This window comes from Amphibalanus amphitrite, unplaced genomic scaffold (assembly GCF_019059575.1).
Source record: "Amphibalanus amphitrite isolate SeventyFive unplaced genomic scaffold, NRLGWU_Aamphi_draft 000552F_arrow, whole genome shotgun sequence".
Lineage (NCBI taxonomy): Eukaryota > Metazoa > Arthropoda > Thecostraca > Balanomorpha > Balanidae > Amphibalanus > Amphibalanus amphitrite.
Genome location: NW_024882046.1, coordinates 1 through 240,000, shown reverse-complemented (window position 1 = coordinate 240,000; position 240,000 = coordinate 1). Strand labels below are relative to the sequence as shown.

The 240,000-nt window shown below is 50.3% G+C and overlaps 6 protein-coding genes across 32 annotated transcripts; 4 read left to right on the top strand and 2 right to left on the bottom strand.

The window, feature by feature from the left end:
* Positions 1-13,274: 13,274 nt before the first annotated feature.
* Positions 13,275-64,112, top strand: LOC122393756 (peroxisomal targeting signal 1 receptor-like). Its single transcript, XM_043390088.1, has 14 exons — positions 13,275-13,608; positions 14,405-14,483; positions 17,730-17,933; positions 24,893-25,032; positions 34,677-34,806; positions 35,328-35,436; positions 36,137-36,309; positions 49,376-49,561; positions 50,713-50,841; positions 51,664-51,761; positions 53,771-53,936; positions 56,191-56,348; positions 57,680-57,844; positions 62,787-64,112. Exons 1-14 carry the CDS (start codon positions 13,526-13,528, stop codon positions 62,848-62,850), a joined length of 1,884 nt encoding a protein of 627 aa, XP_043246023.1. The 5' UTR covers positions 13,275-13,525; the 3' UTR covers positions 62,851-64,112.
* A 3,170-nt stretch (positions 64,113-67,282) lies between these two features.
* LOC122393757 (splicing factor 3B subunit 4-like) lies at positions 67,283-73,494 on the bottom strand (the record flags this gene model as incomplete). The annotated part of the gene is made up of 7 exons (XM_043390090.1): positions 73,376-73,494; positions 70,665-70,735; positions 70,079-70,162; positions 69,342-69,487; positions 68,870-68,998; positions 68,517-68,672; positions 67,283-67,555 (listed from the first exon to the last, which is right to left on the bottom strand). Coding segments are annotated over exons 2-7 (822 nt in total), but the record flags the coding sequence as incomplete, so codon positions are not given.
* Positions 73,495-76,968: 3,474 nt separating this feature from the next.
* LOC122393753 (ras-related protein Rab-23-like) lies at positions 76,969-124,953 on the top strand. Its single transcript, XM_043390085.1, has 7 exons — positions 76,969-77,108; positions 110,203-110,518; positions 117,058-117,179; positions 120,164-120,326; positions 123,057-123,136; positions 123,784-123,956; positions 124,316-124,953. Exons 2-7 carry the CDS (start codon positions 110,486-110,488, stop codon positions 124,450-124,452), a joined length of 708 nt encoding a protein of 235 aa, XP_043246020.1. The 5' UTR covers positions 76,969-77,108; positions 110,203-110,485; the 3' UTR covers positions 124,453-124,953.
* Positions 124,954-132,692: 7,739 nt separating this feature from the next.
* LOC122393752 (60S ribosomal protein L22-like) lies at positions 132,693-138,604 on the top strand. Of its 2 annotated transcripts, none has more exons than XM_043390083.1 (4): positions 132,693-132,791; positions 134,361-134,460; positions 136,753-136,886; positions 137,068-138,604. In XM_043390083.1, the coding sequence occupies exons 3-4, from the start codon at positions 136,777-136,779 to the stop codon at positions 137,657-137,659; spliced, it is 702 nt and encodes a 233-aa protein (XP_043246018.1). In that variant the 5' UTR covers positions 132,693-132,791; positions 134,361-134,460; positions 136,753-136,776; the 3' UTR covers positions 137,660-138,604. The 2 variants fall into 2 exon arrangements, with proteins under 2 accessions (XP_043246018.1, XP_043246019.1); XM_043390084.1 differs by having other exon boundaries at positions 132,711-132,734.
* A 2,848-nt stretch (positions 138,605-141,452) lies between these two features.
* LOC122393751 (extensin-2-like) lies at positions 141,453-158,108 on the bottom strand. 2 transcript variants are annotated; one of them, XM_043390080.1, is made up of 3 exons: positions 158,012-158,108; positions 157,537-157,626; positions 141,453-143,290 (listed from the first exon to the last, which is right to left on the bottom strand). In XM_043390080.1, exons 2-3 carry the CDS (start codon positions 157,546-157,548, stop codon positions 141,782-141,784), a joined length of 1,521 nt encoding a protein of 506 aa, XP_043246015.1. In that variant the 5' UTR covers positions 157,549-157,626; positions 158,012-158,108; the 3' UTR covers positions 141,453-141,781. The 2 variants fall into 2 exon arrangements, with proteins under 2 accessions (XP_043246015.1, XP_043246014.1); XM_043390079.1 differs by lacking the exon at positions 158,012-158,108 and having other exon boundaries at positions 157,537-157,985.
* A 37,280-nt stretch (positions 158,109-195,388) lies between these two features.
* LOC122393749 (programmed cell death protein 6-like) lies at positions 195,389-233,813 on the top strand. Of its 25 annotated transcripts, none has more exons than XM_043390064.1 (6): positions 195,389-195,769; positions 195,828-195,928; positions 229,839-229,897; positions 230,934-231,040; positions 231,659-231,927; positions 232,659-233,813. In XM_043390064.1, the coding sequence occupies exons 3-6, from the start codon at positions 229,842-229,844 to the stop codon at positions 232,758-232,760; spliced, it is 534 nt and encodes a 177-aa protein (XP_043245999.1). In that variant the 5' UTR covers positions 195,389-195,769; positions 195,828-195,928; positions 229,839-229,841; the 3' UTR covers positions 232,761-233,813. The 25 variants fall into 25 exon arrangements, with proteins under 25 accessions (XP_043245999.1, XP_043246009.1, XP_043245997.1 ...); XM_043390074.1 differs by lacking the exon at positions 230,934-231,040 and adding an exon at positions 230,702-230,808 and having other exon boundaries at positions 195,396-195,769; XM_043390078.1 differs by adding an exon at positions 230,702-230,808 and having other exon boundaries at positions 195,502-195,928.
* Positions 233,814-240,000: the final 6,187 nt, after the last annotated feature.

Sequence of the window (240,000 nt, the reverse complement as noted above, 5' to 3'; positions counted from 1 at the left end):
CTTGCCACAGTTGTGCCCATCTTCAAAAAAGGAGACAGAAGACGACCAGAGAACTATCGTCCAATCAGCCTTGTTACCGCCGAGAGGGGGAATTGAAGGAATAGGAGGTGCCAGTTCAGTTTATTGCTTAGGGCATGCGAATGTGCAACACTTACCTGTGCATGTCTGCCTGCGGAATTTGCACTGCATGGGATGTTGGGACGTTTGCTTTGTGTTGCAATCGTGGCTGCCGGGTTTGCTCACACATGTTTTGCCTTCTCTTACAGTGCAAACGTGCTAAAGTAATTGTTCATTGATGACAGGCGTATTGTGGACCATTGAACTCCTTCATCTTGCAAACGAAGTACGTATCCATACGTTTATGTGTTAAATGTCTGCGGTCAACTGTGGCTACGCTATGGAGTCATTTGTTTTCTAATGAGCTGGCCACTACTTTGAATTGACACTGATCACAACAGAATGTTCAGCAGACGCCAGACAGTACAAAATGTGAATGATTGCTTGTGAATAATGCACTGTCAAACAAATCGCTAGAATGCTTGCTCGATTGTCTTGTCCGCATAGCTTCTTGCGCAGGGCTGTCGTGCATGAATCGTGCATGAGCACTGCATGAGCTTCATGTGACTGACGGTGCGTGATCTGTGCGTGTTTGTTGCAGCTTTTACGTGACAAATGAATGGACTACTGCTGCAATACATCACTGGGGCAATCCTAACTGTCCTTCTCTATTGATGGTAGTTGACGAAACGCGGTTACAGTAAAAGTTCGTTTGCTGCTTCCTTTTCAAATCACTCAATGAACACAAGCTGAACAAGCTTACCTTCTGTCCAATGTAATGTCCCATCCTTGTCATTGGTATCACTGAAGAGGAGAATTGAAGACAAGATGGATCAACAGAGGGTTCAAGTGCAAGAGAAGAAGACAACTGTATGTGAAGGGTCACGACCAACAAGAGGAAAGAAGATGACTGAAGCTGGCAGAGAATACCAATGTGGTATCAAGACACAGGCATATAACAGATACTGCAAGGAGCTTAACAAGCTGTCAGTGCGCATACTGACTGAAGATGGTATGGAAATAGCAGACGATATCAGTCAGGAACTTCTGGACAAATGGATGCTTTGCCATCAGGAGTTCCTACAGATTGAACAGGAACTCCAAGAACTGCTGGATCCTGAAGACAGACTCCAACATGACAAGAAACATGGCCAGCAACTGGAAGAAATGAAAGTGATTCTTGGTCTTCTAAGACAACAAGATCCAAGAGGGCTTCTCTGCCGCCCGTATTCAAGTGCTGCACCTGGTGCAGTTGGAGGACAGGGTGTGACGCAAGAGACGCCTCAAACCGACCTCAGGATTGAACGCGATGATGACAACAAAAGCGCTGCATCTCGAAAGAGCACTGCAAGCTCGTTTCGTGCTAAGCTGCTCGAAACCCGCCTTCAGGATGAGCGTCAGCGAGCTGAAGCGGAAGCGAAGATGGCTGCTCTCCAGAGTAGGAGGAAACTGGACCAAATGAGACAGGAACTCGAATGGAAAGAAGAAGAGCTTCGGCTGAAGACACAAATTGAAGTCAGTGCAGCACAGAGGGAAGCTGCAAACCGGATTGCAGAGGAAGAAGAAGAGATGTTTGTTATGGAAACAGGAGCAAGACCTCGCATGTGTGTCGAACATCAGCAAGCTCCTGCTGCTATGCATGAAGCCGCAACACTGAGAAACTATCAAGAAACTGAAGGTCCAACCATCGACACAGCTGGCCTCGGTATCAGTCGCTCAACAAGAGTTCCGTTGGACGCAGTCGGTGATCCGCAAGGAAACGCTGAGATGACATCTCAAGAACAACTGCTGACGGGTCTGTCAACGCTGTTGTCAGCTCAGAACAAAAGAAGTGATCTCCCTAAGCTGGAGCCAGACGTTTTCAAGGGCAACGTTGAAGACTTTCCGCTTTGGTTAAAGTCGTTTGAGTCCTTCATTGAAAGCAAGACCGAGTCTCCAGTTGAACGGCTGAACTACATGTCTCGTTACACGGCCGGAGAAGCGAGGAGTGCGATACACGGACTGCTGTGCCTCAGGACCAACGACGCGTATGACCGAGCGAAGGCACGCCTCATCGAGCGATATGGGAACAGCTTCATTACCGTCACAAGCTACAAGAAAAGACTGAGGGACTGGCCTGTGATCAAACCGGGCGACACCAAGGCCCTGCAACAGCTGGCTGACTTTCTAGATGGGTGTTCTGCTACTGCTGATGTCGTGCCAGGCATGAGAACGCTAGGCGAAGCAGAAGAGAATGCAATGATCTTGAAGAAGCTGCCGAGGTACATCGTCGATAAGTGGAAAAGGATCGTGGACAAGAAAATCTACGAGCCAGAGCCTGGCCAAGAACCGTGTTACCCATCGTTCGATGAATTTGTCACATTTCTTGCAAGAGAAGCAAGAATCGCCTCGGGCCCCGTGGCGATGCTGGCGACCCAGGAAGAGACGCGGAGCCAGCGTCGCCCGCAAACACAACCCGCTAATGGTAGAGTCAGGACCTTCCTGTCATCAGCAGGCGCCCCCAGGCCGGCAACTGAACTACGTAGCGGACACACTGGAGGCTCACTGGATCCGACGCCTATCAAGTGCTTGTTGTGTCCAGGACGACACATCACTGGACTTTGTGATGTCTTCAGATCTAGCTCGTTAGATGAACGTCACGAGCTGGTAAAGAGATATCGTCTCTGTCGCGGTTGTCTTCGAGCTGGCCATCGCTGGCGTGAATGTAGGCGCAAGGAGACCTGTGACAGATGCGGCAAACGACACCCGACCCTGCTGCACGACGAACGACTGGCCTCCGTGCACAGGGAGACACAAGAGAAGAGATCGGTCCACGATGGATCTACTCAGACTGCAACGTCACTGCAGGTGACAGCCGAACGAGGGACGACACCCTGCTCACATTCGATGATCGTACCCGTCAGGATCTGGCACAGACTTCATCCGGAGTTGAACCTGGTGACGTATGCAGTTTTGGATTCACAGTCGGACGCGTGCTTCCTGAAGAGCAGCGTTCGGGACTCTCTGCAAGCTGACGGTGAACCGATACAGTTGGAGCTAAGCACGATGGCCGGCAAGTCAAGGCTGGAGTCACTGGCTGTAAAGGACCTGGTCATCGAATCCCTGAGCACAGGCACCGAGATTGAACTACCAACCACGTACACACGGGATGACATTCTTCTTGATCGACAGCTGATCCCAAGGAAGTCAACAGTTCAGGCTTGGGAGCATCTCACAGAAGTGGCATCGAGCCTACCGAGGTACTATGAAGAGGCTGACATCGGTCTGCTGTTGGGGTTGAACTGTGGTACAGCCATCAAGCCTCTGCAAACAGTCACAGGTGGAGACAACGAACCCTGGGCAGTTCGCACTGAACTGGGGTGGTCTGTTGTGGGCACGGTCGAGACACCGACGACGCCCTCTTCAGGCTGCTACCTCGTCAACGTGGGTAGTGACGTCACTATCAGGCGACACTTTGCCTTCAGGATGCAAGTGAGAGAAGTTACTCCAGAACAAGTATCACATCTCTTCGATAGTGACTTCAAGGAGGTCTCAAAGGGTGCCAAGATGTCACAAGAGGACATGAGGTTCGAGACGTTGATGAAAGAGCAGATGGTGCAGGGAGAAGATGGACACTTCGTAGCACCGCTGCCGCTGAAAGACCCGGACTCTCAGTTCCCGAACAACCGGATCATGGCAGAGCAGCGTCTTGCTTCCCTCAGGAGACGCTTGCTATCGCAGCCGCGCTTGAAAGAAGAGTATCAAGCATACATGCAGGATATGCTCGATAAAGGCTACGCTGAAGCTGTTCCGGATGACGAGCGATGCCGTGACGACGGGAAGGTATGGTATGTCGCTCACCACGGAGTGTACAGTCAAACCAAACAGAAGCTGCGCGTAGTGTTTGATTGCAGTGGAGAATTCCAGGGATGTTCCCTGAACAACCAGCTCATGCAAGGGCCCGATGTGTCCAACAACCTGTGCGGCATCCTGACTCGGTTTCGAAAGGAGCGCATCGGTATCACATGTGACGTGAAGGGCATGTTCAACCAAGTCAGGGTAGCCCCCGAAGACAGAGACCTGATAAGGTTTCTATGGTGGGAGAACGGCGACATGCGGCGAGAGCCATCCGAGTACCGGATGACGACACATCTGTTCGGCGCTTCATCTTCGCCGGCGTGCGCCATGAGTGCCCTGAACAAGACAGCCGACCAGTACGAAGAAGTGTTTGGATCTGACGCGGCAGACTTCATCAGAAGAGATTTCTATGTGGATGATGGTCTGACGTCGACTACCGAAGAGAAGTCAAGTGTGCAGCTGGTCAAGGACACGATCAGCATGTGCTCGAGTGGAGGTTTTGAGCTGCATAAGTTCACATCCAACTGTCCCGAGGTGGTGGCAAGTGTTCCCGAGAGCCGGCGTGCAAAGTCCTTGGAGCACGTGGACATCTCTGAAAGGACTGTCATTGAACACGCACTCGGCATGAAATGGAATCTTCAAGAAGACTCGTTCCACATAAATACGGACATCTCAGTGAAGCCGACAACCAGGAGAGGAATCCTCTCCATGGTCAGCTCCCTGTATGACCCACTCGGCTGGGTGGCCCCATTCACACTTCTAGGAAAGAACATTGTGAAGCAACTGTGCTGTGACGGGCGTGACTGGGATGAGCCTGTTCCGGACCACGTCGAGCCCCCGTGGGAGGAATGGAAGACGGACCTGAAGCAGATCGCAGACATCTCTATTCCAAGAAGGTACGCCTTCTCTGAGCACAGCCTGGCGGACTGCAGATGTGAACTGCACCACTTCTCGGACGCAAGCCTAGATGGATATGGAGCATGCAGTTACTTGCGTATCATAGATCAAGATGGATCAGTTACAACGTCACTGGTCATGAGCAAGAGTCGTGTCACACCGAAGAAGTCAGTGACAATCCCAAGACTGGAGCTGGCTGCAGCTGTGGTAGCAGTGAGGACAAGTGTCTTCCTGCGAAGTGAGCTCTGTCTGCCAAACCTCACCGAACACTTCTGGACAGATAGTTTGGCCGTGTTGGGTTACGTTCAAAACGAAAGCAAACGGTTCCACGTCTACGTGGCTAACAGAGTGCAAGAGATCAGACAGTTCTCGTCGGCCCGACAGTGGAGGTATGTCCAGTCAGCGGACAACCCTGCCGACCTAGTCTCACGCGGGATGCGGGCCGACAGTCTCAAGACGAGCACCCTATGGTGGGAGGGCCCCTCCTTCCTGAAACAGCCCGGAAGTCTTCCGGGTGGTGAAATCATTGTCGAGGTGCCCGCAGATGATCGGGAAGTCAAGGCGGCGGCATTCCAAAGCGGAACTAGTACAGGACAGCTGCCGAAGTCGTATGGTACGATGTCTTCAAGACTGTCGTACTTCTCGAGCTGGTATCGGGCGAAGAGATCAGTGGCCCTTTGTCTTCGCTACAGGACGCTCCTCTTGGAGAGGATCAGGTCCAAGAGTGGCGGCAAGTCGGAGAAATGTTCACCGAGTGGACCGAGAAGAAAATCAGATCCAGTCAGTGTGAAGGAGATGCAAGAGGCCGAGAAAGTCATCCTGAGAGCAGTACAGGAAGAGTGTTTTGTGAAGGAAATGAAAACTGACGCAACGAAGATGACTTCTGGAGTGACAGCAGACGGTACCAGCTCCCTGAAGCGGTTGAATCCGTTCGTTGCGGACGATGGACTGCTGCGCGCTGGGGGACGTCTCAGGAGGAGTAGTCTGCCCTTTGAAGTCATCCATCCAGTGATCTTGCCGAAGGAAGGTCAAGTCACGAAGCTGATTGTCTACAATGCTCACGAAGAACTGCACCACGCAGGACGTGAATCGACTCTCAGTGAGATCCGGCACCGTGGATATTGGATACTCCATGGAAGGTCAGTGGTCTCGAAGTGCATTTTGGGGTGCATCCAGTGCCGAAGGATCAGAGGAAGTCCTTGTGGCCAGAAGATGGCGGATTTGCCAACTGAGCGAACGGAAATGTCGGAGCCTTTCGAGTTCTGTGGCGTGGACGCGTTTGGCCCGTTCTTCGTACGAGAGAAGCGCAGTGAAGTAAAGAGATGGGGTCTGATGTTTACCTGTTTCGCTTCCCGAGCTGCTCACCTGGAAGTGATCAGTTCTCTGACCGCTGACTCATTCATCAACGCATATCGTCGTTTTATCTGCAGGAGAGGTCCCATCAGGCGTATATACTGCGACAATGGAACTAACTTCATTGGTGGGAAGAACCTGTTGGAGAGCGCTCTGAAAGAAGAGGATCACAAGCGAATCGCTCAGACACTCAGTAAAGACAACTGCGACTGGGTGGAGTTCGCATTCAATGTGCCATATGCGAGCCATATGGGAGGCGTTTGGGAACGCCAAATCCGAACGGCGAGAACGGCGCTGACCAGTCTGCTGAGCGCTAATGGTCAACAGCTCGACGACGAACTTCTGCAAACTCTTTTCGCCGAGGCTGAAGCCATCATCAACAGCAGGCCCTTGACCTACTGTAGCATGTCCAGTAGTGATACTGTGGAGCCATTGACACCTCTCCAACTCCTCACCCTAAAATCAAAGGTCGTCCTTCCTGCCCCTGGGATGTTCTGCTCCGCGGACCTGTATGGGCGACGACGGTGGAGGAGAGTACAGCACCTCGCCACCGAATTCTGGACGCGGTGGCGACGCGAGTTCCTGCCGTCTCTGCAGGAGAGGCGGAAATGGCAGCGGCCAGAACACAACCTGCAGGAGGACGACGTTGTCATCATGGTTGATGACAGCCAACCGCGAGGCGCCTGGCCACTAGGCCTGGTTGTGGCGACGTACCCGGCTACGGACGGACTTGTGCGAAGGGTGCGAGTGCGTGTAAACGGTCAGGAGTATGACCGCCCCGTGCACCGTCTCATTTCTCTCATGAGACGTGGGCAGTGTGATTCCCAGTCGGGGAGTCAGTGAGTCGAGCAGCGGGGCTGGAGATTTCAGCTCGCGATCTTCGACGGAGCTGGAACAGAGTGGTTCGTCGAATCGGCCGTTGCGGTTTTTGCGCGGACTTTGGACGAGTGCTGAGACAACGCGGCCAGTGATTGCGGCACCCGGCGGAGCGGCTGCAAAGAACTCAGCTGTGATGGGGTGTTTGCGGAAGTTATCTTTAAGTTTGTTAAGTGCGCCTCTGTGCATCCGGGATTTGTTCTCAGGATCATAAAATCCTCACCGGATTTTGGGGAGCCATGTTACCGCCGAGAGGGGGAATTGAAGGAATAGGAGGTGCCAGTTCAGTTTATTGCTTAGGGCATGCGAATGTGCAACACTTACCTGTGCATGTCTGCCTGCGGAATTTGCACTGCATGGGATGTTGGGACGTTTGCTTTGTGTTGCAATCGTGGCTGCCGGGTTTGCTCACACATGTTTTGCCTTCTCTTACAGTGCAAACGTGCTAAAGTAATTGTTCATTGATGACAGGCGTATTGTGGACCATTGAACTCCTTCATCTTGCAAACGAAGTACGTATCCATACGTTTATGTGTTAAATGTCTGCGGTCAACTGTGGCTACGCTATGGAGTCATTTGTTTTCTAATGAGCTGGCCACTACTTTGAATTGACACTGATCACAACAGAATGTTCAGCAGACGCCAGACAGTACAAAATGTGAATGATTGCTTGTGAATAATGCACTGTCAAACAAATCGCTAGAATGCTTGCTCGATTGTCTTGTCCGCATAGCTTCTTGCGCAGGGCTGTCGTGCATGAATCGTGCATGAGCACTGCATGAGCTTCATGTGACTGACGGTGCGTGATCTGTGCGTGTTTGTTGCAGCTTTTACGTGACAAATGAATGGACTACTGCTGCAATACATCACTGGGGCAATCCTAACTGTCCTTCTCTATTGATGGTAGTTGACGAAACGCGGTTACAAGCCTGACTGCGGTGACGTGCAAGGTCATGGAGTCGTTAGTAAGGGACCAATTGATGGAGTACCTCACCTCGAATGGACTGTTGTCGCGTCACCAGCATGGTTTTCGCCCACACCGATCCTGCACGACTCAGCTACTGGAAGTCTTGGATGACTGGAGCCGTGCGATTGAAGACGGGAGCCCGGTCGATGTCATATATCTGGACTTCAGAAAAGCTTTCGATTCCGTCCCTCACGAACGCCTACTGGTCAAACTGAGAGCATACGGTGTGTCTGGACACCTCCTTGAGTGGATAAGGTCATTTCTATCCAATCGGCAACAACGAGTCGTCGTGCAAGGTTGTCAATCCACCTGGTCTCCTGTCACCAGCGGGGTGCCACAGGGTTCCGTACTAGGGCCCCTTCTGTTCCTTGTATATATTAACGACATCCCCGACGCGGTGAGGTCCTGCATCAAGATTTTTGCTGATGACACGAAGTTGTACCGCAGCATTGATACTCCCATTGATGCATCCCTGCTCCAGCTCGACATTGATGCTCTCACCACCTGGTCCAAGAAGTGGCAGCTTGCGTTCAATCAGAGCAAGTGTGCGTCCTTGAACGTCGGGGCCAAGAACTCTGGTCACTCCTACTCTATGAACGGTGTCTGCCTCGCCTCCACCTCAGCCGAAAGAGATCTGGGTGTCATCATCGATCCCGAGCTGAAGTTCAGGAGGCAGGCTTCCTCAGCTGTATCAAAGGCTTCACAGATTCTGTCTCTGATCCGGAGGTCATTCTCGAATCTGGACGAGATCACCCTGCCGATTTTGTTCAAGGCATTTGTCAGGCCCCACCTTGAATACGGCAACCTCATATGGGGCCCGTTCAATCGTGCAGACATCAAGCTTGTGGAGCGAGTCCAGCGGCGCGCTACTCGATTAGTGTCCGGCATCAGGAGCAAACCATATACTGAGAGACTGAAATGCCTGAAGCTCCCTTCACTGCTCCACCGAAGACGCCGTGGTGACATGATTGGAATGTACCAGCTGCTGCATAACGAGATCGATATCGACTCGGACAAGTTTGTCAAGCCTGCGTCCACGAGGTCCAACCGTGGCCATCCCTGGAAGCTGTACAAACCACATGCCAAGTCACGAGCCAGAAGACAACTATTCACTATTCGAGCGCTCAACGACTGGAACTCCCTCCCTGCAACAGTTGTCCAGGCCCCATCCCTCAATGCCTTCAAATCCAGACTTGACAAGCATTGGGCCAATCTGATGTACCTGACTCCTACTCACGACTAGAGATGACCACCAGTCACGAGCTCGACGAGAGCGGGACCTACAGGCGAGTTGCCTTTCAAAATTCCCGATAGTGTAAGGTAAGGTAAGGTAAGGTTAATCCCGTCCAGCGTTGCCGTTTAGCCTTTCGGGACCCACTCAGGGTTGCTGTGGTTTTCGCCACTGGTCAAGGTGCAAAGTCAATAGTCAGTGACTTCGTGTGACTATAATAGTCACACGAAGCTTATTTAGGGCCAGCCAAACTAGCATAGTCTGTAGTTACTCTTAACTGTATGCATATAGATGAAAGAAAAGGTTTTTGTAGAATCAATCAATATATAAGTCGTATATTCAGGGGCCCTAAATAAACTTCATGTGACTATTAACTTTGCATCTCGACTGGGGCAAGGGGCAAAAACAACCGCGACCCTTTGTGGGTCCAGACTCCCGAAAGGCTAAACGCTGGAATGGATTAACCCACTGGGAGAATAAAATGCAGGGACCAGAAAGCGGCCTCATTTCCAGCACTGTTTCAAACTGTCAAAATTTGATGTACTTAGGTACCTCGAAAACAAAATTCTACAAGTTCTCCTGTATCAGTTTTAGTTATACCAGAGCTCTGTTCGCCCCCGTTTATTTATCAGCAGGCTGCGAGCATGCTGCTACTTCTTGACTCCTCATTGGTCGAATTCAAGTGGTCTATTCGTTAGACCAATGAGAGACCAAGAAGTGCCAGCAAGAACTTCCTTATATGGGGAAAACGGACAGCACGCTGATATAAAAACAGCGACCGAACAGGGCTCTGGAGCTATACACACAGCAGCATGGCTTCATAGTTCATGCACCATAGATAGTCTTGCCTGCGTCAATCATGTATAATAGAATTAGATAAGTGCACTAAAATATTGCATGGTCCGTAAGGCAACGTGTTGCCCCGTACTCGGTGTGTAGCAGTGCAGTGCCGAAGGAGCTAGATACACAACTATTTAACCTAAAAATGGCCTGAAGCTTGATGCTTAACCACTTAACCTAAAAACATTTTACTTAGGTACCATTGCCTGTAATCTCTCCTAAGGCAGTGCTGAAGGCTTATGCCTTAGGAGAGGCAATGGTAAGTCAAATGTTTTTAGGTTAAGTGGTTGTGCATCAAGCTTCAGACCATTTTTAGGTTAAATGGTTGTGTATCTGGCTTCAGGCTGAAGGCCTGAAGCTTGATGCACAATCAAGCTTCAGTCAACAATCAAGCTCAATCAATCAAGCTTCAGGCCATTTTTAGGTTAAATGGTTGTGTATCTGGCTTCAGGCTGAAGGCCTGAAGCTTGATGCACAACCACTTAACCTAAAAATATTTGACTTACTAGTTACTTTTGCTTGCAATCTATTAATGCAAGCAACTGTTTTCTTATCCCCGGGTAGGCAAAAATCAGTAGGTGAGGTAGGGTTAGGTTGTTTTAGGTTTTATTAGGCCATATTTTATTTTCGAACTATTTATTATTTCAATTTTATGGAATTCTAGACAATCTAGAGTGTTTGGTAATCGCCGCATAGGCGGCGGAACGGGGAGGGCACCGGGGCACCGTGCGGCGTGCCCCCTTTGATTTGGGCATTTTAACATTAGCCCTAGGGGCGTTGCATGGAAAGAATGGGACCAAAAGTCGGTAGTGCCCCCCCCCCCCCTTAACCCGCGAGTTGCTGGGAAGGGGGCGTTAAATGCCTTCACTTTTTTCGCCGCGCTATAGCAAAAACAGCGCGCCGCAGGCACGCCAAAATTTGGGTACCTGTGGAGAATTGATTGAAGTTTATTGTGACAACGTTTCAAAAAAATCGGTCGATTTTTTTTTAGATATTGAGGTTTTAGTGACGTCATGATTTGAGTGTTAGACCAAAAACGGCATATGTTCAAAAAATCATATTTAATCACAGAATAAAGATACAGACATGCCGTAAACGCCATTAGACTCCCAATACCATGGACAATCAAATGGCTATCTTCGATTTTTTATTATCATTCCGCAGTTTCCAAAATCTTGAACTGAATCTTGGCGATTTCTCGTGACTACTTAGGGGACCCTCCCACCTTCAAAAAAGTTAATGAATTGGCATGAAAGTGATGTCGCTCGGTTCAGAAAGAGCAAAAACGAATATCTACCAAATTTCATCGAAAAATATTCACCGGTTTTCAAGATATTAGACTTTAACTTTTGTTTACTTTTTGGGATCTCCGCTGTTCCTAGCAACTTTATTTGAAAGTGCGGCATTTGTTGCGCGCAAAGCAACATATACCACCGCGTGCTACAAAACGTTTAAGTCAAACATTTAACGGACGTTCGAAAGCCTGATGACGTCATCAGATTCCCGTAATGGTTAAGCGATAGGGACCACGCTGGTCCCACCCTGCAAGTAAAGGGAAGAAATTTCTTGAACACCATAAAGCTGCGGGGGTTGCGACCAGGATAAATGGTGGTTTCTGAGCCTGGCCGCAAACTTGGCTATCTCAACTCAAAACTCAACTCAAAACTAATGTTAAGGTGGGAGGGTCCCTTTAACGACCATGATACATACATTTTTTAAATTCAAATTTTTGAACCAAACACGTAGACATATGATAAAATGAATGTCACCATCGTGTTCTACGCCCAAAATTACCGATAAAACATGTGTCACAGGCTGCGAATATCAGTTTTGATTTACGGGGATATGTGCCTACCTGGTTCACCTGACCTTGACCCTGACCTATGCTTGACTGACCCTTACATGGATCTGACACTCTTGTAGGCCTTATATGAAGGCTTGTGCACAGTTTTGACAGAGCTTATGACGAGAGACGCCCATTCCGAGGTTCTGAAGTCCATGCTACTGAAAGCACGATTTCAGGTGTTTTACCTGACCTTGACCCGACCTGTGACCTCAAAATTCGACTTTAAAGTACTCATCTGAAGCGTCTGGTCGCGTTCTTTCGTTTGCCACCTCGTGCGTTTCGCTGCGCCTATTGGTTCTCGAGTTATCGGCTGGGGGCGTTTAACGCCCCCCCCCCCAGCAAACGGCGGGTGGCGAAGTACCCCATCAATTGAAGGTGTTCCGCCGCTACTGTTAAAGGGACCCTCTCATTTTCAAAAAGTTAATGAATTGGCATAAAAGTGATGTCCTTTGATTCAGAAAGATAAAAAATGAATATCTACCAAATTTCACCGAAAAATATTCACTGGTTTTCAAGATATTAGGCTTTTACTTTTGTTTATTTTTTTGGGATATCTTCTGTTCCTAGCGACTTTATTTGGAAGCAATAAATTGGCAGCCTTGAAGTGCGGCAGACGTTGCGCGCAAAGCAGTGCATAACGCCACGTGTTAACGATGGTTTTAGTCTAAAATTTAAAAATCGTTAGATCTCCGCTGACGTCACAAATTCTAAGGGGGAATTCCAATGCATTAGCCCCTTAGAATCCGAAAGCTGCAAGTTTGAAATTCCATATCTCCGAATTAAAGCATTTTTCGTCTTTCGATGTTGTGAGCGCCCAAACCGCTATTTGCAGGCCATAGCCCCCAATTTGGCTATCTCAACTCAAAACTAATGTCAATGTGGGATGGTCACTTTAATCGGTGTCTATTCATACCTAGGTCAGGTCACAAGAGGCCATCGAATGTCAGATGTGCCATTTTAATCATTTTTGTCGGGGAAAGTTTTTTTTTTAAAGCATTGGAGCTAGTCCCCAAAGGGATTTTCGCGATGTGTTTTGCTGAATTGTAAGAAATTGGAGCTAGTGTATGTACTGCTCAAAGTACACTATGAAGGTAGTGATAAAGTAAGTGAAGTTCACTGTCCGCTCTGACTGACACCAGCTGGCTGACCAGTGTCAGTCTGTCACGCGGCGCGCGCTGGCCTGCTACGTCTGCCCCGGTTTTTGTGTCAGCCACCAGGGGCGCCGCGGCGGCCCTCCTAGACGCGGCAGCGAGCTGATGTGATTTGACGTCCCTGGAATTGGGTGCGATGCGCGATCTCCCCGCCGTACTGAGCACTACTGATGGATGATTGTTTGATGATGTAATACGGCTGACTGTATCGTCAGAAAGTGACAGTCGCCGTTTTGCTGTAATTGTGTTTTTCCTTCTCCTTGTCTTGGTATGTGTCCGTAATGTAATCAGACGTGGCGCTGATCAAATATTGTCTCTGTTGCTCTAGCGATCGGTCAAAGAAGAGAGTGCCGCCGCTCCGTCAGCTGCGGTGCCAGTGACTTGCAGCAGTGACCTGCAGATCGGTGACCTGCAGTGGTGACCCGGTGACCTGCAGTGGTGACCTGGTGACCTGCGGCTGACGCGCCACGATGGCGATGCGTGACCTGCTGGACGGAGAGTGCGGCGGCCCGAACGCCGTCGTCAAACTCACCTCCCACCTCACCCGCGACAGGTGAGAACACCCTCCCCCACTCGCCTCTCACAGAACCGGTGAGAACCGGCGCGGCTTCCGCAGGGCGCGCGCATAGTCAAGATTTTGAGGCGCTTTTGCTCTGCTTGGAAAAATGGTGGCATTTTCAGGTGAACTATTCTTTTGATATTTTTCCATAGATAGCGAGCTATCTTTGCCCTTTGGCGTATGTAGGCACGACATAGGTAATTCAGTTATTATTTCTCGGTTGTCTGAGCTGCTATAATTCCGTAGTCTGTTAGCATTATTAGCCGGTTGTCTCCATGTCGGCAACAAATCCGCAGCCAGCAGATATAGCTCTACAGAGCATCCTGGTGCCCCAGGCCGGCTATTTCTGTCGCACTCCATGTTACCATTTTACCATTACCATTTTACCGGTCCGCTGAACGGCGCCTTGAACAGTACAGCAGCCCTGAGCTGAGATTGGCACTAACTGCCGCTACCTACCTTAGATTGAGCCGTGGGGTTTGTTTGTGTAAAGTGTGGCGGCGTGGGGCCCATTCGTCACCCCATCTGAGCGTATTCCGTTGCAGATCTGTGCGGACCTGTGCTGATCTGTACCCGGTCTTCCACTTACCCCACTGACCTCACTGACCTCACTGACCCCACTGACCCCACTGACCCCCACTGACCCCACTGACCCCACTGACCCTGCACTGACCCTCGCTGACCCCACTAACACTCACTGACCCCCACTGACCCCACTGACCCCACTGACCCCACTGACCCCACTGACCCCCCACTGACCCCCCACTGACCGCGGCTGGTCGGCGGGCAGGTCTCACCGTGAGGACGCATTGCGACACCTGGCTCCGGCGCCCGGCGCCGCCGGCCTGACCGCCGCCTCTGATGACCAGGTGAGGTCCGAGACCAGGGCCTATTTTAACATGTTAACTGGGGGGGCAAATGCCCCCGCACTCAATAGCATTGCCCCCCCAGTCGTCGAGATTTGCCCACTATAAAAATGGGCATAAAGGAACAGGGTGACAAACATACTACTGTGACTTGTTTTGCAATGGATGTCAAATGAGTCAGTCTGCAAGTAATGACCAGTGGTGGATCCAAGGGTGGGTCATATGGGTCATGACCCCCCGCCCCCTTGGGGCCCGGGGACACCACAGGCCTGCCAGGGGCACCACAGGCCTGTTGGGAGCACCATCGACCTAGCAAGAGCACCTAGGTCTGCCAGGGGCACGACAGACCTGCCAGGGGCCCCACCGACCTCGCAGGGGCACCTTGGGCCTGTCAGGGGCACCACGGGCCTGTCGGGGGCGCCACAAGTTTGTCAGGGGCACCACAGGCCTGTCAGGAGCACCATCGGCCTAGCAAGAGCACCATAGATCTGCCAGTGGCACCACAGACCTGCCAGGGGCCCCACCGGCCTCGCAGGGGCACCACCTTGGGCCTGTCAGGGGTACCACCACAGGCCCGCCAGGGGCACCACAGGCCTGCCAGAGGCACCACAGGCCTAGCAAGGGCACCACGGATCTGTCAGCGACACCACGGGCCTGTCGGGGGCACCTCAGGCTTGTCAGGGCCAAGGGTCACCACAGTCCTTTCAGGGGCACCACAGGCCTGTCAGGGGCACCAGAGGCCTAGCAGGGACACCACATGCCTGGCAGGGGCACCACCGGCCTCGCAGGGACACCATCGGCCTCGCAAGGGTATCATGGGCCTGTCAGGGGCACCACGGGCCTGTCGTTGGAACTTTAGGCTTGTCAGGGGCACCACAGTTCTTTCAAATGCACCGGCGGCCTAGCACCATGGTACCATGTTTGGCCGGGATCGCGATTCGGCGTATGTCGCCTCGCATTAGCCGCGCGTTTGCAGTCTTTTCGTGGTTTCAAACGTTCAAACATGGGATATGATGTTGCTCCCATGCATTAGGGTGGGTGTTAAGGTCACCGGAAGGTCAGGTCAGGTCATTTACCTTTGATGACCTGGGCTCACATTTTCGAGTTTTATATGTTTCTAGGCTAGTTTTTGGAGCTGAATTCGAATTTAGCAACCATTTGACCGTTTACGAAGTAGTTTTGGTGCCTTCGTAACATGTTACGAAGCTGTCAGAGGCGGTTGCCACCTACTACGAATACCCGGCAAAACCCCTGGTTGACCTGACCTGACCTGACCTGACCTGGCCTAAATGCATGAAGACATCATCTATGATCATAACTAACATGATATTCGTGATCAGCACCCCGGAAAAACCATAGCAGCCACCCTTTACGACGCTCTAACAGGTCCCGATTTTCCCGACTTTTGAGTCATTGACCTGACCTGGAAGGTCAACCGATGACATAGGACCTTAAAATTGGGTATCATCGGTTTCCTTTCATCACGGGAAACACGGTCGTTTTTTCCGCGAAGCTCTAGCTCGATCAGGGGCGAAACGGCAAGGGGGAGGGGTCCAACGGACCCCCCCCCCTAATATTCGTTCGCAGCTGGAAACACCAATACGGGCGAGGGTTAATGGATTATTAAAGACAATTTTTCAGGTTGCCCCCCCCCCCAGTCAAATTCCCTTAAAATAGGCTCTGTCCGAGACACCCCCCCCTCCCTCCGCCGGCCTGACCGCCGCCTCTGATGGTCAGGTGAGGTCCGAGACCCCCCCCCCCACACACACCCCCCCCGCCGGCCTGACCGCCGCCTCTGATGGTCAGGTGAGGTCCGAGACCCCCCCACACACACACCCCCCCCCCCGCCGGCCTGACCGCCGCCTCTGATGACCAGGTGAGGTCCGAAACACCACCCCCACCCCGCCGGCCTGACCGCCGCCTCTGATGGTCAGGTGAGGCCTCTGATGATCCTCCCCTCTCCTCCCCTCTCCTCCCTCAGAGGGCAGACGGGACGGGCTACGAGCCAAGCCCTGCCGGTGCTGAGCTGCAGGAGACAGCGTCATTCCCCCTTCCCCCCGCTCCTGTCGAAATGACGGCGGGGTGTTGGTTTTGTGGTGTCTGCCGGCGAAAAACGCCAGACATTTCAATATTATTCATTTTCTTCCTCTATATCTCCTGTCGCTCTCTCCCTCCCTCGCTCCCTCTCTCTCTCTCTCTCTCTCTCTCTCTCTCTCTCTCTCTCTCTCTCTCTCTCTCTCTCTCTCTTCCCCTCTGTTTCCTCCCTCTCCCTCCCAGCTCTCTCCCCGCTGGCCGTCGTCTCGGTGTCTCCACTCCCGGTCCGTCTCCGCGCTGGTCCCTGCCTCCCGCGCCGCTCGCCGACCGGCCCCGAACGTTGCGTGACCAGGAGCCGCTCGTAAACGGTCGGTGGTGAGCTCTGACTACGGCAGCGGCCCGCCGGCGGCGGCGGCGGATTGGCGGCGGTAGCCCGCACCGCCGATTGGATGGGTGTTTGACGAGCCGCTGCGCTGCTGTAAGACCGGAGTCAGTCCCAGACATGGGTGGATGGGAGGGCTAACATTAGGTCAAGTTGTGGGATGCAAGGCGGGGTGCTATTGAAGAAGTTTGTGACCATAGCCAGTAGCCACGTAGTTTGCAATATCGTCATTTTTTAGGAGAGATAGGATGGCTTTCATGAATATGATAGGTGATGTGCTCATAGTTGTTGGCAGCACCAGCATAAAACATTGCTATGTTCCTTTATCTCGATGGCATATGATTCGAGATGAACCCAGTCAACATTAAATCATACTTTCTCACTCACTCACTCACTCACTCACTCACTCACTCACTCACTCACTCACTCACTCACTCACTCACTCACTCACTCACTCACTCACTCTTTCACTCACTCACTCACTTAACGCTTTCATTATTTTGATTATTATTTTTCTCCTCGAATCGTGATTGGTTGATTAACGCCGTTTGTGCGTCCAACTGCCTTGCTAGTCAGTAAACTTCTGTGGAATGTGGTATCACGCCGTGGCAATCCGTTTGACACCGTGTCACACCTTGACACCGACACTCTGACACTGTGACTGTGACACTGACGTTGAAACACTGACATTATACCACTGACACCGTGACACTGACACTGTGACACTGACACTGTGACACTGACACTGTGACACTGACACTGTGACACTGACACTGTGACACTGACACTGTGACACCGACACCGTGACACTGACACCGCTGTCTCTCTGTCAGGTGGTGCAGGAGTTTCTGCGCGAGGCGGCGCGGCCCGAGACGCGCGGCCCCACCTCGTTTCGGATGGGCTCGCTGCTGCAGGAGCTGCGTGAGATCGAGCGCGGCGGCGCCGGCCGGCCGGTCACCGCGCCCAACGTGGCCCTGCTGGCCGCCGCCGAGCCGGCCGTGTGGGCCGAGCAGTTCGCTGCCGCTCAGAGACAACAGGTACGGACGGGGACGGTCGTATATAGACAACAGGTACGGACGGGGACGGCCGCTCAGAGACAACAGGTACGGACGGGGACGGTCGCTCAGAGACAACAGGTACGGGCGGGGACGGCCGCTCAGAGACAACAGGTACGGACGGGTATGACCGCTCAGAGACAACAGGTACGGACGGGTATGACCGCTCAGAGACAGAAGGTACGGACGGGTATGACCGCTCAGAGACAGAAGGTACGGACGGGGACGGCCGCTCAGAGACAGAAGGTACGGACAGGGATGACCGCTCAGAGACAGAAGGTACGGACGGGGATGGCCCGGCGGCTGGGCCGTCTGGGCCGAGCAGTTCGTTCGCTGCCGCTCAGAAACAGCAGGTGGGTACATAGGGGGATGGCCGCGGCGCTCAGGTAGATGGGGTGACGGCCGCTCCCAGCACCAGCTACGGGGAACGGGCCACTTGGCCGTGTGTGTGTCGGGGGGGGGGGGAGGGGCTGAAGGGGGAGGCTTAGAGAAGAGAGTATTCAATAGGTGATGAACAAATGCTACGTGAAATGTGAGTAATGTCTTTTGGAGACATCATGTCGTTTCCCATTCAAACAGGCGATATTTGGGAGAGTGGCTTGCGGTGATCAATCAAAGTGTGCTGTTTGACATGAGAATGTAATATCTAGCAGGCACGCCACAGTCAGAACGTAATAATTCCCTAGCACCGTAAAACCTTCGAGTCTAGATTGCGATTTCTTCGGCTGGCATTGGAATGTCGCGCCTCTCAAACACCGCTAAAACATAATGTCTCTCGAGTCGTCTAAATGTAAGTTGTGAATTGTGATGCAAATGAAAGTCGTCTAAATATAAGCTGTCTAGTACGGCTAAAATGTAAATCTGACTGTGAGGCTTTCCTAGCTTGCTGGATGTTTGGGTATGCTAAACATGGTTGAAACATAAGGTCTTACTGGGACAGTTGCAATGGAAATCGTTACTCACATGGTTAAAACGTAATATCTTTCTGGCGCTGTTTAAAGGAAGGGTGTCCCTGTAAAGATGAGGTGTAAGGTTAAAGGGTAAGAATTATGTATGTGGACTGTAGACCGTGAGGTCTGCCTGACGAGTGACGCGGGCAAAACATAAGGTATTGGATGTAAGCCTATATTGGATTGGATGTAATAAGACTCTTGGACTTTCGCTTTCACTAGGACGCTATATATTCCTGACACGACTACATAGAACGTTTTTTCACTTTCGGTGCGCAGATATGCATCATCTGCAAAGTTGTGGCTTCCGTATTCATGGTTTGCTGAAATTACCGTGGTTAAGTTAATTTAGGGGAAGTTGGGGCAATGCCGGAGTTGGGGCAAAGCCGAAATTCGAGATATTTCGAAAACCGTAAGACATGGATGCCACCTGTCAGTGATGCTCTGAAGCTTAAGTGACTACAATTATTGCATGTTTGTTACGAGTCGTCATTCGGAATACTTCGGCTGTGAGGGCGCCAAGAGCGTTTTCAAGGTACGCGTTCCTTGTACTACATGCGCCTTTGAAGCTGCATTTCTTACTCATTATGCTACCGTTTGTCTGGCCAATTCGGTCAAGTAATCTTCAGCATGTCTTTGCATAAGTGTGCTGCCTATTTGAAATTTATACGGCACGTTGAAAAGTTATGGGCCTGCAAATGAAAGTATGGCTGGCTGGGGTAATGCCGAAAACGTGCAATTACGCACGTTAAAGCACGCTACGTGGACTTTACTGCTGTAGAATAGCAACGCGAATTTTTAGTCACACAAATTACACTTTCAACCGACACAACGGCCTGTTACCTATAAGGAATTATTTACCTGGCATTTTCTTATTATATCACACAATTATAACTTCCAGTGTGCACCAAGCGTCCTCAAGCTCTTAAAACGCGTGTCAGCTTTGATAAATTCTGGATAAAGTTTGAGATAAAGTGGCAAAACATCAATGTCGGCATTCCCGTAGATCATTTCTCCCATTTTCGGCTTTCCCCGCAGTCCGGGGCAACGCCGAAAAAGTCACTTCTTTGATATTTTTAGTTTGTGCGCTTAACGGTATGCGAATTCATCAAATGCGCCTGGTATGTTTGAAAGGCAAAAGACTGGCCTCTCGAATGACGCCAACAAGAATAGCTTATGTTGTCTACCTTGCGTGCTACGGGCGTCAGAAAAAAAAGTATTCGGCGTTCCCCCAACTTCCCCTATTGTTTTATGATTCGCGGCATACGGGTAGATTGGACGAGTTTCTGTGATACAATAATATCGGAGCTGTGGGACTAGTTATCCGCAGCGCCCGATGATCACCGATGCTGACCAGGACGTCCGTGTGAGTAAGATGCCGGTGGTCTGTTACTGCGTAAGGGCTGAAAAGGGCCGTGAAGGCCCTCGAGATGGCCGAGAGAGCGGGACCGCAGCAACTGAGCCGCTGCGGCTCTACAGGACGGCGCGGCGGGTCGCTGACGGTGGGACGATGGACTGTCGGGTCGCTGACGCTGGGACGGTTAATTGTCGGACCGCTGACGGTGGGACGGTAGACCGTCGGACCGCTGACGGTGGGAAGGTAAACTGTCGGATCGCTGACTGTTGGACGGTTAACTGTCGGGTCGCTGACGGTGAGGAGATGGACGGCGGGTCGCTGACGGTGGGACGATGGACGGCGGTTTGCTGACGGGACGGTAGACTGTCGGGTCGCTGACGGTGGGACGGTTAGCTGTCGGGTTGCTGGTGGGACGGTAAACTGTCGGGTCGCTGAGCCCCAAAGTCCGACGTGTCGGAACGATTGGAGACGGCCGATCGCACCGGCTTACTGGCGTCACATGCTCTGGCGGCGGCCCTGTGAGAAGGGCCAATCGGTCGTCCGTGCGGGGTCGGACTGGTCGTGGGGAGACGTGGGGGTGGGTCGGCCGTGGGAATAGGTGAGGGACAGGTCTGAGTTTTGTGGCGGAAGTTGGGTAGGTCTGTGTTTTGCGGCGGTAGTAAAACGCTAGTAAAAGGCACATTTGCTGCAGTCAGTGCAGCATTCCGTCTGTAGACTGAGCTCTCACGGTCTCTCTGAGTCTGATTTTCGGCGCACGCGGCTAATGAGTCACCCGCCAGTGGCAAAGTTGGACGGTAGAGCGCCGCGGCGGGTGTGTCCCGGCGGGTTTGGACGCTTGGAATCAACGCGCCGCGCTGACAGACCTGTGCCGGTACGGTGACGGCCTGAGCCCACAGCCGTAAACTGTTAGCCCACGGGGTTAGGGGCGTACTTCAGGTGTCAAGCTGGCCTCCCTGTGGATAGTCCTGTGCTCGGCTCTGGGTCCGGTGAGCTTATAGTGGGCCGTCAGCAGTGGCTTTGCTACACTACCTTTGTTGCCACTAAAGCAGCTATATAATTAGCGCACTGAAAATGAAGGGCTTTGCTGGGTAAAAGGCGACATGTAGCGGCTCTTTTCTATAACATCCGGTGATAGAGTTATAAGTTTGCGAGTACACACGTTTGGAAGACGTTGTACGAATGCAACCCGTACGGGGTCCTCTTTGATTCAGACACCCATCTTTTTGTCTGGTTTTTGCAAGCGAAAGCGGCCATGACATTCCCTACAATGCTGAACTGTGGTCAGTGCAACGGCTTACAGATATTGTATATTGTTCATTTTGACAAATGAATCGTGTGTGTTCATAATCATTTTATCTGTATTGTATCAATGTATTGATAAAGAAATAATCGAAACGCGTTTACATTAAATACAGATAAGAATTTGATATCGTTTTTCATTTAAGTCTTAGATATTGTTGCGTGGTTTTGCGTTATGTGAATGCGATGGTCTTTGGGTGTAAAATATAACATAGACACATAAGCGAAGTAATGCCCTGGGACGTTTGCTACCCTGGGTGAACCTGGTTGTAGAACTGTTTTTTATAACATTTTTTACCCGCTGTTTTTGCGGAGAAGGCAGTTATCTGGGAGGTAACGATAAACGAGCCCAAACGTGATTCAGTTGGTTTGGGGACTGGGGAGTGGGGACCATACTAAATATATCTCGCCGGGCTGAAAGGCAATAAGCTGCACAGTGCACACTGCAAGACGCCTGCCGCAAATACAGTCACTACCAGTACCTCGTGCTGGGAGAATCGGTTCTGACGACGGGTGCAATGACGAGCCACCAGACATAATGTGCATGGATCTGAGTGATATATACATGATCCCGGTGGGTCTGAAAGCATAGGACAAACAAGGATCTAAGATCCCATTGGATCCCACATAGAAAACATCCTGGATCTATGATCTCATAGAATCTTACACCCAACCAAGAACCAAGGAATCTATGCTCCGAGTGGATCCCGGCTCCCGCCACATAAATCTGGGCGACTCCAGGTCAGAAGTGCCACAAGGCTATGGGTTGTGATGTGTGATCACATAATATCCCTAAAACAAAACCTTTGCGAATTGCGACGAAAGTTACTTGATAATTCCATTGTCGACACAAAAATTGAGCTTAGATTTTATATCTCACCGGATCTCCACGCAAAAATTCAGCTCAGATCCATGATCCCAATGGATCTCTCGGCAGATGACGGGGCTTGACCTATGATCCCATCGGATATGAGCTCAGGATCCATGGGATCGGATCCCAGGACCATTTGTTCGGATCCGTACACGTCCTCGACCAATATGCTAGCCCGTCTGCTGAGTACTGGCTGTGAGTATGTGACGAAATACCTCTCAGTTACATATATAATCTAATTGTCGTTCAGTTTGAAAAAAGTCATACAGCTGGGCAAACTTTTTTGGCATGTGGAACCCACCCATTTTGTGGAGCGGAGGTGTGCTCAAAATGATCTCAACTCATTAAAAGGCTATGGGGTTCCTTTGCAGTGTCAGAAGTGACTGTTGGCGTTTGGTATTTATAGTGCGGCAGCGTGGTTTCTGTGCCTGTGAGCTGAACTCTGTGCCGGGGCGCGACTTGTGGACGACTTTTGTGGCCTTTGCTGCGGGTCACCGGCCCCAACTCTGGATCAAAGTTCTGCAGATGGATGGGTTAGCCGGAATGCCTTACGATGCTGATGACCCGTGAAGAAAATATGGCTTCTCCAAAGGCGTCGCCTCGCATACCGAGTGATGGATACGATATGAATGAGCTGTAGATTAAAGCGGCCACCCGGACCGCTCTCAGCCGCCGGGATGAAACTTTTATCGGGCATTTACCACCCAGCTCTCGGCACAAGGGTCCGGACTTCAGACGGTGGTCTTAAAGTCAACAGTCAAGGAAGACGAGCATCACTGGCGTGCGCGATAATATAGCGGAGACGGCGGACGAGATATCGAAAATTTACCAACCCTTCCTTGTCATCACGCTAGGAACATAGTGCAGCCAGCTGTTCGCTGCCATTCCTTGTCCACTGGCACAGCGCTGTTAAAGGGACCCTCCCACCTTAACATTAGATTTGAGTTGAGATAGCCAAAATGGGGTCCCTGGCTCACAATTACCGGTTTCGGCACTCACAACATCGAGAAATGCCTTAAATCGGAAATATTGAATTTCAAAATTGCAGCATTTTGATTCAGAGGGGCTAATGCTTAGGAATACCCCTCTGAATGTGTGACGTCAGCGCAAATATCTGACGATTTTTAAATGTTTGACTAAAACGTTTTGTAGCACGCGGTGGTATATGCTATTTGCGCGCAACATCTGCCGCAAACGCCGCACTTCTGAAATAAAGTCGCTAGAAACAGCGGAGATCCCAAAAAAGTAAACAAAAGTAAAAGTCCAATATCTTGAAAACCGGTGAATATTTTTCGATAAAATTTGGTAGATATTCGTTTTTGCTCTTTCTGAACCTAGCGACATCACTTTCATGCCAATTCATTAACTTTTTTGAAGGTGGGAGGGTCCCTTTAAAAGAAAATTTCGGGCTACCGGGCACGTAGATTCAGTGATCGGGGTTTGGCAAATGAGTGACTGGGTCTCGATGCCGTTCTGATCAACGAAGCGTAGTTGAAAATTGCCCGTTCACTATCTCAGGATTAAGTGCCAAAAGTGGGGTTGAAGCTATTCTACCTTGCTTATAATTCCATCCTTATCGCGAGGAGTTCGCAGTTGCTCTGTATTTGAGGGTTCCGCTGCCGATGTGCGTTCCTGAATGCCTGCTTGTCCTAACTTGCGCCGCTGACCACTGCAGTCCGGGCCTCCTAAACCCCCAAATAATCACCATCATCATAAGGTGCCTACTCTCTACTGCTGTTCAACAATGTTGGCTGCTATCACTGTGAGTGAAACATCAATGCTCCAGATTGCTTTCCAATGCTCGCGAATTTTTTTGTTTTGCCATTTTGCCAAAACTCTAAAAGTACGCATTGCACTACGACGACCCAGCAACATTCCAACTGCTGCACTTTTATGAATAGGTATATTTAGTTTGATGTTTATTTCCTCGAATACCTCTGAGGCGGTACTTTCATTTGCCATTTGTTGATATCAAATATGAATTGAATCCCACGTATGCTATAACTGAAAAAAAAATTATAGTAAAAACGAAAACACGTATGTTAGATAACGCTTACGCCGAAGTTATACTGCCTGCATAACACATTGCATAACACAGTCGTCCAATGTTCTTTTCCTTACTTTAACTGTTAATATTTTGACATGTATATGATGCTGACTACAGTATACACTTTCCCCATTTTGATGGCTTCAACATCGATAAACCATTTGGCGGTCAGCCGTCCAGACCTGGCTTCGTGATTAGCCCATGCTGGTCAGTCTGACTCTAACTCCACTGTCGGCGCCGGCTGACTGACACCGGACGTCTGTTTCATTAGCAGAGTGTCCAGTGGACGCCGGTCGCCGGTGTGTCCGCCGTGTCCGCAGGTGTGTCCGCTGTGTCCGCTGTGTCCGGTGTCCGCTGTGTCCGCCGTGTCCGCCGGTGTGTCCCTCCCGCTGACTCCACCCCCTGCCCTGCCCTCAGGAGGGAGACGCTCAGACCTGGCCGGACGAGGTGGGAGCCGTCGGCGGCCCGCTGCCCACACCCGACCAGCTGGCCGGGCCCGGCATCGCGCCCCCCGTGCCGTGGACGGCCGACCTGGCGCCCGTCCGGCCGCTGCCGCGGTGAGTGATACGAACCCATTACTGCGGGCTGTGACATAAGCATACACTGACCAGGGCGCTGGGAGGAAGTGAAACGCACGAACCATACTGCTCTCGGTCTATTCCTTTCTCCCCTTCTCCTCCTCCTCCCTCTCTCTCTCTCTCTCCCTCTCTCTCTCCCTCTCTCCCCTGACCCCTCTCCCCTTCCCCAGCCGTTACTCGCGAGGGGACACTCTGTCTCAAACTCTCTTGTCACCCACGCATTCCGTCTGCCTCATATTCCGGTGCCAGTGGCGCGGCTTCCATAACTCGCTGGCAATAAGACGCCGCTGTGTGGGCCGCCGGGCAGTCCCGGTGGGTTCCTCTCTGGATGGGTACTGGGTGTGGGCCGCCGGGCAGTCCCGGTGGGTTCCTCTCTGGGTGGGTACCGGGTGTGGGCCGCCGGGCAGTCCCGGTGGGTTCCTCTCGGGGTGGGTACCGGGTGTGGGCCGCCGGGCAGTCCCGGTGGGTTCCTCTCTGGGCGGGTACCGGGTGTGGGCCGCCGGGCAGTCCCGGTGGGCAGGGCTGCGGAGTCGATGGATTTTCGGCGACTCCGACTCCGACTCCGACTCCAGCTTTCAAAAACCAGCTTCGACTCCGACTCCGACTCCGGGCAGAATTGTCGACTCCGACCGACTCCAACTCCCGACTCCGACTCCGCAGACCTAGCAGGGCTGCGGAGTCGACAGATTTTCGGTGACTCCGACTCCGACTCCGGCTCGGGTTTCTAAAATCGACTCCGACTCCGACTCCGACTCCGGTCACAACTGTCGACTCCGACCGACTCCGACTCCGACTCCGACTCCGACTCCGCAGCCCTGCCGGTGGGCACCTCTCTGGGTGGGTACCGGGTGTGGGCCGCCGGGCAGTCCCGGTGGGTTCCTCTCTGGGCGGGTACCGGGTGTGGGCCGCCGGGAGATCCGTCCAGTGCAGTGAACAGTTCGCCCGTCTCCTGGCAGCGGAGGCGTTCGGTCGCCGGCGCGCGCTATTGACTGCCGCCGATGTAATTAACGCGCGCCGGCGCGCCGGGATGTGGCCGGGACGGTCCCGCCGGCTGCTGGTGCGCGGCAGGGAATCACACGGGTGCGCCGCGCTCCGCGTGCCGCCGATCATAGTGCCCCAACTTTGGAGCAGTCACCGGCGGGGCCACCGACCGCTGACCTGCCGAGAACCTGACGACACGTTATAGAAGGGGCTGTACAGGAAAGGAACTATCGAATTCTTTTTTTCGACATAGTGCGTCCTTTTTATTGCACGGGCAATAATCCAATTTGTCAAATATCAGAGTGGGGGATGTTGGAGCTTTTATGTTCTCTGTTGACCTAGCTCAACAAACGGCTGAATGGCTTTAATTATGATTTTAACGAGCTCTGGATTGCCGTTTCCGTTTGTTACTACGTGGTCCGGGAGCCGAGATCAAGCGAGGGAAAGTCAATTTGTTGCTTTTTGTTGTGTTCAAAGCACTGCCACGGTTCTGACTTCTGAACCAGTTGGTAACACTGCTGCCAGTGTGCCGGCTCGTTGCCGTGTGGCTTCCGAGTTCAGCAGGCCGGGGGGTTGGGGGGGGGGGGGGGGGCAGCCACGTGTCCTGGCGACCGGCCGACACCGGCTCTGGAGGGCCGTTGAGCGGGCTGAACTGGGCCGACCGCCGCCGGACTGGGCTGACCGCCGCCGCCGGCCGCCGGAAATGCAGCACCGGTGCGGCGCGCCGACCCCCATCCCGTTCCCCGGGCGGTGCGGTCCGGCACGCGGCCCGCCCTGATTAATCGTTCCGCTCGGAGACCTGACAGCCACCTGGGCCGCCGACCCGGCGCTCTGCCGCACTCTGCGCGCTACAGCTCCCAATGTCTGGCGTTTGTGGATGCACCGTTATTTTATCAGTCTATTTTGCATGCTCGAGTTAACTTCACATGCACTTGCTAACTCAGTCTTCGAAGTTTTTGCTGGTCTCTGGTATTATTTAGCTCAAAGCTCTTGCGTTTGTGACATCCCTTTAGGATGAGACATTTTCTAAGAAGTTGAAGTGCATGCTGCATTCTGCCAATGTAATTGAAAGTGGTAAGAGGCAGGCATCAAAGTTGAACTGGTTGGACGCCAAACAACATGCTTGCCCCTTGTGATCCGCCCTACGAACTTTGGCGTGTGGCATAGTACTCAGCTGTGATTCAATAACATAGCCGAAAATTGATGTGACAGACCGGACTCGAACCGCCGTTTTTACCTTCTCAATCTTGTTTCTCGACGCCCCAGAATAACAGCGGAAACCGACCAGTCTGCATTCCCAAAATATTGTATTCCATTCTCTGTCGTTATTACGTATTGGGGTGCTGGGTTCATGCGCTCCCCCCTCTTTTGTATGTAGTCGTAGAGTCAGGTTTGTAATGTTGGCTTTGATTCTGGGAGAGAGGGACTGCAGGTGCACCAACAGGAAAGCTCACTTTCGTCTCGCCCCCGATTGACCGAGAGATGGCTCCATATTCTAAAACCATGGCTGTGCATATTGTGGGCCGTCAGTACCAATGTTTTTCCCCGCATATCAAATATATTTTCTTATATGTGGCTTCATGGGCTTCAACTTTGCAGCCAGAGGAAAGGAACCTTCGAAATTTATCAGCCAACCAACTTCTAATCGTCCGGACAGGTGCGCTCTCACATTACATAACGCCGGTAACGAAGCAGTCATCTCAACAGAAGCACAGACGGTGGCTCAATAATGGATCCCCATCGAGGGGCCAAGCCAGAGTCGGGCGCGGCAGGTAGCAGGTGTAGCCGTGTGGTGTTATTGCCTAATGCCCTTTGAATCGCCCACCACCCGGCTTATGTCAGGTGCAGGCTATATATGGACCCATTCAGATCTCCGGCAGGTCTAGTTTACTATTTGTGGACGGTATAGCCGTGGGTCTCCCCCCAGGGACATTTCTGCAGACATATTGAATTCGTCATTCATGACCGCTGTAGAAACATATTGTTTGATATATATTAAGGTGTAAGAACCTTGAATGAATAACAGTGTAAGAGTCCTTCATGGCACATGAAACATATTTGTTGATAGTTATAAAGGTGTAAGAATATACTAGTAAAATTAATAACAGTCCCTCATGGCACTATCGTTGGGCCAGTGATACATATAGGTCTATCACCTGACGATGACAAGGATATTTAATGGATACAAAAACGGATCCCACGGTCTACTCACTAGACGGCTGGTGGTGCGCATTTATTCGGTCGTGTTAACCCGGCACCGCCTGGGCTATTTCCGTACCCACATCAGCCTGGGGGGGGGGGGGGGTCGGATCCGACCCCCCCCCTGTTATCTCGAGAACCAATGGTCGTATCGAGCCCCGCGAGGCGGCGTTCGAAAGGTCTCTACGAGACCTTCCCAAAGCACTCTTAAGATTTTAAGATTGAGGTCAACTTTCGGGTCAAGGTCAGGTCAAAGGTCAAATTCAGGGGTTTTGCATGATTAGGCTTACGGACAGCGGAATCGATAGCTGCTGCTCGAAACTCACCACAAATGACCTCAAAGACCTAGTGAAGGTACCATGTGCGTATAGGGGTCATACTAAGTACGGGGCAAGGTCAGGTCAGGTCACGAAAGGTCACGGTTTTCACTTTCTGCTACATGGGCGTGCGACACATGTTTTATGGCTTATTTTTCACGCCAAATCCGATGGTAATGGTTATATGTGACCCCAAGTCACTGTGCTGGTGACAAGTGTGCATTGAAAGCATAAAAAATCGTTTATACCATACATAACTAAACGAGGGCTGAGAAAAAAAGTCAATTTTTCAACTTAATATTTTTGACATAAAAATGCACTGTTTTAGACGAACTTTGTCCCAGGAATCTATTGGTGCCATTTGTTTTCACATGCGATGTTCAGAAGTGCCTCTAATTCGCGAAAATGCTTATGACGTCACCATGCCCTATGCATGTTGGAGCTATTTTTTACAATTTGGGGGTCAAAAATCAAGATAGAAAGTTGTAATTTGGGACATCTAATGTTCTAATAGAGCTCTATAACATATATTCCGGTTTTTTGGAAATTCTCAAAATTTTGGATTTTATTAGCTGTTTTCCAAAAAATATAGTTTTTTGGATTTTTAGGGGTAAAAAACGCATTTTATGGAAAATCTGAGATAGCCATTTTAAAGAACTCGTTGAGCTGCGTCTTTTCATGTCCTTAATTTGCAATTTGCTTAAAACCTCGATTTTTTGCGATTTTTTAAACATTTACCATTTTTTGACTGAAAACGCCATGTAGTTACATCACTAAAATCGATATATCTCAGAAATTTTTGAAATTTTTTTCTTCAAAATTGCACAGGAGACGTCAAATTGATGGGGGAGAAGGTATGCGAAGTTTCAAGTTGATAGCGCAAGCGGTTCATGAGTTATTCAACAAAAACGGAGGGGGGGGGGGTCGGATCCGACCCCCCCCCCCCAGGCGGTCGCGGGTTAATATGCGATCGTATTTATCTGATTTCTTTGCGTTACCGCAGTTACGCCGAATATGATTTTACTATCCACATGATGAGTTTCAAAGGCCGAGCGTAGGGAAACTGCACCATTGGGACGTGAAGCGGGCATACACCGCTGGCATCAGCAATCAGTACGAGGATATCACCCGGTAATGAACCGTCAGCACCAGTTCACTCGGCGCCGGTGTCAGATTCCATGGCGTCACTGGCGCTGCTCGTGCGTCCGGTGAAAGACTGGGAGGCACTAAAGGCACTCACATGGTAAATGCGCTCTGTCAGAGTCGTTCCGGCCACCGTGCGCAGCCGGCGAGGTTATATCACCTACTTAGTGAGGTATGTGAGCCGCTGTGCAGCGTCCCCTGTTTTACCGGACATTGCTACTCTATTGCATAGTTCATGGACCCACGGTATCGTCGCGTTACTCAGTAGTGCAGAGTTAGGCTCGGGTGTGTTTTTATTGTCGCTGTCGTCATATTTATCGCTGGTTGGACATTCTTCAAGCATTCCGTCAGTTGTCCCGTTATGTTATGTACATTGAACCAACACTTGATACGAGGTGTTCACAAACCAATAATTTAGTAATCAACCATAAACCTCTGAACACCCCGTGTATAGAGGTCTGAATCACCAATTCACGAACTTTACTGTTACAACCAGAACTGCAGAGTTGGATGAACAGCCGGAAGTCACTCGGCAGTGGCGCGGGAACTTCTTCCAGACTGGGGGGGCTGAACCATAATAGAGATCAACCTAGGGTACCCCCAAATCTAGTTTTCTCACCGGTTTTAGGCCACTTATTTTTTAGACCTTGGCCTTTTCAACAAAAAAAAACGAAAATATTTGCAAAAAAGTCAGGCATTCCGTCTCAGCTGAGTGAAGAAACTACCGTTTTGGCAACCTGGAATAAAGGTTTTAATCTGCCAAATGAGTTGCCGAGCCAGTGAAAGAGCCAAGAGGTGGATTTTTCACTTACATGCTTTCTTCCTTTGTGACCTACAACCCCTAATTTGGGGAGGACAAGCTGCCTCAACGGTTTCTGTCTCCTGACCTCATGAAAAGTTGTGGGGCACCGCCCCACGGCCCCAGAGCTGTGGGGGCAAGCTTCCCCCACTGCCCCCTCCCCCGGTTTCCGCGCCTATGTATGAATCTATGAAATTATTTTGGTAGATTTCCTATTTCGATTCCTCCAGCTGGGGGGGCTCAAATACATTACGAGCCCCCCAGCCGAAAAGTTGGAGGGGCTCAGCCCCCGCTAGCCCCCCCGGTTCCCGCGCCACTGTCACTCGGAGTCAACAGTTCTGACCGGAGTCGGAGTCGGAGCTGATTTTTGGAAGCCGGAGTATGGGTCGGAGTCGAAGTCACCGATAACCCATCAACTCCGCAGTCCGCAACCCTGGTTATTATAGCTCATTCTCACAAGCTGTCCGATGCCGACGCGCGTCATAAAATGACACTGGTGAATGGCATTTGTTCATCACTGCAAATGCTTGTGAAGAGTAAGATTGCGCGAATCGAGTGGGCCATTGGCCACGAAGCTCCCTAATTCGTATGTGTGTATGTGTTTTTTAATCTGTGCGTGCGTCCGAAGTAACTTCGAGCCTCAAAAGATCATACGGACCAGGGTTGTATACCAATCAAGTCGATTGAATTGATTGATTTGTTTCAACGCGTATTTTGAGTTGATTGGATTGAGTCGATTGACTTTCGAGATGACTGGTTGACTGACTCGTTTGACTTTAGCGACTAATTGACTGATTTGATTCCCGAAAATTAGAGTGACTCGTATGATTGAGTCGATTGAATGGAAAGTTCAAATAAGTTTTAGTTGACGAAAAATAATGACACCAATTGATGACATCAAAGATCACAAAACTACACTAAAAACTGTTTGTCATCACAACTGCAATATGGGGTAGATGGCCAAATAAAGAACAGGGCCTAAACATGAACAGCCAACTTTGACTTTCAACTGCAATAACTGCTCCAATCCTGGTGATAGAACCTGGCGATGCACCTACCTACCTTTCTGCACTCAGCAGGAAACGATTTTATTTAATCCAGATGATAAAGTGCAAGGCCCTATATACTAATAAAGTGTGATTAATTAATAATTCACATCTTCACATCTCCTCAGAAACAACCCACTGTGACTGAACTCTATAAATATCTGAAACCCCTACAAAAATAACTGAAACAAAAGCGCCGTTTTCGTCTCGCTAATTACGTTTCCTTACCTAACTAATAGCTAATTTGCTGCATTGTTTAATTTGCAGCAGAACGTTTGTTGATCCTTTTCTCCTTAGAGCCTAAGCATAACATATTTAATATATTTCATTTTCCTTAAAATATTTTACCGAATATTATTGAGTGGTTTTATTTCAAATGAAATAATAATTAAAACGAAATTGGTGTTTTCCAACCGATTTATTATATGATGATCTACCATACTACATGATAATCAATGACGTCATCTTACCAAAAAATCAAAAGACGAAGAATAAGGATTTATAAAAGCTTAGCATACTTAGGTATTGGCAAAACGTTTTCTTTGCTTCGCAGTCGCACCGTGCCTAATTTTCCTTGTTCCTACTTCCTTTGTCCTTAACTTATCCTGTGGTTCCAGAGTCCCTGTCCTCTCCATTTCCTTTTAAATATATTTTTAATTCTCACCTCTATCCCCTAGTCCTAACAGTTTCAAATTGTATTGCAATAAAATGTTTTGAATTCTCATTACATGCCACGTCCAGAGTCGTGGACCGCTAAATACCTCAAATCTCTTCCTTCCCAATCTGACAACATCCCACGTCTCAAATGCACATTGTGTGGAAAGATTTTTAAGGCTGCCCGTCAGTCTCTGTCTAACCGAAACCGTCACATGCAGGTAAGATAGTTATTTCTATTTCTCTATGGTTAATATGTTATTGATGCATATTATCCATTAAAATAGACATGGTGTAGGGTAAATGACCAAATCACGAACACTGCCAAAATCCGAGCAGTCATCTTTCAACTGCAATATCTGATATTTAGTGTAAATTGAGTTGGAATATGGCCAAAATTAAATTGACAACTTTTAGGTGAAAGGTGGTGATTTGGGTTAAGGGGCGACTCAACTACTGGGTTATTTTGCACCCATTAAATGAAACTTCTGCTCCAATTCTACCCATTGAACCTCAATATCATGATCCACCTGTCCATCACTAGGTATCCTTCCTTATTACATAGAAACTTTGAATGGCATGGCAATTTATAATTTCAAATTACAATATTTTTTATGTTTCTTCTGTAGGTAGGTAGGTAGGTAGGTACACCAGACTGCTATGGACACTTTTCCAAGTTGGTGGGGCAAAAAAACTAATGTATGTCTTGGTTTGAGTCGTTTGATTGAGTTGATTGATTCCTTTCATTGTCGCGTTTGAGTCGATTGAATCAATTCCCGAAAACTGCTGTGACTTGATTGATTTGATTGGTTTCCCAAATTTCTCGTGATTGAATTGATTGCTATTGATTGAGTCGTATACAACCCTGATACGGACTGTTGTTTTTTCCGGATACAGTGTGGGTACTGGTTTAAGTTGGGTACTGCTCCTCTCATTGCACAGCGCGCACTCTACCTAACTCGAAATCCACTCCGCCTTACTTACCATCGAGCATTGACATTATTTCCACGGCTGCTGAATTCAGCGTAGTCTGTTAATCATTGGACTTCGAGAGCTGCAGCGTAATTCCCACTGGAGTCTGAGGTTTTCCAAGGGATCCGGATATGATCGAACACGGTCTAATCGTACTTTTGACACGCCAAACAGCACTTCACTCAGCCAACAGTCAAAGTACCTACACCAGAGTTTAATCCGCTGGCTTAGATACACACCAGTGTCCTCTTATAATAGGTAGGCGGAGCACGCGCCATCCGAAATAGACGCACTTTCACTAAATTCCTCAGGGTGCGCCGACTTTTTAGAACTCCGCCGTGCAAGCGAAATTGTTCGCTCTATAATTGAATTGAGTGTGGTTTGCCACACATTATCCGGTAAACACTCCACATCTGGTGCGCAGAAGTGGGCAAAACCAGCCAGCTGCTGGAAAGTGAGTTATTTGCTGTAAACACATCTGTATATAATTCGTCATTGAAACAGTCTGGTAATGCGGGATGCCGTGCTGAGGATACGGCAGACGGCCTCCAATTAACACCAGTCAACTGAACGCTGGGGCAATACTCACTGGTGCGCTCCGATGCGCCGCGGTAGCTGGTAGAGTGATAGTGTTGTGACGGGTGCAGTGTCACTCGCGCTCACCGGGTTAGCAGCGCTGTCACACACGTATCGCGAGAGGGTCGCGCTGCCAGTCGCTCCACCAGGAGGACAAGGCTGTACTGATCAGTTGTCCAATCGGAGGGACCATATTGTCATCCACATCATCGCGATCGGGAGGACTCATTCACCTCATCGGACGGACTCATTCGCCCCATTGGGATCATGACTATCACTTACCCCCACCGCGGTACGTTTCCCTGCCAGTCCTAATCCTACAGCACTGATGAGCCCAGTGTGGCCGACCCTGATCGCCTGCCTATGTCGGTGTCGCAGGCGCCGCTTACAGAGCTCTGCCGTGAAACGGACTGCCCAACCGCCTCAGTCGGACGAGCGGCCTGTGGCGTCGGTGGGTGGGCTTCAGGATCTCTTTACATGCTGTCGTGTCCGATTTACGCAGCAGCGCACACTGTACGCGTTTTGGCGATTATTGCCGGCAGTTTTAACCGTTTGGAATATTTAGTGTGTTCGTATGTCGAGCTGGGTTTTTCAAAGTCCTTTGAAACTTTTGAGACAGGAGAGGAAGTCGGTTCTTTTCTCAGAATGCCAAAAGAACCTTTGTATATCCAGGGAAGAAGACATGTCAGACTTTTCCTTTGTAATGTGTCATAGTGCACTGCAAACACTGTGGCTTCTACTCGATTTCATCATTCGACGGGCATCAAAGGCACTATGTTCATCCAAACTTGACGCATATCTGACCTGACCTGACCTGACCTGACCTGACCTGACCTGCAGGCCGCCGGAGAACCCGCTGGACGAGGTACGGTGGGTCGGGTCGATCAGTACCGGCCTGACCTGACCTGACCTGACCTGACCTGACCTGACCTGCAGGCCGCCGGAGAACCCTCTGGACGAGGTGCAGTGGGTCGACCAGTACCGGCCCTCGGAGGACGCCGAGCTGCAGCGCACCGCCGACCAGATCCTGGGCTCCGTGGACGACCCCACCTTCTCCGGATCCGAGGTACGCCACCGCCACCGGTCACAGGGACCTCACATTGGTCGCAGGGACCCCACCTTCTCCGGATCCGAGGTAGCCACCGCTCACAGGGAGCACACATCCATCATTATATGTATAAAGTAGCTGAATCGTCTGTGGGGAAACATCTCGTAAACGTGTCTGAAAATAGCCTCACCGTTGAGTTTTCGAGCCCAACCCCGGTTAGGCACCAATTAGGTGTCACAGACTGCCGCTGTCGGCAGCGCCGTCAGCTGCCGGCTTCCATTGTGCTTCAGCATCACAGGACGTACCAGCGCGCGAAACGTCCCATTGTCTGGTGTGGGGATGTAATCGTGGATATCCAACCAGGGATAGCTGTCAAGTGTCACCTGATATGGCCCTCGTCCGTTGTCGGCCAGTAGAACGTTTTCCACTCCCCACCCCTTACCCCTGTATGTCTCGTTTGACGATAGCGCGTAATTTGGTCAGCTCATTCTTCAGGTGCCTTTGTATCTCTCACTGTTTATTTTATTTTGACGTTTCAGTTTATGAACTTTTTGGCCAAGATCCGGGACGGAGAGGTGGAGGTGCCGGAGCCGGCCACAGCGGCGGCAGCGACGGCAGAGGCTGGCGGCGACCCGGCCGCGGCCGTCGGTAGGACAGGATGGGACGGGACGGGACGGGGTGGGACGGGACGGGACGGGACGGGACGGGACGGGACGGGACGGGACGGGACGGGGCGGGGCGGGACGGGATGGGATGGGATGGGATGGGATGGGACGGATGGGACGCAACTGAACCTGACGGCACAAGACGGGCCGGGACGGAAAGAGACGAGACCAGCTGGAACGTAGCATATCTTGGGTAGGACGAGGCTTGGTTGGGAGAACTGAACAAAAGTTGGAAATCACGGTGGCCATGCGTATTTGTTTGGTCAGATATGTGCGATTATTCTCGTGCTCTTTGGATTCGATACGTGTCTTCTCTGTGGTTGTGCTTATCCTTGACACAATGTCTCTCTCATTTCGTCACCTGTCTCCCTGCTACCCATTCCCAGCCGAACGGGTAGCAGAACCCAACGGTTCCGAGCTACCCGTTCCTCAGCCGAGGCGGAGACGGTGGTTTCTCTCGCTCATGTCGTGCGCTGCCTCCCGGTTACCCTTACCCTGCGCTGTACTCCCCAGCCGAGGCGGCGGCGGCGGCCATTTCTCTCATATGACGCTCTGCCTCCCGGTTGCCTTTACAGCCGAGGCGGCGGCGGCGGCGGCGGCTGAGCCGTAGGCGGTGGTTTCTCGCTCGCCATGTCCCGCGGCTCTGCCTCCCTGTCACTCGTTCCGTGCGCTGTGTTCCCCAGCCGAGGCGGCGGCGGCGGCGGCGGCCGAGGCCGAGCCGGAGGTGGACTCTGCCGGTATGACGCCGCGCGCCAGAGAGGAGTTCTGGGCGCGCCTCGAGAGGGAGTGGGCTGACCTCTACAAGTCGGACGAACACCCGTGGCTCTCCGACTACACTGACCACTTCAGCCTCCAGGTGAGAGGAGCGGGCCGCTGTGAGCGATTGCGAGCAGTCATGGACCTCGCTGTGAGTGTAGCGGGCCTTACTGTGAGGTGAGGAGTGTAGTGGGCCTCACTGTAGTCTGGTGGGAGTAGCGGGCTCCCCCTGCGGTGGTCTGGTGAGAGGGAACAGACCTCTCCGTGGTGGGTTCGGGCGCGACTCTGTGTGTGTGCTGGTGGGGGGGGGGGGGGGGGAGGATTCTGGCAATCTGATTTTTTTTTCGGACACATCGCTAGTGTGCTGTTTCCGAGTTATCTGTTCTTGTTTGCTCCCAACGTATATCCATCCATCCACAAAGCCATAAATAGAATTGTGTTGAAGTACCAGATCGAATCGACGCACATTTTGTGAACAAAGGTGAGGCGTTAACAGTCATTGCTCTCATCGTTTTTGGAATGTGCAGTGCGCACTTACATCAGCTAGACATGTATGTATAGCATATTCCAGTGTGCGTTGTGTTCTATTGTTTACATATGGTCCGTGTACGTACACTGAAGAGTGAATAGCTGTTATTCATACAGCGAGATTTTTCTTGTTTTGGATGTGCGAACTTCACTTCAAAGCTTTGAATTTAATTGTTATCATTAGCTGCAAATAGTACTAAAAGCTACTCGTAGTTTTTTTTTTTTTTTTACTGAAAGCAGCTCAAGACGGTGGGGTAAATTCGTCTCATTTGTTCACGCCGAAAGTTGAACAGGCGCCTTTTATGTTTCGCTGGTAGTGAAGTTAGATGTAAGGCCACGCTCCAATGTGCTCTTTATGTAGGTGTTATGCAGGTACATACTCGACCGCTAGGAAAGGCACGAAGTTCTCTATTGAACAGCTCGCCCTGACCAAAGTTAAAGGTAGTGTGCCACCTTTGAAAGATTTCCCATTTTATTTTTCCTAGGATAAGAAGCTTCTGTTTTTACCAAATATCGCAAAAAAAATCAAAAATGGGCCTGGAATAGTGCCTTTTTCGCCTAAAAGTTTATCGGTTTTTAGATATGTATAACAACTGTAGTGGGCTCACCTGCAAACAGGCGTCGGGCAACAATCCCGAATGCGGCGCACTTGTGACAATAAGCAAAGGTCATTATAGTGTTACGACCATACGACGTACGGGAATGAGTTATCAGCTGTCTAATCGTAGACAACACAATGTCGAGCCTTAAACTGTAAGCCCGTATTGGTATTGTTTCTTTTATTTGGCTGTCGAACATTATTTATGGTTTGAAATATGATTTTATGTAAAATAATTGATATGAAAAAGCCGTCTTATAAGTTATGACCCCATTTCACCACACGCAAGTGGCAGAAATGACAATGATCAGCTGACGCATTTTTCTTGGCCGAAGTCAGAGCGCGCGGCCCGACGCACCACGCGTATTTGGAAATTCCGACCTCGACGAGCATCAGAAGCCACATAACAGGCGTGTTCGAAACCGCAGGAGATGATGATGAACGGGTTTATCGAAACTTGATTGGATGAGCATATCGGTAGTAGCGATTTCAGTGTGTGCATTTATTGTTCATAGTGGTGTGAAATGTGGTTGGGGTACGACCGACAACCCGTCGGGGCGAATTTCGCACTGGGGTACTCAAAATTTGAAGAATTTAAGACGTTTCCATGAGTTTTGAAGGTATGGATAAGTTCTAAAAATCCGGTTCTCCTTATCTGGGCCATTAACTCCATACGGTCCAAGAAAGCTGGCACACTACCTTTAAGCGTTGTTTAATTTATTTTACTTTATTTATTTTATACCCAAAGTTCAAAGTTCAAAGCCCACACTAAAGGATGCATGTTTGCAACTCCCATACAGCCACCGCTTAGTCGGAGGTCACCAGTTTGGTATAGTAACAGCCTTTAGTGAGTATTTAAAACATCACCCTTCCCTCGGACACAGGCCGCCTCGCCCAGCGACCTCACCCGACCTGTACTGACCTGTACCCAGCGACCTCACCCGACCTGTACTGACCTGTACCCAGCGACCTCACCCGACCTGTACTGACCTGTACCCAGCGACCTCACCCGACCTGTACTGACCTGTACCCAGCGACCTCACCGGACCTGTACTGACCTGTACCCAGCGACCTCACCCGACCTGTACTGACCTGTACCCAGCGACCTCACCGGACCTGTACTGACCTGTACCCAGCGACCTCACCCGACCTGTACTGACCTGTACCCAGCGACCTCACCCGACCTGTACTGACCTGTACCCAGCGACCTCACCGGACCTGTACTGACCTGTACCGGTAGGCCTCACCAGACCTGTACCGTACCGGCCTCACCCAACCTGACCCGACCTGTGCCGACCTCACCAGACCTGACCCGACCTCACCGGACCTGTACTGACCTGACCCGGTCTGTGCCGACCTCACCCGGCCTGACCCGACCTGACCCGACCTCACCGGACCTGTACTGACCTGACCCGACCTTGCCGACCTCACCCAACCTGACCCGACCTGTGCCGACCTCACCCAACCTGACCCGACCTGCCCCGACCTTACCCAACCTGACCCGACCTGTGCCGACCTCACCCAACCTGACCCGACCTGCCCCGACCTTACCCAACCTGACCCGACCTGTGCCGACCTCACCCGACCTGCCCCGACCTGTGCCGACCTCACTCGACCTTTACCGACCTGTGCCGATCTCACCCGATGTTATCCGGTCAGGAGCGGATCGGGCCGTCTCTGATTGCCGATTCCGTTGCCGCAGTCCGTCGTTCTCCCAGTGGGGCTCTGGGAGAACGACAGGCGGCCAGTCTGAAGGTGCGCTGAGTGGACGGGCTACCTGCAGTGGAGCCAGGCCCAGAGGTTAACATACGCGCATGGTTTGAAGAGAGACGTCCGTTTCGCGGACCATCGATATTCCAAGACTTCCGCTTTTCGTTTTCAAATTGATCTATTCGATAGCAATTGCGTGTTTCGTTTTCAGAGAGTGACACTTTGCCGGGGCTCTGCGCCATCATTTCCATTCCAGAAGACCATTAATACCGAGGACCTGTTACAGAAGCCGGCCGTCCGTTTGCGGTGCGATCACACTGCGATGTCTTCTGATCTCATCTGCGGAGGCGAGGCAGTTTCGATAGTTCGCTTATTGGTTCGTGTGCCACCTACTGAGAATCCAGGAAGGCTCTTGATATAAACAAATGTTACTGAAGACTTCTCATATTGCTTAAGTTCTTCAGTTTACGGAACTGTGTGCTATGCTGTTGTGCTGTACAGGTTTTTATTACATACGCTTGTTTTTATACCCTCATGTTTTGTTATTTCTTTAGCAAAGATGATTTTCTCATTTATAGTCGCCTTCGACCTGCCGTCGAATCTGTCGACTATGTAACCTATATCTGAGATGGAGACTGGAGTCGTTGGCGACAAACCCTTGTGACCTTGCGTCAATGAAATAACACAGATGTGTTTCTTCTTTATTTGTCACTTCTTTAAACATTGTGTTTCTTTCATAAATATTGTGTCAGAAAATTCCGGATAAACCACATAAGCGTCAGTCATTGAGCAGCTACCATAACCAAACGGTGTTGGGATGTCGTCACCGCTCGGCGCCTTTCTGACCTGTGACGCCACTACCGCCACTGACTGCCGGTCAGGCACTGTCAGGGCCGGGCTGGGCTCTGTCCACCGGCCAGAGACGGGCTCTGTCCACCGGTCAGAGACGGGCTCTGTCCACCGGTCAGGGACGGGCCAGGTCCACGGGTCGGCTGGGCTCAGCACGCAATCATTATTCCTTTTTCATAAATTTAGTACAAACCTTTTGATTGGAAGGATTCACAAGAATAGAGCCCGCGCTAAGCGAAGCTTGTTGCGCTGACCCTGCCCTCTACCCTCCGATCATGCAATTCCGGTTCTATGGCAGAATTTAGAGTCCAAAGTTTAACGTGCACACATAGCCGCACACGGCCGGTCTCCTCACTGACTTCGCCTGGCTACGGCCTGCCACCAACCGCAACCCTACCTGTCAGGAGGCCCATAAACGTCAAGCGCCCGCCGCGCTTCGAGCTCGGACTGTTGTAACCGGGACGCGTGCTCTCACCACGCGGATTCCAATGCTCTACCGAATGAGCTACGGGACCGGTTCCTCTTTCCATACCTCAAATATATCCTAACATCTGTAAGATCATGCTATCAAGGAAAATATATGGAATTTTCTTTCAGCGGTAAGTGATGCACTAATGAAATAAGTGGCTCAGATTTGTTATAAGCTGCTTCAATGAACTCCTTTTGTCACTTTATACCGTGCCAAGAGATAGTATTCTGCCAGAGTGTTCTGACATTTTTAATTTATATGTACCTATCTCTTTTAGACTGAATCGCCGATGTTCTCGTCTTGGTGTAAAAGCAGGTAAAGATAACCGCCCAAGTAGCCATTTACTGCAATATTTTCCGTTGCGCGCCTAGCAAAATATCATTCTGAACCACTCCGTGTAGCCTTTGAAGCACACAACGTCAACTGGTACTTTGTGCCTTGTCTGATGCCATACATGTGAAAACTGAAGCCCAGCGGTTAACATCAGCGCCAAACTTTAGAGACGAGTCAGCGTCTGTGCCAGTCTCCTGGTTCGCCGGCGCTTTGAGACAGTCGTGCGGCGCCACTCTCGTCCATATGATGCTGATTTTAGACCGTGTCCATATGATATGACTCCTGGGTCGTTCCACGACAAATCGACAAGTGCCCTGCACCCTCATATTTCATTTTTTGCTTAAAATTGGTCTAATGGGTTGTGATGGGCGGGGAAGCCAGCTGTGGCAAGGATTTTTTTCTTCGAACAACGGTTTCCGAGATATAGCCTCGGGCAATTCTTGGAGTTCGCGCTGCAGCCCTATGTTTGGCGGCCTATAACTCAGAAACTATTAGTTTTTTCTTACGTCTTCGTCATCAGACAAAATTGCAACTTTCAGTGGGGAAAATATCAAGGTCACTCTTCGAAAAACAGGAGAAAAGGTCACGTGATCAAAATTTTCAAAAATTGAAAATCCGAGATAGCCAAAATGTTTGATGGTTGATTGTGAGTTGAACCATATGAAGTTTTATCGTAAGAAAAAACTAATAGTTTCTGAGTTATAGGCCGCCAAACATAGGGCTGCAGCGCGAACTCCAAGAATTGCCCGAGGCTATATCTCGGAAACCGTTGTTCGAAGAAAAAAATCCTTGCCACAGCTGGCTTCCCCGCCCATCACAACCCATTAGACCAATTTTAAGCAAAAAATGAAATATGAGGGTGCAGGGCACTTGTCGATTTGTCGTGGAACGACCCAGGAGTCATATCATATGGACACGGTCTAAAATCAGCATCATATGGACGAGAGTGGCGCCGCACGACTGTCTCAAAGCGCCGGCGAACCAGGAGACTGGCACAGACGCTGACTCGTCTCTAAAGTTTGGCGCTGATGTTAACCGTTGGGCTTCAGTCTTCACATATATGGCATCAGACAAGGCACAAAGTGCCAGTTCACGTTGTGCGCTTAAAAGGCTTCCTACGTGAAGTGTTTCAGAATGATATAAGTATTTTGCTAGGCGCGCAACAGAAAATACTGCAGTAAATGGCTACTTGGGCGGTTATCTTTACCTGCTTTTACACCAAGACGAGAACATCGGCGATTCAGTCTAAAAGAGATAGGTACATATAAATTAAAAATGTCAGAACACTCTGGCAGAATACTATCTCTTGGCACGGTATAAAGTGACAAAAGGAGTTCATTGAAGCAGCTTATAACAAATCTGAGCCACTTATTTCATTAGTGCATCACTTACCGCTGAAAGAAAATTCCATATAGTTTCCTTGATAGCATGATCTTACAGATGTTAGGATATATTTGAGGTATGGAAAGAGGAACCGGTCCCGTAGCTCATTCGGTAGAGCATTGGAATCCGCGTGGTGAGAGCACGCGTCCCGGTTACAACAGTCCGAGCTCGAAGCGCGGCGGGCGCTTGACGTTTATGGGCCTCCTGACAGGTAGGGTTGCGGTTGGTGGCAGGCCGTAGCCAGGCGAAGTCAGTGAGGAGACCGGCCGTGTGCGGCTATGTGTGCACGTTAAACTTTGGACTCTAAATTCTGCCATAGAACCGGAATTGCATGATCGGAGGGTAGAGGGCAGGGTCAACGCAACAAGCTTCGCTTAGCGCGGGCTCTGTTCTTGTGAATCCTTCCAATCAAAAGGTTTGTACTAAATTTATGAAAAAGGAATAATGATTGCGTGCTGAGCCCAGCCGACCCGTGGACCTGGCCCGTCCCTGACCGGTGGACAGAGCCCGTCTCTGACCGGTGGACAGAGCCCGTCTCTGGCCGGTGGACAGAGCCCAGCCCGGCCCTGACAGTGCCTGACCGACAGTCAGTGGCGGTAGTGGCGTCACAGGTCAGAAAGGCGCCGAGCGGTGACGACATCCCAACATCGTTTGGTTATGGTAGCTGTTCAATGACACTTATGTAGTTTACCCGGAATTTCCGACACATTTTTTGTGAAACAAGCAAAACTTATAAGGAAGCATTTGTGTTATTTCATCGACGCCTCGCCTCGCCTCAAATTGCCTCGCCTCCACAGATGATATCAGAAGACATCGCAGTATGATCGCACCGCAAACGGACGGACGGCTTCAGTAACAGTCCTCGGTATTGATGGTCTTCTGGAATGGAAATGATGGCGCAGAGCCCCAGCAAAGTATCACTCTCTGAAAACGAAGCACGCAATTGCTACCGAATAGAGCAATTTGAAAACGGAAAACGGAAGTCTTGGAATATCGATGGTCCGCGAAGCGGACGTCTCTCTTCAAACCATGCGCGTGTGTTCACCGTTGGGCCTGGCTCCACTGCAGGTAGCCCGTCCACTCAGCACACCTTCAGGCTGGCCGCCTGTCGTTCTCCCAGAGCACTACTGGGAGAGCGACCGACTGCGGCAACGGAATCGACAATCAGACACGGCCCGGTCCGCTCCTGACAGGATAACATCGGGTGAAGTCGGCACAGGTCGGGTGAGGCCAGTTCAGTTCGGCACAGGTCAGGTGAGGTCGGTACAGGTTGGGTGAGGTCGGCACAGGTCGGGTCAGGCTGGGTGAGGTCGGGTCAGGTCGGGTCAGGTTGGGTCAGGTTGGGTGAGGTCGGCACAGGTCGGGTCAGGCCGGGTGAGGTCGGTAGGCGGTACAGGTCGGGTCAGGTCGGCTGAGATCGGTACAGACCGGTACAGGTCAGTACAGGTCTGGTGAGGCCTGCCGGTACAGGTCAGTATAGGTCCGGTGAGGTCGCTCGGCGAGGCGGCCTGTGTCCGAGGGAAGGGTGATGTGTTAAATACTTCACTAAAGGCTGTTACTATACCAAACTGGTGAGTTCCGACCAAGCGGTGGCTGTATGGGAGTTGCAAACATGCATCCCTTAGTGTGGGCTTTGAACTTTGAACTTTGGGTATAAAATAAATAAAGTAAAATAAATTAAACAACGCTTAACTTTGGTCAGGGCGAGGTGTTCAATAGAGAGCTTCGTGCCTTTCCTAGCGGTCGAGTGCCTGCAGAATACCTACATAAAGAGCACATTGGAGCGTGGCCTTACATCTAACTTCACTGCCAGCGAAACATAAAAGGCGACTGTTCAACTTTCGGCGTGAGCAAATGAGACGAATTTACGCCACCGTCTTGAGCTGCTTTCAGAAAAAACTACCGAGTAGCTTTTAGTACTATTTGCAGCTAATAATAACAATTAAACTCAAAGTTTTGAAGCGGAATTCGCACAGCCAAAACAAGAACAATTTCGCTGCATGAAAAACAGCTATTCACTATTCATGTACAGAGACTATACTCGTGTAAACAATAGACCACAACACACACTGGTTATATGCCTAACATACATCTTTATCTGATGTAAGTGCGCACTGCACAATCCAAAAACGATGAGAGTAATGGCTGTTAACGCCTTACCTTTGTTCACAAAATGTGCGTCGATTCGATCTGGTACTTCAACACAATTCTATTTATGGCATTGTGGATGGATATACGTTGGGAGCAAACAAGAACAGATAATTCGGAAACAATACTAGCGATGTGTCCGAAAAAAATCAGATTGCCAGAATCCATCCCCTTTCCCAGGACACACAGAGTCGCCCCCCGAACCCACCACGGAGAGGTCTGTTCCGGTAACCGGACAAAAAGTCAAAAGGAATAAAGTCAAAAGACAAATAGTCAAAAGACAAAAAGTCAAGTGCAAAAAGCCAAACGGGATAAAAGTCAAAAAGATAAAAGTCAAAACGGATAAAAGTCAAAAGACAAAAAGTCAAAAGCAAAAAGTCAAAATGTGCAAAAGTCAAAAACGCAAAAAGTCAAATGACAAAAAGTCAAAAATGCAAAAAGTCAAAAATGAAAAAGTCAAAAATGAAAAAGTCAAAAGGATAAAAGTCAAAACGGAAAAAAGTCAAAAGACAAAAAGTCAAAAGCAAAAAGTCAAAACGTGTAAAAGTCAAAAGACAAAAAGTCAAAAATGCAAAAAGTCAAAAGGATAAAAGTCAAAACGGAAAAAAGTCAAAAGACAAAAAGTCAAAACGAGTAAAAGTCAAAAGACAAAAAAGTCAAAACGGAATAAAGTCAAAAGTCAAAAGCAAAAAGTCAAAACGGGTAAAAGTCAAAGGACAAAAAGTCAAAAAATGAAAAAAGTATAAAATAGAAAAGTCGAAGTCAAAGTCTGAAATAAAAAGTCAAAAGGGTAAAAGTCGAAGCATCGATCTTTTCATCTTTTGAAAAATATTATACAGCGCAACGTACCCTACCCACTGAAGTTGTAAGGAACATGTGAGTACGCGAGGGATTCTGACAGGTACCGGGGTCCGCAGCAGCGGGGCAGGGACGCTGGCTGCGGTGGTGGGGCCCACGCTCACATAATACGCGTTGAGCGCTTCCGGCGTGCACGCTGGCGCAGCAGCAGTGGCACTCTTCCCCGCCCCGATCACCGGCCGCAGCACTGTCCACATCCTCGCCGGTCTTGCCTCACGCAGCTGGTCAGCATAGTATGCCGCGTGGTCACGTCTGATGGCCGCTCGACACTGCCGGTTCACCACCGTATACTCGGCGCGCGGGCCGAGCAGTGCGCGCCGCCGCGCCAGCAGCGCTCGCGTGGCGTCCGTGGTGCGCGGAGCACCGGGCGGCGGCAGCCCCTCCCCCATGGGAGAGGGTGAAAAGCAGTGCCTCCTCTAAGCAGTTTTGACTGGGGGGCCCGATCACGGGCAATGACTAAGGTAACCCCTACCAAAAACGTCTAAGACTAAAAAATGACTAAGGTACCCCTCAGTGACCAGTTTGGAGGATGACTGCGGGGGCTGCAGCTCCCGCAGTTAACATGTTAGAGGAGGCATGGGTGTCGTTTTGTATAGGCATGGTAGGGCCCGAGCCCTACCAATAATTTTGGAAATTTAACATTATGCCTATGGCGTTGCGTGGAAAGAATCGCTTTGAATTGGCAAAAATTTACATTAGAGCCCTACCAATAATTTTCGGAAAGTGTCGCCCCTGAGAGGAGGCCCTGGTGAAAAGCCAAAACCTCAAAATAAAAAATACTATGTGATTAACGCTTAAATGACGTCAATGGACTTAAAGTAAAAAATACAAAAGACGAGATAATTTCAAAATTTTGAGTTGCAATTTTTGTCCCCTCAACTTTCAACCTGCCCCATCAACTTTTCAAACGTTCCCGGGTCACCACTGCCCCATCGTGCAATTCCAGTGCTATGGCAAAGTTTTATCTGAAAGTTTAAACGTGCCCGATAGACTGGACGCGGTCCCCTCCGTCCACTCACGCTCTCTGGTCTCTGTACGGTCATCGCTGACTGGTCCAGCATCCAACGCGCTGGGTTTATAGAAATTTGGTTAAAAGAAATGAACATATTTTAATGAGCGAATCCATTAAGTAATAAAATGAAAATGATTCACAGGTTATTATTACATGTGGGAGCACTGGCGCTGGAACTTTCTCAATGTTAGAGGGGCTCGAGGCAGTTTGAACTCATTTCTTTCCATGCAACGCCATAGGGTTAAAGGTAGACTGCCACCTTTTTTCCACAAAACGGTTTTCACTAGAGCTGAGCCACCTATGTCCCAGACTGAAGTCGGTTTTCCGAAATTCGAACCCGTTTGCGAGAAATCGGAGACCAAAGTTCAGTTTGATGCCATTTTTTTAGTCCAAGAAAACCGACATCTCTACTGTTTATCGATAACTTTGAAACATGAATTTTCTTATCTTTTGGTAAATATTTGTCAAAACTTTGATTGTTTCGAGATCAGAGAAGAATTTTGGAGTGTCAAAATAAAAGTTAAACTTATATATTCAGTAGTTCATTTTTTCCAAAAAAGTGTGGGAAATGGGGTTTAACATGGGCCAGACCCATTCCAAATGAGCCATGATTTTTAAATGTTTTACGAACTTAAATGCAAAATAAATTAAACATGGCCAATTTCTTATGAAATCATATATTAGTAAATCATAAAATACCTTACTTTTTCAAATAAAATGTAATAATCTTATGACCTTGAAGCAGGGATGCGGAGCCGTGGAAATTTCAGACGGCTCCGGCTCCGGCTCCGGCTCCGGAGAAAAAAATCGGCTCCGGCTCCGGCTCCGGCTCCGGGTGAAATGTTGTGGCGGCTCCGGCTCCGGCTCCGGCTCCGAGTAAAATGGTCCGGCTCCGGCGGCTCCGGCTCCGGCGGCTCCGGCTCCGACTCAGTACATCCCCTATGCAATCAATCAAATACGGGTGGAAGAAAAATTGGATTGGTTATACGCGTTACTCTTTGCCATGACCGGCTCACCGCGTCCCCGCGCAAACGCAACTCGGAGAGAACTGGCAAAACAAAGGACTAGGAAGCGATGGCATTGGAAACGCAGTCGCCGCGAATTGGAGTTCACTGAACCATCGTAAGCTGACACCAGTCTCGGGTGCATTGGGGGTGGGAGTGGGGGTGGGGTGGGGTGGGGTGGGGTGGGGGGAGGGGAAGAGACGGTGCTGGGAGTCGCAGTCCACTGCACTGGCTTGAAAACAATGGCCGTCACCTGATGACCGGTCCTCATGTTCTGGGGATGCGGTAGACGTGGGGGGGGGGAGGAGCAGACAAGAAGTTGATTGCGTACTGTGGGATACTGGGGATATTCGGCTTTTTTCATTCACTTGATGGCCCATGACGTAAGTAAAGTACCATATGTTTTACTGCCTTGTGCTGTCAATCCGAAATAGGTCAATTATTTTTTTCCTCTTCAAAAAATAAAAAGGAGCCGGAGTCGCCCCCTTTTTTGGCGGCTCCGGCTCCGGCTCCGGCTCCGGGCTATATTGTTTCACGGCTCCGGCTCCGGCTCCGGCTCCGGGCAAAATATGCCGGCTCCGGCGGCTCCGGCTCCGACTCCGGCTCCGGCTCCGCATCCCTGCCTTGAAGTCTAGTGATGTGTAAACATTGTCGCTAGACATTAACCGATTGATAATTGTATGATAATCGACAATTTTTTTCGCGATTCACGTGATGATACTTTGTCAGGTGAATTCTAAAATTTTGTTTTGTCCAGGGAATAAATGATAGGCCGATCTGAGAAAACTTTTTGAAGGTGGCAGTCTTCCTTTAATTACGAGCGAGCGAGCGCAGCGAGCGAGCGAGTTCTTTCGTGTTTAAGGCAAAAATCTGAGTATGCGCGACCCGGCCCGACACGACCCGACCCGACACGACCCCATCACGCTCAAAGTCAAAAAGTCAAATGGCAAAAAGTCAAAGCGTCCAAAAGTCTAAAATGCAAAAAGTCAAAAAGACAAAAAGTGAAAAAAAAAACGGCAAAAAAGTCAAAATGATGAAAATCAAATGGGAAAAAGTCAAATAATCGGTCCAGCCGTTGTGCGGTTATTACACCACGGAACCACAGCACGATATTGCTGTGTGACACCACGAACCCACAGCACGACATTGCTGTGTGACACCACGGACCCACCTCATGACATGGCTGTGTGACACCACGGACCCACAGCTCGACATTGCTGTGTGACACCACGATACCACCTTAGGACATTGCTGTGTGACACCACGAAACCACCTCACTACATCGCTGTGTGACACCACGGAACCACCTCACGACATTGCTGTGTGACACCACGGACCCACCTCACCCCTCGCTGTGTGACACCACGGAACCACCTCACGACATTGCTGTGTGACACCACGGACCCACAGTACGATATCGCTGTGTGACACCACGGACCCACCTCACCCCTCGCTGTGTGACACCACGGACCCACAGCTCGACATTGCTGTGTGACACCACGATACCACCTTAGGACATTGCTGTGTGACACCACGAAACCACCTCACTACATCGCTGTGTGACACCACGGAACCACCTCACGACATTGCTGTGTGACACCACGGACCCACAGTACGATATCGCTGTGTGACACCACGGACCCACCTCACCCCTCGCTGTGTGACACCACGGACCCACAGCACGACATTGCTGCGCTGAATACGTCAGCTTTAATGAAAAGTTACACCCACTGCGTTTTAGACAACGGGACGGTCATTTCTAGTCGAGCGCAGGCCTCTCCCCAGCTGGCAGCTGGCTTGGAACTCCATTGGTCAATCGACGTGCCTCCTCTCAGTCTCGAACTCTCGTCCACCGATAAATGATCGGAGGTCACTTTATCCACTGAGCCACTAAACCGCGTGGTTGTTACCGGCTATTGACGCTGGACACACAGGTAATAAATGGGCGCCGTTGTCGCCTCGGACACCCGATTTACCGATCGGCCGTCGAGTTCTGTCCGTGTCTCGGCGGCCCGGCCCCGGCTCAGCGAGTGGCGGGACTCAACCGCTGCAGTTTATTATCCTCTGACCCGCCCCGATCTCCAGACAGTACCCTCACCGACTGACCGTCCCTCGCCCCGCCCCGGTACCCTCCCCTCAGCGTGTGCCCCGCCCCGGTACCCTCAGCGTTTGACCCGCACCGCCGCGATATCTTCCCCAGCGTGTAACCCGCCTCGTGCCCTGCCTTCAGTCCCTCTCCCCTGCCCGTCTGACCCGCCCTGTCCCTGTGCACAGGAGTACCAGTTTGACACGGACAACCGTTTCCGTGACGACCCGGACCCGCTGGCGGAGGGACAGCGGCGGCTGGCGGCCGGCGACCTGCCCGGCGCCGTGCTCTGCTTCGAGGCGGCCGCTCAGCGCGAGCCGGAGTCGCCGCTGGCCTGGCAGCTGCTCGGCACCAGCCTGGCCGAAAACGAACAGGTGGGCAGGGGAGAGAGGGAGAGAGAGAGAGAGAGAGAGAGAGAGAGAGAGAGAGAGAGAGAGAGAGAGAGAGAGAGAGGGAGGCGAATGGTTTACTCTCTGCCCGTTCGGGATAGGAGGGACGGAGACGGGTGAGCGGTAAAACCAGTCGAAGGACCCTTAGCAGTGACTGCCTCTCCAATCGCCACCAGGTTTAGTTCTGCACAGCTTTGGAAAGTTCAAGTATTGCCACCGCATGTTGAATGCGCTTTGCGAAACTTCTCTCTGTAGAGCCCAATGTATATCGCTAGCATGTGCTTAGAAAACTGACTGTTTCAAATGAAGTAAAATGAACCAGATGAACTCATTAGCCAAAGTCAAACGATGTCACTCAGTGTCATTGACAGTACGTACGTGCGATGTGCGATGAAATGTCCGTATTTCGTTGCCTTGCCTTGGTGTCGCCATTCTCCGGAGGTCTGTCAGTGGAGCCGGAAGCCGGCGGCGGTCCCCGAGTAGGCGTCCCTCCCCGGGCCCTGAGTAGGCGTCCCTCCCCGGTCCCTGTCAGTGGCGACTGGTCGGACCCGGTCGGACATGTCTTCCGCCAGATAAGGGTGCCCTGGCCCGGCGAGCTTTATGGCCAATGAATCGTCTCCTCAATGGCCGTTCTCGAGCGAACGTGGTCTCATAAAGCCAACGGCTTCTAAAATATGAACAAGCACAGGGAATGAGTTCACTTGTATGCTGTTGCCGCTGACTTTTCCACAAGGTCGCTAGTGAGGCTTACATTATTCATGTCTTATCATCATCGTTCTGTTGGCCCTATCAGCGGACAAAATACGCTTTCACATCCGTTTCTCTCATGTGGCAAACATTGGTAATCTTGCTGCTTTGATTTGGTGTATGCTGTCAGGTTTAATTTCCCGTGTTTTATGATGGATAAGTCGCATTGTCATCGGCCCCTGATGGGTCACGTCTGACTGGTTACTTCACCGTCCCCCGTTCTCCAATATTCCGACCCCTGTGACCCCTGCTGACCCATCAGACCCTCCCGCTCCTCTGACCCCTCCGGCCCCTCTGACCCCGCTGACCCCTCCCCGCCCATGCTGACCCCACTGACCCCTCCCTCCCTCCGACCCTGCTGACCCCTGTGCTGGTCTGTTCTCCGTCAGGACCCGGCGGCCATCACGGCACTGCGGAGGTGTATCGAGCTGGACCCGGGCTGTCTGCGCGCCTACATGGCTCTGGCCGCCTCCTACACCAACGAGTCGTACCCGCTGCAGGCTTGCGCCGCGCTCCGGGTCAGTGTTACACCAGTAGTACACCAGTATTACACCAGTATTACACCAGTCGTACCCGCTGCAGGCGTGCGCCGCGCTCCGGGTCAGTAGTACACCAGTATTACACCAGTATTACACCAGTCGTACTCGCTGCAGGCGTGCGCCGCGTCAGTAGTACACCAGTATTACACCATTATGACACCAGTCCTATCCGCTGCAGGCGTGCGCCGCGCTCCGGGTCAGTATTACACCAGTATTACACCAGACGTACCCGCTACAGGCGTGCGCCGCGCTCCGGGTCAGTTTTACACCAGTATTACACCAGTATTACACTAGTCGTACCCGCTGCAGGCGTGCGCCGCGCTTCGGGTCAGTACCGGCGTCTGCAGCGGGCCCTGTAACAGTCACTGGCACAAGGTGTCCCAGCGGCGGCCGCAGCGAGCCCTGCAGACAGTGATATACGAACACAGGGTGCTCCTTTGTAGCCCCTGAGATATCTACGTTACATTAGATCTATCTATGGCATCCGAGGCTATTCATCAGTTGCGATGGTATGGTAGCTAGCTTCTTGTCTGTGTCCTAGGCGCTTCCATAATTGCTATCCCAGTATGCCTATTGGCTACTTTTACAAAATTGTCCGGGAACTCAGTTTTTATTAAACACAATTTTAACGAATAGTGTTTTTTACTATTGAACACAAACCCTCGGTTACTTCCTTATACGTCTGGGGTAGGGTATAACCGTACACTTGTAGCTGTCTGTGTGAAGTCGTAGTGTGTCCCCGCGAGCTCCGGGTGTCGCTGACCCTCCCATCTCTGACGGCGCCGCTCGGCCGGCCTGCAGGAGTGGCTGCGCCACCACTCCGAGTACAAGCACCTGGTGAAGGTGGACACGTCGGCCACCCACCCGTCGGCCGTGTTCCAGCCGTCGCTGCTCGGCGGGTGAGTGCGATCGGCCCAGGACCGCCGTCCCGGCACCTTCCTTGTCGCTGTGGTATGGGAGATAGAGGCAGTCGTGTTCCGTGGGCCGGTCTCGCCGACACGGCGGTGGCGGCGTGTGCTTAGTGCGGGGACCGTCGCCAGCGTGTACCGAACGATGAGGGTCGTTTGCACTTGCACCGTGTTCACTGTGCAGTCTCGTATGTACCGACTGCTGAAGGCACTCGTTTGCAAATCATCATATAACGTGTGTATATTCATCGCGTGTCCTTTATGCGTAGTAAGTACTATGATCTTGGAGCAGTTTCGTCTAAGGGTCTGTTCCAGTCGCACTTCCTAACACCTCTAAACTCCTCCAAGATTGCTTCCCTGTTCCAGTGGCAATTCTAGCCCCTTTAAAGCCAAGGAGGCCCTGCTCCGCCTCCAACCTCCTCTATTTTGCTCTTGGAGGAGTTTAGAGGCGTTAGGAAGTGCGACTGGAACAGACCCTAAGTCTTTGGCATCCTGATGTGTTAGCAAGTAGACCGCACGATGATAACTGATTAGCTTGTGGATAGTTTATTTTGCCGTGTTCTCCCTGTTTGCGGCATGTGCCAGCGTTACACGGTCTCTATGCTGATTCAGTCTGCTGTGTACAGCTGTGCACCCGATTTGTATGTACCGTGTTCACTCCTACATATTCTCTCCTGGCCGGCCCAGCAATAGCTCAGCGGAGCGCTCGTATCCTCTCAGCGTTCCCGGAGCCGGCGCCGGCGATTCCCGGGGACCGGCCGCCACGTGCTGTTGTCAGGGATAGGTACCTACTGGAGCTATCACCGACGCGCCGGTTCGGGGGCGCCTCTCCCGGAACACAATCGGCCCGGCCCGAGCACACGCCTGGCCGCCATACGACCCGAGCCAGCTCCGCTTTCAGAGGCAGAAATATCGGTCAACGATGCCTCCGTCGTATTAGCTGTGTATGGTCTATTGAGAGCTCTCATATGTCGCTGCCGTGGTTTGAATGCCGGAAATAGCTCACAACAATCGAACCCCGGCTTTAATACTGCTGCCCCGTCTGAACAATATTTGGAAATAGTTTCCACGTTTTTAGTGCTATTCAATGCTGGGAAGGTATCATTTCGAATTAATGTCAGCTGCTGCCATCCTATAGCTGCAGCCTTTATGGTCTGATCCTTGGGAGCCCGGTGCAGTACCGTTACGTGAGGTGGCCCAGCTATTTGGCCGCTCACTGGCGGGGCTAGGGACAGAGCCCACCCGCCGGCTGTGTTTCTCGCCAATGTCCCGGAAACAGTTCAGCGTAGCGCTGTTGTCTCCTAACTTTAGAACATGACCGGCTTCATTTAGAAAACAAAAATCATGTTACACGGGCAGCCCCTGACCCCCATCCCCCTCCCAATGACACACATGGCGCAGTACTGACTCCCTCCCCCCGTCCCTCCCAATGACACACATGGCGCAGTACTGACTCCCTCCCCCCGTCCCTCCCAATGACACACATGGCGCAGTACTGACTCCCTCCCCCCGTCCCTCCCAATGACACACACGGTGCGGTACTGACTCCCTCCCCCCGTCCCTCCCAATGACACACATGGCGCAGTACTGACTCCCTCCCCCGTCCCTCCCAATGACACACATGGCGCAGTACTGACTCCCTCCCCCCGCCCCTCCCAGTGACACACACGGTGCGGTACTGACTCCCTCCCCCCGTCCCGCCAATGACACACATGGCGCAGTACTGACTCCCTCCCCCCGTCCCTCCCAATGACACACACGGTGCGGTACTGACTCCCTCCCCCCGTCCCTCCCAATGACACACATGGCGCAGTACTGACTCCCTCCCCCCCGTCCCGCCAATGACACGCGCGGTGCGGTACTGACTCCCTCCTTCCTCCCCCCGTCCCGCCAATGACACACGCGGTGCGGTACTGTCCCCCCCCCCTGTTCCCTTCCCCCTCCCCATTGACACCTACGGGCCGCCGGTACTGACTCCCCTGCCCCTTGGCTCCCCCCAGTGACACGCACGGCGCGGTGCAGGCCGAGTTTCTGGAGGCGGCACGGCTGCGGCCCTCCGACCCCGACGCGGACGTCCAGTGCGGCCTGGGCGTGCTGCTACATATGGCCGGCGACTACGAGCGAGCCGTCGACTGCTTCAGCGCCGCCCTCAGTGTCCAACCGGAGGTGAGCCGCAGTTCAGCCGGAGGTGAGTCGAAGTTCAGCCGGAGGTGAGCCGCAGTTCAGCCGGAGGTGAGTCGAAGTTCAGCGGGGGGTGAGCCGCAGTTCAGCCGGAGGTGAGTCGCACTTCAGCCGGAGGTGAGTCGCAGTTCAGCCGGAGGTGAGCCGCAGTTCAGCCGGAGGTGAGTCGTCGGTCAGCCGGAGGTGAGCCGCAGTTCAGCCGGAGGTGAGTCGAAGTTCAGCGGGGGGTGAGTCGTTAAGCCGGAGGTGAGTCGTCGTTCAGCCGCCGTCGGCTGTTTCAGTGCCGCCCTCAGTGTCCAGCCGGAGGTGCTCGGTTTCTGCACACACAGAGGCAAAGGGAGGGGGAGAGATGGTTCTTGGTACTGGTATAAACATCTGAGGCAGTTCCCTGCATTCAATTATCATCAAATGCAAACTTTTGCAAAAGAAGTGGATTATCATGGTTTCGCTGAAGCATTGGCCATAATGATAGCGTGATGCGGTGTGGAAAAAAATCTTTCAGGGATATGTTTGTGCATGCTCTATGCTTGGTTTCCTAGTAGGGATGAGCCGCATCTCTAATTACTTTCAGCTTGCTTTCAAGCTACTAAGCTCTGACAGAATCTGGCGCAATCCCTTTCGAATGTAGTTATTGTTAAATTGTTTGTTTTCTGGGCGGTCATCTTGGTTATATGCGACAGATAGGTAGGCATTGGAATACGTGAGACATTCAGCGTCTTGCATTAGCACATCATTCTTAGGTGACATGGCGCCTTCACTAGCGTATCTTACGGCAGTTGGCGGCTGAGGCATGAGGCTGAGTCGGCTGCTAAACATCCACCGCAGAGCTGGTGAACAATCCCCTCCCAGGGCGCAGCACAGCCGGCAGGCCGCAGCGTCACAAATAAGACTAGGGCCGCTGACATTTAACCAAGAAAGCTCCACCGAAAGGGTTGGCCGGTGACGGTATCGGTAATTAAGAACTGATCATTGGTCATAATTCTGGACGCCTGAGGGCTGGATTGGTCATCGACAATGGCCAGGAAATGTGTCGAGTTTCTTAGTCTTCAACAATTCCGGAGGCCGTGTGATGTCTCACCGCTCACTAGTCTCCTCCCGCCGCGCCGTGTGATGTTTCACCGCTCACTCGTCTCCTCCCGCCGGCCGTGTGATGTCTCACCGCTCACTCGTCTCCTCCCGCCGCGCCGTGTGATGTTTCACCGCTCACTCGTCTCCTCCCGCCGCGCCGTGTGATGTTTCACCGCTCACTCGTCTCCTCCCGCCGGCCGTGTGATGTCTCGCCGCTCACTCGTCTCCTCCCGCCGCGCCGTGTGATGTCTCACCGCTCACTCGTCTCCTCCCGCCGCGCCGTGTGATGTCTCGCCGCTCACTCGTCTCCTCCCGCCGCGCCGTGTGATGTTTCACCGCTCACTCGTCTCCTCCCGCCGGCCGTGTGATGTTTCACCGCTCACTCGTCTCCTCCCGCCGGCCGTGTGATGTCTCACTGCTCACTAGTCTCCTCCCGCCGCGCCGTGTGATGTTTCACCGCTCACTCGTCTCCTCCCGCCGGCCGTGTGATGTTTCACCGCTCACTCGTCTCCTCCCGCCGCGCCGTGTGATGTCTCACCGCTCACTCGTCTCCTCCCGCCGGCCGTGTGATGTTTCACCGCTCACTCGTCTCCTCCCGCCGGCCGTGTGATGTCTCACCGCTCACTCGTCTCCTCCCGCCGGCCGTGTGATGTTTCACCGCTCACTCGTCTCCTCCCGCCGGCCGTGTGATGTCTCACTGCTCACTAGTCTCCTCCCGCCGCGCCGTGTGATGTTTCACCGCTCACTCGTCTCCTCCCGCCGGCCGTGTGATGTTTCACCGCTCACTCGTCTCCTCCCGCCGCGCCGTGTGATGTCTCACTGCTCACTAGTCTCCTCCCGCCGGCCGTGTGATGTTTCACCGCTCACTCGTCTCCTCCCGCCGCGCCGTGTGATGTCTCACTGCTCACTAGTCTCCTCCCGCCGCGCCGTGTGATGTTTCACCGCTCACTCGTCTCCTCCCGCCGGCCGTGTGATGTTTCACCGCTCACTCGTCTCCTCCCGCCGGCCGTGTGATGTCTCACTGCTCACTCGTCTCCTCCCGCCGGCCGTGTGATGTCTCACCGCTCACTCGTCTCCTCCCGCCGCGCCGTGTGATGTCTCACTGCTCACTAGTCTCCTCCCGCCGCGCCGTGTGATGTCTCACCACTCACTCGTCTCCTCCCGCCTGCAGAACGCTCAGCTATGGAACAAGCTGGGCGCCACGCTGGCCAACGGTAACAAGCCCGAGGAGGCGGTGTCGGCGTACAGTCGCGCGCTGCAGCTCTCACCGGGCTTCATCCGGGCGCGCTTCAACCTGGGCATCAGCTGCCGCAGCCTGAACGCCAACCGGTGAGCGACCCCCGGCGTCCGGCGGCGCGGGCCGGGCCGGGCCGGGCCGGTGGGGGGGGGGGGGGGGGGACTGGAGACACTGACGGCACCGGCTGTCACAGGGTTGGGGCGAGTGATAGTATTGTATGACGCGCGGGTGTTCACGGTATAGGAGCAGGGAACTGACAGATTCGTCTGGTAGGGTCTGTACTCATAGTGGGTGTTCGTTCTCGGTTTGAGTTTGTGCGGGGCGTGAGGAGTCAGGTGTGACGAAGTGTGACGGCGTTTGACATTGTGACGTCTGCTGACGCTGTGCCGTGACGCCGGCGTGTGACGCTGCTGACGCGATGTGCCATTGTGTGACGTGACCTGCCGTTATGTGACGCCCTGCTGCCCCGCCGATATCCTGCCGTTGTGTACCGTCCGCTGACGCCCCGCCGACATCCTGCCGTTGTGTACCGTCCGCTGCCGCCCGCCGACATCCTGCCGTTGTGTACCGTCCGCTGACGCCCCGCCGACATCCTGCCGTTGTGTACCGTCCGCTGACGCTCCGCCGACATCCTGCCGTTGTGTGCCGTCCGCTGACGCCCCGCCGCCATCCTGCCATTGTGTACCGTCCGCTGACGCCCCGCCGACATCCTGCCGTTGTGTACCGTCCGCTGACGCCCCGCCGACATCCTGCCGTTGTGTACCGTCCGCTGACGCCCCGCCGACATCCTGCCGTTGTGTACCGTCCGCTGACGCCCGCCGACATCCTGCCGTTGTGTACCGTCCGCTGACGCCCCGCCGCCATCCTGTCGTTGTGTACCGTCCGCTGACGTCCCGCCGACATCCTGCCGTTGTGTACCGTCCGCTGACGCCCCGCCGACATCCCGCCGTTGTGTACCGTCCGCTGACGCCCCGCCGACATCCTGCCGTTGTGTACCGTCCGCTGACGCCCCGCCGCCATCCTGCCGTTGTGTACCGTCCGCTGACGCCCCGCCGACATCCCGCCGTTGTGTACCGTCCACTGACGCCCCGCCGACATCCTGCCGTTGTGTACCGTCCACTGACGCCCCGCCGACATCCCGCCGTTGTGTACCGTCCACTGACGCCCCGCCGCCATCCTGCCGTTGTGTACCGTCCGCTGACGCCCCGCCGCCATCCTGCCATTGTGTACCGTCCGCTGACGCCCCGCCGACATCCTGCCGTTGTGTACCGTCCGCTGACGCCCCGCCGACATCCTGCCGTTGTGTACCGTCCACTGACGCCCCGCCGACATCCTGCCGTTGTGTACCGTCCGCTGACGCCCCGCCGACATCCTGCCGTTGTGTACCGTCCACTGACGCCCCGCCGCCCGCCGGCGCCGCCAGTGAGGCGGTGGAGCACTTTCTGTCGGCGCTGGAGCACCAGGCGAGCAGCCGCGGCGTCAGTGGCCGCCGCTCCGACCAGGTCATGTCGCAGAGTATCTGGTCCATGCTGCGCATGACGCTAGCCGCCATCGGCCGCGCCGACCTCTACGCGGCCGTCGACTCCAGGTGAGGCCACCCAGACACGCGTGTAACTGTTCTTAAACCAGTATAACGCCCTTTACTAACGGAGCGAGCGAGAGGGTGGGCCTTGCACGTGCGAAATTGCGAGGATATACCTCCAACTGACTTGTGCACGGCACCCTACTTACCGGTCTCTAGCGATGTGCCAAATTTGAGCACAATTAGCCCAGCCGTTCTCGAGATCTGGAAGCGGCACTCTGCACGCATGCGCACGTGCAAAATGGGTCCCAACTGACTTGTGCACGGCACCCTACTAGCTGCTCCGTAACCGTGTACCAAATTTGAGCGCAATCGGTCCAGCCGTTCTCGAGATCTGGAATCGACCCCTGCACGTGCGCACGTGCAGCAGCACCCCAACTCTGGCACATGGATATGCAGTGCCTAGTGGGTGCCTACCTACATGCCAACTTTGAGCGCAATCGGCCAAGTAGTTACCGAGATATTGCAACAATTACAAAACTGACACCTCTTCGTTTTGCACGTGGCACGTGCATAAGGGGTCACCCACATGCATCGGGAATAGTCCAATACTTGGTAGAAGGAATGAAGCTACCCTAAAAAAATTACCGCATGTAAATCGGTCAAGTGGTTGCTGAGATATAACCCTCGCATGTGTGCGGCGTTTGCCAGCTTCTAATGTGTAGGGGGGGGGGGTCGGTTGGACCCCCCCCCCCTTGCCGTTTCGCCCCTGATCGAGCTAGAGCTTCGCGGAAAAAACGAGCGTGTTGCCCGTGACGAGAGGAAGCCGATGATACCCAATTTTAAGGTCCTAGGTCATTGGTTGACCTTCCAGGTCAGGTCAATGACCCAAAGTCGGGAAAATCGGGACCTATTAGAAAGTCGTAAAGTGTGGCGGCTAAGGGGTTTTTCGGGGTGCTGATCACGAATATCGTGTTAGTTTTGATCACAGATGATGTCTTTAAGCATTTAGACCAGGTCGGGTCAGGTCAGGTCAGGTCAACCAGTAGGGGCTGTGACGGGTATTCGTAGTACGTGTCAACCGCCTCTGACAGCTTCGTAACATGTTACGAAGGCACCAAAACTACTTCGTAAATGTTCAAATGGTTGCTAAATTCGAATTCAGCTCCAAAAACTAGCCTAGAAACATGTAAAACTCGAAAAAGTGAACCGAGGTCACCCGAGGTCACCAAAGGTCAATGACCTGACCTGACCTTCAGGTGACCTTGACACCCATTCTAATGCATGGGAGCAACATCAAATCACATGTTTGAACGTTTGAAACCACGAAAAGCTTGCAAACGCGCGGCTAATGCGAGCCGACATACGCGGAATCGCGATTCCGGCCAAACATGGTCTCGGAAAAGAGGTCACAGGTCAAAGGTCATTTGGGTCAGGGTCATGAAATTTTCAGGGTAGGTGTAAAATTGATCAATGAGAGGGTAGGTACTGAAAGTTTCGTCGCGATCGGCCGCTTTTTACGCGAGTTATTCGCGAAAAACCATGGGGGGGGGGGTCCATCCGACCCCCCCCCCCCCTACACATGCGAGGGATAAGCCTCGCAAAAGCGTCCGCACGGCCGGCCGCTCATACTCAGAAATTTCCGTTAATCTAAGGAAAGACTCCGCTCGCTTCGCTCGCTCCGTAATCAAAGGAAGCGATCTGTGTAGGAGCACGGCACTGTTCTAAGGGTCGTGATTATTTGGCTAAGAAGGGTGAAAAACCGTTTGGGTCATTTAACTAGCACTTACTGCAATTTATGCGCTTCATATTCGTGGTTTTGCAGTATTGCTTTAAGTTTATTTGTTTATCGCTGAAGTGAGCATACCTATATAATTGTTCTGTTCCGGTGCCCGTATCATAATATATGTTACCGGTGGTCAGTTTGAATTCGCTTTCACCTCATGTTCCGGTATTTATACGTAGGTGGATGGAAGTACGCTTGTCACCGTCGAAGACGTTCATAGGAATGTTTCTCGCATTGCGCGTAGACGTATCTAAGAACACAACATATCGTCTGTTCGTCAGTGATTTTTAACTCATTTTCATTCACCAAGTAATAGTGATACGATATAAGTTGGATGGCACGCATCCAAACTGCTTCAGACTCGAACCGAGCGTTTACCGGGTGCGCTGAGGTGTGGCTACAGCCAGCCGCCGTAACTGCGCGCCTGCTGAACTCTAAACTGCAGTGTACAGCACCCATCAGGTGTACCGGAGGGCGCCGGTCGCGGCGGCGCGGCACGTCCGTTTGGGAACCGGCAGTCGGACCAACCTTATATTAGCACGCCAGGAGCGGGCGATAGCCCGTTCAATGCTGCCGGCGTCGTGCTCCGGTATTTGATAGGAAGATTAACTAGAAGACAGTGTCCCGGACACCGTATCCCGTTCCAGTCAGTGTCTCAGAGTATGCTCTGACAAAACCGTCCCGTCTGGCCGGGTGCTGAATGGAGTCGGGAGGTTTCACACTGCCGCGGTGGCGGCCCTGTCCAGACTGCTGACCCCTCCGACCCGGCCGGGGCGGAGTGTGCCGGCCCTGCGGCGATGACTGACAATGAGGCAGGGCGCCGTTAGATGTCGGCAATGGGCCCGTCTGTAGCCCACGGCCGGCGTCCCATAGACGCTCTCCAGCAGTCGGAAGCGGCTGGCCGCCGGCGCCCAGTCAAAAGGCGGCCATCATCATGCATGGCGGGCTCAGAGTTTAGAGTGCTCCATTGGATTCGAGAGCCGTTTGGTGACTAAAGCGGCAGCAGTCTGCGTGCGGCGGTGGACCGCGCGGGTACCCATTTGTTCAGCTGAGCAGGCGACGAGAAACAATTTGCTAAAACTCAACAGCGCTTACCGCCAATACTGTCACCGTGGTCGGTTAGATATTCTGCCTCCAGCAGTCTCGCAGCAATTTATCAGTTTACCGCAGGCAGCAACTGCCAGTTCTGCTGACATTGAGGTGGAGGTTTTACGGCTCCCTTTAGTAAATACCAGTCAGGTGTCAATTTCAGAAAACGTATATATGTCCAAAGTCCGTCCAATGTCCAATGCTTGCGTCGATTGTCCGTCCAAAAATGTCCAAGCCAGCCATTTGTCCAAAGATGTCCGACACCTACGCAATAGTTTACACTCAACACTGTTATTTAATTTGCTTTTCATGTACCGTTACAAGCTCAAAAGTGTTAATCATATCGAAAGCTGAGCTTTCTAATAGCCAATCAATGTTAAACACGACTACTTTTAAAAAATGTTGAGGTGTAGCAAGCGATTGTCCAAAGTTGTCCAAAGCCTGCTGCCATTGTCCAACCGAATTCCGAATTGGACATTGGACAAAATCGGAATTCCGAAGATTCAAGTTCCGATTGACACCACTATACTCGTATACCCAGTTTGTTTGTTTTGATATTTAGTCTAGAAGCTATTGACAGGATAATGCGGCCGTGCTTAATATGCTTATGTAAGATGTTAAATATGTATCATAATGTGAAATGCATTCGATGTTCCATTGCTCATGTCAACATGTCAGTCATAGCGACGTTGACTCGTGCGCAATGTTCCTGGCGTTGGCACGTTGTGTACGAGCGTCAGACGCCAATTATCGGTCTTTGATTTGTGAAGCATCCCTTCGGTGACGACTGCCGAGTGCTGACTTTCATAATTGAGCCTGCAAACGCTCACTGATGGCTCAGTTAATTGCTCAGTTGGAATTTGGGGCCGGGTTTAGCGCTACTGACGGTCCAAACAATTACGATAGTGAGCGCCGGCCTTAACCGGGGTCTCGTTATCAGATTAATTATAGCCCGTCTTTCCTGCTGCAATCAAACGTCAATATGCTGATGACTGTGATGACGCTTTAAACCAGCTGAATACTTTTGTTTTTTGTTTGTTTGTTTTGTTGGGTTAGGCCCTTTCGGTCGACAAGACCATTGCAGAGCCGGAAGGATGATAGGAATTAGGGGGAGACATTGGTCTGGGCAGGCACCCTAGTGAGTCGCCGGGGCTGAGCCCGCCCAGAGGACAGGCCACCCAGCCCCAAGGCACTCACTGCACCCGGCTACGGGGTGCGCTCCCTCGGGAGCAGCGGTGCCGCTCCAAGGGAGCAGCCCGCATGAGATAAAGTTGCCTGTCCAGCCCGGAGGGGGGTTGTGGCGTGGAGGAGAAGGATTTCAGTATCCTGAGGATAGAAGCACGGATAGGTGTGTAGCTGAATACTGTCGGTGGACTGCTTTTACTCGCTGGAGATGTCGGGCTTTGCCATTAGTTTTCAACCTCTATTTCATTCTTGCCCTGCCAGTAGTGTTGATGCAACCTATTTTTTTTATTATTATTATTTGTTTCCTCCGTTGAGAAAAGAAAGCGCATGCATATCCTTGCCAATTTTGGCACATTATGTGTGTTTTGTTTCAGCAAAAGTGTGAAATTTGTGACTCCAGCAGACCATGGACTGTATTATCAGATAAAAGTACCATGACTGTGGCTGGATATTAGCAATGTAGTTATGTGCTGTCGCCTTGCATACAGTAGAAGCCCGTTCCTGCTGCTGGCGTTTTCAATACGAGCGCAGGGGGGGGGGGGGCGACACACTAATCAAAACATCCATCCAACCGCAGCGTTGCACTTGGAGCGCTGACGCGGCGACTTTTTTGTTGGCCACCGGCCGCAGATGAACTTCTGAGGCAAACGAGAGGTATTGATCATCCTGGGACTGCACGGCGCGCCGGTCGGCGGCAGTGGCGCGGCGCGCGGATGGTAGGGGGGGGGGGGAGGGGGAGCGACACAGCCGACCTACAGACTGTCCCCGGTCTGAGGTCGGTCAGCTGCTGCCTCCCTCCCGTCCCCAACAGACCAACTGACCTCCATCACAGACCAGCTGACCATCCCCAGCACAGCCACAGACCAGCTGACCCCGTCCCCCTGCACTGACCGGCCCTCCCCTAATACAGACCCGCTGACCCCCGCCGTGACCTCCTGTGTCCGGCAGGGACCTGGCCACCCTGAGCCGTGAGTTCGGTACGGGCACGGCGGCCGGCAGCGGCTCCGACTGACGGACCCTGGCCCGCGACCGACCGCCGCGTGGGACCCCGGCCCGCGACCGGCCCTCGTCTCTGACCTCGTCCCGTGACCGGCCTTCGTGCCTGACCCCGGCGGGGCGGCGGGCCATCGTGTGCGAGTGTCAGACGCGGCCTCCGACCAGCCACTGAGCGCCAGTCAGCGGGACCTGACCGGCCACTGAGCGCGGACCCCGGCGCCGCCTCCCAACACTCTGCTCCGGGACACAGTCGGCGGCCGTCGGAATCGTGCAATCGACGGTGGCGTCTGGTTCGCGCGGCCTGGACCGTGGCGAAGTGATTATGAACTGTGGCGACTGGAGAAGGCTGTGTCGCAGCTCTTTACGGCAATCTGGTTACTGTGAACTGTCTGTCTGGCGGTCCATTCGAAGATTTCTCTCGGAAGAAGTTCGGCCACGTAGTTCAATAACACGAAACTCAGTTCATACTGTACCTAACTGGGATGTTTACGTGTCGGACGGTCACGTTTCTGGGTTTCCAGTGAATGTAATTAGCGTGTGTTCTCCCGGTCTGGTCGGCGCAGTTCAGCCACCGGCCCACGGACGGCTTCAGCCCGGGAAGCCTCGGTGCCTGCGTCCGGCCGGACCGGCTGTGCCAAGTTTACTCAGAAGCGCCGCTGGTGGGGCTAGATCAAGTGTCGCTGTGTCCTGTGCGCGGGGTTGTCGGGTCTGATACCCATGTGATTGGCCGGGAGGGCCGCCGGTCCTCTCGGCTCGAGGGGTTGTGATATATTGGGCCGGTACACTGCGAGATTCGGATATGAATTATTGTTTGTCGTGTGCGTTTGGGGACCTGGTAGAACAATAATAGCACTTTTATTTCATCTGAGTAGACGTAGATAATCATGGGTTGTATCTATTGTTTTTAAGCTTGCGTTGGACGTCACCCGGCCCGAAAAAAGTGCGTTTGACAGCTGCGTAACTGTTTTCTGATGCCTTTACGCATTATCTACGACAGTGCCTTCTCTGTGTTTTTGAGGTAATGCTCGTTTACTCTGTGCCATTGCGCGTGTGGTAGCTCTGCCGAGCCGACCCGGGGCGGCTCTGTCCGTCAGACTGTCCGGTTGTCCGCCGACCTCGCCGGTTGTCCACTGAGGCAGGCGTGTCCCGTTACCGACCAATCCACACCCCGGCGCGGGTCTCCCGCGTCCTCTCCTGTAGACGCAGTTCTCGGTGTCCACAGCAGTACTGTATTAATCACCACAGCGAACCCAGAGACAATACAGCCCCGGAACCGACGCATGGCGTTTGAGGATGATGAGGGGGCGCAGACAGTCTCTGAGAGATGGGGACGTCGGTCACACACGGGCTGCGGTGACCCACCGGGTCGGAGCCGATCAGACAGGGGCACACGCGCCCACTGATGTGCTTCGGTAGCACAGTTTGTCCGCGATCAGCACAAGGTGATGGCCGCAGGGGCGGGACCCCGCCGCGGCAGCCACCTCACGACGAGGGCGGTGGCGGGGGCGGCGGCGGCGGCTGGTCCATCGAAGGCGGCGGCGGGGGCGGCCGCATCGGCCGGGGCGGGGGCGGCGGCGGCGGGTTCCAGCCGCGCGGCGGCGGCGGCGGCGGCCCCATACCGGGCGGGCCGCGCGGGGGGAACGGAGGCCGCGGCGGCATCGGCGGCCGGCCCATGCCGGGCGGCGGTGGTCTCCAGCCGGGCGGCGGCGGCCGCGACCCTGCGACAGAGCACACACCCGTCATACTCGGCCACACGGCCCAGAACACCATCGGCGCCGTGGGGACTAGCGTATGGTGACATTGTCAGGCTGGTGATCGGCGACAAGCATTGCAGCTCCGGAGGGACAAAACAAGTTTGATCACATAATATAAGCCTGCAGAACATAATGCTCACAATCGTTTGTTGCCTGCTACACGATACGAGACACGCGATATTTCAAACAGAGAATATACCTAAGCTGACTTGATTTACGCTATGCCAATGAAGCACTGAACGCCCACCATCCATTTGGACCGACCCCACCCGCACTCACCGGGCGGAGGAGGCGGCATTCCGGGCGGCGGCGGCGCCCAGCGCGGCGGGGGACCCCCGAACGGCGGCGGCCCGCTCGGCATGCGCGCTGAGAACACAAACACACGGTCAGATAGGTGGTCAGGGGGCTAGGGCACGCTTATACCGGAGCACTGTCGAGAGGGGTAGATGTCTGCCTCCCCTCCCTCTCCACTCTGTGAGAGCTGAGAACACAGTCGCCATATTATGAACAAAACCAGCCACAGCTACGGCTCAAGTCCGACACTACCAAAGCTTCTGATGATGCATCATGTGTATAGTGACGGTAAATGATAAAAACACGCTTCACAAACATAAGAGCGTTATTGTTAGGCACATACAGGCATATAATGATAATTGGGGCAATGGTACGCCATCGCTTGGAGCTGGAAAAGGCGACACGGAATAATAGAATACATATGTGAGTGTTAGCACTGGAGATCGGATGGTGACACCGGGGAGCGGGCTGACCGCTGGTGACCCGGGGTCGGCCCGGCGGCGGCTCTGGAGATCGGGTGGTGACACTGGGGAGCGGGCTGACCGCTGCACAGAGGGCGATCCGGCCGGTGTAGCCTCGCGAAACCTATCGGCATTCATAACATCCATGTTTTTGAAGCTAGAACCACAATATTTAGGAGCAACCTTCTTAAATATCCAATGAGCATATGTTTTAAATAAGGGCTAGGTATCTCTTTAAGGATTTGTGCTCTGTGGCGAGCTTGCAATTTGCCTAATTGCCGCTCGAATAACGCATGAATACTTTTGAGGGTAGGTCGAAATTTATGACGATATGAGCTGGGTAGGACATTGAAATGGTGTGTACCTCCGTAGAAAATTGCTTCCAAACCAACTTTTTATTCAAAAGATTATGCCCTACCAATTTATACATATCATGAAACAGCGTAAATATCGCCCGGCAAGGCCCCATTTCATAACGTGACCCAAGCAGCGGGTTTGGTTTTTGGTAAATAACTTCGCAAAAAGTGGCCGCAGAACCACGATTTTGACATCGTCGTGTTCGCCTTGCTCAGGCGCGTCGAATGGTATACTTTTTGTTCAGGTGAGGCCACCGTAAGGTGTTGACCTCGAGTCAAGGTCAGGTCAGAGGTCTTCAAATCACGAAGTTGGTCGAAGGAGGTCATATCGCACATCATTCGATTCGGCAGGTCTTCCAGAGTCCATTGGCGACCTTGTCGACTCTCTAGCTCAATTTGATCGGGAGTTATTGACGAGAAACTCGTATGACCCTAGTGACGTCATAAATGACGTCATGCAAGGTCAACAATGCAAAAATGCAGCATCAGATCTTGCAAGGAGTGCATGAAGTAACGATTCCATGTACTTGAGACAATCGAATATCATTCCTGGCGTCAAAATAACAGTTTTCATACATATTTCCCCATTGACTTAAAGGTGAGGTCACGTGACCAACCTGACTTAATGTGACATTTAGGAAAAATCTGAGGTATAAAAGTTGTAAGACCTCTAAAGGACAATAAGTCCTGCAAGTCTCACCTCCCTGTGAAAGTTACTCTGTCACTGAGAGCGTTGCAAGGTTGCGACATCTGAGGATCGTGCAGAGGTTCATTTATGACGTCATAGGTCAGTGACCTGACCTGACTTGAAAGTGCGGTTGGTGTCACAAGATCCAGCGTGCATCAAAGGTCAGGTATGCCAAGTTGCAGCTCTCTATTGCCTGGGTGTTTTGAGCTATCGCGAAAACACCCTTTGGGGAATTTACCACTTGTGCTCAAGTGCACCAAGCCACGGCCAACCCTGAGAAGAAAGAAGTGTCTGGATGCCAGGGCTGCAAGTGGCTGCAAATTTTCACTGGCTCCCCTAATAGATAGTGTCTTAGTGCATGCGATACAGCATTATTTTCAGTTCATCCTCGCAAAACTTTTTTGCTGGGCTTGGTTAATTCAGTGAACGTAATGTTCAGTGGTAGAAAAAAAAAAGTATAAAAAGTTAACCTAATTGTAAGACATTTTGAACTGATTTTGTCTACTTGCTTTCTATGGCGGAATCGTCTAAACATCTAAATTTCACTTTCCATGCAAAATGGATGCTCAACACCTAACAATTTCATCGTTTCGCAAAATATTCAAAGAGCGTAAACATCGGCTGTGATTATCCCCCTTATGAAGTGTTACGGAACGCTGTCTTTAACGATACTTTTGTCTACGAAAAAATGTCTCCTGAGCCATGCAAATGCACTAATCGTAATCTCTGATGAATTTTCTGTCGACTAGTATGCGTTGTTTTCCAATTTTCGGAAAAAGTGTCTTTGAGGTTTCGCGAGGCTAGACCGGCCCGATCGCCTACCGTGCGCTGGTGACCCGGGGTCGGCCCGGCGGCGGCTCTCACCGGGCGGCCCGCCGGTCGGCGGCACCGGCAGCGGCGGCGGCTGGCTGGGCAGCGGCGGCTGTCCGGGCAGCGGGCCCGGCGGCGGCAGCGGCGGCGGGCCGCTGAACGCCGGCAGCGGCGGCGGCTGGCCCACCGGCGGCGGCGGCGCGCTCGGCAGCGGCGGAGGCGGCGCCGGCGGCGGCGGCAGCGCCGTGCCCGACGGCGGCGGCGGCGCGTCGGCGAACAGCTGGTGCGGCCGGTCAGCCTGTGAGAGCGGGTTCTGGGCGGCCAGCAGCCGCTCGGCGGCCGAGCCGTGCCGCTCTCCCTGCCGGACACGGGAGGAGCGTCAGGGGCAGGGCGGCAGACGGCCCCGGGAGCCGCGACCCCGTCCAGACCGACGCGCCGGCGGCGACACAGAACCTACACAGCGTCAGACACACACCGGTGGCACAGGGTAATGCCCAGACAACGGAGATGACACGAACGAAATAAGGCAGTGTTTCATTTCACACGATTCAGGTCTATGTGATCCAGCTATGAGATCTGTGTGATTTTTATGACATAATTATATATAAAAAATGAACAGCATCTGAGGAACAGAAAAATGTACGCTGCCGGGATTCGGTTTGTTCATTTCCTCGCCCACGGCCGCCGCGTGACGAGCGTGCTGTATGAATGTGATGATCAAACACGTAACCGATACGTCTGGCCCCACCTCAGGAATACCCCAGCTGCCGCTCCGTCGATACTGCGCATAACTAGATCTGGCCTGCCACTAGATCCAACTGGATTTATACACACTGGATACATTGGACGGAATCGATTTGCCCACGCACCGAATTCATCGGAAATGTAGGAAAAAAACCATCAAACACGATTTATCATAAGAATACATCTAGAAGGATGAAACAATTTCTATTTAAAAATGATTTTAATTTTTAGGTATTGCTCCAGTCTCCCGGCTTTTGAAAATTGCAACAGGTTTTATCTAAGCCAAATAAGTTGGTTTTTATTCATCCCACTAGGTATCGCATGCTGGATAAAAATAACGCGAACAGGGGTTGGGCTGGATGGTGGAATAAGATACGCAGTCCATTGCACACTGCTAGTGAAACGGCAGGTCTAGCTCACTTGTCAGTCGTCACGGGCCAATTAGTGAGAGAACTGAGCAGGTCTCCCAGCCCGCACCCCCCCCCCCCCCCTCGGGCAGGTTAGCCCAGAAAGCAGAGCGCCCCCCCCCCCTCCCGGCCACCGTGCAGCGGCCGGCGCGGCGGCGCGTCACCCACCTTGGCGTCCTTTTTGAAGGCGTACGAGATGGAGATGGCCCGGTTGCACAGGTACTGGCCGTTCATCGCGTCGATGGCGGCGTCCGACGCGTCGAAACTGGCGTAGTTGATGAAGGCGAAACCCTTGCTGTTTCCCGTCTCCGGGTCGCGCATGATCTGTGGGTCGTAGACAAGGCGTACGTACGCTCAGGGCACTGAGGGCTGCTGATATGGTGAGAGCACAGGGGACCGAGCAGGCTACATTGGACCGCAGAAGCGTCGTTGACAGGCCAGAACCACACACATAATAAACAGTGGATATTGTAACCGGCAATACATTGGATGGTTTCAGCTGAGTCGGTCGTGTGTTTCACCTTGGGCGTCTGCAGGATGACTCCGAAGGCGGAGAATGTGTCGTAGAGCAGTTTTTCGTCCACCTCCGGGTCCAGGTTGCCGATGAAGATGTTGGCCCCCACGTCCAGGTTCTTCTGGTGCGCTGACGCCTGCGCACGCCGGGGATAGGGGTTCGGGTCAGACAGAGGTCTACAGTCACCGTCACCGGTCACTGGTGAGTGTAGGCAAACAGTGGTACTCAACAGGAACTGCCTGGGCCCTGTACATACAAAGTCAGCGCCCTGAAGTCAGTGTCAGTAGACAGTCAAAGCATCCATGGCTAGCGCATGGAACATATGATGGGCGCAAAATGACCTCGCAGTCGGCGCGCCCATAACCCCCAATAAACAAATAGAACATATGATAGCTAAGCCAAGCGCCCCAAACGACGACACCAGGTGGACCACGAGTCGCACTGAACGCCTGTGGCAGCAGCGCCCTGCCGGCCCTCACCTTGTTCACTCGTATCGGCTTCCCGTAGAGTTTGATCATGTTCATCACTTTGATGGCGTAGTCGGCGTCGTCCTCACCCATGAACTCGACAAAGCCGTAGCCCTGGTGGTTCATGGTGACCCGGTCCTTGGGCATGTGCACGTTCACTGGCGGCGCACAGGCGGGTGAGAAAGAACACAGCGGACGGACAGCGGCGGATGGCAGGGCCGGGTAGAGCGGGCAGAGCGGGGAGGGGTCAGTGATTCCCGCTGGGTCAGCCCTTGGCGGGGAAGTAGAGTTGACTACAGAATGATGTTCCACTCCTCAGAAGCTATGAGTTGACACTTGACTGGAACCCTAACTTGTGCCGTTTATCACGCAATTAAGCGTGAGCCTTTGGTCAAAGCTATAATTTGCAAACTCAGCCCGTGTAATGCGGCACAGCCTACCCTTCCAGGCAACTAACTGCCTGAGAAAAGTGGAACATTTTTCTGTAGTCAACTGTACAATATCGTGGACGGGACAGCGAGAACTGAGCGGGTGTCCCCCTCAGAAGTCAGACATTTATATCCCCCCGACGGGAGACGGTGGCGGTCACTCCGCGCAGAGGTAGCACCTGCTCCAGAGCACATTCTCAGCAGAGCTGATGTGTCGGCTGACCAGACAGGTCCTCCCTCAGTGGGACTGACGGCGGCGCCTGTGAACCGCCGCCGGCGTCTGACGGTGCCCCTGCCTGTCATCTGTCCGTGTCTACTCACCGACCGGGCCGGCCTGGACGAACAGCTCCCACAGGATCGACTCGTTCACCTTCTCGTCCAGGCCGCCGCAGTAGATGGTGGCATCTGGCGGCGGCGCAGCGAAACAGTGGTTACAGATACGGCCACCAGCCGACGTAGGGGAACTGACTACTAAGAGAACAGAAGTCGAATACACTACTGTTTTCTATCAGAGGATAGCAAAACAGGCAACACAGATGTCTTAGAATGCGGCTATGAAATTCTCTAGCTCACATAGAATAAAAGCCTGTGGTTCTTTTTAGGAATTTAGCCCGAATGAATGAATGGGTGGCTTTGGGCCCGGGCGCCCCGCTAAGCGATGCTTATAGCGAATGACACCTCGGACTTCGGACCCACCCGCCAGCCGACCTTGCCCGCCCCCGGTTCATCGGTGAAAATTTTAATCAAACGTTTAACGTATCACAGGTAAATGGCGACACGGTCCGGACCCAAAAAGACAGTAAGTGCTGATAAAATTGGAATTTTTATCTAATGACTTCACATGCCATTGGGACAAAGCCTGTTGGGGTGTGAGAATAATTTGAACGACGTGTCTATCGTAACTCACCCTGGTTCCTCTCTGATATAGGTCCAGCTGCCATCTTTGCTCAGAGGTGCTCAGCTGCACCACAGCCGGCCCTGAAAAGGAGATGGTGAGAAGAGATGAGGAAGTGCTAAGCACCGCAGAGTTGTGAATTCATTCACTACCGACTGGAAAAAAAAATACACGTTCTCATCGAGAACTTCAGCGTAATTCGGTGCATGCGCCGAAAATTTTCGGCGCACTTCAGCGTAAATAGACAGACTGCGCCGAAAATTTCGGCGCACTCCAGCGTAAACCAGCGTGCGCCGAATTTTTTTTTCGGCGCAACCGCCTTGGGCAGTGGGCACAGCACAACAAGGCGATAAGAGACAGCTGCGTACGGCCCCAAAGCTGTTAAGATCGTCATCATTTGACGGCACATTCGATGTGTAGCTGAATCGGGCCATCTTCGAGGCGCTCCCTGTGATGCCCCTGCCCCAGGAGTTCGCTGCTCTGCACGATTACGTCGGCGGCCTGTCGCACGTGTCGTCCGAGCAGTACGGTCAGGCAAGAGCAGGAACCGATTCGATGTGTCTTTACAGAGGAAGGCCTCTTCTCTCGTCTGGGAAGGCCCATGTGCAATCTGGACAGTTTTGCCACATAGTGTTTTTTAAGCGCAAAAGGTAGTTTTGACGCGGCATAACACCGCAATAAGTTTCGGCGCACAGACCGTTGCGCCAAAATTTCGGCGCAGCGCAACTGCTGAAGACTCCAGCGTAGTGAATGCAATTTTTTTTCCAGTCGGGCATTCACTCACATCACAGTTCAAGGTATCTCAAATTGTAATTTTTCATATCTTCTGTTTTCATCTGACATTTATTCAACAGTGAAAATATTTGTTACCTATATCTTTTTTCATATCTTTTCATATCTTTTGTAAATCTGTAAAATAATTACTTAAGATTTTCAGCAGCAAATAGCTTGCAGATACCATGAGGGGATAAAATATTTTAGAGTTGCAGAGATGAAATGAAGAAATGTGATTGAATAATGCATGTTATCTATTGATCATTGGATAATGCCATGGAAAAATGCAAATGCAGTGAGGATTTTGTTCAAAAGTACAACAAACTCAAAGTGTGTTTATAGTAATTTTACCATCATTGTATAAGGCAGCCCCAGGGGCACCTGAGAAGTCAAGGTGATAACCCACTCCATGAGCACACAGGAAGTTTAGCTGCGACATGAGATGCAATTTAGAACCTGATTATGTGGCTTCAATACTTCAATATTGAGAATTTTAATTAATTGCTTGCCAGAGAAGGGGCACAAATGGTGTTCACATTATCAAATAATAATATTTATGCTTTAGAGCAGCTACTTTTACAGATGATCATGAAAATGGGCTAGCAGTCAGAGTGTTCAGTCCCTCTTGAAAGCATCGTGCAGCGAGCAATGTGCATTGATGATGGATCCACCAAGCAGTAGCACCAAACCTATTGACATCGATAATCAACGTCCATCACATAGGTCAATTAATTTGGTGACTAAAATTTAGCAGGCCTACCTTGGTTAAGCTCGATGGATCCACTGAACCAATACGCAGTACTTTCAAAAGAGAATGTCCATCATCCATGCCATTAGTGAAGAGGGGTGAAACTTCAGTTTTTCATTTTTGAAGAGGGACTAGGGAGGACATAAAATGCTGGCCAAACCAACAAATCACAGGTAGCTAATAATAAACCTTGAATCAATTTCATTTTCATGACCAGTGGAACCATAGGTACATTAAAGTGACCATCCCACCTTAACATTTAGTTAGTTTTGAGTTGAGATAGCCAAATTGGTAGCCATGGCCTGCAAATACCGGGTTGGGGCTCACAACATCGAAAAATGCTTTAATTTGGAGAAATGGAATTTCAAACTTGCAGTTTTCCGATTCTAAGGGGCTAATGCATTGGAATGCCCCCTTAGAATTTTTGAAGTCAGTGGAGATCTAACGATTTTTAAATCTTACACTAAAACCATGGTTAACACCTGGTGGTATACACTGTTAGGCGCGCAACGTCTGCCACACTTTGAGGCTGCTTCCAAATAAGTCGCTAGGAACAGCAGAGATCCCAAAAAGTAAACAAAAGTTAAAGCCTAATATCTTGAAAACCAATGAATACTTTTCAGTGAAATTTGGTAGATATTCATTTTTGATCTTTCCGAACCAAGGGACATCTTCTTTATGCCAATTCATTAACTTTTTGAAGGTGGGATTCAGTAGCGGCAGAACACCTTCATTTAAAGAAGGGCACTGCCAACTTTTGGTCCCATTCTTTCCATGCAACGCCCATAGAGCTAATGTTAAAATGCCAAAATCAAAGGGGGGCACGATGCCCTCGTGCCCTCCCCGTTCCGCCGCCTATGGTGGGATGGTCCCTTTAAATGTTCATTGCCGTTCAGTCTCAAAACATGGCAACATGCAATTCATGCATCTGTGACAGACATCCTCATTCCTCACTGTCACTTCTCAGTGTCATATTGATAGAGAAGATAGAGATAGAGCAGCCCAGCAATGTTACTGAAGAAGTTGTTAATTTGAGTAATAAATGGAGAAATTTGTTGATATTCCGTGAACAAATGGCTAGTTTCTACCGGCAAACCCACGCTGTTCCTCGTGAGACAAAATTTAAATCAACCCTAGAGTCCCTAGGTATCTACTTCATCAGACCAAGACGGCTTACACAACCAAAATAGAGGAAACTTACCCTCAGAAGTCAGAAGAGACAGATCCTAATATTTCAATTGGGCACGCTGTGGTTAATTTATTCTATTTTAAGTTATAAGCCGCATGGTTATCATGAGCACCCATCCTGCGGCGACAGACATTACGCACCTGCGCCAAACGTTTTCGTTGTTGTTCGTTTCAAGGTTGTCCATATAAAGTACCTAAATTGATGCTACTGATACCTACTAAACTGATGCCTTATTGAAGATTCACATATTAGTTCTATCAAAGCCATCAAAGCTATGTATGTACCATGTGCGTGCATTGTGCCCACTAAACATAGAAGTTTGTCGACGTTATTAAACCGGCAGGCGGAATCTGTCGAAAATTAGCGTTTCATGCACGAAGTAGCTGGTCAAAATGATGTCAGTTTATAACGCCTTATCGTGTTTCATTTTTTTCGCGGCTGAGTAGGTAATCGATTTCACGTAGGTATGTGCAAAACACTCGGCGGACCAACCTCGCGGTACCCACCACCTACACAGTTACACACCGAACCCAGTGGCGGTCGCAGGGGGAAGGGGCATCTGGGTCATTTCACCAACCGAGTCAAATCAGGAGGGGCGGGCCATTGTATAATTTGCCCCCCCCCCCCCCCCAACACCGATGGGCCCTGGCCCCTGGCCCTTATTCGACCGGCACGAGGCTCAAGAAGCCCACACCAGCTGTTAAGCTCCCATACCGGTCTTTAAGGGTCCTACACTGATATCTGAGGAGTGAGGGCCCTTCAGTGGCGGTCAAGCGCCCACTTTGACCGCTGCACTGATGGGCCACATCGACCTCTGAGGGCCCTCCACTGACCTTTGGGGGCCCCTAAACCAGCCTCAGGCGGCCCCAACCGGCGTCTCAGGGCCTCACACCGGCCTCTGGTGCCATCATCATCATCATCATTTATTTCTTAAAGACTTCCACTCACCGTGGCTCTTACGTCTTTGCGTCAGTACACAGGAACACAGACGATTGAACTATGTATAGTTAAAACATGGTCGAGTTAAAACAAAGCGACATTAAAAACTCTAAAAAAATATATACACCTTTAAAAGAGCGCTATCACATATCATGCTCACCATCTAATCGGTTCTAGTAAAATGATCTCTAGCCATTCTGCGACACTTTGCGGCGGTGCTAGCTTCCCTGATCTCTGCGGGCGCGCTGTTCCACTGTGCCGCGGCTCGGGAGTTGAAAAACTTCCGAGCGTGCTCGGTGCGGACTCGCGGCAACTGCAGCTGACCGGCATCGGTCGCTCTCGTGTCTCGCACTGACACAGTGTCGCGATACACAACGCGCTCACGCAGACTGGCCGGCGCTTGGTCGTTATACAGTATGCTGTGCATCATGGCCATGTCACGCTCAGCCACCAAAACATCCACGTTCGGCCAGCTCAATTCACTCAGTATCGCCGATACATGGGCAGATCGCGGAACACCCTTCACTATCTGCGCACAGTGGTTGATAACCTTTTGAATACGCTGCCTCTGAGTTGTCCCACATCCGGCCCAGACTGACATGCAATAAACTAAATGGGGAAAAACTAAAGATTCGATTATCATTTTCTTCACCTCCTCCGGGAGAGACCGCGCCAATTTTGCGAGACCTCCCATGGTAGCATAACAGCGACGAATAACGGTTGACACCTGAGCGTCAAATGACAGATTACTGTCCAGTGTCATACCGAGAACTTTGACAGCGGGTGACAGAGGAATTTCAGCATTGCCGAAATTGATCGTGAAGTTATGGTTCAGTTGACGCCTTTTGGACTTAACCCTCGCCGGCCGAGGGGGGGGGGCGGGTGCCGCCCCCCCCATAGGGTTTTTTCGCGATAACTCCAAACACGCCGGAGGTAGAGAGCTGAAACTTGGCATACCTGACCTTTGATCCAAGCCGCATCTTTTGACACCAACCGCATTTTTGGGTCAGGTCAGGTCACTGACCTATGACGTCATAAGTGAACCTCTGCACGGTCTTCAGATGTCGCAACTTCGCAACGCCCTCACTGCCAGAGGAGATGTCACAGGGAAATGAAACTTGCAGGATCTAGTATCCATTATGAGTCTCACAACTTGTATATCTCGGATTTTTCCTAAAGGTCATATGAGGTCAGGTCATTTTCGTGACCTCACCATTATAAGTCAATGGGGAAAAATCCAAACTGCTATTCTGGCGCCGGGAACGATCTCCAACTATCTCAAGCACACAGAATCGCGATTTGATGCACTCCTTGCAAGGTTAGATGCGTCACTTTTGCAATGTTGACCTTTCGTGACGTCATTTATGACGTCATCAAGGTCATATTAGTTTTTCGTCAATAACTCTTGATCAAATTGAGCTAGCGAGCCGGGAAAGCCACCAATGGACTCAGGAAGACCTGCCGAATCGAATGATATGCGACATGACCCCTTTCGACCAACTTCGTGACCTTAGGGTGCTGACCTGACCTTGACCTGAGGTCAACACCCCAAGTTGACCTGACCCGAACAAAAAGTATATCATTCGACGCGCCTGAGCGAGGCGAACACGATGCTGCCAAAATCGCGGCTCTGCGGCCATTTTCCGCGAAGTTATTCACCAAAAACTGAACCGTACCTTTGGGCACTTGACCTGACCTCAGAGGTCACCGGTTGACCTAGGACCTTAAAATCGGGTACCAATCTCTGCGTCTCGTAACGGCGCACACGCTCGTTTTTTTCCGCGACGCGCTAGCTCCACCAGGGGCGAAACGGCGAGGGGGGGTCGTACCCGCCCCCCCCCCCCCTCGGCCGGGGCGTATGTAGAAAACCAATAGGTCCGGCGAGGGTTAATTAACACCAGATCTGTTTTTGTAGGATTAATTTTTAGGCTGTTTGCAGTAAACCATCGGTGAGCTGTGTTGACCGTGTGTTCCACTCTCTGCTGGAGATCCAAAATGTGACGCGGTTGACCCTGATGGAGAAACTGCACGTCGTCGGCGTACATTACAATTTTGGGCTATCCTCAAGGTATGACGGTAAATCGTTTGTAAAAATTAAAAACAAGATTGGCCCGATTAATGATCCCTGGATTACCCCATGTGGCCAGGTGGTCTCATATCTGTCTCTGGTATCCCAAGACTAACCTTCACGTGTCTCTGAGGGCCCCGCACTGGCTTCTGAAGACCCGATGCCGGCCTCTAAGGGCCCGCATCTCGGTCTCTGAGTGCCCATCTTGGCCTTTGAGGGGCCTCTGCTGGCCTCTGGGGTCCAGCATTGTTGGGCCCCATTTCAGCCTCTAGGCGATAGGCATCGAAGTACTATCAATACCTATTTACATAGCACCGGGCCCCTCCGAGGGTAAGGCAAGGGTCTCTTTGCCAAGCTGCCCTCCCCGCCAAACGCCAAGTCTGTGACCGCCCCTGACCGTACTCTCCGAGTATCCACCACCGGACCCTTCTTATTACCCACCACCGGACCCCTCCCATTACCCACCACCTACCCACCGGACCCCTCCCATTACCCCCTCCGGACCCCTCCCATTACCCGCCACCTACCCACCGGACCCCTGATCCTCCTGTCGGCGGAGCGGCGCCTCAGTCGCGGCGTCCCGCGGGCCGAGCACCTCAGTCGCGCGCCGGCCGCCGGGCTGAGAGGTCGTGCGGGGTGCCGTCGGTTACTGCAGAGGCGAGGCACGCTGCGTGGTCTGCCGGCTGATCGAGTGCCGCCGACATCACCTGGCCACGACGGACGGGACCAGTAAAACAGGTGCGTTTCCCTGGCCGAAATAGAGAGAGAATCAATGTTTACATACAAAATCCCTTTCTGTTTCTACCGTGTACCTGATTGAGGTTCAGGCATGCCTCAATTACACACTCAATGCCCTGCAGCCTCCACTTTTCAGAATTTTAGGTGTAGGTAAAATCTCACCTAATGGGAAAAATATTTTCATCCCAAATAGATATCTGAGAAGTGCTATTTTTATATTTGTAAAAATGTGTCATGCATCCCAACAGCCAGGCTACATATGCGGATTAGCAATTGATACTTGATGTATCCACATTCCACTTCCCTTTCTTTCAGATCCCGTCAAGATCCTTACATGCAATTCTGCTTTATCAATTGGCGTTAAAATGGTGACACGCCGTTTTGCGAAATTACTGCGTTGTGCGTATTGTTCGTAGGTAGGTAGGTACTTGGTTCCTATATGGTAGTGGTATTGATGCATTCATACAATACGCAAAGTTCTAAGCTATTAGAAAACACATTGTGATGATTTTTTATGATAATATTAGCCATCGTCTCTAACCATGAGATAAATCACCCGTAGAAGCTAATGCAACTTCAATCGCAAACCATTCTAAAAAGCATTCGGAGCGCTCAAGTGCAGTGACATGATTGATTACTGCTTCCTTGGGTACTATGCTTATATTACTGAGAGCACGGGCAACACATTTAACATTAATTAGCCTCATCAACATTGACCAATCAGTTAACGTCATAACTCAAATGTCGTCACCAGCGTTTGACCGCAAAACAGCCAACAAATAATCCGCCGGAATAACGACGTTGGCTAACTAAGCGATGAAACATTCATATGCCGTCTGTGAGCTGTCTTCACCATTTCATGCTATCGGCGGAGCAGTCTCTGAGGCGGCGTTAGTGATTGTTTGGGGCTGCGGGATCGTGCGGTCGCCGCTCCGACCCCAACGTCCTCCCTGACACATCGTTTCGGATAGCTGGCCGGAAAATGACAGACACGAGAGAGAGAGAGAGAGAGAGAGAGAGAGAGAGAGAGAGAGAGAGAGAGAGAGAGAGAGAGAGAGAGAGAGAGAGAGAGAGAGAGAGAGAGAGAGAGAGAGAGAGAGAGAGAGAGAGAGAGAGAGGATGGAGGGAGGAGCCGAGGAGAGAGAGGGGGAAGAGAGAGAGAGAGAGAGAGAGAGAGAGAGAGAGAGAGAGAGAGAGAGAGAGAGAGAGAGAGAGAGAGAGAGAGAGAGAGAGAGAGAGAGAGAGAGAGAGAGAGAGAGAGAGAGAGAGAGAGAGAGAGAGAGAGAGAGAGAGAGAGAGAGGATGGAGGGAGGAGGAGCCGAGACGAGACGAGCCACACAGCCGTCAACGCGCGCTTCAAACATGCAAATGAGGCGAAGCACCACAATCGCCTCAGCCGCACCACAAACGTCTCAGACGCGCCACAGTCGCCCCAGATGCGCCGCGTTTGTTTGGGGTTCACACACACGCTACATTACAACTGTATAACTAAGGCATGGGCCACGGAGCCGACTGCTATACAGCTCAGTGCATCAATGCTGAGTGCTCAGTGCTTTAACTCGGGGAAAGTCAGACCCATTTGCCTCGTCTGTAAGTGTAGATGATTGTAAATGTATCGTTCGTGCGGCATCTAATTGTTATGCTCGACTACCCGACTGCCGCGGGATCGTCTCTTCTCTCCCGCCCTGGTATCGTCTCTTCTCTCCCGCCCCGCCGCTGGGATCGTCTCTTCCCTCCCGTCTCGCCGCTGGGATCGTCTCTTCCCTCCCGTCTCGCCGCTGGGATCGTCTCTTCTCTCCCGTCCCGCCGCTTGGATCGTCCCTTCTCTCCCGTCCCGCCGCTGGGATCGTCTCTTCTCTCCCGCCCTGGGATCGTCTCTTCTCTCCCGCCCTGGGATCGTCTCTTCTCCCTCGTCCCGCCCTGGGATCGTCTCTTCTCTCCCGTCCCGCCGCTGGAATCGTCTCTTCTCTCCCGCCGCTGGGATCGTCTCTTCTCTCCCGCCGCTGGGATCGTCTCTGCTCTCCCGTCCCGTCCTGGGACGGCGGCAGCGGCGGACGGCGGAGCCGCGGGCGGGTGGCTATCAAAGCATACAAAAGCGCAGCGTACAATCCTCAAAACATACAAAATCGCAACATACAACGCGCAAAACCTACAAAACAGGCCAGGTAGGGGACAGCCCAAACGTACAAAAGCGCAGCGTACAAAATCCCAACGTACAAAAGTTTACCGTCCAATGGGTAAAGCGTACAATGGCAAATCAAACAATGATCAGAACGTACAAAATTGGAACGTACAATGGCAGATCAAACAAACGCGTATCATACAAAATTGCAACGTACAAAACTAGATGATCGTATCATACAAAATCGCATCGTCTAAAATCGGAAGGTACAAAATGCCTCTGGTTGACGCCGGGTGAATTGATATTTAACAAGTCAGCCACCAGATGGGGTAATGGTGCTGTGGCAGTGGTTTTTGGGAAGCCACCAGGAAATAGAGTGGAATGCCACTAAGTCCCTTAGAAACACGATACCTCTGGACGCTGCACCGGCCGGCTATCGACGCTGCGGGCGGTTGGAGGGTGCCGAGGGGAATGGCTCCGAGCAGGCGGGAACACGATACCTCTGAACGCTGCACCGGCCGACTATCGACGCTGCGGGTGCCGCGTGGACCGGTGCCGAGCAGGCGACGAGGAGAAGCGGGAATCAAGACCGTGAGAAATCTATTATATTGGCGGGTGTGCATATGTAGGTAAATGAGGCAAACGTGCATAGGTATGTAACACCTTCATCCTTGATCACATACCCCTACCCACGCACTGCGGGGGGGACTGTTTAACCCGCGCCCTGCTGGAGGGTGTTTGAACACCCCCCTTGTGGTTTTTCGCGAATATCTCAAAAACGGCGGCGCGGAGCGCCGCCGTTTTTGGTACACCTTATCATACATCAATTCTACACATGTTGTGAAAATTTCAGACCAAGGTCATTCAAGGTCAGGTCACCAGGTCACTTGAAGTGACCTCACCTCATAATAACTTTCAATGTCTGTCATAGCTACACCGAGTGACCGCTCGCTTTGAAACTTTCAGCGATTGCTAAGAGCAATAGCATGTACAAAATGTATATCTCAGAATTTTGATATCGATGACCTAAGGTCAGGTCAATTTTGCGACCACCCCATTATAAGTCAATGGGAGAAAATTGAAATGCGCCTCTTTTGGATGAAAGACATTATAAACACTCACAAACACCGAATTACAAGTGGTTTAGACACACTGAACATGAAAATGGTGTCTGTGACCCTTGTTTATGCCCTGAGGTCATCTTAGGTCACGAATGGTATCTAACAGTTTTTCACCAATAACTTTTGATAGAGGCATGCTAGAGCGATGAAAACGCCTTAGATGTGTTCAGCTCGACGATACGGATCGACTGATATGCAACATGACCCTTTCCGGTCAGGTCATGACCTTGACCTGAGGTCAAATTTTTAAGTTGACCTTTCAAGGTCAAGTTATGGTTCATTCGATGCGTCTTGACGAGAGGAACACGATTCCGGTAAAAGTAAGCTCGTACAAGGCTTGGGTCAAAAGTTATTGCAGAAAAACTGTTTTCGAAAAATCGGCTATTTTGCAGTTTTTGCCCCCTGCAGGCAAAACCGTTGACGTTAGGTCAAATCTGAGAGAATTACTCAGAAAGGGCGTTAAAGGGACTATCCCACCTTCTAAAATGTTGTTAAAACCAGTTAAATTGTGCCCAACTTGATAGATTGGATGACCAGGAACACGGTTCTGGCATTTATTTTTCATTAAACATCTTAGGCTTTCCATATTCCAAACACAAACTTTCAAATATGTGACGTCACAGCCCAAAATTACCTCCTTCCCCAGGCCACATTACTGTCATAAAGCTGATTCTTTTTACTCTGTAGGCACCACAACAAAGTTCAAACCAAGTTTTAAGCGATTTTTCAACGAACAAACCCATTTAAATCAGAATGACTAAACGAGGTGACGTCACACTAACGGTCGCTCCATGTTGAAGATAGGGCCTTGTACAAGGCCCATTTTTAAATGAAGGGAACGAATTTCTTCAACACCAAGAGGCCGCGGGGGTTGCAACCTAGATAGATAGTGGTTTCTGAACCTCGCCGCAAACTTGGCTATCTCAACTCAAACCCCATGTTAAAGGTGGGATAGTCCCTTTAACCCGCGACCGCCAGGGGGGGGGGAGTCGGATCCGACCCCCTCCCCTCCGTTTTTCTTGAATAACTCATGAACCACTTTCGCTACCTACTTGAAACTTGGCATACCTTCTCCCCCATCAATTTGACGTCTCCTGTGCAATTTTTAAGAAAAAATTTCCAAAATTTTTTGAGATATATCGATTTTAGTGATGTAACTACATGGCTTTTTAGTCAAAAAGTGGTAAATGTTTAAAAAATCGCCAAAAATCAGGGTTTAAAGCAAATTGCAAATTAAGGACATCAAAAGACGCAGCTCAACGAGTTCTTTAAAATGGCTATCTCGGATTTTGCATAAAATGCGTTTTTCACCCCTAAAAAATTCAAAAAACAATATTTTTTGGAAAACAGCTAATAAAATCCAAAATTTTGGGAATTACCAAAAAACCGGAATATGTGTTGTAGAGCTCTATTAGAACATTAGATGCCCCAAATTTCAACTTTCTATCTTGATTTTTGACCCCCAAATTGTAAAAAATAGCTCCAACATGCATAGGGCATGGTGACGTCATAAGCATTTTCGTGAATTAGAGGGACTTCTGAAAATCGCATGTGAAAACAAATGGCACCACTAGATTCCTGGGACAAAGCTCGTCTAGAAAAGTGCATTTTTATGTCAAAAATAAAAAGTTGAAAAATTGACCTTTTTTCTTTGCCCTCGTTTAGTTATGTATAGTATAAACGATTTTTTATGCTTTCAATGCACACTTATCACCAGCACAGTGACTTGGGGTCACATATAACCATTACCATCGGATTCGGCGTGAAAGATAAGCCATAAAACATGTGTCGCACGCCCATGTAGCAGAAAGTGAAAACCGTGACCTTTCGTGACCTGACCTGACCTTGACCTGTACCTAGTATGACCCCTATACGCACACGGTACCTTCACTAGGCCTTTGAGGTCATTTTTGGTGAGTTTCGAGCAGCAGCTATCGATTCCGCTGTCCGTAAGCCGATTCATGCAAAACCCCTGAATTTGACCTTTGACCTGACCTTGACCCGAAAGTTGACCTCAATCTTAAAATCTCAAGAGTGCTTTGGGAAGGTCTCGTAGAGACCTTTCGAACGCCGCCTCGTGGGGCTCGATACGACCATTGGTTCTCGAGATAACAGGGGGGGTCGGATCCGACCCCGCCAGGCTGTCGTGGGTACGGAAATAGCCCAGGCGGTGCCGGGTTAATAGGGCTATCGAATGCGCTTTTCCGCGGCGCTGTAGCTCTATTGGTTCCCGAGTTATGCGTTGGCTTCTTGGAAATTTTCGACATTCGACCTGGAAATCGGCGAAATTTTGCCTTCAATGACCTCTGGTGACCTGACCTTTGACCTGACCAAAAAATTGACCGAAGTGATTTCCTCATTATTTTTGACGCTCTTTCGAACGCCGCCTTCCGCGTATCGCTACGTGGCCCAGGAGCCGAGTTACAAGGGGGGGGGGTGTTCAAACACCCCCCCCCCCAGCAGGGCGTGGAAATCCAGGACCCCCAGCCGGGCGCGGGTTAAACAACCCCTCCGGTTTCTCGCGAATATCTAAAAAACGGCGGCTCAGCGTGCCGCCGTGTTTTGCACATCTTATCATACATCTTTTCTACACCTTCTGTGAAAACTTCAGACCAAAGTCATCCAAGGTCAGGTCACCATATCACGTCAAGTGACCTTACTACATGAAAATTTCAATGCCTATCACAGCTACACCGAGTGACTGATCACTTTGAAACTTTGAGCAACTGATAAAATAACAGCATACACAATACACATAATGTATACAATAATTATAAAAATGATACACAAAATGTATCTCTCGGAACTTCGATATCGGTGACCTAAGGTCAGTTCAATTTTGCGACCTCTCCATTATAAGTCAATGGGAGAAAATTGAAAGGCGCCTCTTTTGGCCGAACGTCATTCTAATCACTTTCGAACATCGAATTACAAGTAGACATGACAAACTGAACCGGAAAATGGTACCCGTGACCCCTCTTTATGTCCCTGAGGTCATCTCAGGTCACAAATGGTATCCTACAGTTTTTCGCAAATAACTTTTGACAGAGACATGCTAGAGCGATGAAAAAACCTTATATGTATGTGTTTGGCACTACAATACGGATCGACTGATGCAGCATGACCTTTTCTGGTCAGGTCATGACCTTGACCTCAAGTAAATTTTTCAAGTTGAACTTTTGAGGTCAACTTATAGTTCTTTCGATGCGTCGCCTTGACGAGAGGAACACGATGCTGCTGAAAGTAAGCTCGTGCATGTTTTGAGTCAAAAGGTATTGCAGAAAAACAGTTCCCGCAAAAACCATCTACCTATTCTGGCAGTTTTTGGCCCCTGCACGCTAAACCGTTCCTAATCTATGCGCCGGTTTGTCGAAATTATCGAAGTTTGACCTGGAAAGTGGCGAAATTTTACCTTTGGTGACCTCTGTTGACCTGATTTTTGAGCTGACCTAAAATGTGGCCGATATAATTTCTTCATTACTTCTGCCGCTCTTTCGAACGCCGTCTACGGCGTGTCGCTACGTGGCCCAGGAGCCGAGTGAGAAGGGGGTGTTCAAACACCCCCTTCTCATGACGCAGGTGGCGCCGAGCACCGGCCCGGCGCCGGTTAGTCAATCGCATGGCGTTTAACTTAACGGTACATCATCGGTGTTTAAACCGCACCCTGCTGGGGGGGGGGGTGTTTGAACACACGCACCCCCCCCCCCTGTGTTTTTCACAAATATCTCAAAAACGGCAGCGCGGAGCGCCGCCGTTTTTGGCACACATTATAATACATTTTGTACATACTATTGCTCTTAGCAATCGTTGAAACTTTCGAAGCGATCGGTCACTTGGTGTAGCTATGGCGGACATTGAAACTTTGCATGAGGTGAGGTCACTTCAAGTGACCTGGTGACCGGACCTTAAATGACCTTGGTCTAAAATTTTTAATACATGTGTAGAATTGATGTATTATAAGGTGTGCCAAAAACGGCGGCGCTCCGCGCTGTAACTATACTGAGATAAACTCTGCATGTCTCAGAGTTTTGATATCGATGACCAAAGGTCAGATCAATTTTGCGACCTCCCCATTATAAGTCAATGCACAATGGGACCGGAGCGAAAATTAGCGCGACATCGGTACTTTTTCGTATTTCGTGCCCGCTTTTCACATGAAAAGGATGGTAGAATCATAAAAATGGTAATCGGTGTACTTTCTAAGCAGTTTCTGATTAATTTAGTTAATTAATCATTAATTAATTCATTAATTAATTGATTAATTAATCGGTTGACCTGCCCTGACCTCGACTCCGCTCGGTCACGTGATAAGACGGCAGCACCTGTCAGGCCAGGTCATGACGGCACCGGAAATTCCGATAAGCAAATAATGTAGCCACCAAAACCGTGAAGATGGGAATCTGATGGCCTACATGACTATATAACAAATTTATTACGGGTCAGAAAAGTGTATCAGAAACTCCGATAGAAGGTACGGATATGTCCGGACAAAACTTTAATATAGTTGGTACTTGGCAACCTTGTTCGATTCCTGAGGTTCTGTTACTCGCGGCTCCCGGCCGCGGCGACCTGGAGTAAAAAAATGCCCCTAATTTTCGCTGCCGCAGGCTGACGCAGCTAAATTATACATTTTCTGAAAGGCAATTGATTGGTAAACACCATATTGATAAAAGAACAGCGGGACCTAGCGGGACTTTTGATATCGGCATTCCAGAATATCTATAACAGTAAAATTAACTCACAATTTTTAAAGCACCAAAAGAACTTAACATTTGAAGCGTATTTATATATTCCGCTATGAGTTTTTTTTTTTTCTTCCATCGTGTAGCCCATGGTCTAAACTATCAGGTTAGACGTCGAAAATATTGATAAAGCCGTCTAATAGATATAATTTTTACCTACATTAGCTGCTATTTTTCTCCGTACGAAAACGGGTCTACGATGCTTGGCACAAAACTTTGTGTTTGGGCTGATGTGGCGCGGACGCTGTACACTATGGACGAAAAATATTTGCAGATTCGTGGTCCATGGACATTTCTGAACTACGTGACACAGTTTAACTCAATTTGGGAAAGGTCGCCAAATCCACCAATGTCGCGCTAATTCCGGCCGCGGTCCTATCGTGCAATGGGAGAAAATTGAAAGGCGCCTCTTTTGGACCAAAGCCATTATAAACACTCCCAAACACTGAATTACAAGAAACTAAGACACATTGAACATGAAAATAGTATCCGAGACCCCTGTTTATGCCCCTGAGGTCATCTCAGGTCACGAATAGTATCTAACAGTTTTTCGCGAATACCTTTTGATAGAGGCATGCTAGAGCGATGAAAACGCCTTGGATGTGTTCAGCTCGACGATACGGATCGACTGATATGCAACATGACCCTTTCCGGTCAGGTCATGTTGGTAAAAGTAAGCTCGTGCAAGGCTTGAGTCAAAAGTTATTGCAGAAACACTTTCCAAAAAATCTGTTATTTTGGCAGTTTTTGCCCCCTGCAGGCAAAACCGTTGGCGCTAGGTCAAATCTGAAATAATTATTCAGAAAGGGCGTTAATAGGGCTATCGAAGTCGCTTTTCCGCGGCGCTGTAGCTATATCGGTTCCCGAGTTATGCGTTGGCTTCTTGGAAACTGTCGACATTTGACCTGAAAATCGGCGAAATTTTGCCTTTGACCACTGGTGACGTGACCTTTAGCCTAACCAAAAAAGTGACCGAAGTGATTTCGTTATTATTTTTGGCGCTCTTTCGAACGCCGCCTTCCGCGAATCGCTACGTGGCCCAGGAGTCGAGTTAGAAGTAGGTGTTCAAACACCCCCCCCCCCCCCCAGCACGGCGTGGAAATCCAGGACCTCCAGCGGGGCGCGGGTTAAAACACATTTGGAAAATATAAATATCTTCAATACAATGTGTGCTAACCAGTTTTCTCAGTAGTTCAGCTAGCAAATATCGTGCTGTGTTGTTTACATCGAGGGTCGAACTTAACCCGCGCCGTGCTGGTGGCCTAAGTTTTCCGTGTCGTGCTGGGGAGGCGTTTTCACGTCCCCGTCTAACTCGGCTCCTGGGTCAAAGGTCACGTCACCAGAGGTCATCAAAGGTAAAATGTTGCCTATTTCAACATTTTCCCAAACACTCAACGCATAACTCGGGAACCAATAGAGCTACAACGCCACAGAAAAGCGCATTCAACAGCTCTTTCAAAGGCCTTTCCGAGTGTTGTTGTTAGATTTGACCTCAGGTCAAATATAAATCGTGACGTTAGTAACAACGCACGATACGTTAGACGCTGGCAAAACACCAATACGGGCGAGGGTTAAATCATATGTGTACCAACCAGTTTTTGAGTGGTTAACCTAGCAAACATTGTAAATGTGTTCAACAGGATGTTTACAGTGAGGGTTGAACTTGAAAAAGACGGGCCATTGCACGATGGGACCGCTGCCGGAATTAGCGCGACATTCCGCCTCTCGACAATAACGCCTCTCGTAGCGTTATTTTGTTTGCTGCCTCGCCCGTTTCGCTGCGCCTCGAGCTATGGGCTATGGGCTATGGGTTCTCGAGCTATGGGCTGGGAAAGTTTAACCCCCCCTCCCTCCCACCCTACCCAGCAAGTGGTGTGTGGCGAAATACTCCAGCAACTGCCGGGTTAACCCTCGCCCGTATTGGTGTTTTGCCAGCCTCAAACGTATGTATAGGGGAGGGGGGCGGGTCCGTTGGACCACCCCCCCTTGCCGTTTGGCCCCTGATCGAGCTAGAGCTTCGAGAAAAAATTTAAGGTCCTAGGTCATTGGTTGACTTTCCAGGCCAGGTCAATGACCCACAAGTCTGGAAAATCGGGACCTGTTAGAACATCGTAAAGTGAGGTTGATGAGGGTTTTTCGGGGTGCTGATCACGAATATCGTGTTAGTTTTGATCACAGATGATGTCTTAATGCATTTAGGCCAGGTCAGGTCAGGTCAGGCCAATCAGTAGACGTCCTGCCAGGTATTCATAGTACGTGTCAGCCGTTACTGACAGCTTCGTAACATGTTACGAAGACACCTTAAACTTCGTAAATGCTCAAATGGTTGCTTAATTCGAAATCAGCTCCAAAAAGTAGCCTAGAAACATGTAAAACTAGAAGAAGTGAACCTAGGTCATCAAAGGTCAATGATCTGACCTGACCTTCAGGTGACCTTGACACCCACCATAATGCCTGGGACCAACATCATATCACATGTCTGAACGCTTGAAACCGCAAAAATACTGCAAACGCGCGGCTAATACGAGCCGACATACGCCGAATCGCGATTCCGGCCAAACATGGTCTCGAAAAATAGGCCACAGGTCAAGGTTCATTTGGGACAGGGTCATGAACTTTTAAGGGTAAGTGTACAATTGATTGACTCGACAGTACTGAAAGTTTCATCGCGATCAACCGCTTTTTACGCGAGTTATTCGCGAAAAACCATGGGGGTGGGGGTCCGTTCGACCCCCCCCCCTATACGGGCGAGGGTTAAGTCAGTTACATTTCTTTTGCAGTACTCAATTTAATTTACGAATTATGTTCCGGCAGCTATGGTCAAAATGAGCAGAATGCTGCTCAATGTACGGTTCTCCAGGGTATTAGTCGTTGGTCGCTCGGCGGGCGGGAGGGCAACCAGTTCCGCCCCTGTATCGCGTGACCCCTTGCCCCGCCCAGTTACGCACGAGCGTACTCCACGCCGCGTAGTAGCGTGGGGAGGGGAGGGTTAGAATGGTGGCATGTGTAGAGGCTAGAACCGGTTTCCACCGCCATGCCACCGCCCAGCGACATGGAGCGGGGTCAGTGACCAGGGCGCAGGGAAAGGTCAGAGGTCGGCTATAACGTAGAGCTTTGTGTCTCCCTCCCCTCCGCGTGTAACGACCGCACGACAGCGGCCGGCCGCCGATCAGGCTTGACATGTCAAGGTCACCCGCAGTCAACGGGCTCAGAGGGTTGGTCGAGTGCGCGTCCGTGGCTGACGACAGTCTCGACCATGTGCTATGGTGCCGATAGACTAGCGTGCGTAATAAGTTTTTGTTCAGTGCATATGGCTGCTGGGGTGTGTCATCTTGATATGATGCTTTGTAACGTCTATGATACGCTTAAAACCTCGCTGGCAGTGGCCGAGAGCGGGGGGGGGGGGGGAGGCGGGTGCCGCCTCCACATATTTATTGTTGTTGATAGCTGCGAGAGCTGAAATTTGGCAAGCCTTTGATTCAAGCTGAAACCTTTGATTCAAGCTGAATTTTTATGACAGCAGCTGTATTTTCACCCTCACCCATATTGGTGTTTTGCCAGCGTCTATCGTTAAGGGGGGGAGGAGGGTCCGTTGGACCCCTTTGCCGTTCAACCCCTGATCGAGCTAGAGCTTCGCGGAAAAAGTGCGTGTTGCCCGTGACGAGAGGAGGCCGATGATACCCAATTTTAATATCCTAGGTCATTGATTGACAGGTCAAAAGTCTAAGTTGACAAAGTTGTCAAAGTTGACAGTTCAACAACTCAAAAGTCGGGGAATCGGGACCTGTTAGAGCTTCGTAAAGTGAAGCTGTTATAGGGTTTTGCGGGGTGCTGATCACGAATTTCAAGTTAGTTTTGATCACAGATGATGTTTTCGTGCATTTAGGCCAGGTCAGGTCAGGTCAGGTCACATGTTACGAGGGAACCAAAACTACTTCTTAAATGTTCAAACGGTTTCTAAATGTGAAATATACTCCAAAATCTACCCCAGAAACATGTAGAACTCGAAAGAGTGAGCAAAGGTCATCATAGGTCAGTGACCTGACTGACCTTCACGTGACCTTGATACCCACTAGAATCCATGGGATCAACATCCTTTCACATGTTTGATCGCTTAAAGCCACAAAAAGACAATAAAACGCGCTCTACTCGAAATACGCCAAAACGCGATTCCGGCCAAACATGGTCTCGGAAAACAGGTCACAAGTCAAAGGTCTTTCGAGCCAGGGTCATACAAATTATAGCGTAGGCGTAATATTGGGCGCGGGTTAACTCGAGGGTACTGAAAGTTTCGTCGCAATCAGCCGCTTTTTGCGCGAGTTATTTGCGAAAAACTGGGGGTAGGAGGTCTGTTCGACACCCTCCTACAAGTGCGAAGGTTAAGGTCAGGCCGTTGACCAATGACGTCAAAAGTGAACCTCTGTAAGGTCCCAAAATGTCGCGACGTCGCAGCACCCTTCGTGCCAGGGGACTTTTCAACGGGGAATGAAGCTTATTTGATCTAGTACTATCTTCCAGAGGCCTCACAACTTGTATGTAGCTATCTCGTATTTTTTCTTAAGAGTCACCTGAAGTCAGGTCGGTCACGCAACCTCACGATTATTAGTCAGTTGGGAAATATGAAAGCTGTTATTTTGGCGCCGGGAGCCATCTAAAGCTGTCGCAAGCGCATTAATTCGCGATTTTATACAATCTTAGCAAGCCCCAGCATTCACTTTTTCATTCTTAACCCTCGCATGTGTGCGGCGTTTGCCAGCTTCTAATGTGTAGAGGGGGGGTCGGTTGGACCCCCCCCCCTTGCCGTTTGGCCCCTGATCGAGCTAGAGCTTCGCGGAAAAAACGAGCGTGTTACCCGTGACGAGAGGAAGCCGATGATACCCAATTTTAAGGTCCTAGGTCATTGGTTGACCTTCCAGGTCAGGTCAATGACCCAAAGTCGGGAAAATCGGGACCTTTAAATTTTCAGGGTAGGTGTAAAATTGATCAATGCGAGGGTACTGAAAGTTTCGTCGCGATCGGCCGCTTTTTACGCGAGTTATTCGCGAAAAACCATGGGGGGTCCATCCGACCCCCCCCCCCTACACATGCGAGGGTTAAAGCTAGGCGACTTCATTTATGACGTCACTAAGGTCACAGGAGTTTTCACCAAAAAGTCTCGATCAAATTGAGCCAGCGAGTCGTGAAGCCACCAGTGGACTTGTGAGGACCTACCGAATCGAAGAAGCGATATGGCCTCCTTGAACCAGCCTCGTGGCCTGAGTGGCTCTGCCCTGACATGACCTGAGGTGAACACCTTAAATTGACCTTAACAAAAACAAAGCGTATACTATTCGACGCGCTTGAGCATGCAAAACTCGATGGTGCCATTGTCTTGGCTCTGTAACCAGTTATGGTAAAGTTGTTTACCAAAAACCGATCCTGCGACTTGGCCAGCACTTATACTGACCTCAGAGTTAATCGGTTGACCTGAGACATTCACCTCGGATACTGGTTGCTGCATCTCATACGACGCACCCGCTCAGTTTCATCCGCAAGGCGCTAGCTCAATTAGGGGCAAAAAGACGGAGAGGGGTCGTAATCGCCCCCCCCCCCTCGGCCGGCGTATATGCATAAACCCAAAATTTCCGTTGAGGATTAAGCAATGAAGTGATGTATTATGATGCGAGAAGGTATAGTTCAAAACAAGTAGGTATGCACACGAGGGGATGTGAATAAAACTGTGTTTGAGGTATGCCTTTTTTTCTTATACATTCGATTTGATTTAGTTATTGGTAAGAACAGATACAACCAAGAAGAGCGCCCCTGAAGAAAAGGTGGCGCACCGGCCGGGTGCGATTTTAAGGTCTAAGGTCAGTCGGAGACCTCTAAGTTCGGATCAAGCGCTGCATGTTAGGGGTAAAAAAAAAAAATGGGGGCAAAAAAGCATCCCGATTTTGGCAGCATCGTCATGCTTTGTCACGGCACTCATCCACCCCCTCGGCCGAAATGTTATTTCCTTTTTGTATGAGTTCTGGCATAATCCCGCACATTATGCTGCATGTTGTTTGCGATGAAAAAATGCATGTTCAGCTACGTTCTACGCAGTACGCACTAACCTAACCACCATCCCATCATCCACCACTAGCCACCATCCCGTTCTGTGCTCCCTTCACCCCACACGAATCAGCCGAGATACTAGTCAGTCGGGCTAGCGCTATCCTATGCTCCCTTCCTGACTGCACAGCGCTAAAACCCAGAGCCGAGACTTCCCGAGCGCGACCTCTGACCCCACGCGGTCCGAAGGGTCGGCCGATGCCTAAGGGCGCGCGCGCGCGCCGGCCACCCGGATAGCCTCTGCCGAGTCTCCCTTTCATACACCGTTTACTACGCACTCGATTCATTCATGATTCTGTGTTTCCGCGTTCCTCTCGTTAGATGGCTCTACTGATGTCATAGGCGACCCCAGGAAGATTGCGGCCAGAATACCCCAAACGGCAGAAAATGAGGTTTTTGGTGAATATCTCGGAAAGTATTTGGCATACAACGATGCAATTTCACAGTCTCGTGGTAAATGTGCATACACATAATTCGGGTTGATACTTATGCATTTGAACATTATATAGGACCAGATATGTTCGAAAAAGTAAAACCAACAAGACTTTTACTGGAGAACCGTACCAAGCGCAACTTCGTTCTCCGGCCCGCAGAGAGCGGGGATGTAAGTCAGACATGGCCTTGGCCGTTTCCTCTGGGGCCGCGCCGTCTGCCGAGGGAGGGGAGACCTTGCCCTGTGTGAGGGAGGGGGACGACGGCGCCACCGGGACGCCCCGTCGCTCCGAGAACAGCGCTCACTGTATAAACAAGCAAAAAACGCTGGCCGTGCAAAGCTTGGCTGTGCTTTGACAGAGGAGGCATCTAGTGGAATATTTCGTAACTACACAAACTTCTAACAAAGATGTCGCTTGAAGCGCAGTTGAGATTGTAGGTTTTGATCCAACTGAAAATTGACATCTCAAGGACGACGAAATGATGTAAATTTATATGAAATGGTTTTGTATGATGCGTTCCTTGATTAATGCCATTTATTTTCCACTGCCTTTTTGTGTGAAACGATTTTGTACCTTGCGATTTTGTATGACACGATTTTGTATGCTGCGATTTTGTACGTTTTGACTGTCCCCTACCCGGCCTGTTTTGTAGATTTTGCGCGTTGTATGTTACGATTTTGTATGTTTTGATGATTGTATGATAAGATTTTGTATGCTTTGATATGGAGCCGCCGCGGGCGGCGCGTGGGCGGCCGCCAAGGCTCGGCCGGCCGGCCGGCCGCTCCACTGCCGGCGGCGGGCCGCGCCAGCCCTCCCCTCCCCTCCCCTCCCCTCCCCTCCCCGGCGCCGCCGCAAAAAACTCCGTCCTTGGCAGCGGCACGGCGGTGCGTGTGCCTCCCGGGGTGCTGAGGTGTTACCGTGTTATGGAGCAGAATTTACAGACAGGCCAATGGCCGATGGGCTGGACATACCCACAGCCTCCATTCTGTCATGTGCCGAAGAGACAAGCCATCTTCACATACACGTTTGTAGCCTTTCAGCGAAATAGTGATATACATTATACATATGTAGAATCGCATGTCAGTCTGGCAGCTTGAAAAAAATATTTTCGTACAGCTTTTATACCTACTATGAAAGATTTCGTTGATTTATCGGCACGTTTGTTCTCTAGCGATATCTAAATTACCGCTGGCCGAAGTTCAGTTCCGTAAAGAGGGAGGGGCCTAATTACACGGACCTCATCTCCGGCCCCCACCCACCCACTGACGGGACGGGGGCCGCCGGCGCCGGCGCGCGCTGGGTGTCGGCGAAGGTGCCGCTCCGACGGAGGAGAGCGCCGAGCCGGTAATTGGCGGTGACCGAGCGGCAGAGCGGCACGCCCCGGTCCACCCAGACGGCTAGTGTCAGCCACTGCACTAGTGGGTCGGTTCCACGAACTTATCGATTCTTAACCCTCGCATGTGTGCGGCGTTTTCCAGCTTCTAATGTGTAGGGGGGGGGGTCGGTTGGACCCCCCCCTTGCCGTTTGGCCCCTGATCGAGCTAGAGCTTCGCGGAAAAAACGAGCGTGTTGCCCGTGACGAGAGGAAGCCGATGATACCCAATTTTAAGGTCCTAGGTCATTGGTTGACCTTCCAGGTCAGGTCAATGACCCAAAGCCGGGAAAATCGGGACCTATTAGAAAGTCGTAAAGTGTGGTTGCTAAGGGGTTTTTCGGGGTGCTGATCACGAATATCGTGTTAGTTTTGATCACAGATGATGTCTTTAAGCATTTAGACCAGGTCGGGTCAGGTCAGGTCAGGTCAATCAGTAGGCGTCGTGACGGGTATTCGTAGTACGTGTCAACCGCTTCTGACAGCTTCGTAACATGTTACGAAGGCACCAAAACTACTTCGTAAATGTTCAAATGGTTGCTAAATTCGAATTCAGCTCCAAAAACTAGCCTAGAAACATGTAAAACTCGAAAAAGTGAACCGAGGTCACCCCAGGTCACCAAAGGTCAATGACCTGACCTGACCTTCAGGTGACCTTGACACCCACCCTAATGCATGGGAGCAACATCAAATCACATGTTTGAACGTTTGAAACCACGAAAAGCTTGCAAATGCGCGGCTAATGCGAGCCGACGTACGCCGAATCGCGATTCCGGCCAAACATGGTCTCGGAAAAGAGGTCACAGGTCAAAGGTCATTTGGGTCAGGGTCATGAAATTTTCAGGGTAGGTGTCAAATTGATCAATGCGAGGGTACTGAAAGTTTCGTCGCGATCGGCCGCTTTTTACGCGAGTTATTCGCGAAAAACCATGGGGGGGGGGTCCATCCGACCCCCCCCCCCCCTACACATGCGAGGGTTAATTACATGTCCGTAATTGGACCAGAGGCCAGCTTTATCAACAGAAAAAAATGCCGGTGGGGGTTACTTTAGGTTTAAAAGTGATCTACAACTCATATGCTTCACTAACCGAGCGAAGCAATTAATGCTGATGTGTAAAATAGCCGTTAGGTTGGCTGCTGTTTTTTTTTTTCGCATCTGTGGTTTTTGGCGCGACCGATGACATTAGGCTAAACATTATTGCTGGCAGCAAATTTTATGCTGGTTAAACTGGTCTCATGCTTTAACATGCTTATTGTCTGATCATTCAAATACAAATAATATAATTCTCGGTCAACCGGCTCTTTGTTTCCACATAATCAATGACAGGCTATGGCTAACCATGAGCAATGAACATTTATATGTTAATGATGCCTTTGATTCCGCTGTCATTTCGACGTCTTTTATTTCACGCCTATGATTTCTAGCCATGAAGCTGTTTTTGAAACAAATGGTAGGGGAAGTTGGGACAATGCCGGAGTTGGGGCAAAGCCGAAATTCGAGATATTTCGAAAACCGTAAGACATGGATGCCACCTGTCAGTGATGCTCTGAAGCTTAAGTGACTACAATTATCGCATGTTTGTTACGAGTCGTCATTCGGAATACTTCGGCTGTGAGGGCGCCAAGAGCGTTTTCAAGGTACGCGTTCCTTGTACTACATGCGCCTTTGAAGCTGCATTTCTTACTCATTATGCTACCGTTTGTCTGGCCAATTCGGTCAAGTAATCTTCAGCATGTCTTTGCATAAGTGTGCTGCCTATTTGAAATTTATACGGCACGTTGAAAAGTTATGGGCCTGCAAATGAAAGTATGGGTGGCTGGGGTAATGCCGAAAACGTGCAATTACGCACGTTAAAGCACGCTACGTGGACTTTACTGCTGTAGAATAGCAACGCGAATTTTTAGTCACACAAATTACACTTTCAACCGACACAACGGCCTGTTACCTATAAGGATTTATTTACCTGGCATTTTCTTATTATATCACACAATTATAACTTCCAGTATGCACCAAGCGTCCTCAAGCTCTTAAAACGCGTGTCAGCTTTGATAAATTCTGGATAAAGTTTGAGATAAAGTGGCAAAACATCAATGTCGGCATTCCCCGTAGATCATTTCTCCCATTTTCGGCTTTCCCCGCAATCCGGGGCAACGCCGAAAAAGTCACTTCTTTGATATTTTTAGTTTTTGCGCTTAGCGGTATGCGAATTCATCAAATGCGCCTGGTATGTTTGAAAGACAAAAGACTGGCCTCTCGAATGACGCCAACAAGAATAGCTTATGTTGTCTACCTTGCATGCTACGGGCGTCAGAAAAAAGTATTCGGCGTTCCCCCAACTTCCCCTACCCCAGTTTCACTTAGCGTGGCTTTCATTCCCCATGACGTCTTTTTTAGAAATGGGCTGGATAACTTTACATTGCTGACATAATTTCGCATTCGTACTATTCTGTATTTAGTGCTTGATCTTGTCACAAGCTGCAACGAAGAAGTGAAGCTTGAAGACTGCAACTACACCCTGACACCGAATTCCGCATCGATCTTGCGGGTTTGAACACAATCCTATGTGGGCCTCATTAGGCGCTGTCCTGCCAATCCCTCAGACCATCCGGTTGTCTGACCGTCATCACAGCGGCCTTCGGCCTGTCAACGTGTCAGTCAGTCACTCCACCCACCCGACTGAACGATGACGGCCCTGACTGACAATACCCGGGCCGACCAGCGGCGTTCATGGAGATCCAGTGTAAACAGAGCATGGTTCAGTAAGAAATGACAAAAATGGTCATGTTGGACTTCGATAATTAAGGTAAAATTTGGTCAGGCTATGTTATGTTTTTTTTCAGGATCATGCTCTTTTCATACTGGATTCCAGTATGAGCGTCTGGTGGACCTCAGTCCTCAGCTACGATCAGGACCTCCGGGGGACCCCATGCTGTTTGTTCCATGTAGTGTTTCGCTGCTGTCCTGGGAGTTCAGGGACTGTCATAGTGTATCACATAAACACTACGCCTTACAACCGTATGGTGAATATTGTGCAGCGTCGTAGTTATACATGCACATTTGTACAATGTTTGTAGGACGTACCTATGGGTGCAGTATGATGCTATACAGAAAAGGCACATTAAAAGCCAATTGTTACTTTACGACACTGCCCGTAAATCCCCGTAGTCCGTATTGAATGTCATGAGACCAGAGCGAGGGACTGGGACCCATCATCCAATCAAGGAATGATGGGATCGCAGTGATCTGGACGGGTCTGCAGCGACTGAAAGGTTGCCAAACGCTGGCAGTGCAGACATTGCCAAAGTGCAGACACTGACACGCGTTGTGACACAGAGAGAATGCCTGAGAGCCGAGCTGATATTGAGTTGTTAGCAGCGTCGACAGATAGCTCTGTTATTGCAACACCTGTAGGAACTGAAGGCTGGTCTAATCTGACGGCGCCCCTCTAGTCTCTGACTATGCTAAATCCCTGTGACAATATATTTCTATTGACCTCGACGTTTGGTTCACTGGGCTGTGACAAGTCAATTGGCCGGGCTGTGACAGGTCAGTTGTCCGGGCTGTGACAGTGTGACAGGTCACCTGACTGACCGTGGGCCCGGTTGTGCCAGGTCAGCTGTGTCCCCTGTCTTCACAATGCGTCTCGGCTGACTGACCAGCGCCGCTCACACGGGTGACTGGCCACCGTCACATCTGGAGGGGGCGGAACGGTGCTCATCAGACAGTTTCTCCGGGCGGGCGGGGGGTGGAGTTGTCCAATCCCAGGAGGTCACCAGAGGAGGGGACGGGTGGACAGTGGGGATCTGGACAGTCAGGAATCAGGACGGGGAATAGTCTGATAGGAGAGACTAGAGGCCTTATAAAAAGGAACAACATTTAGGATGTTTAAGAACATTAAAGACGCACAAACAGGCCCTTTTGCCTCGCTGATGCGTTTACACCTGCGGCCACAGTGGGCTGTCAGAGGCCGGGGGTGTTTCGGAGGGGCTCTGGCCCTCAGGGGGACTCGGAGAGACGATGACAGGCGCTGATTCGGGTCGGGAGGGAGGGGACGGTGACGCGTCACGACAGCCGCTGGTCCAGGACGGTCCGTGGGGCGGGGTTTCGCGCTGAAACAGGTACCGTGACGCTGCTATGTCTGCGTGGAGATGGGTAGTGGGACGCTGCCATCTGCACGGGGGCGTATGGTGCCGAGCGAAACCCATGAGTTACGTCACCTTTGTATCGACTAATATTGTCACAAAGCGTGAAAATGAGCAGTGAACTCTTGGTCGTATTATATTTACAGGCACTTCTATAAAATAATTTAATATTTATTTGAGCAATACTGCTACGAATATGTATTGTTAAACTAGATTATATTGTATTGTTAAACTATGCAGTTATGCTTCTCATAAAAACTAGTAGCATGTCCACAAACTTTGCTGAAAACTTACAAACTAATGCAACTTGTTATAACATCTAACCAGGGGCGTCGTTTTGTATAGGCCTGGGAGTGCCCGAGCACTACCAATGTTCAGCTGAGCACTACCAATGTGTTGTTGAGCACTACCAACATTTTTCTTCACTTATTGAGAAAATTGCATTCAAACATGTCATACAAATAAAATGAATGAGGTTCTTATGTATAAAATCAACATGATAGCAAGAAACTTCAATGGTAAGTGGTAACTATTGATGAAAATCTATAGACTTACTCCACAAGTAGATTGAATTTGAATTGGTTGACCAATTCAATCTTCTTGTAGCGTACCTAAGTCCATAAATTTCCATCAATACCTAGGTATCATTTTCACTTTCCACATCATGTCATTACGTCAAGTAATTTCAAGTTATGTGGTACCTACCTACCTACCTACCTACCAAGTTTCACAATAGTCAGGGGCGTCGTTTTGTAGGGCCCGAGCCTTACCAATGTTTATTTGGGCCCTACCAATGTTCGCTGAGCCCTACCAATCTTTTGTCACTTAGCAGTTGATAAAAAATCAAAATAAACAGATAAGCAAATATTAAATAAGCACATATGCAAGTACATAAATAAGGTTCTAGCCACAGTAGGTGCATGTAGCTGACAATGAGGTTTCACGTGTCTAGGACTCCGGTCCTTAATGGATTTTAAGAGGCTCGAAAACGCAATTGGTTATAGAGGTCCATAACTGCCTCTGAGTCCCGCATACCACGCGACCGCCCCTAATAGACCCCGATCCGTCTCCACACCAGCCGCTGGAGGCCCTACACCGACTTCGGAAGGTGCCGCGGTGCTCCAGAATAGGCCATAGGTATATTGATTTGAGTGGGTGATGCAGCCTGATTCCCCAGGGTTCAACGCCAGGTCATTACCGCATCAGACCCCGAAAACTGAAGCTCGTAACTACGAGGGGCGTTCAAAAAGTTTCGGGCCGAACAATGAAGGAGTTGGAATTTTGGCCTGCAAGGCGGTGTGTTAAATGATGTGTTATTGGGATGTCCACTTACGCAAATTAAGTAAGTGGCCATTAATTAAGTCTCTTCTGTGATTGATTCGGGCTTCTATTCGTAGCATAGTTCGCCATTTCGGATAGGATGGGCGACGCCCAGAAGAGAGCAGTGATTCGTTTCATAGTAGTTAGTGCAGAAAAGGCACCAAGCGTTAACCCTCGCCCTGGGCATTTTTCATAACACGGCCTGGCAGGGGGAGGGGTCAATGCGACCCCCCTCCGCTCGTCACCTTTCCAAAACAGGGGCACACAATTGATGATGTGCGTCCATTCGATAAACATCGAGGAGAGGCTATAGGGAAGCTGACGTAAAGTGTGCACCTGATCCGCGACCACGCACCTGCGTACATGGGCGGGATGACGAACAGTGAAGCGATGAGCTTCGAGTTGTTGTCGCATCCACTTTTTTCTCTCTCCGAACCTTGCACACTCTGGTTAGTGGTTGCCATCTCTTCCCCAACATAAGAAAATTAGCAGCGGCAACCTCGCTAACAGCAGGGAGACGAAATCAGCCGTCTTGGACGCAGACTTGTAAACGATTCAAAAAAATTCAATCAATTCAATCACGACTCACTTGATGAAATGACCAATTCAATCATAACTCAATCAAACAGTCTGATTTTCCAAGCGATTCAATCACGACTCATGGACCTTGTGATTCAACTCAATCACGACTCATCCCATTATCAGTGATTCAGGGAATGACTCAACTCATGATTGAAGTCAACGCGATTCAATCAAGATGTTATTAAAATATATACGTATGTGATATCAATTTAAGACATTTTTGGAAACTGATACCAAACAGATACCAACCAAATACACTAGGAGAATACCAAAAAACATAGAAAAGTACTAAATCTATACTGAACTCAACAAAGTTGTAGCTATTTATATAAATACGGTGTAAAGATGGTAATTTAAGTACAGAAAACACAAGTTCTGTTACAAATGAAGCTACCAGAGGACTTATAAAAATTAATTTATTGGCTTGGCGCTTGCAAAAGGAAACATGCAAAATTGCACAGAACACTACCACATATTATCAGCATCATCGAAAAGGACCAAAATTTGCAAATCAATTGTGATACCCAAACTAAAATAGCTGGTGATCAGCCATTAAAAAAATATTGAGTGATACTTAAGGAAGCAGTGGTAAAGCCGGTAAAGCATTACACAGGACTTGACATTTTCGGCGTGCTACAAGTTTTCTTTACTATCAAGAATACGGAATATCGACACATACGAAGCTATTCAATAGTTACATAATATAAATTGAATGCTCTCATGATAAAACTACCTCAACCATCCATATCTTCAATGACAAAATAACAATTCCAAGCCCGCCCCACGACACCAAACTTCATACGCGGCGGAGCTGAGCTGCAAGTTGTAAAGGCCTGGCCAGTTCGCGTTTTCTGCGTGCGTTTTTTTTTTTTTTTTTGCTTTTGCGAGTTTGCGTGATTTGCATAATATGGTTCAAGAAAGAAACGATATTATGTTTTGTTTTTGTTATATTTTTATACAAAAAAAAAAAATTAATTATTAAATTATTATAAAAGGTTTTATTAACTTTTATATAATATACGCAAAACACGCAAGCTCGCAAAAAACGCACGCAGAACACGCATAGTGTAGCCAGGACTTTAGTACTGAAGTACGCATGCGCTAAGTGGGCAGCCATCTTTAGTTTAGCAGCAGAACCATGGATTACTTAAAGGGACTATCCCACCTTCTAAAATGTTGTTAAAACCAGTCAAATTGTGCCCGACTTTATAGATTGGATGACCAGGAACACGGTTCTGGCATTTATTTTTCATTAAACATCTTAGGCTTCCCATATTCCAAACACAAACTTTCAAATATGTGACGTCACAGCCCAAAATTACCTCCTTCCCCAGGCCACATTACTGTCATAAAGCTGATTCTTTTTACTCTGTAGGCACCACAACAAAGTTCAGACCAAGTTTTAAGCGATTTTTCAACGAACAAACCCATTTAAATCAGAATGACTAAACGAGGTGACGTCACACTAACGGTCGCTCCATGTTGAAGATGGGGCCTTGTACAAGGCCCATTTTCAAATGAAGGGAACGAATTTCTTCAACACCAAGAGGCCGCGGGGGTTGCAACCTAGATAGATAGTGGTTTCTGAACCTCGCCGCAAACTTGGCTATCTCAACTCAAACCCCATGTTAAAGGTGGGATAGTCCCTTTAACTATATATAAAATACATAGTTTTTATTTTTAGATTCAATTAAGCATATTTATGCATGCGTGTGAAACAGTTTTTATTCTGTCCAGTCCATTAAAGAAAAAAAAATATCAAACAGTAAAAATCTAAATTGGTTTGGCAATATGTATTTAGCCCAGCACTAGGAAGTTGCAGCGTATATTGACGCGGCTGCGACATTAAAGCGTATTTTGCGTGGTTTCCATGTGGCAAATATTGCGAGCAGTCTGACAAATCTCTAATCCGAATTTTTCATCGAATGCAAAACTGTTAGCGGTCCTCAAAACTGGAAGGTGAAGAACACCAAACGGATAAAGATTGTTTGTTGAGCTATGAAAACAATAGTTTTTGGGTGATGGTGGAGGTGATGGGAAGGTGGTTGTTTTTTTCAAATACCTAGTAGGGTATGTACCTATCTACTTTTTGCCATTGTATCTTTACTTTTGTGTAATTGGGAGCCACCACGGCAATATGTGACAGATCCATCAATGCTCATAAGCCAAGGTATTCAAATATTTACGTTGATAGGTTAACGCTGATTCTGCTGGGAAATGTAAAGTGAGTGAGAAGACCATGGATTAGATCAAGCAATTTATGACCCTTAGCCCAAAATCAAATCAGTAACTAAGGTTACCAAATTATACCTAATGTGAACATGCATTGTGTATTCATCAATATGTTTTGCTTGCTCACAAATGTCCTGTTGAAACAGGGTATTGAAAATATAAAGATTAACATGATACCATAAACATGTGTGTTGAGCAATGTGCGCCTGCTTACTGCTACTGTTAACTTGATAACTATACTGATTTTAGGGCACAGGAATGAAACTTTACATTCATTTTTTCATCTTCATGTATTGACATTTATGTATAATTTTGTGTTTACAGTTTGATTAAAAACTTAAAACAAAATTTCTATGTTTTTTCAATAATGATAGCTGTGCGCATTTATAATACTGACAAAATACATAAAAAATTTGCAGTGCATTGTGTGTGACTATGATGCAAATAGCACATATATTTCTACATAATATAGCATTAAATATGGTCATAACTTCAATTTCCAGCACACGGTGATTGAATCATTTTGTTAATTCAATCAACTTGAATCGATGAGTTGCCGATTCAATCACTTGCAGTTGCCATGTGTGACCGATTCAATCAGGATTCATATGGTGACAAGAGGTGATTCAACCGACTCAATCACAGTGAGTCGGCATTTTCAAGCGATTCATGAGAATCGATTCAATCAGAGTTGAATCGCTTACAAGTCTGCTTGGACGTGCAGGATGGGTCCAAAACCCACTTGGTTATGGAGGCCTTGAGGGCTCCATAACCAAGGCGCTGCGCGAAATGTGTTTGTCTTAACGGTGTTTATTTGAATAAATAAACTTTTTGGTCTAATGAGTCGATGCTGTATCTCTCTGCTCCTTCATGGTCGGGCCCGTAGCTTTCTGAACGCCCCTCGTACTGTCATCCTTTTATTTTGGCAAGCAGGTCTTTTTAACTATCGTTGTGTTTCCAGTCCTCGTTAGTTGTCGAACCCTTCAATTGGCGTGGGTCTTCTAAACCGTTCCTGGCCCCGCAGCCGTCTTTTTTAGTCGGCTTGGGCCCTCAAAGCTGTTCCTGTCCCCTTTCAGCACAGCCGTCCTTTTAAGTCGATGTGGGCCTCTTTCAGAATGGCGTGCATTCCTCCGACACTATTGCCTATATAACTGCACGTTTTGTGCATGGCGTCCGGTGTGGACCCAGATTTCCAAAGTTTTTTTTTGTTTTTGTTTTTTTTAGATTTCGGTTAGTCTTGTCAATGACCAGGGCGAAAAATAAGTGGCCGAAATCCGATGAGAAAGGCAGATTTGGGGGTACCCTACCTTGTAGCCGCCGCCTTTGGGCACTACCAATCATTTTCGGAAAACGACACCCCTGCATCTAACCTAACTTTTGGTTAGATGTTTATAGCTCCTAATAACAGCTGACCAAAAAAGCATTTTGTATGCATTTGTCCAGCATTGCGGTTGGATAGTTGTTCATCGAATAGCTGAAGCCTCATCATCCACTGGGAACCGGCTTGGGCTAATGCCGCAATAATCGCCGCACCACATGGTTGCGACATGAACTGGACTGTCATTGAGCATCGCGGGACACATCAGTTTGCGTCGCGAAACCACTACGATCCGAGTTATTCAGGATCATGATTGTCACGGCCGACTTAACTACGCTTGACAAACACAAAGGAAGGGGAAGGGGTCACAATTTTTATAAGAGTTGCAAAGCATAATTGCTTAGTCTAACTTGTTTAGGGCCGAGACCCGAAGGAAGTCAATCAGGGAGATCCCGATTTGGCTGTCAGACTCAGTCCGATGCACTATCATGATGTGAATGAGCGTCAAATCTGCCCAGAAGAATGTGAGAGTGACCGTTATCGGAGGCACAATGTGAAAGGCAGCGTTCCTAACTGTTGCTGACTACATCTGATGTCGCGGACAATGGTAGTAGCTATGTCGACGTTGGTTATCGCAATGCTACGGCTAATGAATGTAGCTTTTTGAAAGGTTTCTTTTTATTTTCCGTTTTCCTCTTTCCATTCCCCCTGGCCCGGCGGCCGCTGGGACGGGACGCTCGCCGTCGTTGGGACGGGAGGCTCGCCGTCGTTTGGACGGGACGCTCGTCGTCGTGCGCCGGCGACTGTGAATCACTGACCGATATAATCTGGGAGCCCGGCGACTGTGACTACTGTCAGCGCTCCACCAGTCTCTCTGCCGTAACTCGGCAGCGCTTTCAGATCCCAATCAGGCCTCTTCAGACGGGCCGGGACTGCGCACGATGTCGGCGCCCGGCGCACGACACGGGACACGGACGGACCTCTCCACTCGGCGCCCCGGTCGCGGTCCGCCGCCGCCGTCGGTCGGCCGCCACCGTGGGGACTTTTGCCATCCTAGCACGCATTAAGTGGCAAGTTAAAGTATTTCGATTTCCACTTTTTTTGTTATTCATTCCACGTAGAATTGTCCAGCGCATCCGAATCACACCTTAAATTGTCTGTAAAATGATTGTTTATGCCTCAAAAAACCTCTCAAAGTGTAGCTTCGTCCTGACCAGCGTCGTGCTACCTGCATACAGCGAAAAAGCACACTACAATAAAATGCCCTCTCACTCGTTTCCCTGAACAGCAGGTTATAGTTGCTACATGTTTTCATTATCTTTGACTTATAAGGAAGATGATGGTATGCACGAAAATTTCCAAAATTCATCCAAATGTATAATTTTTGACCGAAATGCTAAAAATGTTAAAATGCTTCGTGATTCAGAGAGTTGACAAGCAAACTATTGCCTTACAAAGTTTGATACGCGGTGGTACGCGTGGAAATGTATATCAAAATGTTCTCCAATAATTTCTGCATCGGGGGCAGCTCTCATTTTTTGCCGAAATTTGCCTGAACCAGTCACTATGAGACGTCAAAGCAGACGGTGCCGCGTGGTTTCTTACGCCCCGCCGGGCCGCGCCGCGGCGGGTTACCCGACCGCAGCACACCGCCTGGGGGTTTCCGGTCAGTATAGGAGTTGGGAGGAGGGAGGAAGGGGGTGATACCATGTTGACATTATTTTTATATCGCCAAATGTTCTTTTTGAACAAAACAACAACACCCTTGCAACGCTGCGTCCATTTTATTGGCTATCGCCGCCAATGTTCACCTTATTGAACTTCAGTACAGAGCTTTGATATAGGTAAATCGAAAAATGCTGTAACTTTGTAAAGTGAGGTTGGAGGTTTTTGGGGTGCTAATCACGAATTTCAAGCTAGTTTTAATCAAGGATGATGTTTTCATGCTAGGCCGGGTCAGGTCAGGCCCGACCAGTAGGTGTCTTGCCGGCTATCCATAGAAGGTAGGCGTCGATTACCTTTGACGGCTTCGTAGCATGTTCCGTTAGGCACCAAAACTACTTAAATCTTCAAATGGGTGTTAAGTTCGAAATAAGCTCCAAGCACTTATCTAGAAAAATCGTATAACTTGAAAAAGTCAAGTAAGGTTATCTAAGGTAAATGACCTTGATTTGACCTTAACGTGACCTTAAAATGCAAAGAACAAACAGCATTTCATACCTTGGAGAGTTAACAACCACAACAAGACTGAAAACGCGCCGATAATGTGCGCTGATAAGCGCCAAATCGATACCAGCCTGACATGGTCTGGTGAAACAGGTCACAGGTCAAATTTTTATTAAGGTCATGGTCATGAAATTTTAAGTGTGTGAGTAACATTGATCGAATCGAAGGATATAAAGTTTCGTCGTGATCCGCCACGTTTTGCTTGAGTTAGTATGCGAAAAGTCGAGGACAGAAGTCTGTGCGACCCCCTCCCCCTTTAAGTGCAAGGACTAACAAAGTGCAAAGGTTAAGCCCGAAATGCCTTTTGGTGATTGGGCTAGACATGAACAAATATCTACTTCTAAAACGATTGTAGTTTCGTTCTACTTTTTTAACGCTTCCACGCCCACGATGCATTGCTAGCCGAAAACGCTTCAGTGCTAAGTCCGTGGGGAGGGGGCGGGGGAGGGATGGGGTCAAGCAGGAGAGCCAACCATGTTGGCAGGGATCATACACCATAAGCCTAACCATTTGAAAGTGAAATAAAATTAGTTAAGGTAGCGGAGGATGCGATATAAATAAATTCGTGCTAGGATCGACAAAAACCCCACAGTGGTTCGCCGCCGTGTTGCGCTGTCGGCTGTCAACCAGTAGGGGAGAGTGGGGTAAGATGCCCAGGGTGGGAAAGACGCCCCACCCCCTCTAGCGGCGAAACAAAAAATCGGACCTGGAAATTAATGTTCTTAGCGTAAAGCGGAAGCCTGCCTTGTTAACTGCACAAAAAATTGCGAAGCTCAGTTGAGCAACGGCTGGCTGATGATAGCATGTTTTTTATTTGCTGCTTTCAAAAAATATTTTGGTGTCAGAACATTGTAAATATCAAAGAAGGTAAATAATTTTTGCGTCCCTTACTATAGTCGTGATACATTAGCATGCGTGTACTGTGTCCCAAAAAGTTTGTTTCAGGGTGTAGTTTTATGGCTAACAAATTGTACTGATTTAATGTTACTTCGGTACCTTGGGGTAAGATGCCCCCTGTCCTGATGGGGAAAGACGCCCCCCTAAATCCGTAGGCTGTCCTTCAAACAGCCCGTCAAATCATTTATTACATACTTGTGATGTAGACAAAAGCCGATCTTGGACTATTGAGAGTCCAGTACGGTCGGGTGCTCCCCATGCCGGTCTCTCGGCCCACATAGCGACTTTTTGGGCGGCATCTGACTCTGAGAGCCCTCACGACGGCCTCTGTGGGCCCCATTATTGGCTCCAGGGCCCCTCACGACATCCTTTGAGGGCTCCCACGTTGGGCCCACGGGCCGCGCTGGCATCGGAGGTCCCCACGATGGGCTCGAGGGCCCTCAAGCATCATGAAGACCTATAAGAGCCCCACAGTGGTCTCTGAACGCCACCATAGAGGCTTGTTTGGCCGCGCTGGACTATGATGGCCCTAACGATGACCTCTGAAGCCCCTTACGACTACTTTTGAGGGCCCTTATGATGACGTTTGGTGTCTACTGCAGGCTCGAAGGGACTACTGATTCGTTCAGGCGATTCACGTGCCCATTTATGTCACTTATAGTGCAGGGGGCATCTTTCCCAACGTCAGGGGGCGTCTTTCCCACCCTGTGGGGTAAGATGCCCCCTTTCACTTCTTCAGGAAAATGCTTAATAGCAAAAAAGGTTATAATATTTCAGGCACGAAAGTGTGATATTTTTGGAGAAAAATGATGTCGGCTTCTGTTGAAACTCCAAGTTTTTACTTTCCCATCGTCATTTTCGAATAATATATGACATAGCAAAACCCTGGGCATCTTTCCCCACTCTCCCCTATCGTTCGGGGTTCAGGTGCCTGTACGAGTATGGTCCCGCAGTGGATCCGGGGGTGGTCTCAGAGGCTCGGGCCTGGGCTCGTCGCCGGCCGTCTCTCTGCAGCGATGAGGCACGACCGGCGGGTGCTAACGAGACGACTCATCAGTGGCCGGTCACGCCTCTGACCCGAGCCGTGGCCGGGCCGCCGTGGCCGGGCCGCTCTTGTTACCGCTGATGGGGCCGGCGCGGAGATAGCGGCAGGGCGGCCCACGCGGGGCAGTCACGGGGCAGTCCGCGGGGCCGGGGTGGCGGCCGTAGGTCCCAGCTGGCGGGCGGCGCATCCACACATTAGGACGGAGTGTCACAGGTCGCTTATTTCTTGGAGTCGGAGGAGGGAAAAAACATGATGGTGTCCAATTTTATCAATGCATAGACGTTTGATAATTCGGCATGACATGACAGAGGTTCAGCATGACATTCGGACAATTGAAACGGTACCATTTTATTTGTTTAACCCGGCAGGCGGTGGGCCTCCCAGCCACCTTCCGCGCGGTGGGGGGGAGGGGGGGCATTTTTGGCCCCCCCCCCGTATCTCCGAAACTACTGGACGGATCCGGAAAATTCAAACGGCGGTCGATAGCCCTGTCAAATTTGTCGAAGGAAACCAAATTTCATTGACCTCGGGGTCACCGATGACGTCACAGGTCAGGTCAAAGATGAAATGTTGGGGCTTCTAGGGAAAGCGCTATAACACCGAGTAAAACGCATTTTGTCGAAAATCAGCGATAAGGCGTCAGTTGACTAGTACATATGTTGCTATTAGGGGTCACTGGTCATACCAGGTCAGGTCACAGGTCAGGTCACCAAAGGTCACCAAGGGTCACCACATGAACCCAACTTTACTAAGGTTGTGCGATGCATGTTTTATGGCCAGTTTTTTATTTCTAACTCAATGGTATTGGCTATAAGACCATCAGGTACGGTTTAGGCCACTTTCTGGTGGAGGTCAGGTCAAGGTCAGGTCAAGAAAGGTCAAATTTCAAAGTTGATATTTTTGCATAAAATGGGTATCGATTCGATGCAGCTCGTCACGGGGAGTCTAATGGTGGTCTTTGTTTTGCGCTACGAGGTCTAGAATTGCTAACAATCGAGTTTGAAAATATGACGTCATCAATTTTGAACAGTTTTTTTTCGCTATAACTTGGCCAAAAAAGAGGCATTGGTCTCAAATTTGGTATGTAGATAGAAAGTGGTAGGGACTATCACATATATCCCGTTTTTTCGAAATTCAATTTTTTTTTGATTTTTCGGCTATTAAATTTAAAAAATCTATTTTTTATTTTGGGGGTCAAAATCCAAAAAAATCGAAAAACCGAAATAACAGTTTTGTAGCCCTTTTGATTCCACACCTCTTATGTCTGAAACATTTTTCTGTATCTCTAAAGCTGTAGGCCTGACAGCTCTTCCCGCGAAACCTTTTTTTGGGTCGAAAATGGCAAAAATGACGTCACTCTGACGTCATTAGCGGCCAACCTATCATAGCCTTTGGAAAAAAATTTTGGTCACCATGTGCGCTAGCTACTCCCGGGAAGGTACTGAAAGTTTGGTGACGATCGGCGCAGCGGTTCTCGAGATATATCGAAAAAACTAAAGGGGGGGGGCAAAAAAATGCCCCCCCTCACCGCCAGTGGAAGGTTAATGCGTGCTCAGTAGAATGATACCTATTTGCTGATTCGTTTAATTAAAAAAGTTACCAATCACCAAGCATATCGTCCACGTTTTTTAGCGATTTGTTCTTAGCTGATAGTCGTTATCTGCACTCTGCAGCTAGCTGGTTGACTTTTAATAATTCGGTTCATTCGCCAGCCCTGATAGCTGGTGAACTGATCTGGTAGGTATAACGAGGGACTAACTAGGCTGGATAAACAGCGCCAGCTCGACTCGCTGCAGTAATTCTAGCAGCCAGCGGTTCGATCACAAAAACACAGTCACGACACCCGGCGGAATCATGCTCTGCATTACGCAAGCCGCGCCAATTAAAATCACCAATTACTGGGCTATTATGCTTCATTACACTAAGTGCAGGCTGCCCCCGATACCAGGCCAGGTTCCCAGTGGAAAATCCACAGACGGCTTTCGCTCCGGGTCCTAAAGGAAAGCTCTCACCTCCAAGACAAGGGTGTCTCGGCAGCGTCGCAGTGGGCTAATGACAATGTTTCATGTTTGCAAGAAATTAGGCCGACCTCCTGCACATTGTGACAGCGAACACGGTACATGGAATGACCACTTTGACCTCAGAGTGCTTCTGTCAAGTGATCATCAAGCTTCTGACTCTGTTACCATCAATCACACCGTAATCATTATGCACCGTGCTTGTTTGTCACAAGCGCCCTTGCTCCGGGAATATTCTGCACTCGCCTGCTTTCTATCCATCTCCCTAATTCGGTGCATCAGTAGTCGCCCTGTGCTCTCCTTTACTAACGACCATGGCAGGTGAATTAGCAGAGCGCCTCCCTCAACGGTGTCACTTCAGTCATGGTCTTCCCCTCCCCTCCCCCACAGAGGTGAGTTTGACCCCCTCCGCCTCCCACTGCACACAGCTCGCCCGTCAGTGACCGTGATTAATTTATCACCAACGCCCTACGTCCCTACCTTTAACTATCATCCATACTGGCCAGTTCCTGGGAGTGCCGGACCCAGGGCCGCTCGGGGCGGGCCCGGCACCCCACGCCGAGCGTGATGCGGCGGCAGCCGTGGGGGTGGGAGGGGGGGGGGGGTAGCGGCGGGTGACCTCTGGTCTCTGTCACGACCTCGTTAGTAGGGGTCGGGTGAGGAATGCCAATTGTTAAACGGTTTGAAATCAGAGCCAGCTATTTGAGGTAAAGCAGGAATAACTAAACATGAAAGCTTCGTCACTTAGAGTCTTATACAGAGAATTTGCGACCAGCGGTGAAGTTCGTCTTTTCCCTGACGTGCATCTCTTTTTCCTTGGCGTCAAATGTCATACGCAAAGCTCGTAGCTCTGTTATTCACTTTTACGATCCCGTCCATGTCATTATGCATTACGCATCGAACCGGCATAATTCATTCCATATCATTTAAATTCAACGACCACGAAATCATAGATGCCAAGAGAGACTTTCACTCTGTAGGCTAAAAGTTTTTTTTTTGCGGCAGTTTCATAGTTCCATTCCAGCGCCTTAACTGCCCGATTTGAATTCAATGACACATTCTCAGCCGTTTGAATAATGCGCCATGCGTATGCCATGTGCGTTATAGCAATGTCGAATAGCCGCTGCACTGGTATTGTTTATGAAAATGAGGGTGGTTTCTATCGGAAGTAATGATGGAAATAGAACGATGTCATAGTGAGGTGACTTGGGGAAAAGTGTAAACAAATCTCATAAGCCAGCACTTCTGTTCTGTACACGAATGTTGTCGAATTGTTATTATGTCCATTTTTGTAATGCTGTCCAGTTGTTGTCATGTTGTCCAGTTGTTGCCATGTTGTCCATTTGTTGCCACGGTGTCCGTTAGCATGCGTGTTGGACGTTGGTGACCTTTTACACCTTCCTTGATAATATATTTTTTTCTGTTTCAGGAAACTATCGTACAAAAGCTGAAGAAGATCCTGACAAGCAGAGACAGCATCAGAAATAATCGAATATCTTCGGGAATATCCATTGCACCTGCTGAATGAAAGAGGCGGAATTGCTGCGGTCGAGGCAGCTACAAATCAACTGACGTTGACAATGCGATACAGGAGTGATGCAGTGATGAAAATGTGCGCGAATGTCTTCTAACTGTGATACTGAAACGTAGAACTGACGAAGACGACTACCCGGGACTTCACATATATGAACGCGGCCTAGTATAGCCCGAAGATGAGGGACGACGAAATGGAGGTCGCTGTGAAGGTAAGTTATGTATTTGCGATTGGCATACGTCATATAAACTATGTATTATCTCGTTTGAGAGTGGTAGGTTTGTGAGGTAATATAAGGTGCTTAAGTTTTAAATGATTACATTGCTGATATCGAGAGCTGCATTGCTCCCACCACCGTAAACATTTTAATGATAAATTTATTCAGAAAGTGGCAAGACTCTGGTGCTCTAAATCATTGATCCTTGGGGGATTTCTAAAACTCAGTCGATCGTCCTAGAACACTGACGTGTCATCTTTACAGTCAGGCACTTCCAAAGATTTACTTTAGCACTGCTATTGTCGTTCCTCTACTCGAACCCACTTCACGCCTCATAAGGTGGCCAAGTGAGATCGATTCGTGTGATTGAGCAGCGAACGGTCAATATTTGATTCTATCCGGCGCTCAGACATAATGAGAAACATGGAACACGAATGGGAAAGTGTCCAGCATTTCCATTAATGTGACCGATGTGCTAAACATGCATGGCTTAGTTTGTTTTAGATTCCTGAGCGCATTTGCTTTGATCGTGTTTGATTTTTGAGTCTCGCTGCGCCAGAGCCGCTGACAGAGAGCTGTGCTGAGCTGAAAATACCTGGTGTTAGAGGAGCGCTGTGCTGCAGTCGCTGGGTGCTAGTCGGCAGTGCTGAGCTGTGGTCCGCCGGTGCTAGTCTGCAGTGCTCCGTTGTAGTCGCTCGATGCTAGTCTGGAATACTAAGCTGTAGTCGCTCGGTGCTATTCTGCAGTGCTGCGTTGCAGTCATCCAGTGCTAGCGTGTAGTGCTACGTTGTAGTCACCCGGTGCTGGCGCGTGGCCTCCAGCCGCAGCCGACTGGTGTTAGCGCCCAGTGATGAGTCGTGGTTCCCGGAACTGTGTCACGGCTAACACTGATATGCAACGGTATTGACAAAAACCGGTGAAACACGGCAGAAAACTATGACTGACACATTCACTGCTTAACGTTTAGTAGCTAGCGAGCAGATGTATTTGTTTTGATAGAGCTTTCACATAGCAAGCTATCCTAATAAGTAATATTGTTCTTTGCTGTTTTAATAAGGCTGTCTGTCGCAAATCGCACTTCTGCTCTCTGGCATGCACGATCCGTTAGCACCCCTGTGATAAAAACCAATGTGTAAAAACACACAAACGCCAAGACCTTTCTATTTACGAACGTGACTTGTTCCTGGTGCCGCGTGCACACAACAGTCATCCTCCACTCCCCACATGCAGCTTTTACTGAACTTCTGTCCCAAGCCTCGACAGAGATACTAAGCACATTATCCGTCTTCAATTTACAATCCATTACCTTTAAAAGTCGAACGCTATAATTTAGCTGTAATCACTTCGTACCTGAATGCCGCCACTTGCCGTCTTTCTGGGCCTCCTGGCCAGGAGCGGCGCCCCATTCATGTCTCCTGACGCCGACACAGTGAGGTCGGTGGACGACCGGCTACCGCGGGAGACAATGGAGGTGGGACGGAGACACGGCTGGTGGCCTCCGCCGCCGCTGCAGGGACAGTACCCGCGCCAGGGCGAGACCTCGTCTGGTCCTTCATCGCTGCTGTGTGGTGGCGTGTGTAAAACTAGTGAACTCATAGGGCAATGGCTGCAGCAATGAGGGGACCCGCTGGCCTGTTTGCTTTACTGTGTGAGACTCACAGACAGGCCTCTGCCATTCCGACTCGGTGGGGGGCCGGTCGGTGTTTGGAGTCGCCGCGTTTTCCATTATCGAACACCGCTGGAGTCGCGTCTGATCGATACCTGTCGATCCACCGGGCGAGAGAGGGTGAGGAGGGAGGAGAGAAAGAGAGAGAGAGAGAGAGAGAGAGAGAGAGAGAGAGCGAGAGAGAGAGAGAGAGAGAGCGGGGGGCATATGTGTAATAAGCATAATGGTGTCATTGATGCAATGATCGAGAGGTGCTGCCACAGAATGCTGACATATGTACTGCTAATGGAGAAACCAAGGCTTCTTACATGAATGGTGGCGTATTGAGGAAGAGGGCTGGCCACATTCAACGTTCCACCGAAATAAGGAAACGATTAGATTCATTTATCGATCACGCAGCGTGCCGCACGACACATTTGCAATGCAAAAACGGGCATCAAACGAAGCGAACTTTACGATCGGCACTGCCGCCCGCGCACTTCAGCGCGGCGGGCGCCGACGCCAACCGCCGCGGTCAAGGTTCCTTCCGGCCTCGGTGCCATTCTGAGGGTGACGCCCTGTGGCCTGGGGACGGGCCTTCGTGACCATCCCGGCGCGTTAGTGCGGCACGACGGCGCCGCCACGACACTGGCGCGCGCTGCCAGTAGCCTTGGAGCCGCGCGGCGGCGCCGGCAGCGGTGCCAGGGAGTCGCAATGGACCAGTTTCACCTCCCACCTCCACCCCGGGCGGTCCTGTCATACTCCCGATCTCCCTCCCCGTGTCTCCTGCGAGTTCGCCATGCCGTCATCTCGAGCCGCCGGCGTCCGCGGCTACCCCTGCTCTGGGACCGAGCACTGAACACCTTACACCAGCCGCTCGAGATCGGCCAGTCACGAGCGTCCCGATGGCGCCGATATTGTCGCCGCTGCAGCAGAGGCCGCAGCGTTTATCACCACAGAGCCGTGTTTGTGGGTGCATTGCGCCACCGGGTACCGGTCCGTGATGCCGAGCTTGCAGCCAGATTTCGCCGGCCGTCCTTACTCGAGTTGCGGAGTTGCCCGTCACGACATGGTTGCGATGCAGCTGGAAGCCGGTGGAGGCATCCACGGCGCAGCTGAGAATCTTTTCTCGCACCTACAGCGGCACTCAGACTGCGGCAGGGGCATACAGCACTTGTCGACGGCACAGGTGAATGGTGCGCGGAGCGGCGCTGCTCCTCAATCGCCGACCCCGCCACAGGACCGCCGACCCCACGCCGCCCATCTGGCGGTCACGTACCGTCGATCAGCGCTGCCGATCGGCCCCTCAGCCGCGAGGGCATCGCCTCCTGAGCGCGCGTGCCGACTGATCGTTACCGTTCCCGGTAAACAAGGCCCATAAACCGCTGCTCCGGCCCGGCATCATTGGGAGTGGAGCGGCGGCCGAGGACCGGTCCGATCGGAGTCGGTATAGTCGGTGAACAAAGCCCGTCGCACGAATGCTACTCCTGTGCTAAAATTGAGCTGCAGTTATTTGCAGTTATTCAGAATTTCATAGTCATGGTATTTAACGACATTTCCTAGATTTTAGCTTCTTCATAGCCCATAGGTATAACCAAAATATTCGAAAATCTTCTCTGTTGAAGCTTCATTTATCTTGCTTTCCTGTGTGTTCCACGGAGTGGGAAATATGCTCACGTAATTTTGATCCATCTCCTCATAGCACGTCTATCAAACCGAGATGTCTGGATATCCAATATCCATATTATTCCGTTAGTAATACGCGCCAGAGAGATAACATTCACGCACCATCCTAGGCCATTCAACCTCACATTCTTTTACCTTGGTGAGCATGGCGTTCGCTAATGAGCCTAATTGGCCGCGTAATTGGCCCATCGGCGCCTATTGTGTCCATCCCGTCAGACTGGGCCGATGACACCGCGATAAGGTACAGCTGCAACATATGGCGTCCGGGGCCGCTGGCGGCCGCTCGGGAGGTTAGGGAATTACGTCCATTATTCCTGTAAGAGTTCTCATGACTTGTCGCCCCTCCAGTCTCGAGGAGTCGCTGCTGTGATTTATGGGGTGTTCCGAGACTTTAACTAAAAGGGGCATAGTGTGACCATTTGAGAAGCAGGAGACATAACATGACCAGCTAAAAAGGCAAGTACGTTATGGCATCCTGGATATCCTGACGTTTTGAAGTACGTTATAGCATCCTGTACCTAACATGATCCTTTCACATATAGCTAAATGCACATATAGGGCCCCTCTTATTGGATGGTTTTCTGTGTTTGGTTCTATGTTCAGTAAACCGTGTGCTCTGTATGTATAAGCAGTACCCATGCAGTCTGCGGCAGGAAATGCAGTCCGCCTTTCCTGCCGTGGAGCCCCTCCGAATTCTGCACGGCCGGCGTTCTCTGACGACATCCGGCACGGACCCGCATCACCCGTCTGCAGCAACTGGCGTCCGGCTGACGCCCCCGGAGCGTCGGCTGCCCTACCCCTCCCCCCCGGAGCGCCGGCTGCTCTACCCCCCCCCCTCCCCCGGAGCGCCGGCTACCCTACCCCTCCCCCTCCTCCGCCGTGCAGAGCTGCATCTAACAGGCGGCCGGAAGCGCGCAGCGGGTCTGCCATGGGGTTCTTGAACTCCGCACCCGCCGCTGAGCGCCGCGGCCCTGTCGGGATCAGACGGCCGTTCTAAGATCGGACGGGCTGGGAGCAGCCGCTCCACGGCGGCTCTGGCTGACCGGCCACGGCCAGTCAGTGGCTAATTGTAGACAGTTACGGAGCCGGGCCGTGGCCAGGCCGGAGCAGTGGCTCTGAGCGCTCTCAGCTCTGGTTACTTCTCCATGTCTATAACCGTGGACGCATGGCTGGCTTATGATGCTCCTCAGGTACTCAGAGCACTTGCATTACGCGCGCCATCAAAAGCATTCGTTGGACTGGTTTTTGTAACTGTAACGGCGGCGCTGACTTTACGCTAATCGTATTACCAAGCTTGGTAAACAAGGGTGGCAACCGGCACGGGAGATTACAAACGCCAGTCTCGCTACCCCAACGCTCCTCTAAGTAGCAACTCCACCCATATGATCCGTAAGCAGAGGCTGGGCGGTCTCGTGGAGGGCCTATGGTTAGCAACCACAATTAGAGACGCTCGACCTGCATCTGAACCTGGTGGGAAAAAGCCAACGATGACTGATTTATTTTCACGCTGAGGTCCTTAGTTCCGTTGGCATTCCTGATGACTAGCTAAGTGGCTTGTGAGCGTGGTCAATTGATTGTTTGGCGGGCTTCCCACGACGCGTAACCGATCCTTTAGTCGTGTGAGTCGAGAAGCTGATCTGAGTCGGTATGAGAAGCTGATCTGAGTCGGTATGAGAGGCTGAGCTGAGTCGGTATGAGAAGCTGAGCTGTGTTGGTATGAGAAGCTCAGAAGTAAATCGGTCCGGGGAGTTGAGCTGGGCTTTTCTGGGTTGGTAAGCTGGGGGAAGCACTACGCGTGTCGCGTATGTAGTCGTTGAACTCTTGATACCGTGAAGATATATAGCAAGCACCACAAGATGTGCTTAAGATGATAGAGACATGTAAACTGAAGGTCTTTAATCTATATTGTTAAGTGTGGTCACTCGCAACTCGACCTCGGCCGAACTCGAGGTCACTCGCAGAAGGTCCAGAAGCCCAGAGCCGACACCAGATCAAGGAGGAAATCGTTCAGTGTTAGGGTCGTCAATGATTGGAAAGGCTTGCCTCAAACGGTCGTGGACGCTGCTTCTATTGAGCAGTTCAAATCAAGACTGGATGCCCAATGGGCAAACATCAGGTACAAGATACCTGATAGGAGTTAGAAAGGTCAAATATGTCAAGAGCTCGATGAGAACGGTTTCCTACAGGCCAAGTGGCCTCTAAATTCCGATCAAATTAAGGTAAGGTAAGGTAAGGTAAGGTAAGGTGATTTAGGCCCTGTCGCTTGTTTTCCATCAAATGCATGTCCCGAGGCTTGCATTAGCGTAACATTTTCTGTCAAGGCTATATACCCGTCAATTAGAAGCTATTATTATTCACTTTATAACTGTTAACTGCTAAACAGTATAACAGAGTACTTTGCGACATTTGACATGGCGCCTCAATTTCTTCTATGCATAAATCCTTCGTCAACTATCAGAACCCTCTAATTAGTCACGAATTCGTACACGAAAATGACGAGCTCTCAAAGCCCCTGTCAGTAATGAAGGTTACATCTCCACTGCCACTGTCGGTTAACGCAGCGGTCTTCGTTTGTGACTCGACCCAACTTCGTGACTCGGCGGCTGGGGTTTGTCAACTACAGTGCACCCGATGCGCCTCGGTCACGACAGCCAACAGCAGCGCAGAGGTCAACCCTATTCGCATAGCGGGCAGTCTTTCCGCACTGCCCACCGTTGTGTCTGCCGGGTCCGGGGGTGGACGGGCATGGTGACCTGACCTCTGACCCCGGCCGACCGTCGCGTCGGCGGGAGCTCCGTTACCGCGTGTTGCCGGACAGCGGGCGGGCGACCCGTCGAACCCCGCTAATTCGCGGCTGGGAACGACCGGCCTGACCGTGCACTGAGCAGTGATCACCGAGCTCCGACAGTGTGGGAGACCGGACCCGGCGGCGGCGACATAAACGGTGGAGAGACGGGGACATCGGACATGGCATTTGTAGCATCTTGCATATATATGGTCTGTAAGTTGCTTATAATTTTCATTACCACCAATCGAGAACAGCACATTAATCCTGCCAGCTGGCTGCTATTCAGCTGACCTCTGCCGTACCCCGGCTGGGTAGACAGCTGACCTCTGCCGTACCCCGGCTGGGTAGACAGCTGACCTCTGCCGTACCCCGGCTGGGTAGACAGCTGACCTCTGCCGTCCCCCTGTCCGACAGGTGGTGATTGTCGGTAACGGCGCCGTCGGCAAGTCGAGCATGATCCAGCGCTACTGCCGCGGCACCTTCACCAGGGAGTACAAAAAGACCATCGGCGTCGACTTTTTGGAGCGCATGCTTGAGTGAGTACGGCCATCGTCTTACGTCTATATAGGTACTATTAATTCATAACACAATTATGTATTACTTCGCTACGTTGAATTCTACGTAATATCCGTACATTTTACAGTAAACACAAGCAATTATTTCGTTTTTTATTAGCTTCATCATTAGACATAATTTCATCCTAGTACCTACATTTTTTTTTCAAAACAGGATTTACTGATCCTTGATGCCAAGGTACCTACTTATGCTGCTGAATGTTCTATAGGACATCTTTTTTTGTATTCACATGACATTATAAAAGTTTCTTAACTAATTTAGACAAGCTAACTAAAGCGACGTCCAGCATGATCGTCGTCCCCGGCAATACCTATATGTTCAGAGTAAATTGACTAATGACCATTGGTGACGTTCTTCTACCTCGAGATTAATTAACGCTTGAAACTGTTGAATACAATGTTCGCTGACAGACAATAGTCAGAAAATTCCAGATTCGTTAGAACATCGCACTTTAATCAAGAAGATGTTAGCATGTATGTGGCTTGGGAATGGGATGGTCGGCTCTTAAAAGCCAGAGGTGCTTAAATGTCCGCCTTGTTTTGACCTCCTCAATTCTCTTGCATTATGCATGGCTCCCGGGCTGTCGTGACGCGCGTCCCCTAATCCCACCCACACCAAACCCGTCATACACCAATGTCGGCTCGCTCACTCCCGGTGACCCGTGACCTAATCTCATCTCATCCATGGGGTGTATGTTTCTCCCGTGACGTGTTCACATCGCGGTGGGCTGATCCGAGAGAGGTGGCGGGTAGTACCTGCTCTGCAAGTGGGAACATAGACACTAGACAGGCGGTGCTACCATATCTATGTATAGGACAGAGCTTATCCAATATCCTCTATCGCATATTTGCAAAGGCCGGAGCTGCCTTTCATGCATCGCTTTAAAATACTAAATAGAGCTGCTTTTCAACGACGCTAGAAAGCGAAATCTGCATCCCCGTCAGGGCTCGGAGTTATTCAGAGGGTTAAGCTCTTCCTCGTTTAACCTTATTGGCGTCCACGACAGCGTGCGGTGGAGACTTGTTGAACAGACCGCGTTCTCCCCCTCCCCCCCCCCTCCCCCGGCTGGAACTGCGCGTTAGCGACGAACACAGCTGAAAGGACTGCCGGACGGCCCATCGCGCCTGGATGGGCACCGCTCAGGTGGCCAAATCTGCCACAATTCCGCTGCATTATATCATACACACTCCCGGCTTTGTGTTTAGACACTGGGGTGTAAAGAAATGACCCGCTATAAAATGCGTTAAATGTCTAAGTGCTGTAAGCTGTCCGCGTTTGGTGATTTTTAGTAATCGGTAAAAGTAGTAATTTACGTATTCTACTGGCATTGGCGATTTGGGAGAAAACTAATACATTGATACATTGGCCTCTTTTTCATCCGAAATCTGATAAGTAGTCTAGAAAGGGATATTTGATGATATCGACTGGGTTTAAATAAATAGCATAAACCTGTCGCATGTTTTCCTGTTGCAGCGTATATAAGTATTCGTAGACAATAATTGAAAAACGTAATTTTACTGAAAGAATTAGGCGAACACGTAGGAACAGCGTAGCTAATGACGGAACGATAGCTTGCTGTAACATTAGATTACAGAGGACTTATGCAAATGCGGCGTGGTATGATGAATCAATTCTGTCTGACGACCCGCCGGCCCGGGGCGGGGAGCGGTACCTCCATCACACCCGCTGGCCCGAGATCTATGTCAGGTGGGCGCAGAATCAACAAACCCATCCGTTCGGACGGGGCCCGGGGTGACGGGCAGCGGCCCGCCGACCTGCCCGCGGTCCCTCCACCCCAGCTGGTGACGGGCAGCGGCCCGCCGACCTGCCCGCGATCCCTCCACCCCAGCTGTGACGGGCAGCGTCCCGCCGACCTGCCCGCGATCCCTCCACCCCAGCTGATGACGGACAGCGTCCCGCCGACCTGCCCGCGGTCCCTCCACCCCAGCTGTGACGGGCAGCGTCCCGCCGACCTGCCCGCGGTCCCTCCACCCCAGCTGGTGACGGGCAGCGTCCCGCCGACCTGCCCGCGGTCCCTCCACCCTATAGCTGGTGACGGACAGCGGCCCGCCGACCTGCCCGCGGTCCCTCCACCCAGCTGGTGACGTACAGCGTGTCACTTCCACCAGCGGCTGGTATCGTAGGTCGATACACAGTACATCTACATACTATGTAATGTTGTATCTCAACGGTAGCAGTTTGTACTTCCCTGTTGTCACTTGGAATACGCATTATATTCTGATGTAGGTCTGTATACCTACCAATGTAGGTACGTGAGTTACGCTTGTTGTTTTGTTGTTTCAAATGTAGGTAGCTCTCCTATGTCAGTCAAAAATGACAATGTGCGCCGCTCCACGTGTCTCCATCAATGTCCCGCTCCTTTTAGGCATTGCCTAACTGGCTTCTGGTTTCACTTATTCACTTCACTCTCAGTTTTCATAGCCAGTTTGAAATCGTGAATGCCGATTCCCTAAGCAGCTGAAGCGGGCTAGTTTCCATTCTGTCTCTCGGCGCGCGCGCTCTCTGTGTGCCGTCCCCCGCTGTGACGGCCGGCGAGTGCGCCATAAATGCCGAATCGAGTGCCGGTCGGCAGGGCGACAGCGGCGTCATTTCGACACTGCGCAGGGCCTGAATGGCGGCGTCGGGCGTTGGGCTCTCTGGGTCTGCCGTCGGCCGCTCACTGCTGTCCCACAAACATCGGCGCCCAGACAGCGACATGGGACTGAAGTGCAGGGACTCGGGACTGAAGTATGACGCAAGACTGACGTGGGCATGATGGTGGAGATGAACTCAGGAATAAAGAGACGCGGGACTTGAGACGGGCCCGGAAATGGAGACGGACACGGCTTCCTCATTTCACAGGCTGCACGACGACCTGATGCCGTTGATGTATCCTTGGGGCGTACGATGACCCGGCACGGCTGATGCTGTGTTTTTCCCTTAGGGTGTACGACGACCCGGTGCGGCTGATGCTCTGGGACACCGCCGGCCAGGAGGAGTTTGACGCCATCACTAAGGCCTACTACCGCGGCGCGCAGGCCTGCGTGCTCACCTTCTCAACGGTGGACCGCGCCTCCTTCCAGGCGGTCCGGCACTGGAAGAAAAAGGTCAGTTCCCCCGCCCCTCTGGACTCCTTCCGGGCCGTCCGGCACTGGAAGAAAAAGGTCAGTTCTGCCACCCCTCTGGGCCCTGCCGTATAAACAAGGTCAGTTCCCCCGCCCCTCTGTACCTCGTCTCCTTCCAGGCAGTCCGACATTGGAAGAAAAAGGTTAGTTTTTCTATTCTGTAGACTATAGTGAACCACGCTTTCGGTCGGAATGTTGCATTTTTACGAGAGCTTGATTTTTTCAAGGTTATTCAATGGCTGGGTGTGCACTGAGAAGTAGTACTACGATTGGTCACATAAGTGTCCCTTACCCTGCTACGAAGCGATCCGGTGCCCACGCTCACATTCACTCGGTAAAGTAGTACAAAGCACGTTCGTTGTGTTTGTTAATTAGCAGGGCTTAGTTTCAAAGCTCGTCAATGCTCCTCTTATATGTGCTACGAAGACACGGATTCCTCTTGTTGTGCACGCCGCACAGCATACTGACGATATCTAGAACTTCGAAGGTCCCTCATGGTCACGTCGTATGAAATTGAATATGCAATCAGCAATCGGTGTCGGGTGGTTAAAACTTGTCACGACACTAAATAAGAGTCGCCTCATCCACTATTCTAATGACGTGAATTCGATTGGACACCAACGCTGATAGAGCCGCCGTCGGTCTCTCCGTACCGAGACGAGCTGGACTGGGATTTTTCGGCCCGTGGCGAACGCTGCTCGCCAGTGCCGGGACGAGCTCGGCAGCGGCGCGAGTCATCTGCAGAGAGCACGCGCGCCGCGCCGGCGTCACCGCCGACCGATGAGCGATCACCAGCGGTCTGTCGGCGCCCGCGGAGCGTCATTGATCAGCCGTGTAATGCCCTCAAAAGGACCACAGCCGCCGTCTCCAGAAACCATTAGTTTCGCTGGTGATGCGGCTGTTAAATCAGCCACAGCATAGACCAATATTCAAGCGAAGTGTGTTCTCGTTTGGGAAAGCTTGCTCTCATGCGGTGTAGTTCGTAAGATTTGCCCGGATCGCCTTTGTGCTTTGCCTTTATGTCTGATTTTACTAGTGAAGTTTCATAGGGCGGATCATAAAAACGGACATATGATACCAGTTGATGGTCATCCCAGCAGCAAGGTCCCAGACGAGTCGTCCTTTGGAAACACAAATGAGCGGGCTCAATGGGTTGAAGTTGCTCAAAATGGCTCACATATTCCAAAGAAAATCAATATCGTTCGCAAAATCGATATGAAAACCAGATGTTAGATGGGCCAATGTTAAACTAGATTATAGAAAATTAGAGCAATTTGGAGAAAATGTTAGAAAATTAAAGAAACATAAAGACAATGAGGAAGAACTAGAGAGAAACCGCTTGGGTGTCTAAATTCCTCGTAGTAATTTCATGGTGACGTGAGCCCCGCCCAGCACGCCAACCCCCTGGTTTGGGCCCGTCTCGGCCGCCGGCCCTGACCTGCCGCGGCTCTGCCCGTCATCCTCCGGCGGGGCTCCGTCCGCGCCGCCAGCCGTGATCCGTCACCCGAGGGACGGGAGCTGACGCTCGACCAGACGTCGACAGAAGACCCTGACTCTGACCTCTGACCAACCCACCTCTCTGTGTATTGAAATATACCGTCCACAGGTGCACCCCATTTACAGACGGACCTCCAAGTGACCTCTCACGGGGTGACCTCTGCAGTGATGGTTTGGAGTGACCGCGAGTGGCCGACCTCCGCAACTGTATCATTTTGGTATACCAAACCTCTAAGCTCTGTGCTACATCTGACTGTCCTCTGCATGACATTTGACCGATCTTTGTTTGACCTCTCTGTATGCATGACCATAAATTTACGACTGACACACGTTCTATAGCCTTCGAGTTCGCATCCTGATTCCAGACCATCGCATAGTCGCACGGGAATTCTCATGTCCGGTTGTGTCATTGCACACTGTTTCCCCGTTATTGGTTTTTATTTCATATGTATATATGATGTAACCTTTCCCTTTGCGTCTGCTGTGATCACGGGCTTTCCACAGATATCAGTTCAGCCGTTTCTGTAACACACCTAAAACTAAGCGTCTCTCCGAGCCCCGTCTCTCGACGAATGCATTCTTCTCATCGGACGGTCGAAACGACTCGCGAAAGTAGGTCTGAGGCGCCGCGGGCGCGCGGAAATCGCGACCTTCTCCCTCCACGGGCTGTGCGCGCGCATAATCAGACGCGCCCGGCGAGGGTGGGAGCCGCTTCCTCCCGCCGGTATACAGTCGAGGAAGGAGACGCTCGCATATCGCAACACAGGCAACAGGGTGGCGGTGAAAACGCTGCAATGCAATGGCCTTAAGGTTTTGAGGCAAATTTATAAACGATACGGGAGGTTTAACAGATCCTCCCTTTCGGTTTTTGCGAATAACTCGCATTAATCAGACGGGTCGCAACGGAACCGGTACACTCATGACTCAAGTTGATCGATTTTACAACTATCCATGAACTTTCATGACCTTAACCCAAATAGCCTTTGACCTGTCATTTCTTCTTGAGACCATACCAGGCCGGAATAGCCATTCGACGTACTAAACATCATCTGTGTGTTTCCAGGTTTGTGATAAGAAACGCACTGACTTATGGAACGATGTTTGTAGCATTAACCATGATGGGTGTCAAGGTCAAGTAAAGGTCAGGTCAATGGCATTGACATTGGATGATCCCGATTTAATGTTGGAATGTCTCACCCATTCTCTGTTTTTCAGGTGGAGGATGAGTGCGGTACGATTCCGATGGTGCTCGTGCAGAACAAGATTGACCTGATCGACAGGGCCGCCATCGACGCGTGAGTGACCCACCGCTGTACGCTGGACACTGCCGTCGAGTGTCCAGTGTTTTGTCCAGTGCTCCGGCAGATCTGGGAAGGAGTGGCTCTGGTGCGGGGACTCGGCCGTGGACACTGGACCGATAAAAACCACTTTGGCCCCGGTTAAAAACGCAGCGTCAGCAGCTTGGCGTGCAGTTCTTTCTATGACAATAGGTCGTGCAGATAGCGCTGCTCCAGTATGACCTGTATGCGCCTGTATACCACCGGATGAGGAATGCGGACCGACCGATCCGGCTTGGCACCAGGCCGTGGTTGGAAGCGACCTACACGAAATCGGTCGTGCAGGCTGGAGGCGACCTCTACCTTCCCCGGCGGCAACATCGGCCAGGGGGCGCCGATCCGAGACCAGAGGCAGTCTGGCCACAGGACTGAAATGGCACTCACCACGTCAGTGCGTGGAAGTCGATAGCTCTAGCGTTGTTTTAATTCTGTGATGTGTAGCTGTTAATCTGCTTATACCCTAAGGGGTCGCAATTTTGCCTGTTTCTGAGCAGCCGTAAGCTACATGAGTTCCCTGTTGCCTCAGCAGTCTCTCTGCAGGCCTACCTCTGGATCCCCCCCCCCCCCTTCATGCGGCTCCCCTGACTCTGCTCGCCCACCCTCAGGGAGGAGGCGGAGGCGCTGGCGCGCGAGCTGAAGGTGCGCCTCTACCGCTGCTCCGTCAAAGAGGACCTCAACGTTAGCCAGGTGTTCACGTACCTGGCCGAGCGCTACCTGGCAGAGCTGCGGAGCTGGGAGGAGGAGGAGTTCGAGCCGCCGCGGCCCGTCATCACCACCAGTGAGTGACGCCATCGTGACGTCACAACGGTCCGAGCGGCGTCAGCGAGCTGTGAGGCTGAGCGATGGCTGCGGGGTATATACAGGGTTTTCGAACATTTACTGCATCAGTTGCATTTTTTCTTTTATTGGTGATAAACAGTCTACATCCTATTTGCATATTTGGTGTGTCATTTTTGATCTAGTGTAGGTATAAAATATATGCAAGAGCACACAGTTATCTAATCAACGTCTAATGTCTATGACAAAAGGCTTCTGAATTGTTATTAGTTGTCGAAATTTGACATTTAAGCAGATTTTATGACGGCTCGCTTTCCATAAAGATGGATAGGTAATCACTGACTGTGAAACGTCCGGCAGGCCTCTTCTCCGCGTCCGGCTACAAGTTTCCCGGGAAGCGGAGTCCCTACGACTCTGGCATCATCTCGCTGCACCCGAGCGGCCGTCGGCGCCACCGCCGGAGACGAGTCATCTGGAAAAACATCTGCATCACCTGAGTCGGCATCACCTGAGTCTGCAATCTGCATCAACAGAGCCTGCATCACCGGAGAGCCTGGTCTCCGCGGAAGAGGAGCCTCTGACCCCGTCTGCGATCAACTGAACGCCCTGAACCAGTTCCGAATGTACTGGTCCCTAGGCCCAGTGATGTGTCCAGCATCCACCATCCCAGCATCCACCATCCCAGCATCCACCATATCTGAGAACATTGGTCTGCGATGTGATTGCTGTCGTGTGCAAGAACTTCGGTGCAGCTACGTGGCTCAGTGTAGCGCCGAGAGTCGGCAAAGGCAACGGTGGAGAACGGGAGCCTTTTGTGATATAGGCCTGAATGGCGGCAAAGAAAGACTTTGTGCCATTGTCGTTCGCTGAGTTTTGTTACGGATGCCGAACTGAACTATTCCGCGAGCTACTCTGCACTAGTTTGCAGTTCTGCTGAGCTGCACATTTCCCCCGCATCCAAAGTTCAGGTACCATGGTTTGTAACTCGTTCACCTACAATCTACGCCAGTGTTCCATTTTTCAGACTATTTGGTGGCAAATCACACCTAATGGGGAAAATATTTTCATCCCTAAAATATGAATGACTGACTTTACTTCATCTCTGAAAAAGGTTTCATGTATTCGAACAGCCAGTTTACATGTCACTTGACAGTTGATACACCCACATCCTTCTGTTTCACACCCTGTCAAGATCCTGACACTGAAATCCTGGTTTACCAGTTGGCATAAAAATTAGCATTATACCATTTTGCAAAAATACGTCAGTTATTTACTTTCTTTTTTCTCATCTTAGGATTTTTTTTCTTCATCAGCACACCCAACCAAAATCCAATTTTAGAACACTGATCTACGCATATGCACTTTACCTTACCTTACGCACTTTTCGGGCCTCGAATTAATTCAATGAGCAGAGCAATCATGTCTGGGATTATAAAATGCGTTGGGAAATATGCATTCGATGAAGATACAGCCGTGAATCACGATACTCTTTTATAAATATAAGCTAATTGGATATATTAAAAAAAATGCATTTTAAGCACATATCTCTTTTCTGCTTCCTTGCGGGCACCTAGATCGTTTATCGTCTTGCCGATATTCGTAGCTTCGCCTGAATGCCAACGTGTCATGTTTGTGCTACAGTATTATTTAGTTAATACAAAATATTGATTACATCGCATTTTGCACATTTACCCATGCACGCAGTGTGTCCCATTGCAGTCAGATACACTGGCGGTTATTGGTAGGTATAGCAGGCACAGTTAGCTGGCGTCGCGGCGGTGACCCGCGAGGAGGTCACGGTAGTGGCGAGGGGTGCCGTGCCACTGCTGTACCTACGTCCTACATACTCCGAGTTACCGCATCCAGGCCGTAACTCGGCTCTGGTGAACCGCGTAACCAGAGGCGGATCCAGCTCAGAGTTTTTTTTTTTTTTGGGGGGGGGGGGCAAACCATAACAATTTATCGATTCTTTTCATGTCTCGTCCATAGGCGTAATGTTAAAATTATGCCGTTTGGGGGGCAAATGCCCATTTTGCCCCCCCCCCCTTGATCCGCCACTGCGCGTAACCGCCAACAAACGACCCATGACAGGCTGTAACAACTAACAAACTCATCACGAAAATACTGGTACATATTCCCTTGGGTTAGCTTCAATGGGAACATTTATTAGCTCTTCCCGCGCCTCACTGGGGTCTGCGTATAACGCGCCCCACTGGGGGGGGGGGGCTCTATAGCTCCCCCAGCTCCTAACTCCGAAACTACTGGGCTGATCGTCAAAATTCAAACGGTGTCTGATATCCCCGGAAAAACTGTCGAGCGAAACCTAATTTCATTGACCTCGACGTCACCGTTGACGTCACAGGTCAGGTCAAAGTAAAAATTATTAGCATTTTGGCTTGTTCACATTTTGGGCTCTGGCCGCCGTCTTACAATTCAGATCAGGCTCATTTTTGGTTTACACAATCGTGAACAGATGCTTTAGATACACTGAGGGTACCAAAGTTGTACTTTGATTTTGAGGTCAGGATCAGGTCACCACAGGTCACGGAAATATAGCATGCGTCGGTCACGTGACACATATTTTATGGTCCATTTAGGCCATAGATTTCGAATTCGATGTCATTTGTGTCATTCGAGGTCATTTTGGGTTGAATTTAGCATAGGTCAGTCCACTTTCAGGTCAAAAAAGGTCAAATTTTGAAGTTAAAATTTGTCAACAAAAAATGTGTCTGTTGGATGCAGTTTGAGCTCGGGAACCCGATGGTGCTATTTATATTGGTGTACGATGTCAAATACGTACCTACTAAAAATGATTTGAAAGAATTTATAATTGTGAATTTTTGCAATAATACGCATAACTTGACCGTTTTTAATATACCTATTTGGGTAAAACTTGCTAAAGTAAGCCATAAGCATCTGTTCTAGGTAGGTATCACATACATTCCGTTTTTTTCGAAAAGTCAAAAAGTTTTTGAAAAAAGATAAAAATATAAATTTAAAATATTATTATATATCATTTACAAAATTTTCAAAATTTTGAAAACCCGAGATTACAGTTTGATAGCGGAGTCTATTCTGAGTCCTCTCATGCAAAGAAATTGGATCTAGTTTAAAAACTGAGCTCTTGGGAGCGATTGCCGTGGTTCAATGTTTAGCGTCGAAATCGGCCAAACATGACGTCACTCTGACGTCATTTCCGGCCGACCCATAGTAGCTACGAAGTTCATATTTTGACACAAGGTGTCAAATTGATGCAGACGAAGGTACTGAAAGTTTAGCGTCGATACGTCAAGCGGTTTGGAAGTTATTGCAGAAAAACGGGAGGGGGCTATGAATAGCCCCCCAGTGAGGCGGGGGCAATTATAAAGCGGTAGGTAAGACACCTATTGGGGCGAGAAACAATCGAGCGGGAGAGTGAGTCCTGCACGTGCGGAAGTGCGAGGAGGTTAGGGAGAATGGGGTATATTGGTTGCCACATCTGTACAATGAATGACGCAAGCTAACGGAAACATTCTACCCTAATCATTTGTCATTTCTATATAGTAGCATTTTGCGAAACACTATTGAAATTCTGCCTATCGTAGTTTTTAAGGAAGATTTTCTTCCTATCGAAAATTTGTATAACATAAGCTGATTTGGTTGTAAACAAAACCCAACGTCGTGGTGCCATGCGTTGATGGGTTTGGTATCTACAAGAAAGATTTTGTCGTTTCTGCCAAAAATGGTAACGGATTTAGACACAACGCTGTTCAAAATGACAATGCGGGGTTATGTGGCATGTAATAGATAATATTTCCTCACATTCGTTATTGCTTGACAGTGTGCAGTGTAACACAATCCAAAAGCAGCGCTTCCAGAAGGCCATCAACTTTGGTGTCCGCATTGTGACCGGCCCCGGTAGTCGGGAACACGTCACGCCATCGCCGCGCGAGCTAGGGTGGTCGAGTCTCGACGAGATGCTTACCGAACGTGACATTGCCACTATGCGCTGTCCCATCCCCGTCCCGACGCTCCTGAGATGCTGCGCCGCCGAGTGTTAACACGCGCGTCCGGCTAAACTAACTAACTAACGTAACTAAAAAACTAACGTTTAACAAATCAGTTAAACGACATCTGATAATTTTCTGTCTTTGCACTCAAGCAATTGTAAACACTGTCTTCGGTGCGGGATAATGAACGATGTATAGGCACTTGCATTGGGTTAACTTCATTCTTTCGGTGTCCTCGTATTAGAATATCGTCCCACGTCGCTTGGGCTCCTCGAATAAGTGAGAAACATTTATGTCCTCAAAGTCGTGAGACTCTTACAGTCCAGATAAGTACGAATGTGACATTTGTATGACCACTTAGAGCGGTATTGTATCCCTCCATATGCATCATGTTATGGGACACAGCCCCTCTCTCAGGGGTGTAGAACTGCTGATCTTATGTTTCTGCGTCCCGGTATTCCAGTGTGCTGTATTCCTGTGAGGACGAGTTCTCTCAAGCTGGTACGATCCACCGGAATAGGTGCCTAATCTACCACACGGTTTGAAAGAGAAAATGTCATTCAATGTCATTCAGCTGGTAGATGTGCACCGAAAAACGTTATAAAGACCGCTGTCTTTCCCGTCAAAAACTCGAGCATCTTTAGTAAGCACCTCCCGGATTTTTTTAAACCTATCTAGCATTACCAAAAATACCTACCTTTGCTTCAAATTTCAATTATGCCATTTCAATTGCAAAGCTCATTTTCGGTCGTCACAACTTGTACGGACATTCCGTACAAGTTTTTAGACCTTCCGAAACTTGTACGGACACTCTCCGTAGCAGGGCTGCGGAGTCGATGGATTTTAGGGTGACTCCGACTCCGACTCCGGCTTCAAAAATCGACTCCGACTTCGACTCCAACTCCGACTCCGGACGGTTCTATAGCCCGGTGGGCCGGTTTCCATGGGCACCTGTGATCCGGATCAGTAAAACTGGATTAACTAATCCAGTAGGTATAGTTAGTCAGAATATGAAAAGGAAAATAAGGGATTGACTGGTTATATAAGCTTAATCCACTTCGAATTATAGCCTCTAATGAAGAGTTCGAGAAATTTTATACAATTTAAATTTGCTGATTCGGATCACGAGTGCCCATGGAAACGTGGTCTATTAAAAATCCTGAATCCATATCATGTTGTTGAAGTTCATAATGGGGATGTTTTTATCTTGCCTGAAACGATCCCTTGTGCGTTTCAAGACTGCGTTGCAAATATGTATGAAAAATAGCACGCATAATTAAAAAGTAGGTTCTGGGAACGCTGAAAACGTTTGTCCAATACAGCAAAATTGCCTTTTTTCTCGACAAAATCTAATTTCGAGCGCAGTATCGTCAACCAAATAGGTGCAGTACCTAGGTACGTACATGACGTCGACCCATGCGGCGTTAACTCCGACTCCAGAGTCGGAGTCGGCATAATTTTGGCGACTCCGACTCCGACTCCGACTCCGGGCAGAACTGTCGACTCCCACCGACTCCAACTCCGACTCCGACTCCGACTCCGCAGCCCTGGACTCCGTAGTGTCCGTAGTGGTGGCGACGCCCATGCCCGACGCGGCCTAAACGCCACGTCGGGTCATGTTCGGGTCAATGTTCGGAAATAGAGGTGGCAAAATGTGGACCCAAAGATCCTGTCCAAAGAACCAGTCTGGGCCCATACATATGGGTCCAGACCGGTTCCTGGAAATTCTCTGACGGGTCCAACCGGGTCCTACCATACCTAAACTATAGGTGCACACTACACATTATTGCAAATGTTTTCTTTGCACACAGTAGCTCAGGAGTATTCCCAGTGGGAAAAAGGCTGTTTTACATGATGCAACTAATGATCACTAATGATACCTACAGGGTGTCTCAAAAGTTCGTTCACACATTTCCCATGCCAATAAAGCATATAAGAACCGGCCAAAAGTATAAGGTTTTGGTGTCTGTGTGTACACTAGACAAATAGGTATGCATGCTTTGCCAACTGATTAAGAAGGTTGGAAACCAACCCCTTTGCTGTATCTCCAAAAATATTTGCCCATACCGATTTTTGTTACTCCATCAGCTGCCGGAGGCTGATAAAAGGTTACCAGCTTTCAAGCTCTTGCAGGGGAATCCCCTGCAGTTTCTGCGTCGGATTTAGTTTTGACTAGCTCCCCGGCAACATCTGATTTTCCCTGAAAGCCGACAGCTTGCATCGACACCATTCTTGAGTATTTTGTAGGCATTCTCTGGCGCTAACTCCTTCATGAATGACTGGCGCCGACATCCCAAGCGCCATTTTCCTTTTCAAAACGACCCCAGTCCTGAACAAACGGGAAGTGCCAGGAGTAAATTTTTCGCATCATATGGTAGCAGAATGTGTCGGGCGTCTGTTTCTCAGACACATTGTGCAAATTTTGCAAATTCCAAGCGCTTGTCATTCCCCATGCCAAGACCTTCGCTCGGTTGCGGAGTGTTTTCCTCGGGAGATGTTCTGCTTTGTAAACGGCCCAAAACTGTCCATCGTGTGGTTTTATCGGGATTTTGTGTTTAAAAGAAAATTATTCGCTGCAGATCTGCCTCTTGAAACTTCGTTAGATAAAATTTTACAATAACTGACACTTTTGGAGGGTCAGGTGTCCTTGGCATTGACGATTTTTGTGTTATTGTCCCCAAAAATTAGCGTTATAGATATTATAAACAATTTTAAATTATAATTTGTCTTTATTTTACGATGACCTGCACTTTTTGAAAATGGGTAACCTCTGTCTGTGACCTTCTTGCTAGTTTTCAATAGTTATGACCGCATTTTCAGCTGCTTTCCGGAACACGAGTCTGCTGTCGTGCGAGGGTCGTTCAAAACGCCGTTAGTCTCGCATGGTTTCGTCCTTCAAAAATTTTAGCCACCGTTTTTATGAGATGATCATCATGTTGCACTCATCCTCGCCGACACTTAGCCATGTGTCATTTCCGACTTAACCCTCGCACGACCAGGCCATTTCTCATAACACGAACGACCAGGGGGGGGGGGGGTTGTTACGACCCCCCCCCCCTGGCGTTTCGAAACGGAAGGTCGTAGAGCTTAGCGGAAAAAACCAACGGATTGCTCTCAACGAGATCTCGCGATTGGTGGTATATTTTTTGGTCCTAGGTCAACATTTGACCTACTTTTGACCGGTCAAAGGTCAAATTTTCGGAAAAATAGACTTTTTTCAACTTTCGGCGGCGATTGCGGCAAAACGGTGGGAGATATCGACTTGAAACCTTCACTATCGTGTTCCTTGATCAATTCTCTATCGTTTGGTATGTATTTCGTTTCCCTAGCTCTAAAAATGGCGCGTTGGGAGCGCCGGAAGTCGGCAAGGTCACAGTCGGCGGCAGAAATTCGAAAAATCAAAATTTAAATTTTTGAAATCTGATTGTATTTTTGGATTTGGGAGGTCCATTTGCTCCCTATAGAAGCTAATATTGTTGCATATTCCCATTGAGGTGACAAGAATTAGCAAAATAGTGGTTCGGGCGCTTTTCAAAAATAGTACCGGACGCTGTTCCTCTTGTGACGTCATAGCTCCGTGACCTGACCTGACCCGGTCAAATTTCTTATACCATATGATAGCCAATACTTGCCCCAACATGCATGGGAAGTTTCATCACGATCCATCAACAGATGTCCGTACCACCGGCAGGAAACCTCGGGCGTTGGCACTCAGTTTGTGAAAATCCGGCCGGAGGCTGTACCTCTTATGACGTCATAACTCCGTGACCTGACATGACCCGATCATTTTTTTTCGGCAAAAGATGCGCAAAGGTTGCCCCAGAGGGTATTGAAAATTTCAGCCCGCTACGACAAGCCGTTTAGCGTGCACTTCGAAAAAACCTCAGGGGGGGTTGATACAACCCCCCCCTAGGCGTTCTAGGGTTAACTATTCCCATTACTCCTGAAACAGAGAGTTTCACAACATACCCGACTTTGCAGCCTACATTTTCGTGCCTGACCCATGGTCAGAGGTGAACCCTTTTTGTGAGCTCATGAAGGGTCGAATGCACTTGAAAACAATGAGACTGCTTGAGGAAGGTTGTCACCAATGCCCATGCAAAATTTCTACTGTTAATTTCTTGTTGATTCAGAATTATTGACAAAAAAGCATGGCTGGTACCTGTGAACGAACTTTTGAGACACCCTGTACAAGTAGTTTGTAATTTGTATTATAATTGACTTTTGGGTAACGGGTCCAACTGGTTCCGATTCCAACTTCAACCGGGTCCGAGTCCGACTGGTTCCAGAAATGTCCAGACGGGTCTGGTTCGAGTCTGGCTCCCAAAACTTTCATATTTTCCCACCTCTTTTCGGAAACGACAAATCCCCATTTTCAACGTCAGATTCTGAAATATGAAGCTGCTCCTTATTTGACGGACGCAAATACTTTGCGTCTGCGTCAGATCTGTCTGTTCTATTTTTCATGAATATTGTCTGCATAACATCACCATGGATGAAGGAGAACCTTCTTTCATCCATGACATCACTTTTATTGAGGCCATGTTTTTTCACATAATCCAATCCAAATCCAATCTTTCATTTTAAGTTACAATATTTTTCAGAGGTAGGAATCGTGATTTCGAACATTTTTAGCAACATTACAAAATCGTCATCAAAATAGGGTGAGAAGTGCGAATGTTAACCGAATAGTCATGCCAACAAGATGCTAGATGTCTCATGTAGAACAGCGACAGAGCTGATATGCCGTGTTTCAGTTTTGCGTTGTCATTCGTGGCGTCGTCCTTGGCGTCGGTTGTTGGCGTTGTGATTGTTTGGGAGAGGGTTAGGGGTTGTCCAGCAGTTCGGTAGGGTTTTATGCTTGTTACACGCAATTTCCTCTATTCATACGAAGTCGGAAGCTTTCAGTCTATAACTTTTTCATATTTGTTTTGTCTGCTAGGTACCCTCAGCAGACGAAACAACTTGTTTTCATTTTTGCCCTGTGGTGTCAGTCGGGCACACTGTGGTATTTCCGATCCATTTATGGAAACGTTTCCATTTTTGGAACAATGTTCCAAAAATGGATACGCCGTTTCCAAAAATAGAAACGGTCTGTTCCATAAATGGAGACGCTGTGTGCATCGCTACCTTTAAAGCAAACTGGGCATTGATTGGTGCAATTTGGCATGCGCAGGATGCCACCAATCGACAGCCAGCATTCTAGTTTATGTTCCTGTTCTCCGACTTTCCGATCAGAAAACCGAAAGTTGACGAACGAGGCGATGCTTATAACATGTTTACGTGATAAAAAATTCACACGTTTTTCTAATCGAAAATAATAACATTTATGAATGTTTTGAACAAAAAATAACGTTTTTAACAGACTACTGAAAGACTGACCCATTGATTGGAACAACCACATCACCGGGAGCTTCAGTTTTTCATTCATTTTCACGCTGCGTTTTCCGGTGTACCAGCGGCCTGGCGGTCGTCAATCTTTGATTAAATCGCATGAAAGTTGTTGCAAAGCCCTATTTGGAGACTTAAGTGGGCATTTTATAATATTTCAAATGTGCTGAATATGATCGTAGGCTCGGATCAACGAAAATCTCCGTGCAAATACGTAAAAAGCAGGATGGAAATAAGGTCTGCACCGTCGTCACACCAAATACCGTTGTATTCTGACGATGAATTTATTCATTCTAGCTCATGTGTAACATTGATATTAATTTTATATATTGAAATGATATCTACGCTTTATTTATTGCCCACTTTGGACCACATCTGTCCAGTAGTTTCTGGGAAATCTTAGTTTTAGTTGACTTTTGAATGTGCTCAAGTTGCGGCGCGTAATGTATTATTATCGAACCCGACGTCCAAGGTAACTGCCGAGAGCCGAGATGCTAAACCAGTCCCAAAACATCAAATTTTTAGTTGCATGTGAATTTTAAAAACACATTTAAGCTAAGTTTGCACACATTTGAACTTCAGCGTTTCTATTTTTGGAACATCGGCGTTTCCATTTTTGGAAACTAAGTCTCCATAAATGGATACGATTCAGGAGCATTTTAAAGACGTGAATTTGAATGCATACGACAGCTTTCCATGCAAGAAGACAAGTGCTTTTGGTGTATCTGAGCTTGTTTTATGCGAAACAGTTGTTATACATCAAATCCAGCCACCCTTGGCAAGAAAATATGTGCGGAGATGTTAGCGTTTCTATTTATGGAATGAGCGTTTCCATTTTTGGAACAGAAGAGTAGTCAAAATTGGAAACGTTTCCAATAATAGAAACGTCTCCATAAATGAATCGGAGATACCACAGTGCGCCCGACTGGTGTAGGTAGGTGGGTTTATATAGCCACCGAAAATTTGAGAAAATTCAAAGTGTTTTTATTTGATAAGTTCACCTAAACATTGTTTATGTTTTCCAGGTTCACAGTTTGTTTTGGAAGCATTAAATTATCAGGCTACATGTTCACTAAGAAGACCATAGCCATTTCATGTCAATAACTTGTATCACATTGTTAACAGGTGAGTGTGGGCACCCATGCATGTACAGCCCTCAGCAGACTGCGTGGTAGGTATTCTTTTTCCGACAAAACTGATAATAATTCAAAAGTCATGTTATCAGTCGGTCGAAACTCACTGCAAATAGATGCACCATGCTCCACTCCGTCGATAGGGCCTATCAATAAACAAAGCATACGCCTTGTGTGGCAACAAAATGTAAAAGTTTGTTTTGGGGGCAAATATAAACTTTTGGGTTTTGTTGCCAAACTGGATGGGAAATGCATACGATGATAATGCCAATCTAAGTTGCGGAGTCTCGCGCATCTTGCTGTTAAGATTTCTGAGTGCCAGATAGCATACCTAGTATTTGTGTTATTCTCAGTTTTGTCGAAAAAAGGATACCTACCACACAGTCTGCAGAGGGCTGTACCTACATGCTAGTCAATGTATTGCTTGTTGGGTTTCTGGGTGAGTTAATATGTGTGAATATGATATTGTCAATTGTCATTGACACTTAGTAACATATGCTTGCTTTGTGCATAGTTTTCAAGCCTGTTAGTGAATTCCTGTTTATCCGAGCATGTGCTGATGATTATGAAACAGAGACTTCTAATGAAACATCCTTTCAGTTAGGACACGGCCTTGACCCTAGGTCAAATTTCGAAAATGACCTTTCAAGGAAGGTTGAATTATAGTTCATTCAACGTGTCGCAATGAGAATTGAGAGGACTACCATACTTGTAAAGTCAATATCGTGCCAATTTTTGTCAAAAGCTATTGCGAAAAAAAAATCCGTGAAAACATCAAGTTGGAAGTTTTTGCCTTCAAGTGATTGTAATCTTGCTATGGTACTGTTGAGCATTATGAATGTAATTACTAATAACCTTATGCTCATATTAGTAATATTCAAAAGAAAAATATTCAAAAGAAAAATAAGAAAAGAAAAGAAATAATTAAAATGACAAAAATGAATAGGTAATTTTTCTTTTGAATATAATTACAAATATGAGCTTAACCCGTGGCCCGCTGGGGGGGGGGGGCAGAATCTGCCCCCCTCCCGTTTTTCGCCAATAACTTCTAAACGTGTTACGCCAGCGACGTCAAACTTTCAGTACCATATCATACATCAATTTAAGACGTTTCCAGAAAATTGGAGAGAAATCCGTCGGAATTTTTTTGAGAAAATGACGTTTTAGTGACGTCATGTCCGCCATTTTCGCCTCAAAAACGGCAAAATGTCAAACGCCGCTAACATCTTCATTTTTAAATGAATCAAGACGTATCAAAAAGGGCTATACGTGATTCTACTTTGGTTATCAAATGGCTATCTCGGTTTTTTGAAAATTTTGGATTTTGGACCAAATTTAAAAAAGACTTTTTGGGAAAACAATTACAAAATCCAAAATTTTGAGTGTATCGAAAAAATCGGAATTTATGTCAGAAAAGTGGTCTATGTGCACCTACATACCAATCTGGATAAAAAAGCACATGATTTATTAAAAGTGATCTCGCGACAAAATAGTTCATCCCAGATGCCTAATATCAGGCACACTTTACAGGCGAGAGGCAATTTCACGTACGCAGAGTGAAAAACCAGGTCTAGCCCCTGCCATAGGGAAAAATTGTCATTTTATAAAAACCGGCCCATACCTCCCGAGTCTCCCCTATAACCACCCAACATCAAAATATTTTCATTTTTCGGATTCCTGCGTTGTGCGCCTCACTACGACTGCTGGTCACGCGATTTAAACGGTTTTACTGGTTCTTGCTAAATCCAAGGCCCCAAGGCCACCAACAAGATTACTACTTGATTACTACAACATAGGTCACCAAGGCCTACTAAGTCGAAACTTGTTTGTTTTATTCATTGTCAGTTACATGGATGGTTACTTACTTGCTTGGGCCACGCACGAAGTTTTCATTGCTGTGGGCTCAGCGCACAAGCTGAAAACATAAGATTAAAGGTTGACTAACTTGTCATGTTCGGTTAACTTTGTCCTCGACTTGAATGACTATTTGATATGTCTCAAGTATTGGATTTTCAGATAATCTAAACTGCAAACATAGTATTCTTACCAAAAGTCATTTGTTTACCTGCATCTAACTAGAAAATATTTTTTCATGAAGCTCAATATGCTAATCTCAGACGAAAAAAACTAGTCATGCCAATTCCCAGCATTCCTGCTTGAATTTGCGCTCCGGTAGTGTAAATAGTTATTAACAACTGTTTGACAATATGTAAGTTGTTTATCGCAAAGCCTGTTTGTCTGGCTGAAATGTGGCACTGCTGACTGCCGCACCGCTCCTCTGTAGGCAGGGGATCTCGACAACGCGACAATGAGTGACCGGAAAAAGCCGCGCGAAAGAGCCGCCTCCCCGCGCAAGTCGACAGGCTCTGACAGCGTCAGTGCCGAGCTGCAAAAATTACGAGTCTCCAGAATCAGAAGGTAATGTGTCCTCAGCTATTGTGAGGAGAGGAAGGGTGCACGTTGCTAGCTTTGAACCTAAATTGTCAGCTGTGTTCTGTCGAAAGCTGTGTGTTCTTGCCTATACTTTGTCCTGCCCAGGCTGTACGATTGTGCGGTCGTCTGCGGTGGTGCCGTGTGTGACGCCGCCGTCCGCCGGCAGGGTGTCGGACCCGGGCAGCTCGGAGGCGGACCGCGACGTCGCCGCCGCCGCCGATGACGTGCTCACGCTGCGGCTCGGCCGGCTGCACGTGGCGGCGGCGGCGGCCGGCGCCGGCTGTCCGTGCGGCCGCCGCTGTCGCTCGCCGGGCGCACCCGGCTGCCGGCGGCGCCGTCTGGTGCTGCGGCCGGCGCGGCTCAAACCGGCGCGCCGGCCGCTGCTGCGAGAACCGCGCCTGCTCAGGCCGGCCGCCGCCGCCGCAGCTGCCACGCGCGGCTTCAGCGCCGCCTCTGGGCCGGTGTTCGGCGCCGCGGCGCCTGAGCGGTGCTCAGAGTTTGGCCAGCTGGGCGCGGCGCCGCCGGCCGCCCCCGGCGCGCCGGCGGCGGCTCCGTTCGCCGGCACAGGCGCCCCGGTGTTCGCTGCGACTGCTGCTGCTGCTGCTGCGGCGCCGGCCGGGCCGCAGCCGGCCGAGCTGCCCACGACCACGTGCTCGGTGCAGCACCGGCAGCGCCGTCCGGCCAGCGTGGACGAGCTGGCCGGCCTGGTGGCGCAGGTCAGCATCATGTCCAGCATGGCCGAGATGATGTACACGTGACCGGGCGGCACCCACCGGGACGTTTTGGCTGCCGAAAATCGCGCAGAGTGTCTCCGCCGTGTGTGGGCGCGAGTCGAGCGTCGTGCGCGGGGCGGCGCGGGCCCAGTCAGCCGCCGGCCGGAGTCGGCCGGCGGGTCGCCTCGGATCGACAGTGTGGTGCGCGCGCGGTGAGGTGTCGGTGGACGCGCCCGGCCGGACGGTGCCGTAGGCTGTTGTAACCCAAAGAGGCGCGGTGGGTGGTGTGTGCGGAGGACGGGTCCGGAGCCGGACCGACCGGCGCGCAGGGTAAGGTGCCGTTCGACGGCGCGCCGGCAGCGACCACCAGCGACCTTCTGATCAGTTACCGACAGAGCCGATATGGCCTGGTCTCGGCAAGTTAACTATCGCCTTAGAGTGCAAACGCTAGACGTATCGGGGCATCTTAGCATGGATCTGAGCGAGGCTGCTGTCACCGGTCTCCAGCTGTTTGTTCGGGGTTTCAGCTGCTTTAAGGCACTCTGCTCTGTGTCTTTTTGCGTTTCTGGCCATACTTGTATTCTTTCGTAGCTGTTTTGCTTTTAAAGATACAATTAGCTGTTAAACCTGCAGGCTGATTTGATAGTCCTTAGGTCATAATGGTAGCGAAATCTGCCAGCTATCGTGAAGATGGTTGCGTCCAACGATTATTCATCTAAGTGCATTACCTGAGCTGCCGGATGCCAACCAGGCCTTAGCCAATTAATTTTGGTCAATTGGTACGCGTTATCATAATGTCATTAAATTACGTACGGTTGGTAAAGCAATATGTAGATGTGTCATGCAGGACTTGCAAGCTGATGTGTGCAAAAAAAGGCTGATGTTTGAGTATCCAAGACTGCCACAAAGCTGGAATCTCCGTTTGTTGACCAGTCCATCTTTGGTTTACCCGATATGTGCCGGATTGTCAATATAGTCCCATTATCATTATATTTTATTGTTTGGTGGTTCACAACATCATTAGGTCGAGCAGGGTGCCAACGAATCAACAGTCCCCAGCGTAACAGCCTTTGACGCATTGGCATTGGTACGTAAAACCAGATGAGCATGACTCATGACAGAGCACGACTGCGTGAATCGCGAAAAAAAAAAATCAGACCAATGGTTATTCAGCACGTGAAAAGACATTGCATTAGAGTGCAGGCCATGTTTGAATTATGTTGACAATGTACTTGATTATCGCAGTCTGAATTTTCAAAGTCGCCACTATCCGCTCCCATCTGCTACTTTTTCTTTGCCTTCTCACTGCTATCTTTAGACTTCTTCGCTTTGTTTCCGGCTCCGCTTGAACCGGGCTTCATGACGATGTTCTTGATAGATGTGACCAGCGAGTCTTTGTTTTGTGATCCCTTTGAGGAGCCGGACCGCGCGCTGGATGCCCGGGATCCGGATCCGGAGCCGGATCCGGAGCGGGAGTCTCCGGGCGCGCGCCGGTGCCGGTGCCGGCCGCGCCCCGGCCGCCGCAGCCGCCGGTAGCGCACCCGGAACACGATGCCCTTGATGAGCAGCACCAGGTAGACGCCGAGCCCGTTGGCCAGGATGCAGCCGCCAATGAACACCTCCCAGGGCCGGTCCGAGGGCATGCTGTGCTCCTCGGGCGCCTCGTCCTCGTCCCCGTCCGCGGACCGCTCCTCGCGGGAGAACAGCTCGGCCGCGCCGCCACGCGCCGCCCGGCCGGCCGCGGCGGCTGGGGGACTCGCGTGTACAGCCGGCGCCGGACGGGCCGCAGCTTCTGAACTCCCCGGGACTCGCAGCTTATTCTGCAGAGGGTGGTTTTCGTCCTCCGACGGGTACCCAGCAGCTGCACTGGCGACTGGCGACCGACCGTCATTGTTGGCAGTCAGTCTCCTCTCGGTTGTGGCCGGCTGCAGCGGGGCAGGGCACAGAATCAGCAGCACAGCTAGCACGCGAGGGCCTGCAACTGCGCACATGGCGGCCGGCGGCGGGGCGATCTCTCCACCGGACGAGGACTCCGACTGGCAGTGTCACGTGTGCAGCATTGTGAGCCGGCTTGTTTACGGCTCTCGTCACAGCGATGAGATCTCGCGCTTTGGGAGAGGGGACACGGCTAGGAATACTTTGGGGACGTGAATGCGATAACTATCGAAATTATGCGAGCAACCGCCAAAGGATACCAAAATTACGAATTGCGGCTGCTGAGCTAAGGGTTTCGCTAGGCTTGAAAAACGTGCTGTGTAATGCTATCCATCTTTCGAGTACATAAGTATGTAGGAATAAGGATCGAAAGGGCAAACTTTGCAGGCGTGTGTCTCATTGCATCCTTAATAGGTGTAATAGGTGTTCCTATTTCACGAAACCGAGAATGGCTCCTAAAGCCATTACATCGGTCACCAAGCATTCTGAAATATAAACATTAGCGCACGATGCTCCGTAGTCGTGCGCTACCCAACATTGCATCCACACCCAACATTGTATCCACCCCGCAGCGCTCTCGGCAACGCGGAACGATTCAGCCATGCGGCGCAGCATGCATTCAGGCGTCCACTACTAGTGCCATCTATTGATAAGGAATGGAACTGTGAGTGCTAACGCACACAGCGTGAACGGACTCGGCGGTACAGTATACCTTCAGGCGCTGGTCCTGCTGCCATCTGGGGAGAGCTCTGCAAACTAAAACCTGAACCCTCTGGCGCTCGATTCCTGCTGTGGTCGTGGGCTTGACTCGTGACCGTGAATGAAGTTGTAGCTACGACGCTGATCGTTTGTATGTTATTGGGTAACGCCTTTCTGACATCATTCGCGTCTATCCTCACTCAGCCCCGTCCTATGCTCGTTTTTATCGCACTCACCTGCTTCATGCCGGCGGTTTGACCGCCCACCCAGGCATGAGACAGCCGGTGAGGACAGTTCCGAATGGGTAACTCCGGTTAGCGGCTGGGTGGCCTGTACCACCGCGGCACTGCCGTACAGACGTAAAGGGCCCACCCGCTACGCCGTCCCATTCACTGTTTACTGTTTACGCGCATGTTTACTGTGTATCGATTGGGAGGGGCGGGTATCCGCCCCCAGGGTTTCGATAAATAGCGGGGCAAACGCGCGGAGTAGCTCCGCGAAATTTTGCATTGCATGACACTCACATGTCAACTTTACGTATGGAAGTGAGTGGGGTCTCTTCTGAGGTGAGGTCACCAAATCACTCAGATCACTCTTTTGCCATCTCGTCATCAGTGGCGGCGGAACATCGGCGGAGGGGGGGGGGGGGCACTGCCGACTTTGGGTCCCATTCTTTCCATGCAACGCCCATAGGGCTAATGTTAAAATGCCAAAATCAAAGGGGGGCACGATGCCCCGATACCCTCCCCCCCCCCCCCCGTTCCGCCGCCCATGCTTGTCGTCGTGTCAGAGTCACATAAGATTATAAGCGAGCCCTTTGAAAGCTGCAGATTGTACTAAGGCCATAGGTATCTACAATTTGTTGGTACCTATGCTTCGGTTTTTTCCTATCGATGATCAAGGATCAGGTTGATTTCTCAGTTATTGTCCCATAATAAGTAAGTGTCAAGTGTCAACCGAGGGAAAATCACACGTTTCATTTTTTTTATAAATTCGCGTTTTAAATCAGCGCTTAACGCAACAGCTATTTATCGTGAGCAGGGAGTGCAATGTTCTAAGGCGCAATATCTTCGTAATGGCATTGAAAGAGTTAAAAAACAATGAAAGCACCCGTTGACTCAGTCGCTGAGGAGCTCACTCTCTGTGTTACGCTATGAATAAGTCACGCGATTGTTTCGATCACGTCAACTTTAAATCCAGTACATGAGCTGTCGTACTGCCACTTTATTCGAGCATTTGCATTTCCCATCTTTATTCTTTATGGTCGAGCATTTAGACAATCTAATCGTATGAAACTAAAAACCGCGAATCATGAGAGCTATCACTCACATCCACACCCGCTTACACGGCAAGAAAACAATGTCAGCATGTCATCATTTGTCGCCATGGCTTACTTCGGACACCCGTAACAATCTCAATAAATAACAATAGCGCTGTTGCCGGCTGCCTCTCGCCCAGCGGCCGATCGAGAAGTCACACAGACCGCCAGCGGGCGTCAGCGGCTAGCCTCCCTCCCAGCACAGCGGCCCCTCTCTACGCCGAGTAGCTGTTCTCGGGCAGCGCCCCGCTCTCCCACGCCTGTACGTCGCCGTAAAAGAGGGTCGTCTTGTGCAGCTCACCGTCGTAGTTCGCGCCGCCGCCGCCAGTGTCTGTGGTGGCGCCACCGTACGCAGAGGGCCGGGGGATCTGCGGCGGTCGGTAACTGCTCTGCTGGCCAGGAGAGGGCACGTACACGGGGGCCTGGTACGGCTCGGTCGGAGTCGGGGGCTGGTAATCCTCCTTTGGCGGCTGGTAATCGTCCTTGGGAGGCTGGTAGTCGTTTTTCGGAGGCTGGTAGTCGTTCTTCGGAGGCTGGTAGTCGTTTTTCGGAGGCTGGTAGTCGTTTTTCGGAGGCTGGTAGTCGTTCTTCGGAGGCTGGTAGTCGTTGCTAGGAGGCTGGTAGGACGGCGCTGGGGGCTGGTAGGACGGCACTGGGGGCTGGTACCCGGGAGCACTCGTGGGAGTCGCGTAAGTGGGCGGTGGACTGTACGGGGACGGCCCTCCCGCTGTTTTCGAGTGTTCGGGTGCGTCGATTTTGAAGGACTCGAATTCGGGGAAAGGTGGAAACCTCGGCGCCGAGAAGTCGCCGAAATCAGAGAAATCAGATTCGCTGAGTGTGTTGTAGTCTTGCACAGGTTTGTGCTCCTCATAGCTGGTCTCTGGCTCCTCATAGCTGGTCTCTGGCTCCTCGTAGCTGGTCTCTGGCTCCTTGTAACCTATCTCGGGTTCCTTGTAGCCCAGCTCCGGCTCTCCATAGCTCGTTTCCGGCTCTCCATAGGTCGTCTCCGGCCCGATATAGCTGGTGCTGGTTTTGGGAGGCCCATACTCAGATGTGGGCTTTTCATAGCTCGCGTCTGGCTCCTTATAGTCAGTGCTTGGCGGGCTGTATTCAGTGGCTGGCTCTTTGTAAGTGCTTTCAGGCTCTTTATATGTAACTTCTGGCTCCTTGTAGCTCGGTTCGGGCTCTTTGTAGCCGGGCTCTGGTTCTATATAGCTGTAGCTCACTTTCGGCGGTCCATATTCTGATTCAGGACTTTTGTAGCTCGTTTCTGGTTCCTTGTAACTTGATTCCGGCGCATTATAGCTTGACTCAGGCTCTTTATAGCTCGATTTCGGTGGCTTGTAGCTTGGTTCGGGCTCCTTATAGCTCGGCTCAGGCTCTTTATAGCTCGGCTCGGGCGCCTTGTAGGTGTCGTGCTCGGGCTCCTTATAGCTCGGTTCTGGCGCCTTGTAGCTCGGTTCGGGTGCCTTGTAGGTCTCGTGCTCGGGCGCCTTGTAGGTCTCGTGCTGGGGCGCCTTGTGGTTTTCCACGGCCGAGGAGAAGATGACGATGTGGCCGGTGCTGGGCCGCGGGCGGTGGACCGGCCGGCGCACGTGGTGCACTGGCCTGAGAGGCCGCAGGGGGCGCCGGTGGGGGCGGCGGCGGCGACCCTTTCCCAGTGTCGGCTCAGACAGCACGGCGTCTGCCAGCACCAACACCGCCAGCGCGGCTACCAGCCACCGCTGCAACACAGCGGATCTGGCGTCAGTATAGAGCGGGCAGCAGCTGAGACACAGCGATACAGCGTCAGTATAGGGCAGTCAGCACCGCCGGTGTACACAGTCATAGACATAGACATTTATAAAGGCTATCCAGAGTGCTTGTGGCTATTACCACCTCTTGTCAAAGATACGAAGTCATAAATCTAAGTTCGGGGTGGAACATACACGCTCACTGGTGGATAGGTCAAATCGATACGACGTCACAGTACGGTATAAAAGTAAACATCAGTCCGGTGGTTCAGATAGGTAACGTTTGAGGTAGTGAGGGAACACGGTCACAGGTAGGTAGCTCAGTCAGTATCGATGGTAGTGGGTTGAAGAGAGCAGGACCACGACAACAGAAGCACCTCTTCCCCATTTTGGTACGTGACCGGGGTTCATAACTCGTAACGGGACATATTTCTGCATACATAGTCCCCCCTGTGGACTGTGGTAAATTAATTCAGTTTACAAGTTGATTCGGCTGGTTTCCTCTGTGATAGAGCCTTGGGCTCGTGCTCCAAGCCACTCTGTTATCCGGCTTTCCTCAGAGCTGTGACACGTGACCTGCACGTGTTCAGATCCCCGGCGGCTACCGTCGTGCGCAGTGAACACTCTGCTGTTTTAACGTGCACGCCCTAACTAGCCATGACACGTCGGGTTCACGCACGGCGACATAAACCCACTGAGGCGTGGTCCGGCGCGCCGCATGCTATACGTTTGAAACTTTCGATTTTTCCCCGCGCGCTGACGTGGAACGAAACTGACGCGGAAAGATTACATCGGGTTGGTGATTTTACAGCCGCTAGAGAGCGAAACAGGAACCGGTCAGACGGCTCGCCCGAACACGGGACTGGCCGTGACCAGAGACCGGCCTATTGGCTGCTCGGTGAAGCTTCCATTAATGATACATGTGTAAATGTAGTGGTCTGGGGCTGTATACATAGACAAAACAATTATACGCGGCATTTGACTGGTCGACCGCAGCACATATCAACTGGATGCTGCACTCAAGTTTCGGAAGCAGCGCATGCATTCAAATTCCACCTTTCCAACCTCAGCCTGTACGCACCTAGGTAATTTGTGCTTTGGAAAATATGTTCAGAATAATACACAATAGCCGTTTTCACGACGGCCATCTGGTACACATTTGGTGCACATCTGGTGCAGATTAGATGCAGATTTGGTCAAATTAGGTTCAGTGTGTCTCTTAGTAGCTATCAGCAAGGGTTGTAATAATTGCTTATATGCATGCTCTGTCATATAATCAGAGAGCATCATCGATTAAAACACTGAAATAAATTCATAAAATAAAGAAATTTGTTGTTAAAGAGATTAGGTGCAGATTTGGTCAAATTAGGTGCACTCGCCGGATAGCCCGTCGTGAAAACGGCTCATATGACACAGCACATGCCTTATGGAGACGTTCAGCCTTTCTCACCGCTCTCACATTTGAAAAATCACATTATTTAATCTTTCCCATGTCAGCATAGAAGACTCGAGATGTAATCATAAACTCATCACATCTCAACCAGGTCATAAGAGGTGTAGGTGCAGTCTACGTATGCACTGCTCGTCGAGTCACGGATTCACGAACGGGTTTCGAAACTACCGGCTGCCACTGTTGGCGTCACACCACGCCCGGCGACCGCCAGCCTCACAAAGGTGATTCGGCAACAGGCATCCGACAGAATTCGAGCTGTTTCATCCAGCTCACTTTCAGCTTTTCCCGGTCGGTATGCTGATATCCGCGTTGGACAAATGTTTCCGACTGTGTGAGGCTGAGGTTAATTTTACCTGCATGCGTTACCTGCTCGGTCATATGAACTGTGATAATATGGCGAAAGTGTGGGTTCTTGATAGCGCCATCCCTCGCCATTCTCCTCGAACTGGAATAGCCTGTGGTCAGTGACACTAGTGACAGGCATCGTATTACAGAACGAATGTAGTTTAAATAGTTGTAAATTTTTCTGCGATTGGCGCGAGCATAGCGTCCTCCACGATGACAATATCGATATTATTGTTATTCGCTCAACCCAGAACCGGCCACCGTGCTGCTGACGGCGCCGCATTTGCGCAGCTAGCTGAGTTGCCCGGGGCGGCCATGCAGTCACGTCGGCATGACAGCCAACTGTTCCGTGTCACGTGCGGCCATGTTCCGCGCCGCTCTCCGACCGTCGCTGTCGGGACCTGTAGAGATCCGTCTGCTCCAACAGAGAGCCTGTCTGAACCTGCAGAGATCCGTCTGCTCCAACAGAGAGCCTGTCTGGGCCCACAGTGAGCCCGTCTAGGATGCATTGAACTGTCTGCCGTACAAGGCGTGCCTGCTGCTGCAGGGGGGTGGCGTCTCTGACCGGCCGCCCCAGCAGCTCGTCCCGGGGCCGTCCAGCCGGTCGGTGGAGGGCGAAAGCGGAGCGGCGCGCGGCCCGCGCCGACCGTCGCTCGTGCCATCTGTGGTCGGCAGCGCGGCGTGTGCTGCGCAAATGACCGTGTCGCAGCCAGCCGGAACGGCGACAAGTGCAGGCCCGGCTGCAGTGCCGCTTCATGACAGCAGCTCGTATCTCAGAGAGCCGGCTATTTCTAGTCTGTTGTTACCACAGATAGGTATGGCGGACGATTTATGTGGGGTTATTATGTTATCCAATATTGTTTCCTTTGTACACGACCCGTTAGGGAGACCCGTAAAATCATCCCGTGCCTCCTCTAATGACGTGCTCCAGATAGTCTGTCGGCGCCGGCGCCCTCGGCCGCCGCCGTTGCACCGGCCGCCGTCCGGCTCCGGGTGACAGTGAAAGTGGTCCGGGAGGGCCGAATCGGCGCGTCATCCCGCTCCGGTGACATCACTGGTGAGCTGGACGTAATGACCACTTAGAGCGTTCAGCCCGGCGGTCAGCGGCGGTACCCGGGCATGTCACTGGGGAAACGACGAAAGTGGAGAGCAGAAACACTGCCGATCGCGCCAGACGCCGCACCAGTTCGGTACTTCAGCCCGACAGAGATCGATAGATGTGGTCAATGAACAATTCAGGGCATTACTATTTGATATCAAATAGGAGCTAGCGGTTCAATCGGTAGTGATGTCACTTAAAAACACCAACTATGAATTCTAGAAAAAGACTAGAAAAATGGCCTTCTTAGAATAAAATACCAAATAAGTGTGAATGAAGTACCTACTTTTTGATGATTTCGACCACAGTCATTATGAAAATATGACAGATAGGAGGTTTTGAAGTTCTGTATGCATATATAAGTGTTGAAGTTCTGTTTGCAGATATAACTTTTGAAGCTCTACCCGGAATGTTTTACTGATGGCATGTGCTGGAAATCATCAGTACCTATTTATTTCATTTACCCTACATTTGACATTTTATTGTAAGGACATCATTTAAAAAAGCATCTGTTCCCAAACTACCTACCTATACCTAAAAACATACCTATTGCCTATGTTATGTCTTAGTTACAATCAGTGCCCCATGACAAGTAATTCTTTAACCCGCGCCGGGCCGGTGCTCCGAGACTTCCGCGCCGGGCCGGGGGGGAGGTGTCTGACTGAACACCCCCCCCCCCCCGTCTGACTTGGCTCCTGGGCCACGTAGCGACATGCGTGGTAAGCGGAATTCGAAAGAGCGTCAAAAATAATGACGGAATAATAACGGTCATTTTTTGGGTCATGTCAAAGGTCAGGTCACCAGAGGTCATCAAAGGTCAAATGTAGTCCATTTCAACAATTTTGGAAACTGCCTACCTACGGCTAACTCGGGACCAATAGAGCTACAGCGCCACGGAAAAGCGCATTCAATAGCCCTTTAACAGACCTTTCTGAATAATGCTCTCATAGTTACCTCAGGTCAACGGTCTAGTCTCCAGATGGCAAAAACTCTAAAAAAAAGCCGTTTTCACGGAAAAGGTTTTTCGGTAATAACTTTTGGTTCAAGCAAGCCACATCATTACTTTTGCCATGGCATCGTGTTCCTCCCGTCAAGGCGCGTCGAATTAACTATTCGTTGACCTTGAGAGGTCATTTTGAAAATTTGACCTCAGGTCAAGGTCATGACCTGACCGGAAAGGGTCATGTCAAAAGTTATGGCCAAAAAAACTGCTGATGCCTGTTCATGGTTTGACACCTCAGGGGCACACAGGTGCATTTTTCCGACTGAGTTTGTCATGTTTATCCAGGAACCGATGTTTGAACGCGGGTTTTGAACACCATTCGTCCAAAAGAGGCGCATTCAATTCTCTCCCATTGACTGGAGAGGTCTCAAAAGTGACCTGACCTTAGGTCACCGACACCAAAATTCCGAGATATACATTTTGTACATACTGTTACTTTTAGAAATCGCTTGCTGTTTGAAGGTGATCGTTCAGTCGGTGTAGCTATGACGAGGAGCGAAACTTTTTCTGAAGTGAGGTCACTTGACGGTCACTTGACGAACCTGATGACCTGATTTTGAGAGCCCTTAGTCTGAAATTTTCACAACATTTGCGGAAAAAATGCATGAACAGATGAACCAAAAACTGCAGGGGGATGTTCAAACATCCCCACCCCCCACCCCCACCCCCTCCCCGGCCTGGTGCGGGTTTTAATGATGTTGAACAAATCCCCAGTGCTCATAAAAACTAGGCCAATACAGGACAACCCCATAAAATCGAGCACATTAAATCTACTAAAGCCAATCAGAGTACCTCCCATGTGTGCTCCCTTCCACAGTAAAAGCGCGAATGTCAGGCCGACCCGGCCCAGGAGTAGCGTCAATAAGGAGAAGCCCTTCCTTCCATGGGAGCGACTGCTAGCGCGGCCCGGCATCCGGTCTCTCGGGGCGGGCTGGGCCACAGCGGCGCACCCACAGCTGGCCACTGCGCTGCTGGGCTTTTCAGACCTGTATTTGGCCCTCAACCTGTCATGTCATTACGCTGGGGCTCGGTAAAAGTCTTATAAGACCCAAGCGGCTCTAGCCATCAAATCAACACACACAAATCAATAATGGGGAACAGTGAACTGTGAACTGGTACTTGAGATGATGTTTTTCGTACTCCAGCGTAGATGGGTAGCCATCACGCTCTCAGTCCCAGCGGATAAAAACAACACCTAAGAATGAACTGGTACTTGATATTTGAAGTTTAAAATTGCTTTGAATTGGCAAGAATACAAACCTAAAAACAATCTTATAAAATTGGTTCTTCTTTTTTTTGTCCAGGTTACACCCTACCACAATTAAAAGAAGCACTGTTCTAGTTCTCGATTGGAGGCAAAGGCTTCCAACAACTACGTTTCAGCCGGCTGTTGCGAGTCGACAAACTGCTGTGAAGGAAGAGGGATATTGCGAAACTGGAGCGTGAAAATATAATTCTTAGGGTGGAGCAGCACTTGGGCCAGTATGCTGGGTGATACTCCCAGCTGGGCTGTCGTTTCGCGCCCACTTAGAGCAGCCCCATGACCCCAGGCACTCGCCGCGGTTGAGGGCTAACAATGAACCTTTGCAGGCCACCCCTGGCTACGATTACACCATTTATTTCACAGCGCCTCTCACACAATTAATTGCGATTTGTCTCATTATGTCCCATGAAGAACACACGGTTGTGTTGCACAATGCACATATAATATGTCTATTGCCTAACCTGTACCTGTATTGTTTAAGCTTAAACCGCACCATGGCGGGGAGACGTTTTTGTCTTTCGCAAATACACTTAAATGTACTTAATAAGTACATAATAAGTTAATATATAATATATATAACTAATAATAATATAAATAAATATATAAATAATAATAATAATAATAATAAATAAATAAAAAATAATAATAATATAAATAACAATATAATAAGTTAAATAAATGTACTTTATTTTATTTTATTTATTTTATTTATTTTTCAAAACATCCACGGGCATGGGCACCCATTGATGGACGTAGTCCCATATACCTACATATTACACACACACACGCACACATACACACACATACACGGATGGAAAATATCAAGCAGACCTAGGTTCGTTAAAAGTATGAGAAAATGCTGCAGTTCACATCTCCCCGTTCTATCTAATGTGCACAGGGCTGCCTCGAGCGGACATACGCTGCTACTCGTTTCTTATACTGTAGCTGGCTATGTTGCCACACATCGACGTCACGGTTTGCGTCCAGAAACATATTGCTGAGCATCGGTATGCGATTGAACAGGCTGTTTTTGACGGTGTTCACCCTAGCGTAAGACACGTGAAAAGTGCTCCAGTTGCGAAGCAGCCGAGTGGGAGCAGCCAAAGGGAATTGAGCCAGAAGAAACGGGGAGTCGATGGCGTGGCGGTGAATGTTACGAATGAACATTGCATCGTGCTGCTCGCGCCTTGCTGCCAGCGTGCTCATGCCGAAAAACTGGATCAAGTCGTTGTACTCGAGCGCTGTATCTGTGACACGGCACCGTGCGCAGAGCCAAATGAGGAATTTGTGTTGGATGCGCTCTATCCTCTTCATGTGAGTTTCGGCTGCGCCTCCCCAAATCACGCTGCAAAATTCTAGTATAGAGCGCACGTTTGCACAGAAGGTGCCTATGATTGGTTTTCTCATTGACTTGTCAAATGTATGGCCGCACTTTCCGGTCTGAAACGTTCGAATAAGAAGCCCTAGAGCTCTGTTAGCACGGTGCACCACGGCGTCAACATGTTCAGCGAACGTCAGCTTCTCATCTATGAGCACGCCAAGATCACGCATGACTCTCACTCGCTCCAGCTCGACTCCGTCTATCGTGTAGGCGCTGGAGACCGGCTGACGCCTCAATGTCAGGGTGAGCACCTTGCATTTAGCCGCATTGAGCGTCAGGCCCCATTTTGCAGACCACCGGCACAAAGAGTCGATCTGGCGCTGTATGAACTGTACATCTGCGTCGCTGTCTACCTTCCCGTACATCTTCACGTCGTCCGCAAACATGAGTGCGTTCGCCTCTACGTACTCCGGTAGGTCATTAATGAAACACGCAAAGAGCAATGGTGAGAGAATCCCGCCTTCGGGTGTTCCCGACGTTACCGGCGCCCACTCCGAGCACTTGCCCTTCACAACCACCCGCTGCCGCCTCCCAGACAGATACGATTCACACCAATCGAAAGCTTTGTCCGAAATATGGAAAGAATGCTTTAGTTTGTGAAGAAGCAGCTTATGATTAACGCTTTGGAAGGCCGCGGAAAAATCGGTGTAAATCACATCCGTCTGAGAGCCAGCAGAGATGTTGCTCCAGGCAGCGTGCAGCATCGTAGCTAAGTTGGTGACGCATGAACGATGAGGCATGAATCCGTGCTGTTTCTCCGAGAGAACGGGTTTCACATGTTTATACAGCGTGTTAAAAACGACGCGCTCCAGAACCTTGCTAAAAAGAGGTAAAAGTGACACGGACCGGTAGTTAAAAGGCAACGCCTTCGAACCCTTTTTGTGGATCGCCACAATGTTGCCGCGCTTCCAAGCTGCTGGGAACACACCTTGTTCCAGCGACAACCGCACTGGCGGATCCAGGGGGGGGCCACCGGGGCCATGGCCCCCCCCCAAAAGCCTGAAAGGGGGGGCCAACATATCTTTTGGCCCCCCCCCCCAAAACGCTTGGAGAAAAATTAATGTGAGAAGGTTGCGTAGTAGATACCTACTAGAATCAGCAGCGTGATTCAATAGCGTAGAGAAAGTCAGGGGCGCGGGAACTACTTTCAGACTGGGGGAGCACACCATAATAGAGATCAACCTAGGGTCCCCCCAAATCTAGTTTTCTCACCGGTTTTAGGCCACTTATTTTTCATCCCTTGGCTTTTTCAACAAAAAAAGAAACAGTTGCAAAAAAGGACGGTATTCCGTCTGAAAGTTGTGGGGGCACCGCCCCCACTGGCGGATCCAGGGGGGCCACCGGGGCCATGGCCCCCCAAAAGCCTGAAAGAGGGGGCCAACATATCTTTTGGCCCCCCAAAACGCTTGAAGAAAAATTAATGTGAGAAGGTTGCGTAGTAGATACTAGAATCAGCAGCGTGATTCAATAGCGTAGAGAAAGTCAGGGGCGCGGGAACTACTTTCAGACTGGGGGAGCACACCATAATAGAGATCAACCTAGGGTCCCCCCAAATCTAGTTTTCTCACCGGTTTTAGGCCACTTATTTTTCATCCCTTGGCTTTTTCAACAACAAAAAAAGAAAACAATTGCAAAAAAGGACGGTATTCCGTTTGAAAGTTGTGGGGGCACCGCCCCCACTGGCAGATTCAAGGGGGCCACCGGGGCCATGGGCCCAAAAAGCCTGAAAGAGGGGGCCAACATATCTTTTGGCCCCCCAAAACGCTCGAAGAAAAATTAATGTGAGAAGGTTGTGTAGTAGATACTTACTAGAATCAGCAGCGTGATTCAATAGCGTAGAGAAACCCAGGGGCGCGGGAACTACTTTTAGACGGGGGGGGGGGGAGGTCACACCATGATATAGATCAACCTAGGATCCCCCAAATATAGTTTTCTCGCCGGTTTTAGGCCACTTATTTTTCATCCCTTGGCTTTTTCAACAAAAAAGAAAACATTTGCAAAAAGGAGCGGTATTCTGTCTGAAAGTTGTGGGGGCACCGCCCGCACGGCCCCAGAGTTGGGGGGGGGGCAAGCTGCCACCACTGCCCCCTCCCCCCGGTTCCCGCGCCTATGGAGAAACTACCGGGTTTACTAGCTTCCTTCATAAAGTGTCGTCATGTCTTATCGTCACCCGAGAAGGTCTTATTGCATAAATATCGATTGAGCTGTCAAGTTAACAAACTTGCTGTGGCAGCCTGACCTGACATGACCCGGCAACTTTTCATTCACGGAATATGCGCAATAAATTTTTTAGGAAAACTCACTGAGTTTTCGTTGAAAAAAAACTTGTTTTGTTTCGTAATTGTACAAGAAGCATATGAGGGACCTTTTTGTCCCTTCCTGCGAAACGGTAAAAGACTTATTTCGGTCACAGCTCAGGCCAATCTCTAAGGGTCAGTCGGGTCACTTATTTCTTAAAAGGGTCCTTACGGCATCCAAGGACCAATTCCGGCTTTTGAGTGCGCCACATCAGCATTTGATGCTACGACAGATGTCGAAATCTGAATATATGTTACAGGCCGTATGAAAATTCGGTCCGTTTGCAAACGGCCTGGCCCAGTCAGGCCATATGAAACTACCTGAAAACACCGGCCGTTTGCAAACTATGACCTGAAATATCAGACCGTTTGAAAACGACCTAGTTAGTTTCGGCCTAGCGGATCCAGGGGGGCCACGGGGTCATGCCCCCAAGCCTGAAAGGGGAACAACATATATTTTTTGTCCCCAAAAACACTTAAGAAAAATGAATGTGAGAAGGGCGTAGTAGGTAGAGAGAAAATACCGTATCATTAAAAATCTGTGAGCTTGATAAAAGTGTTGGTCTTGTCTTCACCCAAGAAGTTCTTATTGCACACTTTAACCATGGATGAAAGAACCTTCATCCCCAGGTTCTCCTTCATCCATGCTTTAACTCTCGATCGACGTGTGAAGTTATCGTGTAAGGTATCATGAAGCCGATCGCGACGAAACTTTAGTACCCTCATGGTGACAAAGTCTGAAAATTTTATGACCCTGACCCAAGTGAACTTTGACTTGTGGCCTATTTCTCGAGACTATCCGTGCGTTCGGAGAGCATGGAATATTCACCGTCCCCGGGAATATTCCCCGTGCCGCGTTCGGAGGCGTATCATCTCTCTGAAGTGAATCATCTCGCCAAGTTCAGGCGAAGCATACGCAGTTGTTTGGCGTCCAAATGATCCCGATAGGTATGTCAGTGTGGCTGTGTGACCTCTTACAATGATCTGCTCGCTTCATATTTTAACTTACTTTGATTGTGCTTGACGCTGGAGTGTAAGTGCCTGTGTGGTTTCTCCAAAGATAAGCAATACATACATACATACATACTGAACGGCTAATCTCCGGAAATATTCCGCGCGCATGGAATATTCAACGGATTCCACGTGGAATGTGCCTCTCCGAACGCACCATATGTTTGGCCATGTTGGAGGCCATGTTTGGCCGGAATAGCGATTCGGCGTATGTCGGCTCACATTATCCGCGCTTTTATAGTCTTTTCGTGGTTTAAAACGCTCAAACATGTGATATGATGTTGCTCCCACGCATTAGGGCGGATGCCAATGCCACCTTACGGTCAAGTCAGGTCATTGACCTTTGATGACCTCGGTGCACTTTTCCGAGTTTAGCATGTTTCTAGGATAGTTTCGTTTAGCTGATTTTGAATTTAGCATTTTGCAGCCATTTGAACATTTACGAAGTAGTTTTGATGCCTTCGTATCATGTTACGTAGCTGCCAGTGGTAGTGGACACCTGCTATACGGACGCCCATAAGTACCCCTACTGGTTGATCTGACCTGACCTGCCCTGACATGGCCTAAACGCATGAAGACATTATCTATGATCCAAACTAACATGAAATTTGTGATCAGCACAAAAAAACGTATTTCAGCCTTACTTTAGGAGGTTCTGACAGGTCCTGATTTTCCCGTCTTTTGGGTCTGTGACCTGACCTGGGCGGTGTTTCACGGCACGCTGCCAGCCGCTGCCAGCGCTGATGGCACTTTTGGTTTCAATGGAGACATCAACAAGCCTATACCCACAACACTACCGAAGGCTGACCTTAGCTCGCGGAATGCGCTGTCAGCGGCTGTCAGCACGACCGTGAAACACCGCCCTGGAAGGTCAACCAATGACCAAGGACCTTAAAATCGGGTATCATCGGCTTCGTCTCGTCACTCACGGGCAACACGCCTGTTTTTTTTTTCCGCGAGCTCTAGCTTAATCAGGGGCCGAAGAACGGCAGGGGGTCCAACCGACACCTCCCAGCCCGCGAAGGCTGCGCCACGCACCGACCCGGAGCGGGCTAATTGGTCGACAAAAGCAATTTGAAGTGTTTTCAAAGTAATATTTAGGCTCGGGTTGGGTGGGCTACCATTTGTATATTTTTTATTTTTAGTTTTAAAAAAAATATCGTTTCAGGGCTGTGACGAAAAAATAAGTGGCCTAAATCCGATGAGAAAACAGGATTTGGGGGTACCCTAGGTTTGGTTACTTGCAGGAGTTGGCCCCCCCCAAAACGCAAGTCTGGATCCGCCAGTGGACAACCGGCACAGCTTGGTTACAGGGACCGTCAGCTCAACGGCACATTCGCTAATAATACGCGCGCTTACATTGTCCGGTCCACACGCTTTGTGCTGATTGATGCTACAAAGGATTCCACGGACAAGTTCCTCCGAGACATAGAATGAGCACAGTGGGTCAAGCGCGTGATCCGGAGCCGACGGCAGCACGGCAACAGCGGGATCAGAGAATTTGCTGGAGAACATGCGGTTCAATACATCAGCTTTCTCGCGGTCATCCACAATCCTACGACCATCCTACTTAAAGGGACTATCCCACCTTTAACATGGAGTTTGAGTTGAGATAGCCAAGTTTGCGGCGAGGTTCAGAAACCACTATCTAACTAGGTTGCAACCCCCGCGGCCTCTTGGTGTTGAAGAAATTCGTTCCCTTCATTTGAAAATGGGCCTTGTACAAGGCCCTATCTTCAACATGGAGCGACCGTTAGTGTGACGTCACCTCGTTTAGTCATTCTGATTTAAATGGGTTTGTTCGTTGAAAAATCGCTTAAAACTTGGTCTGAACTTTGTTGTGGTGCCTACAGAGTAAAAAGAATCAGCTTTATGACAGTAATGTGGCCTGGGGAAGGAGGTAATTTTGGGCTGTGACGTCACATATTTGAAAGTTTGTGTTTGGAATATGGGAAGCCTAAGATGTTTAATGAAAAATAAATGCCTGAACCGTGTTCCTGGTCATCCAATCTATAAAGTCGGGCACAATTTAACTGGTTTTAACAACATTTTAGAAGGTGGGATAGTCCCTTTAACCCGCGCCGGGCCGGGGGTGTTTGAACACCCCCTCCCCCCTGCGGTTTTTCGCAGATATCTCAAAAACGGCGGCGCGGAGCGCCACCGTTTTTGGCACACCTGCTTGTGCATCTTTTCCGCACATGCTGTGAAAATTTCAGACCCAGGTCGCCTTAGGTCAGGTCACCAGGTCACGCCAAGTGACCTCACCTCAGAAAAGAAAATGAGAATGCTCGTCATAGCTACACCGATTGATCGATTGCCTTGAAACTTTCAGCGATTGATTAGAGCAACATTATCTATAGAATATGTATATCTCGGAATTTTGATATCGGTGACCTAAGGTCAGGTCAATTTTGCGGCCTCTCCATTATAAGTCAATGGGAGAAAATTGAAAAGCGTCTGTTTTGCAAGAACGCTATTCTAGACACTCTCAAACATCGCGATGCAGGTAAAATTGACCCACTGAACCGGGAAATGGCAACTGTGACCCCTCGTTATGTCCCTGAGGTCATATCAGGTCACGAACAGAATCTATCAGATTTTCGCCAATAACTTCTGATAGAGGCGTGCTAGAGCGCTGAAAACGCCTTAGATGTGTTCGTCTCGACGTTGCAGATCGACTGATATGCAACATGACCTTTTCCGGTCAGGTCGTGACTTTGACCTGTGGTCAAATTTTCAAGTTGACCTTTCAAGGTCAAATTATAGTTCATTCGACGCCTCGACGAGAGGAACACGATGCTGGCAAAAGTAATTTCATGGCGTTTTAGAATCGTCTTATAAAGACCTTTCGTTTAATGCCGATTTTGTTTTCGTAGCTCCCTTAATTATACACTACTGGGGGTGAAAAAACGCCTCCGGGCTGCGGTGGTTGGGATACCCCCGGGCCCGGCCAGGTTAAATCGGAAAATTGCAACCGAATCCCACGTTATGCCCCGGGGGTCATGTGTGACCATTTTAGATCACGAGCAGTTTTTGACATGTTTCGTCAGAACAATGCTGGGTCGATGAATGGAGCGATTTGCTGTGCTTAGCTCAATAATACAAAATGACTAATACGCAGCATGACTCTTCTCGAATAAGCTATGTCCTTGACCCTCGGAGTTTTAAATTTGACCTTTGACGGGAGGAACATAATGCTGTTAAAATCGATGTTACGCCTGTTTTATGGCAAAAACTATTGCAGGAAACAATGCCACAGAAATGTCCATTTAACCCTATTAGTGGCAGGCTCCTGGCTACCCCTATTAGTGGCAGGGGGGGCTGTTTACGACCCCCCCTGATATCTCGAGATCTAACCGGCCGATTTTCAAAATTCAAACAGCATTCGATTTCGCTCAACGTGATCTACATTTCTAAAAAAATAAGAATTAAAAAATGCCAATAGGGGGGTAGAGGGGGGTAAAAACGGGCAAATTGCAGATACATTTTAGACTGTTTATCACGGCCAGGTTTCTGAACCAATCTTAACGCAACTTTTGCCGATCGATAGAGAATGAACCAGGAATTCACATGGATCCTAAAAATATGGATTTTCAAAAATCATAGGTGGATACAGATCATTGAGATTGGGGGTACACAAAAAGTATAGTAAATAAGGTTTTTGTTGGTACTGTTTCTAAAAAGGGTGGTAATGGTCTTGTTATGTTACAATTTTCTTATGAGAGAGCGACTACAATTACAAAAGAGAGCGCCTATGCATATTGGTCATGCATAGGCGGTGTCAGGACACCTATGTTGGGAGGTAAAACATTTCCCCCCTTTTTGGACGCCTGGATCCGCCTATTATAGCAAAAACGTGTCAAAAGAGGATGCACAATAACTTTGTATATGCTATCACATGATACCTTTCATTCACTGTTCGTAAAACTGGTGCATACAGTTATAATACATCAGCATCGTGATCTTCGCCCAAATGACTCGCTTCACGAATAGGACCCCCCAATTCCCAGTGCTCTGGAGCCGCCCCTGGTAAAGTTATGAACTTGAAATTTTCAGGGAATGTGCCCAATTTAGTTTTAGAAAAAGTCAGAAAATTTTAGCATCGTAGCTTCAGCGGTTTCGGAGATATTCTCGAAAAACCTGAGGGGTGGATGAAAACAACCCCCCCCCCCGCCACTAATAGGGTTAACGGTACCTGCTCCTTGAAGGTCAATCCATTGACCTTAGGTCATATATGCGGCCACTTGTGTAATTAAACGGTGTGATGATTGGAATGGGAGCTAAATCAGCTCGGCGAGGTGTAGACGCAGGCTAGGAGTCCACCAGAGTCCTGTGCAGAGGAGGGCCCAACATTGTCCATGTCCTCAGCTCAGTCCGAACTTACCGAGGAACGCATGGCGTCGGACCGGTGTCCTCTCGTCTGTCTGCAGTCCGAGTGGATTGGTCGCGCCGCGAGGCGTCCGCGTCACCTCCGCTGCGGGTGGAGGTGTGAACCCGCCTCAGCGCCTCAGCAGCCCCGCCGCGCTGGTGTGAACCCCGCCTCAGGAGACCGGCTGGCTGACCGTCCCGCCCGCGCACGCTGCACTAGCCCCGCCGGCCGCCGGGCCGGTACCTTTATCGGGCAGCTTTCACAAGGGGCGGGGACGAGACACTGTTCTGCCGTCGCACTGGGAAATCCACGGGCTCCAGGGGCTCCCCTGTACAGACCTGACACGGAGTTATGGATTGGGGGCATGGAATGTCCTTCGATAATGCTTTTTATGGTCCCAGTTGGTATGGGCTGGTGGAAATTACTCAACACTTTCGGGTCTGATGCTGAGCCAGCCCACCAATACTGTCACCAGTTTTAGCTTACTCACGCTTAGTTTCCATTTCCGTGTGGATGATCGCTTTGAAGCTTTCTGGGTAATTCCAGCCTGTTTCATGCGCATTTTGAAGTCAGTCTGAAGTGTTGCTCTCAAACACCTGTCAAGCGTTGGCTATGCCACACTGCAGTGCAGGTGGAACTAACATATCCTATAGCAGCGCCATCCAATACCCGTACGACTTGTTGCTTAGCTATAACGCTTTTGTTAAATTTTTTCAGGATAAATGACCGCATGTATAGGTATGTGGCTACATTTCACGACAACTACTTTAATAATTGAGATTGATGGATTAGCTTCAAAAGCTTACAAAAGCTTACAACACCTACATGTCTCTTGAGATCTGAATCAGTCTCAAGGATTGAGTCCCTTAACCCCTACCGGACCTATTGGTTGTCCCCACTACACTTGTGTACATAATGGGGGGGGGGGGGAGAACTCCCAGCTCACCCTGCCGTTTCACCTCTAACTGAGCTGTAGAGCCTCGCGGGAAAAAGACCAGAGTGTGCGCAGTTACGAGACATAGCGACTGGTATATACCCGATTTTAAGGTTTCAGGACCTAGATCAACTGGAGGCCTTTGAGGTCAGGTCAAGTAGCCCAAGGTAGGGATATGGCACTTGATGAATAACCTCTCAAAAAAAAAAAAATGATGGAAGAATTGCCATTTGGACATCATCATATTCGTCTTGCTCAGACGCGTCGATTGATATACTTTTTATGAGGTCAACCTAGTTCATTTACTAGGTCACAAGGTCAGGTCAAACCTTGCAGGCCATAACGTTGATCGAATGATGTCATGTCGTATATCATTCAATTTGACAGGCCTTCACGAGCTCATTGGTGGCTTGGTCTTAGCTCAATTTGATCAGAGTTATTGACGAAAAACTCATATGACCTTAGTGACGTCATATATGACGCATCTTAACCCTCGCCCTGGCAGGGGGGTCGATGCGACCCCCCCCCCAAGGTTTTTCAAAGATAGCGTAAAAACGGCGGCACGCAGCGCCGCCAAATTTGGCACAGCCTATAGGGCAACCTTTTGACATATGACCTGAAAATTTCAGGTCCGAGTGACCTAAGGTCAGGTTACCAGGTCAGAAAAACCGGTACAAGGTCATGGTCAAATTTCAATTTTCTTTTTGCACCTGTCCAACTCACAGTTTTGGACTGATTTACTTCAAACTTTCAGGATGTGCTAAGTTCACCGAGTTGTATAACATATAGTTCGTTCGAGTTTTTTTAGGTCACTGACCTGAGGTCAGTTAGAGGTCATTACGTCGTAATGTTAAGCCTATGGGAAAATACTAAATTCGGAAAATACTGGAGATATCCGCTTCGTTCTATCACTTTTGTGCTTTGAAACCACAGTACTTAACAGCAGGTCACTTGGTGCTTCTTTGTTTGGTGTACTTATCCATGGGTCAGGTCAAATGAGGTCAACTGAGGTCAAATGACGTTTTTGCCAATAACTTGGCACATAATGACGCTAGAGCTTAACAAATGGTATAATTGTATTCCTGGTGATCAGCCGAATCGACTGATATGCGATATGGTGCAATTCGGTTAACTTGAACTTAATTTATTAATTTAAGTTTACTAAAATTCAAGGAAAATTTTAAGTACACTTAAGCAAGCTAAAAAGTATATCATTCGACGCGCCTTGACGTGCTGAGTTCACTGGTGCTTTTCTTTTTGCTCTATCTTAATTAGATCAAGAGTTATAAGCGAAAAGCTTTTGAACCGTTTTTAGCGAAATTTTTACATTTATACCCCCCCCCCCCCAAAAAAAACCTAAATATTGACCTAGAGCAACCAAATTTGCACAGGGGCGAGAACTCCAGGGGGCCCACCTACCTACCAAATTTGGTGTTTCTAGGTGCCATAGGAGCCAATCGCGAGGGGGGTCGCATCGACCCCCCCCCCCCCTGCCAGGCTGTGTTATGAAAAATGCCCTGCCAGGGCGAGGGTTAAGTTCATAATGTAAAATACGGGCGGATCCAGAGAGGAGGCTTAAGATGCTGCGGGGTATGCTCTCCAAAAGATGTCTCCAATTTCCAAAAAAAAAAAATCCTCAGATTTCGCTCACTTCTAATTTGCTATGAAATTTAGAACCGGCTTTTGCAGGAAAACTTGTGTAATCTTCTTTCTATGTAAGGAAATATTCGAAATTTCGTCAATTTCTGGCGCTGCGGGGCAAATGCCCAAAAAGCCCCGCTTCCTGGATCCGCCAGTGTGCATCGGCGGTACTGAACCCTGCAAGGGGTAGAGGGAGGAAATCATGATTTCATGTGCTTGAGAGAGTTTTGATCATTTGTGGAAACAAAACAGCAATTTTAATATTTCTATCAAGGACTTATAAGGGTGGGGTCACGTGACCAGCCTGACCTTAGGTGACCCTAAAAAAAAAACTGAGATAGGGGAGACCGGAGAGCGGGACACTTTCGTGCATGAGACACATTCGTTTCCGACAGTTTATGGGAACACGAGTGGCTGCCCAAGCTCAAGGTAAATAATAAAAAATATGTCTATCATTGCAGCCCTCGTTCACTGTAGAAGACTTCACTGAACCTGCTATCATGCTTGATAAAACGCGAAGTTGCATTATTTGTACGTCTTTCAAACTTTTTTTCACAGCATCCGTTTTCGCGATACTGACTCCAAAATGTGGTTCAATTCAGCTTTCCAAAATTCACGGCGAAGAAGCTCACTCTATTCACGGAACTGATGCAAGCTTGTTTGTTTAAAAAGTGTCATTTTGCAACGAGAAATTTTGAAATATATTACAAAGAAAAAACGTTGTGGGACAGGTTCGTGTAGAAGCCTAGGGACATATGTGTGCAAATTTTCTTTCGTTTTTTTTTGCGATTTATGACTTTATCTGTAGTAGGTTTCATTTATGACGATCGCCTGACTCAGTCTCGGCTGCTTGCGACGTCGTGAAAAGTAATTCACGCGACCATGGCGAGGTCACGGAAGTGGACCGACGGCCGGCACTAGTTGGCACATTCTTGTTGGCACTGGCGGATCCAGGGGGGGGCCACGGGGGCCATGCCCCCCCCCCCCCCAAAGGCCTAAAGTGGCCTGTTTGGCCCCCCCCCCAAAAACGCCAGAAAAATTGCTAAGAAAATATACCTTGATGAAGGTTTTTAGCCACTTGGTGAAGTAAAGCTTTCCACTGCATAATATGGAAGCAATATAGTAGCAGTGAGGGTCAGTCAAAAGTTGCGCGAGCGAAGTCGACCTTAAAAAAAAAAAGACTGTTGTTGGCACGTGTTTATGGCGCGGTAGCTGGTAGTTGGCGGTGTTTCGCGTGGTGTGGCATCACTGGCGGATCTGGGGGGGAGAGGGGGGGGCACGGGAGCCTGAGGTGCCCCTGACAGGCCCGTGGTGCCCTTGCTAGGCCTGTGGTGCCCCTGGACCCTGGCAGGCCTGTGGTACAGTCCACAGCAGAAGTAATGTGGGGTTTCAGTCATGGGTATGTTCTGCTTCTGAAGCTTAGGAACGATTAGCCAGACTACAATGAAACTTTGAATGTAGCTTATATGTAGGTATCGTCACCCTTGCAGCTGCAACTTTAGCTATTGACATCTTCTTTTCAATCACTTCGCATTAAACAATCGCCAGTCAAAGCCAACCGTTGAGTTTGGTAAAACCCTACATTACTTTAGCGGTGGGCTGTACCTCTGGCGGGCCTAGGGTGCCCCTGCTAGGCTGCTGATGCCCCTGGGACCTGACAGGACTGTGGTGCCCCTGACAAGCCTAAAGTGCCCCCAACAGGCCCGTGATGCCCCCGACAGGCCCAAGGTGCCCCTGCGTGATGCCGTGATGCCTGCGAGGCCGGTGGTGCCCCCTGCGAGGCCGGTGGGGCCCCTGACAGGCCCATGGTGCCCCTGCTAGACCGGTGGTGCCCCTGGCAGGCCTGTGGTGCCCCTGCTAGGCCGCTGGTGCCCTGGGCCCTGACAGGACTGTGGTGCCCCTGACAGGCCCAAGGTGCCCCTGCAAGGCCGGTGGTGCCCCTGTAAGGCCTGTGGTACCCCTGCTAGGCCTCTGTTGTCCCTGACAGGCCCATGGTGCCCCTGCGAGGCCGGCGGCGCCCCTGGCAGGTCTCTGGTGTCCCTGACAGACCTGGGGTGCCCCTGACAAGCCTGTGGGGCCCCTCACAGGCCCGTGGTGCCCTTGCTAGGCCTGTGGTGCCCCTGGCGGGCTGGTGGTGCCCCTACTAGGCCGGTGGTGCCCCTGACAGGCCTGTGGTGCCCCCGGGCACCAAGGGGGTCATGACCCATGTGGCCCCCCTTGGATCTGCCACTGATGCATAATATATTGATTTGTAAAGGCGTTATGGCTTATGCAATATGCAATTGCAGGCATTTGGTATCCCTCACTTATCCCTCATTGGGGCTCTGGCGGGCTCCTGAGGGCCCACGTCTATCTCCGGGAGCCCATATAGACAGGCTCCTTTGGGTCCTTTCAGTACACTATAGCATAAGAGGTCTCCATGCGAGTCCTATACATGCATCTGAGGGCGTACCCTGATGTCTTAGGTACCCAACTGCAGCTCCAATGGTCTCTTCTTACACTGGCGGATCCAGGGAGGGGGCATTTAGGGCCATGCCCCCTTCCCAGAGGCCTAAAGTGGCCCGTTTTCCCCCTCCCCCAAACGATAATGAAACATAGTTCAATCAGGGCGTGGCCGAGGAGCCGAGTTAGACAGGGCTGTTTTACCACCTCCCGGCCCGCAAAGGGACCCAAGCACTGACTCGAAGCGGGTTAAAGAGACCCTCCCACCTTCAAAAAAGTTAATGAATTGGCATGAAAGTGATGTCGCTAGGTTCAGAAACGGCGAAAACGAATATCTACCAAATTTTATCGAAAAATATTCACCGGTTTTCAAGAGATTAGACTTTTATTTTTGTTTACTTTTTGGGATATCCGCTGCTGTTCCTAGCGACTTTATTTGAAAGTGCGGCATTTGTTGCGCGCAAAGCAGCCTATACCACCGCATGCTACCAAACGTTTTAGTAAAATATTAAAAAATCATTAGATCTCCGCTGACGTCACACATTCAGAGGGGTATCCAAAAGCATTAGCCCCTCTGAATCAAAATGCTGCAATTTTGAAATTCAATATTTCCGATTTAGGGCATTTCTCGATGTTGTGAGTGCGTGCCGAAACCGGTAATTGTGAGCCAGGGACCCCATTTTGGCTATCTCAGCTCAAATCTAATGTTAAGGTGGGAGGGTCCCTTTAACTGGTCGATAAAAACAATGGTAAGTGTTTACAAAGTAATATAAAGGCATGGGTCGGGTGGGCTACCATTTATATATTTTTCTTTTTAGTTAAAAAAATTCAGTGTCAGGGCTGTGACGAAAAATAAGTGGCCTAAATCCGATGAGAAAACAGGATTTGGGGGTACCCTAGGTTTGACTCCTGCATGAGTTGCCCCCCCCCCCCAAAACGCAAGCCTGGATCCGCCAGTGCTTGTTGGCCAGCCCATTCTTCCTACATTTGTTGTGCAATGCATTCTTGACGAAGGGAATCGAGTGAAATGGCCCCCTGCCAATTTCTTTTGGAAAAAGTTCTATCAACACCTGGTCCTGCATCAAACTTTGCGGAGTGCACGGAAGTGCCCCACCCCTTGCACGAAAGTGCCCCATAGGTGGGGCAGGTTCGTGCAAACGCAGAGAATTAAGTCCTTTTCTAATGAAAGCGATAATGTTAGAGGATAACCTTTTATTTAGAAAAATATCGACAATAGTTCCTCTCCATATTACAATCAACAATTTTACCATTGCACCAACCAAAGAGCAGATGCATGGATTTATCCATTTTCTGCACAAATGTGCCCCACTCTCCCCTATATATGAGATATCTGCACAACTACTCACAGTTCGATTGCCGTCCGCACTCCGCACAGGACTTGTCTCGCTCCGTGGTAGGCATTCTTTCTCGATAAAACAGAGCGTATGCAGGCATACACATGTAGGTATGTAGGCAGGTAACAGTTTGAAGACGACGTTATCAGTCACTCGGATATAAGAACATCCAGATCCGCGAGACTCCACCTAAGAATTGATTTAGCATTGTCCAAATTTTCCATACAGTTTGTCAGCAATGCACAGAAGTTAACCCGTTCCCTGGTGGGGTCTGTTAATAACGCGACCTGATGGGGAGGCTATTTTTGCCCCCCCCCCCGTATCTCCAAAACTTCTGTACGGATCCGCAAACTTCAAACGGCATTTGAAAGCCCCGTCAAATTTGCTTAGGAATTCCAATTGCATTGACCTCGGGGTCACCGATGACGTCACATGTCAGGTCAAAGATAAAAAGGTTTTACCGTTCAAGGGTCTTCTAGGGAATGCGCTATAACATCGAGTAAACGCATTTTATCGAAAATCAGCGATAGGGCGTCAGTTGCCTAGTACATATGTTGCTGTAAGAGATCACTGATAATGCCAGGTCAGGTCACAGGTCAGGTCACCAAGGGTCAGGACATTAACTCAATTTTGCTAGGGCTGTGCGATGCATTTTTTATGGCCAATTTTCATTTCCAACTCAATGGTGTTGATTATAAGACCATCAGGAACGGCTTACGTCACTTCCTGGTGAAATCAGGTTAACCCGCGCACCGACGGGGGGGGCGGATATCCGCCCCCCCCCCCCTGAGGTTTTTCGCGAATAGCGGGAAAACCGCGGCGCGTAGCGCCGCGAAATTTGGTATGACTATTCCCTCATCAATTTTACACATGGTGTGCAAGTTTGAACCTCCTACCTTTCAAGGTCAGGTCACCAGGTCACTTTGAATGACCCAACCTCAAGTCACTTTTTTGCAACTTTGTCACCGTGCCAGAGCTACAATAGATGTCGGAGGCCTTTGAAAGTCGCAGGATGTTATAAGTTCATTAGTAGCTACAATTTGTATATCTCGGAATTTTGATATCGGTGACCTAAGGTCAGGTCAATTTCGCGACCTCCCCATTATAAGTCAATGGGGGAAAAATCAACTCCCTGTTTTTACCACTAAAACGGGTCGGAATGGCCCCATATACCATACATGACTTCATATACGATCAACCTTCACTACCTTGAGGTCTGTTTTGCTGTTGGGCGGCTGTGAGGTCATGTGACGTCATCAAAGGTCACCAAAGGTTTTTGGCCAATAACTCCGTACAGGAACAAGATACAGACGCGTGGATGGTCTCATTGTGTTCAGCTCGTCAAGACGCATCGAATGATATACATGATGACCTCGAGGTCACGTGACCTGAGGTCAACCTTTGACCTTGACCTTTCGAGGTCAACATATATATCATTCGATGCGGATTGACGAGAGGATCACGATGATGCCCTTAGTTTGTTCCTATCTTGACTAATTCGAAAGTTATTCGAGAAAAACTCTCTCCATATTCAGCGCCGCCATTTTGACTTTTTCGACCCCTGTGACGTCATCTTTGACCTGACCTGAAAATGACCTTAGTAAAAATTGTAGATCATGACCGTGCGTATCCGATGCCGTTTACCGCTTGTCGCTATCTTGCTTCGTTCTCGAGATCTCAGGGGGGGCGGTCATCCGCCCCCCCCCCCGTCGGTACTAAGTTGGCGCAGACCCCCGTCGGTGCGCGGGTTAATGTCAGGTCAAAAAGGTCAAATTTCAAAGTTGACATTTTTGCATAAAATGGGCATTTTTCGATGCAACTCGTCATGGCGAGTTTAATGGTGGTCTTTGTTTTGCGCTTCGTGGTCTAGGATTGCTAAAAACTTAGTTTGAAAATTTGACATCAATTTGAACAGTTTTTCGCTATAACTTGGCCAAAAAAGAGGTATCGATCTAAAATGTGAATAGAATTCGGTAGGGGCTATCATATATATTCCGTTTTTTCGAAAATCGATTTTTTTGGGGGGGTATTTTGGCTATTATATTTAAAAAAAAAACTTTCTTGACTTTTGGGGGTCTAAATTCGAAAATTTTTTACAATGTCGAGATAACAGTTTAGTATCCCTGGAAATTCTACACCTTTTATGCCTTTATCGTTTTTTCTGTATCTTCAAAGCCATAGGTACTGACAGCTCTTCCCGCGAAATCTTTTTTTTTAGGTCGAAAACGGCAGAACATGACCTCACTCTGACGTCCATTTGCGGCTAACCTATCATAGCCTTTGTTAACCCTATTAGTGGCAGGGGGGGTGTTTTTATCCACCCCCCAGGTTTTTCGGGAATATCTCCGAAACCGCTGAAGCTACGATGCTGAAATTTTCTGACTTTTCCTAAAACTAAATTGGGCACATTCCCTCAAAATTTCAAGTTCATAACTTTACCAGGGGCGGCTCCAGAGCACTGGAAATTGGGGGGTCCTATTCGTGAAGCGAGTCATTTGGGCGAAGATCACGATGCTGCACCAGTTTTACGAACAGTGAATGAAAGGTATCATGTGATAACATATACATACAAAGTTATTGTGCATCCTCTTTTGACACGTTTTTGCTATAATAGGCGGATCCAGGCGTCCAAAAAGGGGGGTTATTTTTACCTCCCAACATAGGTGCCCTGACACCGCCTATGCATGACCAATACAATTTTAGTCGTTCTCTCATAAGAAAATTGTAACATAACAAGACCATTGCCACCCTTTTTAGAAACAGTACCAACAAAAACCTTATTTACTATACTTTTGTGTACCCCCAATCTCAATGATCTGTATCCGCCTATGATTTTTGAAAATGCAGGTATTTTTAGGATCCATGTGAATTCCTGGTTCATTCTCTATCGATCGGCAAAAGTTGCGTTAAGATTGGTTCAGAAACCTGGCCGTGATAAACAGTCTAAAATGTATCTGCAATTTGCCCGTTTTTACCCCCCTCTACCCCCCTATTGACATTTTTTAATTTTATTTTTTTAAGAAATGTAGATCTCGTTGAGCCAAATCGAATGCCGTTTGAATTTTGAAAATCGGCCGGTTAGATCTCGAGATATCAAGGGGGGGTCGTAAACAGCCCCCCCCCCCTGCCACTAATATGGGGTAGCCAGGAGCCTGCCACTAATAGGGTTAAAAAGTTTGGCCTCAATGTGTAAAGTTGATGCCCAGGAGGGTACTGTAAGTTTGGTGACGATCGGCGCGGCGGCTCTGGAGATATATCGGAAAGTCTGGAGGGGGAGGGGGCAAAAAATAGCCCCCAGGGCGCGAGTTAACCCTCACCGGCCGAGGGCGGTAGCTCCAAACACGCTGGCGATGGAAAACTGAAACTTGGCATACCTGACCTTTGATTCAATCCGGATCTCCTGACACCAATTGCATTGTCGGGTCAGGTCAGGTCTGAGGTCACTGACTGATGACGTCATAAGTGAGCTTCTGCATGTTCTTCAGATGCCGCAACTTCGCAACGCCCTCACTGCCAGAGGAGCTTTCACAGGTAGATGAAACATTAAGGACCTATTATCCCATAAGAGTCTTACAACTTGTGTATCTTGGAATTTTTCTGAAGGTCATATGAGGTTAGGTCATTTTCGCGACCTCACTATTAGGCATAAGTCAATGGGGAAAAATGAAATCTGCTAATCTAGCGCCGGGAACGATCTCTCAAACTATCTCAACCACACGGAATCGTGATTTCATGCAATCCTTGTAAGTTCCGATGCTTCACTTTTGCATTGTTGACCTTGCGAGACGTAATTTATGAGGTCACTAGGTCATAAGAGTTTTTCGTCAATAACTCCTGAAAAAAATTGAGCTAGCGAGTCTGGAAAGCCACCAATGGACTCGGGATGACCTGCCGAATCGAATGATATGCGACATGACCTTCTTCGACCAAGTTCGTGACCTGGGGAGCTCTGACCTGACCGTGGCCCGAGGTCAACACCTAAAGTTGACATCACCAAAATAATAAGGATACCATTCGACGCGCCTGAGCAAGGCAAATACGATGCTGTCAAAATCGCGGCTCGGCGATCATTTTTTGGCGAAGTTATTCGCCAAAAACCGAACCCGTTCCTTGGGCCACTTGACCTGACCTCAGACGTCACCGGTTGTCCTGAGGCCTTAAAATAGGATACTAATCGCTGCGTCTCGTAACGGCGCACACGTTCGTTTTTTCCGCGACGCTCTAGCTCCATTAGAGGCGAAACGGCGAGAGGGTCGTACCCGCCTCCCCCCTCCCCCTCGGCCGGCGCTTATGTAGAAAACCAATAGGTCCGATGAGCTTGTGTTTGACCAAAAACCAACCTTTTGTTTTTCAGTTGACGCTCGCTCTAGCCGGATTTGTTTATTGATGTACTAAATATAAATTTTGGAGTATCGCGCCTCTCGGTTGCACGCACGATTTCTAATCGACTGTTAAGTGATAACAGAGCCTTCGAAGTACCTATTCATTGTTTTGTCGGAAAAGAACGCCTACCACGGAGTGAGACGACGGCTGTGTGTTGCTCTGTGTTCGGGTCGCTCGTGTCGCGGGTTACGGGGGCAGCTGCAGTGAGCTGTGGTGAGCGGAGCTGTGAGTACGGCCTGGGGTCAGGGCGGGCAGCTGCAGTGAGCTGTGGTGAGCGGAGCTGTGAGTACGGCCTGGGGTCAGGGCGGGCAGCTGCAGTGAGCTGTGGTGAGCGGAGCTGCGGTCAGGGCGGGCAGACCCCCGGGCGCCGCGCGGCTGCTGCCCGGGCACGGAGCGAAGGCTGCCACCCAGTCGCCAGGGGCGAGGTGTTGGCTGACAGCGCCTCGTCAGTGACGGGAAAACCAACCACGGTGCGACTGTGACCAGTGGCGCATATGACCGGGCTCGGCTCGGCGCTGCGTGGCCTCTGACAGGGGCGGAAACCCACCGTAAATTGTGTGCGGTCGGTCGCCTGGGGTCCCGTTCGCTGAGCTTAGTTATACACACCACCAATGATCCTTCGTGTGTGACGGCACACCACGTTAAACGGCTCTCCAGATTATATTGGCCGGCTGCCACCCAATGATTAATGATTTCCCCACAATCGTTACATCAGTTCGCAGAAGAACTCACCGATCTCAGCAGTTAGGCTACCGTGTAAGTTCAGACACCAGCTGATGCCAGTTGCCGTAAAAGCCTCCGTATACGATAGGAGCGGGCTCCAGTGGCAGGAGCCGTTCGGATATCGGGATTTCCCGATCACCGGGCCGACACACGCTGTTCAGCAGCCGCGCCAAAAGTAAAAGTGCGCGGCGTCCATTTCCCGGCAGCGCAGGTCCCAAGGCGCGACATGACGCCAGGGCCGGAGTCCGTCTGCACCAGGGGCCCTGGGCAGCGGGCACCGGCGGTCGCTGAGTACCGGGCCCAGTCAGAATGGTGCAGGTAGCCCCTCTGAGCCGGTCCGCGGGCCGAGTGGCTCTGCAGACGAGCACACCAGTACAGAGTGAGTGAACTGCCAGCCGATTAGAGGGGAGGGGAGGCAGGCGCGTCCTGTCCGGTCAGACAGCTCCAACACTAGCTGCAATGTATTGTAGGCAATTGGTCATCACCTGACCCTGTTTGGTCATACAGTTTATCTGTCGATGCGTAGCAGTGATAAATACATTAAAGGGAGATAATGAGCTTTCTTTTTTCTTAAATAAAAATTACTCGACATCTATACTATTTCTACTGTAGTATCTATAAAATATGAAAATTTCCTAGCACATTTTCGTATGTGAAAAAGGTTTTTATTTTTGCAAAAAAGAAGCAGTACTTGCAGTACTTGTAACACCCACCGAACTGCGTTGTCCTTCTCTATAAAAAAGTCGCAGTATATGGCGCTTTTGTTTCAAACAGCGACGCTTGGGTTTTTGTTTGTTATCGCCTTGTCGTTGCTTGGTTGTAAGGATTCTAATTTGAATTAGAGTTAATTCGGTTTAGAATTAATTAGATTCTAATTCGGGGGTACATAGTGCCTACTCTTCTTTGTTTCCAAGTATTATTTTGCGCCACAAATGAACGGCAAGCGCCAGAAACGCAGCCAAATCTTGCGATTGCGACTACGAAATTCATTATTTTGGCCTCAGAGCCTGAAGCGAAAAATACAAGCATATTTATTTCAAAAAGACTTCAGGTTTGTCGAACGGTGTTATGAGAATTTTGATAACAGTACTGCATAAGTTTTTCAGTGATGCCGCAAAAGTGTTGTATCTATCTTCTTTTATTGTGCAGTCGGCGGGACCGATTCAAAATTGAGTCGTTGCTACTAAAATAGCAGCATATGGCGACAGATGATGAACAGGAAAAATAGTTGCGTAAATTTAGACATAAACCACCCCCAAACCATGAATATCTTTTGAAGGCACTATAGACGACCATTAACTAACTAGATGTGATGAAGATCAAATGTAATGAATACGCTCATTTTACAAAATTACATGCAAGTACCAAAAAGTGATGTAAGTACTTATTCAACGGTCATTTTCAGCGCTCCCCGCTAACGTGACTTCAAGTTGAGATATTTGCGGCAAGGTACCGAATTGAGCAAAATGGTTTTAATTTACATTATAACTTGTTGTGTTTTGTCAGAAAATGGTCCTAACTCAGATTTTGTGGAAAAAGGTCATAATCTCCCTTTAAGGCCATTTAAGACAAAATATGTCCACAAAGTTGACTTCTAATCACCTTTTACCTCGCCTGGCCTTTCGAGTGTCCACTGGCCATCAGCTCCACCCTTTTCACTGCAAATTGAAATATCATGATTCTGAGAGTATCTCGTGGCCTCGTCAACCTTGTAAGCAGGAGGCAGTCCCAATTTCTCCTTGCTTTACAGCGTTGAGATCGTGAATCTGAACTGAGGTCTGAGCTCTCGTCACAGAAATAAGAAGTGTTACTGTATCCTGATTTTTAACGGAATAAATTCATAGAAGATGTAGTTCTTCCACATTAAACCATTGCTTTCCGAAGGAGCAAGTGAGATATTGAGTGTACATTGTTACAATGTTACGCCTCGTCTGTTGTCGGGCGTTCGCTACGCGGGCGATGAAAGCAGCAGCAGCAGTGTCGTCATGTGGCCGTTGAGCAGCTCCAAATTATAGACAGAATCGACAGAACCGGCGCGCCTGAGAGAGATGAGTAGCCGGAGAAAGTCGATCGCTTGTCACCAAATGGCGCCGACGGCATGGAGCGACATAGAGAGGAGAGAGGGAGAGAGAGAGAGAGAGAGAGAGAGAGAGAGAGAGAGAGAGAGAGAGAGAGAGAGAGAGAGAGAGAGAGAGAGAGAGAGAGAGAGAGAGAGAGAGAAAGAGAGAAAGAGAGAGAGAGAGAGAGATATGGTTTGCAAATCTGGCAGGACTTAGCACCAATGACCCTCAGCTTGGAGACTGATAATTGTGGCGGAGCTAACTAAAGATACAATTACGAATCGATAGTGCAACTGCTTTCGAAAACAACGGCACCCAAGACAGACGCCTATGCTAGCCAATCCGGCACCTTTTGCAGCTGGAGAGCAAGCTGTCCTATTCTCATTCTGCCGACCTTTACATGGACTTATGCAGTCTGGCGCCCACAGCTGCACTCGTAACCGGCACCCTGCATGCGTGCATTGTACTTACGAATGTCACCTTCGCAGTCCATCGTCTGACTGTGAGCCGGGCCCGGGTATGACCCAACAACGGCCCAGGTCACGGGTCACCGCCATGACCGATAATCGCGTCACCCCGAGCCGGCGGCGCATTCGGCACGGCAGCCGTGGCGGGCATGGGCGGGCATGCAGTATGTAGTTGTACCATCAGCGCAGTTGGGGTACAGCACATCGTTTGATGTAGGTATCACTGGCATTGAGGTACATACAAAGACGTTCAGAAATGCGCCGACGGTAAATTTGGTCCCTGATGTACGACAGGGCGGCATTGAGGACTTAACCCTCGCACGACCAGGCCATTTCTCATAACACGAACGACCAGGGGGGGGGGGTTGTTACGACCCCCCCCCTGGCGTTTCGAAACGGAAGGTCGTAGAGCTTAGCGGAAAAAACCAACGGATTGCTCTCAACGAGATCTCGCGATTGGTGGTATGTTTTTTGGTCCTAGGTCAACATTTGACCTACTTATGACCGGTCAAAGGTCAAATTTTCCGAAAAAATCAAACTTTTTCAACTTTCCGCGGCGATTGCGGCAAAACGGTGGGAGATATCGACTTGAAACCTTCACTATCGTGTTCCTTGATCAATTCTCTATCGTTTGGTATGTATTTCGTTTCCCTAGCTCTAAAAATGGCGCGTTGGGGGCGCCGGAAGTCGGCAAGGTCACAGTCGGCGGCAGAAATTCGAAAAATCAAAATTGAAATTTTTGAAATCTGATTGTATTTTTGGATTTGGGAGGTCCATTTGCTCCCTATAGAAGCTAATATTGCTGCATATTCCCATTGAGGTGACAAGAATTAGCAAAACAGTGGTTCGGGCGCTTTTCAAAAATAGTACCGGACGCTGTTCCTCTTGTGACGTCATAGCTCCGTGACCTGACCTGACCCGGTCAATTTTCTTGCACCACACGATAGCCAATGCTTGCCCAACATGCATGGGAAGTTTCATCATGATCCATCAAACAATGTGGGTATCACCGGCAGAAAACCTAGGGATTCGGCGCACACGTTTGGTAACTGTCGGCCGGAGGCTGTACCTCTTATGACGTCATAACTCCGTGACCTGACATGACCCGATCAATTTTTTTTCGGCAAAAGATGCGCAAAGGTTGCCCCAGAGGGTATGGAAAATTTCAGCCCGCTACGACAAGCCGTTTAGCGTGCACTTCGAAAAAACCTCAGGGGGAGGGTGATACAACCCCCCCCCCCCTAGGCGTTCTAGGGTTAAGGAGTGTGACATGTACATAGCGTACTTTTTATTGCTCGTTGATCAGTGATCATTGCTCACTATGTCCGTTCCAAAACATCAAATCAGCGTGACGCCACTCCGTCACGCACGGCCCAGTGGCGGCGGCGTCACGTCACGCACGGCTCAGTGGCGGCGGACAATTCAGCACCTCAATTCGGCACAGCACTGGGCGCACACGGATACGACTCAATGGCAGAGTAAACATGAGCCGCATAAAATTACCGTAACCAGCAGGGTCATCCCTGCCTGTAGGGGTGTCCCCGCAATAAAAAAAAAACGTTCTGAACCTCAAAGTCGTACCGTTTCTAAAATATTCATCTAAAACGCATAAAACTTCGTTTTGTCGAAGTTTGACTAATTTTGATGCCATAACAAAGTTTTGGCTGATGGGCGCAAAATGACCTCGCAGTTGTCGCGCCCCTAACCCCCAACAAGCAAACAAAAGTTTGGCTGAAACATCTTTTTTACTGAATTCTATAATAGAATGCTACATTCTCACTTTTTCCGACCTTTTGCATAAATACTAACTTGATCCTCATCCATAACGACAGAAAAGCATATCGTATCACTTAGTTCTAGTCATCACAGACAAAAAAGATGCCTATTTTTACGAGCGAGCGAGCGCAGCGAGCGAAGTGAGTTTTTTCAATATAACGGAAAAATCTCAGTATGAGCGGCCCGGCCCGGCCCGGCCTGTAACGCTTTTGAGAGGCTTATATCTCAGCAACCGCTGGACCGAATGGCCTGCGGTCTTTTTTGCTGGGTAGCCCCATCCCTTCTACCCCGTAATTGACTACTTTTGATACATCTCAGTGACCGCCGTGGCACGTGCCACGTGAAAGGTCAAGGGTGTTCAAGCAATTTTGCAAAAGTAATGATTTTGAGAGGCCCATATCTCAGCAGCGGCTTGAGCGATTGTCTTGCGGTCATTTTTATAGGGTAGCTGCATCCCTTCTACCAAAGGTCGGATACTCTTCATCTATGTGAGTGACCCCCACTGCACGTGCAAAATACAACAATAAGAGGTGCCAAATTGGTTCCCATTTCAGTAACTCGGTAATTACTGGGGCGATTTCGCTGAAACTTGGCATACAGGTAGGCACCCACCAGGCAATGCATTCCCATGTGTTGCGGTTAGGGTGCTACTGCACGTGCGCACGTGCAGGGGGCGTTTCCAGATCTCGAGAACGGCTGGGCCGATTGCGCTCAAATTTGGTACACGGTTGGGGACCGGTTAGTAGGGTGCCGTGCAAAAGTCATTTTGGACCCCGTTTGCACGTGCGCACGTGCAGAATGCCGCTTCCAGATCTCAGAACGGCTGGGCCGATTGCGTTCAAATTTGGCACACCGCTAGCGAGCGGTTAGAAGGGTGCTTTAAGCCCGTTGGAAGTACCCTATCGCCCCTCCGCACGTGCAGGGCTCACTATCTCGCTCGCTCGTTCTTCGCCCAAAAGGCGTTTTACTGGTAATTAATGTTTACACTATTCACCGTAGAACTGGAGCGCTCATGCAGAACATTTATGAGAAGCACGATCAGAATGCTATTGGAACAAAAAGTCTGGCTCAGTGATTGTTTGGTATAGGAGTTTCGATACCAGAATGGAAGCAACAATCAATCAACATTGTTCATTTATTTGAACACTGCCACAAGTGGGCTCGAGTAAATTGAACAGGGTGCCTTACACGCTCTAACAATGGAAGTCCGGAGACGACATCAACAATATCCCAATATCCCAACAATATCCCAACAATCCCCAACAGCTCGCGAAGCCGGTTCAGGTAGACAAAAGTTGCCATAGGCCTGGCCATTCCAGGAGCACTGACCAGCGCCAGCTAACGCTCTGAGGGCAATCATAGAAACTCCGTGAAGGAGGCTGGTTACGGCCAGTATCATGTCAGTATCATGTAAACGCCCTGTGTTGGAAGCGCCGACCAAACTCTGGTCCGCGCCGAAGGATGGTAGATCCGATCTCATGCGCATACGATTATGAACAAGGAAAAATTGATCGAGGAAAATAATGATATTATGGTAACTTTTTACCTTAACCCGCGCACCGACGGGGGGCGGATATCCGCCCCCCTGAGGTTTTTCGCGAATAGCGGGAAAACCGCGGCGCGTAGCGCCGCGAAATTTGGTATGACTATTCCCTTATCAATTTTACACATGGTGTGCAAGTTTGAACCTCCTACCTTTCAAGGTCAGGTCACCAGGTCACTTTGAATGACCCAACCTCAAGTCACTTTTTTGCAACTTTGTCACCGTGCCAGAGCTACAGTAGATGTCGGAGGCCTTTGAAAGTCGCAGGATGTTATTAGGTCATTAGTAGCTACAATTTTTATATCTCGGAATTTTGATATCGGTGACCTAAGGTCAGGTCAATTTCGCGACCTCCCCATTATAAGTCAATGGGGGAAAAATCAACTCCCTGTTTTTACCACTAAAACGGGTCGGAATGGCCCCATATACCATACATGACTTCATATACGATCAACCTTCACTACCTTGAGGTCTGTTTTGCTGTTGGGCAGCTGTGAGGTCATGTGACGTCATCAAAGGTTACCAAAGGTTTTTGGCCAATAACTCCGTACAGGAACAAGATAGAGACGCGTGGATGGTCTCATTGTGTTCAGCTCGTCAAGACGCATCGAATGGTATACATGATGACCTCGAGGTCACGTGACCTGAGGTCAACCTTTGACCTTGACCTTTCGAGGTCAACATATATATCATTCGATGCGGATTGACGAGAGGATCACGATGATGCCCTTAGTTTGTTCCTATCTTGACTAATTCGAAAGTTATTCGAGAAAAACTCTCTCCATATTTAGCGCCGCCATTTTGACTTTTTCGACCCCTGTGACGTCATCTTTGACCTGACCTGAAAATGACCTTTGTAAAAATTGTAGATCTTGACCGTGCGTATCCGATGCCGTTTACCGCTTGTCGCTATCTTGCTTCGTTCTCGAGATCTCAGGGGGGGGCGGTCATCCGCCCCCCCCCCCCCCGTCGGTACTAAGTTGGCGCAGACCCCCGTCGGTGCGCGGGTTAAACGTACCGTAAAGTGGGGCTATTTGAGACAGTGGGGCTATTTGAGACAGTAAGGTAGTGGTTTAGTAAAATCGCTGTAAAATGAAAACCGTTTGATGTTTTTTTTTTCGTCATTTTTGCTTAGGCTGACGTGGAATTGAACAGTGAATGCTCTGAATAACCTTTTTTGAAAATTTCAAAAAGTTCTTAAAGAAATTTGCCATAAAATACGAAATACAGAAAAACACACAATTTAAGTTGCTCGAAAAGGACCCCTACCTGCAGCTTAACAAAGATGAAGTTTTGATAGCTTCGCCACTGGATCTATCGTTGCTACCTTTTTACTTATAGGCTAAACACATTTTTCATGAACATATTATGTATTGTTAACGGTACTGCCGATTGCGTAACCCATTGTCTCAGAATCCCGATGATGCCCACCTGGTCAGAACTCAACGGATATGCCAAATAGCTGATGATAGTGGTGATGCGATGCACCCGAGAAGACTTACCGCCATCTACCTGAAGTGCATCGAACGTTCGACATAAGCAACACCGGTAAATCGGTCCTGGTCATAAACGTGCAGTGGGTTCATGGTAGGTACTTTTAGCAGCAAGCAACATTTACAGGTTCGTAGTGTAACAAATTGACCCTTTAGCTGGTGACCGAACTAGCTATTCTGATGAATATGTGCTTAAAATGTGCTTCATCAGTCACTGACTCAGTCGACAGTCAACATATGTCTACCTTGTTTGACAAAAAAAAAACACCATTGAAGGTTACTTAACACATGAACGTACTGTTAGATGTGCCATGATGTGCCTATCCAAGTACATGATGTGGTAGGGTAACCAGACCAGCCAATTGATACAGCATGCAGCGATCCAGGAAAATCGGCATAAAATCAAAACCGTTTAACATTTTTTGTGTTATTTCTTCACATGGAAATGTACAATGGAACAAGCTATCATGCAGACTATTCACTTAAATGCTTGGGGAAACCTTTTGCCTTGTTTGATTCATTACGGTGAGCTTCATAAGGTAGCAAGCCTGTCTCAAATAGCCCCACCGACTTTGGTATATCAGTTTTCACGTCACTGGGCCCAATCTTATAAAATGCCGTACTATTCTATTTACGACATTTGGTAACACTGACAGTGATAGCAGTGCCGACAAACAGTAATCCGAGTCGACAAAATGATTCTTTGGACTGCCAACATACGATGGACTGAAATGCGTGAAAACCATCTTGCATTTAATAGCCGTTTTCTGCAGCTTAGCTTCAGCCAGTGCTGCCACATCCATTCCACGGCGTTTATAAGATTGAGCCCAGGGCTATATACAAAAACTTTCTTTCAAAATTTTACTGTCGTTGACTTTAAAATAGTCCTTGATGATCATCCTATCATTTTGAAAGTTAAGGGTCACATCATATTCTGAAAACCTTAGTATATAGTGATGCAATTTTATACCCTACCGAAATGAAGTGTCCTACGAAAAAGGAAAAGATTGAATATAAAGGACATGTAACAGTCTTTGCAAAAACAATTTTTTGCCAAAATGATCAAAATTGGATTTCCAATTGTATGGCGTTTAAACAATTAGGTATATCTAGCGTGACCGATTTTCTTCAATTTCTTTGCAACTAAACTGTCTCAAATAGCCCCACCCTATGGGGCTATTTGAGACAGGCTTTAACTAAAAAAAAATAGCCTTAATCATTATTACTAGCTGAGCCAAAATGCACCTATATGAAAGAGCTCACAGCGAACTACATTTTTGCAATTTACATGTTAAAAGAAATATGAACCGTCTTAAAGGGAGAGGCCAAAAACTGTAAAATCCGTTTCAAATAGCCCCACTTTACGGTAGTTTTATTTCAAATTGAAATACAATAAAAGAAGAACCAATAGCCAGAAATGTTTGAAATTTTGCCCGAACAATGTCTAAAATGTTACCTGCTGCTCACGAAAATGTAAGTACCTACAACATAAGTAATGCTGTCATTGAAGCTTCAAAGTTCGGAACGTTTTTTTTTGGGGGGGGGAGCCCCTGACACTGCCATTGACCATTGATACAGCGACGGTGTAAAGTTATGAGATATAATGGAGAGGTCACAAAAATAACCTTCCTTTAGACCACTAGAAAGATTCGAAATCGACTTTCCGCACAGACGGTCATGCTAGTAAAGTGACGATCCCAGTCCCACCATTAGATAGCAAAATTGGGGTTGCAATTAGACTTGCCGGTTAGTGATGTCAATTACGGAAAATCGGAATGCCGATACCGAACCAAATACCAACGAAAAAAGCACGGGAAAATACCGAAACCAAACGAACTTGGGAAAATGAGGGAAAAATAGTACCAACTTTTTACCGAACATTAGTGAGGGTTTATGATACCAACAAAATATCAAACACATTACGATTGATTTAATTGAAATACCAAATACCAAGTTGGTATCGGTTTGGTATCGGTATACCAAAAAGTTGGTATCCGATTGACATCTCTAGTACCGGTATGGGCACTAACAACATCGATAAATGCTTTAATTCCGGAATATTTAATTACAGAGCGAGCGAAGGGAGCGGAGTCTTTTGTAACCCGGCCGGGCCCGGGGGGTAATCCCAACCACCGCAGCCCGGGAGGGGGGCGTTTTTCGCCCCCCCCCCCCTGTCTAACTCCGTAAATAAGAGAGCTACGGAAACAAAAGCGATACCAAACGAAAGGTCCTTACGAGACGATTCTAAAGCACCTAAAATTTTTGACCTCAGGTCAATTTTCAAGGTCAGAGGTCAAGGTCAAAGGCAAAAACCGTCACATGTGTAGTGATTTCCAAATAAGCGTTTTAGAGGACGGCAGGATGCATAAAACCGGCAAAATTGGGTGTCAAACGAAAGAAGAGAATCTGAGCATTCCGAAAATGTGCTCAAAATCAAAGGTCATGGTCAAGGTCATGCTCGAAATTGACCTCAAACTTTGCACTTTTTCGTACATCTTGCGTGCTAACTTCCATAATGTTTTGAAATGTTTTGAGGCTTATCAGGTCCCTATTTGTGGTTCATCTTACGATACAAGGCTGCTCAAAGGTCAATGTCGCAGAAGAGTATCCTTGCTAGAGGCTATTTCACTGGTTCAAGTTAGTGATAATAAATATGACAATTTTGCCATCCAGAGGCTCTAAATGAAGGCTTAGCGGAAAATAGATCCATCATAAACGAATCCATCATAAACGACCTTTCATGCGTGAAGGTCAACCAAAAGGTCATTCGAGGTCACAAGAGGTCAACATAAAACTTGACCTTTTCCCAAACAATATATATATCATTCGACGCGGCTTGACAAGACGAATGCGATGGTACCACTGCCATAGCTCTAGGACCATTTTGTCGAAGTTATTTGCGAAAAACTAAAATCACATTTCGGGGTCGTTGACCTGACCTCTGAGGTCACCAAAACTATTTTTCTATTTTTATCTAGGTCAAACGCTACACAACCGTACTCGTAATTTGTCTTTATCTCTAAAACTCTATTTTTAGCAGCTATTTGAAGTTCGCGTCTGTGACGCCGAAGTTTGCCTTGCAGGGCTCTAGAAAAATCGACCCTGTGACGTTATCAAGGAGGCTAGGTACAAATTTTTTACTTCAGAAGATGTCAAATTGATGGGAGAAAAGGTGTTGAAAGTTTCGCTTTCCTATCCCAAGCGTTCGGGAGCTATCGCAAATATTCGCCCGGGGGGGGGGGGCGAAAAACGCCCCCGGGCCCGCGAGGGTTAACGGATATAACAGATCACAGTTCGTTTCAAAAATTGAGCAGTCTGATATAGTTCATTGTTGACGGTAAAATTGCAAACAGGCTGGAAATCTTGCGGTTTGCCGATACAATCTTCCAGATAATCTAATCAACCAATCTTCTAGCTAATCTTCCAGCTACAGAAACACCCGTATAAATATTTTGGTTCTTTGTATTTGTTTCACAAGTAAATAAATGCAAAACAAATCACATTCATTTGAAAAAATAAATGATTTTCTTGAAGTTTAAGTCTGAAGCAGTTTATACAAATGACGTTTGGGCCTAAATTCACGATCATTTTTAGAAAAAGGCATTTATCGAGCGCCGGACATTTATGGAACCTTCTGCAAGGCACTCTTGACCAAAGATACCGCAGATACAGTATAGGGCAGATCATGGCAAGTCGCTCCGCCGAGGTTAAACGCCTCACCGACGTTTCCCGGAACTGGCAAGGTTCTGCTTCTGAGGAAACATCATCTCTTCTATAAAACCTATACAAACGATCATTATGTGATCATTATGCTGGAAATAAATTGTGATGCCTCTTTATGGAGATATAACAAATATGTGCTTTTGGAGTGATTTTTATGCATTGCTGTCTGATTATGAATCATAGCGTTATTTTATAGTGCACATCGGATTAACGACTTACATGTGTTTTGAACAGCTATTGTCTAAGGCTTCTAATGCCAGGTTAATTCATGATCTTGCTAGATTATGCAAGATTATGCAATTATGTCTTGCTGGAGCGCAAAGCGTTGTTCACTGACTGAACTACGCGATGGAGTAAAAAGCCCCAGTAGGTCGCGGGGCAACAAGTCTCATGGGGGCGTTTTACCTCATGTGTTGTTCGGACCACCCACTTCCTAATGTTCGGCAGTTGGCAAACAGTAAGTTTCTATGCATCTATGTATATGCATTTTTATCAACAACTGGATGGCGAAGGAAGTATTTTGTTAACATTTGCATTGCAATAATGTATTATTTGGCCTTATAAGGCAGGTGAAAAACCTGGCCATACAATATTGTCACAGCTGAACACCCGATAGGATGGAGGTGCTAACTTCAGCGACGTGCCTCCATAGGTCTAACGGACCTCTCATATAAGATTTAGCCAACTTTTTTTTGCTTAATTTTAATCTAGAAAGGGGGCTTCTAGCCCCAGGCCGTGGGGTGTTTTGCCCTGGGGTTGGGGCAAAATGCCCCATTTGCAGTTGATTCATAAATCAGTTCCTAGCTGGGAGTCCGATCACAAGTGAATGAATTTGAGGGATGGAATTTAGGGCAAAATGTCCAAAGAACGCAATGCGCACAAAGTTGACCTTTCAGGTGATGTGGGACAAGCGTTATTTAGTAAAATAAATTATCTTGGGCGTCTTGCCCCAGGCTACCCTACATAGATAGCGCTGTTCGGTGAGCCAGCCTTTCACCCTCCCTGTGTAATGGCGTTCAGCCGTCTCGACATCTACTGGGCCGACGGTGGCTCGTCGCCGTTGCTGTAGCCGCTCCCCTCGGTCAACCAGGTGTCGGTCCTCCAGGCCGGGTCGTAGCGGGCCACGCGGATGGTCTTTGGCCCGCAGCAGCCGCCGATGCCGACCAGCGTGATGTCCGGAATCTGGTGTGGAGCCGTGGTCGTGTAGATTGGACTGGCACCGTCGTTTTGGTGAATGGTGATGTCGCCACTGCTGTAGTGCACGGTGAACGTAATAAACTCCGAATCGCTGGTAATGGCGCCGGTTTTGAAGAACCCACTCTCTAGTTCAATATCGCCGTAGTAAATGAGCCCGATCCCGTCGTTGAACCAGCCACCGACAATTATGTCCATCACTAGGTGAGCACTGCCCTGTAGTCGAACAATACAATCTCTCGCCGCTTTGCATTCGTACTTGACGGTGACCTCGTTTGTGGCGGCGATCCGGCGGAAGACGTAGCTGTAGGACGGAACAGTCATGACGGCGTCGGTGGCGGTACCGGCCTCCTGGAACAGCCATGGGTCGGCCACGCCCGAGTCCACCCTCATCCACGAGTCAGCGTGCTCGCTGCGCACCGTGAAGAAGTCGAGCGGCTGGCTGACGCTCGCGAAGGCCGTGGCCAGCGTGGGGTTGCTGGCGGGTCCGATGGCCATGTTGCCTCCGCACCAGGAAACCTTGAGTTGGCTGTAGGTGTCGCTGTTGACCATGCCGTTCGTATCAACTCCCTTCAAAAGGTCGTGATCGGTTCCATCAATGTCCTTGTAGTACAGGTCTATGACCTCGCTTGTGAAGCGGAAGTACAGCCGTGTCCCAGCATGCTGATCCTTCCAGGTGGTTACCAGTTGGACCTCTGCTCCAGTACCGAGCTTCACGGAGACATCGAGGGAGCAGGTACCCGGCTTCAGCTTTTTCCAGGTCCACGCGAACCGGTCCATCCTCCAGAGCTGCCAGCGGGGCAGCATCAGGCCGGGTCGCACCTCCCAGAACTCGTCGGACTCGGATTGCTGGCAGGTGCTGTTCAAACAACGGTAAACCCCTGTGGGCTTCAGGTGGACGCTGCAGTGCGCGTCCACAGCGCAGAACTCACCGCCCGCCTTCGCTGCACACTCTGCCGCGCAGTATCCCCCTTCCACACAGCCGGGGTCGTCCCAGAACGGCGTCTGGGTCTCGGCGGTCAGGTTCTGACGGTCGTCGTACACGTCGTAATAGTCGACGGCGGCGTCGGCGACGAGCGGCAGGCCGTCGCAGGCGCGCTGACCGAGCAGCTGGCAGTTGATTCCATCGGAGATGGTGCCTGAGTTGAGCGCCACACAGCCGGCCAGTGCGCCGCACAGGGCCAGACACTGTGTGACAGAGACCGCCTGACGCTCCTCCAGGGGCTCGGTCAACAGCTTGAAACCTGACCGACGAGCGCCACTGGCGTACCTGGTCTCCATGCTGGCCATGACCGTCCCCAGTGTGATGAGGAGTAGGACGGGTATGGGCCGCGGCACCGCCGGAGACATGGCTGCTCACGGGCTGGGCTCCACGACGCCTGTGGATGGACTTTCTGCTGCTACTGGACGGTGGTAAACAGGGCTGTCGATGTAGGCCGGCGTTGTGGGCGTGGCGACGCAACAGGCTTGCAAGTGGCCAACGAATAGACAACACGGTCAAATTGGCATACCGGTGCCAAACATGGTTGGCATGAATAGCCAGCATGGCTGAGGCAGCATATAGGCACAGACATAGCTTAATTGTTGCGGTGCACTGATGGCATAATGTAAGACCTAATGACCACGGTTCGTCGGAAGGTCATCTCAGGCTCAAAAGAAACGATATATACCATTCAAAAGCTGACGGTGAGCTGAATCCAAAAATGTAATTTTTATCAATATCGATCGATGGCCTTTTTTGAAAATTGCCTTTTTGTAAAAACTTTATAATCTTTTATTCAACGGGCTGTCCCGGACGTTCTTGAAAACATAAACATGTATTTTTTAGTTCCAGTGAAAGCTGAACGCCAAAAGAACAATATTTAGCGAAGCAATATTTCCAAACATTAATATGCGTCTCCCACAGCCGACAATAAGGCGCAATCACACAGCTCAGTGTCACGATGGACCAAAGTCAGCCACACAGAAGCGTGAACTGACCCTTATCGACTCGCAGACCCGGCGCTCTCGGCCCGCCTGACCGGCCACGGAAAGAACGTTCGGCTCTCGTTCTACTAAACAAATGTCATATTTGTCAGTTTAACTGTCCACACCGCTATTAAAGTTATTCAGGATACCTGTGAAGAAAATTCATTGTTCTGTGTGATTTGCAACATGCTTTAATTTACATTTTTCTTATACATGTCTTTTTCCATCCAGCTGCGCTCAGTGCCTGCGCAGGGGAAGTGAGCGGGGTTTCACTGTCAGAGGCTGTACTGGTGACAGCTGCTCGGCCTTGCGACCGGTCAAAGGTTACCCTACCCCACCGGGCGCTGCCCCCACTCCACCCGAGCTGAGGCCGGTGCAGCCTCTGACATTTCAGCGCGGCCAATTTTCCTTATATGGGCATGATGCCAAGCTCGATTGAGCAAAGAAGACATGAACAAATGCAAATTAACGTATGATGTGAAGATGACAGAACAATGAATTTTCTTCACAGGTATCCTGAATAACTTTAATAGCGGTGTGGACAGTTAAACTGACAAATATGACATTTGTTTAGTAGAACGAGAGCCGAACGTTCTTCCCATGGCCGGTCAGGCGGGCCGAGAGCGCCGGGACTGCGAGTCGATAAGGGTCAGTTCACGCTTCTGTGTGGCTGACTTTGGTCCATCGTGACACTGAGCTGTGTAATTGCGCCTTATTGTCGGCTGTGGGAGACGCATATTAATGTTTGGAAATATTGCTTCTCTAAATATTGTTCTTTTGGCGTTCAGCTTTCACTGGAACTAAAAAATACATGTTTATGTTTTCAAGAATCTCCGGGACAGCCCGTTGAATAAAAGATTATAAAGCTTTTACAAAAAGGCAATTTTCAAAAAAGGCCATCGATCGATTTTGATAAAAATTACATATTTGAATTCAGCTCACCGTCAGCTTTCGAATGGCATATATCGTTTATTTTGAGCCTGAGATGACCTTCCGACGAACCGTGACACGCTGGCGTGAAATCATGTCGAATCCCATGTTTTTTTTTTTTACCATGTCGAAATGCTCAGTCCGTCCAGTTGTGCCCAAAACAAAAAATGAGACTCGAAAGAAATCTGGTATTATTGACTTTGGGTAGTCTTTTGTTTTTAAGTGATGGCGTTATCCGTTATCAGTGAGTTTTTTTAGACGCAGCACGACATTTGCAGGGTCCGGCATAGAGATTTACTAAACTGGGTCCCAACTGACTTATGCACGGCATTCTACTAACCGGTGCCTAACCATGTACCAAATTTCAGCGCAATCGTTTCAGCCGTTCTCGAGATCTGGAATCGACCCCTGCACGTGCGCACGTGCAGTAGCTGGCAGCACCCCAGTTGTGGCACATGGATATTGGATATGTATTGCCTAGTGGGTGCCTACCTACATGCCAACTTTCAGCGCAATTGGCCCAGTAGTTACCGAGATGTTGCAATTGTTACAAAACTGACACCTCTTCGTTTTGCACGTAGCACGTGCATAAGTGATCGCCCACATGCATCGGGAGTAGTTTAATACTTGGTAGAAGGAATCAAGCTACCCTACAAAAAATACCGCATGTAAATCGGTCAAGTGGTTGCTGAAAGCTGAGATATAAGCCTCGCATGATAGGCGTGACCACGGTCGGCCGGCCGCCGCCGGCCGGCCGCTCATATTAAAAAAAATCCTTTTATCTACGAAACAATGCGCTCGCTTCGCTCGCTCCGTAACAATACTGTTTTCGCAAATCTTTGCCCGCACATTGGAGAGTGACTGCCAACCCCTCCCCACCCAGGTAGTTTTTTTTTTGCGCTGACTAGACAGCGCTTCTTGTGACCTACTATGGACGTCAAACCCCTTGAGACCCCACTTTTCTGCGATAATTTTTAAATGCGTTAATGCTCGTTGACGGTATTCTGGCAATGTGTGTTTCAGAACCTGCCGAAACTTTTATTACTAAGGTATTTTGACGCCAAACAATTATGAAAGGTAGGTACTTCTCAATTCTCATTCACTCGTAATGTTAAATTTCACGGAACGAATCTGCTGTTTGGGTAGAGGCTACGCGCTCATGGGGCGGAGCCATGTAATGACGTCAGCGCTAAGCTCCGCCCTACCCCTCCGGCGCTTCTTGCCCGGTGACCGGTCACTCGCGTCTCGCGCTCCATCCAGGCTTGATGGTGGGCGGTAGTGTAACGCAGATGCGTTACATTTTTTTCATCTTTCATGCTGAACTGCAAGCTGTGCCACAAGCTGAAACACGGCCATCTGCGAGCGCCGCACAGACACGGTCAGCCGGCTAAATCGGCTGTGATACCCTCTCTCCGTCCCAGCTGGCGTCCACACAGACGGCGCAGTAGGCTCTGACAAACAGGGGTCCTCTATAGATGACCACCCCACTTCATGAGAGCCCGGATCTGAAGCCAACAAATAGCATACCGAAACGCGCCATTCTGCCAGCCTCGAGCCATTAATCAGTTTAGCCTTTGGAAAACAAGACTCTGTCCCACGCTCGGCACCCCGCCAGAGAACAAGGAGAGGGGAGTGCAGACCGGCCCTGATTTGAACCAAAACAAGAAAGGGGAGCGGAGACCGACCCGGGTTGTACGAAAACAGGATGAAATGGAACTCGGTCGCCAACGACAAATTATAGGACATCTGGCCGGACCTGACTTCAAAACAAGGGGAGCAGAGGGCCAGGCCCGCCACCTGGCGCCTCAGGCGCCGTGAGCGCCGGCGGCGAATTCCACCCGGTCGCTGCATGAAAGGGTGCGACTGCCATGGCCGGAGGGGAACCGAACTTTGTCAGCAAATCACGAACTTTCGAGGGCGGAGCCGAGTGCAGCTTCTGAGAATGGAGGACGGAGATTGGACAAGGTGATGCTGCCCGGCCCTCTGAAGTATGACGTCATCAGAAGTATAAGTTGATGAAACGGAACTGAAAAGCGCTCTCGGACGACGCATTCCGCGCTCTCTGGCTCTCTCTCTCGGACGACGGATCCCACGCCGCTCTTCGCTCTCGGCTCACATCTGACACCGTGGACAGCCCACGAGAGACCAGCGGCAGGCATCACGGCGCCGGCGGCGGCTCCGGCCGCCTGGCCGGGCGCTGGACGGTCACGACCATCATGTCAGCGACCCCATCTCAAGTAAGGTCACGCGGTGAACACGGGTGCGCACCTAGTCCCTAAATCCTCCAAGTAACCCCCCCCCCCCTTTCGTTACTGCTATGTGAGCCACATTATATTCCCCTTTTAGGTGTCGTCCGCAATATTTTAGGCCATTCAGCTTAGGTATTTAAATGTATTCTTGGGACTTTCAGTCTAGGTAGCTTAATTTCACAATTCGATTTCGATCAATTATGTAACTGTGCGCGTAGTGCGACACGCGTGCCGACGTGGGCCCTCTTCAGTCGTCTGGCGCCCCGTTGTGATTTAAGCGGACGGAGGGGATTATGCACCGTGGGGAGTCGGGAAAGGGACGGGCGACTGTGTACCGCACCGCGCGGCTTGTGGGGCTCAGTTGATGGGCGGCCTGGGCCCAGAATGTTTCCTTTAAATTTGACTTGTAAGGGAATTTAAGGTGTTGCGTCGGAGTATGTAAATAAATGGGACTTGTAAATATTGAAATACGAGTGTGAGTAGTGCTGAAGGGGCAGGGATCGGAGGATGGAGCATAAAAGGCCATATGCTAACCCACAGTCAGGAAAGAGGTCGTTTCCAAGGTGTCCGGCCAGAGTAATTTACAACGATCAGTTCTCTTTATCTGTTGAGTTTACACAGTGCACAAAGCGATTATACACAACACATGCAGGGCCTCCCTAGCCTAGCCGATACTGGAGCTTCTCCGGTTGACTCCTAAGTGCCCTTGCCAGTGGATTTCCTGGCACTCCATCCTCCCCAAATTATCCCACGGTCCAACAATAGCGATTATACACAACACACACAGGACCTCCCTAGCCTAGCCGATACTGGAGCTTCTCCGGTTGACTCCTAAGTGCCCTTGCCAGTGGATTTCCTGGCACTCCATCCTCCCCAAATTATCCCACGGTCCAAACAATAGCGATTACACACAATACACACAGGACCTCCCTAGCCTAACCGATACTGGAGCTTCTCCGGTTGACTCCTAAGTGCCCTTGCCAGTGGATTTCCTGGCACTCCATCCTCCCCAAATTATCCCACGGTCCAAACAATAGCGATTACACACAACACATACAGGACCTCCCTAGCCTAACCGATACTGGAGCTTCTCCGGTTGACTCCTAAGTGCCCTTGCCAGTGGATTTCCTGGCACTCCATCCTCCCCAAATTATCCCACGGTCCAAATGATAGCGATTATACACAACACATACGGGACCTCCCTAGCCCAACCGATACTGGAGCTTCTCCGGTTGACTCCCAAGTGCCCTCGCCAGCGGATTTCCTGGCGCTCTACCCTATCCAGCGGTCCGAATATAAGGAGCACACATAGACCTTGCCGCACACGAAATATTTGTATGCCATTTTAACCCAATTTTTAAGAGATTGTACCCATCTTATACCAAAAAGGTGCAGTGACCTATGTGTGACCCGTGGACTTACCCGCCTCTGGAGAGAACTGACAGGAGACCGGCAACCGTCCACGAGCCGTTCTCCGTGACGGAAACCCCCGTTACAGAACAGGCAGTCATGTATGTTGCCGAACCCAATGAACGTACTAAACTTTACCCCACATGGACACTGGGGACACTGCAAGGGACGGAACCGGGGAGATAGATGATGCACGTCACGCCCCTGTGCGTGGAAAGTCCACCGACGCGGCCATGGGTTAGGAGGGAGATAAGAAGCGAGTGAAATGGAATTGAAGACTGTACACGTAGAGGAATCGGATTTCCTGAATGAAGCTCAGCTCGGATAGACCCCACTTAAATAGTAGGCCTCGCTTGGGTAAGCCCTGGATACGTGCAATAAGTCGCGAAGTGAAGAGAAAGGGTGAGAGCGAGTTGAGGATCGATTATTGAGGATGAGTGCATAGCCGACAAAGGCTAATCCGTTCGGTTGCCGGCGCGGGCCCCATAAAGCCGTGGCTATACGGAGACGATGCAGGCAGCCCGGAGGGACCTAGTGACCCCGCCCGGTTTTAAAAGATAGGTTAGGTCCGCTATCGGTCCATTGAGTGATCAGCGCAGGATGACATTCGATAAGTGATGTAGGTAGTTTCGGAGATGGGAGATGGACCCCAGGCGTCCCAGCGAGGAGACGTATGCCGCCGGTTAAGTAATGTCCCGCGAAGAAACGTGTGATGCTGCAGGACGGGGGTGAACATTAAATACCAAAGCATGCGAGTCGGGTGATCGCGGTAAGTCGGTACTGGCCACCCCGCTGTCAGTCGATTTACTCCGGCCGTGCAGCGGTCATTTCGGTTAGGTCTGTGACGACAGCTTAACTACCAGCAACGGATAGATAGGGCTTCGGGCACCTATAACGCTGGTAGTCGTGGATTGTGTGAAGCCAACGGAGGCTTACCCGTTCGGTCGCCGGTGCTGTTCCAAAAGCCGTGGCTATACGGAGACGATGCAGGCAGCCCGGACGGACCTAGTTACCCAGCCCGGTTTCAAAGTTTAGATAAGCCCACCGCGGGCCGTGGTACGCTTAGTTTTCGTTTTATTATAGGCAATTTGGCATAAACTGGTAGTCATGGATTCGTGTAAAGCCGACGAACGACTAACCCTTTTCGGTCGCCGGGGGCTGGCCCGAAAACCGCGGCTATACGGAGACGACGCAGGCAGCCCGGACGGACCTTAGTTACCCAGCCTCGGCCTCAAATTTCAAATAAGTCCCCCGCGGAAACCGGACTACACATTGTCCTGCGAGCCGTAGTCTCGGAACCGCTGGCCGAAGACATTTAAGTTTTTTTTTGTGTAGGCAGTTCGACATGGTGATGGGACGGACCGCAGTAAGTCACGTAAGGCGAAGGTCGAGTGCCGAAATCTGTGGTGGGTCGTATCTCTAATTGTGTAGCGTGAGCATTATGAAGCGTTTGTCTGATGTACGGAGCATTGTGGTTATGAAGGGATAACGGTTAAATGAAATTTAAGGCCAATGACTCGATAACGACTTTGCGCGCGCCCTAGCACCACCGGGGGAAGTTAGGAAAAAGGGGAGGGACCGGAGATGGTCAACTCTGGTAAATTACGAGGTATAAGTGGACGAATGACAGGGTTGTAAGGGGATGGATAAATGGACGAATGATTGATACATATATCTGGTGGGAGATGACCCTCAAGCTAGGAAGGGCGCTGTTGTCTGAGAGTGGGACCCTTTTGTTAAGTAGAGTTGGGTTTGTATTTCAGTGTGATCAAGGATAATAGGTTATTATTATCTTTCCTCCCATTCCTTAACCCTGGCCTATGTGTTTCCGATGATTGATCGCCCCGGAAAGATAGAGTCAGAGTCGGAACGGGTTCGCGAGGGGCTGGATACAGAGAAGGGCTTCTAGGAGCGCACCGACGGAGCTCTCTTGCTCAGTATCGAAAGACACTGCCCGGTTAGCCCCGCAACGCCGCGAAACCCCGCTACAGTAGCATAGCGGTAGCGGGCGCTGGTAGATGACATTAAGAGCAGATGGCGCTGGTGGCGGGTCTCGGGTAGGGGAAGTTGGGGGAACGCCGAATACTTTTTTTCTGACGCCCGTAGCACGCAAGGTAGACAACATAAGCTATTCTTGTTGGCGTCATTCGAGAGGCCAGTCTTTTGCCTTTCAAACATACCAGGCGCATATGAATTCGCATACCGTTAAGCGCACAAACTAAAAATATCAAAGAAGTGACTTTTTCGGCGTTGCCCCGGACTGCGGGGAAAGCCGAAAATGGGAGAAATGATCTACGGGGAATGCCGACATTGATGTTTTGCCACTTTATCTCAAACTTTATCCTGAATTTATCAAAGCTGACACGCGTTTTAAGAGCTTGAGGACGCTTGGTGCACACTGGAAGTTATAATTGCGTGATATAATAAGAAAATGCCAGGTAAATAATTCCTTATAGATATATATTGAGTAGGAAAAATTTACAGCACATGGGTGGACGCGTTTCGTCAGAGACTTTTTCAACACCCGAATATCGACAAAACAATACGTTCGTATTGTTTTGTCGATATTCGGGTGTTGAAAAAGTCTCTGACGAAACGCGTCCACCCATGTGCTGTAAATTTTTCCTACTCAATATATATATCTATTTGTCTATACATCACTCAATTCCTTATAGGTAACAGGCCGTTGTGTCGGTTGAAAGTGTAATTTGTGTGACTAAAAATTCGCGTTGCCATTCTACAGCAGTAAAGTCCATGTAGCGTGCTTTAACGTGCGTAATTGCACGTTTTCGGCATTACCCCAGCCAGCCATACTTTCATTTGCAGGCTCATCATGGGTGGAGAACCTACCCCGGCCACCCCGGCCGTGGCCGGGGTAACTTTCAGCCGACCCCGGCGCGGCCGGGGTAACTTTTTCCACTTTTGTAAATCCTAAAAGCTGTCTCCATACGAAAAAAAACTGCCATCTATATAAGTGTCTCTCATTATTCTTATCTACCTTGAAAAGTTCTTGAAAATTTACTTTATTTTCATTTTGGAGCTTCTATGTTTTTAAGTCTTTTCATCGCGGAGCCCGACATGTTTCATCAAACACAAGTAAATCATATTTAAGGGCCGTGTAACTAATATCAGTGAGATAGAAGGACGAGCTGCTGGGGCTCAAGGCTCCTCCAGCTTAACCCGCGCCAGGGTGGTGGCCTAATCGTAACACGTTGAGTCGAGAGGTGGGCTTTCACACTCCTTCTAACTTGGCTACTGGGCTACGAGGCGAGAAGCGGAACGACGCTTGAAAGAGCGACAAACGTGACCAGAGAAATCTGGTCATGTTTTAGGCAAGCTCAATTATAAAATCATCATAGATCATCAAAAGCCAAATTTCTCTGATTTTAGCGTTCTCCGACAACTTTTCTCACAGTTCATGAACATAACGGAGCTTAAACACTGCAAACAAAACATTCGATTACTCGTTTAAGGCTCGGTTGCGAATATTTCAGGTGCGAGCTCAAATCAATAAGAGGGTCAAAACGGTCAAATTTGACATTTTGTTTTGCGTGGGAAGGTTGCAAGTTCCACGGAATAAGCTTTGCAAAGGGCATGATGGCATTTTTAGCACGATCATCCAGCAAATTTGACCTGATGACCTGACCTAGCACTAGGTGACATGCATCCGAGATTTTAAGGCGTGTTGCAAAATTGTTGTTGCAATTACGAAATCTTCCGCACCTGCGTGCAGCAGTTTTCCCTAAAAACGTACGCAGACATCCATTATTCTATGCCACAGAATAGGGGTTTGTTGATAACCGTTGACAAATATTTGAGCATCATCGTCTTTCTGACTTTCGGTCGCCGGCCGGGGTAACTTTTTCAAACATTCTCCACCCGTGAGGCTCATAACTTTTCAACGTGCCGTATGAATTTCAAATAGGCAGCACACTTATGCAAAGACATGCTGAAGATTACTTGACCGAATTGGCCAGACAAACGGCAGCATAATGAGTAAGAAATGCAGCTTCAAAGGCGCATGTAGTACCAGGAACGCGTACCTTGAAAACGCTCTTGGCGCCCTCACAGCCGAAATATTCCGAATGACGACTCGTAACAAACATGCGATAATTGTAGTCACTTAAGCTTCAGAGCATCACTGACAGGTGGCATCCATGTCTTACGGTTTTCGAAATATCTCGAATTTCGGCTTTGCCCCAACTCCGGCATTGCCCCAACTTCCCCTATGACCGAACGCAAGCCTCTGCCCGGGCCTGAATTGACCTTAGCATTACGAGTGAATTAGAAGTACCTTTCATAATCGTTTGGCGTCAAAATACCTTAGTAATAAAAGTTGCGGCAGGTTCTGAAACACACATTGCCAGAATATCGTCAGCGAGAGTTCACGCATTTAAAAATTATCGCAAAAAAGTGGGGTCTCAAGTGGTTTGACGTCCATAGTAGTTACCTAGCCTGAGATGACTAAAATTTGAAATATTCAGGATTTGTGTCAAAATGATCCGACACAGGGTGTTAGCGAGCAAATACGTTGCTTTAGATGTTTTCGCAAAGACGGCCGGCGCTCGGAGCGCAGCGGTCGGTCCGCCGCGCTGCGCCGGGCACATATGCGTCATCTGGCCCCTGTCCTGCAGTTCTCAGGCCCACGTATTGTGCTACCACGAGGGCTGAGACGGGACGGGGGCCCGACAGTCTACAACGGGACTCCGCCGGTGCGACACGGCCCGGTGTCATACGACGTGGCCGACGCGGCCTTACGTGAACGACGTGGCCGACGCGGCCTTACGTGAACGACGTGCCGAGAACGACGAATTGCGCTGCATCTGTGACCGCCGTCTTTTACCCGTTCGTTTCGCTATCAACCAAGAATAGACTTTGACTTATATGAACAATAACTTTATGGTCCTCCGGGTGACGAAAGAGAACGAGTACGAGAACGAGTGGACGGTCACGACTACGAGCACACACAAACATTTCCGTATCGAAGAGTGAGCTTTACGATTCTCACGAACACAGGGTGTGCCAAGGTTGGCGGCACGTATGTAAAAAAAAAAAAACGCACTATTGAGAGGCGGCAGCCTGCGCCCTGCACCCAACCCCTGTTCCGGCTAGAAGGTAGAGTTGTCATCCCTCGCCTTCACTGGCGCTTCCTCGGCCGCTGTTGGCGAACAGGAGGGGGCTCAGCCCCCCTCCCCCCACCAGCTTTTCAGCTCCTGATCAAGTTAGAGCGAAAAAAGGAGCGTGAAGATAGGATCCGATGGTGTCCACTTCTTAGGGCCTAACTCACTGGTCCACCTTCCGAGTCAGTTCAATGACCTACAAGATGGGAAAATCGGGATCCGCTAAAAATAATTTTTGTGAGTTTACTAAGTTTTCAGGGTCAAGATTTTGAATGTCATATTAGCTTTTTTTACCAAAGATGATATATGTTTCGAGGGCATCGGACGAAATGCAGCATTTTATGAAATGTCTAAAGACCTATCATGCCTACCTATAGATAGGCATTGCGTGGGCTGCCTAGACATTTCATGAAGTGCCGGATTTCATCTGATGTTTGAGGTGCTTTGCTTGGCGCTGGCTCGGGACCAAACCTAATCAACACCACCTAATCAAACCTAACCAGACCTAACCTATCTACCTTCCACATAACACGTTTGGTCATATTTGTTGGTTTGATATGTTATATATGTGAAAGTAGGCTTTATGTTAGACATTTTGCTGGATTTCAGCCAATGCCTACGACATATTCATGCAATGCAGGTAAGTCGGGTCAGGTGAATAATTAGGGTAAGACGGGGAAACACCGACCTCCTCGACCTTTCAGGGTCTAATCACGTAATTGTTGGCCACATTCTCAGTTTCATTGGATTGTCGCATTAATTTTACAAACATATCAACCAATTGTTTTATTGTAGTTTAATTCCTAATTGCATTATTCCACATTTAGTAAATGTCTACATTTTTCGGTGTAAAACCACCCATTGGGTAACACCGCCCGAGCTCATCAGGCAACGAAATTTGTAGGTTGCTGAGGTGTTAAGTTTTTCTTCATATCGTAAATTTCGAGGCGTTTTAGTATGTTCATAAAACGCAGTGGGAACAATTTTATTAAATCCCTGGTACAATGTATTTATACAACTAGACGACTAAGTCCCATAATTTCATTTTCTCGAAATGTCTAATCAACTTTGAAAAAGAAAACATAACATTCTTTATTTGAAATGCGTCACTCCTGGGTCAGGTATCACAATGTGCTATTAGGTACCTAATTGCCCAAGTGGGCGGTGTTACCCAAGGTTCTGCATTTTTTCTAAAACAAAATCCTTTAATGTGGCAGCACGAAAAAATGGCGCTCGAGCAGAAGCACGAAATGTTTGGATGAGTTCTAATTATGGGAAAAAAAGATCTACTTTAGGACTATCGGTCTTTCAAACACAAAAAGACAACTTTTCTTCCGCTAATGATGCTAGAAAAAAAGCATAAAACGTATTCACGAAACGTAAAATTCGGAATTTCTCGCAAATCACCTAAAACAATGCGGTGCACTGCCCATACCTGGCACTTCTGTTGACATCACACTGCCAAAAGACGGTCAGCTGTCGCCCTAGACCTTTTCATATTTCTGATATCGGGATGGACGGTGTTCCCCAAAGGGCGGTGTTCCCCCCGTCTTCCCCTATGTGTCCCGCTGGTATCCATAGCAGTTGTTAACCACCAGTCGGCAGTCACCACTGATCTGACAGCTTCGTAACAAGTTATATAGACACCAAAAATTAGTAACTTCTCGAATGTTCAACGGGGTGTTAAGTTCGAAATCAGCTCTAAAAACTACCCTGAAAAATAGAAGAAAAAAAAACGAAAAACGAGCCAAGGTCATCCTCATCTAAGGTCATTGAACTTGAACTGACCTTCACTTGACCTGGATAGTGGATAGTGGATACCCACCATAATGCATGGACAGTTATCAATCGACATATTGGCATGCTTACAGATAATCACAAGAAGTTTGGAAACGCACGAATTATGGGCGCCGACATACAACCACATCGCGATTCGGGCCTGACACGGTCCCGAGAAACAGGTCACAGCCCACAGGTCAATCAAAGGTGACGTGGGTGAGGGTTATGTGGTATGTCTTTCAAATAAGCTATGTACAAAAATTGATTGACCCGAGGGTACCGAAAGTTTCATCACTATCAGCCGCTTTTTACGCGATTTCGGATTTATTTAAAAAAAGCAAAGAGGAGTTCCAGCCCTTCCCCCCCCCCCGCCCTCCCTATAACTGCGAGGGTTATGCACAGTGTCCCCGTCTCACACAGTAAAGAGCGAACGTCACAAATGAGTTAAAACAGAAACACGACTGCTGCCACCGCCGACGGCCGGACACGTCATGTGATGACGTCATCGCCACCGCCGACGGCGGGACACGTCATCTGCTGACGTCACCGCCACCGCTGACGGCCGGACACGTCATCTGATGACGTCACAGCGGCAGCGCGGCCTTGTCGCAGTCAGCCGGACCTCTCGGGAGCGCGGTGCAATGAGTCACGAATCAGGCGGTGGCGACGCGACGGTCACAGTACACGAGCACTGTGCGGCATACCTTAGCGGCTATCTCGGCTCGGGCGCAGCCGGGCGGTCTGCCACGCGGCGCGCTGCACAGAGACACAGAGTGACGATCAGTGGGTGCGGAGTGGAGTGAGGGCCGGGAGACCGATCGGAGAGGTGTGAGGGCCGGGAGACCGATCGGAGAGGTGTGAGGGCCGGGAGACCGATCGGAGAGGTGTGAGGGCCGGGAGACCGATCGGAGAGGTGTGAGGGCCGGGAGACCGATCGGAGAGGTGTGAGGGCCGGGAGACCGATCGGAGAGGTGTGGGGGCCGGGAGACCGATCGGAGAGGTGTGAGGGCCGGGAGACCGATCGGAGAGGTGTGAGGGCCGGGAGACCGATCGGAGAGGTGTGAGGGCCGGGAGACCGATCGGAGAGGTGTGAGGGCCGGGAGACCGATCGGAGAGGTGTGAGGGCCGGGAGACTGGCCACCGGCTGTCTGTGGGACCACCTGTGACCGGGCCACCGCCGCTGAGTGACCCGGAGAGCCACGTCACGTCCGACTCAGGTAGGGGAGCTTTGATGGTGACTATGAGACCTGAGGCATGCTCGGCCGCGCATCCTATTGCAAAACCTTACACCACGCATGCGCAGTTGGGGTCCCTCGGGTGCCAAGCTCCGCCCTTCGGCGTATGACGTCACATGTGTGACGTAGGCTCGTGAAAATCTTTCAGTTTCGCGCAACAAGAAAATAGAATTCAGGGGCGGATCAAGAAATTTTCGGGAGGGGGCCGAAGGTCGAAATATGGGCGACCTGGCAATCCGAGGGGCGCTTCATACGCCTTCGAAGGGCGATTATTTTAGCGATCAGACGAACCCTTGATGCCTTTTGACGCGCCCCGCGCCCCGCGCCCCACTAGGGTCTGTGTATAACGCACCCTACTGGGGGGGGGGCTCTTCATAGCCCCCCCCCTAACTCCGAAACTTCTTGGCCGATCGTCAAAGTTCAAACGGCGTCTGATAGCCCCGGAAAAACTGTCGTGCGAAACCTGATTTCATTGACCTCTAGGCCACTGATGACGTCACAGCTCAGGTCAAAGTAAAAATTATCGATGTTTGGATTGTTCATATTTTGGGCTCTGGCCGCCGTCTTTCAAGTCAGATCAAGCTCATTTTTGGTTTACACACTCGTGAACAGATGATATAGATACCCTGAGGGTACCAAACTTGTACTTTGATTTTCAGGTCAGGGTCAGGTCATCACAGGTCACGAAAATAGTATATCATTCGTCGGTCACGTGACACATGTTTTATGGTTTTATGGTCCATTTAGGCCATAGATTTTGAATTCCATGTCGCTTGTGTCATTTGAGGTCATTTTGAGTTGAATTTAGCTCAGGTCAGGCCATTTTCAGGTCAAAAAGGTCAAATTTTAACCCTCGCCCGCACATGCCATTTTCCCATCCTAGAACGCACATTGGGTTGCCACCCCCCCCCCCCCGCGGCGCTATTTCGTTCCTGTTGGAGATAGAGCTTCGCGGTAAAGACCAAAAAGATTCTTTGGGAAGAGCCGAGTCCAATGATACACAGTTTTACCTTCTCAGGTCAGTCATTCACCTTCCAGGTCAGGTCAAACTAAAAAATGTTGTTGTTTTGGGTCACCGTTGGATAGGTATCAAGTGCGCTGCTTAGCATATACCTACCGATGACGATGCCGTTTTCTGGTGCCAAGTCAGCTAGAACCTCTTTGTCACACTACCCGACCAGGTTTTTGCTGCTGAGGTCATTTCAGGTCAAGTTAGGTCAAGGTCAATTATAGGTATGTGTTTGTATGTCTGTGTGAGTCTGTGTGTATGTATACTGATGTGTGCACCGATTGTTTATGTGTCCATATTAGGTACATGAAATCATGATCTGAGAAGCTTTTACCAAAAGTACAGTCAAAAAAATCCACGAAAAGTAAATTCAGCTTGCCTAAAACGCAATTATTTCAGATGACCTAGGTTGACCTTGACCCTGACCTTTACATCTCTGTTCATCATCGAACAGCATGTTCCACATGATAGGTGGGAGGTAAGACTGGCAAAAAAGGCCGAAATCAAGGTGTCAAAAGCTCACAAGGCCCATAGCCAACGCAAGATGTTGAGAATTGGTCATTTGGGTCATGACATGACCTGAAAAACAAGGTCATATCTCCGAAACCAAAAACCACAGAAACTTGAAATTTTCAGTGGACATCAAAAAAGGATAGAGGGGCAGCTATACAAAAAACCAGGCTTCTAGCTTTAAAAATGTTGAGTGCAGAGCAGAAAAACCACCTGGGGGTGGCAACCTCCCCCCCCCCCCATGTGCGGGCGAGGGTAAAGTGGAAAATTTTCAACAAAAAAGATGTCTATCGGATGCAGTTTGAGCTCAGAAACACGATGGTGCTATTTACATTGGCGTACGATGTCAAATACGTGCTGAAAAATTGATTTGAAAAATTAATAATTGTGAATTTTTTGCAATAATGCGTATAACTTGGCCATTTTTGAAGATATTTAGCTTAAACTTGCTAGAGTTAGTCATAATAATGCGTTCTATCACATATATTCCGATTTTTCGAAAACACAAAAACTTTTTGGAAAAAATGTAAAAATATAAATTTTGAATTTTATTATATCAAATTTTCGAAATTTTCAAAATTTCGAAAATTCGAGACAGCAGTTTGATAGCGCAGTCTATTCTGAGTCCTCTCATGCAAAGAAATTGGATCTAGTTTAAAAACTGAGCTCTTGGGAGCGATTGCCGTGGTTCAATGTTTTGCGTCGAAATCGGCCGAACATGACGTCACTCTGACGTCATTTCCGGCCGACCTATGGTAGCTACGAAGCTCAAATTTTGACACAAGGTGTCGAATTGATGCAGCCGAAGGTACTGAAAGTTTGGCGTCGATACGTCAAGCAGTTTGGAAGTTATTGCAGAAAAACGGGAGGGGGCTATAAATAGCCTCCCCCCAGTGGGGCGCGGGTTAAGATGAAAAATGACTGAAATACTTTAACGTACGCTGATACTTTAAATACTTTAACGACTGAAACGTACGCATTGAGAGCTATCGACTGCTTTTTACCGCGTCTTTCTAGCCCTCTTAGTTTTTGAGTTAGAGGTGGGTGGTAACATATCCCAGTAAACATGCCGACGTCGGCCCGACGTCGGCCGACGTCGGGGTGACGTCGGCAACTCGGCATCGGCATGCCGACGTCGGCCCGACGTCGGTCCAACCTCGGCACGACGTCAGCTGGATGTCGGATATGCCCGCATGTACCGACGTCCAGCCGAGGTCCAGCCGACGTCGGGCCGACGTCGGACCGAGATCAATTGCTGAGGTCCAGCCGACGTCGGGCCGACGTCGGGGCGACGTCGGACCGACATCGGCCGCTGTTTTGACCGTTAAAATAATATAAAATACATGTTTCATGTTTCATAAAGAGCTTCTGTATTCAAAATATCCTCAGGAAACTGAAATCTTCCTCCACGCCGCAACCCCCTGATCCGGACTGGACGGGAAACTTTATCCCATTTGGGATTGCCCGTAAGCCGAGCTCGCCCGTATGCCGGGTGCGGTGAGTGCTTGGGGGCTGCTCCGCCTATCCTTTGGTCAGGCTCAGCCCCGGCAACTCACCAGGGCCGGGCCCAGTTCATACAGAAAGGCCAGTCGGCAAGTGTCACTTTGCCAAAGTTCCACTTATCAAAGAGACACTTTGGGAAACGTTGGTGCAGGTGTGTAAGAGTGGCTATATGAATCCATTGTGGGGTCGCCCTTTCCAATAAGTGTCACGTAACAGCAATGGGACCAGGGGGCAGGGACTCTATATGAACTGGACCCAGGGTGCTCGCCAAGAAGACAAATGTCTCCATCCTATCATCCTTCCGGCTCTGAAATGGTCTTGTCAGACCGAAAGGGCATAACCCAACAAAACAAACTATATTCGCTATTTGGCTGCGTGGTGTAGTGGTTAGCGCACTCATAGGCGGCGGAACGGGGAGGGCACCGGGGCACCGTGCCCCCCCCCTTTGATTTTGGCATTTTACCATTAGCCCTATGGGTGTTGCATGGAAAGAATGGGACCAAAAGTCGGCAGTGCCCCCCTTTAATTGAAGGTGTTCCGCCGCTACTGAGCGCACTAACCTCGCGTTCAAGTGACAGGGGGTTCGAATCCCATCGCCGGCTGATGGTTTTGGCGTGTTGTCCCAGCAAACATGTCGGCCGACGTCTGCGACTGGGGGGCTCGAATCCCGCCGCCGGTTGATATTTTTGGCGCGTTGTCCCAATAAACATTGCCGACTGATCTGACGTCGGCCCCGTCGGCCTCGTGTCGGAATAGCTAGCGACAAAAGAGCTAGTGTCAGTTGAGCTAGTACGTTTGAGCTAGTGCTACAAAAGAGCTAGTGATGTAAAAGCTAATGTTAAAATAGCTAGTAACTTAAAAGAGCTAATCCCAAGGAGAACTAGTGGTGCAAAGAACTTTGAAGATACCTATCTATTACAATTACTTTGAAGATATCTACATTGGGAGGCAGGGACGGAGGGGGCAAAGGAGAGCACAAAAATTTCGGAAAAGACATGTGGAATGTCATGGGATTCGCACCGACGAGGGAATGTCGAGGACCAACAACAAAATTGAAGGGTGGCACAGGGCAATCCAAGGAATGGTGGACTCGCCACACCCGTTACTTTGGCGTTGTCTGGCCGTGATTCAAAAAGAAGAAGCGCTGCAAGCTGCCGAACTTTGCAAATTCAAAGCAGGAAACGAAGTTCAAAAACAAGAGAAAAATTATGCCGATATAATTAAACGAATTAAGGTCCTCATTCGCCGTCTCACAGGAGACATCATAGACAGGCAGGAGTTTCTTCGCGGAGTTGGATACGACATTTCGATGAGCGTTTGAGAATAAAATCTTAGCTGTATGTTTCTGTCTTTTTCAATATTACGACCTTTTTTAGTGACCGATCTGATCTGAACTGAACTTTGTTTATAAAATCCCGAAGAGGTACAGCGTGAGCGCATATTTACGCGTGAGCATGATCTACTAGCCCTTTACAACACTAGTCATTTTGCTCCTAGCTGTTTTGTGGGACTAGGTACAATCGCACTAGCTATTTTGTGGCACTAGCCCAAATGAGCTAGTTCAAACAACACTAGCTCTTTTGTGGCTAGCTCATTCGTATGGGAATTGCCCCGTCGGTCCAACGACAAACGATCTCGTCAACCTAGGCAAACGACCTCGGCCCGACGTCGGCTCGACGTCGGCTGGACTTCGGCTGGACGTCGGAACATGCGGGCATATCCGACATCCAGCCGATGTCGGGCCGAGGTTGAGCCGACGTTGGGCCGACGTCGGCATGTTTACTGGGATGCCCCCCCCCCCCCCCCACTAGGGCGAAGTTGGCTGGGACCGCCACTGCACACAGCCGCTATTTGAGTTCGGAAGTGGCCAAAATGCGATAACTCATTAACCAGTTGACATTTTGCCAAGGAATTTTTTATTGTATGTGAAGTCAACCGTAAGGTCACATATGGGAACGTATGAGCATCCGTGCTGATACATCATTGCTGTAAAAATATTTTTGCTTGTAATCCGCGGATGACGGGTATATCCCATAACGTGGGTGACTCGGGAGGGGATTCTGCATAGCTTCCCTGCTGTCTTCGAAACTACTCGTTCAATACTAAAAGTTCAGAACTTTTGAACTTTGAACTTTGAACTTTTGTTGTTGAGAAAAACTAAAAGTTCAAACGGCTTCTGATAGGAATAGCTGACAAACGAAACCTAACTTTGTCACAAAAGGTCATGGAAAGGTCATGGGTCACAAAAGGTCATGGAAAAGGTCATGGAAGTAAATGTATACATTTTTAAGGTCATGCGACACATCTTTAATGGTCCATTTCGGCAAAAGCATCTAAAAATGATGTCATCTGGGTCGTCCGATTCGAAACTATTTCCATTCGACAAATGAAGGTCAGGTCACGGCGAGGTCAGAAAGGCCAAATTTTGAAGTTGAACATTCTCAACAAAAAAGATGTGCATCGGATGCAATTTGAGCTCTGGAACACGACGATGCTATTCGTTTTGGTTTTTGATGTCAAGAACGTACTGAAATTGCCTTTGCAATATCGAAAATTGTGATTAACCGACTACGGTAAAATGCAAAAGCCGATAACATTGCCATTTCTGAAGATATCTGACTGAAACTTTCCAAAAGCAATGCAAATGTTACATACAAAAGCCAATAAGGTTCATTCTGGTCGATGGCTGCTCCCCAAAACTCTGAATGTTATCAACCATATCGGACATTCTTACGATGTTCTGTTGGCTGGATGTCTTTTTGCTTTATTGAATTTGATCAGACTACATTCAGTTAAGACGACGTGCATTTATTGGTCACCAGAAAGTATACCCACAAGTCAATCGACAATCGACAACCAACAAATGCAATCGACACGAGCGTCGAGCACCCCTCAGCACAAGCAACTGCCGGGAGCGATTATAGACGGACCGCGCTCCTCTCACGCAGCTGATTGGTCATGGCTCCCGAACCGTACGGACGTCAGCTGCACGGCCGCCGCCCGGCCGACCTGATCGGGGTCGGCCGGGCGGCGACCTAGCGTCACTAAAACTGCAATAACTTTTGCCGGCAGTGTGATGCCGACCTAATTTTTTCAGCAAATGAATCACAATTGTACGGTAGATGTTATGGACGTTGTCTCGATGTGAAGCACGCTGTGCGTTTTTTGGTAGGTCTATGTAAATATTGAAATCCTCAAGCCCTTCTGCTTTGTGCAAGTGTGCAACAATTAGCTTACAATAACTGAGTGGGAAGTTTTTTAGATGCACTTTTGTTACCAATGGATTCCGCACATTTTCCCCTTTCAGCTGATATCTTACTTACGCATGTTCAAGCGAAGAATATGGCAGGAGACTCGTCAACATTTACATGAAATTCGCAGCACAAGTTCGGTCTCACGGAGTAAAGCAAAACGGTGTACTTTGGGAGCCCACCAATCTGTGCCAGAATGAGTAATATTTTTTTCTGGATGATATTTTAGGGGAGAGTGGGGCAATGGCGGACGGTGGGTAATGCCGGCCACCCATCTCTAGTGAGTACTTTGTCCATCACTAATCAGCTGATGTTGTTAACATTTCAGTTGAGCGGCATTCTATCACGTGGTGCAAGTTTGCCACGGTAGCTCCATTATTTTCATTTTTATAGCGTTAAATGTGTTTTTCGTATCTGATTTTTAATTTTTGTTGTATCTATTTGCTAACTGTGAAATGTGTTAACGCATTTTCAGAAGTGCTGCTTTGCAATGACCTTCAATTAAGCCTTTTTTAGGCGACTGCTGGATGTGAGGCGTTTGCGGCGCAATGCCTTTGACTGCTGCCTGCTTTCTTAAAATAAAGCTGACCTCGGGGTAATACCGGACACGTGTCCGGAATGACTCCACGCGGTTTTGTTTGTGACTTCTGTCGTTAAAGCTCAACGTTTCGGGTTGCTGTGTTTACAGCTGTGTTAGTTTGCTTGCTGTGTTTACGGTTGTGTTAGTTTGCTGCTCTGTTGGCGCCGCGCTGTTGTGTTGCAGCGAGTGCAGTGTTGTGTTGCAGTGCCGTGTACTGTTAACTGCTGAATACAGTTGTCGTTTCTTAATTCTCACTTAAATTTCCATCGAAAGAACGGTGTAAGGATGAATACCAGTGACGATATTTCGACTTTTTGTGCTATTGCACTTAGTGGCCGGCATTACCCCTCGCTTTTTTGCACCTCCATTTTTCACCACATTTTCGCGTAGGCTCTGAATCTGTCATAAGTGATCTGAGATACTAAAACTGGGTGCTATCTGAAAGCCTATTCCTTTGGCTATAACCACAGTCAAAATCACCATAAAATAGCTTCAAATAGCTAAGCTATTGAGCAAAATGCTTATGGTGTCGCCATTGCCCCACTCTCCCCTATACGCTCTGATCAATTTACGACCAGAAAATGTAAGAAAATCACGCTTTAAAATTTGTCGAAAATTAGGGTATTGACCACTTCTGAACCCAGATAGCGGCTGTGTGCACTGGGGCGCGGGTTTTAAAGTACTCATCTGAAGTGTCTCGTCGCGTTCTTTCGTTTGCCGCCTCGTGCGTTTCGCTACGCCTATTGGGTCTCGAGTTATCGGCTGGGGGCGTTTAACGCCCCCCCCCCCCCAGCAAACGGTGTGTGGCGAAATACCCCAGCAGGCAGCAACTGCCGGGTTAAAGGGACTATCCCACCTTCTAAAATGTTGTTAAAACCAGTTAAATTGTGTCCGACTTAATAGATTGGATGACCAGGAACACGGTTCTGGCATTTATTTTTCATTAAACATCTTAGGCTTCCCATATTCCAAACACAAACTTTCAAATATGTGACGTCACAGCCCAAAATTACCTCCTTCCCCAGGCCACATTACTGTCATAAAGCTGATTCTTTTTACTCTGTAGGCACCACAACAAAGTTCAGACCAAGTTTTAAGCGATATTTCAACGAACAAACCCATTTAAATCAGAATGACTAAACGAGGTGACGTCACACTAACGGTCGCTCCATGTTGAAGATAGGGCCTTGTACAAGGCCCATTTTCAAATGAAGGGAACGAATTTCTTCAACACCAAGAGGCCGCGGGGGTTGCAACCTAGATAGATAGTGGTTTCTGAACCTCGCCGCAAACTTGGCTATCTCAACTCAAACCCCATGTTAAAGGTGGGATAGTCCCTTTAAGGGATGAAGGAAGGGAGCTAGGGGAAAATATTAAATATTATGTCACATTCGTGATCCCCGTCCCCGGCCTGACCTGAAATGAGTTTTTGAAGCGATTCTGAAGCCGACGCTGGCGCTGCATTATTCGTTGCTGTTGCTAACATCACGATTTAGTCAGGGGCGTCGCCACGGCTCCCCAACTTGTACGGACACATTATGTCGGTCTCCTCATTCGTCAGAAGTGTTAACCCCATCCCCATGAACAATACTGTTATCTCACTACAGTGTACCAAATGTTATGCGTTTTGCATGGTGTATTCAACGAGAGATCAAATTTGAATTTGAACAGCCTAAATCAAATTTGAATCATGAATGGGACACTTTTAACGTAACGAGTAAATTGTCTTATCGAAATGCAGTAGAATGAGGAAATGCTTGAGCAGGTAGGTAAGCACTCCTGTTTATCTCGTATAATAGGGTACAGGATGTGTTCTAGCACCCCAATCCAGAATACCTGAGAATCAAACATATCTTTTTGCAGACACCTCCTATGTCTACATAACCTCCTACATCCACATATCGCAAACAAATATGCAAGCGCTCCTTGAACCATGGACCCATCAAAAATAAAAAGAAAAACGTCTATTTCCTGATGACTGGGTGTTTTAAATGACTTCAGGCCCTTACATTCAGCGTTAGCTCCTGCGAGTCTTTGTTGGCCTCTGAGGGCCCTCCCTGGCTAGCGAGGGGCGGGCCTATTATAAACCTTTGAAGACCGCTACACAGATATCTCGAGCTTCCAGGCGACATTTAGGAGCCCACGCCGACTTTTAGGGGTCCAACGCAGCTGAGCTCTCTAACTCCCATGCAGTTCTTGATGCCCCATTCCAGCTCACGGGAGCCCAAACCTGCCTCGGAAGGACCTATTCATTGCTTATGAGTGCCTAGCCTTGCATGTGCCTCTGAGGGCCTAAGTCCGGCCTCTAAGGGTCCCTAGTAGAATTTTGAGGGCCCCACCTGACTCTGAGAGCCTGCGTCGACCTCTGAGGGCTCCAGGACATGCCTTGGAGAATGTCGGGACAGCGATCGCTGAGCCCAGTCAGTTGACAGTTCTAACTCGAAGTTTCAAACTTTGTGCTCATTATGAACAACAACACGAACATCATTTTCACTAACGTTAGTAGCACTTTCGGTTTTTTCTTCATTCTTTCGATTACGGTTTCCCCGTATTAGAATATCGCCCCACGTCGCTTGGGCCCGCTCGATGGGAAACACTTGTGTTCTCCAAATAACGATACCTAGGTACTTGTTTCTGATTAGCATGAATGTGACATTTGTGGGACCCACATTAGAGCGATATTTGATCTCTTCACATGGCCATATTGAAGGACATAGTCTTCTTTTTCACAGGCCCTTGTATTACTGAGTCCTTTCCTATCTGAGCTCTGTCCTCCCCTGTGTAGGTGTCCTTCCTGTGCTCTGCTCCATGTGCCCCGCGCTGTCCCCTGTCCTGTTGTCCATGGCAAAGGCGTGCTCTGTCTCGTACTTTATACCTACCGTCATTTCCTGTGCCCAGTGTTTGATATTTCTGCATCTGATCTATCCTGTGCATTATCTTGCCTGTGCCTGGTTTTGTCTGCTTCCTGTCCTGCATATGTCATGTCCTATATCCCCTGCATATCTCCTACCCTACTCTACCATCCCTACCTGATCTTTGTCCTGTCCTTCGCCCTGTCGATTCCCGTGCCCCGCCCGACCCAGCGCCTTCTCCATCTGATGCCCCAGCTAGGTAGTCCCTTCCCATTCGTCAATGCCCTTGCATGTCGTGCCCTTCTTTTCCTGACGAGTGAGCGGTCCATGATCTTCAAAACCATTCATATACTCGTATGCCCTTCATTCTCTTTTCTCCCTAGCAACCCCGGCCTGTCTTCGATTTTTACATCCCTGCCCTTTACCCTCACCCTACTCTGTTCAGTTCGGTTCGACCCGGTCTAGTCAGTTTCAGTCTGCTGATTTTGCCCTTCCGTATTTCTTGCTGCTCAACAAGGAGAGTGTCAGGGCTAGAGGGAGGTCCCCTGCCAACTGCTCCGCAGTGTTAGGCGAATTCTTTCAACCTTGTGCGATCATCTGGAATCGATCGGCACCTAATCTACAAATGCATTTGAAAGAGAACAAGTCATTGAGCTGGTAGATGTGCATCGAAAAAATGTGATAAAGACTGCTTCCTTGAACCTTCCTTGTCAAAACTTAAACATCCTGAATATTGTAGTTATAAATGGACAAGTATTGTATCGAGAGTACATGAACCGGTACGCCTTTAATGTAACTGTTTTAATAGTTTGATTCGTGGAGCCGGGAGGTTCATGTACTCTCGATACATATCCTGAATACTTTCAAGAAAAATAGCAATATTGATAATGCTTTTACGGCATTTGTAATTTGAATATGATGCAAGCCAAAAAGCTCACTTTCGGTCGTCGAAACTTGTACGGACATTCCGTACAAGTTTTGGGACCTTCCAAAACTTGTACGGACACTGTCCGTAGTGTCCGTAGTGGTGGCGACGCCCATGCCTCTGCGATTTACGGACATCAGACGCGTTTACATAGGGTTTGTTGCAAGCTTATATCTCCGTCCGTGATGTTGCAAAAGATGCCAATGGTGCTTAACAATTTACAAAATGATTCCCTCTAAATATTTGAAGACAACTGCGTCGAAATTATCGCCAAATTAACGAGCTAGAGCCTCGTCAAATATGCTATGTAAACCGGGTTATTATGAGATCCCATGTAAAGGAAATACTAAAGGGTTTCCTTCACATATGGTATTCCGGTGAATGCTTCACTTCAATAAGCAATCACTTCGGCGTTTTTGGGGCAACTTGGGGCCTGTTCCAGCGTTGTTCTATATACCCTGGTTCCAGCGCCTCCAGTAGAAATTCTTGACTGGAGGCTCTACCAGAGGTTTCACTGGAGCCGCTGGAACGCAATCTGGAGATTTCTGGAGATTGGCATCACAGACACCAAAAGAATGACGATTGTTCTCTCTTGAAACGCAAAATTCGTTTTCAATTATATGAAGAAAGATTAACAAAATTATAGCAATGTAATTTTCTTTTCATTCAAGTTGTAAAATAATCAGTCAAAAGTCCTTTGCTTACATTCGTGATTGTCACATGTGCGCCATAATTGTAGACCAGCGCCAGTAGTAGACACCCGAGCTTCAGCGAGACACTCTATTGCAGCCGGACGAGCAGACGGATGCGCACAGCACGGCGCCAACACACACAATGCCGGCACAGCCGGCGGTCACTCGAGGCGCTCACGCGCTCTCGGCAGGTCACCCTAACACTAGTGACACATGTTACCACCAGGTGGCTAGACCAGCGCACAGCGGGCGCGGGCTGGCGTGACCACTTTTTTTCTTAGTAAATAAAAGAAACCCTTCTCAAAATACAGGTGCAACATTGCACAAGAACATACTGCAAAATGCAAACGCAGACAACGCTAACTAGACACAGGCGCAAATAAGTAACAAAGAAATGCGTGATTGAGTAAATAACAGAATAAACGCAAAACAAGGCATCGGTTCATAGCATTGCAGGGAACTAACGGAGGGACACTACATAATCTTTCAAATGACCCGGTAATCTAGTTTGACGTCGCGGGCGGCCGGCGGCCAGGGACGGCGGAGCAGGGGGAGGGGGTAGCGGAGCAGGTAGAGAGGACGTCGGCACCCCAGAGACAGGCTGACGAGGTGTGGGAACGATGGCGATCTCAGCAGGAATAGGGGACGATGAATCAGCTGCAGGAGGGGTAGTATCGTCATCTGATGACTCGTCACCAGAAACGGGCTCCAGCTCCTCCACAGCACAGGGCACGAGCAGGCACTCACTCAGACGGAACTGGTACTCTTTGGAACGGAGTTGCGAGCAAGCGAACTTACGAACAGAGCACCATTCACCATCAACAGCCGTGACCAGATATCGAGGACGAGCTCTAGTTTTGTCGCGGTCTCCGGCATGGTAAATCAGATCGCCGGGGGCAGGCTGCACAGGGGGCACACGGCGATGAGTACGAGACTTTGACTTGTAATCATATGGATGATTTTGGACTCTAGACGCATAGCGCTGAGCGATAAGCTCACGGTCGGAGATGCTGAGAGCGGAAAGCGTGTACTGATCACGCGCATAGAACATTTCGAATGAGGACATACCACCGAGACGAAGGCGGGAGTTCAGACGCGAAGTGGCGATAGCCAGGGTCGCCAGTGAGATCGCGCCGCCATCAGGATTGATGCGCCTTAACTCACTGCGCAGCTCGCCGATGGCATGTTCAGCGGACGGGTTCTTGTTCTTGTTATGCACACGACCGACCTCCAAGCGGATGCCAACCTTCTTGAGGGCGTCACTGGAGGACAGAGAGACGAAACATGGAGCTGGATCAACGCGCACCGTGACAGGAGGCCCGTCAACAGCTCGCAGACACAAGCAGAGAGAGATTAAAGCTGCTTCAATGGTAGCAGCACGCTCATCACTGACAAAACAAGTGAGTGTGTGCGATGTGACGGTTTCACGAACTACTAAAATCAACTGACGCTCATGGTGCATGATGTCTGCGGCATATGATACTCCCACGGCTGGGGGAGGGGATGTGGAGCTCTCCACGAGCGGCAAAGTGAGCTTTTTCAGCGCGGCACAAGAATGACAGCTGGCATATAACCTTGCCAGATGTGCATCCAAATCGAGCACATAAAAGTAGCGTGAGAACACCTGTTTCAGTTGATGCTGAGTAGGATGTTGGAGTTTTATGTGCAACGCACACAGGAGACCAGCAGCCACCTGACGGGAGACAACTATGAGCTCTCTGGACGGAGAGAAAGGTTCGTCACGTTTGACAACCAGCAGACCATCTCTAGCGATGGAGACGGTCTGCAGATACCGTTTGACGTCACGGATTTTAGTCTGTTTCCGTGAAGGCCGCGTGCCCTGAGATAGGTGAGCCTTGGTGCGACGCAAATCTGCACAATCCTGTTGGATCGTGAGCCATGACTGGCGCCCTGTGAAGGGCAGACGGCACGATCCAGACATGACGTCACTGACAGAAATATGGCGGACTGTGGCCTCCTCCATGCGAGACACAAATGAACAAATCTGGCACGCTGCATCGAGACATGGAGGGGCATTTCTGCTCGAGAAGTCACTGGGAAGGTTCGCAGAGCCTGCGAGGTGGCGCACAGATATGCAATAGCGACTGATGGTCGAAAGGAATGTAGATACACGAGGACTCGCAGAAAATTCCCCGCGGCCCAGCTTATCGAATGCCTGCACGCAAGGCTTGCTGTCGGTTAGCACACAGACGTGAGTTGAGGCCTGGCTAATAAAAGGTGCAAAGTGCTTTACCGCCGTGGCGATAGCGAGAGCCTCGATTTCACATGGAAGCCAGTTGATCTGGTGTTTGCGTAGCTGTGCGCTGAAAAAGCCAGCTAGCATGGTACGCCCCTGCCGCGTCACATACAGCGTCGCACCGATACCGTGAAGTTTGCTGGACCCGTCAGTGACAATCCAGAGATCGTCCGAAGGGCGCGGTATAACGACGGCACGGTGATGCTGCAGGGCCGACTGAGCCCGCTGGAAGGTGGATAACAGCTCGTCTGTCCACACGATCACCTCAGATGACTCGCGGCCGGCACAAACTGCGTCCAGCGGAGACATGTAGTGTGCCGTCCCCTTCACGACTCTGCTGAGAACCTTGTAAGCACCGATAAAGCTACGAAGGTTCTTTACCGTGCGAGGGGGTTCCGCGGAGGTCAGTGTCGAAACACGGTGCGGACTGGCAGAAAGCTGACCGTCAGACCAGACCCAGCCGAGAATGGTGACGGAGCGAGGGCAGATGACCGTCTTTGAGGGAGAAAGACCCAGTGGTCGAGTGCCTGTAGAACCAGGCGCCACATCTCGAGCGCCTCCCCAGGTGTGGCACCGCCACAAAAGAGGTCGTCAGCGATTTTGGCGACCTTGCCATCCTGGATGAGGTCACCGAGAACACGGCTCATGAGTTCCTCCAGAGCCGATTCCGAACCAGGCAATCCCATGGCACAGCGGGTGTATACACGAACACCTTTGAATGGTGTAACCACCCCGCAGTACTTCAGACTCGAGCGTGCCAAGGGCACCTGGAAGTATGCCTTCGTCAAGTCGGTCACGATGATGTACTTCCAGCTACCAATAATGCGTAAGGTGGACTCAACGTCCGGGAGCAGCGAGGGCTGAGGCTTACAAAAGCGACCTACAGTGGTGAAATCTGTGACGAGGCGACTTCCGCCGCTAGGCTTTTTTACCAGAAAGAAGGGGTGGACATATTCCACCGCCACGCCAACATCCTCAGGCTTTCTGACGACACCGAGGGCCTCCAGTTCGTCGAACTTCGACTGAAGTTCAGACAGCCGCTGACGGTTATACTGAGGCAAATGGCCTCTGCGCTGAGGAGGTTGGACCGCGCCGATGTTCACAGTTCCGTGAATGTCTCCAACAGCGCCGTTGTAGCCAGGGAAAACAGGCTCAAACACCGAGTCATACTGCGCGATAGTAGCAGCAAACTCGGCCCTTACAGAGTCCGAAAGCAGTCCATGAGGATCAATGGACACCAGAGTGGCTGAGGAGTCCGGCGGAGACTGTGGAGGTGCCGGAGAGCAAGCTGGCGCCGGAGAGATCACGGGTGGTGACGATACGGAAAATATTTTGCAGAAATGAGAGTTTTTCTGCAGCCTAAGAGGTGAGCCGGTGTTGTTTGGCACACGAATTTTGCCGTCAACCACAGCGGTAACAGCTGGACTAGGCCATGGACCGGACCCAGGATCCTGGACGGGAGAGGAGGCCCACGGCTCGACGGACACGGCGACGTCACGGTCTATGTCAGCAACCTCCAGCTCGATGAAGTCACCGGGCCACAGAGTTACTGACCGAGATGGAGAGCGGATCAAACAGCTCGCAGGACGTGGAGAGGGCTGGTTGGAGACATGAGAACGGGCACGGTAGAGGAAGATGACGTCACCTCCGATGGATACCGAGCCATCCGCGGGCCGCACAGACACATCGTTTCGGGACATAAAGGGAGTGCCGGCAAGGACCTCGACGTCAAGGTCCTGAACCACCAGAGCCTGAAGGGTCATCTCAAGGGAGCCACGATGCAATATCAGAGTTGTTTCTCCAATTACGTTGAGCTTAGAGTGACCATCAGCCTGAAAGGCATTCTGAGTCGTCTTTGAGATAGGGGCTCCGACTAAAACGGCTACTGTGTCACGAATCAAGTTAATTTCCGCGCCCGAGTCGAGAGTCAGGCGGAGAGGGACCGACCCACAGTGCACGGGTAAAAACGGCGAAGGCTCGGGCTGGATGCGACGCGCGGGAACATCGGACGAATCATTGATATTGTCACGAACACACTCATTGACCTCATTGACAGCTGAATCATGACCATAGTCAATCACACCAGTAGATGAAGACTCGGGTTTAGTGCAACTGCCCATCTCAAGCTCTGAATACGTATCTACCTCATCACTAGAGGCAACACATACCTGGTTGTCAGAGTCCGTCTGTGAGAGGCGAGATGCACCCTCAGAGTCCAAGTCCTCACAGAGGTCGTCGCATCCGGCGATGAGACGTACGCCAGCCATGAAGCGACGATCCTCGATGGGCAAGAAGCGGCAGCGACTCAAAAAGTGCGAGTCGGCACCCGGACGACCGGCCGCCACGCAGAGTGCACATGTACGCGAACGCTGACCGCGGCCGCCGCGCCGCTCACCCCCAGACAGGTCAGCCGAACCGGACCGGCCGCCGCCGAGCGCAGGGGCGGAGCGGCCGGCAGCCGGCGCGGGCCGACCGCCGGCGGGCACGGCCGCTGGCCGGCCCGCAGAGGCGGATCCAGCCAGCTGATTGCGGGGGCGAACTTGCTGGAAACTGGCGATTGCAGAACGCAAAACTTGCGCGTGTTCTCCAGACTGCAGCTCAGCGAGAAGAGAGTCGATAGACTGACTGATTTCCGGCTTCAGAGATGCCAGGGTACGGGTTCGCAACTCCGGGCCGTAACGCTGCTTGACGAGGGCCGGAAGGCGCGGATGCAGTAGCGAGAGCCAGTGTAGGACGATGAAGTTCTCCAGAGATGGCGACATGTCCTCATCCGACGACGGCAGGAGGCCGTGATGAGTGACGTCATGGTCGGACTTCAGCAAATTGTCCTCGGCGAACGCCATAAGCCGCTGGAACAGATCCTCCGGTCGTTCGTCAGATTGCAGCTGAATTGCAGCGAAATCAAGCAAATGAGAGCCTGATGACTGGAATCCAAAGTGAAGCCGGATTGACTGCCAGATCTGCTGCAGCGACGTGGAGTTTTTCACAATGGAGTTGCGAGCGATGATCGGGCAGAAATTGGCAATCTGCCCTAACATGAGCTCGAGCTGGACTGTCTTCTGAGCGGCGGTGAGACGACTGGAGGCGGGGACGTTCGAGCTGTCGTCGGAGAAGCCACGTGTCGGACAGTCAGCCGTCTTCTTTTGCCACACGACTCCCTGCTCGAGAAACTTTGCGAAAATACTATCGAGCGACAGGGTATAGAGCAGGTTTTGGCGCCAACTCTCGAATGACGTAATTGTCTCGTCTTTCGTCAGTGACCACTGCTTCGGGGCACGAACGCCCGCCATCTTGGCTCCAAGTCCGGTGCGTAGAGCGCTGGCGATGCAGATTGAGCAAAGCTCGCTGATCCTTGCAAAGGAGAAGCAATGTCTTGCGTGGCACTAGGAGAGGTGGGCAAAGGCGCTGCCACCACGCCAGTAGTAGACACCCGAGCTTCAGCGAGACACTCTATTGCAGCCGGACGAGCAGACGGATGCGCACAGCACGGCGCCAACACACACAATGCCGGCACAGCCGGCGGTCACTCGAGGCGCTCACGCGCTCTCGGCAGGTCACCCTAACACTAGTGACACATGTTACCACCAGGTGGCTAGACCAGCGCACAGCGGGCGCGGGCTGGCGCAGAGCCTCCAGATAAATTTGGACCTCCCAACCAACTCCCAACTCTCTGGAGGCTACCGTAAAAGGGGGTGTTAAGGGACAGTGGGGTGTTAAGGGACAGTTGCATGGGAAAAACTTTGAGTCATATTAACTTTCTAATTTGAGAAGGTTCAATAAAAAGTTCAGTGTGGTAGTTGACACTGTTTTGCTCTTGACCATAGGAGAAAATGGTATGGTTTTTCATGCAAGTGATTTGGTTCAAAAATGGATTTGAAAATCATGCTACATTTTCACAAAATTGAAACATCTCCAAAACTTTGTGTGTACCACATAAACTAGTGGGTGTACAGGGAAAATGAATGCATAGGTGTATTGTCACATGTATTGCACATGTTTCCTGAAAAACTTGTGCAAATCCACCCATTCATTTATCATCCTCTTCCTCTTTTCCGGATATATGCATATTTTGAGGTGGACGTGGGGTGCTAAGGGACAGGGAATAAAAAATAAAAAATAATATCTAAATATAATTTAATTAAGTAGGCATGGAAAACACCAAATTCCACATAAAATGCTGGCAAGTTCATGCTTTTATCTCTAACACATCTTAAGTTATGTAACAAAACATCTCAACACTCTCTTTTACAATGATGGGTCAATGGAGACTGATGTAGGTAAATGTGATGTCGTCATAAAAAGGCTAAAACAAAGAGGGCAACATAATGACAAGTGACTAGCTTCAACATGGGTTTTTATTGATGACAGAAGGGTACTTTTTGGTTCTGTTTACCTTATAATTAGCACTTTTTCCACAAGCGTAAACTGCATTACACGTAATTGGCTAAAAAGGTCATTAGTGGTAAATGAACCTGACTTGTTTTGTGACAGAATATGCAAAACATTTCAATAAATAAATTGTGTGCCCTTCCACACCCCAATTGTGGGCATTTGATGACCATTTCTTGGAATAATATAGGTGTCCCTTAACACCCCACATTGTGGTGCTAAGGGACAGTGATGAAAAATGATAAAAAATAATATGCAGGTATAAATCTTAAAAACTTTAACGTGGCAGACATGTAAAGCACCAAATTCCACATAAAATGCTGACAATTTGATGCTTCTTTCTCCAACCCTTCTTGAGTTATATAACAAAACACCCCAAAACTGTCCCTTAACAATGTCCGTGAAGTTAGCGTCAGCAACAGCAACGAATACAGCGTCGGATTCAGAATCGCTTAAAAAAACTCATGTTAGGTCAATTGGGGGACGCGGAGCAAGAATATGACCTTTATTTGGCCCTAGCTCTTACCCCTTACCCCTTAATCGGCCCTTAAAGGACGGGGCGCGTCTAAAGTGCCTCAAGGGTTCGTCTGATCGCCAAAATAAGGGTCGCAATCGATTCCTCGGGTCAATATCTAGCCGCAGCCTCGGGTTCCAGATGTGTGCAACTTACCCCTTACCCCTTAATCGGCCCTTAAAGGAAGGGGCGCGTCAAAACGCCCTCAAGGGTTCGTCTGATCGCCAAAATAAGGGTCGCAATCGATTCCCCGGGTCAATATCTAGCCGCAGCCTCGGGTTCCAGATGTGTGCAACTTACCCCTTACCCCTTAATCGGCCCTTAAAGGAAGGGGCGCGTCAAAAGTGCCTCAAGGGTTCGTCTGATCGCCAAAATAAGGTTCGCAACCGATTCCCCGGGTCAATATCTAGCCGCAGCCTCGGGTTCCAGATGTGTGCAACTTACCCCTTACCCCTTAATCGGCCCTTAAAGGACGGGGCGCGTCAAAAGTGCCTCAAGGGTTCGTCTGATCGCCAAAATAAGGGTCGCAATCGATTCCTCGGGTCAATATCTAGCCGCAGCTTCGGGTTCCAGATGTGTGCAACTTACCCCTTACCCCTTAATCGGCCCTCAAAGGAAGGGGCGCGTCAAAAGTGCCTCAAGGGTTCGTCTGATCGCCAAAATAAGGGTCGCAATCGATTCCCCGGGTCAATATCTAGCCGCAGCCTCGGGTTCCAGATGTGTGCAACTTACCCCTTACCCCTTAATCGGCCCTTAAAGGAAGGGGCGCGTCAAAAGTGCCTTAAGGGTTCGTCTGATCGCCAAAATAAGGGTTGCAATCGATTCCTCGGGTCAATATCTAGCCGCAGCCTCGGGTTCCAGATGTGTGCAACTTACCCCTTACCCCTTAATCGGCCCTTAAAGGAAGGGGCGCGTCAAAACGCCCTTAAGGGTTCGTCTGATCGCCAAAATAAGGGTCGCAATCGATTCCCCGGGTCAATATCTAGCCGCAGCCTCGGGTTCCAGATGTGTGCAACTTACCCCTTACCCCTTAATCGGCCCTTAAAGGAAGGGGCGCGTCAAAACGCCCTCAAGGGTTCGTCTGATCGCCAAAATAAGAGTCGCAATCGATTCCCCGGGTCAATATCTAGCCGCAGCCTCGGGTTCCAGATGTGTGCAACTTACCCCTTACCCCTTAATCGGCCCTTAAAGGACGGGGCGCGTCAAAAGTGCCTCAAGGGTACGTCTGATCGCCAAAATAAGGGTCGCAATCGATTCCTCGGGTCAATATCTAGCCGCAGCCTCGGGTTCCAGATGTGTGCAACTTACCCCTTACCCCTTAATCGGCCCTTAAAGGAAGGGGCGCGTCAAAAGTGCCTCAAGAGTTCGTCTGATCGCCAAAATAACGGTCGCAATCGATTCCCCGGGTCAATATCTAGCCGCAGCCTCGGGTTCCAGATGTGTGCAACTTACCCCTTACCCCTTAATCGGCCCTTAAAGGAAGGGGCGCGTCAAAAGTGCCTCAAGGGTTCGTCTGATCGCCAAAATAAGGTTCGCAATCGATTCCCCGGGTCAATATCTAGCCGCAGCCTCGGGTTCCAGATGTGTGCAACTTACCCCTTACCCCTTAATCGGCCCTTAAAGGACGGGGCGCGTCAAAAGTGCCTCAAGGGTTCGTCTGATCGCCAAAATAAGGGTCGCAATCGATTCCTCGGGTCAATATCTAGCCGCAGCTTCGGGTTCCAGATGTGTGCAACTTACCCCTTACCCCTTAATCGGCCCTCAAAGGAAGGGGGCGGCGTTTTGAGGGCGTTTTGACGGGCCCCTTCCTTTAAGGGCCGATTAAGGGGTAAGGGGTAAGTTGCACACATCTCGAACCCGAGGCTGCGGCTAGATATTGACCCGGGGAATCGATTGCGACCGTTATTTTGGCGATCAGACGAACTCTTGAGGCACTTTTGACGCGCCCCTTCCTTTAAGGGCCGATTAAGGGGTAAGGGGTAAGTTTCACACATCTGGAACCCGAGGCTGCGGCTAGATATTGACCCGAGGAATCGATTGCGACCCTTATTTTGGCGATCAGACGTACCCTTGAGGCACTTTTGACGCGCCCCTTCCTTTAAGGGCCGATTAAGGGGTAAGGGGTAAGTTGCACACATCTCGAACCCGAGGCTGCGGCTAGATATTGACCCGGGGAATCGATTGCGACCCTTATTTTGGCGATCAGACGAACCCTTGAGGGCGTTTTGACGCGCCCCTTCCTTTAAGGGCCGATTAAGGGGTAAGGGGTAAGTTGCACACATCTGGAACCCGAGGCTGCGGCTAGATATTGACCCGGGGAATCGATTGCGACCCTTATTTTGGCGATCAGACGAACCCTTGAGGCACTTTTGACGCGCCCCGTCCTTTAAGGGCCGATTAAGGGGTAAGGGGTAAGTTGCACACATCTGGAACCCGAGGCTGCGGCTAGATATTGACCCGGGGAATCGATTGCGACCCTTATTTTGGCGATCAGACGAACCCTTGAGGGCGTTTTGACGCGCCCCTTCCTTTAAGGGCAGATTAAGGGGTAAGGGGTAAGTTGCACACATCTGGAACCCGAGGCTGCGGCTAGATATTGACCCGGGGAATCGATTGCGACCCTTATTTTGGCGATCAGACGAACCCTTGAGGGCGTTTTGACGCGCCCCTTCCTTTAAGGGCCGATTAAGGGGTAAGGGGTAAGTTGCACACATCTGGAACCCGAGGCTGCGGCTAGATATTGACCCGAGGAATCGATTGCGACCCTTATTTTGGCGATCAGACGAACCCTTGAGGCACTTTTGACGCGCCCCGTCCTTTAAGGGCCGATTAAGGGGTAAGGGGTAAGTTGCACACATCTGGAACCCGAGGCTGCGGCTAGATATTGACCCGGGGAATCGATTGCGACCCTTATTTTGGCGATCAAACGAACCCTTGAGGCACTTTTGACGCGCCCCTTCCTTTAAGGGCCGATTAAGGGGTAAGGGGTAAGTTGCACACATCTGGAACCCGAGGCTGCGGCTACAATTGACCCGGGGAATCGATTGCGACCCTTATTTTGGCGATCAGACGAACCCTTGAGGCACTTTTGACGCGCCCCGTCCTTTAAGGGCCGATTAAGGGGTAAGGGGTAAGTTGCACACATCTGGAACCCGAGGCTGCGGCTAGATATTGACCCGGGGAATCGATTGCGACCCTTATTTTGGCGATCAAACGAACCCTTGAGGCACTTTTGACGCGCCCCTTCCTTTAAGGGCCGATAAAGGGGTAAGGGGTAAGTTGCACACATCTGGAACCAGAGGCTGCGGCTAGATATTGACCCGGGGAATCTATTGCGACCCTTATTTTGGCGATCAGACGAACCCTTGAGGGCGTTTTGACGCGCCCCTTCCTTTAAGGGCCGATTAAGGGGTAAGGGGTAAGTTGCACACATCTGGAACCCGAGGCTGCGGCTAGATATTGACCCGGGGAATCGATTGCGACCCTTATTTTGGCGATCAGACGAACCCTTGAGGGCGTTTTGACGCGCCCCTTCCTTTAAGGGCCGATTAAGGGGTAAGGGGTAAGTTGCACACATCTGGAACCCGAGGCTGCGGCTAGATATTGACCCGGGGAATCGATTGCGACCCTTATTTTGGCGATCAGACGAACCCTTGAGGGCGTTTTGACGCGCCCCTTTCTTTAAGGGCCGATTAAGGGGTAAGGGGTAAGTTGCACACATCTGGAACCCGAGGCTGCGGCTAGATATTGACCCGGGGAATCGATTGCGACCCTTATTTTGGCGATCAGACGAACCCTTGAGGGCGTTTTGACGGGCCCCTTCCTTTAAGGGCCGATTAAGGGGTAAGGGGTAAGTTGCACACATCTCGAACCCGAGGCTGCGGCTAGATATTGACCCGGGGAATCGATTGCGACCCTTATTTTGGCGATCAGACGAACCCTTGAGGGCGTTTTGACGCGCCCCTTCCTTTAAGGGCCGATTAAGGGGTAAGGGGTAAGTTGCACACATCTGGATCCCGAGGCTGCGGCTAGATATTGACCCGGGGAATCGATTGCGACCCTTATTTTGGCGATCAGACGAACCCTTGAGGCACTTTTGACGCGCCCCGTCCTTTAAGGGCCGATTAAGGGGTAAGGGGTAAGTTGCACACATCTGGAACCCGAGGCTGCGGTTAGATATTGACCCGGGGAATCGATTGCGACCCTTATTTTGGCGATCAGACGAACCCTTGAGGCTCTTTTGACGCGCCCCTTCCTTTAAGGGCCGATTAAGGGGTAAGGGGTAAGTTGCACACATCTGGAACCCGAGGCTGCGGCTAGATATTGACCCGAGGAATCGATTGCGACCCTTATTCTGGCGATCAGACGAACCCTTGAGGTACTTTTGACGCGCCCCGTCCTTTAAGGGCCGATTAAGGGGTAAGGGGTAAGTTGCACACATCTGGAACCCGAGGCTGCGGCTAGATATTGACCCGGGGAATCGATTGCGACCCTTATTTTGGCGATCAAACGAACCCTTGAGGCACTTTTGACGCGCCCCTTCCTTTAAGGGCCGATTAAGGGGTAAGGGGTAAGTTGCACACATCTGGAACCCGAAGCTGCGGCTAGATATTGACCCGGGGAATCGATTGCGACCCTTATTTTGGCGATCAGACGAACCCTTGAGGCACTTTTGACGCGCCCCGTCCTTTAAGGGCCGATTAAGGGGTAAGGGGTAAGTTGCACACATCTGGAACCCGGGGCTGCGGCTAGATATTGACCCGGGGAATCGATTGCGACCCTTATTTTGGCGATCAGACGAACCCTTGAGGCACTTTTGACGCGCCCCTTCCTTTAAGGGCCGATAAAGGGGTAAGGGGTAAGTTGCACACATCTGGAACCCCAGGCTGCGGCTAGATTTTGACCCGGGGAATCGATTGCGACCCTTATTTTGGCGATCAGACGAACCCTTGAGGGCGTTTTGACGCGCCCCTTCCTTTAAGGGCCGATTAAGGGGTAAGGGGTAAGTTGCACACATCTGGAACCCGAGGCTGCGGCTAGATATTGACCCGGGGAATCGATTGCGACCCTTATTTTGGCGATCAGACGAACCCTTGAGGGCGTTTTGACGCGCCCCTTTCTTTAAGGGCCGATTAAGGGGTAAGGGGTAAGTTGCACACATCTGGAACCCGAGGCTGCGGCTAGATATTGACCCGGGAATCGATTGCGACCCTTATTTTGGCGATCAGACGAACCCTTGAGGGCGTTTTGACGCGCCCCTTCCTTTAAGGGCCGATTAAGGGGTAAAGGGTAAGTTGCACACATCTCGAACCCGAGGCTGTGGCTAGATATTGACCCGGGGAATCGATTGCGACCCTTATTTTGGCGATCAGACGAACCCTTGAGGGCGTTTTGACGCGCCCCTTCCTTAAAGGGCCGATTAAGGGGTAAGGGGTAAGTTGCACACATCTGGATCCCGAGGCTGCGGCTAGATATTGACCCGGGGAATCGATTGCGACCCTTATTTTGGCGATCAGACGAACCCTTGAGGCACTTTTGACGCGCCCCGTCCTTTAAGGGCCGATTAAGGGGTAAGGGGTAAGTTGCACACATCTGGAACCCGAGGCTGCGGTTAGATATTGACCCGGGGAATCGATTGCGACCCTTATTTTGGCGATCAGACGAACCCTTGAGGCTCTTTTGACGCGCCCCTTCCTTTAAGGGCCGATTAAGGGGTAAGGGGTAAGTTGCACACATCTGGAACCCGAGGCTGCGGCTAGATATTGACCCGGGGAATCGATTGCGACCCTTATTTTGGCGATCAGACGAACCCTTGAGGCACTTTTGACGCGCCCCTTCCTTTGAGAGCCGATTAAGGGGTAAGGGGTAAGTTGCACACATCTGGAACCCGAGGCTGCGGCTAGATATTGACCCGAGGAATCGATTGCGACCCTTATTTTGGCGATCAGACGAACCCTTGAGGCACTTTTGACGCGCCCCTTCCTTTAAGGGCCGATTAAGGGGTAAGGGGTAAGTTGCACACATCTGGAACCCGAGGCTGCGGCTAGATATTGACCCGGGGAATCGATTGCGACCCTTATTTTGGCGATCAGACAAACCCTTGAGGCACTTTTGACGCGCCCCTTCCTTTAAGGGCCGATTAAGGGGTAAGGGGTAAGTTGCACACATCTGGAACCCAAGGCTGCGGCTAGATATTGACCCGGGGAATCGATTGCGACCCTTATTTTGGCGATCAGACGAACCCTTGAGGCACTTTTGACGCGCCCCTTCCTTTAAGGGCCGATTAAGGGGTAAGGGGTAAGTTGCACACATCTGGAACCCGAGGCTGCGACTAGATATTGACCCGGGGAATCGATTGCGACCCTTATTTTGGCGATCAGACGAACCCTTGAGGCACTTTTGACGCGCCCCGTCCTTTAAGGGCCGATTAAGGGGTAAGGGGTAAGTTGCACACATCTGGAACCCGAGGCTGCGGCTAGATATTGACCCGAGGAATCGATTGCGACCCTTATTTTGGCGATCAGACGAACCCTTGAGGCATTTTTGACGCGCCCCGTCCTTTAAGGGCCGATTAAGGGGTAAGGGGTAAGTTGCACACATCTGGAACCCGAGGCTGCGGCTAGATATTGACCCAAGGAATCGATTGCGACCCTTATTTTGGCGATCAGACGAACCCTTGAGGCACTTTTGACGCGCCCCTTCCTTTAAGGGCCGATTAAGGGGTAAGGGGTAAGTTGCACACATCTGGAACCCGAGGCTGCGGCTAGATATTGACCCAGGGAATCGATTGCGACCCTTATTTTGGCGATCAGACGAACCCTTGAGGCACTTTTGACGCCCCCCGTCCTTTAAGGGCCGATTAAGGGGTAAGGGGTAAGTTGCACACATCTGGAACCCGAGGCTGCGGCTAGATATTGACCCGAGGAATCGATTGCGACCCTTATTTTGGCGATACGACGAACCCTTGAGGCACTTTTGACGCGCCCCTTCCTTTAAGGGCCGATTAAGGGGTAAGGGGTAAGTTGCACACATCTGGAACCCGAGGCTGCGGCTAGATATTGACCCGGGGAATCGATTGCGACCCTTATTTTGGCGATCAGACGAACCCTTGAGGCACTTTTGACGCGCCCCGTCCTTTAAGGGCCGATTAAGGGGTAACGGGTAAGTTGCACACATCTTGAACCCGAGGCTGCGGCTAGATATTGACCCGAGGAATCGATTGCGACCCTTATTTTGGCGATCAGACGAACCCTTGAGGCACTTTTGACGCGCCCCTTCCTTTAAGGGCCGATTAAGGGGTAAGGGGTAAGTTGCACACATCTTGAACCCGAGGCTGCGGCTAGATATTGACCCGAGGAATCGATTGCGACCCTTATTTTGGCGATCAGACGAACCCTTGAGGCACTTTTGACGCGCCCCTTCCTTTAAGGGCCGATTAAGGGGTAAGGGGTAAGTTGCAAACATCTTGAACCCGAGGCTGCGGCTAGATATTGACCCGAGGAATCGATTGCGACCCTTATTTTGGCGATCAGACGAACCCTTGAGGCACTTTTGACGCGCCCCTTCCTTTAAGGGCCGATTAAGGGGTAAGGGGTAAGTTGCACACATCTGGAACCCGAGGCTGCGGCTAGATATTGACCCGGGGAATCGATTGCGACCCTTATTTTGGCGATCAGACGAACCCTTGAGGGCGTTTTGACGCGCCCCTTCCTTTAAGGGCCGATTAAGGGGTAAGGGGTAAGTTGCACACATCTGGAACCCGAGGCTGCGGCTAGATATTGACCCGAGGAATCGATTGCGACCCTTCTTTTGGCGATCAGACGAACCCTTGAGGTACTTTTGACGCGCCCCGTCCTTTAAGGGCCGATTAAGGGGTAAGGGGTAAGTTGCACACATCTGGAACCCGAGGCTGCGGCTAGATATTGACCCGGGGAATCGATTGCGACCCTTATTTTGGCGATCAAACGAACCCTTGAGGCACTTTTGACGCGCCCCTTCCTTTAAGGGCCGATTAAGGGGTAAGGGGTAAGTTGCACACATCTGGAACCCGAGGCTGCGGCTAGATATTGACCCGGGGAATCGATTGCGACCCTTATTTTGGCGATCAGACGAACCCTTGAGGCACTTTTGACGCGCCCCGTCCTTTAAGGGCCGATTAAGGGGTAAGGGGTAAGTTGCACACATCTGGAACCCGAGGCTGCGGCTAGATATTGACCCGGGGAATCGATTGCGACCCTTATTTTGGCGATCAGACGAACCCTTGAGGCACTTTTGACGCGCCCCTTCCTTTAAGGGCCGATAAAGGGGTAAGGGGTAAGTTGCACACATCTGGAACCCGAGGCTGCGGCTAGATTTTGACCCGGGGAATCGATTGCGACCCTTATTTTGGCGATCAGACGAACCCTTGAGGGCGTTTTGACGCGCCCCTTCCTTTAAGGGCCGATTAAGGGGTAAGGGGTAAGTTGCACACATCTGGAACCCGAGGCTGCGGCTAGATATTGACCCGGGGAATCGATTGCGACCCTTATTTTGGCGATCAGACGAACCCTTGAGGGCGTTTTGACGCGCCCCTTTCTTTAAGGGCCGATTAAGGGGTAAGGGGTAAGTTGCACACATCTGGAACCCGAGGCTGCGGCTAGATATTGACCCGGGGAATCGATTGCGACCCTTATTTTGGCGATCAGACGAACCCTTGAGGGCGTTTTGACGCGCCCCTTCCTTTAAGGGCCGATTAAGGGGTAAGGGGTAAGTTGCACACATCTCGAACCCAAGGCTGCGGCTAGATATTGACCCGGGGAATCGATTGCGACCCTTATTTTAGCGATCAGACGAACCCTTGAGGGCGTTTTGACGCGCCCCTTCCTTTAAGGGCCGATTAAGGGGTAAGGGGTAAGTTGCACACATCTGGATCCCGAGGCTGCGGCTAGATATTGACCCGGGGAATCGATTGCGACCCTTATTTTGGCGATCAGACGAACCCTTGAGGCACTTTTGACGCGCCCCGTCCTTTAAGGGCCGATTAAGGGGTAAGGGGTAAGTTGCACACATCTGGAACCCGAGGCTGCGGTTAGATATTGACCCGGGGAATCGATTGCGACCCTTATTTTGGCGATCAGACGAACCCTTGAGGCTCTTTTGACGCGCCCCTTCCTTTAAGGGCCGATTAAGGGGTAAGGGGTAAGTTGCACACATCTGGAACCCGAGGCTGCGGCTAGATATTGACCCGAGGAATCGATTGCGACCCTTATTCTGGCGATCAGACGAATCCTTGAGGTACTTTTGACGCGCCCCGTCCTTTAAGGGCCGATTAAGGGGTAAGGGGTAAGTTGCACACATCTGGAACCCGAGGCTGCGGCTAGATATTGACCCGGGGAATCGATTGCGACCCTTATTTTGGCGATCAAACGAACCCTTGAAGCACTTTTGACGCGCCCCTTCCTTTAAGGGCCGATTAAGGGGTAAGGGGTAAGTTGCACACATCTGGAACCCGAGGCTGCGGCTAGATATTGACCCGGGGAATCGATTGCGACCCTTATTTTGGCAATCAGACGAACCCTTGAGGCACTTTTGACGCGCCCCGTCCTTTAAGGGCCGATTAAGGGGTAAGGGGTAAGTTGCACACATCTGGAACCCGAGGCTGCGGCTAGATATTGACCCGGGGAATCGATTGCGACCCTTATTTTGGCGATCAGACGAACCCTTGAGGCACTTTTGACGCGCCCCTTCCTTTAAGGGCCGATAAAGGGGTAAGGGGTAAGTTGCACACATCTGGAACCCCAGGCTGCGGCTAGATTTTGACCCGGGGAATCGATTGCGACCCTTATTTTGGCGATCAGACGAACCCTTGAGGGCGTTTTGACGCGCCCCTTCCTTTAAGGGCCGATTAAGGGGTAAGGGGTAAGTTGCACACATCTGGAACCCGAGGCTGCGGCTAGATATTGACCCGGGGAATCGATTGCGACCCTTATTTTGGCGATCAGACGAACCCTTGAGGGCGTTTTGACGCGCCCCTTTCTTTAAGGGCCGATTAAGGGGTAAGGGGTAAGTTGCACACATCTGGAACCCGAGGCTGCGGCTAGATATTGACCCGGGAATCGATTGCGACCCTTATTTTGGCGATCAGACGAACCCTTCAGGGCGTTTTGACGCGCCCCTTCCTTTAAGGGCCGATTAAGGGGTAAGGGGTAAGTTGCACACATCTCGAACCCGAGGCTGCGGCTAGATATTGACCCGGGGAATCGATTGCGACCCTTATTTTGGCGATCAGACGAACCCTTGAGGGCGTTTTGACGCGCCCCTTCCTTAAAGGGCCGATTAAGGGGTAAGGGGTAAGTTGCACACATCTGGGTCCCGAGGCTGCGGCTAGATATTGACCCGGGGAATCGATTGCGACCCTTATTTTGGCGATCAGACGAACCCTTGAGGCACTTTTGACGCGCCCCGTCCTTTAAGGGCCGATTAAGGGGTAAGGGGTAAGTTGCACACATCTGGAACCCGAGGCTGCGGTTAGATATTGACCCGGGGAATCGATTGCGACCCTTATTTTGGCGATCAGACGAACCCTTGAGGCTCTTTTGACGCGCCCCTTCCTTTAAGGGCCGATTAAGGGGTAAGGGGTAAGTTGCACACATCTGGAACCCGAGGCTGCGGCTAGATATTGACCCGGGGAATCGATTGCGACCCTTATTTTGGCGATCAGACGAACCCTTGAGGCACTTTTGACGCGCCCCTTCCTTTGAGAGCCGATTAAGGGGTAAGGGGTAAGTTGCACACATCTGGAACCCGAGGCTGCGGCTAGATATTGACCCGAGGAATCGATTGCGACCCTTATTTTGGCGATCAGACGAACCCTTGAGGCACTTTTGACGCGCCCCTTCCTTTAAGGGCCGATTAAGGGGTAAGGGGTAAGTTGCACACATCTGGAACCCGAGGCTGCGGCTAGATATTGACCCGGGGAATCGATTGCGACCCTTATTTTGGCGATCAGACAAACCCTTGAGGCACTTTTGACGCGCCCCTTCCTTTAAGGGCCGATTAAGGGGTAAGGGGTAAGTTGCACACATCTGGAACCCAAGGCTGCGGCTAGATATTGACCCGGGGAATCGATTGCGACCCTTATTTTGGCGATCAGACGAACCCTTGAGGCACTTTTGACGCGCCCCTTCCTTTAAGGGCCGATTAAGGGGTAAGGGGTAAGTTGCACACATCTGGAACCCGAGGCTGCGACTAGATATTGACCCGGGGAATCGATTGCGACCCTTATTTTGGCGATCAGACGAACCCTTGAGGCACTTTTGACGCGCCCCGTCCTTTAAGGGCCGATTAAGGGGTAAGGGGTAAGTTGCACACATCTGGAACCCGAGGCTGCGGCTAGATATTGACCCGAGGAATCGATTGCGACCCTTATTTTGGCGATCAGACGAACCCTTGAGGCATTTTTGACGCGCCCCGTCCTTTAAGGGCCGATTAAGGGGTAAGGGGTAAGTTGCACACATCTGGAACCCGAGGCTGCGGCTAGATATTGACCCAAGGAATCGATTGCGACCCTTATTTTGGCGATCAGACGAACCCTTGAGGCACTTTTGACGCGCCCCTTCCTTTAAGGGCCGATTAAGGGGTAAGGGGTAAGTTGCACACATCTGGAACCCGAGGCTGCGGCTAGATATTGACCCAGGGAATCGATTGCGACCCTTATTTTGGCGATCAGACGAACCCTTGAGGCACTTTTGACGCCCCCCGTCCTTTAAGGGCCGATTAAGGGGTAAGGGGTAAGTTGCACACATCTGGAACCCGAGGCTGCGGCTAGATATTGACCCGAGGAATCGATTGCGACCCTTATTTTGGCGGTAAGACGAACCCTTGAGGCACTTTTGACGCGCCCCTTCCTTTAAGGGCCGATTAAGGGGTAAGGGGTAAGTTGCACACATCTGGAACCCGAGGCTGCGGCTAGATTTTGACCCGGGGAATCGATTGCGACCCTTATTTTGGCGATCAGACGAACCCTTGAGGCACTTTTGACGCGCCCCGTCCTTTAAGGGCCGATTAAGGGGTAACGGGTAAGTTGCACACATCTTGAACCCGAGGCTGCGGCTAGATATTGACCCGAGGAATCGATTGCGACCCTTATTTTGGCGATCAGACGAACCCTTGAGGCACTTTTGACGCGCCCCTTCCTTTAAGGGCCGATTAAGGGGTAAGGGGTAAGTTGCACACATCTTGAACCCGAGGCTGCGGCTAGATATTGACCCGAGGAATCGATTGCGACCCTTATTTTGGCGATCAGACGAACCCTTGAGGCACTTTTGACGCGCCCCTTCCTTTAAGGGCCGATTAAGGGGTAAGGGGTAAGTTGCAAACATCTTGAACCCGAGGCTGCGGCTAGATATTGACCCGAGGAATCGATTGCGACCCTTATTTTGGCGATCAGACGAACCCTTGAGGCACTTTTGACGCGCCCCTTCCTTTAAGGGCCGATTAAGGGGTAAGGGGTAAGTTGCACACATCTTGAACCCGAGGCTGCGGCTAGATATTGACCCGAGGAATCGATTGCGACCCTTATTTTGGCGATCAGACGAACCCTTGAGGCACTTTTGACGCGCCCCTTCCTTTAAAGGGACCCTCCCACCTTAACATTAGTTTTGAGTTGAGATAGCCAAATTGGTGGCCATGGCCTGCAAATACCGGTTTGGGCACTCACAACATCGAGAAATGCTTTAATTCGAAGATATGGAATTTCAAACTTGCAGTTTTCGGATTCTAAGGGGCTAATGCATTGGTATGCCCCCTTAGAATTTGTGACGTCAGCGGAGATCTAACGATTTTTAAATCTTAGACTAAAACCATCGTTAACACGTGGTGGTATACGCTGCTTTGCGCGCAACGTCTGCCGCACTTTAAGGCTGCCAAATTATTGCTTCCAAATAAAGTCGCTAGTAACAGGGAGATCCCAAAAAGTAAACAAAAGTAAAAGCCTAATATCTTGAAAACCAGTGAATATTTTTCGGTGAAATTTGGTAGATATTCGTTTTCGCTCTTTCTGAACCAAGGGACATCACTTTCATGCCAATTCATTAACTTTTTTGAAGGTGGGAGGGTCCCTTTAAGGGACGATTAAGGGGTAAGGGGTAAGTTGCACACATCTGGAACCCGAGGCTGCGGCTAGATATTGACCCGGGGAATCGATTGCGACCCTTATTTTGGCGATCAGATGAACCCTTGAGGCACTTTTGACGCGCCCCTTCCTTTAAGGGCCGATTAAGGGGTAAGGGGTAAGTTGCACACATCTTGAACCCGAGGCTGCGGCTAGATATTGACCCGGGGAATCGATTGCGACCCTTATTTTGGCGATCAGACGAACCCTTGAGGCACTTTTGACGCGCCCCTTCCTTTAAGGGCCGATTAAGGGGTAAGGGGTAAGTTGCACACATCTTGAACCCGAGGCTGCGGCTAGATATTGACCCGAGGAATCGATTGCGACTCTTATTTTGGCGATCAGACGAACCCTTGAGGCACTTTTGACGCGCCCCTTCCTTTAAGGGCCGATTAAGGGGTAAGGGGTAAGTTGCACACATCCGGAACCCGAGGCTGCGGCTAAATATTGACCCGGGGAATCGATTGCGACCCTTATTTTCGCGATCAGACGAACCCTTGAGGCACTTTTGACGCGCCCCTTCCTTTAAGGGCCGATTAAGGGGTAAGGGGTAAGTTGCACACATCTGGAACCCAAGGCTGCGGCTAGATATTGACCCGGGGAATCGATTGCGACCCTTATTTTGGCGATCAGACGAACCCTTGAGGCACTTTTGACGCGCCCCTTCCTTTAAGGGCCGATTAAGGGGTAAGGGGTAAGTTGCACACATCTGGAACCCGAGGCTGCGGCTAGATATTGACCCGAGGAATCGATTGCGACCCTTATTTTGGCGATCAGACGAACCCTTGAGGCACTTTTGACGCGCCCCTTCCTTTAAGGGCCGATTAAGGGGTAAGGGGTAAGTTGCACACATCTGGAACCCGAGGCTGCGGCTAGATATTGACCCGGGGAATCGATTGCGACCCTTATTTTGGCGATCAGACGAACCCTTGAGGCACTTTTGACGCGCCCCTTCCTTTAAGGGCCGATTAAGGGGTAAGGGGTAAGTTGCACACATCTGGAACCCGAGGCTGCGGCTAGATATTGACCCGAGGAATCGATTGCGACCCTTATTTTGGCGATCAGACGAACCCTTGAGGCACTTTTGACGCGCCCCTTCCTTTAAGGGCCGATTAAGGGGTAAGGGGTAAGTTGCACACATCTGGAACCCGAGGCTGCGGCTAGATATTGACCCGGGGAATCGATTGCGACCCTTATTTTTGCGATCAGACGAACCCTTGAGGCACTTTTGACGCGCCCCTTCCTTTAAGGGCCGATTAAGGGGTAAGGGGTAAGAGCTAGGGCCAAATAAAGGTCATATTCTTGCTCCCCGTCCCCCAATTGACCTTATATGAGTTTTTTAAGCGATTCTGAATCCGACGCTGTATTCGTTGCTGTTGCTGACGCTAACTTCACGGACATCCCTTAACACCCCGTTTTACGGTACTGGAGGTTTCTGGAGCTTTGGTGAGAGCTTTCTGGAGCTTTCTGGAGGCGCTGGAACGCTCTCTGGAGGAGTCTAGAGCTTTCTGGAGGTTTCTGGAGGCGCTGGAACAGGCCCTTGGTTTGTTTGGTTTTGCATTTAGATATTTTACATTTTCAAAGTGGAAAACAAGTTTAGTTAACCATGAGCAAAACCAGAGATTTGTCTAATCTGCCTCTCTGCATTACAGCCTCTCTGCATCAGTAATATCAGAGCTGAATCATGAGGTCTGCTCGGTTAACCAAAACTATTGGAAAAATACACTAAGAAGCATTCTGGTCCATTGCATGATCTGATTACAACAGCAACAGCTACATCTCTGGTCTAGGGGTCAGTTCCTTGCAGACTCAGCCTGCCATCAGCCCTTGGTTTGATTCCTTCCCGTCTCATGCACATTGCACGTGGCCGTGGCATCTCGCTGCTGCCTGGTCGCGTGGGTATAGGCAAGGTAGTGTGAGAATTCAGATTAGCAATTGTTGGTACACTGAATATGCTACTTAATGGAAATGGCATTATGAAAAAGTTCATCGTTTTATAAGCGAATGTCATATGCAGCAGCCTAATTGTTGGTATTGGTTATCACCATTCACCAGTCACCACTACCTATATGAATTTAATTAGGGCTCAGTTATCATGCTGCTGTGTGTCTGAGGCTAACATTTGCAGCACAGAGGGACAGGTACCCATATATTTTCCTTGGTGAAAACTGAAACCTATCTATCTGCTGTGGTTAACCAAGTGTGATGTTTTGGATGATAAGATGTGTAATATTACATATTGCTATTTTTCTTCTTTCAGATAATGGCTCAACCACAAGGTGTACCTGACCGCCAATACCTGCTAAGGGTATTTCAAAGGTATTGCTTTATCTAGTAGCTGCTGTTATGGCGTTGTTTCAAGGACAGTGATTGTACATATACATATTTGAGAAAGTTATCAAGTGTAGTTCTAGAAGTGAAATGTGTATTCCTTCTTTTTCTTTTCTTTTTGCTCTTTCTATTTGTACTCTTAATACAAAGTACACCTGACCAAGAACACCAAAGGACCACAATACTTGAAGCTTTTTTCACCAAATATTTATTGTGCTGGCCTACATCTTATGCAGGTCATTTTCTGGTGACCTAGCTATTTCCAATCCATTATCCATCATTGATTTGCACCCACACTAAGTGACTGAAGTGATCAGGCCCATCCCATTGTTCATTTTTAAGTTAAAGCATTACAGATTGTGAACTGCGAAGATTGCTATGCTTTGCTGAAGCCAACCCTGGTAGCTTGTCATTGGGTTTGTAGTTCTGACTGGTACAATTACAAAGCATGAATGTTGTAGTCAGATTGTTTTATTTATGGTGAAGTCAACTAAATGTTTGCTGTCAGCTAAAGGAATCATTACTAACTTGAAATGTTTCTAACTGTTGACTGTTTTTTTCAATATCAAGCAGTTTGTGAGTTTTTCTTCCATTATTCTGCTCATTATATTTGATAACCATTATTTCCCAGAAAAAGGCAATACAAGCAGTGTTTTTATATCAGCACATGCTTCTATTTTCTTGGAACACCTTCAATTTGTTTTGACATCTGACTTTTGATGCTAGGTGTTCCAGTAAAAATCATGCTTGGAAGCCATAAGCCTGTGATTATACATGCTGTGTTATTTGCAGTGTTGACAAAGACAGAAGCGGGCACATTTCATCCGTCGAGCTAGCCTCAGCGCTGTCCAATGGAACCTGGCAGCCGTTCAACCCGGAGACTGTTCGACTCATGATAGGTAGGACAGTGCGGCCCCGGTCGGTGGGCAGACGGCCACCGCTCGCGTCCCCTCCGCCCGCCCGCCCGCGCATGTCTCCCCGTGGCCGGCACCAGCACCTCTGACGCCGTGCCGCGCCCTTGCAGTGTCGATACTGACCGCAGCGGCACCATATCTGCCCACGAACTGCAGCGCGCCCTCTCCAATGGCACGTGGAACCCCTTCAACCCGGAAACCGTGCGCATCATGATCGGTAAATGAGGCCTGCCTCCCCAATATCTCGCCGCGCCGACCGCTGGCCGCTCCCCGTGTGCGTGGTTCCAGAGATGGGCTGGGCCTGGAACACACGAATGTAAAAGTCCGCAGCTGTGCCGCCGGCCTGCCGTGCCTGCCGGAACGTACGCCATGAGCAGCGTTTTCATGCCTTTGTGTGATGTTCCGCGCATATGTTCTGCTTTTTGCTACCGTGTAGTTGGCATCATTGATCTGACATGGTTTGGCTTTAGTCCGTGATGGTCAGGATTTAGGAATCAGGATGTTGGTGCCTTTTTGCCATTTAGTCTGGTGTTGGTTGCTTGTATGCAAGAAGGTGGGAACTATAGTTGTTCCCAGTCCCGATGCTATTGTGTCGCGCCGCGGAAACCAGAGGCGCACTGACCCCATCACCCATCTTGTGAATGCTTTATTGGCACCTGTGACGCGGTCTTGTTGGTTCATGATGGCTGACCTCCTTCTGGGGCTCAAAATCCGTGATGCCACGAGTACGACAAACAAGGCAGCCCACAGCTCACTAGACGCGCCCTAAGCGTATTGTCGCCAGACGCTGCCGCGTGCCCGCCAGCCTCACCGCAGCCCCCGCTCACGTCGACAGGCATGTTCGACCGCAACTCGTCGGGACAGATCGACTTTGACGAGTTCGCCGCGCTCTGGAAGTACGTCACCGACTGGCAGGGCTGCTTCAGGAGCTTCGATCGCGACGGCTCGGGAAACATCGACCGCAACGAGCTGCGCAACGCGCTCACCACGTTCGGTTACCGGCTGAGCGAGCCCTTCATCGGCATACTGATGCGCCGCTTCGACCGCAGCGGCAAGGGCGTCATCCTGTTTGACGACTTCATCCAGTGCTGCGTGGTGCTGCACGTGAGTCGCCGGACGCCGGACGGACCGCTGGCCAACCGCCGGCCGCAGTGCGCGACGGAACCTGGGGCCCAGCGGATCACCGCTCAATGCCATGTTGATGTGACTTGAGTGGGTGCTTAACCGTAAATTAATACCTATTATTGCTAGTACGTAGATTTAGAGCAAGCGGTACATACATATGACAATCTAAGCTGAATGTGATACCACCCAACGCCATCTTTGCATGTTCTCTTTGCAAGTAATTTGATTTTAGGTAACTTTTATCGTTGGGTCCCTCTGACTCGACCTCTTCGGTTACTCAGACCTTGACGGTTACTCTCACTTTGACGGACGCGACCCGCCGAAGCCGCCTGACCCGTCTGACCCGCTGACCCCTTCTGTCCGTCTGCCCAGTCTGTCAGTCTGACCGGCTACCCCTGGCGTCTCTCCGTCTGTCATTCTGACCCCGTCTGTCCTTTTTCAGTCTGACCCTCAGGATCTGACCCCGTCTGTCCATCTGTCCGTCTGTCATTCTGCCCCTTAATCTGTCCATCTGTCATTCTGCCCAGTCTTTCCGTCTGTCCGTCTGATCCGTCTGACCCGTCTGTCCGTCTGTCACTCTGCCCCGTATGTCCGTCTGCCCCGTCTGTCCGTCTGACCGTTCGGTGCTGCCCCGTCTGACCATCTGTCCGTCTGCCCCGTCTGTCACTCTGTCCCGTATGTCCGTCTGACCGTTCGGCGCTGCCCGGCAGACGCTGACGTCGGCCTTCCGTCAGCACGACACCGACATGGACGGCGTCATCACCATCCAGTACGAGCAGTTCCTCACCATGGTGCTCAGCCTCAAACTGTGAGCCCGCTCTCTGCCGGGCCAGCTACGCGGTCCGACCGCCGCGCGCGGCCCTCCGCCGGAACGTCCGGCACTCGCCTGACCCACTGCCAGGCCAGAGGGCGGTCACGGCGCGGCTACGACCCACTGCCAGGACAGAGGGCGGTCACGGCGCGGCTGCGACCCACTGCCAGGCCGGAGGGCGGTCACGGCGCGGCTGTGGGGCACGTGGCGGCGTGGCGCGGTATCTGCGCGGCCCGTGGTGGGGACTACTGAACCTGCAGCGCCGTGTGCGGGGTGACGAGGACGGAGGTACGCGGAGAGGCTGGCGTTTGGTAAACGCGTCCCGGGGTTTCTTACTGAGACTTGTCGTGTCGATGTGCGCCTGTTCTAAATGTGACTGGGCGGTCCATATGGCCTTATTAACGCGGGTGTCAGCATCAGCTGCCATCCGCAGACTGTTAATCTTCGGTGTGATTGTGTTGGATGTTATTGAGCCTTTCTGCCATTCCAGTATACAATATGCAATGTGCATGCTTCGGTGCTTTGATATATTATGTGTGCCAATAGCCTTTGATAATTACTATTTAATCCGTCCTCCAGCTGATGGCGGATCACTTACCGCTTAAGCATTAAGCGGTTGAAAAAGATGGTTGTCATTAAAACGGTAAGCCTGTCATCCGTGCCAGGCAAGAGCGATTGAGCTTTGTCGTCAACGAATGCTGAGTGACTACGCGGTCCGCGGCCATTTCAGGGGTGACGGCCCACTCACAGCTGTCGTACAGCGTCTGAGTCCCCGCAGTCGGGACGCCTCCCATGTTGTGTGTATTTAGGTGTGTGCCATTCGATACTGCGGGGTCGAGTGGTCACACCTTTCAATCTCCCCTTACACGACCGTAATCCATTGCTGCCGCCCGAGTCTGAGGTAGGACACGCAAACGCATCTTCTCAGTGCGTCTGGCCTCTCCAGTTCAATCGCGCCTCCTATTTGGTTTGCTTTCTCGTATATGGCAGGTTTTCATACCTGCGGTAAATGTCTATATTTCTGATGAATGTTGCAATACAAAATGACCGTGCAGCGTTTCGTGACCGGGGTCGGCCTATGCCGGCGCGTCGGCGCGGGTCACGAAGTCCCGTTGGCGGTGGGTCTGCCCGCCTTCTTGAGGAGCTTCTCTCGGACGACAACGTAGAGCTGCTGGCAGGCGGTGACCAGGGAGCGCACCGACGAGTTCAGCGCTGCAGCAGACACCAGACCCTCCGAGTATAGGCAGCTCACCTACCGGGGACAGTGGGAGGGTCAGACAGCTCACCTACCGGGGACAGTGGGAGGGTCAGACAGCTCACCTACCGGGGACAGTGGGGGGTCAGACAGCTCACCTGGCGGGGACAGTAGGAGGGTCAGACAGCTCACCTACCGGGGACAGTAGGAGGGTCAGACTCAGACGACAGCTCACCTGGCGGGGACAGTGGGTCAGGCAGCTCACCTACCGGGGATAGTGGGTCAGGCAGCTCACCTGGCGGGGACAGTGGGAGGGTCAGGCAGCTCACCTACCGGGGACAGCGGGAGGGTCAGACAGCTCACCTACCGGGGACAGCGGGAGGGTCAGGCAGCTCACCTACCGGGGACAGTGGGAGGGTCAGGCAGCTCACCTACTGGGGACAGTGGGAGGGTCAGACAGCTCACCTGGCGGGGACAGTAGGAGGGTCAGACTCAGACGACAGCTCACCTGGCGGGGACAGTGGGAGGGTCAGGCAGCTCACCTACCGGGGACAGTGGGAGGGTCAGACAGCTCACCTGGCGGGGACAGTGGGAGGGTCAGGCAGCTCACCTACCGGGGACAGCGGGAGGGTCAGACAGCTCACCTACCGGGGACAGTGGGAGGGTCAGACAGCTCACCTGGCGGGGACAGTGGGAGGGTCAGACAGCTCACCTGGCGGGGACAGTGGGAGGGTCAGGCAGCTCACCTACCGGGGACAGCGGGAGGGTCAGACAGCTCATCTGGCGGGGACAGCGGGAGGGTCAGACAGCTCACCTACCGGGGACAGTGGGGGGTCAGACAGCTCACCTACCGGGGACAGTGGGGGGTCAGACAGCTCCCCTACCGGGGACAGTGGGGGGTCAGACAGCTCACCTACCGGGGACAGTGGGGGGGGTCAGACAGCTCACCTACCGGGGACAGTGGGGGGGGGGGGTCAGACAGCTCACCTACCGGGGAGTGGGGGGTCAGACAGCTCACCTACCGGGGACAGTGGGAGGGTCAGACAGCTCACCTACCGGGGACAGTGGGAGGGTCAGACAGCTCACCTGGCGGGGACAGTGGGAGGGTCAGACAGGCGACAGCTCACCTACCGGGGACAGTAGGAGGGTCAGGCAGCTCACCTGGCGGGGACAGTAGGAGGGTCAGACAGCTCACCTGGCGGGGACAGTGGGAGGGTCAGGCAGCTCACCTGGCGGGGACAGTGGGAGGGTCAGACAGCTCACCTGCCGGGGACAGTAGGAGGGTCAGACAGCTCACCTGGCGGGGACAGTAGGAGGGTCAGACAGCTCACCTACCGGGGACAGTGGAGGGTCAGGCAGCTCACCTACCAGGGACAGTAGGTCAGGCAGCTCACCTACCGGGGACAGTGGGAGGGTCAGACAGCTCACCTACCGGGGACAGTGGGGGGTCAGACAGCTCACCTACCGGGGACAGTGGGAGGGTCAGGCAGCTCACCTACCGGGGACAGTGGGAGGGTCAGACAGCTCACCTGGCGGGGACAGTGGGAGGGTCAGACAGCTCACCTGGCGGGGACAGTGGGAGGGTCAGGCAGCTCACCTACCGGGGACAGCGGGAGGGTCAGACAGCTCATCTGGCGGGGACAGCGGGAGGGTCAGACAGCTCACCTACCGGGGACAGTGGGGGGTCAGACAGCTCACCTACCGGGGACAGTGGGGGGTCAGACAGCTCCCCTACCGGGGACAGTGGGGGGTCAGACAGCTCACCTACCGGGGACAGTGGGGGGGGGGCAGACAGCTCACCTACCGGGGACAGTGGGGGGGGGGGTCAGACAGCTCACCTACCGGGGAGTGGGGGGTCAGACAGCTCACCTACCGGGACAGTGGGAGGGTCAGACAGCTCACCTACCGGGGACAGTGGGAGGGTCAGACAGCTCACCTGGCGGGGACAGTGGGAGGGTCAGACAGCTCACCTACCGGGGACAGTAGGAGGGTCAGGCAGCTCACCTGGCGGGGACAGTAGGAGGGTCAGACAGCTCACCTGGCGGGGACAGTGGGAGGGTCAGGCAGCTCACCTGGCGGGGACAGTGGGAGGGTCAGACAGCTCACCTACCGGGGACAGTAGGAGGGTCAGACAGCTCACCTGGCGGGGACAGTAGGAGGGTCAGACAGCTCACCTACCGGGGACAGTAGGAGGGTTAGGCAGCCCACCTGGCGGGGACAGTAGGAGGGTCAGGCAGCTCACCTACCGGGGACAGCGGGAGGGTCAGACAGCTCACCTGGCGGGGACAGCGGGAGGGTCAGACAGCTCACCTACCGGGGACAGTGGGAGGGTCAGACAGCTCACCTACCGGGGACAGTGGGGGGTCAGACAGCTCCCCTACCGGGGACAGTGGGAGGGTCAGACAGCTCACCTACCGGGGACAGTGGGGGGGGGGGGTCAGACAGCTCACCTACCGGGGACAGTAGGAGGGTCAGACAGCTCACCTACCGGGGACAGCGGGAGGGTCAGGCAGCTCACCTGGCGGGGACAGTGGAGGGTCAGGCAGCTCACCTACCGGGGACAGTAGGAGGGTCAGGCAGCTCACCTACCGGGGACAGTAGGGGGGTCAGACAGCTCACCTACCGGGGACAGTGGGAGGGTCAGACAGCTCACCTACCGGGGACAGTGGGAGGGTCAGACAGCTCACCTGGCGGGGACAGTGGGAGGGTCAGACAGCTCACCTACCGGGGACAGTAGGAGGGTCAGGCAGCTCACCTGGCGGGGACAGTAGGAGGGTCAGACAGCTCACCTGGCGGGGACAGTGGGAGGGTCAGGCAGCTCACCTGGCGGGGACAGTGGGAGGGTCAGGCAGCTCACCTACCGGGGACAGTGGTCAGTGGGGGGTCAGACAGCTCACCTACCGGGGACAGTAGGAGGGTCAGGCAGCTCATCTACCGGGGACAGTGGGAGGGTCAGACAGCTCACCTACCGGGGACAGTAGGAGGGTCAGACAGCTCACCTGGCGGGGACAGTTGGAGGGTCAGGCAGCTCACCTACCGGGGACAGTGGGAGGGTTAGACAGCTCACCTACCGGGGACAGTAGGAGGGTCAGACAGCTCACCTGGCGGGGACAGTTGGAGGGTCAGGCAGCTCACCTACCGGGGACAGTGGGAGGGTCAGACAGCTCACCTACCGGGGACAGTAGGAGGGTCAGACAGCTCACCTGGCGGGGACAGTTGGAGGGTCAGGCAGCTCACCTGGCGGGGACAGTAGGAGGGTCAGACAGCTCACCTGGCGGGGACAGTAGGAGGGTCAGACAGCTCACCTGGCGGGGACAGTGGGTCAGGCAGCTCACCTACCGGGGACAGTGGGGGGGTCAGACAGCTCACCTGGCGGGGACAGTAGGAGGGTCAGACAGCTCACCTACCGGGGACAGTAGGAGGGTTAGGCAGCTCACCTGGCGGGACAGTAGGAGGGTTAGACAGCTCACCTACCGGGGACAGTAGGAGGGTCAGACAGCTCACCTGGCGGGGACAGTTGGAGGGTCAGGCAGCTCACCTACCGGGGACAGTGGGAGGGTCAGACAGCTCACCTACCGGGGACAGTAGGAGGGTCAGACAGCTCACCTGGCGGGGACAGTTGGAGGGTCAGGCAGCTCACCTGGCGGGGACAGTAGGAGGGTCAGACAGCTCACCTGGCGGGGACAGTGGGAGGGTCAGACAGCTCACCTACCGGGGACAGTAGGAGGGTCAGACAGCTCACCTGGCGGGGACAGTTGGAGGGTCAGGCAGCTCACCTGGCGGGGACAGTAGGAGGGTCAGACAGCTCACCTGGCGGGGACAGTGGGGGGTCGGACAGCTCACCTACCGGGGACAGTGGAGGGTCAGGCAGCTCACCTGGCGGGGACAGTGGAGGGTCAGGCAGCTCACCTGGCGGGGACAGTAGGAGGGTCAGACAGCTCACCTGGCGGGGACAGTGGGAGGGTCAGGCAGCTCACCTACCGGGGACAATAGGGTCAGGCAGCTCACCTGGCGGGGACAGTGGAGGGTCAGGCAGCTCACCTGGCGGGGACAGTAGGAGGGTCAGACAGCTCACCTGGCGGGGACAGTGGGAGGGTCAGACAGCTCACCTACCGGGGACAGTGGGGGGTCAGACAGCTCACCTACCGGGGACAGTGGGGGGTCAGACAGCTCACCTACCGGGGACAGTGGGGGGTCAGACAGCTCACCTACCGGGGACAGTGGGGGGTCAGACAGCTCACCTGGCGGGGACAGTTGGAGGGTCAGACAGCTCATCTACCGGGGACAGTGGGAGGGTCAGACAGCTCACCTGGCGGGGACAGTAGGAGGGTCAGGCAGCTCACCTACCGGGGACAGTGGGAGGGTCAGACAGCTCATCTACCGGGGACAGTGGGAGGGTCAGACAGCTCATCTACCGGGGACAGTGGGAGGGTCAGGCAGCTCACCTGGCTGGGACAGTAGGAGGGTCAGGCAGCTCACCTACCGGGGACAGTGGGAGGGTCAGACAGCTCATCTACCGGGGACAGTGGGGGTCAGGCAGCTCACCTGGCTGGGACAGTAGGAGGGTCAGACAGCTCACCTGGCGGGGACAGTGGGGGGTCAGGCAGCTCACCTACCGGGGACAGTAGGAGGGTCAGACAGCTCACCTACCGGGGACAGTGGGGGGTCAGACAGCTCACGTACCGGGGACAGTAGGAGGGTCAGGCAGCTCACCTGGCGGGGACAGTAGGAGGGTCAGACAGCTCACCTGGCGGGGACAGTTGGAGGGTCAGGCAGCTCACCTACCGGGGCCAGTGGGAGGGTCAGACGGCTCACCTGCCGGGGACAGTGGGAGGGTCAGGCAGCTCACCTACCGGGGACAGTGGGAGGGTCAGACAGCTCACCTGGCGGGGACAGTAGGAGGGTCAGACAGCTCACCTACCGGGGACAGTAGGAGGTCAGACAGCTCACCTGGCGGGGACAGTGGGAGGGTCAGACAGCTCACCTGGCGGGGACAGTGGGAGGGTCAGACAGCTCACCTACCGGGACAGTAGGAGGGTCAGGCAGCTCACCTGGCGAGGACAGTGGGAGGGTCAGACAGCTCACCTGGCGGGTACAGTGTGCGGGGGGATGGGGTCAGCCCACCGAGTCGCGGTCGATTGCCCATTTAGTGGTAGCTGGCAGCACAACCGCTTGATTAAAGCTAGGTTAAAAATTAACAAGTGGCAATTATGTTCAGCTACACAAAGTCGCTAACAACGCCAGCAAATTGCCCTTGCCAATGGCAATTGCAAGTAGTTGATTGTATAATACTCATTTCCCAAATTACGACCAACCGTAAGCTGTCAGCTATATTTTAAAGGGTAAAATATGATGGCCTAGAATAAAAGAGCCTCCTAGCCTTAATAACCAACGAAACTGCGGCGGCGATAACGAGCCAGCCGGGGCGGACGAGAGGTCGACATTTGCCGTAACTGGACTCGGCACAGGCACCCAACAAATGTACAGACACCTGACACTAGCTGATCGACACCCAAACACCTAAACATACCTATAACACCTGCTGAAGAGACACCCAAACACCTGCTTACCATACATCTACAAAAAGAATCGTTCAATAACTTTTTGGATGAATCTAGACATCTGTTTACCTAGGCATACAGAGGTATATGGCTGAATCAAACGTAAGTCGTTCCTTTTTTCTTTTCTTTTTTGATTCTCTGAATCAAAAGGAACCGATTCGCCTTTTTTTGGAATCGAACGGTGATTGAATCGCAAAAAAAATCAGATGAATTAACCCTCGCCCATGTAGGGGGGGGTTGGTGCAACCCCCCCCTGAGGTTTTTCGGAAATAGTGCAAAAACGGCGGCGCGCAGCGCCGCCAAATTTTGGGTACCTTATGGGGCAAATCTTGCGCATCTTTTGATAAAAAAAATTTGACCGGGTCATGTCAGGTCACGGAGTTATGACGTCACAAAGGGAACAGCCTCCGGCCGGATTTTCACAAACTGAGTGCCAACGCCCGAGGTTTCCTGCCGGTGGTACGGACATCGGTTGATGGATCGTG

Coding starts and splice junctions, on each gene's coding strand:
- LOC122393756 (XM_043390088.1), top strand. CDS start 13,526: ATGGCGATGCGTGACCTGCTGGACGGAGAGTGCGGCGGCCCGAACGCC. Junction 17,934..24,892: donor CTGCCGCTCAGAGACAACAG/GTACGGACGGGG, acceptor CCCTGCCCTCAG/GAGGGAGACGCTCAGACCTG. Junction 36,310..49,375: donor CTGACCACTTCAGCCTCCAG/GTGAGAGGAGCG, acceptor CCCTGTGCACAG/GAGTACCAGTTTGACACGGA.
- LOC122393753 (XM_043390085.1), top strand. CDS start 110,486: ATGAGGGACGACGAAATGGAGGTCGCTGTGAAG. Junction 120,327..123,056: donor TCCGGCACTGGAAGAAAAAG/GTCAGTTCCCCC, acceptor TCTGTTTTTCAG/GTGGAGGATGAGTGCGGTAC. Junction 123,137..123,783: donor GACAGGGCCGCCATCGACGC/GTGAGTGACCCA, acceptor GCCCACCCTCAG/GGAGGAGGCGGAGGCGCTGG.
- LOC122393752 (XM_043390083.1), top strand. CDS start 136,777: ATGAGTGACCGGAAAAAGCCGCGCGAAAGAGCCGCCTCCCCGCGCAAG. Junction 136,887..137,067: donor CGAGTCTCCAGAATCAGAAG/GTAATGTGTCCT, acceptor GTCCGCCGGCAG/GGTGTCGGACCCGGGCAGCT.
- LOC122393749 (XM_043390064.1), top strand. CDS start 229,842: ATGGCTCAACCACAAGGTGTACCTGACCGCCAATACCTGCTAAGGGTA. Junction 229,898..230,933: donor CTGCTAAGGGTATTTCAAAG/GTATTGCTTTAT, acceptor GCGCCCTTGCAG/TGTCGATACTGACCGCAGCG. Junction 231,928..232,658: donor AGTGCTGCGTGGTGCTGCAC/GTGAGTCGCCGG, acceptor GCTGCCCGGCAG/ACGCTGACGTCGGCCTTCCG.